General features: G+C 41.1%; 3 protein-coding genes across 3 annotated transcripts; 2 read left to right on the plus strand and 1 right to left on the minus strand.

Annotated features, from left to right (window-relative positions):
* The first annotated feature begins 23,546 nt into the window (after positions 1 to 23,546).
* On the plus strand, positions 23,547 to 34,253 carry MMAA (metabolism of cobalamin associated A). Its single transcript, XM_077815340.1, has 7 exons — positions 23,547 to 23,655; positions 26,215 to 26,697; positions 28,113 to 28,235; positions 29,632 to 29,802; positions 30,185 to 30,270; positions 31,611 to 31,760; positions 33,891 to 34,253. The coding sequence occupies exons 2-7, from the start codon at positions 26,271 to 26,273 to the stop codon at positions 34,176 to 34,178; spliced, it is 1,245 nt and encodes a 414-aa protein (XP_077671466.1). The 5' UTR covers positions 23,547 to 23,655; positions 26,215 to 26,270; the 3' UTR covers positions 34,179 to 34,253.
* Positions 34,254 to 39,291: 5,038 nt separating this feature from the next.
* Positions 39,292 to 62,680, plus strand: C4H4orf51 (chromosome 4 C4orf51 homolog). Its single transcript, XM_077815342.1, has 7 exons — positions 39,292 to 39,527; positions 42,762 to 42,838; positions 46,327 to 46,385; positions 51,056 to 51,134; positions 51,254 to 51,345; positions 57,168 to 57,243; positions 62,376 to 62,680. The coding sequence occupies exons 1-7, from the start codon at positions 39,292 to 39,294 to the stop codon at positions 62,423 to 62,425; spliced, it is 669 nt and encodes a 222-aa protein (XP_077671468.1). The 3' UTR covers positions 62,426 to 62,680.
* Positions 62,681 to 67,247: 4,567 nt separating this feature from the next.
* ZNF827 (zinc finger protein 827) lies at positions 67,248 to 201,422 on the minus strand. The gene is made up of 14 exons (XM_077814457.1): positions 201,121 to 201,422; positions 177,401 to 178,411; positions 172,040 to 172,212; positions 155,952 to 156,432; positions 142,900 to 143,133; positions 117,872 to 118,111; positions 117,092 to 117,149; positions 109,951 to 110,054; positions 81,017 to 81,154; positions 79,261 to 79,429; positions 77,619 to 77,785; positions 72,935 to 73,126; positions 72,665 to 72,842; positions 67,248 to 68,281 (listed from the first exon to the last, which is right to left on the minus strand). The coding sequence occupies exons 1-14, from the start codon at positions 201,161 to 201,163 to the stop codon at positions 67,474 to 67,476; spliced, it is 3,996 nt and encodes a 1,331-aa protein (XP_077670583.1). The 5' UTR covers positions 201,164 to 201,422; the 3' UTR covers positions 67,248 to 67,473.
* Between the last annotated feature and the right edge of the window lie 86,936 nt (positions 201,423 to 288,358).

Here is a 288,358-nt window from a genome sequence, read left to right on the forward strand (position 1 = left end):
ACTTTCACTGATTTCCCTTTGCCGCCCCCCCGCCCCCCTTCCCCGAGTATGGAATATCTGCAGAAACTTTATTTACCTCCAGTGAGGATGGATCAGAGATTTGGGTCTAAACTGCCACTTTTCCACCCTTTACTGGAGATGCATCCGATGAAGTGAGCTGTAGCTCACGAAAGCTTAGGCTCAAATAAATTGGTTAGTCTCTAAGGTGCCACAAGTACTCCTTTTCTTATTGGAATTAAAGTGTACCCACAGCAGCTTCTTATGCCATTCTCTGGCACAGTGGACAGCATCTGTCTTTTCTTTTTCCATTGGTTGTGAAATGCTTTAATTTTTCTTGTTTGTCCCCCAGTTGTCATTTCCCCCACACATGCTGTCACCCAAAGTCTACAAGATGCTCTAGGTGGGGGAATCACTGATAGCATCAGGCTGCCCCTGAGCTGAGTGGGAATAGAGAAGGGAAACTTGGATCAGTGGGTTGCTGCCAGAGCCTGATGTACGTTTTACTGTTCTGCTCTCTACAGTGAGCCAGAAGAAGCAGTGGGAGGAGAAATAGCTTTCCAAGATCCATATGCTGCTTTATCCACAGTAGTGGGAGCACTGGAAAGTGAAGAGCTGGATGGATCTGAGGTTATGCAGTCACCTCCTCTTGATTTCTTGTCTTTGATTCTGTTCCTGCCTTAGACTAGTCTGGTAGCCTCCTTCCCCAGGTAGACAATTGCTTTGAACTGCAAAGCCTTGGTGGCAGGATTCTGGAAAAAATGTCTGAACTAGTGGTAAATCTCCCCGGGGCGGGGAAGAAAGACACAAACCCTAGCAATCCTTGTGATCAGTTGAAGAAAAATGCACCATTGATCAGGGAGAGGAGAGCAAATAAGATGTTAAACTGTAATTAACCCTGGGGTTAGAGAATAATATTGTCAGCACTTGTATTCAGTCTCTCATCTCAATTCAAATGTGACAGCAAAGATCCAAAAAAGGGCACTGTAAAAATCTTTGGCGGCATTTGTGGGAGGGAAGTTTTCATACTAGCAGAGACAAGGGAAATACACTGATCTAGTTTTTGAAGGAGGTAGGATCTGGTGTGTGGTGAGGGGTTAATATAGTTGGGGTAGGTAGCACTGCCTATTAAGGTTGCCAAACACTTTCCATTATAAGACCCTTCTGTCAGTTGCTTATAACTTTGCCAAACTTAAACTCTTTGGACTTAAACTTTCCATTTCAGGTGTCTGCCTCATGCTAAACCTTTTTGGAAGGTCTGGCATTTTTGAGAATGAGGCTATGGAAAAATAGTTTGTTTTGACCATGATAAAGTCTTGAGAGCTTTTCTTTGAAATGCTCTAGTGTCCCCATGCTTTGGAGCAAGGACTCAGAATTTGGCAAGGGCCTGGCTTTTGTGTCCAAGATGTTCCTTTTTGCCATCCCAGTGAAAATGTCCAAATGTTGGCCTAGTTATAAGCCTTTGAAAAATCCACAATTTGTGCATTTTCCATAGGAACTTTTTCCCCCTTTTTTTAATAAAGCAGCTAAAATTTCCAAAGTTTGTCCTCACTGACCTTGCACCGTCCCCCTCACAGTTCCTGGTGCCAACTTTGTATGTGCCGTTCCTACAGAGCAGTGAGGCATGCTCCGGCCCAGGGCTATGGAACTCAGAAGGACTTTTCCTGAAATTGCTGCTCTGGGCCACGGTGGGACTGGGCACCAGAACTGAGCAGGGAGGAGCCTATCTCTCCTGTGCTTTCAGTTGCTCCACTCCCAGCTGGCAGTATGGAGGAGAAAGTGCCTGATATAAATTCAGAGGCAACAACAACAACAAAAAACTTGGATGGGAGAGGGAAAGGAGTAGGTGGTGAGGCTGGGACTATGGGAGAAAGAAATAATGATTCGTAGTTGGAGCAAGGGAGGCTGACTTGAAGTAGGAACCAGTGTGGGAAGGCCGGAGGCGGGGGAGGGGGTGAGAGCTCTGACAAGGAGTTGAGGTATTGGGGCAGAACTGGGACTAGCTGGACAAAGACACTGGATAAAGAAGTTTGGGGTGGGAGAGACATTGAGATTGGGTGAGGAGCCTGGAGAAAAGGAGATTGGGACAGGGAGCACAGCAATCTTAATTCTGGCATTTCCTAACTTGAATGCTTGACTTCGTAACCTTAATTCTCTTTTACTACAGTTTTTTGTGTGTAATATATAAGAACAAAAAACAAATTGTGTAGCCTAGAGGAGGCCAGTTGGATATTTTCTTTCAGCCCCCTAAAAAAAGCAGGCCCTAGGTGTAAACCATGTCTAAATTTTTGTTTTTACTAAACTTCCTCATATCGGAATGCTGCTATAATGAAGCTTTAATGTGTTATAAACCCAGAGCCTGATTCTCCACTCAGGTATGCCACTGTAATTCCGTTGACTAAATAGAGTTACGCTGGCATAAAACTGGTATAATAGGGTGGGGAAGAGTGAGGCCTGGATCTTACTTGTGTAAATAAGACCGAGCTGTGTTGCAAAGGCTGGGGCACAATCATTACATGGAGCTTCATAAGAGTAAGACATTGTGTAGATGGGGCCTAAAAGGTAATTCAGTTAGAATGGATACAAAATATTGTTTTGCCTCTTTTTCTTTTCCTTTTTGTAGCATGTAAAAAAAGCCTGTAAGGTGGTGTGCTGAATTGTTAAAGGTGTGTGTTCTACTTGTTTTTTACATTAGAAATTAATTTCCTGTCTAGCCTGGAATCCACCGATGACTAGAGAACTAGTGAAATGATGTGGTGAGATCACAAGAATGAGAGTGAAAGCTGAGCATTGGAGACTTGAATGCGTGTTTAGTCAGATGGTTTGAAATTTTCTTTTTCACTGTGAATGCTTAACTTAAGTGAATTACCGTTTTAGAGGTTATTGAATCTATCCTTACTGGTTTAATAAAGGTTTGCAAACTAATGGTCTATATAGTCTAAGATGTCCAGAAGGTCTTCCAGGTATTTTATTTTAGGGAGATCAGAATTTGATTTTCCTGATGTTTCAGAAAATTTAAAACAAAAACAAAAAAAACCAGACTTTTTTGTTTTTTCCAAAAACAATTCAGGCACTTTTTATATATATAATATAAAAAATAAATAAACAATAATGGACGTAAACCTAATTCTTAAATCTGGACGCACAATTTCTGGACACATTTAAAAGGGAGTGAATGATACTGCTGAATAAATGTGTGATCTTTTCACTCTTTCCAGCCCTCCAATCTCTGTGCTGAGATGTTCCCAACAGCTGCATTTGTTGAGAGGTATATTCAGTATTGCACTTGATGGTGGCCTTTGTAAGCAGAGTAATATTACAATAAGTGATGCACAGCTTGAGGACAAGATTTTTTCCATTTGGATCAATCCAAACAAGTTTTGGAGAACTCTACAATGATCTTGGACCAAAGGGTGGTTTCACTGGGAGTTCTTGACTACATTGCACCATGTAACCTTTCTAATAATCAAAAAGATACCTTTGCTAATATTTTAATAATAATTTTACAAAATGTATAACATTTTTTTCCAAATAGTTTGGGATGTCTGAGGCAGTGGGAGTGAAATTTGTCTGATGTACAATTTGATGAAGATATAAGTAACTTGGAAGGATTTTGAAACCTCCTTTGGAAAGCCTTCCTTTTGAAAATTTAAAACAAATAGTGTTAGTGTTCCTTTATATATTTGAAACCTGTCTTCCTTCCTTCCATATTGAAGTACTGTATCAGGGTTCTTAGTCTCTGATGTCACTGCTGTTCTATAAACTGCATTTTGAGACCCCATCTCTTTGACTATATTGCAGTAATTCTCCAGCACGGCTATTCCTAAACTTGAATTCAGAAATGCATAAAATGTTTTCTGTTTGGAGTACAGTCTCATTCAAAGATTTTGACTGGAGCTGTTTTTGTAGGTCACAATCTTTGTGACATCGCCTTCAACTACACCTTCTCTTAGCGATTTCTGCTGCTATTTATTTGTAATTGTAGTGTATGTCAAAAACACATTGTCAAGGTTCCTCCCCCATTCTGAACTCTAGGGTACAGATGTGGGGACCTGCATGAAAAACCTCCTAAGCTTATCTTTACCAGCTTAGGTCAAAACTTCCCCAAGGTACAAAATATTCCACCCTTTGTCCTTGGATTGGCCGCTACCACCACCAAACAAATACTGGTTACTGGGGAAGAGCTGTTTGGAAAAGTCTTTCCCCCAAAAATACTTCCCAAAACCTTGTACCCCACTTCCTGGACAAGGTTTGGTAAAAAGCCTCACCAATTTGCCTAGGTGACTACAGACCCAGACCCTTGGATCTTAAGAACAATGAACAATCCTCCCAACACTTGCACCCCCACCTTTCCTGGGAAATGTTGGATAAAAAGCCTCATCAATTTGCATAGGTGACCACAGACCCAAACCCTTGGATCTGAGAACAATGAAAAAAACATTCAGTTTTCTTACAAGAAGACTTCTAATAGAAATAGAAATAGTAAAGAAATCACCTCTGTAAAATCAGGATAGTAGATACCTTACAGGGTAATTAGATTCAAAACATAGAGAACCCCTCTAGGCAAAACCTTAAGTTACAAAAAAGATACACAGACAGAAATAGTTATTCTATTCAGCACAATTCTTTTCTCAGCCATTTAAAGAAATCATAATCTAACACTACCTAGCTAGATTACTTACTAAAAGTTCTAAGACTCCATTCCTGGTCTATCCCCGGCAAAGACAGCATAAAGACAGACACACAGACCCTTCGTTTCTCTCCCTCCTCCCAGCTTTTGAAAGTATCTTGTCTCCTCATTAGTCATTTTGGTCAGGTGCCAGCGAGGTTACCTTTAGCTTCTTAACCCTTTACAGGTGAGAGGAGTTTTCCCCTGGCCAGGAGGGATTTCAAAGGGGTTTACCCTTCCCTTTATATTTATGACACACATACAATACAGAAGGCCACTAATCTGTTTTTAGTCTGGCCTTGGTATCCTGTTTGCCAGGGCACTAAAATCAATCCTCCTTCTCCTCCTACCATGGTCATGCTTTCACAACTTCCGTTGTCTTTCTAACTGGAATGAATGTAAATGGTTTTATTCTCTATGGCTATTTCTTTTCCCATTACAGAACTGTTTATACATTTCTTCAGCTTTTCAAAGGCTTTGGACATCTCAGTGTTGTGACCTTTTGTGTTATGAACCTTTCATGGTATGCATCATTCGTTTTGGTGGGGGTTTTTTTGTATTGTCCTATTCCAAATCCCTGTTCACTCCTTTGCGAGTTACTAGTGTTTTCACAGTCTGATTTATTAATTACTTTCTGGTTCCTTCTGTTCAGCACACTAGCCTCTTGTTCAGCTTCTTGAGATTCATGATTCAGAACTGTGTGAACTGGCAGTCACCCTACTTTGGGTGTGTGCCTAAATATACAGTGTAACTCTTACCATCACCAGTCATGGTATAGCAATATATCTTTCACATGCATCTCACAATTCATTTTGCACACGGCTATATTGCGTGTGGGGAGAGAGAAATAAGCGGGCGCTTAAGTTCAGACTCTCCCTTGCTGTGCCTTGTGCTCTACAGATCACTCAAGGCAGACTTTCTACCACATCATTCTGGGGTCACTGTCATTTTACCCTGTCTACCTCTGAACCACCTTTTCTCTACTTCATGGCTAATCCATTCCCTTGTTTTGTCCAACTCCTTCCGCACAACTCTGTTTGCCAAATGGTTTTCTCATAAGTGCTGGATAGCATATGTTCCAGTCAGACAACAAGGCTTTAAAGTGCAGTTGCCAAAAGGCAGATGACGAATTACAGATTTCCATTGGTTCTGGAAACCAACCAGATAAAGATGCAAATTTCATAGGCACCACATTTGTTGCTGCTTTACCCCGTCCAATGAAGGAGGAGGATCCCTGCAATTTTATCTTCGTTTTGCTCTGGGTTATGTACCAGCTCTCATTTTAAAGGTCATTTTCATTTTAAAGCCCTTTTTCCAGTAGTCATCATTTTATTTTCATCCAACTGAAACCACGTGAGTTGTCCGCCCATATGCACAATTTTTGTTTGTGTTCAGTGGTTTGATTCCCTGCCTGCTGCCTCCAGTTTTACAAATAAACTCTGTAGTTCCTGTGTCTTTTCTTAGACAGGTGACTTGATTGCATTTTTTTCCCCCAAGTTTTTTTTTTTAATGACTGAGTTAATCACTTTGAAAAGCAGCTACTACACATGTCATAGTCTCATTAGTTGCAAACGATGTTGTTAATTCACTGAGAGAATACCCTTGCAGCTCCATTTGTATTACACTGAGTTTAAGGGGCCACGGTCCTGTACAGTACTGTTCCAGTGAATGGAAAGGGGAGTGGTGTTTTCACTAAGATTTTAGTCTTGCATTTCCATCTATAGCTATTATGTTGATGAAAACACTATGGTAATATCAATAGATATTTTAACTTGTTTTCCCTATGCTGCTGGTTTTAACAAATGTTATCATTTTAATTGGGTAACTTAAATGGGCACAAGCAGAGAATTCAGATTTATGATAGCCAGTCCATCCTTAAACTTGTGTTTATTTAAAAAGGAAAAAAGTGTGTTCTCTTTTTAAAGATAGTGTCTTGAAGGCCATCTAGAAGTTTATTTTAGAAACGGACACTTCCTATATACCAATCAGTTTCCCCTTATATGTAACCATCAAGACGGAGTTCAGGATTCTGTGTTCTCCTTACCATGGCTGTAAACCCTACCACATCTAAAGCTGTATCTACACTATAAAATTTGGTTAACTGAAGTCTTGGTGGCTTACAGCTGCCAACTTTTTATGTTGCTTGAGTACATGCACACTTGGCTGCCTGTGTCGTGCTGTGTTCTCACCACGAGTGATGGCATCGACAGAGGATGTGGTGTCTCTCAGGTACAGTGTACCTTGCACTGCTGTCTGGGGCAATGCCTTGTGGGACATTTTTGCTGTTCTTTTTGGGATACCAGCAATTCACTCAAGGATTTCTGTGAACCTAGGAGTCAGTTTCCCACAGGGTCATTTTCTCCATCCCATAACATTTATTCCATCACATAATTTTTTAAATTCTCACAGTTCCACATGCCACTCTTCGGTGGTTGCCATCTCTGCGGCAGAAGCGTGGACACTGTATAGCTCAGCACAATGCTCATGTCTTTTGCAAATATAGGATGCCACAATTCTCCTTTATTTGCAGAACAACAATTACCACTACCAGTGGTGCAGTAATGAAGATGAGATGCCTGAGGAGGATGTATGGATGAAGGAGACAGCAAATAAAAATAGGTTGTTGCAGGCATTCATGGAGAGGCATGATGGACAGGTACTTCTGGTCCTGAAAAATTAGCACTGAGTGGTGGGATCATGTAATGCAGATTTGGGATGAGGAGCCTTGGCTGCAGAACTTTGAGATGCAATAGGCCCCATTCCTGGATCTGAGTGCCAGGCTTGCCCGAACCCTCCAGCATTGGGACAACAGAATGAGAGCTGCACTGACAGTGGAAAAGTGAGGGGTAATCATGGTCTGGAAGCTTGCAATACTAGATTGCTATCAGTCAGTGGGCCATCTGTAGATTTTTTCCATTGTCCTCTACCTACGCAAGGCCATTCTGTCTGCTGTACAGAACTGTGGCTCTTGGCAATGTACAGAAAATAGCAGATGGATTTGAAGCACTGTAGTTCCTGAACTGTGGTGGGATATACAGGACACATCCCTATTCTGGCAGCACCCACCTTGCCAGTGAGTAATAAATCGAAAGGGGTGCTTCTCCCTGGTTATGCAAGTGCTAGTAGGTCACTAAGAATGCTTCACTGACACCAATGTGGGATGGTCATAGAAGGTGAGGGATGCTGACATCTTTAAAAATGCAGGACTTTTCCAAAAGCTGCAAGCAGGGACATTCTTGCCTGACTGGCTTACTAACATTGGTGAAGTTGACATGCCAGTAATGATTTGGGGGGACATTTGCTCACCTGGCTTACGAAATCATACACTGGCCACCTTGAGAGAACCAAGGAATGACTGAACTATTGGCTGAGCAGGTGCAGGATGACTGTTGAATGTGCTTTGGAAGACTTAAAGCTTGCTGGTGATGTTTAATGCTAGATTGGATCTCAGTGAGGCAAATGTTCCTATTGTTGCTGCATGTTGAGTATTACATAATGTTTGAGAAGCAAAAGGGGAAAGGCTACCAGCAGGATGGAAGGGTGAAGCGTGCCAACTGCTGCTTTTGCCCAGACACAAAGGCTATGTGGCTGAGGGAGGCCTTAAAATAACATTTGAACAGTCAGCCATAGTAGTGTTGTGTGTTTACACTAACTCTGGGTAGGGTATTGACTCCCATTATTATTTTTGCGTAGGGGTAGACTATGTGACATGTCTACTCTGTGCAAACTAATCAATACATATACTCCGGTTTTCAAAAACTAAAAGTTTATTGTGCATAACTGAACAAGCAACAAACTTGAAGTGCAAATAAACAAGATGAAAATATTTTAGAGCACTGTCTTAGGGTAACCCATACTTATAAAGCACCAGTAAAACAAACATTTGTTTACATATTAAAATCTTCCTTCATGGTAAAAACAAACAGTGCCGTGTGTTTGCTGGTGGAGCCTGCGGTAATCACAGCCCAGTATAGGTGTAGTCATGGTTCTCCTTGTGCTCCCCAGATGTGAAGTGGTAGAGGTAAAGATTTATGCCATGCTGCCATGTGTTGTTCTGGGTGATGTTGGGAGCAATGTGTGGAGTTTCCCATGGAAGGAGAGGCTGCTGTGTACAGGGTCTTTAGGCATTTAGCTTATTAATGTAGTGCAACATCTGCATTTGCAGCCTGAACAAAGCCATAATGTCCTAGTGCATTTCTCAATGAAACTTTTGGTCCCTTTGCCTCTTCTCCAGCTGGAAGTCAGTTAGTGGACACAGGTAATGCAATGTCTACACTAGCACTACATTGATGGAAATAGGTCAGCTTTAGCCCCAAGTTGTTCAGGGGAAGGTGATGCTATTTGGGGGACTTTAACCTGGGAAGCAGTGACTCTGAAAAATATTTGGGATGGGGTGGGTGTGTGTGGATAATCAACTAAACATGAGCTCTAGAGTGACTCTGTGGCCAAAAGGGATCCTTGGATGCATAAACAGGAATCTTGTATAGAATTAGAGAGGTTGTTACCTCTGCATTTGGTACTGGTGCATCCATTGCTGGAATACTGTGTCCAGTTCTGGTATCCACAATTCAAGAATACATTGGTGAGGGTTCAGAGAAGAGCCACAAGAATGATTAAAGGATTAGAAAATATGCCCTATTATGATAGACTATTTAGCTTAACAAGGAACATTAAGGGGTGACTTGATTATTTAGAAATACTTAAGTGGAGAACAGATTCTTCATAATGGGCTTTTCAATCTACCTGAGAAAGATATAACATGATCCAATGTCTGGAAGTTGCAGCGAGACACATTCAGACTGGAAATAAGATGTGAATTTTTGACAGTGAAGGTAATTAACTATTGGAACAATTTACCAAGGGGAATGGTGCATTCTCTATCAGTGGCAATATTTAAATCAAGAGTGGACGTTTTTCTAAAAGGTATGCAGTAGGAATTATTTCGGGGAAAATTCTATGGCCTGTGTTTATAGAGGTTGTCGGACAAAATTATCACAATGGTCCCTTGTGGACTCGGAAGCTATGAATCTGTCATGTCAGTGTAGCGGGGTGCCAGTGTCTGCAGGAGACAAACTTTAGGCATGGACACATTCAAAACTAAGTCACTTTAGGTCAATGTAACTTTATAGTGTAGACCAGGACTAAAGCAAATAAATCAGGGTATGCAGCTCCTTGCTCATCTCTTATGAGACCTTGTGAGGAAAAGTCTCACGAGATCCTGTTCTTGGTAACCAACACCAGTGTATAGATAGGACTTAGGCCTGGTCTACTTTTAAAAATTAGCTCAACCTAGCTACGTCTCTCATGATTGTGAAAAATGTCATGCCCTGTGTTGTGTAGTTATGTCAACCTAGCTCTCAGTGTAGGTACAGCTAGATTGATGGAATAATTCTTCTGGCCTCAGTCATCCTCTGGTGCCTAAGAAATGAGGCGTGAAACCCAATAATTGCACTGAATGCTCAGAAGCTGCCACAGTGAGAACGATTTCACCTGACAGAACCCATGTTTCTGAAATCCAACAGCATTCTGAGCTGAGCAGTTGCACTGAATGGCTTTACATTAAGGGCACCTCTTCACTGGCAACATTAAAGTGCTGCCGTGGCAGCGCTTTAACGTGGCTTGTGTGGTCGTGGCAGAGCGCTGGGAGAGAGCTCTCCCAGCATTCTAATGAACCCACCTCCATGGGGGACAGAGCTCCCAGCGCTGGGGCACTGTCCGTGCTGGCGCCTTAGTGTCGAAACTTGCAGTGCTTGGGGGGAGAGGGGGGTGTTTTTTCACCCCCCTGGGCAAGAAAGTTGCAGCACTGTAAAGTGCCAGTGGAGACAAGTCCTAAGATTCCAAGCTGGCACCTCTCCAGCCAGTTACTTTTTATAATTTGAGGGCCTGCTTGTCTTGTTGATACCTCCAAAGTTTTCTCTACACACTCTTAAAAAATTGGTTCAAAGCATGGTTCAAACATAGCTCCCCTTTAAACTGGTTATCAATATAATTTGGATTATAGCGACCTAAGCGACCAGAGGAACTAGTGAACAGGAGCAGCTAACAGGGAATATGTCAAGAGAGTTCTCCAGCTGAAGGAGGAGTGACTCTGACCTTGGGGTGAGTTTGCTGTCTGTGTGCTTGCTGCTTGACTGAAGTATATAGTGTGGTCTGTTTAGAGGGTTGTGTGCTGAGCCTACCAGGCAACATTTAAGCAGGGGTAGTCAATAAGGCGGACCATGGGCAAAATCCAGACCGCCAGAAGCTTTTGAATGGGCCGTGAAATCTTTCTATTTACTTATTATTGCTATTGTTATTGCAGTTTGAAAAATGTTTCCGAGTCTGGACCTTGACTATATCTGACCAAGAAATTTGGACCTTGACAAAAAATATTTAACTGGCTTAGAGTTTCTTAACAAGGCTTTAATCCCTAAGCCTGTTAACACCTGTTAACTGTTAAGTGCGGGGGGGCTACTCAGAGAGAACAGGAGTTTAAAAAGCCAGCTCCTAGTTGACCAGGGGGCTGGTGAACAAGATCAGCTAATGGGTGTTTTGTGAGGAAATTTAGAGGGCGTACCTGAGATCCACACATACCTGATTAACATTGTCTAATCTTAGGCCAGTAAACACTCTTCTCCTCCCCCCACCCCCCAAAAAAAACCGCAACGAAAAAGCAAAACCCCCAGGAGTAAAAGCTGCAGGAGTAAAGAGAATGCAGGCAGAAGTCCAGCAGCAGAGTGGGAGCTATTCAGCTTATTGCACTGAATGTAGCATGTATGATCACCTGTCTTGTGGGCTGGTGGCGTGTGTAAGGAGCTCATGGCTCTGAGAGAGTATGGGCTCTGAAGACCAGAGTGGCTGAACTGGAGGAGCTCAGGGACACAGAGAGGTACATAGATAAGACTTTCTGTGACACAGTAGGGCAGTGCCAACCTCAGTCTTACAGCCTGTCTTCTGTTGAGGAAGATGGATGTTCTCCTTCCCTGAGACTTTCAAGTGGAGTGGAAGGAAATGATCCCATAGTTGGGACCCTCCTTTCCTATGATGTCAGGGTATCCTCTCACACTGAGAATACCTCTTTGCAGGAGGGAATGCTGGTAATTAGGAAGACAGTTAATAGTAATGGGGGATTTGATCATTAGAATATAGGTTTCATTAGGTTTCTGATGACCAGGAGAACAGCATAGTGACTTGCCTGCCGGGTGCGAAGGTTGCGGATCTCTTGAGACATCTAAACAGGCTTATATGCAGTGCGGGGGAGGAACTGATCGTTGTGGTTCATGTTGATACCAATGATATAGGAAAAGAGAGAAGAGAGGGCTTGGAGGCCAAATTTAGACTTCTAGGTAAGAGATTGACGTCCAGGACCTCTATGGTAGCATTCTCTGAAATGCTTTTAGTTCCACACGCAGGGCCAGTTAGACAGGCAGAACTGCAGGGTCTCAATGTATGGATCAGACAATGGTGTAGGGAGGAGAGATTTAGGTTTATTAGGAACTTGGGAGCCTTTTGGGAAAGGAGGAGCCTATATAGCAGAGGTCCTGAAACTGTGGGATGTGACCCCCCCTCCCCCCGGGGTGTGTGTGCAGAGGAATGTTTGGGGAAGTGCAGTGGGGCTTGGGCCAGCTCCCATGGGAGGTGGGGAGGGAGCAGCACCCAGCCCTGCTCCATTCCACTCCCAGCTTTGCTCTGGCCCAGCCATGGGGTGGGGGGAACAGGGGACCCTGAAAAGTTTGTGATCACTGCTATACAGGAACGCAAATAGAAAGGAGCATAAACTCTGACAAATCAAGTGTGTAAAGTTATAATTAGGCAGGCCAAAAAAGAATTTGCAGAGCAGCTAGCCAAAGACTCAAAAACTAATAGCAAAAAAAAATTAAATATGTCAGAAGCAGGAAGCCTTCCAAGCAATCAGTGGGGTCACTGGACAGTCAAGGTGCTAACAGAGCACTCAAGGAAGATAAGGCCATTGTGGAAAGCTAAATGAATTCTTCGCGTCCATCTTCCCTGCAGAGGATGTGAGGGAGATTCCCATACCTGAGCCATTCTTTTTAGATGACAAATCTGAGGAATTGTCCCAGATTGAGGTATCAGTTGTAATTTTGGAAGAAATTGATAAATTGAACAGCAATAAGTCACCAGGACCAGATGGTATTTACTCACTTTGTATAGTGGGGTTGAACCATTGAACAAAACTGTAAACCCTGTATGATGGAAACCACTTCAAGCCAGGGAGAGAGACAGCACCCCTAGTTCCAGCACCTATGTATTCACCCAAGAGTTTTGAAATAACTCAAATATGAAATTGCAGAATCATTAACTGTGGTATGTAATCTATAACTTAAATCAGCTTCTGGACCAGAAGACTGGAGGCTTGCTAATGTGGCACCAATTTTTAAAAAAGGCTCCAGAAGCAATCCTGGCAATTACAGGTCAGTAAGCCTAACTTCAACACCAGGCAGATTGGTTGAAACTATAATGAAGAACAGAATTATCAGACACCTAGATGAACATGATTTGTTGGGAAGAATCAACATGGCTTTTATAAAGGGAAATCGTGCCTCACCAATCTACTCTAATTCTTTGAGGGGGTCAACAAACATTAGGAAAGGGATAGATAGAAAAACAGTAAATATTATGATGCCACTATATAAATCCATGGCACTGCCTGAAGTTATGGTCACCTCATCAGAAAAAATAGAACTGGAAAAAGTACAGAGAAGGGCAACAAAAATGATTAGGGGTATGGAACAGCTTTCATATGAGGAAAGATTAAAAAGACTGGGCGGTCTCTTTTCCAAGCTGACAACTAAGGGGGGATATGAAGGAAGTCCATAAAATCATGAATGATATGGAGCAAGTGAATAAGGAAGTGTTATCTATTTCTTCATGTAACAAGACCCAGGGGTCACCCAATAAAATAGACAGCAGGTTTAAAACAAACACAAGGAAGTACTTTTTCACACAACTCAATCAACCCATGGAACTCATTGCCAGTGGATGTTGTGAAGGCCAAAATTATAACTGTTCAAAAAAAGAATTGGATAACTTCCATGGAGGAACTGTCCATCAATGGTAAATTAGCCAAGATAGTCAGGGATGCATCCCATCAGCGTTCGTGTTGCACTCCTTGTCCGTTCAAGCTCAGGTCAGCAATAATATTTAGCATTTTATAGCTTAAAGGTATTGTAGTAAGGATTAACTAATGATGGGACTAAATTTAGGAGCTCTGTCATATTCTCAGTCCATCAGACCATGTTTTCCAAGCCATGGAAAGTTGTCTTTATTTTAAGGTTGCTGGGGGATGTATGTGAAATGAATTAGATGTTTTCTCAGCAGTTACCAATGGACAAGTGTCCACAAAACCACTACAGTTCTCAAGTGACCCACCTATCTGGCAGTTTCAGCATGCAGCCCTTCAGACCTAGCTTCTCACCCCTCCAGGTGGTTCCTCTAGGTCAGGACTGAGGCCCAGCAGCGTAGGGAAATTGTCACTGTAGCCCACATTGTACTGGTCTGTGGATAAACAGTGGATTTCTGCCTCTGGAATGGTTAGTTGTGTTGAAGGGAGGGTGTAATGGGGGGTTTTCATGCTTGGTTTTTTACATTAAAAACTTAGGTCTTTCTGTCCTGCTTTCCTGGAAGACTTGATGAATAATTAGAATTTGTAGAATTTTGATGGAAACAAAATTAACAGTCAGGGTCAGCCTAGGCTAAACTACAAAAGTTTCTAGCCTGAAGCAAAGGATTGGGGTGTATCCAGACTAGTCTTTACAAAAGCGTTAACTACCTCAAATGAATTGGCAATCAGATCAGTTCCCTCAGTGATATTTATTCAGATTGAAAGATTTTTTGTTTGTTTGTTTAACACCTTTTAAACTATAGCTCTTGGAAGAAAAGCTGTTTAAGAATTTAACACTCCCCCTACTTCAGATAAAGGCTGAGAGATCTCCCAATAAACATCTGCAAATCATCCAAAAAGTCTTAAAAAAAAAAAAAAAAAAAAAAAAAAAGATAGAAAAGACAAGACTTGACATTAATTGATTATCCAAAAGGGGGAAAAGCAGTTCTTTGTTTTTCCTTTGGAAAACACACATCTTTCAGGTCCTTATGCATCATAAAGAACTCTCCTCTCCACCTCCCAAAAAAAACAGTGACAGCCTCCCTCTGCATCTTCTCTCTGTCGATCCCTCTTTTAAATTCCAATTTAGAATTACTGTATGAATTACAAACAACATGTGATGAGGATAATCAGCCTTAGCTGTCTACTCAGTCTTCCAAAAAAGGTCAGCCGTAAACTTTTCAAAAATAACCATCACTAAAATACTCGCAGCCCTGGTGGCTGAATTTCGAAAGGAGGAAAATCAACTGGGGAAACTGCATATCAGGGTTCACTCGATGTCTGCGATTGTATTACTAATGCTTTGTGGCAAAGCTTGCTTTACAAGTGAGGGCTAATCTACACTGGCAATGCTAAAACACTGCCTAGCTCCCAGCGCTGGTGCACTTTCTACAGTGACACTTCACAGCACTGAAACTTGCTGCGCTCAGGGGAGTGTTTTTTCACACCCCTGAGCAAGAACCCCCTCCCATCAGCATAGGTGGGGTCTGCACTTAAGCACTACAGCGGTGCACGTGCTGCTGTGTTGTTTCTTTGTTGTTTCCCCAATGTAGATGTGCTGCCTGGTCACCAGTGTGAAGTGGGGCTGGCACTGCCAGTATAATTTAACCTTGGTTTGAAACTATACAGCAGTAAAAAAGCCTAACGTAGGTATTCCCTAATGCAGTAGTTTTCATTTTGGGACCTCTAAAAATTTTTGAATGGAGGTGAGGACTCCTTTCAAAATCTTAGGCCTAGTCTGTGGACCATATAAGTTGAAAAACACTGCCCTAATGTGAGACCGTCCTAAAGGCTTATTAATGTTCTGGAAAGGGAACTACTAAAACTCTCTCCACTCCCTGCAGAGAACATGGGAAGGTGGTGACAGCCCTATAGACTGATGGGCAATGACTTTGACATTGTACTGGAGATATTACTTTTATAATGAGAAATGATACAGATTCTTGGCACTGGCTTAGTTAGAAGAATGGATTCATTTTAAGAAGATGCCAACAGAATTTGTATGTCTTGCTCAGTTCAGGATGGACCATAAATGTTTAACACTTAGAACACTGGCCTTTTTCCAGAATGCCAGCCAAATTAAATTGAGGACTGGTGTGTATTCAGAATCTTGATATGCTTCACCCTTCCCCTTTGCCTCCAATTAGATGAGCAATCAGGTAAAGGAGGAATGGTGCTCTTCATTACCCTCTTCTTTACTAAATCAGGAGGACTTGTGGCACCTTAGAGACTAACAAATTTATTTGAGCATAAGCTTTCTTGAGCTACAGCTCACTTCATCGGATGCAGGTGCCGCAAGTCCTCCTTTTCTTTTTGCGGATACCAACTAACACGGCTGCTACTCTGAAACCTCTTCTTTACTGTTTCACTGGGCTCTCTTCTCCCTAGTCTTCACCGCTGCTCTAACTGTAGGAGGATTGGAATGGTGAACCAAATTAACGCACAGCATGTTGGCTCACTGTAGGCAGTAGCGGTTTGTGAAATCCACCCACACAAAGCTATAATCACCACTTAAAAGCAACCAGCAGAGAGGGGGTAGGAGGAAAGGTAGGTTTATTTTGTCCCCCCATTTTTTTCACTTATCTTTAAACAAAACCTACAAGGGTGGAGACATTTATCAAGGGTATTGTTTGTTTGCTTTTAACTTTGAAAATGTCAATGCCGGTCTTTCCTGGTTTCACGGTGGACTCATTGGGGATCCCAGAATTGTATATTGGGAGTTTTCTCAGCTCTTAATTGAAAGCGGTAGCCTGTTGAAGCCTTAACAAAGAGATCTTTTCACTTAAGAGGTTGAAATAAATAGTTGTGAATAAAGCTGACCAAAAATGTCTGAATAAAAACCACTTACCCTCTCACTTAAAAAGGCAAATCTTCCTTGGTACTTTTAATTTAATAATCCTAGCAATTCTCTAATCATCCATAGAGTCTTCCAAGGTAAGCAGGGCTTGAATTCCTGAGCTAAATCAGTAGGGAAGAGGAAAAACCTTTTTAAAAGCAAAAACGTTTAGGTCTCTTCATACATGACTGGGAACAAGCCCAGTTCACTCCTTCCTCCCCCTTCTGGGTTATGTTTAAGAACTTAACAAAGGATATAAAGGGTGTGTTGAGCCTCCTGTGGGCCTCTACACCTGTGTAAATGTTACCCTAAATGAGGTATTCAGATGCTACATTCTAGTGTCAAAGTACTGGTAAGAACAGAAAATGGCACAACAGGAATCCAGTCTCCTGGAAGAAATGTAATGGGAGCAGGAAATGGTATGAATATGTAATGCAAACTATTATTCTGGCAACCTTTGTGTTCCTCTTTGCTTTGTCCTGTGAAGATTTGATGGCAGGCAGCAGCAGACTGTCCCCTAGCAGAGGTATGTGGGGCACTCCTGAAACCTGGGATAGCCAGTGGCCTTTCTAAAATGGCAAAAAGTCTTCAGAGAACTTGCCAAATAACACCCATGTGACAGATGTAAAACTAGAAAATTTAAAAGGAATTGAACACAGCTTTTGATGTCTGATTGTGTGCTAGTGTTACAGCCCCCAGCATCAGGAGAAAGACAAGCTAACATTGGCCATGGATTAGTTTTAATCAAATAAGCAGACATTTCTGCTTAATGCTGACAAGCTGAAATAGGATATTTGATCAAAAAAGAAACAGTGGTTCAGTCTGTCTCCTTCTCGACTAAAATTGAAAAGCATCAAAATAAGCACAGTCAACATAAGTTGAATTTGGTTTAGAGAGTGTGAAGGGTGTTTATCATATACAGCTGAGCATGAGTCATCTGAGGCAAAAGCTACAGTTTTCTTTTTTCAGCCTCTCAGCAATAACCCACAAATAATCTGATAAATATTGAATTATGCCACAGGGCAACTGTTCATACCTTTAATAAGCTCTGTTTCCCGTTTTTCCCCCACATCCACCTTCTGAATAAATGCTTTGTCACAAAAGCAGAACTACGAGTTAAAATTATGCTTTGCATTCCACATCTGCTTCTGTAACTAACAAGATGTAGTCCCCACAAGTACCATATACTTTAGAAAGCTCTCTGACCTACTGCAGAGCCCACATAGAGGGCAACAATGCAATTCTACCAGGGTCTAGAAAGTCAGAGGTTCACTGCAGAATCCAGGACTTTTAAACAGGGTTAAGGTCACTCACTGCTGGTCATGTTTGATTAAATGTTAAAATAAAACATGGATTTAAATCTTTTCACATAGACAAAGGTTGAGCTCTGTGATTTTATATCACGCGTTCTGGAGTCTTACTGAATGAACTCTGAATGTTTTTAAGGACAAGTGATTTAAAACTGCTCTGGCTGAACAGTACAGATTTATGATGTAATTTATAAAAATTCCAGTGAAATCAGGGCACATTCAAGCTGTATTAGACAAAGGTATAGCACTAGCTTCCCCTTCTGGCCGAAGGGAGCAGCAATCCCTCTGCAGGAAAAGTTTTACAGAAATGTAGGTCTATATTCTTATATATGCTTAAGATATGGATTGTTAACATGTTTTGTATCACCAAGATATATCCACCTCCATTATCTGACTGCCATTATTTGACTGCCAGGTAAGGGCTGTGGGTCATAGCACTCAAGTCAATATATTACTGGGGGTGGGGGGAAAGCTGCTATGTCTGAAAACATAGGATAGAAGAGAAACAAAGTTTCTCTGGAAGTGTGGTCCTACTGTGAAAAGTGACTAGATAAAACTGGCACCTTTTCTGCAACATGCCTCTGTATTTTCAGAATCTGATCTGCTGACATTAGGGACATATACATTTTTAGTCCTCTTAGGCCAGGTCTAATCTAGAAACTTTGTCAGTATAGCAATGTAGCTTAGGGGTGTTTTTGCAACATTTCTATCCTGGTAAAAGCCCTAGTGTAGATGCAGTTACGGCAGAAAGTGTTTTTGCCAGTATAGCTTATTTTACTTAAGGAACTGCTATAAGCAATCCCAGAAAAAGCACTTTTTGCTGGTATGAAGTATGTCTACACTGGGACGGTTTGCCATTATAACTATACAAGCAAACTTTTTCTAATGTCGACTTGGCATCAGTCTTTCAATGACAGCACTGCCCCAATAGAGACCGAGTGAACTGGATTTTATTTCTTCATGTACATCATCATTTTTCCACCTTTCACCCCATTCCCTCCTATTGTTGTTTGCACCTATTTATTGTATCCTGTCTTAAACTACATTGTAAGCTATTCAATAGAGACGTTTGGGAATTTTCTGAGAAAGCACTCTCTTTTGTCAGACAATGTCCATTTGTTAAACCCAAAATTGTTGGTGGGAAAGGATCCGTTCTAATAAATCTTCAGATTTGAAATTTTTTTTACAGAAGTTTTGAAAATGTGGAAACAAGACAAATTTTTTGTTTTTCCAGTTTGAAATGACTTTTTGTTTTGAAAATTTAGGTAATTTACACAAAGAGGTTAACATTTAGAAAGGTCAAAGTTGAAACAAAATTTTTAGAAATTATTGAAATGTTTTGATTGACCCAATCCAACATATTTATAGATTATTGGTTTGTGCAAATTTTTGAGATTTCAAGTTTTCAACCTGATTCAGGATGGGAAAAAAATTCAAAATCAAATGTCCTGGGATCAGATAACTGTTTCTCTGTGAGGGATAAGTCCACAGATCAGCAGAGTGGATCTTGACTGATCCGTAGCTGTAGTGAGTAAAATCAAAACTGACTGGATGGCTGAGGCAGTGGCCCTCCCCAACCCCATTCCAGGGACCCCTTTAGTTCTACTCTGCCTCCTGTAAGCTACTGATAGGGAAGTGGAATCCAGCACCTTCTGCGAGAGAAAGAGGACTTCTGTTAATTAGTAATTTGGATAACATTTAGTCTTATTTGGACACGCTGGTCACCCCAAAAAAAAAAAAAAAAGTTTGAAGAGTCGCTTTGTCTCTTTTCTGGAGTTACCACAGCAGGCACCTAGTTCATCTTGGAATGTTGATAGACACAGACCCACAATTTTTTTCTGTCAGCTGGAAGACAGAACAGGATCAGATCAGCAGTTACCCTCTAAAGGAGGTGCGCAAAGATGTCAGCACTCTGAGTATTTGGGCAAGAATGCATATGAGGACTCTCCAGGGCTTCCTCGTCTCCCTTTCCTGCCATTTTATGATTTTTTAATTTTATTTTATTTTTTTCTTCTTGGAAAGTGAATGTTGCATCACTTGTGTTTGAATTCCCTGGATTGGTGGATGAGTTTGGAAAGGTTCTAGGGAGAGTTGGCCACGGCAGAACCAGATAGGTCTGTCATAACTATAGGTCTGGAGGGATGGGGTGCGTTCTCTGAGAAGTTAGTGACTCAGAGTGGTGGTCCTCTGAACAAAAGGAAAGCATAAATTTTCCAGAACCGAGGGCAGGAAAGTGTGTTTTTGAATAACTGACCCTATCATCCTCATAACGATGGACAATACATTGGCGATAACATGCATATGTAAACCACCTTGCGGTAGGAGGTCAAGGTATATACATAAGGAAGCAGCATTGTTGATGCAGTGGACAGAGGCCCATTTTCTATCAGGGTTTTGCATATCAAGGCCACCAGTAATAAAAAGGCTGGCTGGCTGAGCAGAAGAAAAATCAATAAGATAAAATGGAGTCTTCACAATGAATCTTTCCAGTTGATCACCAAAATGTTTGGAACTCCAATCTGGGATTTTTTTTCCATCCAAAGCAAACTGGAAGGCTTGCCAATGCTTAGCAATGTGGAAAGAGCCAAGAGCCCTACACAGAGGTGCCCTGTTGCTCAAGTGGCCAAGGCGCTACTTTGTTTTTCCCCTAGTGCCCACTATCACAAGGGTGTAACAGAAGATCGAGGAGGAGGAAGTGGAAGTGATCTCACTGGGTCCCCAATGTCCCAGGAGATCTTGGTTTCCCAACCTGATGAACGTGTCAGTAAACCCATCATTTTTCCTCACTCAAGGGCTGGATTTGGTATTGTATGGACCACTTCTTCTGCAAGTTAAATCTAGCAGCTTGGCATTTGAAAAGAAGTTTGGTGTGCTCACTGCATGGAAGAAGGCAAGACACACAGTAAGTGTTTTAACTAAGCTGCAGCTTTATTAGTTTAATTACATCCAAGGTTCCTGCTGAGGGACAGCCCCATCACTTGCAACCCATTGATTCTTTGCCAATTCATGGGGGCTTCCACTGCAGGGGAAGTCCGTCATCACATTAGGAGGGTCTCTGGGCACTTCCACTCCCCTGATAGCATCTCTCCCCCTCTAGGGGATTGAGGTCAGAGGGGACCTTGACCATCAGCCTGCACCGCCGTCAAGTGCATTGGCCGGGTGTCCCCTGGCCTCTGGTTTGCATTTCCCCCCAGGAGGTTAGACATCATATCCTAATGAGATGGGGGCATCACCTTGGGATGCTTTCTACATTATCTGTTTGTATCTGGAGTCTAAATCAATGAGTTCCTGCACTGGGCACCTGCCACAAGTAGGCACTAGCATCAGATTGGCTGCCTCCACACCCATGTCCCTACAAGAAGTTACCTAGAAATTCAGCCAACCCACTACTAAGATCATCCAGGAACAAATCTGTGCCTGTATCAGAAAAAGCTCAGGTACAGGCTCGGCTGATGATAACCAAGCTACCTCAGGACTCCAGCCATGTCAGTACTTTCCAGTTGGTCCTCCTCCAGGCCCTATCCACATTTTTTGTGGGTGGATTGCAGTTTGCCAAACCCTGCAGACTAGTATCTCCAACTATATTCTCCCCATGCTAGGAAACATGTCTAGCAGCAGTCCAATATCCTGCTTAGCCTTCCAAATCAGTTAGAGCCTGGAGCCCGTTCCCAGGTCATTCTTCCCTAGGGGGATAATAATGTGTAGCATATCCTTATGGTGCACCAGTCCATGCAAAGGAGGCATGAGCTAATCCACTACATGCCCTGTCTGCTGTGCCAAGATAAAATCATATGCAGCCTGACGACCAGCTGCAAGCCCTTTGCTGAATTACACGCTCTTTTGTGAGTCCAATGCACAATGCTGCACCCACAAATCCATGTCGCCAGCTATAGACTTGCTCCAGTACGTTCTATATGATAGACTGGGAAGGAAGGAGACATGGTTAAAACCTGTGGTGCTTATGGACCACCACCATTTCAGTCTCCTCTCAGGCAGCTGCATGTAGGACTTACAGGTCCTGGATCACTTGTGCACTATAGCCTGGATCTCTGGTGTGCCAATACCAACTGGGTAACTGCTGTTGCAGCTACTATACGAAACTGATGCGTCTACCAGCCTCCTTGTCAGGCTGTGACCTGCGTCTCAGACTTTAGGGGGCTTTCTCATGATGGCATCTTCGTGGTCCTGTGACCATACAACTGATGCTGAATGAAGGAGTGGACGAACAGAGACATTTCCAGGTAGGGCAGAGAAGGTAGTGAGAATCCCACTGGTGACTGGGTTGATTTAAAATAAAGGAGATAATTTTTTTCTCATAAGAAAAATACTAAGTTTGTTCAGTAATTTCTAACACACTCACCGTTTCTCCTGCCCCTTGGCCTTGCACATGGAAGAAAAGCTAGGGAGTGTGGGGAAAGCAGCCAAGGGGGAATCTCAGGTTTTTCAGTTTTCCATTATAAACAGGTATACACACATTCTTGTGTCTTTTTTCATAGGGGGACAGCATGTTGGTGAATGAGTGAGTTGTTGTGGGGGTGAAGTTGTCAGGGGCATGTAGAAGCCCCACTGTTTGAAGTCTAATTGAGGGTTGTTTAGCAGAGCTCAGGACCAGTGACAGGACACTATGCCCTCTTCACCCTACCTGCTCCTCTTTGTGGCTGTTCCTGTGAGATTTGCTGGCCAGGATTAGAATGTAATAGCAGAACAGTACGGGGGGTCAGGGGAAAGGTCAGTGGGTGTGGGGATGTCTGGGTAGAGGTTGTCTATATGTGTGTATGGGGAAGTCTGTGGGTGTTGGGAGGGGTGTGTATGGAGGTTTTTTTGTTTAGCAGGGGGTTGGACTAGATGACCTTCAGGGGTCCCTTCCAACCCTGATATTCTATGATTCTAGGTGTCTGTTGGGGGGTGTTGGGAGAGGTGAGTGTATATACAGTGAGGGGTGTAGGTGCATATGTGGGATGTCTGTGTGCGCTGGAAGGTCTCTGTCTGGGCATTGAGACAGTTATATGAGTAGTGGTGTGTCTGGGAGGTGTCTGTTGGGGGTGTTTGGAGAAGTGTGTGCACAGGGGTGGCTGTGGGTGTTGGGAGAGGTGTGTATACAGGGTACGGTTGCCAACTTTCTAATTGCACAAAACCAAACACCCTAGCCCCGCCCCCGCTCATTAACATTCCCCTTCCCTCTCTGGCTTGCTCGCCCCCATTCTCACTCACTTTCACTGGGCTGGGGGAGGGCTCTAAGTGGGGTGGGGCCAGAAAGGAGGGGGCTCCAGGCAGGGACTTGGGGTGTGGGAGGGGGTGATGGCTCAGGGGTGGGGCTGAGGGGCTTGGGCTCCAGGCTGGGGCGAGGGATTTGGCGTGTGGGAGGGGGCTGTAGATTGGGGGTCAGGAGGGGATGCGAGCTCTGTGGTGGGGCCAGGGGTTCAGGGTGTGTGTGGGGGCTGGGGTGCAGGGATGACCCCTAGAGCGGTGGCTGCGGGTGTTGGGGGGTCTGTTGGGAGAGGGATGTGTACGGGGGTGGCTGGGGGTGTTGGGGGACAAGCGGTCTCTCTGGGGGGGATTGTTCTAGTCTTTGTACACACGAGCTCTAGGAAAGTGCAGGCGCTGTGCTCTCTAATGCGCATTGCGCATGCCTGGAGCTCACACGCGCCCCCCCACCGACCGCGCCCTTTGCTCCGGATGTCCCGCTCGGCCGCGCTGGGAGGCCGCGGGGAAGCCGCCGGAGCCGGAACCTGCTGCTGGGCGGGTAGGGCTGGGCCTTGGGGGGTCCGTGGGTGATGCGGGGGGGGGGGGCGCCGGGGGCCTGTGTCGAGTGGCGTATTGGGATTGTGTGTCTGGGGCGGCGGGGGAGGGGCGTCGTGGGTTATGCGCGTCATTGTTCACACGAGCAGCCCCGCGTAGAGCCGCCGCCCTTGCTGCGTGGCGCGGCGCGAGTGCGGCGGGCTCCTGGGCGCTGTGGTTGTCCAGATAACCCGATGATACTTTTACAGCCCGTGCCCTGGCCGTGTCCGCGCGGAGAGAGCACAGATCTCTGAACGGGGGTGGGTGTGTGTGTGTGTGTGTGGTGGGGGGTGGGGGGTGCGAATGGCACTGGTGAGCGGTGCAACCATTGTACAGTTGGGGGACAGACTGAATGAATTTAACCGTAGTGAGTCCCCGGGGCCAGGTGGGATTCACTGAAGGAACTCTCCTTTGAAATTGCGGAACTACTAACTGCGATGTGTAACTTATCACTTAACGTGGCCTCTGTACCAGACGACTGGAGGATCGCCAAGGAGTGAGGTTAAGATTCTGTCAAGGGTAGTTTTAGTCAAGTCAGGGACAGGTCATGGGCAATCAAGAAAAATTCACAGAATCCCATGACCTGTCCCTGGCTCTTCCTGAAAATTCCGGGGCGGGGGGCACGAACAGAGCGCTGCTAGGGGCTGCTCCCCTCCTGGGGCCGCTGCTCCCCTCCTGCCACTGCTCCCGCGGCGGGAGCTGACTACAGCTGCTCCAGCGCCCGCCATTGCCTCACCCCTGGGGTTGCTGGTCTGGGGGGTCATTCCCATGTTCTTATTTTCTAAATTTTCATTGTCAAAATAAGTGAACAATCGTCACTTGGTGGTTCAGTTTCCTTATGTCATCTGTTAACAAACTTGATGTTTTGCAGAATCCAGTGATTCAGAGTGGCCACCCTTTTTGAATTTGTCTGCCCAAAAGTTAGGTTCCTAAATCCATGTCAAGGCCCCACTTCTGCAATGACATCTGTGTGTGTGTGTAGAGATTCACCTGCATAGATGTCATTGCAAGACCTGGGCTGTAGGCATCTAAATAGAAGTGGCCTGATTTTTCAGAAGCATACCAGCTTCCATTTAAGTCAATGAGAATGTGAGATGCTCAGTCCCTCAGAATAAGGGCTACTTTGCTTAGATGCCTAAATATTGATTTAGGAGTCTAACTTTAGTCCCATAGATTTTAAAATTTTGGTCAATGTGTTTCCCAATCACAGTGAACTAGTTGTACAGTTTTGTCTGTGCTTTTTTTCTGAAGATTTGCTGCAGTAAAAATAGGCAGGATACATAATACACTGTATAAAGTGAGTGCACATGCTATGGAGTGTAGTCAAATCTTGTCCTATTGCTAATGCATCTGATTTTGTCTGAAGCTACTAGAGTTACAGTAGCCCAGTTAAAAGACAAACCGGGTGTCTTGGAAAAGGCATATAGGTAGTTTAAAGTTAATACAGTTCTATGCAGGGGGAGCATCTTCGCTGAAGCTCACTAACTGTAGGTGTGCGTAGAGCCCTGTGCAGATAGAAAATTTGTACCCGTATCTGATCTGCAATCGGGAAACATGGACTTTTTTGTAAATTGTGAAATTTACAAGGAAGTGAAAATAGGATTGTAGAATAGAATGTCTCTTGCATTGCGAGGCTGCTTCTACATTAGACTTCTTTCTGAGAAAGTTCCCATCATTGCTAATTTTGGCATAGCTCCACTGAGCAGAGCAGTAATATAGATGCAGCTTCAGGTAGTTGCCAACATTTTAACCAGTGTCTAAACCTGTTCAGAGTAGGTGTTGTAGTGCTTCTGGCAACTTGTCTATGAGGGTGCAATTATGGGACTTTTTTTTTTCTTTCCAGAAAATAACCTCCATGTAGATGAGACTAATAGGCTCCATCTTAAATCTTCAAAGTTAACAAATTATTTCCAAGTTCCCCACACTTATTTAGTGCACCTAACTACATCTACTTCTGGAGAAAAGGTACAAAAGGTAAACTCCAGAGGGTTGTTTTATTTGATTTTATTATGGGCTTCAGAGCAGAACAGACCTGAGGAAACTATTGGATAAACATATAAGGTTTGTTGTGTCAAGAGCACAGAAGGGGGGAGGTGTATGAGAACTTTCTTACCTGTTGAGGTGAATTTTTTTGGTTTTTGTTTTTTTGTTAAAACAGCTTTCTGGTAATCAAGAGGATAGATGATTTTTTTTTCTCCCTATAACTAGAGTACAAACTTTTTAAACAAATGATTTAGTTTATTAACTTCAGCTTTAAAAATTAACAATTATGTGTCTTCCTAAATCCACCTAATGGGTGGTTTCCCATGGTGATATTTTTCCAACAAGAATAAAATGTCATCTTTTAGAGAGAGCAGTTAACACAACTGTTTTGTGTGCAAATCTCCTTTGTACATGTTATGGACACAGGTGTGGATAAAGTAAAATCTAATGATTTGACTGAAAAGATTGATCATCTACATCTGTTAATTTCAATGTTTAGAGGTATTTTTAAGAAACTAAAGCGGTTTTTCTCTCCTTTTAGGCTGGCTGCAAACACAGTTGAACAGATACCACTGATACTCTCTGATTCCAAACAAGATGAACACGTTGTCATTGCTGCTAAGATTCCCTCACTATCGTTTTCTGAGAAAGATTTCTTCCAAAAGCTTCCACTCAAATTTCACTCCTAGATCATTATTTCCATATACCCAATCTTTTAATTCAGTATGCTTGTATTGTACAAAGTGGATGTTGCCAGCAAGTGATTTGAAAAGAGGGATGTGTTATCAAGCAACCGTAGACCAACAAACACAGGGACTTTGTGACAAGGAACAGAGACTTGTAGACAGACTTTACAGTGGATTAATCCAAGGGCACAGAGCCTGCTTGGCAGAGGCCATTACCCTCGTAGAATCAACTCAGAGCAGGAAAAAGGAGATAGCCCAGGTGCTCATTCAGAAGGTATTATCCTACCACAGAGAACAAGAAAAGTTAAATAAAGGAAAACCACTAGCCTTTAGAGTGGGTCAGTCCTCTTTTGTCTGTCCAGTAACTGTTGTGATCTTATGATGATATCATCTCTTGTTTCCGATATTTATAATTTTTAAGCAAATATGGAGTAGAGTCTGAAATCATTGGATTATTAATAGTTTGTAACCATCTTTAAGTCACTTGTATTGTTCATAAGAATAGCTTCTCCACAATGCTGGAAAATACTCTTAGGGAGGCTTTAAAAATGGCCCCTCAATTTCTGGAGAGGATATAGGGGAATTTCTCATGGATGATAGGATTAGTTTTGCTGAGCTGAAGAATGTGGGGGGCTAGAAGGCGTAACTGCACCAGCTGTTCAGATGAGTTTAGATGAGCATTACCAAATGGCTGTATCTTTTTTCCTTGAGGTGCATGTGTTTTCCCCAAAAAAAGGAGGAGGAAAAATTTTCAGTTGTTTTATCATCAGTAAAGGCCCCACCTTAAAGCAACCTACCTTTTAGCTGAGGAGAGGTGGGTGAGATTCCCTTTACAGCCTATCAAATGCTTCAATATCAGTTGGAAGGATCACTGTAGAGTGGTGTAGTGCACAATTGCCTTATGCATTTGTATGCCCAAAGGAAGCAAGAACTGGAGCATGGCATCTTAAATGTTAGTGAAGAGCACAAAGCGCAAAGCAACAGGCCAGTCCTAGTTTAGTTGTCTTAAATTAGAATGCAAGTCATCCACCTTCTTATCTGAAACAGCAGCTTTAAATACTAAATGATTTCTGAAAATTGTAGATTTGACATGTTGCATTTTTAAAGTTCTGCAGTGCAAACCAATATTGAGAAACCTCTGTTTGGGAAGAGGAGAAGAGGTTAAAGAAATCAATCTTATGTTGCTATGGGCAGAATGAATAAGCGTTAGAGAAGTGAATGATCCCCTCCAGAGCAGACTGATGTAATACACTGCAAATCCAAAATGAGAAAGTTTGGATTTCTTCATTAGAAAATTCAATATTAACATGTAATTCTAGGTGCCTTAACGGGAAGATGAAATCTACCAGTATGTGGTTTATGAAGGTGATTAATTGTAGCAGTTGGTTGCATTTTGTGATATATCTGGAGGAGGGAAAGGGGGAAGTTACTTTTTCAGTCAAATCTAAATTAAAAAAACCTACACCCCTCTATTAGTAGAGGGGTTTGTGTGGAGGTGGGAGTGTGTACAAAAGAGGAGGGGTCGTTTACTAGAAGTGACAGGCCTCAGATTATTTGTAGTAAATAACTGGAATAGGGTCTCGTACTATTTTTCTGAATTATATTTTTAAGACAAATGATTTCTTTCACATTATTGTCAAAGGAATGTGTTGGGGATTAGTTCATAACATGTGAAGAGCATTGAGAAGGAAAGATCAGTAGAGGCTGTTGCCTATTTCATTAAACTAGAGTTTTTTGTCCCTCTACTACTTAGGATTGTCTGGTCCCCCTGGTGCTGGGAAATCAACATTTATAGAATGCTTTGGGAAAATGCTTACAGACAGGGGTCACAAAGTGTCTGTACTGGCTGTGGACCCTTCCTCTAGCACAAGTGGTGGTGAGTGTGTCTTAAAGCTTTTGTCGGCTCTCCTGCATTTAATCTTGACAATATCTGGTGCTTCTGGTGTGTGTGGTTGAAAATTTATCCTATAAAGTTACATTCATGAACTATATATTGCTTTTTAGTCATTTTTTGTGTGCTGTGGAATTAGGCATCATAGTCCCAGTTTTGTGAGGTCCCCAAACTTGTGCTGTCTTCTGGTGGCCTTGTACAGCCTCTCTCTCCTGGTATTGTATGGGGAAAGGGAAAACTTCCTTTTCTGTGATCAGTACTGTTATTGTTAAAACTTTGCGATATAGACTGGAAGTGATGCCAAATAATCTCTTCATTTAGAGGCCATCAGAATACACTTGCAACTCAACCTCCCCCTCTCCCCACCAATATATATATTCCTGCTTTGCCTTGAATCTTGGAAAAATACACTATCATCCTTGAATGGGAACAAATTGTTTAACTTCTGTGGGACTATCTTGGTGCCAAGATTGACTCTTCTGTGTAGTAAGTCATGGTGATGTTGCAGTGCCGCTGAACTTGACTAACTTTTGTGGGCTACCTGCTCTTCAGCAACAGGCTCTCCAAACCCATGTTGCTTTCGTCTGCAAACCCTGCCCCTCCCAAAATTTAAATCCTCTGGTGCAATGCTGACTAAGCTTGATTTAGAAAACTTATCTGGGACCTAACCAGTAGAAACTGAGATTTTAATCCTTTTGTCATAGATGGCTGTATCTGACTAATACGTTATCATTTTCTGTATATCTGTCTCTTGAAACTTGTTATAATTCTACTGTTGGGAGATGTTACAGGTTAACTATGAATAACGACTGTGCGATTAGTTGTGGCTAGACGGAATATGCCTTGAATGTGTAGTGGAGACAAGACTTATAGGTCACCAGAGAAAGGGTCAGGATAAGGAACAAAGGAGGACTGAGAGGGTCTGTCTCCTTTTAAACTTTAGCAACACTTGTCATACTAGTAAATTTTCATTAAATTCAAATAAAAAAGTGACTATAGGAGAGTTTCGTCTTGGGAGGACACTGCTTGTCTTTGGGCAGTTTCCTATGGAGTGGGAGGGATAACAGATAGGTAAGAGTTTGCTGACCCAGCTGTGCTCAGATCACATAAAGGGGTTCAGGACTTGCAGAGTCTGTGCTGGCATAGAGGGAGCCCTCTGAGTTTAGGGACAGTGGGTTGCATTAACTTGCCGTTACACTTTTGTGATATTCTCACATCTTGCAAGCCAAAAGAGCCACACAGAAACTTGCTAGCACACAACGCTGGGAAATTCTCATTTGATTCCACAGCAGAGACACTCACCTGCACACCTATGTTATTGACTATTGAAAATTAACGGACTACTTGCCCTTTTTGAAATTGTTAATGTTAAATGTTTAAGGCTCGCTCTTGGGTGATAAAACACGGATGACTGAGTTGTCAAGGGACATGAATGCTTACATCAGGCCATCTCCAACCAGGGGAACGTTAGGAGGTGTGACTAGGACCACAAATGAAGCTATTCTGCTATGTGAGGGAGGAGGCTATGACATCATTCTTGTGGAAACAGTAGGTATGTGATTTAAAAGTAAAAATTAAAAATTTAGCGCTTGCAACTGCACTGTACTGTCCAGGCCAACTTATGGCACTAATGATGCATATTTCCTCTTACAGCTTTTCTTCTGCCTTGTCTATTTCTGGTACTTCATCTTTTCTGTTCCATTTTGGTCCATTCCTTTCATAAGTGTGTGTTGACTTCACCCAATGGGGCCTTTCTTTTATCTCTTTAAGCCTTGTAAATTCTGAGAGAGAATTTTATAAAACTAGATTTCATACTGACCTTCATTGTATCCAACTTTGTTGAGCTCAGAAAGAGAGGGAGCCATAGTGGGACTTCTCCTTAGTACTGTCATTAGAATGGCTGTGAAAGTTCAATTCTGGTTTCAATTTTTCAGGTGTGGGGCAATCTGAATTTGCAGTTGCTGACATGGTTGACATGTTTGTTTTGCTGCTGCCACCAGCAGGAGGAGATGAGTTACAGGTATTTATCTTTCTCAAATGCTAATTATGACCTAAAACATAAGTCTGAATTTGGAATGTGTGTGTGCATTAAGTCTGAGTAAGCAAGTATTAGTAGTATTTTCCGAAGTGCTTGGTGGTGTCCTCACTCTTCTCCCACTGAAGTCAGAATCTTACCAACTTGACCCACAAAATTTGGATCTGAATTTTCCCAAATGTTACAGGTGTTAGGATTTGAAGTTTTGGTTCTGGCCAGTCTCTTATGATCCACATTACTCATTAGATATGATTAACTTCTCACTTTTGAATGCTCATATATGTACATGACGATGACAACAATCAATTGTGTAACAACTGATTAGTTTAGCAGAGGGGTCCTCAGACTGGGGGTCAGGACCCCTCAGGAGGTTGCGAGCCATCAACCTCCACCCCAAACCTGACTCTGCCTCCAGCATTTATAATGGTGTTTAAATATGTTAGAAAGTGTATATATTCGCACTCAGAGGCTTGCTGTGTGAAAGGGGTCACCAGTAAAAAAAGTTTGAGAGCCACTGATTTAGCAAATTCAGTTATGCTCCTTTCAGGTAATAATGCCAACCCATGCTATACATACATGAAGGGTGTTAGTTTCTCATGGTAGAGGAATAAATATGTGAATTTAATTTTTCAGAGTCATAACAACTGCCTAACTACTAATGAAACCTCAGACAGTCCTAATATTAGGAAATTCCTGGTGCCTAACGATTAAGATTAAGCCTTCCTAGGGGAGCAGTGGGGGCAAAAGACACATCTGGCTTCAAGACTAAGCTTGATAAGTATATGGAGGAGATGGTATGATGGGATAGCCTAATTTTGGCAATTAATTGATCTTTGATTATTAGCGGTAAATGTGCCCCATGGCCTGTGATGGGATGGGATCTGAGTTACTACAGAGAATTCTGGGTGTCTGGCCCACATGCTCAGGGTTTAGCTGATCCCCATATTTGGGGTCGGGAAGGAATTTTCCTCCAGGGCAGATTGGAAGAGGTCCTGGGTTTTTTTTGCCATCCTCTGCAGAGTGGGGCTTGGGTCACTTGCTGGAGGATTCTCTGTACCTTGAAGTCTTTAAACCATGATTTGAGGACTTCAGTAGCTCAGACATAGGTTAGGGGTTTATTACAAGAGTGGGTGGGATTCTGTGGCCTGCATTGTGCAGGTCAGACTAGATGATCATGATGGTCCCTTCTGACCTTAAAGTCTGTGACTCTAAGAAGAAAGTCAGGGGGTAATATAATACAACAAACAAGCCCCATTAGTTTATCAAAGTTTTATGACTGAGCATTAACATATTAATTTTTTTCTCCTTTTTCTTTTTCCATTCAGGGTATTAAACGGGGTATAATTGAGATGGCAGATCTAGTTGCTATAACTAAAGCTGATGGGGATTTAGTTGTGCCTGCACGGCGGATACAAGCAGAATATGTTAGTGCTATGAAACTGCTTCGCAAGCGCTCTAAGGTTTGGAGACCAAAGGTTTGTATGTTTTCACAATTTTCTTCTTATTATTTCCGAAGAGGTGGTGTGTAGGTTACGGGACTTAACTTAATCCTAACTACATATTAACCACCTGGACATTTATGTAAAAGTCTCTCCTGCACCACTTGTGCACCAGTAGCTGAAACATCTTTGCTACTTCTTTCACGCAATCCCTTATTTATTGGGTACCCTCCCTGAACTAGTTTAGAAAGCCATTACTCGCTCGCTCTCTCTCGCCTCCAGATCCTTCCTCAAAACTCACATCTACCACGTTGCCTACAGCAAAGTGATAATGGCTAGACCTAGGGTCAGGGGGGCTTGCTGAGTTTTAATCATTTCTATACATTTTTAAGAAGTTTGGGAACCATCTTGTTGTAAACCATACTAACCTATGTAACTACTATTATCCATGTTTTATTTTCTCCTCCTTGTTATACCCACTTGTGATGTGTGTCATGTGATTTTAGTGCAATGACCTTGTCTTCCTCTGTGTGTACAGCACCTAGGACGATGGGTCCCTGATTCTGTGGGCCTTCAGGTACTACCGCAATACAAATAATTAGAATTCATAATTGCGGCAAAGAGTCAGTAATAAAATGCTTTTATATATAAATGAGGCTTCCTTGGTCATGGTTTTCTGTTCCCATTCTACCCCCTACACTTAGTGCCTCAACTCCCAGTCATTTGAAACCCAATTAGTGATTGGACATCACTGTAGAACAACTATTACTTTGCTTCCTGATCAGATTTTTAGTCCTTTGGCTTATCCCTTTGAAACAAAACCTAGGAAGTTATGCAAACTGACCTGAATGTGCCCTTTGAAACAGTGTTATTGACTGCTTCTGTTGCAATGCAAATGTGTTCAGCTTTTAACATACTTACATAGGTGGCACATACATTTGTGCTTTGCAGTGTCTAGTGATTAATTTGTTCAACCAGCAGAGCAATTTACACAGAGCTGAAACCTTTACCCAATAAAGTTTAATAGGGAATGTAGTCTTTCCCTGTCTGGTTCAGTTCTGCTCCATATAAACATGAACCAGGAGGGCTGACAGGTGACTTGAGATTTATATCAACTGGCAGAAGCCACACACTCCCCTCCTCAGCACTGCTGAGCAGAAGTTTAGATATGGAAGCTTTTGAGAAACATGCTTTTTTTATTTTAAGAGGAAATTTTAAGAAGTTTACAAATCCTTGCCCTGTAAATATCAGCAAGAAAACAATCCTTACAACAGTAAGCTTAAGTTTCAAATTACACAGGAATAGAGTCATCAGATCTTTCTCTTTAGAGTGTTACCATATTATAGAGTGAGCATCATTACAACACCTATAATATGTAATTTCTAGAGATTTTATTACATTGTGTGAAAGCTCTCTCTCTACACATTTAACAGACCAGGCATCTCTGTGAAGTGTTAATAGTAAAAAAAAAAAAAGACCTGTGTGGGTTTTTTTGGCTGACTAAAAACATTTCTCTAACTAGGGTGTTGTTAGAACTTGTTTCAAATGGCTTGGATGTTTGCTTTCTACTCTTCCAATGTACAAAGAGAAGTTAATACTGTTGTTATAGTATTGAAACTATCCAGGGTTTCATATTAATGTGGTTATGCAAAGACCTAACTGACTTCCCATTTAAGTAGTAATATTGTATACTTTACCTTTAATTTGATAGGATCCTAAAACCTTCAAAGACCTAACTGACTTCCCATTTAAGTAGTAATATTGTATACTTTACCTTTAATTTGATAGGATCCTAAAACCTTCTACAAATTATATTACTGAACTGCAGCAACTGCTTGGGTGTAAGCCATCAGACAGTACAGGGGCAACTTTGTTCAAGAATACTTAGGTAAACCCTCTTTGTCACAAGTACTATAGGATGTGAGTAACATTTTGGAGGTGGCAGAAACTTGGTTTTCAAGTCTCATCAGGAGGACACACAACATAAGCTACATGGGGGGGGGGGGAGAAAAAGGTCTACAGTAGCACTGAAGGATGAGTTTGCCTTACTAGGATTGGAACTTGTGATTGTAGTAGAATCTAGCTGATGCAGAACTCAGGTGTAAACACCCTCCCCAACCCAGTGATTACTTAATTTCTTTTAAGATGTCGTCCTTAATCCAACAGGTAATGCGCATCTCTGCTAAAACTGGAGAAGGCATTTCAGATATGTGGGATAAGATGACAGAATTTCATGATCTCATGCTTACAAGTGGTGAGTTGACCACGAAACGACAGAAACAGCAGAAAGTGTGGATGTGGAATCTAATCCAAGAAAATATGCTGGACCATTTTCGGAGTCATTTAGCAGTGAGGGATAAAATTCCACTTTTAGAAGAAAAGGTTCTCAGTGGTGTCTTAGCTCCAGGGCTGGCAGCAGACCTATTGCTGAAAGCATTCAAAGACAGACCTTAAGATACCATGTTCTACTGTGTCATTGATCAATTTGCACAAATTATTTAAACATTAAATAAAATTTTCCTAAGCATGGCTTCACATTTTTATTACTGCAGCATACTTGCATATAGTACTAGACTCAGGCAAAGATAATATACATGAGGAACAAAGCTAGTTTCTGGGAGTACTACAGATTATATTCAAAAAGAAAAATGTACACGTCTAAAACTCTTATTTGAGTACAGCATAGTGAAGGATGTTGGTTGTTTTAAAGCTTTAATGAGCTTGTAATAGAAATTGTTAATAACTATGGTACTGTTTGTCACAGCAAGCTAGTTAATTTGTTTGCCTGTTTTCCAAATTTTTCAGCACTTGTCCTATTATATTTACCAACAAAACCCCCATACAAAATAAGGATAACTGTTCTTGGGCTCATCTGTGTCTTTTACTGCAGGGGACATGCCTGTTAAATTTTACAGTGCATACATGACCTGTCTGTATAACTTACCAAAAACCTGAGATTTTTCTGATTCAGTAAGCACATTAAACAACGAGTCTCCAAAGTCTCATGTACACAACAAAAATAAGTGTTTAAACATGGCTATGGTATAACACAGCTTACTGCTGCTGGAGCCTTCTGTGGTTTAGGGCTACAATTAGATTGTATCCATGCTACAGATTTCAGCTCTGGTATAGTGGTAGATGCTGCAAGGGGAGCGGTTGCCAGCATGGATCATTGCCCATCTCCTCACTGTGAGTGACAACAAAAGTGTTGGGTGCTGTATAATTACCTAAGCAAAACCTGTTCTTTGTGTTACAAACAGATATAGCATTGAAGTAGCCTCGCCTGGGAGCTATATTTATCCAAGGAAACACCCTACTCATATCTCCTGAATAGAAATTTTTTAAAACAAAAGGTGAAGTTTCATTAGGTAATATAGCTAATGATAAAGACTTCAAGTGGAACCCACATCAGAGTTTAATGATAAAGATAAGTATTTCCATAACTAAAGAGCTATAGGTAAACCCCTATAGACAAAGTTGTTTTTTTAAGGCCATTTGGCTGGATCAAAGCTTCAATTTCTAAACTTTCTCCTGTTAAATTCACCTTGACTATTCAAGGTCTATACGCACATTTTGATATCCTTTAATAATAAATTGGAGGATCTTCTAAAATATTATTTGGAAAACATGGTGTTTGGCAGAAATGTACAGAAAAAATGCCAATTTTGGAAACTGCAGAAAAGCAATAATTGGAGTTCTATGAAGAATTCTTCATATCTTGCATAGGTAAATTGAATTTTTTAATTATGTTAAAAGTGGGGATACTTGATTTTGCATCTATATTTATTTCTCTAGATCTTCAGCTTTTTTTTTTTTTAAACTAGGTAAATTGCAATACATCAGAAAAGTTAGCTTTTGAAGACACTAGGAATTTTTTTTTATCCTTAGACAATGAAGAACCCCCCCTTGTTAAAGTCCTGCTACTTTAATTCTTGCTGCCAGGATTAAAGTTAGTTCACCTGTCAGGTGACAGCTTTTGCCTTATTTTCCAGTATCCTTCATTATGATAAAAAAAGAAAGGATAAAATTGGATGGAAGGACCCCATCCTGCAAACATGCATGTGCATTCACAGGACTAGCCCTGCTGAAGTACATTTTCAGGGATTATAGTACTGAACAGCAGGACAACCATGGTTTGGCTGGTGAGGGATGAAAGGCAGTTTCCGTATGGAGAAAACTTGCACTCACGTAACTGATTTTAGTTATACTGATGCAAACCCCTAATGTAGTTTGGCTGCACCAGGGTAAAATGATGCTTAAACCACTGTTGGTAACACATGAAATTAAGCTACCACTGCCTAAGAGTGAACATCTACCCTCGAGCTAGAGGCTTAATTTCCAGCTCAAGTAGTTCTGATCAAGCTAGTGCGCTAGACATATCCAGGGCATGACAGATAGCTGCCCTCCGTATGATCCTATCAGAAACCCTAGATATGTACTTGGGTGGATAACCCCTACTGCTGCTCATGCCAGCTGCTGTTTGTAGCATGTGTACATCTACTGGATCTGGAAATTGTACCATCCAGCTCCAGTCTAGATGTACTCATGCTAACTCTGATAGGAGGATGAGGGTAGAAACACAAATGCTTTATTATGACATCATAATTGGTCACAGTATAATGCTAAATTGCACCCATGTGAGAGGAAGCTGTATCAGCTAGAGTATGCCCCAAATCAAAAGCCAGGGCTTTAAACCCCCTGAAATGTAGTGAAGTTTGCATCTGAACTTCATTCTTTGGGTTAATCTCTAACATACATTGTTCATTTACTAAATGGGCTGTCTTGATCACACTTTTATGATTGTGTACATACTTACAAAATTAAAATCTAAATTTCAGGCTGGCTGAGGGCACCCACCTTGTGGACAGACTAATGTGCTATGTAACTCTCGGTTGGAAACTGGCTTGATCTACAAAGTGATGAGAACAGCATTTAGACTGGTTTTCTCTATTTTTCTAGACCATCTGTGTGATGAAAAATAGTGGAGTTCATCCATGCTAATCTATTAAAACAAAACTTTACCCTTTTGACTTTTTGTTCGAGTGCTCAACGGCTGCCATTTTCCATCTCCTGGGAAAATCTGAAACTATTCTACTTAAACAGTCAAACTTGCTAAAAGGAATCTACAGCTGAAGTGCCCTCAGCAAATTCAATCCCCTTCTCCTAGCTTGGATTATTCTCTTCATATCTAATCTCTGTTTTCAGTGATGGGGCCAAGTGACCCACGCTTGGCTGACTGCTCCATTGTCAAAATTACCGCTTTTGTAAATTCATTACCTCCTGGTTTACAAGCTTGTCAGCCTTGAATAAGTCTTCTCTTGTCTGTTCCATATGTGTGTAGCTCTGCAAGCTGCACTGACTCGCTTCCTGTGTGTTTGCTGAGGCTACTGTATGTAAATAAAATTATTTTTTTAACCTTGGAGAAGAACTCCCTCCTGATGTTTACTTTTAAAAAGTAGCCACGTCTTGCTATGGTATCCACTCCCTCCACACTGCAGTAACTACCTCAGTTTTCTCCCTAACGCCACATTTTTTATTCTATTTTTCAAGGATGTTCAGAGAAAATCTACATCACCCCTTTTCTGTTTTTTCCACTTTTTGGAATAAGAAATGGATCTTCACATATTTTAAGACTTCGATAGCAATACTTTTCCTTGGATACATATTTTCCTTAACAATAGCTGGATAATAGATGTCATGCAAACCACTTAAATCAGGAAATTACAAAATTAAGGGTGGATGTATAACTTTAACTCCATCCTGTTTGGCATATATATTATAATTCAGTATTATGATGTCACATACCATTTCTCAAATAACGCTCTATCAGTTCAGTTTGCAGCTCAGAATATACATGGAGCACGTTGCAGCCTTCCTGATCTTTTTGTGCAATGGGGCTGTGATCTGAGTTGGGGCATCTGGGTACTACTGTAATACAAATAAACAACACTGAATAATAAACTGTTTTTTGTAAAAATATAATTGAACATGATGTGCCACTGTTTGCTAGGCAGCAGCCGAACCCTTTTACACACATGAGCACTCAGCGAGGGAGAAGCCCGGCCTTTTTCCTCGGTGCCTTCGCATAGAGGGGCAGGGACAGCACTCCTGATGAAATTTCCTAACATAGGGTGTCTGTGCAATGCTGATAGAACAGTGGCAGACTGCTACATGAGCATGTTTATTTTAAAAAAACAGCGTGCAGGCACAAAGTATGATTTTTAAACCTTTATAGCTTTGACAGTTCACAGACAGGCAATTTTCACTGAACTACCAACAGGTAGACAACTCTGTCCCTGTCCAATGTTCAGCTTCTAAATCTACAATTCAAAAGATGTTGCAAATATATTTTTTAATCATGTTCCTAGTTCCCTTAAAAAGTTGATTGCATTTTTTTAGAAAAGAAAAAAGTTGTAAACAACTGAAAAGAACATTTTAGAGCGGAAACACACATGCCTAAAATGTTCCTTATTACCTTTACAATTTAAGATCTTGCTAAACAACAAATGGAAAGAAAAAGACAAAAAAGGAGAAACATGACATGCACGGTAGCCTGAAACAAGGGAATGTTGTGTAACCAAATAAGAAAATCTCTGTTTTTGGCGGTGGTTGGATTTTTGTTTGTTTGTTTGTTTGTTTTAAATGGGACTGTAGTATTTGTGAAAGATGCCTGATTGCCAACACTTAGAGACTGATGTAATCCACTGTGAACATCCTTCATTTCTGGGCTGCATGGACTACATTAAAGACTGAATGGTTATTTCAGTCTCCACGATTGTTGTTTCTGCTTACCTAGAGGCACAATTGCAAAGAAAATATTTGTCCTTTAGGAACCAAATGGAGATTAAAAATCACGATCTTGCTACAAAGAGATTGAAGTACTCACAGGTCTTAGATGTTTGAGTAGATGATATCTATTCACCTGTTACAAAAATGAGAAACTTTACAATGTGTGTGTTCCACAGTAGTTGACACTGAAAAGTAAATGCTTCCCTTATTGCAATACTGCTGTAATTAGCTAAGGCTTTATTCTTATTTACATAAATGTAATTTAAGATCACTTTAAGGCCCTTATTTTTTTTTAATCAATCGTATATATTCCTACTACATAGCTTTATCTGCTATTTTACCACCACCTTCCTCATTTTTGCTATGAAAAAATTAACAATTAAAAGGAAGTGTCAAAGGGGAGACTATTCAGCTGACCTGTCCTTTGACTGATTGTGATGCTAGTACCCACATAAGGAGAATAAAAAATTATCACTGCACATATAGACAGTGCCCTAGCAGAAGTCTCATTTCTAAATATTTCCTCCCAGCAGGTATATAAATATTCACAAAAATCCAGTTTGTAGTTTGCTAATTACTTCTTCTTTTACTGGGTGTAGTGCTGGTAGAGTTTTTATGACCTGTTGCTTAGCAACTTTTATCAACAGCAGCAAAGCACTTTCCCTTTCCTTAACCTTGTTAAAGTTAGGCTTGATCACCTTTAGCACTCATCAGCTGAGGAAAATTATTTCTAAAGTAAGGTAAAGTTGCTGCTCAGCATCTATGAGCTGCATCCAGGATGAGCTATCTCTTCTTATCTCCTGAATTGCCTTTGCCCTTTAGTCCTCTCTCTCCTCAAGCTTTTAAAGAAATCCAACGCCATGCTGGGGAAGCCTGGAGACAGGAGGCTCAAAGAGAGGCCAACTGTGCGACAACCTATTCTGCTGGTTATGGAAAAAAGGAGCTGGCTGACCCCACAAGGTGGAGCACCAAACCCTCCTCTCCTACCAGGATAAACAGACCTCATCCACCAGAGTAAGGTTTATTCCTATTTAGTGGAGCCTACAATACATAGTTTATGTGAGTGGAAAAATAAATTCCTCTTAGAGGTAGAGGCTAGGAGAGGTTTATTACACTAGGCCTTTCTTATTCTTCATCTCTTCTAAGAGGAATTTGAACATACTAAACTGGAATGAAACCTGACTGCTATAGAAAACGAGTAGGATCAGTTTAGAAATCAAGAATAACATATAAAAAGATCACCTAATCAAATTCGGCAGGTTCTGTTTAAGACCCAGGGTTAAGTTAGCCACATTTCATTTTCAATCCTGGAATGGGAACAGCTAGTAAAGAACTGCAAGAAGGGTTTCTAATGAGATCATAAACTGCAAGGGCTCGTATTCTTTATGATGTCATCAGAATCTTAACCTAGAATCGTTTTATCATTGCCTTGCTACTCAGATTTTAATTCTAGATCTAGCTCTGTTTTATAAGTTAAAGAACTAGAGAAACATATATATACACACTACAGCTTATCTATCCATTTAACGATGCAGACAACTTTCACAATTCAGGCATTACATTCAAGAATTGATGGGGCAGGCTGTAGCTTCTCTCTCTTCCTCTCTGGTTTTTGGCTCCTGTCCTCTACCAGATTCTCTGAACCTGTTAGTAGAACAGCAATTAGCAGTAGTGCTGTATTGAAGAACAGTTGATGATATCATGCACACATCTTAGCGTATTCAAGTTTACACAGTGCTAGAAGATGGAAACATTTGCAGTGTACATGCTTATAAAAATCCATTTTTGATGAAATCCTTATTCAAGTCTAACAAGAAACAGGAACCATCCATCAAGAAATCTCAGAAAGTACTTGAAGGTCAAAAAAAATTGCCTCCTTTTGGTTCAGCATCCCTACTTGGCGGAAGCAAATTTAGTTTGCCACAGTAGCACGCTTTTTGCAAGCTGTCGAGAGAATGTGATGTCATTGTTTATCCTGATTAATATTGGGTCTGAGGGAAAACATCTGTTAGTATTTGTTGCCTGATAGAGCCAAAACATGTATGTGACTCATGTCGTTAATCAGAAATAGAGTACTGAAAGACATTCAGTAACTTAGCAATTGCCTAAAGTCTGAGTTTGTGATATGCAAGTTGAGACCCCAGGTGTTGCACGATTGCAACCATCTTGGCCTTCCCATATTGTTAAGTCTGAAGGGGGATCCCAGCTAGATGGGAGCAAGGCCTTGGTATGAAAAAGGGGTCCCAGTATGGAACCACTGGCCTAACTAGAAGATCTAAAATACATAATGTTGTTCCTTTAAAACACAAGCAAAAACCCCTTATAATGCAGACTGAAGAGTAAAAATATATTACCTTACCAAAAAACTAAGGGTGAAATCCTGGCCAAATTTAAATCAATGGGAGTTTTATCACTGACTTCAGTGGGGCTAGGATTTCACCCTAAAATATGCTACGTTGTTGTAGGTGAGACTTTAAATGCCTAAATGTTATGAATTCTCAGGTACAGTTGTGGCACCAACCTAACTTTTGCTGCTCTCGAGTCTCACCTGCCATACATGGTATATGCAGGCCCCCTTCCTACTCATTATAAAAACAACTGTAATTCTGCTCCTCATATCATGGACTGTTCTCCACCCTGCATCCTCCTGTTACTCAATATATGGGCCCAAAACACTCTACATACACATATAAGCAGTTGTTTCTTCAACTCTGGGCTCCATCCCCTACATTCACAATATAACTTTGTTCTGAGGGTTTTCTCTAGTTCCCATTCTGGAAGTATCTAGGTGCTTCCCAGGTAAATTAAATCTGTGTTAGATCAGGAGAGCAGGCAGCGATATGTCTGCACATAGGTGAAGAATGCATCAGAATGGTGTACTAATGGGGAAGAGTTCGGACTGCATGCGGGAGGTGGGCTGGAGTACAGTGTTTGGAAATGAAGTAGGTTCTGGAACATTAATTGACAGTTTTCTGACTTGATGATATATGTATTCCTTCCTTTCATAATGTTGTAGCAAATTTGGGGCCTGTATTCTGCTGTACTAGTTCCCAAGAGGAGGAGAAAAAGGAAGATGTAGTGAACAACTTTCCCTCACCCAAGCAGCAGAGCAGGATCTTTGAGAGAGTGAGGGGGAAGGCTTACTGGCCTGTGCATCATGTCTCTAAGGGACAGAAATTTACCACTTGGTTAATGGGGTGTCTTTCCAATGTACCAGGCAGCCAGTGCTGTCAGCACCAAGCACTGAGAGCTCACATTACCCCCATTCACACACTGACATTGTCCCTTCTGGCAGTGGAGAATCTTGCCCTGGCTGGCAGAGTTTTGTAGTTGATCACTATTCAATCTCACAATGCCAGACACAGCAGGATTTAGGGTAAAATATTCCAAAGCACCTCAGTAATTTAGGCATCTAAGTCCCATTTTCAAAAATGTTTTAGGCATTCAGGGCCAGATTTTTAAAGGGATTTAGGTGTTGGTCAGCTGAGAGCGCCAACACACAACCCCTGGGTTGCTTAGTGGAATTTTCAGCCCCAAGTTAGGTGGCTCCATGCTACCTATAGAATCCTTGGGGATAGTTAAGCACTTGAAAAGGGGGTTTTCACAAGTCAGCCATCTAAGCTAGCCAGGAGTGAAATGCTGAGAAGATTGGTGGGGAGAAGAGGGGCAGGTCTAAGGTGCCTAAGAAGCTGACCTGCTGTGCCTGGCTGATGAGCCACAGATAAGATCCCTTCTTCCATTCCGGATCCTTAGCTGCAAACGGTCTCAGAGAGTTAAGAATTGTCTCCTGCGATCCTGCTCCTAGAGACATACGTACGAATCTTGTAAAACAACTATAGAACTAGAATGGCATCTCCCATGTAACATTTTGAAAAGTTATGCCTTATTGACCAGCTAGAGCATAATGAATGTTCTAAGTGCCAGGGGAAAAGAACAGACCTTTTTTGGTGCTTAATTCCCTAACGTTTCTTCTGCCAAAGCAGCTTGTACTGGGCACTGTCAGAGACAGGATACCCAACCAGATGGACCATTGGGCTCTTGTTCTTGTGTTGATGGGCATGGCATTAAGAACCTAAATAAAACAGATATTTAAAAATGCCTGCATAACTTATTATAAATAAAGAAACCTGACCAATGACAAGGTAAAGATGCTGCAAATTTGTCATATTGCACAAGCTTATAGAAATAAAGCAGCCTTTTGTTTGATCTAAAAGACTTAAACATTCTCTCCCCCTGTGTGTTCTCTAGAGTATTTATGGTAAACCAGCTTCATTATATACCTGGATATTACAACAGTGATAAACAAACTGCTTCAGATGACAAAGGTAAATCTAACACGCTTGGTTATTCTGAAGATGGTTCCTTAGCCAATCTGGCAACCTCTGTGATTTCCAGATTCTTGTTACTGATGGAGCAATGACAATGACTTAGAGGTATGGAGAGATGTAGGTTGGGGGGAGAGTGAAAACACTTGGAAAGTTTCATGTAGATGGGAGGCAATGAAGAGACATTAACAGAGCAACTGGGAGCTGGCCAGAGCAGCTGCAGGATGACCGGACCTGGGCTGCAGCGTTTACAGGCAGTGCCTAGATGGTGCTGTGGAGCAGTGTTCCTCAGCCCTGCAGCCACCAGCTAGCCAGAATCTGAGGCAAGGGCAGCTCAGCATTCAGTATGCCTCTGCGCCTTCTGGGGGTGCTCCCTCTAGCTAGTCTGGTCAAATGGGCCAGGCAACCCGGGCAGTTACCAAGTAGGCCACCAGTCCAGGACTGCCACAGAAAGATAAACAATTGTTTCAGGGAATTGTCAGATGAAAGACAAGCAGTTGCAAAATGGCCCATGGACAATGGGTACAAACAGGGGTTGACTGAAACTCAAAGGAACCTGTATCTGATCCAACCGAAGTCCATCCTTCTCACCCTCCCCAATCAAATCTTTTCCCTCCACCTGTGGAAAATTCCTTGTTCCTGGCCCAGCCAATGCTACCTCCAGCACTTTCTGGGTAATGTCCCCCCATAGATCCAAAGTTTGTGGGTCCATCGGCCCCCTCTGATCCCAGGTCCCAAATCCATGGAGGCTAAGTTAATTCACCCACGGGAACAAAGGAACACTGGCTGCAGACACCATTTATTGAGGTCACTAAATGTCATCTGTCATTAGACACATTTTAATATTATATTTGAACACAGACTGCAGTAATTGCTATAATTTATTCCTCCTACTAAACTTAAACCATGGGATGTTTTAGTATGTCTGTCTATACATGTGTAAGCAGCATTATTTTTAAATAAAACACCCACAGCATTTCATTAATAGCAGCATAAGATTTGGGGATCACAATTACAGAAGTATAGTATTAACTCCTGGAGCTTCTTCACATAATTACAGTGTAGTATCATCACTTTCACCATCAGTCTTTCTTACTGTATAACACAATTTATTTCTGAAGTTAGAGTTCATGGATTGGGGATCTGGATTGGGGACTGGAGACATGCCAACAAATTAGGGCTATATTAAATGACCTTAATTAAAAATATATTGAAACTAAGATCTTTTTCAGCAAGACAGAGTTCAAGCTGTAATGTAGGTTTTATTTTGAAGCTGTTGGTGAACTTGTGAAAGGCAATTGTAAGTACTCTCCATCTACATTATCAGTAGTTCATAAATAGCAAATATCTAGCTGTCACTTCTGTAAGGAGGATGAGGAAAAATGAGCTACAGTAAAAGTGGAGATCTTTCTGTGAGAGAAGGTAAAAATTAAGTTTGTTACTGTTAGGGAATGTGACTCCCTACAGTATAATAGGGTGCTCCTTCTGGTTTCTATCATTTTGAGATATTTCAAATTCTTTCTAAACTCGCACAATTCAGCAAGATACGCAAGCACGAGTAGTCTGACTGAAGCCAATTATATTGATCTAATATTTAAGAAACACCTTATTTATTGTTGTCTCAATCATCTTCTGTGTAATAGTCTATATTAAAATACTAGTTAAAAACCTTCAACATTCTTTGTGATTTCCTATAACCATGGTAACTCAGCAATTGAAAGGTAAAGACTACATAACTTGGAGATGTACCATAAGTTCTAGTCATCCCAAAGCCTGCATGCTGCTGTGTTGCAAGTATTCTTTATTATTATATGGGCCACATTATCATTACCCTCATTCACTTGAATGGGAGTTGCCAGCATGTAGCTGGGAACAAAATTTATCTGTCTTTTGTCTCTCTCTGTACCTTGAGAAGCTGTACTGCTGAAGTCACTGACTGACAAAGTGTCAAGTTACCAGGTTAGTCTCCTTCACTTGTCTCCGCCAGAATTTTTTTTTGAAAACTACCAAAGAAACCTCCATGATGCTTTTCCACCACACCAATGAAAAGTGCCACATCAATGGTCCAAATAGAGTGGTAAACTCTCATCTTCTCAAAGAATGGGAAGTCCCACTTCTACACTGGCCGTTTACCTCTAGCTATAGCTGAGTTTTGCAGAATGAAAATCCTTAAACACCAGTAACAATATTTTGCACGGATCTAGCACTTTGCATCTTCCTTGTGCTGTTTAAATCTTCAGCTCAGTAATCGTCTATACACCACTGTGAGGGAGGCAAGTATCACCTTGATTTTATAGGGGAGGAAACAGCCAAGGAGACGTTAAAGTGACTTGCCCAATAGCACACAGCAAGTCAGTAGTACAGCTGGGGGGATTACACCCCAGGAGGTTCCTGGCTCTCACTAGACTACACTGCTGTTTAAAAAGGTCATATCCCAGAATGGTGCACAAAGTTACAGTTTATTATTGATAATGATCTAATAAAGGGCTCTAGCTGTATTAAAGAGTCATTGTATAATATCTTTAATAATCCAGAATTAGCAACTCAGTAAAAGAATTGTAGCGTTCCATTGTTATGGGGCAGCAATGCATCCATAGTTATTTCTCATTGCTCCATATATGCATTTTTTGTGCAGGTTGTTTCAACACAGTTTTAATTAAAACAAATCGCATTCAAAAAGTAGATGTAAATATTTGTAACTAACATTTATATTACTTAGTATATTAGATATACTCAGCTCTCAGATCTTGTTTAACTATTTAACCCAGATTGTGCTTCTTGGACCCATGTGCACCGGTGGGGCTCTTTCCCCACCACTGCAGTGGCGACCTGGCATGGTCCATGCTCTGCACTGGTGAAGTGGAAGGGACCGGCCAGGTTAGGGGGAGGATGCACATTGCCCCACATCTGACCAAGTTTCAAGGAAAGTTCCAAGGAAATTTCTCTGATAATTTAATAAATACAAGCCCAGGTTGTATTACTTTTCTGTCCGAATGTGCTGGAGGCAGCCATGGTCAGCGGAGAACCTGGTATTACAGTTCCAATGGACTGGTGTTGCTGGGGAGCCAGTGGGTGGGGTGGGAGAAGGTGGCTGCTGAGGAGGCACAAAGCCTCCAGGCAGATGGACCTGATATCCTTCAGATCCTTGGGGAGCTGCCAAGTTTGGGAGCAGGCCTTGGGCCTTTCATTCAGGGAGGCAAACCTGCTCCTCACATGGCAAAATGTGGCAGGCAAGGTGAATAACTGCAAGGAGATCACCTCCTCTGTGGCCCCATCCCACAAAATTTCCCCAGGAGGGTGGAGGATGAGCTGGGGAGACACTGTTTAATTTGGTAGCCTAATTTTCCTCTCTGTGTATATTTGTGTACTGTAAAATTCAACAAAACATCTGTTGAACTTAAAAACGATAATCAACTTGATAATGTATCAAGAAATTGGACTGAACATTTTACTCACTCTAAGGCTTTCATTTCTTGTTTTCCTTCCAGGCAAATGCTATGAATATCCAGGTTACAGAGACGATTCAAAGTATCTCGGACAACAAGTAGTAAGTACAGAATTTGAAGTGAATTTGTACCTGATCATTTAAATCTATAGATCTTGTGTTGACAATAGAAGGCATCAGCATTTTATCCTAGTCAAATGACTGAAGATTTATAAACAAATGGTTAGCTGCTTGTGTCTGTTGTTCTTCGAGATGTGATGCAGACGAGTATTCCATGTGGGCATGTGCATGCCCCACTCACTTGAGCCAGAGAACTTTGCCTAGCAGTACCCTTAGGGGGGCGCTCGTGCCCTGGAGCCGTATATAAGGCTCCTCCCCTGCTCATATAAGGATGGCACTGCCCCCAAACCCCTCAGTTCCTTCGCACTGAATATCAGGAGTACAGACTCTGATGCAGACAGGATGGAGGGTGGATCATGGAATACATCTCGAAGAACAAAAGCAACAGATGGGTGTTTTTTCTTCTTTGAGGAGATGCAGCTGTGCGTTCCTTGTGGGCCACTTGCAAACAGTACTAATAGGAGGCGGGGCTCTGAGTGTACTTACAGAAGGACTACAGGACTGCCTTCCCAAAGTTTGGATTTCATCTGGACGCAGCCTTAATGGCATAGTGGTTTGCAAAAGTACGCACAGAGGACCAAGTAGCAGCCCTACAAATGTCCAATATAGGAACGTCACCTAGAAATGCCGTTGACATCACCTGAGTTTTCATGGAATAAGCTCATAATCCTTGAGTCAGCGTAGTCTGGGCTATTTCATGCTGTCATGATACAGGAAGTCATCCACCTGGACACTGTCTGTGAAGAGACTGCTTGACCCTTCATTCAGTCTGCATATGAAACAAATAGAAGAGGTAAGGAATGGAAAGGCTTAGTTCTATCCAGATAAAAAGCTAAACATTACTTGACATCCAATGTGCGAAGATGCTGCTTCTCTGGGATTGTACGCAATTTAGGGAGGATATTTAACTTGGTTCAAGTGAAACTGGGAAATCACCTTAGCTAAAAACTTTAGGGTGTGGCCGCAGGGGTCCTTTGTCTCTACAAAACTGAGTGTAAGGAGGTTCTGCCATCAAAGCCTGAAACTCACGCACTCTCCTTGCAGATTTACTGCCACAAGGAAGGCATTTTTCTGACACACAAAGGGGAAAGAAGAAGTTGCCAGAGGCTCAAATGGAGGTCTCATAAGAGCCTCTAAAACTGAATTAAGGCCCTACAAAGGAACCAGCTCTTTAACTGATGTGTGGAGATGAGTGACTCCTTTCAAGAACCTCACTGCCATGGAATTTGAAAACACCAACTTCCCACGCATAGGTGGATGAAATGCCAAAATTTCCACCAGGTGGACTTTATAAGACCAGAAGACTGAAGGTATAACAGATACTGGCTTGTATCCAGGATATTTTGGAGTGTCGGTTGATCTCCCTGGGCTAACTATCATACCGAGAATCACTTCCATTTGGTTGAATAGGCTGCCCAGTGGAGGGCTTCTCCCTGTCAAGCAAGACCTGCTGGACACACTCTGAACATCAGTCCTCCTCCTCCTCATTTAGCCATGCAGTCACAACCAGGGAGTTAGGGGCCTGGCGAGAGTAGAAACCCTCAAACCCTTGCATGGGAACGAACTATTGTTTCTCTGAATGCTTTGCCATAAGGGCAATGAAGAGGGGGTATTCCAGAGGGCCTGTGCAGGCCTTTAATTTATTGGGAGGGCTACTCTCTCTGGAGCTGATGATTGGAGAATATCCAGCAGTTTATGCATAATCTCCTGCAGGAATTCCCTGTGGATGCCCAAAGTAGTGGTCATATTCCTCCGGAGCTCCTGATACACTTTAAAATCCTCGGGCACCGAGGGAGAGGAAGATTCTGTCATGGTAGAGTCATCCAGGGAGGGTGAGGAGGCGGTTCACTGCGCCAATAATGAATCATGTTCTTGCACCACAGGATTGGGTCAGAAGAGCCCCGTAGGTGCCGAGGGAATGGACTCAGTGGTCACTTGCAGCTGAGACAGTATGGGAGCAGGAGTCACTTGCGGGACCAGTGATACCTCTCTGGATTAGGTCAAGGAGTAGGACACTAGGGACTGTGGAGTGTCCCAGGGATTCCAAGAAAACCACTAGGTATACAGATAAGGTATTGGTGGTCAGTAGGCACCAAACCAAGAGCCCCTATCCTGATCTCAGTACTGACAGGGATCAAAGGGCAATCTGACGAAGACACTGACCTGGATCTTGAGAAATCTTGGAAGTTCTGTGGTGACAAACGGGGGAGCCAGCCCTGATAGGCCAAACAACTGATCAAACTGATCTGAAGCCCAATATGGAGGCATCATCGGTGCTGAAGAGGAGTGGGGAATTAGCACCAATGGCACCAAATGGAACCCACTCCTGCTTGGTACCAGGAGAGACACTGGCACCAAGGCCAGTACCAAACTAGATGACGGGATCTGCCACCATTACAATGACAGGACCCAAGGATGCACAACATTAAGAGGGTCTTCGGTGCCAGACCCAGTCTTGATGCCACAGTCTGCAGCCCAGGTGATGTGAGCTGCGGTTCTGACAGACCTGGCGGCTCTGCAACCTGGCCAGAAGGTGATGGAGGCAGAATGGAGGAAGAGCTGGTAAAAGTCATAGCACTGGAGAACTCCTGAACTAGAGTCCAGGACGGAAAGGCAAAGAATGTCGGGTGCTGCCTGGTATGCTATTGGCATGGAGATGGTTGGCTCTGGTGCCGTCGTCGTCGGTACTGGACTCAATGGACACCCCGTGGCTGAAACCGCTGGGGACCGCTGCCTGGGGCCGCAGACTGAGGCTGCTCCGCTGGCCCGGGACTGCTGCCTGGGGCTGCCCGAGCAGCGGCTGGTGTGGCTGTCCCCAAGGCGACCTGAGCATCTGCCCTGGAGCATCTGCATGGGCAGCCCTGGGGTCAGGCATACTGGCTGCTGCAGAAGTCATGGAAGTTGCAGGAAGTCATGGAATCTGTGACTTCTGTGACCTCCGTGACAGACACAGAGTTCTACTCACAGCCTGCTCCAGAAGGTGCTTCTTCAACCACAAGTCTCTTGACCCGAGTCCTCTTTGGTGCTCCATCTGCAAGTTATTCACAATCTTTAATGTGTCCCTCACTAAGACACAACAAGCACCTTGGGTGGGGGTTGCTGCTGGGGATGGCCGCCCTACATGATGTACAATGCTCGAACCCCAATGAGGGCATCTCACAGGGAAGCCAACTACTCTACTAACACAAAACTAACTTTTAAACTACACCTAAGATACTGTTACTACTATATACGAGCAAAGTTCTCAGAAAACTGATGGTGGAAGTGTGAGGTGAAGACACCAAACAGCTCTGACTCTAGCCATGGGCGGTGAGAAGGAACAGAGGGGTTTGGGACGGCACCACCCTTATTTGGCCAGGGGAGGGGATACATCGGCAAGGTGTGAGCGCCTTCCCTACAGGGGTTGCTAGGCAAAGTTCTCTGGCTCTGGTGCACAGCATGTGCACATGCCCACATGGAATATACGGCTGCAACTACTTGAAGAAGATTATAAATTATGATGGGAGAAACACACATGAAGAAAATGGGGGTAATTAAACCAATCTACTCAGCATCAATTTGACTTCAGTTAGACAAAGGCGTTCATTTTGGGACAGCCCATTTCAGGCAAACTAGAAAGAGAATTTAGGAGAAAGCAACAAAGATACAAGGTTTGGAAAATAAAATCTGTGAGGAAAGAGTTAAAGACTAGAGCATGTGTAGTCTGCAGAAAAGACAAGTGAAGGGGTAAGGATGCAGTGCTCTTGTCTTTATTGTAATATCTGCAGATGTATTTGAATTAACAAAGCAATAAAGGCTTTTGGTGTTGCATTTTCTTTTTAATGCTTATTGGTTGAAGTAATTGGATCTGTTATTGTGTTCATTAGGAATACCTGCTGGGCTTCTATGGCCAATGACTTGAGAACAAGACCTATTGGAGGTCAAAACATTGGAGGGTCTGCTCTGAATAGCTCCCAGTGGGCAATACATTTAAAATGGGTTTAATGTTTTACCACTTTTAAATACTGTTCTGTTTTTCCCCTCTATCTGGCCTGCCTTAGTATTGCATTTTTGATTGTTTGGAGTCTAACTAGCCATTTGGCAATGGACTTGGAAGATGTACCCTCATCAATTTAGTTTTGTGACTTCTTTGTAAGGGCAAGTTATTGCACCGCTGAAGTCAATGGAAGTTTTGATATTGACTTCATTTGGAGGAAGATTGAGCCCTAAATGCTAGCCTGTATTTCTTGAATGGCACTGGGGCATTTGCTCAACCATCCTGTCATCATTCTGTGTGCTGAACTACACACACACACATACACACTCTCTCTCTCTCAGAAGCTACACCTGCTAATCATAGATAATACTCAGAGATAGTGGGCCTGATTTTCAGAAGTGCTGGAGCTCCTGTTGATGTCAGCTGGAGTTGTGAGTAGGCAGCTCTTCTTAAAATCAAGCCCATATAATAAAAAATGCCTAGTTACAGCAGGTCTGCTTGTTTTCACATATCACTGCAGTGCTCTCATTTCTGTTTGCTGCTGCTCTGTGGAACTTTGTTAGGACAGCATCACACAATATATCTGAATATAGACACTTGCTCGTGATGTATTGTGATGTACTCAGATTGGCAGCCTTGGTAAAAGGAGCAATGATTTGTTACTGTCTTTATACAGGTGTATCAAAATATGTACTGTGGTGCTTCAAAGCCACATCAGGCAGCTCAGAACAGGATAAAAAATGCCAGTGAAAATGGTGAGTATAACCCTAAATCACTCCCCCGAGGCCTCATTTGCTTCCCTAAAATATAAAGCTTCCATGTTTCAAATTCCCTGCTGCTTTTCAGCCTATTTTTTTTCACCTCTTCATGACAGGGGGCAGAACGATTAAGACCATGAAAAATTTTGCAGTGGAGAGTCAGAAGATGCAGACTACACCACACAAGGTAAAGTCCTACAGCTGTCATGTAAGTAGATTTCATTGTATAACTTTTCTAGAACAGGCCCCTTGTGTGGCCTAGGCAGAAGACCCAGGTTCTAGAGCTACTCAAAACCAGCCATCTTCTCTGAAGGAAGAAATTCAAATCCCTCTTTATAACACCTCTGCGCTTTCTTCCATGCAGCTTCCAGTACACAGTATGCCCAGGAGCTGGGCAAATTTTCTGATCAAAACTTTTTTCAGCAACAAATGCAGATCTGGGCGAACTGAAACGTTTTAAAAATTCATGCAGAATTCACCAAATTGTTTCTGTCAGAAAAAAAATCCCTCCAAAATCCAACTGTTTCATTTTAACGTTTAAAACTTGAAACATTTTGATTTTTTTAATTCAAATTTTTCTTTAATTAAAAAAAAGGCTTTAAAAAGCTCAAAATCAAAATGAAACATTTAGAAACAAAGCATTTATTTCCACCCCAAACAATTTTATTGGAATTGCCAGCAAACCAAATAATATCAGTTCTTTGCACAACTCTAGGTATGACCTTCCTGAACTCATCCATAGAGCCTCTACCCTGTCCATATTTAAGTCCCTCTTAAAGACCCATTTTTGTCATGTTGTTTACAGTGAATCAAGTTGATTTGTATAGCAATTGCCTATTATTGTTCCCATTTTCCTAGCCTCTGTTTACTTGTCTATCAGTCTTTATATTGTGATCTCCTCTGAGTAGGTATCATCCTTCTCAAATATTTGGAAAGTGCCTAGCAGTGCCCATTACGTGCTATAAATGAACAACAACAAATCCCACTTTTGCAAAGCCCTTTTGTGCCAATTTCTTCACTGACCATATCTTTGCACTTTCTTGGAGGTGAGCCGTCTACCTATTACTAACATTGCAATTGATTCAACTTTATTGTGTGTCAGAATCTCCTACCTTGTAAATTCTGACAGATCTTTCTCCAGTGCTAGATTGCCAGGCAAGGTAGAGATCTTGACAGCAAGAGACACCTGTCAGATGTAATCTTCTGTACCACTGCTGAAGATGGTAAGGGAAATAATGATGCATCACCTACCACTTAAAATCATGGTGTTGGATAAGGTTTCCCACCAGTCCACTCTCAAAATGCTTCTGGCTTCTCTCCAGCATATATAGAACTTCCTTCACAAGTGTGAGTGATACTTCAGAATAAAGTCTTAGCTCAGAATCCCAGGACTTCCTGATTTACACTATGTTTTTTGGGTCTGTCTCATCACAATGAGGCTAAATGATGTTGATCCAGATGTAAAGACATAAAAAAGACTAAAAGCACCAGATAGTATCGTGGTTGGTGCTCTAAAGATACAAGCTAGAGGTCTTTGGCACTGATAGAACTTCAATATCGCCAGCTAGGTAAATCTGCTTTATAGAGTCATGAAACAAACTTTCAATCAACTTAATCTAAACTTGAAGGAAAATCTCTCTTTTTTTCATATCAGATGTAGACGCAATTAAAATATAAAAAGCAAATCAAACATCTATGCTCTAAAATATATTCCATTATATACACACATTTTCCAGAAACTTAAGAGACCAGCAAACACCGAGAGACTAAAATACCAAGAGTTAAAAATTCACAGAATCCATAGAAGGTTCACCTTTGTGGTTCAGAAGAGACACCTCTTTATTCTGTTTTGCCTTCTGATCAGGGTTCTTTGAAGCCGTCTTCCTGCAGAGAAGAAGAAGAAGAAAAAAGATGTTGCCACTAAAATAAAAAAGCAAAGTGATTTACTGCTATATGGTATTTAACTATAATCTGGTATTTGCAACATTTCTTATGCTAAATAAAGGAAACACTGTAGTGAGGTAAATTTAGACGTTTTGGCAACCTAAACAAAGCAGGAAGAGTAGATGTATTTGATCAAAGGATGGGAAGGGACAGTTACTTACCTATGATTGATCTTCTCTGAAGATAAAATTTGACTGAATTCCTGGTTTTGAGTCTTGTGCTTTTGGTGTGAGATGGAGAGCTAGTGGGAGTTCTTCACTTAAGTTATTTTGCTCTGGGTAGGTGAGTGTCATGAACAGACTGTCAGTGTCTCAGCAGCAAAGTGCTTCTAATCCCCCCTGAATAGTTTATGCCAGAAATAAATATTTATACCAGGGGTAGGCAACCTATGGCACGCGTGCTAAAGGCGGCACATGAGCTGATTTTCAGTGGCACTCACACTGCCTGGGTCCTGGCCCTGGTCCGGGGGGCTCTGCATTTCAATTTAATTTTAAATGAAGCTTCTTAAATATTTTAAAAACCGTATTTACTTTACATACAACAATAGTTTAGTTATATATTATAGACTTATAGAAAGAGACCTTCTAAAAAATGTTAAAATGTATTATGGCACGTGAAACCTTAAATTAGAGTGAATAAATGAAGACTCGGCACACTGCTTCTGAAAGGTTGCTGACCCCTGATATATATGATAGTATGATCAGAAAGAAAGTAATCAAAAGCTTTTACTTCCCAACTTTCAGTGGAAGTTGAGTAGGCAAGCAGGGAAGCAAGTCAAATGATAACTTCAGAGAAGCTAACTTGCAGGTTAATTTTCCCTTCTCTGCACAGACTAAATTGACTGGATTACTACTCTTAGAGGCTAAAAAACTTAAAAAGGGCTCCACAAAACAATGCATTTTCCAAGCCATAAAGAAACAAGAAATTATCTATGGTTGTTTTGTGTGTCTCAGATCACTGTGGAGAATTCCTGAAACCACCTCTACTGCCAAATAGGAAGTGGGATATTTGGGAAAATATTGAATAGATGATAAAAAGCCAATGGCAGGACCACATACGGCTTGCACTCCTGTCAAGAAAAATGAAAGAACAAACATTCTTTTTGCATAGTTACCTAGTGGAGGAGCTGGACCATACACTAGCAAAGTAGGAAAAAAGACTCTCATTCCTGTAACAGAAAAACTGTTGGAAAAGGACCACCTTAATAAAGAATCTGCAGGGACTCTTCCCTGTGGAAACTACTTTGGGGATCTGATTCAAAGCCCATTGGTCAGATGCATTGTTGGTAGTAGTGGCCAGGAACCGAAATTTCTGTTCCATGTGAAATTCTGACATTTTGGGGGGAAAAATTAATTAAGAATCTGAACAAAAAAGTTTGCTTTAGGTCAGTGAACCTGTTTTAATTCATTTCTATGTTGACTTATTTTAATTGTATTTTAAATTGTATTATTTTTCACATAATTTAAACAAATTTCAATACAAAATCATTTCAAAATTAAAATCACAATGTTACATTCTTATAAGCTTGAAATTGAATGATTTGCCCTTATCAAAATCCTCATTTTGATTTTTTTTCCCCAAAACAAAATTTCATCAAAATTGATGTGTCCCTGTAGAACATTTTGAGGTAAATGGATTGGCATTTTCTGCTTGAAAAACACTCAGAAAATTTTCAGTCAGCTCTAATTGCTGGCTTTTATTTTTGCTTTCCTCTGAGTCATCAGTGGCATTTAGTGGAGCAGGATACCAAAACAGAGGAACCAATGATGTGATCCAGGCAGAACAAATCCTATTTCTGCATAAGGGACAGAAGACATGCATGTGTGAATGCCAACTTATTTCACCGGATACAGCCTGTGAGGAAACACAATTGTAGATTGTTCCATAACTACCTGTCATATGAGTTGGAATTTGACTAGGATACTGAAAAGTGCCAAGTGATCTTTAATCAACACAAGTGGCCATGATGCTGACTGCAAAGGTGGAACCTCCAGCAGCTGTGTTCAGCACCACACCAGGCTTTAATTCATCACTAAGAGTATGTCTATAATGCAGTCACAGGGTGTGACTAAAGCTTGAGTAGACATACTGGAGCTAACTTTAATCTAGCTAGCTTAGGTACTGGCACCGTGTACTGACACATGGGATAGCCCCATGAGTAATTACCCAGGGTACTGGGTGGGCTTGTACACCCCACACGCTGCCATGGCTTCACTGCTTTGGCACCTAAGTGAGCTAAATTAAAGGTAGCTTAAGTATGTCTATTGGAGCTGCAGTAGCAACCCATGACTGCGGTATAGACAAATGGGAGGAGTGCCTCCCATTGAAATATCTGCACCACCTACCACTGGAAGGTCTTATGAGATCTTCTATTCAAAAATTAACCCAGCCTCATACGCTTTAGTTTTATGAGAGTGGACAGGCTAACACCACAAGGTGATATGGCTGCAGTCATGTTACTGAAGTGTTAAAGCAATTCATACATATATAAGCTTTTATAATGCACTTAGAATTCTCTCCTAATAATAATTAGATGTGATTTAAATTTTATTATAAAATTACTGACCGTATCAGAGAGACCACCGAAAAACAACAACAATCTCGAAAGACATTTTATGCATAAAATGTGGTATCGAGAGATGTCTGAACTTTGGGAAAGTGATCTGTCTGTGGCCCCTTAATTATCTACATCTGCCTGGTTTGAGTGGAGAGAGAAGACTGCTGCTTCCAGTTCTCTTGAGAGAAATCTGTCACTTTTTGAATAAGAATGAATCTTGACTGATGAAAATGAGATCTCTGCACTGTACCACCATGTAATGGGTTTTATTTATTTTTAATTGAAATGCTTACTTAAAAGATAGTGCATATTCCTTAATTACATTAACATTCTGTTTAGCTTTTTCATTAGGTTCTACTTACATAGTCACATTAGAAATAGCTAGATATACAAAAATGAACTCTTAAAGATGATTGTGTAATAAATATTTAGAGTGCAAACAGGCATCAGTCTAGTTACACAAGAAAAAGGAGCTATTCAGTTACATTTAAGAAATGTCTCTTGTATGAGTGACAGAGAGCAACATATGCCTAGAGCTTTATTCTACAGCATCATGCTTATAGAGCAATAACTCCTGCAAATATTGGTTCATATTTACACTCCCATACCAATTATTATTTAGCAAGAGATACTAATGGTTTATAAGTAGTAGGGCAACAGTTCCGTGTTATAATGCATTACAATTCTATGTAATGCATTATAAAAAAATCTATTTGTTCAAACAATACAAGAGATTTTAGTCATGTGAATTAATTTGTTCCTAATAATAATCTATTCTGCTGGATCTAGCAGGAGATTTTGCATTAGCTTTTCAGCTTGTTTTAGAGTGAATGATTTTTGTAGGAATCCCAGATTGCTTTGTGCCTTAAACCCATCCATCCAATGGCTGCTCTAGGTCTCCAATGAAGACCCCCTTGGAACTTACTGTTCACTTGGATTGTATTTGCCACATGAAGGAAGGGCAGAAAGTTGTTTTTTGACCAGGACGCAATCACTGCCAGTACTTCAATCTCTCAGCTGATGGGCTGTGGAAAGTGAAATGGCCTTTCCTCTTAGGCCTACGCTGATGTCAGGATTTGCCATTAAAATGTGGGTCTCCCAAATTGCACCAGAATATCCTGGCCACCTTCAAAACTGTAATTATAAGAAGTGAGCACAAGGGTGAATGGGAAGTAATAGAAAATATGTCCCACTTTTTGGCACCTTTAAACACTGAAATATGTGATGGGTTCTAAAACCCAAGTCAATTGCCACTGTCTGAGGCAAATGTTTCTGTGAAACTCCCAATTGGATATTCTATGAAACCCTTTTAAAAATCAAATCTTTTGTTCCAGCCCTTGGCTGAAGATTCCAGGCTTCAATCAAAAATAGCAAACAACTTCACAAGTCCTTACCTACGGTCTAGCCAGCCACAAAATGAGACCCTTTTAGCGTTACTGGTCACATCAGGCCAGAAAGAACATCAGCGTGGGGAGTCTGAGCACAGTAATCAGAGCTAAAGAGCACTTTGCTATGTTTTATTAAAACAGGCAACTTTCCAGCAGAGTAACAAGCCTGAGTTTGTCGTTTCAATGAATCACTGGTTGAAGAAAGCTGGAAAAGAAGGTACATTAGTTTTAAAATCTATAAAGGTAAAGCATAGTGGGAACACCAGGTTTCTGTATTACAGAGGACAATACAGGAACATGGGCCACCATTTCAGTAACTCTGTCCTTAGTCCATATTTTTCTTAGAGATTTTTTCCATGTGTGAGGGAAGGGGCAACTCCAAATATTAGACACAATTCGGGGAAGGGAAAAAAAGAACAGAAGCATGAAAGCTTCCAAGAATGGGAAGTTGTCACCAATTATGTAAAAGTAGGCAAGCAGACTGAAGAATCAGATCGTTCAGTACTGCTGCATCTCATCAGTATTGTTACTGCACAGCAGTCACTCATGGAATTCAGTCCCTCTTATAGATATTCTCACATCCAACTTGTAAAAATCAGCTGCTCTGCACATGCATGCAAGCACAACAGCTGGATTGACATGCGGCATAGCCATATCTCTAGCCTACATAGTATCTTGGGATACTAATACTATGCAACATCTAGTCTTGATGTTGGATAGTATCTTGCAACTGTGCAAGATACCAGGCAACATTGATGCAAGATACTATGCAAGAGCTGTGCAACATGTTTGTAACAAGACCACAAGCCAAATAAAACCATGTTCTTACTGGGTTTAGATAAAAGCTCAAAACTTAGCTTAGATTTGTCAAAACATTTGTGACTCTTGAGCAGATTTTTGGTTTCATACCAAAAGGGTGTGAGATTCACAGATCTACATGATTTTCATGAGAAGCCAGCTGAAAGTTAGTAATCTCAAGTGAACTTTGCATTGAGTTTTTAGGCACAGGAGGTGCAAACCCACAGAAAGTAAAACTGACGGAAAGGTTTTCATATGAAACAACTGTGAATTGAAGCTAGTGAGTTTCAACACAGCTCCTAGGGCCTGATCCAATTCCTATTCTAGTCAATAGGAATCTTTTCCCTGACTTGAATAGGAATTGATGAGACCCTAAACCACCTCAGTACAGCAAGCAGTGGAAGGTTATTTACACTGATCCCTCTGCAAAGGGATGAGAATATGCGACAAACTTGAGTTTTATTTATCCTGCAGTAGAAAAACGAAAGAAGTTGCTATTAAAATCTTTACAGCTATTTTGGCAAGTAAATATTGCTGTTACTCCCTCGGTATTTCCTATAGTAAGTAGAAGGAATATTTTTGTATTATGATCTATTTTTTAATATTACAATGGTGACTGCTTTATGTGTATTTAAAAGATTCATCCTGACAAAAAATCACAAGGCACCAGGCCAGATGGCATCCCAGCTGAGGTTTTTAAAGCTGGTGGAACAATACTCCAGCACAAACTTTGCCAACTTCTCGACAAACTCTGGACCGGCAAAGAAATTCCACCTGACTTTAAGAATGCCAACATTGTTACAATATTCACGAAAGGGTACAAATCTTTGTGCAGGAACTACAGCAGTATTGCCTCCTCGTCATCGCAGGGACAGTCCTTGCCTGGATCCTACTAAACCGCCTTCTCCCCCTTACTGAGGCACTCCTCCCTGAATCACAGTGTGGCTTCAGGCCATCCCGAGGCACAAATGACATGATCTTCGTGGCACGACAGATTCAGGAGAAGTGCAGAGAGCAACACCCGGAACTGTTCAGGGCATTCATCAATCTAACCAAGGCCTTAGACTATCAATCCTGATGTCCTATGGAAGGTGCTGTGTAGGTTTGGCTGTCCACAGAAATTCATTTCTATCATCAGACTACTCCATGATGGGACGACTGCCACCATTTTGTGCAATGGCTCAGAGACTAAACTATTCATCATTTGCACTAGTGTCAAGCAGGGCTGTGTCATTGCTCCAACACTCTTCTCCATTTACTTTGCTGTGGCCCTGATTCTCATCCGTGACCGCCTTTCTGATGGAATCAGGATTGAGTATCATATGGATGGTCAACGCCTCAATCTCTGACACCTCCAAAAAAATCTAAGATCACGAAAATTGGCATCACTGACCTTTAGTATGCAGATGACTGCATCATTCTTGCACACATAGAGGCTGACCTGCAAAGTACCCTAAATCTTTTTGCAGATGCCTATCACAGCCCGGGTCTCTCTCTCTCTCAACATCGGGAAAACCAAATCATCTACCAGCCCTCATCTGCACAAACTACTCTTCATACTCCACAAATCACCATCAGTGGAGAACCCCTGGAAAATGCGGACCATTTTCCATACCTTGGGGGCCACCTCTCCAAACAGCCAGCATTGACACAGAAATTGAATACAGGATCTGCTGTGCCAGCACATCCTTTGGAAGACTACTGAAACGAGTCTTCAACGATAGGGATCTGCAAATTGGCACCAAGGTCTTGGTTTACAAGGCAGTTATCATCCCCACCCTTCTATAAGGATGTGAGACCTGGGTAACCTATAGACGACATCTCAAGCGGCTGGAGTGGTTCCAACAGCGCTCCCCCAGGAGGATTCTCAGGATCAGCTGGGAAGAGCCATGCACTAACATCAGCATTCTCTCTGCAGCCAACATCAGCAGTATAGAAGTGCAGGTCATAAAACACAAGCTCCGCTGGGCTGGTCACTGTGTACATATGCCTGACACTCGCCTCCCGAAGCAAGTACTCTTCTCTTGGTTAAGTCAGGGAAGAAGGGCTCTTGGAGGGCAGTGGAAGCACTTCAAAGACATGCTGAAAGTACATCTTAAAAAGGGAGGCATCAACCCAGCAAACTGGGAGGACTTGGCGCAGAACAGAACACAGTGGCACCACACCATACACCGAGCCACAGCTCACTTTGGGGAAAACAGACCTGCTCATGAGACAGAGAAGCAACAAAGGAGGAAAGAAAGGGCACAACAGTCCAGCCAGCAACTATGTCTCCTCCAAGATTACAACTGCCACTTCTGTGGGAAAATCTGCAGGTCACGTATTGGGCTTCTCAGCCACTTAAAAACCTATCAATGAACCGACCCCCTTGGCACACATCATCCTCATATCAAGGGATAGCCGAAGAGAAGAGATTTAAAAGATAGCATAGTAATTTTCTAGGAAGGTTGTTTCTATTCTACCATTGACCTTTTTGCAGTGTTGTCATAGCTGTGTTGGTCCCAGGCAAAGTATATGAGGTAGTATATTTTACTGGACCAACTTCTGTTGGTGGAAGTTACAAGTTTTCGAGCTACACAGAACTCTTTCTCAGTCTGCAGAAGAAAGACAGACACTCTGCTTCTTTCCCCAGACCTGAACAAGAGCTCTGTGTAGTTCAGAAATGAGTACTTTCCAACAGAAGATGACCCATTCAAAGATATTACCTCATCCACCATGCCTCTCTCATTGGCTTGCTGTGTGATTTACAGCAAGTCATGTCACTCTATGGGCTTCAGCTTCTCCGATACTTAACCTGGGTATTAGAATATTGACCCCTTTTTTTGTCACGTATTTTAAGTTGTGTGGATGACAAGGGCTGTATACAAACCAAGTATTAATAAAATACTGAATAAAACATTTCTGCCAGTTTGGGGAGCTCAAACATGAACATGGGTCAAAAAATGTGATTCCTGCCTTGTGGGAGCATATTGCTACTAGACAGCCAATCAAGTGCGTCGAGTACAGTTGACTTTTAAAAAATGTGAATTAAGTGTTTGCAAAGGGTGCCTAATTGACAGCCCTAGAGAATATATCCTTTATTAGCCCACAGAACAGGATCTGTTTGAAAGGTACAGTGCAACCTTCTGCACATAGGGCCTTGGTCCTGACCTGAAGGGACCATTTCTAGGGGTGAGATAGTAGCTTACTTTCACCATCAGTCTTTAGCCTCTCTGCTGAGACTTGCCAAAAAGGAAGCTAATCAGCACCAAATATTATTGCAGTTGTTGTACTGTGGACATCTGTTCACAAGGAACAAGTGATATTTTAAAACCACAACACATATATATTTTAAAATATGGCTATGCAAAACTGATATGATCTATGACAAAAATCTCTACAGTTAGCATCAATTTAGATATGGGTATAGAGAAGCTATCTTAGGTAACTGTTATTGGTTTTTAATGTATCCTTTGGAGCCCTGTACTGTTGGATTCCTCATGACAGAGGCACTTGGCTTTACAGTCTGACAGGTAGAGGATTACAGGAAATAGTGCCAATTCAAATGTTTAAAATGCTCTAAAACTTTTCTAAAATAGCTTCTCTATAATATATGAGGCATATGCAGCACACACAAAATCTTTATACTATATCGTCAGGTATTTGCTCCCTCTAATTTTAATTGAGGGAATCATCCCATCTGTGTACCGATAAAGCCTTTATATCACCCCACAAACATATTCTGTACATGTCAGAAAAATTAATTTAATAAAGTTTTAATAACATAAATCAAACCGTGCAGTGTTCCGAGGAGCCAGAGACCTTTAAAAAGTGATCTAGCTTTTCTAGATATGCGAATGTCATTTTTTGATCTCTCTCTTCCCCCATACCAAACTTTGATTAATTTTAGTCTTACTATTTGAATATTTACTGTTGTCATAGACTTTAAGGCCAGAAGGGACCATCATGATCATCTAGTCTGACCTCCTGCACATTGCAGGCAACAGAACCTCACCCACCCACCCACTTCTGTAATAGACCTATGTTCTGTATGGATGTATACTGATCAGTGTGTGGCTTGGTAAGATATAGACTCTGCTGTTAGTCATCTCTAGAACTCTTTTGTCACAAATTTGAGTCCAGAGGGACTCTAAGGTTTGTGAAAGTTTGGACCTGTTTGGGTTGGTTTTGTTCCATCTCTAATTAGGAACTAAATACTGTCATTTTAGTTAATATGGCAAATCTGACAAACCGGATTTTTTCTTTCTTTCTTTCAATTACACAAAATGACCAGATCCTCAGCTAATGGTAATTGTGACAGCTCCACTGACTTCAGCTGAGCTATGATAATTTACAAAAGCTGATGATCTGGCCAAAATGTTTATTGTAAGGGAGGGATTAAGACATAATGAGGGTCTGATAGATCACTTTCTGGTATTGTATATGAAAGATATTATAGAAGCTGCCCAGGGTCTAGTTTATCCTCTATCTTTTTACTATTGATGCAGATTTATTAATATTTATAACTCAAAGTATACGAAGAATATTCATTTTACTTTTCCTTTGTTATAGAAACAGCTGAAGTGGAGAGCGCGAGGCAATCTTTTCTCAAACGTGACTGATTATGCAGCCAGGGCCATGTAAAAAATAGAAGCACCTTTCCTAGAACATAACTAGTTACCAATTGATGCAGGAGCAGGATTAAAAACAAGACTGAAAAAGCATGATAAAGCATTGTCGTAATCACTACTAGGTGCTAACATGGTACCCAAGGATTAGAATATTTGCTCTAGGAATACAACCAAGAATTCTCCAGCTAATTAGAAGTTTATACCATGTCTTGATTTGCACTGAAGATTGCTTTGAATAAAAGAATTCCCTCATTACAGTGGTTCAATATTCTATTCTAACTTCATTTCAAAGCTCTTGTTTTGGTAACTAGTGCCCTCACCTCCATGACCCTTGGCAATTTATGTCTGACCTTGGATCTGTGTAGATGTTTCCCCTCTCTCCATCTCTCCTGTGCATCGGAATGTCTTAATGGCATTATCCTTTTTTTATGTTGATGTTTACAAGACGTTGACAAAACATACACACTGTGTTGGATGACAGAAAAATTCACATTATTTCACCATAATGTACTAAATGAATATTAAAGGCCAGATTCTACCACCTTTACTCATAAAAAGGAGCACCTTACTCCACAATTAGTTTCACTGGTTTCAGTTGGGTTATCTGTGGAGTAAGATACTACTCAATATGAGTAAGGGTGGCAGAATCTGGTTGTAAATCAGCATGTCATAGCTTTTAAGGGGAGAAGGGACCGTTACGATAACCTAATCTGATCTAATCACCCTGTCATTGACACTATTTCTTTATAATTTACCTAAAGGCTATCATGAATAATTGGTCATACTTTTACAAGGGATAGTAAGAGGGACCTTTAGTAAATTCTGTGTTGTGGCTGTCACAACAAGGCTTTCATTTATATGCCCAACCTTTAATCTGAAGGATCTCAAAGTACTTTACAAGGAAATCATATACAAATTATATTTAGGGATCACTACTAAAATATCTGTGGTGGAATACAACAACTTTTTAACAGTACACAACAATATTACACATTAGCTTTAGGAAAAGAAGTGAAGGATGCTGTATTCAATTGAAATACAGGGGGGATATTTGGAAGGTAGATAGAATGTAGTTACATAAAGTTACATTTGGCTAGCAAGTAAGATTATTTTTTTGCTCTTACAATGGCTCAGGTCAAGACCTCGTTTATATCTCATCTGAAAGACAGCACTTTCAGCCACACAGTATGCCCCTTAAAAATATACTGGAGCATTGGTTCATTATTGAATCAAAGGAAAAAGTACCACATCCTGAATCATGCAGCACCACTTCAAACAGTATACAAGTGCTACTTGGAGGTCTCCCATCCCAGTACTAAGCAGGTCCCACTCTGTTTAGCTTGTAAGATTAGAAAAGATTCCAACACAACACAGTATGGCTGAAGGCCAAATAGTCAATTATTAATTTACTTACATTTTCATACTTTTGATCAAGAAATATATAAAATGTAACAACAACTAGAATTACAAAAAAGCCACAGAATTTTCCCATGGTTAAAACTGAATAAAATGCCGGTCTTACCTTTTTAGGTCTGTTACTCCTGTTGGGAATACTCCCCTATCCGCATTTTTAAAAAATCCTTAAAGTTAGATAGATTAGTTAACAAACCAATGGAGGGGGAGGGGAAAAATGAAAAGAAACCAGAGTATAGCCAACCTTTTTTAATTAGCGTATATTGTACTTCCAAACTGGATACACTAGAAATTGGCAATGCAACATAAGATGCAAAGGAATATACCAGTTACTGTCAAAATGACCCTGTACAGCCTTATAATGCAAAAAGCTTTATACAATACAAATTTTATTAATGTACACAAACCTTGACAGTGTGATATTTGAACATAATGCAAGTAAAAAAGGACAGGAGAAAGGAAGAAAGTGCTGAGAACTTTAACTGAATTACTGGATGGAAAACCAAGTCAACCTTCATTTAAGAATGCATAGTGAAAACGGCTATGAAATCAGCTTTGGGGTGGTGGAAGTTTACCAGAACTTTTAGTCTTTAATAGGTCAGAGATATCTATGGAGAACATTCCTTTCCTTAGCTTTGAACTGCAAACCAATTATGTATATGCGAGGGCTCCAATAAATACTGTATATTTTTCTTAACAAAAATAAAACACCTCCAAATACATCTTTTCTCCCTCACCAGAAAGAATTAAATGTCTTTTTCCAAAGTGCTAAACAAAGTTGCTCAGTTATATCAAACGTTATTGTCATTCAAATATAGGTTTGGCAGAAAACTTAAACACATGGGATTAATATGCTGACAGCTTCATAACACTCATTCCTGGGTGAGTTCCAGCCTTATTATATTGCAATTTGGTTTACAGAAAATATTCTTTAAACATTCCTACTTCTTTGCTCTTATACATCTGTAGTTTACTCACTGATGCACACGTGGGCTTTTTTCTTCTTTTTAAAGTGTCTGCTATATTGTAGTAGGGTCAGTCAGAAACACTGTGAATGTATTTTTGTAACAGTTGTATTAACTGAAATGCAGACTGCATAATTCAGGGGGTAAAGAAACTCATCTTTTAACAGTTCTTATTCTGAATGGGTTACTAATGGAGAACACTACTCAGCACTCTCTATTTTTGTCAATACTCCCAAAGAAGTCAAATAGGGTTTTGATGGCGTAGGTGCAATAATATGATAAACAGGGCCTGAATTGTTTGCCTTGCCTATTAATAGAGTTAGACAGAAATTTGGAACAGATGACTTATATTAATAGCTTAGCTAGAATAGCCACATGCTCACAGGACCAAAAATATCTGATGGAACTGAAACAATTAGGTGGGAAATATTTTGTCATTATTACTTTACTTTTAAATTGGTATATTACAGTCTGCTAAAATGTGAGGTTCTCCTCATTCTGTGTTTTCTCATTGCAGACAGCTTCTAATGTTTTAACACGTATTAAAAGGTGTGGAAACTTACAAATGAGCTTAATGACTTAATGTCTTAGGTCCTGGCTCGGGAAAGCATTTCACCATATGCTTAACTTAAGTTCTTAAGTACAACAGAATTTAAGAACATGTTTAAAGTTCAATATATGACTAAGAGCCTTCCCTGAACAAGGAAGCTTTCCTGATTGGGGCCTTATTTTGGTACAGTCATAAACAACAGGCCTGATTCAGAGCCACTGAAATTGTTAGGAATCTCCCCATATACTTCAAGGAGATTTGGATTAGACCCTTAAATGTGTGTGTGAGAGGATGCTTTCAGATAGGGAAGATGTGGGGGTAGAAAATTAAATCTGATTAGGGCCACTTCTTTTAAAGCTTGTTTGGGGGAAACCCTGAAGAAAGCAAGGGAGATCTCTAAACAAATGATGAAACAAAGATCTAGACCAAATGCCAATACCATGGAAAACAGTAACACAATAAGAAAGCATTCTTGTACATTAACTGATTTTAAGAGAGAAATAATTTTTAAAGGTTCAATACTTTATACTTCAAATTTCAATCGAAAGAAACTTTTACTCCTGACCTTTCTGTCTGTTTTGCTCTGGAAACTGTTATCTTAAGAAATAGAGATCTATTAACATGCAGCCAAAGTTTTTTCCTCTTTCTTTAAGATCACTGTTTGCTTTTTAAGATTAACAAAGGTTATACAACCAATCCACTTTTGCTTCTTACTGCAATAAAGTGCTACATATAAAGTTGTCATTTTAATGACCACAAAGTAAGAGCATTAAATAAGTATAAAGTTAGCCTTCTAGCAGTGTACACTCTATCAGCCATTAACAAAAAGGAATAAAATAGTACTAATAACATGGAGGATAATATTGATAGGACCACGTAATTTGCAGATACAACTGAAAAGTTGAGAGTATAAAAAGAGAACTGTATGATTACACAGCACCTTTTCATATCTTTCTCTTTCAAAGAAGTTGCCGGTACCTTTTCAAACATACAATCTGATGTTACTTCATCCCATAAAAGAAATGTTTTCTTCCTTTTTTTCTTTTTTTTTTTTTTGCAAGTGAGAAACAAACTAGTGCAAGACTAAAGCACTGTGCAAAACTGCCTTTTTTAGTCTGAGCATTTATACCCAGAATTTATCCATATCTTTTTTTTAATCCCCTTTGCTGGATTTAACCACCAGAGAATTCTAGTTATACAAGTTGTTCCTGCAAACTAAAGGTAACCACTGCATTAATACAGTATATATATTTATATCTATATATATGCCCTTTTAAAACAAAAGATGTACACTATGGGCCAGATTCTGATCGTAGTTACACCAGCGTAACAGTAAAGGATCTGGCCCTGTGAATGTGTGTATATATAATGCACACACTAAAGGCATGTGTATGTATATACACACACACATACTTCAATTTCACACACTCATCTTACAGTGCTGAAAGTAATTTCTTCCAGATCTGTTCCACCTTAATCCTCAAATCTTTACAACTGATTATGTGAGGACAAGGCACCAAACACACTATAGGAAACTGCAAACAGCACTAAGCCAATATACCAATCCTCACTGAACCAAGCATTGCTCTTCTCAACAATCCTGGAGTTACAAAATTCTAAAATGAAAAGGAGGGTGGGGGGAGGCAGAAGGAAGGGAGAAAGTAAATAAAAAGGGAATTTTTAAAAAATAATTATTAAATAAGCCAATACAAAGGATGTGCAAAAGCAATGTCATGGCACACTACAGACAGGCTCTCTTTCACACATTCGCACTCACACACAAACCAAAAATAAAACGCATCAATATGTAATCTTACAAGTGCTGATTGCCATTAAGGACACTCTTCTTCAGCTTAACAAGACAAAATTGTTTCTTAGATAAGAGTACTGGGAACATGCCTCTGAAGGTAGAAGTATGCAGTAGGTTCACCTCTCTGAAGATTTAATAAAGCAGCTTTCAGGTCAATGCAGTAAGTATACACACAGAGCCATTTTCTAAATCTTACTAATGATATATAGTACAAGTGTTCATACCTCTTCAGTCTAGGTTTTGCAGCAATGTATACCTGCTGGGTTTGTTAGGGTATTTTTGGTACAGAATGTAACTGTCCTCAGACAGTTTCTGCCCTTTCTGTTAGTCCAAGGTAGGCGAGGAAGGAGTGTTTAGGTGAGGTGCCACCTAGAGGTGCAGTCTGAGGTCTGGGTGGATGGAATGTGAGATCAAAGTGGTTCTTGGGGAAAAACATTGTTAAGGGAATGAGATGGGCAAAATCAGAGTTCCAGTATTTATCAAAGCACAAAGAGGTGCCATTTATGGCCAAGGCCTTCACTCCCAAGTTTGGCTCTGCTCCACTGCTGTGTGCAGCTGACATGGCCACTGTTTGAAGAGCCTGGGAGGCAGACATGACCGAGAGGGGTGACAAGAGGTTCCTGGAGCTATTGACTGTTATGAGAGGGCTGGCTTGCTTAGAGGTTGAATATTGGCCCTTCTTCTCCTCTTCAGGGCAGTCCCCATTCTGGTGCTTCTTCACGTGGCGGCTGAAGACAAAAGGGTGGGTGGTCTTGAACAGGCACTCATCACAGCTGAAAGTCTGGCGTGGAGCATGCTTCAGTTTCTTGTGCAAGTTGAGATTGTCTTTGCGTTTGCAGCTGTAGCTGCACTGGTCACAGTGAAAAGGGCGCTCCCCAGTGTGGACACGCACATGTTCTATCAGCTTGTTGGCTGTCTTTGAAAGATAGCCACACTGGTCACACTTGTAATGGTTACCAAGACGATGTTCCCGGATGTGCATTTCTAGCTCCAGCTGATTTGCTTTCACTGTCTGGCAGATCCGACACTTGTACTCCATCTTGTAGTGGGTCTTCAGGTGGCATTCCATTGCTGCAGGGCGATTTGTGGAGTAAATGCAGAATGGGCACCTATCAAAAGAACAAAACCAAAGAAAAGACAGTCAGTTCTGAATAGAATTTTTTCACCTTTTTCTACCCATTGACATTCTTGGTTTAGCTTCTCATTCAATCCATTTGAGTCTAAATACAGGGCAAACAAAATTATTTTTCAGTTCATTTTAGTATATTTTGCTCTTCTTAGCCTGTGCCTCTAGAATAAAAATGTATGAGCAGGATGATTTACTACAGCAGGGCTAACTTAATCCTAGGAAAACATTGATTCATCCCACAAAAGTGCGTGTCTAATCTTACTTCATCTCTTAATGGAAAGGGAGTTTGTGCAAAAATGTATGAGTGTCCACTTGTGTAAAGTAAGAATAAACTCACCATGCACGAAACCAAACATATACAGAAAGAGAATGTCGGGAATTCCTTTAAAATAGCTTTCAAGGATAAACTGACAGTGTACCAAAAGAAACAACAGAAAGTTGGTTTGTCAGTGGGAAGTTCAGTCAGTACCTACTCTGTTTACCAGACAAACAAAAAGGTAACTTACCAGTAACTGTAGTTTTTTTTCAAGTAGATTGTACTGATCCCCACTCCTGGCATTGAAGACAAAACTGAAGTCAGTAACTACTGGCACCAAGCGCATGCTCCCTTGTGAAACTGAATGCCACAGCTCCACTCCCTTCACTTCCTTCCACTTACTCAAAATCTTTGATAAAAGGACTAAAAAGAAGTGGGGGTGGAAGGTAGGTCTATACAATCTATGCAAAGAACTACAATTTCTGGTAAGTAAGGTTTCTCATTTGAGTACTGTCTGTAGAGATAGTCATTTCTGGGAAATTAATTAGCAGCACTAACTCAAAAGAGATGGGTAAAAGTGGCTGGCAGTGTTTGCCTGAAATACTCCTTGTCGGCAGTCTTCATACTGCTGGGGAAAGTTGAGTGGGTTCTGCTGACTCATTGAAGCAAGTGACTCATTAGTCCACCTGGATATTAGGGAGGTGGGGGTGGCTCATTGTAAAGGGAGGATCATCTAGGTTGTGGGCTCAGTAGTCAGGAGAGAGGAACATTAGGAGCAACGGTGTGTGGCTGAAGGTAGGTTTAAACATTGCGATAGTTCATTTCTTCATCAATAAAACCAAACCAAAGAAAGTGCGTGAGTTTTGACTCTATTTAGCATGTGCACTGTATTTGAGAGGAGGCTGGAGAAGGCAGCTGTTTGCAGTGGCTCTGAAGTATATTAATTAAATAAAGATTGCAGAACTGTTCTCCCAAACTTGTTTTAGATCTACCTGCCAAGCTAAAAGAGTAATGCTAAGTAAAATATGACTAAAGCTCCAGGTAGCAGCCTTACAGATACGCAGAAAAATTATTACATTTACGACAATCTCTGAGCAGATATCATCTCTCTCACAGACTTGTTATATCTACAATAAAAAAAATCTAGGAGGCATACACATAAGTTTAATTTTATCTAAACAAGTCACCTTTAAACACAGGGAGGAAGATGATGACGAACAAAAGGACAGACGGATAGTAGCAACCAATCAATATTCTTGGTCCATAAAAATACCCTAAACTGAAAAAGCAGCCTTGCAAAGACGATGCCAAAGCAATTAACTGTACTAGAACCAAGGATTTTGATGTCAAGACATCACTCATACTTACCTCTCTTGGTGCTGACTCCTCTTTGGATCAAAATCTTAAGATTTCTTTCTGGATAGAAACTGGAGGAATAATGGTTTTCCTCATCTTTTGCTCAATCCTCAGTGTTGAACAGGAAGCAGAAAAGTACAAACCTATTTGATATTTAGATCTCTTTGGGCTTCTTGGATGTCTTCAGAACATAACTTTTTATTAGATCCAGCTCTTAACTTGCCTCTACATTGTGTAACTGAAGAAGGACAAGGAGATAACTTAGCTGGACTGCCAGAGCTAGCCTGATGTATGCAGTATGTAGCTTGAAAGCTTGTCTCTCTCACTGTCAGAAGTTGGTCCAATAGAAGAGATTACCTCGCTCACCTTGTCTGTCAGAACTAACCTGAAAAACCTACAAAGCTCCTTACATCAGGAAGACTTGAGTCAAGATGCATAGTCTTTCCTGGCACAGAGAATAGATTCAGCATATATTACACCCAGGCACAAAAGGCAACTGGTATGTGCATTCGAGACAGATGTCTTGTTCTTGCAAGATGCATACTGTCTAAATCTGGTTTTCTTCCCAGATTCAGTCATCACATCGGAATCAAATACAGACCCCCCGACTGATGGAACTATTGAGCTTGATACAAGAGTTTGATTGGCAGATGGAACCAATCCACCAAAATGCGCAATGCACAGATTTAGCTAAACTAAAAATGGCTTACCTTACTGCTAATAAAAACTAAACCAGAAAAGTATTAATGTAACATTTACAATACACTAACATTAATTTGGTCAACAAATGCAACACAAGGCGGGAAGCAGGGCGTGCTAGTGTGTTGAACCCTACTCACAGCTGAAACAGTTCCAACCTTATTGTCTGAAGTGGTTGGAACACACAGAGGAATGGGACGTGAGTCCTTATATGACATCACATTGAATGTTTAGATCCGGGAGGGAGCATGCATGCATACCCAACAGTCACTGCTTGTCTGAGGGTTCCAACTTTGACACAAAGGCACACATGCACTCTAGAAATAGGGGTCTATACAGACAATTCTCAAAGGACAACGCTTATTTCTTAAAACTAATGAAGCTTTCTTAAAAGGAAGATTGGTAGAAGGAACAGACAAGTTGCAATTTAATGCAGTAACCCATGCCCAACTCAGACACACCTACATAAATCTGTACTTTTCCTGGACAATTCTGAAAGTCTTTCACTGTCCTCAGCTATGCACAAAAATTGTATTATCTACATAATGAACAGGAAATACAGCACAAGTAGTTCCATCACAGAAAAGTAATTTAGACATTTCCAGTCTGTTACATTGTAAGGACATTTCTGTGACCACAGATTGGTCTCTCAATTGCAGCTCAGGCAAAGACAACATTTTTTTCTGACTCATTAACAATACCTTTTCAAGCAAGTTAATCCACTCAAATGGTCAAAGAAAATGCTGTACTAGCAGAGGATATCAGGATATTTTGAAAGTATTTGTTACTGGTCACCTTATAATTTATAAATTAATTATTAAAGCCTGTGACTAGCCTATAATTTAAAAACAATACTGTAATGTAAGAAATGACTGCGGGAACATGTATATAAATGTACAGCTAAACTACTTCCTTCCTTGTTACATTTACAGATTCTGTATTTTTACAACAGAGAACACAAAATTAACAGTATGAAACAAAAAGTGCTGTCATATCAATATATTCCATACTCACACAACTAGAGAGGACAACAAAAATTACCCAGAACTGAAAAGATACTTGGAGAGGGAAAAAAAAAAACAAACCAAAACACTGGACAATATCTGCTTCTGTTATTCACCTGCATTTGTAATAAGGACATTTCTTCAGGGATTAATAGGGAAAAAAATAGGTGCTCTGTGTATTCACTATACGCACATCACTTCTTCCCACTCCCCAAAAAAACCTTAAAAAGGAACAAAAATTAGGGATCCAAAGTCTTGGGATCCAAAAATCTTTTCCACTTTGAAAACAAAAACATGCATGATTACCGGTGAAGATTGCCTTTGCATTAGGACCTGAAAAGGCTGTAAATAATTGGGAAAGTTAGAATGACTTTATACTTTGTTACATAAACAAAAGCTTGCAGACTTTATCTGAGCTAGCCTCAGGGTAAAAACTGCTCAGCCTTAGGTTTTTATATTATTTTTCTTTTTCCCTTTTCCTTTGACAGGCAGGCTGCAAACTAAGTGAAATAATTTTGTCATCCATTACATCTGTGGCATCCACTGACCACCGCTTTCAAACCCAGTGGTTGGTTCTAAACTGTCCTTTGCCATGATACCTACAATACACTCGGCAACAATTAGGCTGCTGGTGTGTGAGACCACAGCCTGCCATGATGTCCAACACTGTTTCCTTGTACTCCTCTGTCTGACTTGTCTTTCTCTAGTTGCCTCTTGTCTTATATTTAGATTGTAAGCTCTGTGGGGCAGGGACTGTGTTTGTACAATGCCTAGCACATTGTGGTCCTGGTCCATGACTAGGGCTTTTAGGCACTATGGTAACACACATAATAAATAAATACATAAATAAATAATAATAATATAATAAACTACATTCAACCTAGAGGGCTGAGTCTATTGTTACCCAATTAAAGGTAAAAATGGTAGCCCTGACTTTGGATCATCAGACATTAACTAATCCCTTCTAATTTACTTCCTTTATTACCTATCGCCACACAGTATCGGAGATGCTTAACACAGTAAAAGTTTGTGTACTTGCTTTCCTTACTTGAGTCCTCCGGTGGGGACAGTGTGGCATTTCTTGTGCTCCAATAATTGCTCAGGTGTCTTCATGAACTTATGGCACACGTCACACTCAAACATCCGTGTAATCAGATGGATTTGCAAATGGCGCTCAAACATGTTTTTTGTTTTGCAGACAAAGTTACAGAAAACACATTCAAAACCTGAAAAATAAAAATACGGACACATATTACCCAAGTTCCATCCAGTTCCCTTGCCTAGAAGAAAGGAGTCTGTCTTTTTAACTAGCTTTTACCTTTCTCTGATTTCTCTTCAGTGTTCAGTAAGGTCTGGCTACCAGGCACTACGGAAATTACTAGTAGGTTGTTTGAACCGTTATTTTTTTGGGTAACATCTGCATCTTCTTTGCTATTGGCAGAATCACTAAGTGCTGACAGAGAAGATGAAGAAGGGCTGTTTGATTCACTGGGTGTCTTCCGCTCTTCACCTGAAAAACAAGAATAAAGTCCACTTGATCATTAGTATAAGGGGAAAAACTCAATCTCTGTGATAGATTTCCAGTTATCCTATCCTATGTATTCATAGTTTTAAAAAAAAAAGTGACTTGTGTTAAAAGGAGAAGCAAAGTTATTCTGAACTCACAGGTGAGCTTGTTTAGTATAAATCAATTTGTTCTTAAGCATCATGGCTACATTGCCTCCCTTCTGCAGGGCTAGTCTCAAAGTACAAGAGTTATAACTGTGCACCTACCAATTTATCACTGTTGACTTTTAGTCCATATAGGCAATGAGAAGAGAATGTGTAATTTTGTTCTACTACCAAATTAAGAAAGGTTAAAGGAATTTTTTCTAATTAGCATAGAATTTACAACTTAATGGGAATTTGGTTTTTTGTTAAGTTTATTAAGTTCCTTTAGGTTTTGTTTTTACATCACCTTTGAACTCACATGTATTTCTACCTCATGGCTGTTCCAGCTAGACTTTTTCTAACTTACATTGTAGTTTATCCATTTGGTTAATTTAGGAGGAGAAACGGGAGAAAGGAGAAAAATCTCACAACCCGCTCCACTCATTCTCCTGAGGAGAGTTTCCTCATACTTTAAGTCTCTTCCTCCACCTCTCTCTCTGATTACTATTTCTGTCCCATAGGCAGTGCTATTTTTCACTCCATTGGTGCTCCAGACTTTTACAGAACACCAGAGGGAAGAGACCAAAGTATAAACATTTGGAAGATGTTACTGCTGCTGGTAAGAGATAAAACACATTCTTCCGGTGTAACTCCAGTCAAGCCATTGGTGAATTTGTCATCATGTCATTGAGAGGAAAGATCAGAAGCCTTGTATATTATTATAAAATTTCTCTGCAGCCTCTGCTCTGGGGTTAGTGTTCTAGGACCAGATTTTAAACGTACTTAGGTGCCTACATATTCAGATAAGCACTTAGTGGGATTTCCAGAAGTGCTTAGGTGTCTTACTTCCATTGACTTCATATTCATCTTTAGGTGCTTAAATACCTGTAAAAATCTGGTCCTCTCTGCTTAGGTGCTAGTGCACTTAAAACTAAAAGTACCATTGTCATCTACTGCATAGCACTACAAACTACATTTGAGATAAATCTGGGTTGTTGACAGCTTTGTAATAGTTTGTGTTATAAAGATGAAATTTATAGAAGACTTCCATGTTGCTGGATGCATGAAGTTAGTAGTCTTCTCTCAAGGTTTGGTTATCATTAGAATTTTTTAATGAGGAAAAACTAATTTTAAGAAAAAGCAAACACACACACACACCACACACATACATACAGACTTCACCCAACTGGATACAGAGTTCAAACAGTCAGGGATTTCATGTGTGTACAATAAGCACATAACATTCCAAAGGGCGTCAATTCAGAACTGTAATACATTCTAGCTAAGTATGGAGATTAGGTTGTCTAGATGTTATAGCAATAGACTGGGAGCAAGGAGGATTTGGGTAATAATCTGCAATGAACCTTATTTGGCAATAGGCAAATTATTGGATCTGTCTTTGCCTCAGTCTAATCAGTTGCATAAAAAGCAGAACCTAACTAAAAATCCTAACCTTATGTATGTGATAAGATTTCTTAACTAAAGTCTGTATCCTGTAAACAGTAATGGACAGGCTTAACTCTAAAAAGGTGAGTAGTTTCATTAAGACAAAGTTAGGTTAAACATAAGCATAAGAGTTTGCTCATCAGCACCTAAAATAGCTGAATTCAATATGATGAATGGAAAATATTTTTTAAGATAAAGAGTCATCAGAAGACAACAAAATACACAGAAATATTTGTAAAACTGGATTTGATATCCAATACTGAAATATTTGAAACAAAAAAAATCAAAGAACCAGACAGAAAAACTCAGGTTTGGTCCTGTCCAAAGTTTTATTCTTTGCCTTTTCAACCACTTTATTATCTTTTATATATGTCTAAAACAAACTGTTCAATTTTCACCGTTGTTCCTCTTAGGGATAAAATGGTGATTTCATTTGACTAGAAATCATGCTCAGAATAAAGCACATCTGTGTAAAATTAAGGCCTTCTTAACATCTGTGCCATGAGCATCACTTACTGAACCCAAAACAGAAAGTTCAAAGCACAATGACTCCATAAAGAAATGTGCTTCATTTTCACACAGAACAAAGACCTGCAGAATGCAGAGATGCCAAAGTCTGAGTCTTGAATATGCACTCTTGAAACATAATTTACAGATGAGATCTGAAATTATTTTTTAAAACAGAGTACATGAGAGAGGCCATCCTTAGGGTGTGAGTTTCCCCTGAAATCCTGCCGCATTTAAATTCACTAAGAAACTCCTCTCCAGCTTTGCCCAGTACAGATTAAGTTTTCGATTAAATGCTGCAGTGATTGACCATAAAATGTATAACTAAAAATAAGTACCTGTAACCAGTGTTTATGGAGAACAGTTAGAGATGCATATGGATGCATAAGGCTATTTCTGAGTTTGCATTTTTTAAGTTCCACAAAGGTTTTCAGAACACCAAGTTGGATTCATTTTATCGGCTTCATTTTTAAAAATGGCAGCCCCTGGTTCTCGTGCAAAAATACAGGTGTAATTTGTTACCTGCATATTACAGAAATTATATGCACAAATTGGGCAAATATGCCAAAAATGTCTAATTACCTACCTACATGTGTTTACCCATACCCATTTGCACACTGGTCTTGGGCCTCAGGTTTTTAAAATATGGGTCCAAATGGCTACAGTATTATTGCAAATAGAGGAAGTGGGGGAAGGAGGAAGAAGTGAAAGAGTGAAAACTTGCTCTATAGGTCACTGATCTACTTAGAGAACAAAAATGTGTAACAGAGGCATTTCCTAATTCTGACTCTAAAATGATATGAGCTTTTAACACAAAGACTACTGCATAGGATAACAGATGATTCCAGAAGGTACAGAAGCATATAAATCTCCAAAAATTCTTTGCTGAGGTCTAAATTGAGAATGCTGCATTCCTATCATTTATGACACCAGCAGTAAAGCCCTAGGAATAAATGCAGGCTTATATAGAAGAATAATTGATACAAGCAGTTACTTGTGCTTACCACATACATATATTTTAAATACAGCTTTTCAATATTTAATATTTTTAAAGTATATTTTTCAGCATTGTACACAGCACACTAGGAACTCATCTCCCACTAATTAATGAAGGTTTCACACATCACTTGTGTAGAGCTAAAACTGTACACCTTACGGATTGTCTGGTCAGAAAAGTGAGTGTTTGAAGGCACCTTCTTCATCAACAATATATGTGCTTTCAGCATGTTTTCAAGTCATAGTGTTTAATTTCACTGACAAAGGCTCCAATCCTTAAGATACTAGAATGGGACTCAGCAGATCTGGATTCAATTCCCAGCTCTGCTACAGACTTTCCATGTGATCTTGGATGACAATCTCCATTTGCCTCATCTGTAAAAGGGGGATAATTATAAGGGTTTTGTGAGGATAAATTAATAATGTTTCTGAGGTGTTCAGATATTATGGAGATGGGAATCATATCAGTACTTTGCACTAGCACAGAACCCTCTGTGGACTTTCACTGACTTCATATTTCTGTAGTTGCATTTAGTGCATCTATTTGCAAGTTGAGGGGAAAAAAATCCAATTTTATTCCTCCTAGAACTGTAGAGCCAATACAGTGATGGAAGAGACAGCTGAATTCAATTCTCCCCAATATAATTGTCTACAAAATTGTCAGCTAGTTTCTAACGACAAAATCCTTATGACTGCTGATACTGAGAGAGAAATTAAGAGTATTCTAATTTTCCTCTCCTTGCATCACGCCAGGCTTCATTAGTTGGTATAAATATATGTGGTTTATTTGAAAATTGTCATGAATCAGAGGTAATGTAGAAGTTCTTTTCTTCTGCTGGTAAGTGAATAGAACCAGAGAAACACAGAAGTTAAAAATCACGATCTGTTCAACTATTTAATATGATGTTGGGACAGTAAAACAACAGCTGCATTAGTTTAGTTACTGAATCAGAGCTCAGGCAACAAAGTTTCCAGACATACAGAGTGAGGGGGAGGGAACAAACTCCAAATATTGGCACAACTCAGTACAATCTGAGTGTATTACACACTTACAATCTGGGGCAGGTAGTTAACACCCAGAAATCACCATACAGCTACTGAAGTCAAATTACATTTTAATAAGCCAGTAAACAAACAAATAAATAAGTAAAACAATAACTTGTGTTTTTGACAACTTTAACTTCATAGAAGTCCTTTATTTATGCCCCCTGACTGCAAAGTGATCTCCCCAAGCAGACTTCTTACCTGGTGGGGGCCAACTGACTTCAACTTTGTGGGATCATGACCATAATTAGTATGAATTTCCATGGAGAAAAGGAGTGTTGATAGGAAGTGTGAATGATTGCACTGAAAAATGGGGGGGAGAACAGAGATCACAGGAGCAGAAAGTGCGGGATCATCACCTGTGTGCTTGGTGCTGACATGAGCCTTCATATCGGACTCTTCCATGGTGACAAAATCACAGGCTGTGCAGCAAAGAGAAAACATCCATTGCTCTTTATCCACATGAAGGGACATATGACTGACGAACTGGACATTCATCTCGGTCTCAAACCCACAGACGTGACAGCTGCAGACAGAAGGGAATTAAAGAGAAAGAGAAAGAAACATAAAAAAAAAATCCCCATAACAAATGTACAAAGCTTCTGCTCATTTTCATAAGAAAACTCTTGCTTAACTAATTTCTTCTCTTCTCTACTGTTGAATTTTCAATGGAAAATTCTTTTGCCAGCTGAACTGCCTCTGAACCGAGGGCCATGCCAACCTGATTAAAGGGAGGCCCAATGCAACAATCCCAAACATGCTATGATGATGCTCAATAATCATAAAGTTAATTAAAAACTACAGATTCCAGATGCTGCACATCACCTAGCTGAATCCTTTGGGCAATAAGATGCACTGCAGTCTTGCCAAGATGTTTAGTAGGGCTGGTACTCTGAAACTGAGAGTTTGCTGCACTCTCCAGGAGCCATTCTCAAGCCCTGGAAACAGTCCCATGTCAGATCAGGATCTCCTGCAGAACTGCCTGACTTTCTGAGTACAAGCAAGCAAAAATGGGTTCAGGGATTCCTTCTACGTGACTGGACAAAAGCAATTACCACCAATGCAAATAATCAGCACTGATGCAAATTTTACAACTAGCAGAAAACAACAACGATGTTCACAGATAATAGAAAGGAACTTATAGTTTAACTTGTTTTATACTGTTGTTTTAATTGAGGCATTAACACTTAAAACAAAGCCAGAACACTGAAAACAGTTTTGCACTTACAGAGGGATAGATGAGATAATCTAACAGAGCTTGTGTATTTCTGATTTCTATGATTGTAATTAAATCTGTTCCCACCACTTAGATTGAAATAAGAGTGATTTTTGTAATCTATATGTACACTAGGGTTCATATCAAAGCTTGAAGAATATGTGATAGTGCTTACGTCAATAATAAATGCCTGAGCAACACAATTGTATCTGTACCATTCTTTTACCATCATGAGTTTTCCTAATGCTCCTATTCTCACCTTCATAATTTTGGCCTTCTTTATTATATGGAAACATTATTTCACGGGTAGCTGAATTATAAAACATACCTGCCTAAGGCAATCAAAGAGATAAATCAAATAGAGGAAATGTTTATATTTATAACAGAAATTTTAGTTGAAATGATTGAACTAATTGCATCAAGTGGAAGGCACTATAAATTACTGCAAATGTGTATACACACTACTATCCACAAAAGGGAACTTATTAGATGTATGTCGTACATGTGGTAAAAGTTCATGAGGTATTTAAAGGCCTATCTGCCTTTCAAAGCCATTTAAAAAGTGCACAGTCTTTCAAAGTGTCCAGCAAGGCCCAGAAGCATGACATAGCCAGCTGGCTTTTGTTGCTGAACCTAAAGTCAAATGTGGCTAAGCCAAATACTTCAGTCACGTTCTACCTTAGAACAAAAAGGATCATCCTCATAATTTGTCTTTAGCAAGCAGACAGGCATATAAGACATTTGGATTCTGGTCTCTCATGTGTGGCCCTCTACTGGGTCCTCACCTGTAATAATAAGGGTGCTTCTTCCCACTGCCTTCAGAAGTGACAGCGCTGACAATGTCCTCAGTGTCTGTACTCACTAACTTCACAGAATGGACAGTCAGGTGCTGGTTCAGATTAGCACGGCACTTAGCAGCATAGGGGCACAAATGGCATTTGTATTTTCTCTCTTCTGAAAAACAAACAAATCATCTCGAGCGTGTGTATCAGTCTTAAGTGAGATACTTTAAAAACCTCATTTCAAATATGCAACTACACATTGCTTGGGTTAAAAAATCTGAGTAGCTTTTAGAATCATCCAGGCTGACACATTTAGGAGGTTGAAAAACTTCAGAAAGTTATCAGGCTTCACAATAGTAATTTATATAGATGACTCATTTTCAGCTAATTTAGGGGTATTTTTGAAATTTGGTATAATGACTGTATGAAGTTAATACAAAACTTTTTAGGCTGTGGAAAACTGGTGTAACTGCAGCTCTGAGAACTGCCCCTCAGCTACTATAGATTCAGGTCAATAATGTGCCATTCATTTCTTCACCTAGCACTATTTTTTTCTGTAGGGTTTTAGTTCTTGAAGGTGGTTGTGTGCATATTATCTATCTTTCTATCTATGGTTTTTGATGCTTATTTACCAAAACTTGGAGAAAAGAGTCCATGGAGGTAGTCAAGTTCTGAGCACAAGTCAGCCAAAACCCCTTGAAGAATAATAAAACAAATCCAAACCAAACTCCTCGGCAGTTTCTGATGCTTCACAATTTTTTATTAACATCTCTAAATCTTGGCAACAAAGTCATCGCACACAGCAGGTCTTATTTTGTATTTACTTGATTAAAAAAAACAACCAAACATTAAATTGCCTTTAAAACCTTTCCTCTTTAAGAAGAGTTGCTTCGCTTTTGGAATACAATAATACAATGTGCAAGTGCTAACAAAGAGAAATTCAGAATCCGAAGAAGACAAAAATCACAAAACCGTAGAAAACACCATTTGGGGGTTTTCTAGCATGGCCATACTGTATATACCAGCATTATGCTAACAATATTTTTCAGCACTATGTCTGACATTTTTGCTTCCTAATCTTATTAATCTGTGCATTGCATCTCAACACATTTGTCCTTTGGCCTGAGTTTGAGACATTCTCCCAAAAAAGCTTGCACTATACACTGGCTGCAACATCTGGTTAGGCAAATCCTCTGTATAAAACTACTGGGCATGGAGTCAGATCCTCAGATGACTTTAATAGATCTAGCTCCATTGACTTTATGGAAAAGGGTGTTGTAGAAAAGAGTCATCCTCTACTATCTTAACTTGAGCTAACAGTTCATGAAGGTGAACATCCCAGAGGCTAACTAATATCTGAAACACTATGAGCTTTTTCCTCTGCTGGTCACTAATGTTTAAAGAGCCTGCCATATAAACAAAAAAACAAAACAAAATACAACTTTCCTCCTCTCTTTAGAACCCTGTTTACAGGCTTGCTTAATTGGTGGTAACCAAAAGGTAGTTTGATATTGTCAGAACCTGGCAACTGGACAAATCTCCATTTAACCATTTGTTTTCTAAAATGGATGATGGTTGGGCCATAATGAGTTAGGTTAGCTTCTTGAATCTTTAGCCCAGTTCTACTTGTCTTCATCCCAAGTGAAGGGAACAGAGGATGTCTCTTTCCACTACACCTTGCAGTGAAACTTGCATCATGTTTTTCTTGCAACAAACTTGCATGACACTGTAAATGAGAACGCCAAAATGTTTGATTTACCTGTGTGCAGTGAGAGATGTCGGGACAATGTCTGCTGTCGGCCAAATACTTTTCCACACACGTCACAGGGAAAGAGTTGGTCATTGAATTTCCAAGATGGCAATCCGTTTCCTGCATCCAGCCCTATCCTTTCTGTGTCTATTCCAAAAATGCATAAATACAAAGTCTTATTTTAACAACTTAAAGAACTGTTAGATTTCACTGTATGGACTACTTCCATGTGTCATGTAAAAGAGAACACTCTTAACTCTACTTTGCTGTTCATGGCGCATGAGTTCACATGAACTCTGAAGCAGAGATTAATTTAATCTGTAACCTAAACTGCAAATATTCCTCTGCTCCACGGTCCATAGCATTTTGAGTTTCTGATACAAAATCCCAAAGCAGGGCTTCCACAGAACCAGAACACCCTTGGGGACTCTGGCAGAACACGAAAAAAAAAAGCAATGTTACAGATGACATTATAAGAATAGTATAGACAGGTAGCAATAATCTGATAAAACCTCAAATCCATCATAAAACTAAGAAAACAAAAAGGCAACAAAAGATGCTTTTTTGTTTTGTTTTTATCCCTACAAAGTCAACAAACTGGCTGCTGTACAGACTACTCTAAGGCAACTGAGTCTCCACCACATCAGTGTTACTCCACTCATCTAGTATACAAGGAATTTTGCAACACAATATGGACTGTAATTTTTTTCCATCAAAAGCCTGTTGTAGATCTGACTATTTTGTATGGCATCTTTCCAACAAACTGTATTGCAGAACACTTCAGAGTTACTATAAAGTTGAAGAGGCAAACCATAAATAGTAGAGGAAGAGGTACAGGCAAGACAGAGCAGAGAAAAGCACTGATTTTTTCTAAATACATCATTTCACCGGTCTTCTCACTTCCCCTCAGCGTTTGTCGGGTCTCTCTTTTGAGGCAGTGGTAAGTTTTACACTAATTTTTATTATTCACTTTCTCAGGCAATGTTTTCAAACATTTTCATTTTTATTGGCTTACTTCTTTGGGGAAGTTTTGACACCTGGTCAGTTCAAAACTGATTGGAATGTTGCAAAGGCAGCAGCTAAGCTAAGAGAGCAAAGCATGATCATCAACTGATGAAAGCTGAATTGTGTTCCATCCTGCTCCCAGGGCCCTTAGGGATCAGAAACTTTCAACAGCTTGGAGAGTTCTGCTTTTCTTGCACTAAGAAGCTGAGGACCAGGAGTGAGTCATCTTTAGAGAAGAGGGAGTTTTAACTACTTTAAGACTAGATGAAATCTCCATTGGTGAAAGTCTGTTCCAGATGACAGAAAATGCAGAGGTGAAGGCTCTCATACCACCAGACTCAGGGGAGGGATAGAGAAAAGGGCAGTTTTAGATCCCAGGGAATGAGGGGGAGTAGAAATAGATAATGTTCACAAGATAAGTTAGAGCAGCAAGGATATAGAGGGCAATTTTGAACTGGATTCTAGAACAAATGGAGAGCTTGAGGACAGTGGTGATGTCATCTTGCTGCTTCGTACGAGGGTTGCCAGGTGTCCAGTTTTAGACCGGAACCCCCGGTTGAAAAGGGACCCTGGAGCCTCTGGTCAGCACCACTGAGCGGCCTGTTAAAAGTCCGGTCGGTGCCACGGTGGGGCTAAGGCAGGCTCCCTGCCTGCCATGACTCTTTTGGCTCCCAGAAGCAGTGGCATGTTCCTCCTCTGGCTCCTACGAGTAGGGGCAGCCATGGGGGCTCCGCATGCTGCTCCCATTGGCCAGGAACCATGGCCAATGGGAGCTGCAGGGGCGGAACCTGCGGACGAGGCAGCATGCAGAGCCGCCTGGCTGCACCTCTGTATAGGAACCGGAGTGGGGACATGCCACTGCTTCCAGCAGCTGCTTCAGGTAAGTGCTGCCCAGATCCTGCACCCCTGACCCCCTCCTGTACCCGAACCCCCTGCCCCAGCCCTGATCTCCCTCCCACCCTCCAAATCCCTCGGTCCCAACCCAGAGCACCCTCCTACACCCCAAACTCCTCATCCCCAGGCCAACCCCAGAGTCTGCACCCCTAGCCCTCACACACCCCAGTTCCCTGCCCCAGCCTAGAGCCCCCTCCCATGCCCTGAACCCCTAATTTCTGGCCCCACCCCAGAACCCGCACTCCCAGCCCAGAGCCCATACTCCCTCTCACACCCCAGCCCCTACCTCAGCCCGGAGCCCCCTCCAATACTCTGAACCATCTGCTCCACCCCCAGCTCGGAGCCCCCTCCTTGACCCCAAACCCATCATCCCTGGCCCGACCCCAGAGCCCGCACCCCAGCCAGAGTCCTCAACCCTCCTGTATCTTAACCCACTGCCTCAGTCTGCAGCCCCCTCCCACACCCTGAACTCCTCATTTCTGGCCCTACCCCAGAGCCTGCAACCTCAGGCTGGAGCCCTCACCCCCTCCTGCACCCCAACCCCCTGAGCCAGCCTGATGAAAACGAGTGAGTAAGTGAGGGTGCGGGAGAGCGAGAGACAGAGGGAGGGGGGATGGAATGAGTGGGGATCAGAGCCTCAGATAAGGGGCGGGACAAGGGTGTTCGGTTTTGTGGGAGTAGAAAATTGGCAACCCTACTTCGTACACGTCAGAAGCTGAGCATCAGCATGTTATATCAGAGGAGACGCTTTTATACAATACCTCATTAAGCTTGAGCAGGAGGACTTCTATACTTAGAAGTTCACAAAATCAAAGAAGGAAAATGTATTCAGTAATATTCCAGATACAACACAGACAGATTGTGTTCTTTCTTTGTTTAAGGACCATAATTTCCAGTCAGGGTCCCCTTGACTAAAAGGCCAGGATTCAGTGGGACTTTCTCCTATATTCTACACCATCTGTGGGATTCTGGATGTATCATGTGACTAGCTCACAAGTCAAGGACTATAGAACTGGTATGTGTTTATTTAGAGCAATAGAGGAAATCTGGTTTGGGATTTCCTGTTAAACGGGAGCAGGAGGAGGAAAATATAGTATGACTCACCCAGGAGTGGAGGTGAGGCACAAAGGCTGAGACATTGTAATGTCCTGTAGGGCTCAAGTTACCACTGCAGGTCCCTGTATGCACAAAGCAATGAGGCACTGAACCATGAGCAGTAAACATCACACTAGCACTGGTGATGCTCCCATGAACAAAAGCCCCCTGCAGTTGCAGGTTTGGCCTCCTTATCTGTGCCAATTCTGCTTCCATTTATAGAATAGAGCTGGCTGGGCAGCTTTTCAGTTGAATGAAAAATTAATTCCAATACTTGACAAGTTAAGTAATAACAGAAAGGCTCTTTATTTGGGAGGGGGTAGTTATGGAGTTATTATAGCATGTTTTATTGGAGGTCACATCTGTCAGCATCACCACAGCTACATGTTGTTGGTTTGGGTTTTTTTTTTGTTTCTGCTATGATCCCATATCTATTTGTACAACAGGGACTTGATATTTGATAGAGGCCTTTGGATGCTACTATAATATAAATAACAAACAATTTTTTCTAGTGAGAGGACTCATGAATCTGTGAAATCAGTCATTTTGTAAAAATTAATACGAAAAAGAATGCAGACCTTATGTGTCACAATGTCCAAGAACATCAATAAACAACTCATTTGATTATATTCTTGAGCTCAAAACAATGAACATTTTGACACTGCAGCAATGCTATGGATATTTTAGTAGAGCTTTCAGAGTACATAATGAAAACAGCGCTTCAAAAGGGGAATATGGTCATAATTATAAGAAAAGGTCAAGAATGTGCAGGTTTCTTCAATAGCGTCACAACAAAAATGAATTAATTGGGACACACACTAAACAAGCAGACTCAAATAGAAGTAAATACATCTCTTAACAATTCCTTCCAGTATTAGTCACTGGCCTTCTTTTATCTCTCAAGAAGCTGATATACAATATCCTGTTCCCTATGCTGGATTTATATCTATCAGAGTTGTGGGAAACTCATAGAAAGCCTGAAAAATATCCATTTTCAGATTATCCAGAGCTGTTAAAAACTAGTTCCATTTATGTAGAATAGGATACTTTTGATGCTTTTAATTATTTAGTTTTATTTTAAAGCTATACTGCTGGGTTGCAACTTTCAGTGATTTTTCTTCAGTAGTTGCTGACTTGCTTTCCTGGCTAGGATACTGCAAAGTATTCTAGTCAGCGTGCCCCTTACTTTAGCTATCATGACTAAAGTAAGCATCTGGTGCAATGTGGTGCTGACCACCTCCCACAAGGTTCTTTGAGCTCTTCACTCCCATAGAAATCAATCACTGAGTGATTTCATGCTGTGAAAGGACACTATTTGTCATCCATGGTAACCAAAGCTCTTTGTTCAAAGAACAGGTACAGCAAACTTTCCCACAACCTTCCTGTAATTTACCTCACCAACGACCTGAAGAGTCACTTCTGGGAGTGAGTGGATAGTTCAGTCATCATATCCACTCAATTCTTGGTTCCTTTGTGGGACGGCAAATAGGGGTTGCTGATTAGTGCCAGTTGTGATGGTTATTTTTCTGAAGTGGGTATGTATGTACCAACTCAAATACGACAGTATTATAGTAGATATCTTACAGATACTTTAGACAGAGGATCATTCAGTCAGACAGGAAGGAACTGGATTGATACCAACTGATGTTGCATAACAAATCATCATTATATGGAAGGCTTCCCACGGAAATCCATCCTTCATCAAATTATCAAACTGTTCCCTCACTAAACTCCAAAATAAATTTTTCCCACATTGTGTACAAAATACTGATAGTACTATAGATAGGGAGAAAGACAGGCTCATCTGTTGATTGAAAAGGTACTGTAGACACTGGGTGAGTAGAGAACCCAGTCTAACAGTCATTTTTCTTTTGCAATTTCTTTGAATCCGTAATTGTTTTGTATGCCAAGAAATCCTTACCTTTTTAAAAATAGGTAAGCGTGTTTGGTGCAAGATTTCTGATTTAAATCCGTATTTAATAGCAAAAATGCTGCTGGAAAAAGAGCAAAGTGAAAGGCAAATTTCAAACTTTTAAGTGAAAATAGAACTTATGTAAAATACTGATGTTCCCAAATCAGAATATACTATTACGTGTAGACTTAAGAGTTAAAAATGTTTTAAAACAAAGTACTCTTGGTGAAATGCAAGGTTTCTAAGTACTACTGAAATTCATAATTTTAAAAAGTAATAATACAGAGAGTTCTCAACTCATGGATTTAAAATGGTTTTAAAATGTAAATGTATGGAATTAAGACTACACACTGTGTACCACGTTAAATAATTAATGTGTTACTTTAAAAAGCTGAATTTGAATCTTCAATAAATTTCTTGATAAAAAAAGTAGTAAAATTTGTTAGCAACATTTCTGTCCTTTATGCGACACCCAGATGTCATTTTGCCACCAATCCTAGTAATTGCATACCGACAAGCAGTGTAAGGCTGATGGTCTGAAAAAAGGCTAGAAGAAGGTGGGAGAAAGCACAAGTCAGTATTATAACTGCAGAAATTTGCCCCATTATACCAAATATTTCATGTAAATTCAATGGATGTTTCATGTATATTGGCAAGCTTGGTTTTGCATCCTCAAATTAATGACATCAGTATGGATAGCATATTCCACCATCCTTTATAAAGAGCCTTTAACTTGACTTTTGCTTGAGAAATGCTGAGAGAGGCTGCTTCATTTGGTTGAAGCTATAAGCAAAGAAGAGAACAAAGTGTGACCTGAGTACATAAATAACTGTCCAGATTCACTAAATCAGCATTGTAATCACTGCTGGTAGTTCACAAAAGGGAATGTGCCGACTCTGGTTTTAGACTATGAGACACGATAAAAGAAAATAATCAAACTTTCGCTTTACTTAGCTTTTTAGCTGTTTTTACATTATTGCTTCACAATGTTTTAACTGTATTATATTTTAAGCTATTGTATAGCACCAGCATTACCTTGATGGGGGAAGACAGTGAGGATGCTTTATAAATAAAATTATTATAAAAGAATAAAGCTTTGGGTCACCAAAAAAAAAAAAAGTCACATGAAGGAGAAATTAGTGTTTATACTTTTGGTTGTTTCACTAGCTATACCGTCTCTCATCCTAAACCCCATGTAAATGGCTGCTTCAACTGGTTCCATTTCAAACCTCCATGCAGTCACAAGTAATCAAAGATTCCATGTTCTACAAGCAGTGGTCCTAGCAGTGCAAAGCAATCTGCATGGGCAGACCCTTGTGTCCATGTAGAGGCCCACTTGAATGAATTATAAGGGTTTTCCTGTGCTAAAAATACCCCCTGAAAAGGTTGAAATTAAAGATGCTGATGAAACCTAACAGGCGCTTTTAGCATTTACAATATCATAATTCCTCTGAAACTGTGTATCATTTTTTATATTTAGGAAGCATTTGGGGTTGTTGATATAAGGTTACAACTTCAGGATGGGTTCCACACAAGCAGACCCACTCCACATGGTCAAGTGGAAGCCAGGACAGTGACTTTGAATCATAGAATCATAGAATATCAGAGTTGGAAGGGACCTCAGGAGGTCATCTAGTCCAACCCCCTGCCCAGAGCAGGACCAATCCCCAACTAAATCATCCCAGACAGGGCTTTGTCAAGCCTGACCTTAAAAACTTCTAAGGAAGGGGATTCCACCACCTCCCTAGGTAACGCATTCCAGTGTTTCACCACCCTCCTAGTGAAAAAGCTTTTCCTAATATCCAACCTAAATCTCCCCCACTGCAACTTGAGACCATTACTCCTTGTCCTGTCATCTGCTATCACTGAGAATAGTCTAGATCCATCCTCTTTGGATCCACCTTTCAGGTAGTTAAAAGCAGCTATCAAATCCCCCCTCATTCTTCTCTTCCGTAGACTAAACAATCCCAGTTCCCTCAGCCTCTCCTCATAAGATGAGGTTGTGACGAAGTGGGACTGTTCTTAATGTTTCCTCTGAATAGTGTGGGGGTGCCTCAGTTTCCCCTATGCAGTTCTTAAGTATCTAGGTGGTGGGGTAGGGGTGTATGATCATTGCAGAGCCCTAGAGGGCAGGTGTGTGCAGGAGTCTGGACACAGAGAATGGCTGACACCCTGTTTCCTGGCAACTGATGGCCTGGGCCCTTCCCCCCTGCAAGGTGAGAGCTAAAGGGTTGGAGAACAAAGGAATCAGGTGACCTCCTGGCCCGGGAAAGGGGAAAGCCCAGAGGAGGTGGGGCTGGAGGGAGTTTCAGTTGGGGGCTAGCTGGGACATGGAGTGAAGTGCAGACGTGGTTGTCTGGCTCACTGCCCCCCAAAATGGACCCAGCTGAGGGGTCCTGTTCTCTGCACCTGCAAGCTCTGTGTTAGACCATGTTCCTGTCGTCTAATAAACCTCTGTTTTACTGGCTGGCTGAGAGTCACGTCTGACTGCGAAGTTGGGGTGCAGGACCCTCTGGCTTCCCCAGGAGCCCCACCTGAGTGGACTCGCTGTGGGAAGCGCACAGAGGGGCAGAGGATGCTGAATGCTCCGAGGTCAGACCCAGGAACGTGGAAGCTGTGTAAGCTGTTTGTCCTGAAGACAGGCTGCTCACAGAAAGGCGACTGCCCCAGAGTCCTGACTGGCTTCATGTGGAGCAGTTCCAGAGCATCGCCCAGGGACTCCGTGACAGAGGTGAAGGTCAGAAAGAGAACATTATGATGGAGAGATCAGAGAAGGAGCAGTGCTTAGTGAAAACAAGATTGAGTGAGTGGCCATTTTCATCAGTCCCGTTGAAGGTTAAATGAGGAGGTGAGAGCCAGGTGTCAAGAGAGTAGGTCAGCATGGAAGTTGAAGTAACCAAGAACAAGACAGAGAGGGAGAGATGGATATCAAATTCCGAACAGAAGGCACAAGATGGAGGGAAAAGGAAGGGAAAAGATACTTTAAGAGAATGAGTAGGAAGTGAGGAGAAGATGGAAATGGCAGAAGTGGGGGAGTAGGAGATCAACAGTAGAGCTATGCGAATAACAGATTTTTCAATTCACTGGCAATTATGAAAAACTGAACAGACATTTCATTGTGGGCCAAACAAAAAATATTTTTTAAAAAATTTTTAGTGAATCAAAAAATTTTAAAAAAATTAAATGTTATTTTGAGTCGACCCAAAACAAAAAGTTTCAATATTTGAGAATTTTTTTAATTTCACTTTTAGTTTTCAATAATTTTAAAGGAAATTTTGAAACAAAAAGTTATTTTGAATTGAAAACTCAAAATTCAGTTTAGAAAACGTTGAAACTAAAAATTTAGATTTTTTTTGAAATTTTTTAATATTTTTTTTAAAACTAAAACAATTTGGCAAAATTGATGCAAATCTGCCAAATGTTTTAGTGTCACCAAATCTGCGTTTTTCACCGAGAAAAGTTTTGGTCAAAATTTTTTGCCCAGATCTACTCAACACACCCACCACATTTCTTATGGAACAACTCAGGGCAACGTGTGTGAAAGAGAAGCCACTTTGGGACAAAGCAGCTGGAGAAGCAGTGTCAAATAGGTGACTAGGTTTCTGTGAGTGCACGGAGATAGAGGTCTGAAAACAGGGGTAGCACAGGTAGCTACTGTGCATGCTTCCCATGCAAGTGTGATTCAGCTCTGAGCTGAAGGGCCACTTTGGACCAAAACAAATATTTCACAGAGGTCACTTGAACAGCCATCAAATAACTTTTGGTTCCTTCAGATGCCTCCTATTTACCATTCAAAGAGGACAGAATACACTGTACATAGTGTTGCATCTGTATCACCGAGGCTTGTACCACTTGAAAGCCTACTTCTGTTTCTTTATGTTTTAAAGATGAAAAGTTTAATAAAAGTTTTATTCAGAAAAATAGTTGTAATATTCAACCAGTCAAGTAAACATTGCTTTAAAAACATGCATTTGGAAATTCTCCTCTCCACTCTTATCACTGCACTCAACTAAGATATTTCATTGGCTCTCTGTTTTTGTGCAGTGCCTCATTTGAGATTTTTTTTTTGCTTTAGAAATTTCCACTTACATGCTCATCCATCTTCTGTGCCAATAGCACAGTACTTAAAAGCTGACTAGAGAACTCCTTTCCTGAACTATGCAATTAAAGTACCACTGCAAATTTGGTCCCTAAAAGCCCACAAACCTCTTACAAGCTTAATAATATATTGACTGTATGAAGTTGCATCTTCTCCAAATACAATACATCTTACTCTCATTCCCCCACTCACTGTCAAAGTGATTCTACCTGCACTGCCAACAATTATGTTGCTAGTAATCCAGTTAAAATAAATTGTGGATTCTATCCAGTTCCTTTATAAAATATGCTCTCCTATTTACCTACTGTAATTGTGGCCCTGGGTGAACGCTGTTTTCATTTATCATTGTCACTACCACACTGAACTAACTAGTACTTTATTTTTGGATAATATTTTTCATTGTGAACATAATCATTCATGGAATCTTGTTTTATGTGATCAATCTGTTACGAGCAACTTTGATTTTTTTTACTTTAAACTCTCATATGCATCTCCATAATTTTTTTTTTAAAGAGATCCTATTTCTTAACCTCACTTCAGTTGAAATACTACAAGTTTGTTTGTCTCCTTAATATTTTTGTTATGCTTTTTGTAATTATAAAAACATTCAGTATTGTCACCTGCAATATTTTTTAGTCACAATGCATGTCAGATAAGAATGGTTGTTAAGGGGATGTCAAGTTTCCATTTTTACTAATTTATCATCCAAATATAATAATCTTTGATCCATCTGGTAGAAGGAGAAAAAACTCATTGCTAAATAAAACAATTTAATTAATTAAACCTTAGTGGATACTCTTAAGGTTTTTGAAATGTTTTTGCAAATAATTATCATTACCATAGAAATTCGGTGAATATCAAAGTAATGTTATTATGGTTGTCTGACTGACCACAAAGATCCTTACTTGATAGAGCTAAATAAGACGACTATTTGTATGTCCATAGTATGATACTTCTAAGTTTTACATATGGTATTTCTAAAATTGCCTGGTACTAGGTGTGGAAGTATTGGACTAAGGAGCCAACATGCCCCTCACAAGGCAGCATTAACTTTATGCACTGAGGTACTCCAAATGAACAACAGAATTGCCCAAAAGTGTTTGAAGAAGTCACTGAAAAGTGATAGATAAAGATGTCTATTTCCAGGAGGGGAGATAATGAGGAGATGGAACTTTAATGAACTTCAGATAGGAGTCAGGAAAAACATGCAGCCAACTATCTGCTCAAGCAAAGTGGTTGGATGAGACAACGAAAGGTGGGAGCAGAAATCCACCACCACACACACCAGGGATAGGCCAGGTTGCTAGAAAATGGAAGTTCACAAAGATGGTGACAAACATAAGAGCTGGAATCCGAATAAAACAGGAGGTAGACTAGGAGACAGGAGGCAGAGGAAATTACAGCAACATAGGTGAGCCTAAGACGAGAGGACTTATTTTCTCTTGTCCTTAAACAGCATTTCTACATAAACTTCACTTGTAATACAAATAATTTTTCACCTAAGCAGCAAGGTTTATGGTAACCTTAAACTGAATACCACAACTTTGAGATTTGCTTTTATTTTAACCGATTCTCTCTTTTTTTCCATATTGGATAAATTTGTTGATTTAAGCAGTATAAAGTTACTGGCTGTTATCTATGCAGAGGCAAATAATCCTTTGACTTCTGAGGAGAGGCAGAGGGATATCTGACCCTAAAACTAGGTTGAGTTCTCAGTTGCCAAAAATGAAACACAAGTTGCCTTTGGTGCTTTGTCTGAAGTTGGACTGAACCAACAGACAAGAATAAAGACTCAGGAGGATAGCTAAGCCTTGATGGACAAAAGTGGCAATTATCTAGCTGAAAAGGAGAAATATTTTAATGTGACCATTGTAAAACTATTGAACAGACCTATGAGTCTCATGGTACATCATATCACATCCTGTAAAATGTACCGAAGTGACAAACAAAAACCTAGCAAGTACTTTTCAAATTTTGAGATTTTATTTTTTAAACTGTGAGTTTTCAAAAACAAATACAAAACTATTTGCCCCATCTCTCTCTCTTCAAAACTTGCTTTTAAAGAGAGTCATTTAAAATCCAATATGAACAAATAGGGGATGAAGTGAAACTTTTTTCCAGTTTGCTTCTCACACTGATGTGAGTTTCAAATGATTGCAGGAATATGAAGTGAAGCCATCAAGGTTTTTTTCTGGTTTGAAGATAAATCATGAAAAACCACTCATTTTAGAGAGGTTTCCCATACTTTAAATCAGTCCAAGTTCATGAATCTTGGTGAAGCTAGTCTCAGTTGCAGGTTTTAAACAAACCCTGAAACAGAGATAATTCTGCTGTAGTTCCTTTACAGAAACTAGTTTTTACAGCAAACGTAATAACCTCTTTTCATCAACTTCAGACTGCATATAACATGGAAGAGGCCCCAAATTCAACCATATATTGTACTGCCCTCTTCAATGTGAGTCATAAACAGGACTGCCTTCTCAGAAACGTCAGTCTTTACCAAGACAAAAGGAAAAGGCAATGTAAAATGTATGACATATACTAAGGTCAGATGGGCACTGGTCATGAAAAGTAACACTGATAGCAAAAACATCGTCAACCAGAAGTCCTTTCAGATCACTGCATTGGCTTCAGAAGTTTATCTAACACCTTTACCATCATTAATGACGGTCATGATGTGGAAGGTCAATCAGTCTGACATTTCATTTTCTAACTGTAGCAGAAACAATTCCCCCGGGGGGAGGGGAGGGGAGAGGGGAATGGAAATTGAATTAGTTTTTCATTGAGGGAATTGTGTCATTACAAAATCAGGAAAATGGGTGAAACTGATGAAAAATCCTCTTTTCCTTCCAACATATATGCTTTTAAAAGCTTAACTGATCACTGCTGACAAATTGGACAATCAATCATCTGAGTAACAAAAAATGTCATTCTCTTTGCCTTATTCTAAAAAAGTATTGTATGTCTTAAAAAAAGAGAGTATGTATCCATTCCCAACACAGAACCTGAAACTGTTCTCTGTTCTTCTTGCATGTTTCAATTTATTTTAACTTTATTGTATGGATGGGATTTCTTCTTTAAAATATCTTCACTACAACCATAAGGGAGAGATACGTATGTGCCATAAGGAATTTACATCAACTACTCTCCTAATTCAGTTCCATGTACCTCACCATCATTTTTAGCTCATTTATATTGCTTGTTACATTTATTTTGGGTGCTATGAAATCCAATCTGCATCTATTTCTGTATGTCTGAGTGACTACTGTATTTGGAAAATAGAATGCACTTATCTTCTAATAAAAGCCAGTGCAGGTTTATTTGTTCCTTGCAATTCAGTTTGTTATGATAAACTTCAGAGAAAATCCTACTCAAAACCAATCTAGGCTACTCATACATACCTTTTGGACCATTCTGGGCAGTGTACAGATTTAATGCTTGCTTTATCTGTCAGTGTGACACTTTCCTTTACGAGTCCTGGTGAAATGGTGACTTCTCTTTCACAGAAAGAAGGCAATAATACAATTAGGGATTTGCACAGAGATTAATATTAATATTCTCCATCCAGAAGTTCGAGGTTAATAAAATGAATTTGCCTTATGGTTACATTTTTCACTCTGGGCTTCAGCAACCCTTTCAATTTTCCAGCCAAAAAGCTACACAAAAAATAATATACAAACTGTTAAGCCAGTGGGCAGATACACCAGTAGAGGGAGGTAAAAATACAGCCCAAACTAGCTCAGATCAAGTCCCTTTCCTCAGGGCTAGCTTTATCGATACAAAAAGATCAGAACACTTGGTTTCAGCCACTTTTCCAGCTTTCAGCAAGCTAGTAAGGGAGAGGACACACCCTTTCCCCTAAACAGCTGCAGCCCCTTCCCCTTTGCTTTTACAACCTCACTGCAGCTCACTTACATGATAGACAGTGAACCTGGGCTGTGCTTGAAACCCCTTACATACTGGGACTTAAGGAGAGCTTTATACCTTGTCTCACACACACAAATAAGAGGTGAAAAGATTCCATGTAGGAGCTCTCCCTGTTTATCTTGTATCCAGTAGCATTTTGTGGCATCAGTCTAGTCAGCATATTGAGCTGCCCGTAATGGAGTTGACTATAACTCCCAACAACCAATGTGGCAAATTTTAACTGAGGTCTAACTCAGAAGCCATTAGAAGAAAGGTATGAAAGTCTTCTCCCCACCCTCTCATAAGGTACTATTTTTTAAAAAACCGTCTTCTGCCAGCCTACCCTCACTAGTAGCTGATGGGATTTGTTTTTAATTAACTTCCTCCTAGGCGGACTGAGCTGTTGTAGAAGACAGCTGTGCACAAGATAGAAGACGGGGTGAGGAGGAGAGAGTCCCAAATTAACTTTTAAAATAAATGTCTGGGACAGGTCTCCATTTGTTAGTAAAAACAGAAAAGTTGTTTTAAAAATCTGTCTTACTACTTTATGTTTAGCTTGTATTCAGGTAAATTTCATATTTAGGAAGGAGTACAACTAAACCCTGACATTAAATTTCCACAAATATTCTGATATAAAAAAATCAAGACAAAATTTGGGCTTCATCATATTTAGACCCACATATAAATAAGAGCCCAATACAATACAACGAGTATTTGTAAACCAAAGGCTCCTTCTATCAAGAGCCACACGGCTGGTAATTTAATATATGACACATCTGTAGTACTCAATTTAATGACAGTGTAGAAAGTTCCATTTGTAATATCTCCATTCATTTTATGTATTTATATTAAAATCCTAATGACAGTAAAACATTTGTGACTAATTATTTTATTTCTTGTAAAGTTGGTTTTGGTGGAGTAAGTGCTAGGTTTCTTACTGCGTCTATGACATGGACTTTGGAGAGATGAAAAATGTTACCACGGTTCAAAAGTGCATCCAGTATGAAAGAGTGAAAAAGTCATTGCCCACGTGCTTTGTTTCCCACACAGAAGGAAACAGTTATCTTTTGCTGTTTTGCCCTGGATTTGGTGTTTGTGAAATTTATTAACACAGTCGTTGGCTTGCTGGGTTTAATGATTGGGATCCAGAGTAGGTTTATTTTGAATGAAACCAGGAAGGTAGCTGTTGAATTTACTTTGTTCTTGTGTTGGTTACCCAATGTTGATCTCGCTTTAGAAAGGAACAAACGCAAAAAGGGATATTACACAAAATGAAAATATACATTTTTGCTTGTGTGGGAGGAATGTACAGTGTGAGAGGAGAAGGGCTGTGCCAATTAAAATTAGCCCATAATAAAACAAGAGTCACAATGTTTCAGTTATAAAACAAGTACTCTTCCACACAGTCATTAAACATAGACCAGACTTTGGGTTTCTATAGCATCTTTCATCCTGATGGTCCCTTGAAGTGTTTACAAAGTAATTAGTGAGTGCAGTGACTCTGCAGTCAAAGAGAGCAGCCATTGTGCGCTCAACATTAGTTCCAGGCATATAGCATCTGTCATACTGCGGAAAGGAGTAATAGCCAGAACACCACGAGTTTCACATATACTTCAAAGAGATCTTTAAATTCTGCCTGGAAGGCCACCAAACAGTGACTGCTAAACAACAAAAAAGGGCTTGGTTTCATTATTTTACCCAAAGGACTTTGCCAGTGTCTGAATTAGAGATGGGCTTGGGCTGCACAGCTTTGATCCAGACCTGAATGTTCTCAAAGAGCATGGGATGGTCATAGCTAGGGTTTTGTTCAATCTTCTACAAAAAAATGGTTAACTTGAACCCACGAAATTACAGGCCAGAGGTGAGAAAGCTACCTTATAACCCACATCATTATTATTTTCTCCCTCTTTTACGGATGGCTACAAGTACTGTAAATAGAGAATCTAGGCCACATATAGACTATTAATTTCATAAACACCCTCATGCTGTGAGTTTCTCTTTTGTGCAATCATTTTGAAGTGTTCATTGTTCTGCACAGTTACACATTACCATGCCCTGAAAATTCTTTCAAAATGGAAAGATTTGTTTGGCTGCTGAGATCATGTTAGTTACAGTGACTATAATGGATAACAGGAGACGGTCATTATTACAATATCAGAGACCTGCAACACATGGAATTCTTAGTGACCGTGACATCCCTGCTAGGGAACACATATGCATTACATGCAAACCTATCTGGTAGCAGCCCTAGAAAAAGTAACAATGGAAATGTACTATAGAGACAGAATATAATAGAATAACTTAGAATCATACGCATCCTAGCTGGTTATAGCCCCAGAAAGGGAGCCAGGGATCTGGAACACCATTCCCTCTGCTCGCTATATGCAATTCAAGCTGTCCGTCAAGGCAGTTGGAGAATGCGTGTCCAGCAATGTAACTGTCTATGCTTCAGTTAGGCACATGATCATGGGAATTTAAAGATATGATGAGATAAAGAACAATGTGATGCAATGTGCTAAAGCCAGAACCACTGAAATATAGTTTGATGCTAAATTAAGTTGAACAAATGCTGTTAAATCTGTGTCTCTAGGAAGAAATATGCCAAATGTGCCCGCTCCTACAGTATTCCAAGTGAACTGGCTTTCCTAGAACAGCTTTCTACAAGCTGTAATGAGTCAGCTGTCTCCTGCTACTAGAGAGTAACAAGACTAGCTGACAAATCCTCTCTCTTCTAAAGGGCAGCAACGTAGAGAAAGTGTACCATATAACAGATACCTTAAATTAGTTTTCTGTTTATGAAAAATCATAACTGCATATGAAGGCGATAAGGAACCAGGAGCCATTATAACTCAAACTGATTGACCACTCTGCCATAGGGAATTTCCTGCAAATCCAGGGCTTGTCACAGAGGTCTGTTATGTCTGATTGATTATATCAATATATTTTATTTTATCTATTTGGATTTATAGACAAAATAAAGAGGTACCTACAGAAATCTCTAGGCAACCCCAACACTGTGCTGCAGAACATGCCTTTGCACCTGCCTCCATAGGGAATATCCATAGGGACAAGCATTCAAAGAAAAAAGGAATATTACTTACCTCATAGTAACTGGAGTTCTTTGAGATGTGGTCCCTATGGGTTTTTGCTGTGGGTGCACATGTGCTCTATGCATCTGGGACTGGAAATGTTTCCAATAGCAGTATTCGTTGATTTGCACCTGTGCTCTTCATGTCATCGTGCTCTCAACTGCGGGCGTAAAGGGCGGCACAGACTGACTCTCCAGTTCTCACCCTACTGCAAATCTGAGAGGATCTGAGCAGAGGGGAAGGAGGACAGGACGTGAATACCCAAAGAGACCACACATCTTGAAGAACTCCAGTTACTGTAACGTACGTAACCTTCCTTTCTTCTCTGAGTGCTGGTCCCTAAAGGTGTTTCACTGTGGGTGACTCCCAAGCAGTGTTCATTGAGGATGTGAGTGAGAGGATGTCTTCTGTATCAGTTCTCAGGACTGCTGAACCAAATGAATCATCCCCAACTGAGACTTGAACCAAGGCATAGTTCCCTGTGTGAATGAAGCCCCAGGTTAGGCCAGAGCCCTGTGTACCTTCAGGGAGTGGTGTTTCCTGTCCTCTCTAATATTATGAGGTTACAGGTAGGTGAACTGTCTGGTTCAAGTGAAAGTCAGAAAGAACTTTGTGGACAAATTTGGAATGCAATCTCAGAGATACTTTATGTCCTTGGAAGATCATATAAGGTGGGTCCGCCCTAAGGGCCCTGAGCTCACCTACTCTTCTGGCCAAGGTGATAGCTGTTAGAAAGACCACCTTCACTGATAAGTGCAAGAGGAGGCAGGAGGCTAAGTGTTCAAATGGCAGGTTCATAAGTTCTGGCAGTACCAGGTTCAGATCTCAAGCAGGAGTAGGTCTTGCTACTGACAGGAATGTCCTGACAGTGCCTTTTTAGAACTTTACTGTGGGGCAGAAAACTGAGCAGTTCTCCACTAGAGGATGAAATGCACTAATAGCGGCTAATGTACTATAATGAACTTATAATGGGTAGGCCCGATGACTTCAAGGAGAGGAGACATACAAGATAAGAGGAATCCTGGACTCCTTAGGAAGCAATGATGCTTTTGTCAGATGGCGAATCTATTCCATTTGGCAACATAATACTTTCTTGTAGAGTTTCCTGCTATTGAGAAGGATGCATTGGACCTCCTCTGAGCACAATCTCTCTTAAGTCTCTTGCCCAGGCAAAAACCAGGCTGCCAGAGGGATGGTTGGTTTTATCTCCAGTCTTTGACAGTAGGTCCAGAAATGGCTGTAGGTGAATGCACAAGGAGGAGGTCAGCTGCAGAGCCATGGTGAATCAGAACTGTTCCAGCCACCATGGTGCTATTATGATCACTGTTGCCTTGTCTCACTTGATAGTTCAGAGGATGTGAGGCAGGAGAGGGATGGGACAGAAGACATACATCAATGGTTCTGACCATTGCACAAGAAAGGTTGTGCCCCTGACTGGATTGTGGGAGCAGTTTCTGTACTTCCTTAATGTGTGACTGAGTCTGTGATAGAGTGGCATTCTTCATGGAGGGAGTGGTTTGGAGGAAGTAAATTAACATATGAATTGAGGAATATAAAGCAAAGTTTCTATCTTGTCCCATTACTGGAGCTGATGGTCACCTCATTCATGACTTTTTTTTCAGTTACAGTTTCAGCTTTGCCCCGCCCCTGATGTCAAGTAATCCATTCAGTTCTTCTTTGAGTGCTGTTGCCTAAAAATGTAATGCCTGGCTTGAAAAATAGTTTAAAAAAGAAGAGATTTACACTGTAAGGTCTCCATTTTGAAGAACATGAAACCTATACAGTCTGAATGGCTTACTTATCATATTAAAGATATGTTGCTAAAGCGGTGAGATTTTTGAACTATAGCTGCAGAAAAAAAAAAGCAATACAGGAAGAATGGAGAGAGAGGAAAGAAGGGTATATATTATGAAAAATGCCACTCCATCACAGACTTAATCAGATAATTACACAGTCTAATTAATGGTCCTGTACTTGTATAAGTGTCTTTGTTACACAATTTACCATAGTTGCACCAGTGTAAATGTTCCATTGATTTCATCAGTCAAGTTGTCCGATTTGAATAGAGTTATAATTGACATAAGGGCAAACGGATGGGACTATCAGAATACAAATTCCTCTAGAATATTATTTGATTTTTAACTAAAAAAATAAATAAAAACAAGTTGCAATACTGGTAAAACCAGGAAAATTTAAATTGATTAAATATAGGACTAATGGACACTAATATAGAGGAAGTAAGGTCAATAAGGAGACAAAGGCTATTAGAGAACAAGAGTGGAAGGTTACTGATGGTGAGACTGATACATTTTCCAGGAATGAGCTGGGAATTGGTTTTGTTTATTCGTTTTTGTTTTGTTTTGTTTTTTTGATACTTTAGGGCAAATTTAGCCATGGCACAAATGACCAAAACTCAAGTAATTAGAACTACTGGAAAAAGCCCAGATAGATTTTTTTTGTAATTTTGGGATGCAATTTATCTAATCTATCTAGGTATTTATACCATATTCAACACCCTGGTTTCCACCTCACAACAAGTATTTCCAAAAAGGGTGGGGGCAATAAACAAGCGGGTCCCAATATTTAAGAATGGATGAGGAAAGACGTAGGTCACAAGACTTCAACTGTGATGAATGGATGATAAAATAATATGTATTTCATTGAACTAGAAATGGGTGATAAAATAGTAATAAAATAATGTATATTTCAGAATTACTCATAGATAAAGACTGGGCCTCAAAAACTGTAGTTGAATTCTTTGACTATATTGCTGAACTGATTGGAAAAGTTGAAACTGTGGAAATCACTTATCTGTATTTCAGAAGAGCAATTTGATTTACAGAATGAGACAGCAAGGTAGTGGAGAACTATTAAAATAGATTAAAAATTGTCTCAGGGTCAAGAAAGTCAACAGAAGATTAAAATTTTAATCTATCTAGAGATATAGACCTAGGTATACAGTTCCATACAGAACTACACTATACTTATCAATGGAAGTCAGTCTCAAAAGGCATGAAATAGAGATGTCCTCTTCTTCCCATTTGCTCATTCTGAATAACTTCATATCTTCTTTGTAATTTGTTAGGCAAATCAGTGATTTTTTTTAAAGTCATAATTTCTGAATTGTTTCATGTCCAAGTGATCTTCTCTGAGGTCTTGTCCTGTCCGACAAGTGAATGAAGGAAGTGAACCACTGGCTAGGCAAGTGGTGTAGTGTAAAGGGTTTTGGTTTTGTGGAACATTGGTCCACCTTCTGTGAGGAGAGGGGGCTTGTACGGAGGCGGAGTGGCCTCCAACTGAACCGGAAGGGGAGGGACCACTCTCTGATCCCTGCTGGGCAGAGCCAGGCTGAGCTTGCCCCTCCCGCTGGAAGCTAAGAGGTGGGACAGGAAATATAAAAGGCGGAGCCTGTAACTCAGTTGAGTCTAAACCAGGGAAGGGAGCAGACAGCTCCAGGCCACTGCAGATCCCTGGAGCTGAACCTGCACTATGCCATGCCCTGCTCCTGGAGGAGACTGACCCGGTGAAGGTGAAAAGTGGCCAGGACTGCTGCTCACAGTATACCCCAAAGAGACAGGGGACAATCCCAAGCCACAGGTACATTACGGTGGACGAGTAGGAAGTAGCCCAGGGACAGCAGGCTACAGGTAGGTTGTGTTGCTGCCTGAACATTGGTCAGTGTGTTGTGGTAGGATCCCCACTGACCCAGTGATTAAACCTTCTGCCACTGTTATGGCCCTGGGCTGGGATCCGGTAGAGTATGATGAGCCCACGTCCCTCCAATGCCCGGCAGCCAACCCCCGCCCCAGGGTGGCAGCCTCCCCACCTTAGGCCAAGGGGCCTGCGTTTGTCTGCTGTCTACCTGAGCCAAAATATCAGATGATAGACTGCCTACTGCTCTGCCCTGCATAAAAGGTTCAGAGACCCCTGGACCTCTAAACAGACTCTGTCCTGCCTGAGAGTCTGAGCTCTACAACTATTTGTTTGCTTTGTCCTGCCCAGAGACTTGAAACCGAAGACTGTTTATCTCCCCTGATCTGCCTGAGGGCCTGGGCTCCTTAAGAGTGCTGGATTGTGCTGTTCTGCCAAAGGGCCAGAGCTCTAACCACTGATAGGGAGCAGTGCCCCAGAGACTTAATGAAGCGGAGTGGCCTCCAATCGAGCCAGAGGGGTGGGACCACTGCTAACCCACTACAGGCCTGGATAGTTTGTTTGGCCTCCCCCTCAGAAGAAGGGGAACCAAACTCCTCAGGGACAGGCTGTCTAGAAGTAGTCAAAAGGTGTTAAAGTAATAGCAAAGGGTAGGGTAAAAAGAGGAAAGATATGAACACTACACACAAAACTGAGATTTTGAAAACAAAATTAATCAAGTTTCAGAGTAACAGCCGTGTTAGTCTGTATTCGCAAAAAGAAAAGGAGTACTTGTGGCACCTTAGAGACTAACCAATTTATTTGAGCATGAGCTTTCGTGAGCTATAGCTCACTTCATCGGATGCATACCGTGGAAACTGCAGCAGACTTTATATATACACAGAGAATATGAAACAATACCTCCTCCCACCCCACTGTCCTGCTGGTAATAGCTTATCTAAAGTGATCAACAGGTTAGGCCATTTCCAGCACAAATCCAGGTTTTCTCACCCTCCACCCCCCCACACAAATTCACTCTCCTGCTGGTGATAGCCCATCCAAAGTGACAACTCTTTACACAATGTGCATGATAATCAAGTTAGGCCATTTCCTGCACAAATCCGACATGAAGAGAAGAAATTCTTGAATTGCCTATTCTGAGTCTGGGGAACAAACAGAGGAATTGGAATTGCTCATTTATGAGAATAAATTCAATCTAGTTGATATTACTGAAATGTGGTGGGACAAGTCACACTACAGGAATGTTAAAATCAATGGTTATAACCTATTTAGGAAGGATCAAGTGGGCAAAAGAGGAAAGGGACTAGAACTATGTAAAAAATGGTATTACCTGTTCCAAAGTCACTGATAACTCAGAAGAAAATGATCTTGAATGCTTATGGATCAATGTCCTAACCAATAAGACGCAAGATGGGGTATTAGTTGGTGTCTGTTACAGATCACCATATCATGCTAGGGAAAAGGATAACAGTGTCTTTACACACTTAACTATAAGGTGTAGGGGGAAAAAATTGTTGTAATCAAGTGACATGTGGAGGTCTCACTCTACCAGTACTAAAACATCCTTGGAATTTCTAAAGACTATAGATGCAATTTCCTACCTCAAAGTGTAGCAATCAACCCAGAGGAATTCTTTATTAGACCTTGTCTTAACAGAGAGGAACCGATCACAGAACTGAAAACTAATGGTAGCTTAGATACACGTGATCGTGACTTGATCACATTTATAATGTACAAGCTGAATATACACACACTCACACATATATACACACGCCCACACCTGGTGCTTTAATAGTACCAATTTCACAAAAGTGAAAACAGGAGCCAAATCAGCTGGGAGGAAGAATTTAATCAGAAAAATGTGAATGATAATTGGGAATAATTGAAGAACACCTTACTAGATACCCCAAAAGCCACAATCAAGGAAGAATGCCATATGGGTTAAAAACTAAGTGAAAGGCAGCTATACAAAACAGAAAAATAATATTTACCAAATGGAAAGAAGGGGAAATTGATAGTAATGAATATAAACCGAAAGTTGGTAATTGTAGAAAACTGATAAGGAAAGCAAAAAGACAAGAAACAAATTTAGCAGAATTGAGGACAGTAAAGAGGAATTTTTAAAATATTGTAAGAACAGAAAGAACCCTGACAATGTTATTGGTTCAATACTAGATGGAAATGGTAGAATTATCAATAAAATTATATTATCAATAATATTGCAGAAGTATTCAGTACATTTTTCTGTTCTGTATTGGGGAAAAAAACATGACAGTCTCCTCAGAGGGTGATAAAGCTCTTTCCATTTCACTAGAATCTCTGGAGGATGTTAAACAGAAGCTGCTAAAGCTAGACATTTTTACATCAGCAGCTCCAGATAATAGTTTTAAAAGAACTGGCTGAGGAGCTCACTGGACCATTAATGTTGATTTTTAATAAGTCTTGGAGCACTGGAGAAGTTCCAGAAGACCGAAAGAAAGCTAATGTTGTGCCAATTTTCAAAATGGGTAAATGAGATGACCTGGGTAATTATATGCCTGTCAGCCTGACATCAATCCCAGATAAGATAATGAAGAGGCTGATATGGGACTCAATTAATTAACAGCTAAAGGAGAACAATGTAATTAATGCATATCAACATGAGTTTATGGAAAATAGTTCCTGTCAAGCTAACTTGATTTTTTTTTTTTTTTTGGCTGAGATTACAAGTTTGGTTGATAAAGGCATTAGTGTTACTAGACTTCTGTATGGCATTTGACTTTGTACAACATGACACTTTGATTAAAAAACTTGAAAAATAAAATTAACATGGCATACACATTACATGGATTAAAATCTGGCTAACTGATGGGTCTCAAAATGTAACTGCAATGGTGAATCATCATCGAATAGATACGTTTCTAGTGGGGTCCCAGAGGGATCTATTCTTGGCCCTGTGCTATTTAAAATAAATAAAATCACCACTGATAAAATCTGCAGATGACACAAAAATTTTGGGGAGTGGTAAATAATGAAGAGGACAGAGCAATAATGATTTGGGGAAATCTGGACTGCTTGGTAAACAGGGCCCAAATAAACAATATGTGTTTTAATACAGCTAAATGTAAATGTCCATATCTAGGAACAAAGAACGTAGGCCATACTTACAGAATGGGGGGGTCTGTTATGGGGGAAGCAGTGACTCTGTAAAAGATTTGTGGCTTGCAGTAGATAATCATCGGAACATGAACTCCCAATATAATGCTGTGGCCAAATGATGCATAAACAAGGGAATCCTGAGAGTAGTAGAGAGATTATTTTACCTCTGTATTTGGCACTCGTGCAACCTCTGCTAGAATCCTCTGTTCAGTTCTAGTGCCCATAATTCAAGAAGAATGTTGATAAATTGGAGAGGGTTCACAGAAGAGCCACCAAAACGATTAAAGGGTTAGAAAACATGCCTTATAGTGAGACTCAAAAAGCTCATTTTATTTAGTTTAACAAAGAGGAGGTTAAGTTATGACTTGCTTACAGTCTAAGTATATTCATGGGGAACAAATATTTGATAGTGGGTTCTTTAATCTAGCAGAGAAATGTATCAGAGTAACAGCCGTGTTAGTCTGTATTCGCAAAAAGAAAAGGAGGACTTGTGGCACCTTAGAGACTAACCAATTTATTTGAGCATAAGCTTTCGTGAGCTACAGCTCACTTCATCGGATGCATACTGTGGAAAATACAGTAGATGTTTTTATACACACAAATCATGAAAAAATGGGTGTTTATCACTACAAAAGGTTTTCTCTCCCCCCACCCCACTCTCCTGCTGGTAATAGCTTATGTAAAGTGATCACTCTCCTTACAATGTGTATGATAATCAAGGTGGGCCATTTCCAGCACAAATCCAGGTTTCCCCGCACACACACACACACCCCAAACAAACCCACTCTCCTGTTGGTGTGTGTGGAGGGGGAGAAAACCTGGGTTTGTGCTGGAAATGGCCCACCTTGATTATCATACACATTGTAAGGAGAGTGATCACTTTACATAAGCTATTACCAGCAGGAGAGTGGGGTGGAGGGAGAGAAAACCTTTTGTAGTGATAAACACCCATTTTTTCATGATTTGTGTATATAAAAACATCTTCTGTATTTTCCACAGTATGCATACGATGAAATGAGATGTAGCTCACGAAAGCTTATGCTCAAATAAATTGGTTAGTCTCTAAGGTGCCACAAGTACTCCTTTTCTTTCAGAGAAATGTAAAACACTATCCAATGACTGGAAGTTGAAGCTAGACAAATTCAGCAAAAGAGATTAACTACCGGAATAATTTACCAAGAGTTGTAGTGGAGTCTCCATCATAGACTGTTTTAAAGTCAAAACTGGACGTATTTCTAAAAGATATACTCTATGAATAATTTAGGGAAGTTCAAAGGCTTGTGTTATAGATGATCACAATGGTCCCTTCTGATCCTGGAACCTATGAATGTCTGCATCTCTCACAGTTATATAAATATCAAGCCGCAGTGACATGGAAGAGTTTAATTGAGAACTGAGTTTCAACCTCCTCCCATCTATTACTCTTCTTATTTCCAAATCAAGTACAGTGGAATCTGTTTAAAATTCTCTATTTATTGTTAAATAAAATGAGATTCTCTCTCAGATAGGTTCAATGAATTAAAATGTGAAAAGTGGAGTCTCTTTACAGTGATTCTGTGCAACACTGTGTTTTTTTAGTTTTCTTAAAATGTATTGTGTGTGTGACTAGTACTAATTTTTTGTGAAAACTGTGTGTGATATTGGATTGATAGCTCCTAACAATAAAGTTCTCAATATACACAGAACAGTTGCTGATCACAGGTCATTATTTTCTTTATCAAAAATTATTTTATTTGGCTGATACCAACACCACAGGAAGAGATGGGAATGTTCGATAAACAAAGGGAAAAGAAGAAAAAAAGTCCCCCAAACGTTAGAATATAAGAACAGCCATACTGGTTCAGGCCAATCGTTCACCTTACCCAGTATCCTGTCTTCCAACAGCGGCCAGTGTCAGATGTGTCAGAGGAATGAACAGAACACGGCAATTATCAAGTAATCCATCACTGTTGTTCAGTCCTGGCTTCTGGCAGTCAGACGCTTCGGAATGCCCAGAACAGGAGGTTGCATCCCTGACCATCCTGGCTAAGAGGCATTGATGGACCTATTCTCCATGAACTCATCTAAATCTTTTTTTAACCCAGTTAAAACACTTGGCCTTCAACACCCCTTGGCAATGAATTCCATGGGTTGACTGTATGTTGGGTGGAGAAATATTTCCTTATGTTAGTTTTAAACATGGTGACTATTAGCTTCATTGGGTGACCCCTTGTGGTATGTGATGGGGTAAATAACACTTCCCTATTCACTTTCCCCACAGCATTCATAATTTTATAAACCTCCATCATATCCCCCTTTAGTCCTTTCTTCTCTGAACCGAACAGTACCAGTCTTTTTAATATTTCCTTATATAGAATTTGTTCCATGCCATACTAATAATTTTTGTTGCCCTTCTTTGTATCTTTTCCAACTTTAATATATCTTTTTTGAGATGGGATATTCAAGGCATGTGGGTACCATGGTTTTGTATATTGGCATTATAATATTTTCTGTCTTATTATCTATTCCTTTCCTAATGGTTCCTAATATGGTTAACTTTTTTGACTTCTGCTGCACATTGAGTAGATGTTTTCAGAGAACTATTCATGATGACTCCAAGATCTCTTTCTTGAGTGTTAACAGCTAATCTAGATCCAATCATTTTATATGTATAGTTGGGATTATTTTTCCCCACTGAGCATTACTATGCACTTATCAGCGTTGCACTTTATCTCCATTTTGTTGCCCAATCACCCAGTATGGAGAGATCCCTTTGTAACTTTTTGCAGTCAGCTTTGGACTTAACTATCTTGAGTAATTTTGTATTGCCTGCAAATTTTGCCATCTCATTATTCACTCCCCTTTCCAGATCATTTATGAATAGGTTGAACAGCACAGGTCCCAGTACAGATTCTTGAAGACCCCACTTTTTACCTCTTTCCATTGTGAAAACTGACCATTTATTCCTACCCTCTGTTTTCTATCTTTTAACCAGTTACTAATTCATAAGAGGACCTTCCTTCTTATCCCATCACTACTTATTTTGCTCAAGAACCTTTGGTGTGGGGCCTTCTTAAAGATATTTAGTTTAGGCATTACTTTTGAAGGATACTACATTTTCCCCTCAAAGTCATGACTCATCACAAATTATTAGCATGTTGACTGGGTTGCAGTTCAGACAGCTATTGCAATTTCCGTCTTATTTCCTTGGTTGCCCAGCCAAAGTGGTGCAACATGGCAGTAGCTCTTCTTTCATGTGATGTGGCTGCTGGTCTTTTTTCTCTGATGTTAATTCATTTCACTTTTAATTCTTAGGGCTTGCCTATATGAACATTTAGTTTGTGGAAAGCTTGGGTGTAAATCTACCCCACGTTAGCCTGCCGCAACTAAGTGTTCACATGGACCCTGCTGCTATCAACTAAAGGTATGTCTAAACAGCATTTTGGAGTGAGCATCCCAGCCCAGGTCAAAAGACTTAGGCAAGTGAGGCTTGTGCTACTGCCCTAAAAGTAGCTATATAGACAGTGCTTGTAAGTTGCACCTCAGTGCACTGCTGTCTCCTGTGCACTGCAGAATAAAAGAGGCCCTGCAACTCCTTGGCACACTCACTTCACAACACAGAGCATAGCAAGGTGGTGATGGCAAGCAGCTGCAGGGTACCTAGCTGCCACTCCACTGACCCCCACATGGAGGTGGAGGAAAGCTGACCCAATCTGAGAGGGTCCGGTTGTTTTCACACCTGACACGACCTGGACCTTAACTCTTGCAGTTGGTCTGTGGGAGTTCATTCCACAGACTCAGACCAATCTTCAAGAAAACTGTCTTCTGTACAGACTTGGATATAAATGGTTTAAACAGTTCCTTCCATGTGTATTTTACTTACCTTTATTAAATTTAATCTGCATTCACATTGCCTAATTGCCGAGTTTTCTTAGATCCTTCTGGATTTCCTCACAATCCTTCTGAGTCTTGATTAACCTAAATAATGTGTTCTCAGCAAGTTTCACTATGCAGTTGCTCTTCCAACTCATTAATATATGGCACAGCCTTGTTTGTAAGTACATCTTTTTACTACAGCATCAATTTCCATACTAATTAGCCATTTTTACTCCTTGTACCCTATGTCTTGATCAGCTTCTACTCCATGACATGACTCTATTCCTCACTCTATAGTAGCAAGCTTTTTTATATCTATATTCAGAGGGACTTTATCCAAAGCTTTTTGAAAACACACTGAAACACGTACAGCAGCAGTTCTCAGCTGGGGATCCAGGACTCTCTGGGGGGCTGCAAGCAGGTTTCAGGGGGTTCACCAAGCAGGCATGGCGTTAGACTTGATAGGGCCCAGGGCAGAAAGCCCAAGCCTGAGCCCTGCTGTGCAAGGATGAAGCCAAAGTCTGAGCAGCTTAGCTTTACAGAGCACCGTGCGGCATAGGGCCCTGAGCAATTGCCCTGCTTGCTACCCTCTAATGCTGATCCAGACTCTTATATGCAGAAAAACAGTTGTGGCACAGGTGGGCCCTGGAGTTTTTGTAGCATGGGTTGGCGACGGGGACTCAGAGAGAAAAAGGTTAAGAACTTCTGAAGTACTGGACACAACTCTTATTAGGTAATGTCCTATCTTAAGAGACCAACCTAAAGTAGTCTCAAAGTACTGAGTACAATTCTGATCTGTCATTAGAACACCTTATTTAATCAGTCAATTTGTCCATTTATTGAGTGGTTGCTTAAAACAGATTTTGTTTAGAAGGAAGCTCCTGAGGGTAGATTTGACGATACCATGGATTATTTATTCATTCATTCCAGAACATCCACAATTTCCACCAGAAACAGAGAAGGACTACGACCTTCTACTAACAAAGAATGAATTATCAGCTCTCTGAGATTATACATTATATATAATTATTATTTTTATTTTTTAAAATCACCACCGCATTGCTACTGTAAAGTTGTTTCAACATTTCGGTTCCAAACCTCATTTCTCAAAGGGTTATTTGCTTGTGAAAAGTGATGAAAAATCTCATAAGATAGAGTTATTCCAAAAGTATGCAGTAAACAATGAAAAGGAAACTAGTATTTATGCATACTTATCCATACAAATTACATATTGATCCAACATATAGACTCCTTACAATATGACCAGTAAACAATATGCACTTTGTAACCAATATATTATATATAAATAACTAAATAAGTAGCCCTTATATGCTACATGTAAATGGTAACAATAAGGGACAAACCAATAGTTAAAAATGATTCCTGAGCAATCGCTTTCTGGATAACAACTTTTTTTTGACTATTGAAACTTATCTGATACAAAAACATACACTATGGTTCCAATTACCTCAGTTAAAACGCTGACTCTTGAGAACAATCATAATTTAATTGCAATAATTCTGATAATATAAATCAAGACTTCATGCTGTGGTATGATTCTTCTGGTATGGTACAAGAATGTTCGCTCTACAGGCTATGTCTTCTGCAGTTCTGAGCACATCTTGAAAGATGCTGAGAGTTGCTATCTCCTAATGGGTATTGACAACACTCAGCATGCTATAGGAGGTGCTTATCACCTTTCAGGATAGGGTCCTAAATGAATGATATGGGTAAGAGAATTGTATTGGAAAGCTGAACCGTTCAGGCACATGAACTGCATATGTAGAAATTACAGGGAGTTTTCCTGTATTTTATGAGTTGGAAGGGCTTAGTCACCAATGAGGGAGTCAGAGGGCAATAATTATTTCTTATCAGACAGCTTTATACTTCCCTTAAATATAGGATGTGAAAAGAAATACACTCAATTTATAATATTGAGGTACATCCTTTTTAGGTTCTTGCTTTGGGTTTTTTTCTTTTTTTGAGAGAGAGTTGTTTAAAGGCTAATAACATAAGTGCTCAGGCAATTATGAAGAACTTAACTTATTCTGTTTTTTCTTTTTAAAAATATTCATTTTTTTGGTGGCTGAGTTATTTGTTTTTACACAGCAAACTAAGTTTTATTAAGGGTAGATATAGATGATTAAAGTACTGAATAAATATAGTACAGATAGGACTATATCTAGAATACCTAGTAAATATTTGTCTTTGTCTAGTCAAAAATTTGTCTAGTAAATATTGTCACAGGTCTCTTTATGCTGAACATATTAAAAGTAATTAAATAGAAAAAAGGCCATACCTGGTGCTGATATCCTTCCATGAAGAGCAGTTTCATTGGGCAGGAGATCTTTTGAGTTGGAAATGAATGGCGATTGTCTAAATGTATCTTCAGAAAAGAACGGGCTGAGGGGGAAAGAGATTTTTTTTAGTAAACAAAACACTGGCTAGCTAAAGAAGTAAGTGTGACAGCTGATCCTAATACTTTTACAGCTCATGTTCAATTAAGTTTTTTTGGTGTATAAGGCTCCTACTGAAACAGATGCAGTATGTGATGCTGCATACAGTGGTCTTACTTCAGTGGCACCCCTACATCAAATTTCCTATCAAAGTGAAAACTCTCTCTCCAAAATGCTTTTACTGACATCACTTCAGGATAATTTAGTGACAACCCAACATCAAGATATGTATCAGTAACTAAGAATTGATTTTTTTTTTTAAATTTGTACTCTTCTATCCAATCTGAACTTTATTGTGGGAGGCAGGGAAGGAGAGGGATTATTTTGATTATATCTCTTAATGAGAGCATTTAACTATCTAATCAGTTAAAATAATTAGGAATGGAATTCTAAACAAGTCATGAAATACCCTGTGTGGTTCTCTTTTAACGTGGTATTCTGCAACTCAGCTGAAGTTTAGTTGGCTTTCCTTGTATCCTTCCCTATCCTGGACAGTTTTATCAAATAATCAAATGCAGAAGCAGGAAAAAATTGTTATAACTGACCAGAATGGTGCCTTCTCAAAGACCGCAGAATACAAACACTATTTTGAATTCACTTTCATCTGACTTTGAAAGTATACCTTCTTTATTCACCGTAACAGTTAATAAGAGGTTAGTTTTGATACTGATTGTCATATGTCATAGAGCAGTTTTGTTTTGCATGCAGCTAAAGACCTGAACAGAAACAAGACTTGCCTACAATACAAATACCAAGAGGTACACAAAAATTAAAATAGAAAAGAATAGTCTATTTGTTGGAAAGTCATTCTTTTTCCCTTGCATGTTAAATATGATTTAACCCAGAACAAAATGAAAATTACATTTAAACCTGATAGCTGCTAAATTGAGAACGTATAATAGATAGGGACAACTGTATTTTAAAAGGCATCAAGAGGCAGGATGGAGGAAGTGATTGTTTCCAGAATGGGATTAACCACATCTGCACTGTACCATCACAAGTAATTAGTAATTATGTACAGAACAAACCTGGCATACTTTTGCGGGGGAAGTTTGGGGATAGCTAAACATTTTCATTGAGTTGATCTGGCCAACTTAAAAAAAAAAAATTAAATAGAAGTTGTAAAGAAACACATTGCTTCTGTAAAGAACTAGGAACCTTTTCAGGCCACGGAACAAAGTATTGGGTTTTATGAAGTGTTACACCGTGAGGAGTCCAGAATCAGAGCATATGTGCCAGCAGCATGCCCAAGCAAGTTAATCCTGCTGGTCTGGATACAATAACTGTCAATCTGAAGACTGACACAGACACACATCTCCTGTCACAATCTTCTCCTGTAGAGAGAGGACAATGATTTCTACTGATGTGGTCTGAGTGAGAGGTTTGCATTCACAATGAAAGGTTATTTGCCATTGGGAAGCTCACTGATAATTACAGTTAAACTGATCTAGTAAACCTCTCTTTTATTTTCCCCATTCACTCTCTTTACTCTCCTTATTGTACTACATGGACATTATCTAGACAGAAGTCAAAGAAATCTAGTACTCATAGCTGCCAAATTTTGTGCTGCTCCACATCACATTTAATCAGCTAATTTTTATATTTACTAAGGCTGTCAAAGTGATTTAAAAAATTAATTGCGCGATTAATCATGCTGTTAAACAATAACTAGAATACTATTTATATAAATGTTTTTGGATTTTTTCCACATTTTCAAATATATTTATTTCAACTACAACACAGAATACGAAGTGTACAGTGCTCACTTTATATTTATTTTTATTATAAATATTTGCACTGGAATGATAAAAAAATAGTATTTTTCAATTCACTTAATACAAGTACTGTACTGCACTCTCTTTATCATGAAAGTTGAACTTACAAATGTAGAATTATGTACAAAAAATAACTGTATTCAAATATAAAACAAACAAAGTAAAATTTAGAGCCCACAAGTCCACTCAGTCGTACTTCTTGTTCAGCCAATCGCTAAGATAAACAAAAAGAAAAGGAGTACTAGTGGCATCCGATGAAGTGAGCTGTAGCTCACGCAAGCTTATGCTCAAATAAATTGGTTAGTCTCTAAGGTGCCACTAGTACTCCTTTTCTTTTTGCGAATACAGACTAACACGGCTGCTACTCTGAAACCTAAGATAAACAAGTTTCAGAGTAGCACCCGTGTTAGTCTGTATTCGCAAAAAGAAAAGGAGTACTTGTGGCTCCGTGTATATAAATCTCCTCACTGTATTTTCCACTGAATGCATCCGATGAAGTGAGCTGTAGCTCACAAAAGCTTATGCTCATAGAAATTGGTTAATCTCTAAGGTGCCACAAGTCCTCCTTTTCTTTTTAAGATAAACAAGTTTGTTTACATTAGCAGGAGATAATGCTGCCCACTTCTTGTTTACAGTGTCACCTGAAAGTGAGAACAGGCATTCTCATGGCACTCCCATAGACGGCGTTGCAAGATAGTTATGTGCCAGAAGTGCTAAAGATACATATGTCCCTTCATGCTTCAACCACCATTCCAGAGGACAAGCATCCATGCTGACGACGGGTTCTGCTTGATAACAATCCAAAGCAGTGCAGACCAACGCATGTTCACTTTCATCATCTGATTCAGATGCCACCAGCAGAAGGTTGATTTTCTTTTTTGGTGGTTCGGGTTCTGTAGTTTCCACACTGGAGTGTTGCTCTTTTAAGACTTCTAAAAGCATGCTCCACACCTCGTCCTCCTCAGATTTTGGAAGGCACGTCAGATTCTTAAATCTTGGGTCGAGTGCTGTAGCTATCTTTAGAACTCTCACATTGGTACCTTCTTTGTGTTTTGTCAAATCTGCAGTGAAAGTGTTCTTAAAATGAACAACAACATGTACTGGGTCATCATCCGAGACTGCTATAACATGAAATATATGGCAGAATGTGAGTAAAACCAGAGTAGGAGACATACAATTCTCCCTCAGGGAGTTCAGTCACAAATTTAATTAATGCGTTATTTTTTTAACAAGTGTCATCAGCATGGAAGCACGTCCTCTGGAATGGTGGCCAAAGCATGAAGGGGCATACGAATGTTTAGCAGAACTGGCATGTAAAATACCTTACAATGCCGGCTACAAAAGTGCCATGAGAACCATGTGTTCTCACTTTCAGGTGACATTGTAAATAAGAAGTGGGCAGCATTATCTCCCGTAAATGTAAACAAACTTGTTTATCTTAGCAATTGGCTGAACAAGATGTAGGACTGAGTGGACTTGTAGGCTCTAAAGTTTTACAGTAACGCCTCACTTAACGTCATCCCAGTTAATGTTGTTTCGTTATGTTGCTGATCAATTAGGGAACATGCTTGTTTAAAGTTGTGCAATGCTCCCTTATAATGTTGTTTGGCAGCCGCCTACTTTGTCCACTGCTTCAGGAAGAGCAGCCCCTTGCAGCTAGATGGTGGGGGCTTGGAACCAGGGTGGGCCGGCAGCCCCCCATCAGCTCCCCGCTCCCCTAAGTTCCCTGTGCAGGAGCTGCCCAGCAGGCTATCAATTGCCAGGCAGTTCAGCTGTCCCTCCCCCACTGCCAAGTGCTGCTCCTGCCCTCTGCCTTGGAGCTGCTCCCAGGAGCCTCCTGCTTGCTGTGCAGAGAGGGTGTGGGAGAAGAGAGGTGCTAATGTCAGGGTGTCCCCCCCACTCCTGCCCCTCCTCCTGTACCCCATCTCCACAGAGCAGGGGGACACCCGACAGGGCTCAGGATGGAGGGAGCTTGCTGGCAGCAGCTGTTGTCTCACATAAGCAGGGGCACATATAGGAATCAAAGGGCTGTGAGCCTCAGATGCCCAGGATGAGCTATACTTTGTCCAGAGAAAGTAATCCACTGGTCGGTAAATGTTACAAGCACCTCTTTTGCCTTATCCACAAAGAATGAATCTGTTACAGCTTCCAACTATAAAGACTGGCTCTTTGTTTCAAGCTCTGGAGGCCACTGGTTCAATCTCCAATATGCTGCTCAAGATGGCAGCCATCATATGTGCTGGGGGGGGGGGTGGTAGGTAGATGGGTGGGTGCTGGAAGAAGCTAGGGTGTTTCGGATGGGTGGGTGCAGGAGGCCATCTGCAGGTCTGAGGAGTAGCTAAGTGCTGGTGGGTGGGGTTTGCTTTGGCAGAGGTGGCAGTGGGGAGGTTGAGGGAAGGTGCCTGTAGATGTCTGTAAGAAACAGACGGGAACCGAGTGTGGGTCTCGGTGGTGACTGGATGGTGGGGGAAGCTGGCTGAGGATGGGTGGAAGTGTATGGGGATGCTGCTGGAAGGGAGTAGCCAGAGGCTGAGAGTGGATGAGTGAAGGGGAAGCGGAGTGGTTGTGTCTGGAGGATGATGGGAGGAAAGCTGGGGACGTTTGGAGTCTGTAATGGGCCCCCTCAACTTCTGTCTCTGCCACTGCCTCCTCTGCTTGCTCTTGCTGCTGCTGCTGCTGCTGTCACCTTCTCCTCCTGGCTGCCCCTGCCCTGCTCAGATCCAGCAAGGGGAGCAGCAAAGGAAGGCAGAGAAGCTGCCTGTTCAGCAGGCACTACAGCAGCCCCTAGTGAACAGCAGCAGCAATTACAGGGTACTCCTGCAGCCTAGCTAAATGCATGGTATGTGACAGGGCTGCCAAAGATGTTTCATGCAAGATGCATAACACTGGGCAGCCCTGAGTATTAATTATAAGCTCAACTGATAAGAATCAGGAACGCTAGAACACTTTACGTGAGTCCTACTAGCCCTCGCTTGGTGGAGACCAAATGACATTTTAAAATTTTTATTATGTATATTACAGTAGTGCCTAAAAAGTGTTAGGTGTTTGTAATGGGGTTGGAACCCACCTCTCGCGAGTGCCCCCTTCTGGTTGGGCGTGTCTGCATTCTTTAGTTCTGGTGACGCCTTTCAGTGGTTCTCAGGCAGGTCTTCAGCGACTCAGCGCTCCGTCCGAGTCACTGTCTGCATGTTAACCAGCACAAACCCCTTCTGGTGTATACAGTCCACCGGGGCCTGTCTCTCTCGCTAGCCCTCCCTGTGCTTTGGTCTTTAAGTAGTCCAGCCCTGGTATGCAGTTGTATCCCCAGGGCTTCCTCCTGGGAGACACTATCTTTCTGCTGCCCTCCCCAGGCTCAGTCCCTACTCAGTCCTAGCAACCAGCCAAGAGCTTCCTCAATGCTCCCGCGATCCCTGCTAGCAAACCATATGGGACCTTATTGCTCTTCCAAGCAGCCAGACCTGCAGTCCTTTCTTCTCCTGCTCCAAACAGCAAACAACTACAGCCAGTCCTCGACTTTACGATGTTAGAGTTACGACGAACGTCACTTACGATGTTTATAAACTGTCACTGTGTTGCAACTTTATGATGTTGGTTTCGACATTATGACACTCAATCTGACATTGTTACTATGGAAAATTCGAGTTACGACGTTTTCAACTTAAGATGCGATATTCAGGAACCAACTGTGTCATAAGTCTGAGGACTGCCTGTGGGGCTCTGCAGCTCCTTTTATACGGCTCTCCTGGGCCCTGATTGGCTGCTTCACCTGCAGCCACTCTAGCCTGCTTGGAGGACCTCTCCACTGCTCCTTTCCTGGGATGGGTGTGGCAGAAACCTGAGGCCTCCGACAGGGTTCAATACAAATATTTGTGAGTTAATACACTCCGAGGCTGGCTGAAGAACAGTAAAAAGTTCCTGTCCATTAAACCCTACAAACTTATTTCCCATCTAATTGAGCACAGGTATGAGAACATTATGGATAATGGGTTCAAAGTAGATGTGAAAATTGCCAGAGGAGGGAAACTTTTTGAGGTGAGCAAATTCTCTTTAGGTACCTACACTTCACTGCATACCTTATGCAGTTTAGCTTCTAACATGAAGTTGGAATTTTCAGGCTCACAGAGCAAAGTACTCATTTGACATGCTGAGATCTCAGCTAGTCTTATCTTAAATATAAGGCATAATTAAAATACAAAGTCCTGAAGTTAAGCTAGGTACCAGCTCCAAGAGAATACAGTCATTATTAATTCAATGTGCCCTTTTGTTTACTCTCTTAAATGCATACAAAGCGTTTAGAAAAAAGTGCTATTCATATAGCCCTTTGGCTATATATTGTACATAATGTATAATATTAATTCAAACTGAATGGCAGAGTTAGAAGAGGAGGTTTGGTAAATAAGTGCTTAGTGCAATACAGTTTTCAAAGAGATCTCCCAGCCTCCATTTAGTGAAGAGATTAGGAAGCTCCTTATATCAGGGACATAAGTCACCATTCCTCATTTAAACGTAAGCATCTTATGGGCTTGTTCTCATGCAACATACTGTACATCAGCCCTCTAAGAATATAGGCTGGTTGAATCATATGTTAGTTCTCTTAATTCTCTGCCAATTTTGCCCCATTTTCCTAACCCTGACAATTAGTCTACATCAAATATTTCACTAGTTTTTACCTCACACAATACCTGAAAGAAACTACGAGGGTCCATCTCAGTGGGACCAAATCACAAAACTGAACTGTTATTTGAGAAGTCTGAGTTTGTCAGGAAAATGAATCACAAGACATGGACCAATACAAAAAAAATGTTAAAAACTGTACTGTCAGATAATTCCTTATTCACCAATTGTCCCTGATATTCTTTTAAGTTATAATTTACTGAAATAACATTTTGTTTTGCAGAAAAAAATAAACTAGGAAAATCAATTTCCAGTGGAACGTTTGCACATTTGGTCAGGGAAAGGAAGAATCATTACCACAGATAGCTCTGGTATGGTGCCAAGGTGCCATCTTGTCTTGTTTTATGGCCTCATAATATGCACTGATTTATAGGCCTAATTTTTTTAGTCATATATGTTACCCTGGACACAGAAAACTATCTTACATTTATAATATGATATTACAATTGTGAAATGGTGTCATTTTAAATTATGAACTGCAATGTAAAGCTAACCCATGCAATTTATGCTGCAGCACTACATGGATGAAACTTACCTGGTTGTGGTTCTGATGGTGTTATCTTTAGTGTGATTGTGCTCTTTGCTCACCTTTTCTGCAGAAGAACAAAGATAATTTTAATTAGCATGAGAACCATTTTTTCAGATTTTTAATTATTTTATATCCTTGCTGCTTTATACTACAGTACAGGAAAACTTTTATCCAATAATTAGAATGAGCTAAGAACACTAGAATCATTTTTATTTTAAAGTGTAACTATCACAATATTAGTCTTGCTGCACATTTTAGCATCACTATTCACAATTCTTGCATTCGTTCAGTTTATGGCAATGAAAACCTTTCTGTGTTCTCTGCTGCTTGCCCCCTCTGTGAGTGGGAATCTGTAAAGCAGTCAGAAGAACTACTGATGCTGCAACCATCACGTGCTTATTCCAATAGATGTCGTGCATAGAAACCCTCCTTTACTTTATTTTCAGATCTGTATCTACCAGCTGTCAGGAATTATTTAATTAGCTTTCAAGACACAAGAGATGAACTCTGTTTTTTCCAAAACAGTTAAAATGTTATGAAACTGCTCTGACTGACAACACCCAAAACCGTATTCTAAATAGCTAAAGAATTCTTGGCCAATATTATGGGGAAGCTTTTGAATTTCTAATGTAAGGCGTAGAAGAAAGTGTTTTTCATTTCTATTATTTTCTATACCATACTAGACTTAACTGTGTGTAAAATCAGAACAATGTTAGCTATCTTCTTTTGTTCTTTAAATTCCACTTCCAAAGAGCACACAGTGGTAGCTATGTCTACCGTCTTTACCTGACAGTTGGAAGAGCAGCTCTGAAGCCATCTTCACTGATATATCCTGGCTGAAGAGGTTTCTCTCCGGGAGCACTCGGCCCTCTGGTACCTTTTGTATGTGTTCAGTAATCTCTCTCCCTAATAAAGAGCTGTAACCAACAGTCTGGCTGGGTGAAATTGAGGGCTGGGACTGATGAATGTCAACTTCCATTGGTTCTTCTTTAATCTTTACCATCTGGGTTTCCTTGTAACTTTCCGCTGCAAATATGTGTTAAAATAAACAAAACAACAAACAAAATTGTTTAATTCAATTAAAAATTTTCAAAGCAAGTAAGGAGGAATAACAAATGCTAGTTTTACATATTACTAGGATATCAGCATAAACAGGACTGAAAGCAAGTAGCTGAGTATAGTGGTACTGGTCTGATTTAGATCTCTGGAGGGGAGAGCAGGAATCACTATCCGCCACACCCACTTTGATTGAATTGGCCTCGTTAGCACTACAGAAGTAAATTTTCCCTCTGTTGATATTCACCCCCCTCTTGTCAACTGTTGGGAACGGGTTATATCCACCCTAATTGAATTGGCCTCGTTAGCACTGACCCCTCACTTGGTAAAGCAACTCCCATCTTTTCATGTGCTGTATATTATACCTTCTTAATGTATTTTCCACTCCAGGCATCTGATGAAGTGGGTTATATCCCACGAAAGCTTATGCCAAATAAATGTGTTAGTCTCTAAGGTGCCACAAGGACTCCTCGTTGTTTTTACTGATACAGACTAACACGGCTACCCCTCTTAAACCTATCCGAATTATATTCATCAGACTATTTTTCTAAACAGAAATGGGAAGATCACCCAAAAACGTATTTTTGTTTTTAAAAAAAACTATAGTTATTTAATTTACTGGCTGTGGGCACTGATTAATTAGTCATATTCTAATTGGCCAAGGTTTTTGTTTTTTTTAAATGATGTCACAGCTGGACACCAGTTCCCAAAGGTGCATAGCTGAAACCTCATCACACACACAAAGTTATCCTATGCACATGTTAAGAGCAAATATATTAGGAGGAACATTTTTATGCCTCCTCTCTTTCTTAAAACCCATTTTTGATAACAAGCATAGGAATTTTCTCTTAAAACACTACAAACCCATAGTACCCTTCCTGTCCAACTCTCCAAATCCAATTTTCCCCTCTTCTGTCTTCTTCCCCAGCCCTAAAACTTGGTCTTTTAAATTAAGAAAATGAGGTGATAATCTAAAAAACCAACTCTCAGTTCAGTTTTCTACGGTGTAGGTATACTTAGATTATTCATGTGTATTCATGAGTGCTGTGATGCAGGTGCAGGGTGAAGTGACCTTATCCCCTTGAAATATTGGCTCCCTTCCACTTCAAAAGAACCTCAAAGGCTGCACTTCAAGGCAGCTCGATCATGGCACACCAAAATACCTATAAAGCAGGTGGGCTGCTCTGAAGTGTAATCCTGAACTGAGAGTTGGTTCCAGACTCCCACTTAAGTTTTTTCAGTTATAAACAAAGTTTAAAGGAGAGTGGAAGGCCCTAGGGGTTGTTTGGTTTTGAAACACCTTTTCATTTCCTCATTATAAATTATAGTATTAATTTTTAAAACATCAAAATCAGAACAAAACAACATTTCAATTGAATGGCTGAATGATTTGACTGACCAGATACATTTTCCCCCCCACAAAAAATTTCATTTTGCAGGAAATTCCAAAATTTTGGAATTTCCAATGGGATGGAAATTTCCAGTTTTGAACAGCTCTACTCCAGAGCTTTGGCTTCCCTACCGATAAGGTTCTTTTTGACTGAAGCATAGCATAAAGAATTTGAAGAGGTCTGGGCCATGCTGGTGAGAAGGCCAAAAATTGCTCTTCTCATTGACTTACAGCATCCACCAAATCCTATCTAAAGGAACTGTTCTGATTTGTAAGCCAACCAATAAGAATGTTTTTTCTCCACCAACCTGACGGCTGCCCTCCTACTTTGCTCAGAAAACTGAAAATCCATGATAGCCTCTCATTTGCAGGAAGCACGTTCACCATTCTTCTTCTCAGAATTAAGTTCACTCTCAATAACGAGAGGTACTATAATCTTTTTTAAAAAATCTGTGCCTCAAATCTGACTCTTGCTAGAGTCAGCAGCAAATGTAATGGCCCATTTCTGACAGAAATAGAAGCAGTCAATGGCTTTCTCAAAGGTGGTAATCAACCACCAGGAAGCATGAAATACTGTGATCTAGCTTCCAAAAATCCATGGTCGATGCCATCGTCATCAACTACCATCTGCTCTCAACCCTGTTTTTCCTGGGAAAGAGATAGTGAACTAGCTCTAGCAACATCTGACCCCTTCCAACCTGGCTTCAGGCTAAGTTACAACTGGCAAAGCATTGGTAACACGGATGGACAACTTTACAGAACTGAATAGAAGCAAAACAACAATGCTGATACTCTGATGTGAGTTGCTTTCGACACAATCCACCACGAGGTGCTGCTTCACCTATATGTCCTGGCATGAGCAGATTTAAATTGTGCTTAACTAACTGTGGTCTTTCCTTTCCTTAAGATCACCTACAGTGATGATAGGCAGCTGTTACTCGATCCTGAGACCTCTGATACATGGAGTTTCACAAGCCTTAATTCTGTCACTCTTCTTGTTTAGTATTAGAGGACATCATGAGATAAATATTAGCTATGATGACAGCAATAGATTTGATAATGTGTCTGTCTACCTATTTAGATATTTATATAGTCCTCATCACCATGGTATCCAAGCAACTCACAATCATTAACAGATTTTTATCTTCACAATACCCTGGTGCAGCAGGGAAGTATTATTTCCATTTTACAGATGTGGAACTGAGGCACAGGGTACATATGTGAATTGTCCAAGTTCACACAGGAAGTCTATGGCTGAGCCAAGGACTGCATCCTGGTCTCAAGTGCCCTATCTACTAGACCAGTCTTCCTACATAAATGCAGCTCTGCAGCTCTCTTACATAGCACAAAGTGGCCCAGATATTTTAGCATATGTAGGAAGGTAGAGCCTGGATAAAGAACAGCTGGCTCAAATTGACCCCTGAACAAATAGAAGTAATACAAATTAGAAGAGAGAAACTCTTTGAGGAACTAGTAAATTCCACTTTCTTACCATCTGCAGTCTGGTAGCTAACATTTCGTAACATTTAGTCATGCTAGATTCATGACTAACACTGGACATCCAAACAGCAGCAGTAACCAAAAATGCTGCCTTCCTTCTCTGGCTAGCATAAAGACTTTGTCCATTCCTTTCAGATGAGGAAATCTGTCACAGCAATCCATGCATTTGTCAGCTCCAGTCTAGAGTACTGTAACTCCCTATGTGGCTCTAGGCAAACATTCAGTCTGCACTGGCTCTTGTTCACTTCCAGATTCACTTCATAGTCTGATGCTGATCTATAAAACCCTTAATGGGACAGGGCCACACTATCTCAGTTATTACACTGCATTCCAAAACTGGCCAAGGCAGCTATAATTGTCCAGCCCATAGTACTGGCAGAGTCCTGGTCTTCCTCCATCAGCATTCCAGCCTTTCAAAGATTCATAGAGTTTAAGGCAAAAAGGGACCATCAGCTCATCTAATCTGATTTTTTGTGTATTGCAGGCCATTACATTTCACCCAGTTAGGGATAACTTGTAATCTCCTCAAAGAATAAAATCACGTTTATTTGATGTGACCTATTTTCCATAAAACCATGTTGCCTAGCATCAATTATATTACTATGACTTAATTCTTTATCAATTGAACCCATTATCAGCTTTTCCATTAAAATTTGCCAGACTGAGATCACACTAAACCAGTCTATAGTTACTGAGATCATCCCACTTGCTCTTTTTGAATACTGGAAAAACATTAGCTCTCTTCCAGTCTTCTAAAATTTCCCCAGAATACCAACACTTGTTAAGAATTAACAGCAGCAGCCCAGCAATCTCCTCAGCCAACTCTTTAGGACACCTGAGTGCAAGTTATATGGGCCTGCTGATTCAAAACGTTTATCCCTAGTAGATTTGTTTAACATCCTCCTTAGTTACTAATGGATTGAAAAGTACTTCATCTTCCTCATGTGATAGGGGTACATGAAACTGCTTCTTTCTGAATACAAAACAGAAATATTTATTGAACACTTCCCGCCTCTTCTGCATCATCAACAGTTTTACCATCTCCACCTAGTAATGAGCCTACATCATTGCTAGGATTTCTTTTGCCCCTAATGTACTTAACCTCCTTCTTACAGTCCTTACTTCTTTCAGCTATGGATTTTTCCCTGTCATTAGCTCCCCTTATCAATTTTCCTCATCATGAATTCTAATTTATGCTATTTCCTATTTGTTTCCTCCGTTTCCCATTTGTTAAAATAAATATTTCTAATTGTTGGTTTCACTTTGCCACTGACCAGGATGGGCTTTTAGCCAAATTTGTCCTCTCCTCTTTCTTGATTGTGGAATCATGACTTTTTGATCTAATAAACTCTTCTTATGGAACTTCCAATTTTTGTCCACGTTTTCCTGTCTCAATTTTACCTCCCAATCAATTTAATTCATAATTTTCCTCAGTCTTTCCTCATTGTCTGACTTCATCAGAGCACCATGGAGAGCTGTGTGCTTTGTGTAGTACTAATGGGCACTTGTGGGTCAGAATATTAATTGGTGTAGATGGTAGGAGATCATAGCTGCAGTATCTGACCACTAATCTGTTACTGGGGGAGGAGGAGGATATAGCCTACTAGTGAGGTTTGGAAGGGTAGGCAGTTCCTCTTTGCCAATCTTTTCTTTGAAGTGTAAGGATATTAGGGATGTTTTTAAAAATCAAAACCACCACCCTATAGCTGTTTCAACTTCAGTTCACCAACAAAAGTTCACTGTTCAACTAACTTCACTTGGTAGTTACTCTGATTCTGCCTTCTCTGTTTCCCCCTGTGCCAATTAAGGATGTGTTTACTTAGCACCTTCCGTGATTTCCATTTTTCTCTAATCTTGGCCATCAAATCTTCAAGCTCTGCCATGCATTTTGTCCTGAGCTGCTAAATATTTACAGAATATTGTAAGGTAGTATAACATGGTTCAGCCATTCACGATGTCATGCGACCCCAATATAGTCCTAGTGTTTTTATATGGCTTTAGTACAAATATTAAGTTTTCATACAGGAACCCTTTTCATGCAAGATCAAGTTGACTTATTCACTGACTCATTTGTATTTCCCTAGATTGTGGACCTGGAAGGGGAGATTGTTTTGGTTGCTTTTGTTGTTAAATGGAGAAAAGAGGCTTTATTATTTGCAGCACTAATAGAAATGAAGCTAGCAGTTAACAGCTACATGGGAATGTTCCAAGAATGATTTACATGAAGTGTTTTCTATCCTATGACAACCTTTGTGCATTTTTTTGAAAAAAGGCCAAACTGATAAAAAATCTCCACCATTCACGATCTACCTGATTTATTTCAGACTTAAGAACATTTTATATTGGGTTCTCAATGGAAAAGCAAGGTAGAAATATTATAATTCAATACTATTTTTTGCTCTATCAAGCATATTTCTTCTTTCCCTAAAGCTTCTCTCACCCTCTTATAATAAGCCATAGAAAATTGTATCAATGGTGAAGGATAAAAAATAAAATATAGTGCACTGAAAGTGAGCTTGGAAGGTCTACATCAGTTATTATTATTAATCAAAATTTCAGGTAACTTGGCAAACAAATATGTTCCTCAGATGTGTGACATCCAGAGTTCTGGGACCAGCCTCCACATTTAGGTGAAGAGATATGGGTTAACCTTTGCTGCTCCGCCTCTCTTTCAAAATATTCGATTTCTGTTTCCATTCCATAGAGTTTAATCCCCTGTCCTGCTTACTCTTTTGATTGAGAGACACTGACATAAGCCAGGCAGAGGCAAGAATGGAATAATACAAGTGCTTCCTTTCTCTCATGATCAGGGAAGACTTCCACAGGTCAAGCTAACTTTACACATTTGAGATATTTCTCTCTTCCTTCCCTATCTTATTCTAGGCCCCCATTCCATCCTGTCAGAAAAAAAATAAACATAAGTCATGCCTTAGCCTCTTTCCTAACAGTAAAGCAAAGAAAAAGTGATACATAGCTAGACTGTAATTTTATCACAAGACCTGAGTAAGGGGAAGCACATAGTCATGTTGTCCAAGCAGATGACTGGGGACCATGTTGTGACTCAGTATCACAACATGGTCTCTGGTTCATTCTTGCCCTGGGGTTAGGTGGTGAAGCAACATGAATCAGTCCAACTCCTGGCACAGATTACTACTACTTCTGCACCTGTTTAGCTATGCTGGCCCACATGGTGGGGGAGGAAATGATGTCAAGTCTCTGCTCACTCCCTACCCACTTGCACAGGTGGGAGAATAGTACCGCATGGAAGTGGTTTTCCCCTTCATGCAAGGGAGTAAAAGGCTCCTTGCACTCCTGCATAGCTTTACACATGGTCAGAACTGGGCCCAGTATTATTAGGAATGAGGTTAGCACATTGAAAAGACTAAGGTTGAATATGTAACACGACAACTACTTTGATTTTTCTTTTCTTTTGCATTACACCTGGGTAGCTGGGCAGGGTTAAATTATCATCATGGTTTATGCACTATTCAAATAAACTTTGATGGCCAAATTAACTTGTAGCATGACAGAGCTGTTATCCTGGTCTGCAAAATATAGTAGGGTGACCAGAGGGCAAGTGTGAAAAATCGGGATGGGGTGGGGGGTAATAGGTGCCCATATAAGAAAAAGACCCCAAAATCAGGACTGTCCCTATAAAATCAGGACATCTGGTCACCCTAAAATATAGTCTGTTGTTCACTTAAAAATACACTGGATGAAGCACCGTAAAAATACTGCAGAGAACAAATGTGGATGGACTAGTCAGACTTTTTGTACTGGCGAACCCTTTCACTCAGCAAGCCTCTGAGTGCAACTCTGTCTCCTTATAAATTAAAAACAGGGGGAAAGAGGGTAATTTTAATTTAATTTAACTGGGGCTGTCAGCTCCATGCATGGCAGAGCTGACAGCTGGAGCCCCACCAGGTATGGGGCTGACAACTTGCAACTCCCAGGCAATAACCTCGAGACCCCATCAGGAGTCGCAATCCCGCAGTTTGAGAACTGCTGGACTAGATGATCTAATATTGAATCTATTTCCCCATGTTAAGTATCCTCACACCTTCTTGTCAACTGTCTACATGGGTCATCTTGATTATCAGTACAAAAGTTTTTTTCTCCTGTTGATAATAGCTCATCTTAATTAATTAGCCTCTTACAGTTTGTATGGCAACTTCCACCTTCTCTGTATGTGTGTGTGTGTGTGTGTGTATACATATCTTCTTACTATATGTTCCATTCTATGCATCCAATGAAATGGGCTGTAGCCCACAAAAGCTTATGCTCTAATAAATTCGTTAGTATCTAAGGTGCCACAAGTACTCCTGTTCTTTTTGCGGATATGGACAGACACAGCTGCTACTCTGAAACCTGTAATTTTGGACTGATTTTCTGTTGCTAATTTACATGATGCCCAACTAGTTTAACAAAATAAGGGAAACTTATTGCATCTATAAAAGCACTAACATCAAACCACCAAGAGTTGTTACTTTACACATCAGTAAGCCTTTCAATCAGGTGACCCATAAAACCCTCAGGTACAGCTATTCATATCAAGAGACACTATTTTCCAACTCAGTCATGAAAACAGAGTACTGCATATGGTTTATTTTGGTCTGAAGTGCATTCATCAGAGGTTACAGCCTCTTTTGTGTTCATGAACACAAGGAATTGTAAAGTAGTAACATCCCAAAAGACCAAACCAAACCATAAGGGAGATCCTAACAGTCTAATTGTAGCACAGTGCACTGCCATGGTGAAAGTACACAGATCGGCATTCAGCTCCAGAGATTTCTCCCAATCCCCCAGGCAGCAGGGCCTGAGAGTTGTGCAGAAATCCATTCTAAAGTAACACCCTCTGCTCTGTTTAGAACCAGTATTGACTAACTTCAGAAAGACCATGTCCAAATTTCTTCCATCAAAAGGTTGAGCTGCCAGTATGAGCCATTAAGGTAGAATGGTAGGTAGCGGAAAAGCGGAAGACAAGTAAAAATGATCACATAAGATTTTATTCCAATAACATAAGCCTCTACTGTGAGTTCATTGCTTCCATAGTATCTTAAAATAGAAATGGAGCTAACTCATAAGCTGTCAGCTCATACAAAGTGTAAAAATGTTAAATTACGGAAATAAAATCACTAACCATTTTACACATGGTGGGGAAAATGATGCCCAGCAATGGCTATTTCTTTTGGTTTATACTTTATAAAGATAAATGTTATTTACATAGAGAGGGTTTGAGTCTCATCATTCAATTTTACACCAGCGTAACTCTGTTGACTCAGTTGGCAGTTACTTACGGAGATTGGTGCAAATTCAGAATCAAGCCTATATAGTAGAGTCGTCGATTAATTGCAGTTAACTCAAGTGATTAACTCCAAAAAATTAATCATGATTAAAAAAATTAATCGCAATTAATTGCCATTTTAATCGCACTGTTAAACAATAAAATACCAATTTAAATGTATTAAATATTTTGGGATGTTTTTCTACATTTTCAAACATATTGATTTCAATTACAACACAGAATACAAAGTGTACAGTGCTCACTTTGTATTATTATTTTTATTACAAATATTTGCACTGTAAAATTATAAAAGAAATAGTATTTTTCAGTTCACCTCATGTTATACCGTAATGCAATCTCTTTATCGTGAAAGTACAACTTACAAAGGTAGATTTTTTTGTTTCGTAACTGCACTCAAAACCAAAACAATGTAAAACTTTAGAGCCTACAAATCCACCCAATCATACTTCTTGTTCAGCCCATCACTAAGACAAACAAGTTTGTTTACATTTCTGGGAGATAATGCTGCTGGCTTCTTACTTACAATATCACCTGAAAGCGAGAACAGGTGTTCGCATGGAACTTTTGTAGCTGGCATTGTAAGGTATTTATGTGCCAGATATGCTAAACATTCGTATCCCCCTTCATGCTTCGGCCACCATTCCAGAGGACATGCTTCCATGCTGATGACCCTCATTAAAAAAAATAACGCATTAATTAAATTTGTGACTGAACTCCTTGGGAGAGAATAGTATGTCTCCTGCTCTGTTTTACCCGCATTCTGCCATATATTTCATGTTATAGCAGTCAGTTTCAGACAATGACCCAGCATGTGTTGTTCATTTTAAGAACACTTTCACTGCAGAATTCTCAAAACATAAAGAAGGTACCAATGTGAGACTTCTAAAGATAGTTACAGCACTCGACCCAAGGTTTATGAATCTGAAGTGCCTTCCAAAATCTGAGAGGGATGAGGTGTGGAGCATGCTTTCAAAAGTCTTAAAATAGTAACTCTCCAAAGTGGAAACTACAGAACCTGAACCACCAAAAAAGAAAATCAACCTTCTGCTGGTGACATCTGACTCAGATAATGAAAGTGAACATGTGTTGGTCTGCACTGCTTTGGACTGTTATCAAGCAGAACCTATCATTAGCATGGATACATGTCCTCTAGAATGCTGGTTGAAGCATGAAGGGACATATGAATCTTTAACGCATATGGTACGTAAATATCTTGCAACACTGGCTACAAGAGTGCCATGTGAACGCCTGTTCTCGCTTTCAGGTGACATTGTAAACAAGAAGCGGGCAGCATTGTCTCCCGCAACTGTAAACAAACTTGTTTGTCTGAGTGACTAGCTGAACAAGAAGTACGACTGAGTGGACTTGTAGGCTCTAAAGTCTTTCATTGTTTTATTTTTGAATGCAGTTATTTTTTTGTAAATTATTCTACATTTGTAAGTTCAGCTTTCATGATAAAGAGATTGTATTACAGTACTTGTATGAGGTGAATTGAAAAATACAATTTCTTTTATTATTTTTATAGCACAATATTTGTAATCATAAATATAAAGTGAGCATGTACACTTTGTATTCTGTGTTGTAACTGAAATCAGTATATTTGAAAATGTAGAAAAAAATCCAAAAATATCTAAATAAATGGTATTCTATTATTGCTATTAATCGTGATTAATTTTTTAATCGCTCGACAGCCCTACTATATAGTTATTTAAAATATCACGAATCAGGTAGTAAAGCCTGATGTTGGCAATACCATAAGTCTCCAAAAATTTGGCTTCCAGAGTAATTTCAGATGTTATACCTCAGACCTAGAATCTTTGTGTCTGATAACCAAGAGCCTGAATTATCTGATTATTAGCTGGGATGCCAGTCAGGTTCACATGCCAACTGGCAATTTGGGTGAAAAATATTTCCCTTGAATGTCTGATAAGTTGAATTTGTGCATTAGTTTTCACAATCAAGTGGACAGGGGTAACTAGTGGGTCAACTTGTACTGACTCTTCAAAAGCATTCAATATGGTGAATCAGGCATTTTGTTATGCTAATTGTTCTCATTTGCTAGAAATAAACATGCCCTAAAACAGCTTAAATAAAACCTTAGTGGTAGGAAACAGTTGGTGAGCATCAGAGGTTCAGCTTCAGAGCCACAACAAGTAACATCTGATTTTCCCTAGGGCTCTGTGCTTGATGCTTTATTCCGCTGAAACTTTTTCTTTTTTCTTACTGATGTTTTATGTAAGGCAATGTTGATAAGGCTGGAATCAATGCAACAGGGCTTTGCATAAAAGAACAAAATTGGAAAATGGCTACTGTTTTGAGTTTCCACTTTAACAAAATTCCATGCTGTAGCATTTTATAACTAAAAAATCCAATTTAGTAACAACTAGAACTAGAAAAAACTGGCAAAGGCAAGTAAACCACAACATAGGGATACATCAGAGTCACGCAATACACATTTCACTTCTCCTTTTTAAATTATAAAACTGTGGATGCTAATTTTAGAGATTCTGATTACAGGATTATCAACCCTTTAAGATTAAAAAAAAATAACTGAAAAGTGTTTTAAAGTCTACACATGCAGTGACCAATGTTGTTGCTCACCCAACACATTCCAATCAATATAGTTCTCTCATATTTCAAGATTCATCTACTGAACTTCAAGAGTATCTGTGGATACTTATAAATTCACAAACACCTTGGCTCTTATTCACCTTGGCATCTTACTGCACTGTGTTCTATGCAGAAATAAGAAAAGGGAAGAAGGGGACACAAAGGTGGCTTCATGCAAACTTTGTACCTCCAAGATTCTGGGAGCACACAGGGACTGGATGGGTTCCCAGCAAAAGTCAGAGTACCTCCAGAGGCTGCTCTAGTTTGCAGTCTTCTTCAAAGGTTCTATATGGGTTCACAGCAGCTCATAACAGCTTGAGTGTGACAATCTCGGATACATTCCCTCTCTACCCAACATGCTACTATGCTAGGAAAGCACAGAGCCTTTCCAATGGCCCTATACATCCAGGGAATCTCTTACTCCGGGCAATTCCCATATCCATATGGCCAGTTTTACCAACTCTGTGGCTTCTGTATGGTGGTTGAACAATATAGAGGGACAAAAGCAGCGCTAAGAATCCAGGCTCTTGCTTTTTGTTTAAACTTTTATCTGAAAGTTAACAAAGAAGGTACATTTAAACTGTGGACATTAGCATTCGTTATTCCAAATGACCTCATCTTTTAAATTAATATGCTTTTCAATAGATGTCAAGATTACACTTACATAAAAAAGGGAAGGTCAATTATAATCTCTGATCTAACCTATTTAAAGATCTATTATCCATTAACATCTACTAAACTTTAAGCTCTGTTCAGTTGTGATTAATATGCTTGTACATCTCTATGAACGTGAACTTTTCCAACTAGTGCCTTTTGCATTTTGTAGAAAAATTGTGATCTCACAGGACTTCAGATACACTATTAGATTAGAAAAGTGCCACTTTTGCCAGATGCTGCTGCAGCTAGTGCTTTGCACTGCTGTGTGGAATTCAGCTCAGCTGTCCTTCTTGGCCACTCTGCTCTCCACATAGGCTAACAACGTGATGTACAGGTGGCTGGGTTTGCTGAGTGATTCCCTAGAGGGATACCAGGAGCTGCTTGGTTCTCATAACCAACAACAGTCTGGCCTGCTAGCTGACTGTGCGAAGTCATTCCCCTTGCTCTAAGGAGCTCTCTTATTGGCCAAAAGGGAGCTTCACCCATTAGGTTTAGCTGGGCAAGGAGTAAAGGACATTCAGATTCTCCTCTTGATGTACCACTTGATAACCGAGCTTAAGGTAAGTCGCAAAAAGAAAAGGAATACTTGTGGCACCTTAGAGACTAAGCTTAAGCTTATGCTCAAATAAATTGGTTAGTCTCTAAGGTGCCACAAGTCCTCCTTTACTTTTTGCGGATACAGACCAACATGGCTGCTATTCTGAAACCTAAGGTAAGTCGCTGGCTCTTATCTTTGCAAAACTGTATTGCATTCTGGTTTCTGTTTGCATCAAGCCAGCACTGCGGTCAGGTTTCCATATGTTCCACAATACGTCACAATTTTAGGAGCGGACATAGTCTTTGCAGGAAGGTAAATTTATCTGTCTGGTTAGGTCAGACTGGTAAGGAGGGAGGGATATATATCTTCTAGATTTGTAGGATTCGTGGATAGCTGGGACCAAAAGACTTGCCAGCAAAGACTGTGTGGAGTCTGCATAGGCGGAGTTTGGGGGGGCAAGGGAAGGCATTGCCCCCCCAAACTGCAAGCCTCAGGGGCAGGCAGTCTGAGGCCTTGTCTACACTGCCACTTTACAGCGCTGAAACTTTCTCGCTCAGGGGTGTGAAAAAACACCCCCCTCAGCGATGCAAGTTTCAGTGCTGTAAAGTGGCAGTGTAGACAGCGCTGGGAGCCGCGTGCCGAGCGCTGGGAGCTACTCCCCTCGTGGGGACGGATTTTTTACAGCGCTGGGAGAGCTCTCTCCCAGCGCTGGTGCCGTGACTACACAGCCATGTTAAAGCGCTGCCGCGGAAGCACTTTAACGTTGGTAGTGAAGACATACCCTTCATGTGCAGTGCAAAGAGTTCTGCAGAGGAGGTGCTGCTGCCAGCTTGCACCCTGGAGGAGGGGAGTCAGCATTTTGTTTATAAACAGAGTGATTAGCAGGTGATTAAGATAAGAAAGGGCTTTTAGAATATTTCCTAAAGTTAAAAGATCTGTTCCAAACTTGGTGAGCTCAAAAAGTAAGTAGCCTAAGGGCTTGTCCACACTGGCAATTTACAGCGCTGCAACTTTCTCGCTCGGGGGTGAAAAAACATCCCCGTGAGCACAGCAAGTTTCAGCGCTGTAAAGCGACAGTGTAGACAGTGCACCGGCGCTGGGACTACGCCCCTCGTGGAGGTGCTTTTTTTAGAGCGCGGGGGCCCTGTGCCATGACCACATAAGCCACTAAATGATAGAGAGTAATTGTAGATTTTTCTACAATGGTTTCCATTGTTGTATTCAAGAGGTGGTAACAAAGTTACTAATATCTTTCTTTGAGAAGATAACTGATTTTTTTAGACAAAGGAAATGCAGTAGATCTAATCTACCTGGATGTCAGTAAGGCAGTTGATACAGTTCCACATGAGAAATTATTAGTTAAATTGGAGAAGATGGGGATTAATATGAGAACCGAAAGGTGGATAAGAAACTGGTTAAAGGGAAGACAACAACAGGTCTACTGAAAGTGAACTCTCAGGTAAAGGAAGGTTACTAGTGGAATTCCTCAGGCATCAGTCTTGGCACCAACTTTATTTGATATTGTTATTGCTGACCTTGGCACAAAAAAATGGGAGTGTGCTAATAACGCTTGCAGATGAGACAAAGTTGGGAGGAATTGCCAATACCGAGGAGGACCGGAATACCATACAAGAAGATCTGGATGATCTTGTAAAAGGGAGTAATAGAAATGGGATGATATTTAATAGTGCAAAGTGAAAAGTCATGCATTTAGGGACTAACAACAAGCATTAACTGGGGATCTATCAGTTGGAAGTGACAGTGGAGGAGAAAGAGCTGGGGGTATTGGTTGATCACAGGATAACTATAAGCCATCAATGTGATGTGGCCGTGAAAAAGCCAACACAGTCCTGGGGTGCATCAGGCAAGGTATCTCCAGCAGAGACAGGGAAGTGTTAATACCATTATACAAGGTACTGGTGAGACCTCATCTGGAATACTGTGTGCAATTCTGGTCTCCCATGTTTAAGAAAGATGAATTCAAACTGGAACAGGTGCAGAGAAGGGCTACTAGGATGATCTGAGGAATAGAAAATCTATTTTATGAGAAGAGACTCAAAGAGCTTGGCTTGTTTAGTCTCACCAATAGAAAGCTGAAGGGAGATATGATTATCCTGTATAAATACATCAGAGAGATAAATACCAGGGAGGAAGAGGAGTTATTTAAGTTAAGCATCAATGTGGACCCCAGAACAAACACATATCAACTGGTCATCAACAAGTTTAGACTTGAAATTAGGTGAACACTTCTAGCCACCAGAAGAGTGAAGTTCTGGAGCAGCCTCCCAAGTGGAACAGTGTGGGCAAAAGTCTTAACTGGCTTCAAGACTGAGCTTGATAAGTCTACAGAGGGGATAGTATGACAGACTGACTGCAGTGGCATGTGGCCCATTGGTGACTGCCTGGGCAAAAATCCCCAATGGCTGGAGATGGGACACTAGATGGGGAGGACTCTGAGTTACTACAGAGAATTCTTTCCCAGGTATCCGTCTGGTGGGTCTTGCCCACATGCTCAGGGTCTAACTGATCAGCATATTTGGGGTTGGAAAGGAATTTTCCCCCAGGGCAGATCTTTCGCTTCCTCTGCAGCGTGGGTCACTTGCAGGTTTAAACTAGTGTAAATGGTAAATTCTCTGTAACTTGAAGTCTTTAAATCATGATTTGAGGACTTCAGTAACTCAGCAAGAGGTTAGGGGTCTATTACAGGAGTGAGTGGGTGGGTGAGGTTCTGTGGCCTGCAATGTGGAGGAGGTCAGACTAGATGATCACGATGGTCCCTTCTAACTTTAGTAAGAGTATCTGAGTAAGAATATACATTACAATTTTAAACCTAACCAGTATCCCATAAGTTACTTGCCACAAGATGTCAGAACATGTTAGTATTAGAGCTGAGTGTAAGTTATGCAAAAACTCTAGAGTTTTCAGTTGCCTAAGTAGCCCCTGGAATCATGGTTAAGGCTGTGCCCTCCCCCTCCCCATATCTGAAATGGTGCCCTTGTGGGCAGGCATGAAATTTGTCCTCACCCTCCCAACGTGCAGCCCCATTGGCCTGACTGGACCTGCTGCCCCAGTCCCCCCAAATATAGAAGTCAAACTATGCCTATGGGAATCTGTCTCAATGATGGCTCTAACCTTCTCTACAGAGGTGGAGCGTGGCTTAGTGTAAGCCATGTCGAGGCAAGGGGGAGTCCGGATGGTAGCTCTGACTGGGTCTTGAGGTCTGTCAGCCAGGACCATCAAAAAGGCAGCTCATGCTTGGGCCGAGCTACTAGACACCCTTTGTCACAAAAACTCCTGCCGTTTGTTTGCATTCTTCATGGTGGTTTATTTCATAAAGTTGCGGCCTTTGTGACAAACATGAGAAACAGACATACACAGACTTACTGTTACTTGCACCTAAGCGGCACCTTAATTAGTGGCCTTATCTAAAGCCTACTGAATGCAATGAACAGCATCCCTTTGACTCAGCGGGCTTTGGAAGGACTTGAAGATCTTCACTCAAGGGTTTTATTCTCACTTCCATGCACAAACAATTTAATTCAAACAGTGAAAGTCAACAGCAACGTAAGAAGCGAATAGTGTCCTTGTTAATCATTTAAAACTTTAAAAAGCACACACCTGCTAGTAAAATCTGCCCTGTGCTCCTCCTGAGTCCTCCAGCCCGCGTTTGCAGCACTCCTGCCACCCGCACCTCCCACCTGCTCCCTTGAGGCTGTGGGTGAACCTCCCTCCCTGCTTTCCTGCTCCCCACAGCTTCTATCCCTGCAACCTCCATCCCATGGAGCAGCCCTCCCACAGGGGGTGCGCCTGTTGTTGGGGGGCCCCATGCCAGGATACAGTGTGTTTTATGGTAAATCCGCCCCTGATGATGATCCCTTCTGGCCTTAAAGTATAGGAGTCTGTAAGTGGAGGTGCCAGGGGTGAGGAAAGGGGGAGGAAGACTGTAGAGAGCAAGCCAGCCCAGCACTCACCCACATCAGTGGCTCTTGGGCCCCTCTCATTGGGCTGGGCCCAGCTCCCTGCTCCAGATGTTGCACTGGTTGCAGCACCACCCAGGTCTGGCCTGGCCGTCTCCTGGCAAACGACCACCCCCCATCATCACCGCTCACTAAAATTGGGCCAAAGTTGAGTAGTGCTGCAACCCCATGTGTCAGATTGCAACACTCATAGTGGGGAGCCAGGCTCAGCCCCAGGGGATAGAAGCCGCTGCTGCAGGGTGAATCAGGATGGGCTTGCTCTCCAATGCCTCCATCCCAAGGACCTCTTCTCCTAACCGGGCCCACAATCCATTTAGAACCTTCCTGTGACTCACTGATGTGATCCTCTATTTGGGAAACGCTGTATTAGACCTTGGTGTGCTGGAAGAGAATTCTGGGTATTAAACTGCAATCAGCTTGCCATGCATCTCTCCTTTTCCATGTTCAGTATCCTGAACACAGTGATTTTTTCACCAGAAACTAAATTTGCAATTAAATGAGTTTTTCTCCCCTGCAATTAGGCAGTATACTTCCACCATTCTGCCCGCTCTTTGGTTGAGTCATTAATGGTGTCATGAAACATGACAAGTCCCATCCCCAGATAGAAGTCCATTACTATTCACATTCTTTTGGGGCTACATATTTATGCAATTGTCATGGAAAAACCTATTAAGTGAAATGAACGATATGAACTTTCTGCAGTATACCGCTGCTAGGAGTAAACCTCAAAATACAGCAAAAAATCCTAGATTTGCCTTAACACATAGTAAATCTAGCTCTTCAACAGGTTACATCTTTGTAAATAACTAGAAAAAATGGATTAGCTCTATAACATTGCACTACTGTTGTCATATTTCTGTTGTAGTAATCAAAAGTCTCATAATCTTATAGTTTTACCATGAGCTTTAGACAGAAGATTTCTCTTCTACTGTATCATTACATTTCTATTTTTAGTTTGAAAATATTTCCTTTATTTTCTTTCTCCTTCTCTGGGCTCCGGTTGAGGGGCTCATGAGGGGTGATCCTACTGCGTCTTGGTCCCGGACTATCACTCATACTGGCTACAGCAGAAGAGGTCAGTTCCCCAAGCCTCCCCTAGGTTCTCAGCCCCTGCAAACCTCCTGTCTCCTATTATTTCCCATCTCTGCCCTTCCTCAAAGGGGCCATATCCTTCCCTGCTTGGTCCACAATCTTCTGGAATCACTTTGGCTCTTGCAGAGTGGCATCTATCTCCTGGTCAAACACCTTCTCTCTTACCTTCTCTCTTACTTGCTGGGCTCTTACAGAGAGGTGAAGCAGAAGCTGCTGCTTCTGCCAAATGCCTCCAACGCCCCATGTAGGGGTCTAGGAAATTAAGACAAGGACTTTCCTACTCCCATCCCTTGCCGGGCTCCCAAGGGCTCCCTAGCACTAAGCAGGGATCTACACAGCGAAGACGCGGCTCCCCCAGGCTTCTGTTGCTCTTTGCCTCTCAGAGACATTGACTCAGTACTAAACTCAGGAACAGCAGCAGCATTGTTGCTGTGACACTAGTAAAAACCCTCTTGCAGGGCCTGGGGAAGATTCCGGGTTGCGAGATCTCCCCAGGGAAGTGCAATGAATATGCTGTCAAGATGCAAGAGCGTGAGATGAGAAGTTTAACTCTCTGTCAAAAAACAGCGAAATTATATACAAAGAACTGTCCAATGCACACAAACTGGAAAAAACAGGGGAAAATATTTACCCCCATTTTGTTGAATTATAGCAATCACAGGTGTCACTTGAGACAGCAATTTTGAAAAAAATCAGATTAAAATGTGTTTTAAAGCTGACAATCTCTTTAAAATAAGAAAATAAAATTTCTTATTATCAAACATTAAGTAAATCATTAGTATTTTGCATAATCGGTCAGAGGCTCCTGAGGAAAATGTATCAATTTGATCTAAACTGGTCCAAAGTAAGACCGCTGTACTATAACAGAATTAATCTAGTTACAGAAATTCTTAAGATTTTCATAACTATCTTATTTAGTTTGTTGTGTGCTTGCTCGAAGAGCATATTGTGGTCTGTTTCGGGGGGCTGTGTGCTGAGCTAAGTGAACAGGAGCAGCAACCAGGTGAATTTTGCGAAGGAGTTTAAAGACAGAGGGAGAGAGGCATCCCTTATTCCTTCCACATCCAGCTCTCAAGCAGAGAGTGCCCTGGGACAGACAGCAATCACCAGACAGAGTTAACTGCCAAGGTAAGGTTTCAGAGTAACAGCCGTGTTAGTCTGTATTCGCAAAAAGAAAAGGAGTACTTGTGGCACCCTTGATTATCATACACATTGTGAAGAGAGTGGTCACTTTGGATGGGCTATTACCAGCAGGAGAGTGAGTTTGTGTGTGTGTGTGGCGGGGGGGGGCGGAGGGTGAGAAAACCTGGATTTGTGCTGGAAATGGCCCAACTTGATGATCACTTTAGATAAGCTATTACCATCAGGACAGTGGGGTGGGAGGAGGTATGTTTCATGGTCTCTGTGTGTATATAATGTCTTCTGCAGTTTCCACGGTATGCATCCGATGAAGTGAGCTGTAGCTCACGAAAGCTCATGCTCAAATAAATTGGTTAGTCTCTAAGGTGCCACAAGTACTCCTTTTCTTTTTGCCAAGGTAAGGAGAGTGTAGCTGCAGTGAGACTTCAGCAGCAAGGGGAGAAGTAACTAGATAATACTTAGTCCTGACTTGAGTGCAGGGGACTGGACTAAATGGCCTCTCCAGATCCCTTCCAGTTCTGTGATTCTAAGGCTGAGGGACTATAACCTAATGACTGGAAGGGCACCAGCAAAGCCCTTGGGAAAGAAACATTGAGGGGAGGGAGGTGGGAGAAGGAAAGAGACAGAAAAACCCAATACACCTAACAAACTAATTCTAAACTTAAGCCAATTATCCCCGACCCATCCAAAACAAAAACCAAAACCCTGCAAGAGTAAAAAGAATGCAGGCAGAAGTCCAGCTGCTGAGTGGGGGGCTATCCACTTTATTGCACTGACTACAACATGTACCTGCCTTATGGGTAATCATGGATGCAGGCAACTCATGGCCTTCAGAGAGACAGTATGGGCTCTGGAAGCCAGGGTGATTGAACTGGAGGACCTATGAGATACAGATGGTACAGAGAGGAGACTTTCAGGGACAAAATAGAGTGGTCCCACCCCCAGTCTGACAGCCTCTGTGCTGTTAAGGATGGCAGTCTCGGGGAAGGGGAACATCAAGCTGCAGCAGACAAACAATCCTCTAGTGGGGACCTTCATTCCAGATGATGTCATAGTATCCTCTCGCACTGAGGACACTCATCCTGGGGAGGGAACCCCAGTTACTTTGAAAAGCACAGTAAGAGAAATGGGGGGGTTTGATTATTAGAAATATAGCTATGTGGGTTTGTGATGATCAGGAGAACTGCATAGTAAATTACCAACCGAGTGCAAAGGTTGAGGATCTCACAAGATATTTAGACAGACTTATGGGCAGTTCTGGGGAGAAGCTGGTGGTTGTGGTGCAATGATATAGGGAAAGGGAGAAGAGAGGTCTTGGAGGCCAAAATTTAGACTTCTAGGTAAGAGATTCAAGTCCAGGACCACCATGGTAGCATGTTCTGAAATGCTTCCAATTCCACGCACAAAGGCCAGAAAGACAGGCAGTACTGCAGGGTCTCAATGCATGGATGAGACAATGGTGTAGGCAGCAGTGTTTTAAGTTTATTAGGAACTGGGGAACCGTTGGGGAAAAGAAGGGACTGTAGAGAAATGATGGGCTCCATCTAAACCAAAATGGAACCAGACTGCTTGTATGTAAAATTAAAAAGGTCATAGAGGATTTTTTAAACTAAGGGTTGATCTGTTGAGAAGTACTTCAGGAAGGTTTCAGTATAGTTTTATTCCTGACAGCAGATTTCGTTGGCTTTTCAGATCAGCTGAAGAAAATCCCAATAATTATATAAACAAGAAAAACAAAATAAAGCATGTACTTCACCGTACTCCATTACCAAACCACCGGTCTTTCTACTTTTCCACAGCTTCTAGGAGGATTTGTTTTGCAGCTTACAACCAGGTTCTTCACTCTTAAGAGCTGGCATTAAAATAAAAATTAAAACAGAATCCCAAGAAGGCTGCCCTTACATAGCAGGGACAGGATCATGTGATCTCTAACCTTCAAAGATGCATAGCTGTTGTTCAAGGGACAAATTTAAATCAAATGTTTTTCATCTTGCACACAAGAATGCGATGCACCACACCCTGTCAACCTCCTGAAGGCCAAATGTGTGCAATTTACAGCAATGAAAATTAGATACTATACCAGCAAGGTGTGACAGGGAAATCTGCATCTAAAATTAGAGACATTCCTTGAAATAAGGGACAACTGAGAGATGCAAAATGGGTCACATGGGGTATGTCTATGCTGCAGTTAGACACTCATGGCTGACTTGTGCCTGCTGACTCAGGCTCGTTGGGCTCAGGCTAAGGGGTTGTTTAACTGCGGTGTAGACGTTCCGGCTTGGGCTACTGACTGAGCTCCGCAAGCCTCCCACCTTGCAGGCTCCTAGAGCCCAGGCTCCATCCTGAGCCCAAACTTCTACACTGCATTTAAACAGCTCCTTAGCCCACGCCCCACGAGCCCGAGTCAGCAGGCATGGGCCAGCTGTGGGTGTCTAATTGAGTAGACATATCCTTCCTTTTCTACTGCTTCATAAATTGAGAGGTTTATTTTAATATAAACATATTGTCTTATCAGGGGGTGCGGCGGCCTGTCACAAACAAAAAACCAATCATAACACATCATTGATTACAGTATATAATTCACACTGAAGCCTGTATTTATAAGTCTGTCTCAGACACTGTATGTTATATAATACCTCTCTATTTCTGATGTTCTGTTTCTTGTTATTTATTTTCCAAAAACATTGGAAGTTCTTTTTGAGCAATTAAACATTTAGCAGAAAAGCCAGCCCTTTTATTTCAAGACAACTTGGTGCCATGCACTCCCAAAGAGTTTTCTTCAAACACCCATGTCCTGCTTCTTTGTATAGAAATGTCAGCCTTGCACTGTTTCAAATTAATTCAAGTCAATGGAAGATAAATAACTAATACTTAGGACTTTTCAGTAATAGAGCTGAAAGTGCTTTACCATGATGGCATTATTAGCCCCATTTTAGATATGGGAAAATGGAGGCACGGAGAGGTTAGGTGAGTTGCCCAAGGTCACACTGGAAATTACTGGCAAAGATAGGAATTCACGGACACTTCCAGTCAGGTTCACAATCCACTAAACCATATTGTCTCAGAAAGAGAAAGAAAATCATGTGTTTTGTTTTTGTTTTTTTTTTGTTTTGTTTTGTTTTAGCAGAAGAGCCAGATTTTCTACTAAAATATTTTTGACTTCATCTGGGTTTGAGTGGCAAATATCACTGTTAAACAACAAGCAGATTTTCTCCATATGTACCACAACAATTAAGAATTTGACCAAATCATGTTTCAGCTCACACACCTTCAAGACAGAGCTGACTCAGTGGAATAGATAAAATCATTCAGAAAGTGAGGAAATTAAGAGGGTGTAAAGGAGAAAAAGTTTTATATATTTCCAGGTCTGTGATAGACTTTGCACAAAAGGATAAAGCATTCAATGATTCTGAAAGATAATACATACACAAAACAAAATCTCTCTACTGTTTCAGTAGAAAGGAGTTTTTTGAGTGTAACATTAGAGTGTAAATGAGAGTTAACAAGACAGGTTGCATTGGCTACTGAAATTTACAAGAAATGCCTGCAGCGAGACTGGATGCATTAAACTTAGATGAGTACAGTGCAGTGCTTGAATAACCTACTTCAACATTTTGGGGATGAACTGTTGCTTTTCTATATTTGAGAATGGATAAATTTGTAGAAAAAGCAGTTTAGCTACATTTGAAAAAACAGATTTCTGGAAAGACTTTTTGGAATGTTGTGACGTTATTGGATTAAAATATGACTATATAGATCATTGTTACAACCACTATTATATATTTGCAATGAATCTTGTACAAAATGTGGTATGTAAGGTATCTATGAAAAGATTATGATTTGCTGATTATGATTATGCTATTTCTATGCACGTATCATTTTTGTATTTGAAGTTGTAAGTACTAGCTTTATACATGGATTTCAAATGTTTGCTCCTGGGGTAACACCCACAAAGTAGTTAGCCAGCACATCTTGGAGAGACTATTCAAATTGAGTGGCCCATCAAAAGGACACTTAACTCACAATGGACCATGGGAGACATGGGAGTGGACTGTCTTATAAACGTGCTGTCTGGTATATAAGTAATGGCTTCCTGCAATGACTGAGTGAAATTGGGCATGAACATGTGACTTGCCCATGTGACTCCAAACATTCTGTAAAAGCACTCTAATGTGCTACAGTACTGCCCTATGTAGACCTTGCTGACACACTCTAAATGGTACCTAGTTCGTACTGATCTAGTCCCATTTGAAATCACACCCCTCTAGTGTGCTTTGCTGGTGCTGTGTAGACAAGTCCCAAGAAAAAATTAAAAAGGGCTTTTCATTCGTGAAATATTTTTCAACATGACCCACACTGACCTCTATCATTATGCCCCTCAAGAGCTGTCACAGACTATAAAGCTGAAATGTTTAACCACCAACACGGTATAACCCCATCCACAGGCTAATTTAGGAATATCAACTGCTACAATTAATTCCTTACTTTCTAAACTATTGATTAGCCGGAAATACCATCAGCAAGCTTTGCTGAATCACTGAAATGATCACAGGAGAAACATTTACTTAATGCATTTCTTACTTGCAGTGTTCAGTCAATTCCCAACTGAAAATGACTGAAGATTTGTGTAAGATTCTATATAGTCTCTGAAAATTCCTTTTGAATAGCAGATGTGGAGGGGCCAACAAGATTTCATCCTATTTGAATAGGTATTTCAAAAAGGAATATTCTAACCTACTATAATAAAAAGAAAAAAAACCTGTATTTTACAATAAGACAAGGAGATTCCACGTTAGTACTGTTATTACTCAGACGTCACTGTCATGATTTATAATATCTCCAGAACATTGGAGGAATTATATTAAATTACAGAGCTATTACTTTATTGAGTATAAACACATTTGTAAGTATGAAGAAAAACAGAAAACCACCATTTAATATCCATCAGATTGGAGGGTTTTATCATCAGAACACCATGCTTGGAATTCTGTCTACTTCCATTCAAAACACCTCCTACTAGTATTGATAGCATGCTACGTCAATACAAAACACATCTTATAATGTTCAGTATTCTATGGGAAATTCCCACCCCAAAACCCAAATCAGTAATTTTTCATTCAAAGTGGATGCTTCCAGACTAAAGTATTTCTACAAGTGTCCATGTATCTTTCTGTCTGTCTCTCACTCCGTACCCCCATTAGTCTAACCTGAGACATCCACACTGAAAGGATGAATTGAAAACAAGAGATAACAGACATTGCTTAGTTCCAGGAGTTTAAGTAGGGCTCTGAGTTTAGCTTCTAATTTGACAATTCGAAAATCTTGTCGACGAATTTCAGATGTAAATGGCAGAGATCACGAAAGTCACTGATCACTGAATTTCCACTGGTGTTTCTTGAAAGACTTTGACATAGCCAAACTGCAAAAAAACCTCTTCCAATTTTGGATATGGAGATATGAATCTTAGTTTTCATACTGGAAATAAGGCATACATTTTTCACAGTGAGAGTAATTAACCATTGGAGGAATTTTAAATAAAAATTAAATGTTTTCCTAACTAGAAAATTATTCTGGGAAGTTCTATGGCCCGTATTATACAGGAGGTCAGACAATACGATCACAATGGTCCCTTCTAGCCTTGGAATCTATGAATATTATCACTCCCCTTTCTCCTGCCCCTCCCCTCCACACCCGTTCATAGTTTCAATTCAAGGTTCTAATGTTCACTGATCTGTGCTAAAAACTGAAGTTTATTATAAGGGCAACAAGGTCCCATCATCACTAACTTAAATACCAAAAAAGCCATCAAATGAATCCCCTGCCTCACAACCCTCACACCCGAAATATGTATGCATGTGTCTATGTGCATGTGCACACTACTATAGTTGGAGGAGGACTGAAGGCAAAAATTATGTTCCTCCTTTCTACGCTCAGATATAGAGCATATTATATACACACATATGCCCACACCAAACAGCCAACAGAATGCAAAAGGTTATATTTCTATTGGGGGTACAGAGAGAAAAAGTAAAGCAGTGGAGTCAAGTTCAAGTGGTTTGTAACTCACTACAAAGCCTGTTCAATCTACAGTATCTACTTTATAATATGTTCTTACAATTTAGGATACTGCACTCAAACAAAAGGCTCTAAAGCCCGTAGTGTGTAAGGTTATGTCAGATACCTACACCATGTGTACAATACAAATACACACTCTGATGGTGTTAATGAAGAGAGAAACAGACGCAAATAAATTAGGAATGGAAGTGTTTTGGGACATTATAAAACTATTTCAACATATGCAAATTTTAAGTTATCAGTTCTGTTGACTGATTTTATAGTCATTAACTTGAAGACCACTGAAATCTGTGCACTGGAATAATTAGACACCAGGTGGCTAGGCACCTTAGATTTGCCTATCTGAGGGTAGGTAGAGGTATCTTTGCTGCTCCTTCAGGTGTAACTGATACCATATGCCTTTTTTTCAGTGTATCCCTGCTAGCATACAGGTGAACATTTAAGAAGCTGAATATTTTTAAATTAATCAATTACCTGATAGCTTCATGAGGAGCTCAGATGCTGCCTTGACAGACATGTCCTGCCTTAACACATTTGTCTGCACTTCCTGTGGCTTGACAGTCTCCTCAGGGATGCTTGGGGCTGAGGCTTCAGATCCCGGGTTGAACACATAGCTGGACTGAGACAAAGTTGAGCTTGCAGCTTCTTCATCCCGAGGCTCATCTTTCACTTTAAATGTAGGAGTCAAGGGCTCTTTTTGATTTGCAGCTGTCAAGGGAGTTAAAAGGCTGGACTTAATGAGATGTGTACTGCATAATCACACAGCAGCAAGAAACAGGAGTGAACTGCAACCCAAGAACAGCTGGAGCAGATACTGGGCGCTAGAACATGACACCATTTAGAGATGGCTGGTGAGGTAGGTAGGTATCTGCACCTTTTGTACAAAGAGCATCTTTGGCACATAAGAGCTCAGTGTGTTGAATCTCAAGGAAACGTACATTTCCCACTCCTCCCTTTCTTCTTCTGCCCCTACCCCCACAACAGCTTTCCCATTGCTTGTGCTGTCTTGTATGTCTCCCACAAGCCTGATGGACACCTGAAGATACCACATCACATAATAGCCAATTTGACACAACCCATAACCATTTAATTATGAAGCTATTTTTTAAAAACTGGATATAAAAGAGAGAAATAATAAAGGATAGCAAGAGAGGAGGCAGAAGAGGGGAGCAAAAGGAAATGGAGAAGAGCAAATTAGTTACCCAAATCCAAATGGTTTGTTGTAATAATCTTACAGGTGTGAACAGAAGGAATTTTAGAGGTCCCAAATACTTCTTGGGGAAGAGAGCCCTGCATTATCAAAATATTTGGAGATTTTGTTAAAATATCATTTTAACCCCAGTCCCCACCCTGGAGAAAAACCAAACAAAGCAAATAGGTTTTCTTTTTAAATGCCTCATGTAAACAACTGCTGCTTCTGGGAGCAAGTTCCATAGATCTTGGTGCTGCTTATGTTGGCTTGGCACAGAATCACTTTGGCAAATAGCTCTTCAGTTAGTAGTTGCTAGTGTTGATCCATGGCACTGGATTTGGTCAACTTGGTGAAACCAGGGACCTGGATACCACTTAAACAATATTGCCAACTCCAAACATTCTAAACTTATGAGTCAAGCCCTCTAAAATTATGAGAATGCCTTAAATCATTAGATTTATTTTAAAAATTGTGATATTATTTTTCCCCCGCCTCTTAATTTTTTAACTTTTAGGCAAAGCTACCTGCCCCCAATTTGCCTGTGATTATCCCTTGTTCAAAATTCCACTTCAAGTGTGCTCAAAATGCAGGCCTCCCTGTTGCAGGCGGACTCTCCTTACCAGCTCCCCAGTGCCCTGGGGAGCTGCCATTCTATCCCTCTCTAATCCCATACCTACCTAGGAACAGAGTAAGCAGCTCCCCCACAACATTCTCCCTCCTTCAGTCATCTATCCCTCACCTACCCGCTACATTCACTTCTCTCACATATTCCTCTTTCTCATCACATTCTCCCTCTCTGCCACACCGCAGTCCCTGGCACACCCTCAGTCTGCTTCTCACATTGCCCCTCTCCCCTCCTCTCAGTTTGCCTCTTGCCCACCACCTCAATCTTCCTCATGCCTCCAACCATTCTCCTAGCTTCTCACAGATTCCTTACCTGTCTCCTAATGTATTCCCCCTCCTGGCTGCTCATGCACCTCCACATTCCCCTGGCCCGACTAAGGGGTCATCATCTTCCCTGAGGGCAGTTCGGCTTAAGTCTCTTTGGAAAGAGTGGGAGCTAATGGCCATCTTTGCCATGGGCAGCTTCATTTTCCCTTGTGAAGGTTAAAAGAGACATGGTGACCAGATCTGGCTGCAGCCTTTGGCATCAGGTAGAAAGGCAGAAATGAGAGATGACACCCATTTTGGCTAAGGGCCAAATTATATGAGATGGAAGGCATGAAAATCCTTAAAGCAAATATTGCAAGACTAGTGACAAAGTCACGTGTGTTGCAAGATAACACTACTCCAGCTCAGCGAGTGACTTATAGAGTCAATGCTGGCCACACAGCACCAGACTTAGTTGACTAAGGCTGAAGAGACTGCCCCAAACATCAGGGGTTTGATACAGCCCTCCTGCTCTTCACAGGTCTGGATGATGTCTGTGACTTACAGACACTCTTTGTTTTTGATGTGGAGGAAGGCTGGAGAGAAGAGAAGCAGAACTTGAGGGAGGATATTGAAAGAAAAACTGGCTGAGTAATTAGCTAACTATAAACAAAAATAGACCCCAAATGGGCGAAAGAAAAGACAAACGAACGAGGGAAACACCGAGGATGCTAAGCAAGCTCCAGGCTAACTGAATCGCTGGTGGCCAGAAGGAATTAACAGAAGGGCAGCTGAGGCCACTGCTTCTCAGAACGTTGCTCAGTGGGAGGCACGGGGAAGAGTGTAGTGGCTCCAACAATCACAGCTCCCTGGAAGTTATCGAGCTTATGTTGCAGGAGGCATGCGTAGCCCAAGAGTGGAAAATATGAAGAATACACCTCAAAGAAGAACAGGGGGGTTGCTTTTACAATTACCCTTTTAAATGCCTCACATAAACAACTGATCCTTCTCAGAGCAAGCATACATAAAGCTACTTTTGAAGCTTGGTCTTCTGCTTTGTAACCCTATCTGAAGTGCTCAAAGGAAGAGATAATGAAGTTTTAAGTGCAATCATAGTTGCTTCTCAGATGATGAGAAACTTGAAGTTGGTGGCCACAATCAATTTGAGGGTGCTTAAAAAGGATACAACTCTTGGACACACATTCCACTGTGCCTTAAAAAAAAATATATATCCGGACCTCTAATACACATTTTAAAAGCTTTGCAATTTACACTATGGAGCTGCTTGGGTTGCCTTTGGATGATTTATATTTTTGGTTGGGCTTAGGGTTGGCACGATGCTATCACAGATCATTTAAGGAAGTGATGTGGATTGGGCTCACCCAGTAAGTATGCACATTTCAGTGCATGTTGACAATACTTACTCTTAAGGAATTAAATCATCTTAAATGTGAACATTTTAATATGCATTTTTAGCACTTATGCCACCATATGGATTTTTTACCTTTACAATTTTAGGTAGTCTAATGCAAAAATATGCATTAATGCAATGATAAGCATTGCATTAAATTCACCAAAATACAGGTTATGGTTAACATAGTTATGCTAACCTCACCAAGTTACATATGTAAGCCCTCCAAACACCTCCACCATCCGTTATCCAGGTCTGACCCTTCTGTCTAGCTCTGTCTCTCATGCCCCATTTCTAAACTAGATAGTCTATTCTAGGGTTCCAATTTGGCCCATGTGCCGTGGCATTGTGTACCAGCACATCTCCCAAGAGGAGTGTAGCAGCACCTCTTGGGGTCCAGAATCTCAACTTTTATCTCAGTCTCAATTTACATTTGAATCAATTTGGCTCTCGGAGGTACAGGGGTCCATTCACATGGAAATCAATGCAGGATCAGGGCCCATGTCTAGACAGGGCTTTAGAGATGTGGTTTTGGCTAAATTATACAAGGAAAAAGGCTAAACTGATGTTCCTACCTTTCCTGATTTCTCTTGTATAGATGCATTATTCTAGTCAGAAGTCATAACTCATCCAGCAGAATATATATTTGTTTGGTTAACTGAAAGCTCTTCCTCCTGGAACATTTCCTGAACTGTCAAAACCCTCCCCAGATGAATACGTCCAACCCAGAGGACACACAAACCTAGGACAGTTATTACCAGGGCTTAAATTCTCAGAGACTATTTCCTGGAATCCCCAGGTCCCTCCCCTATTTGGGGCTCCGGGCTTCAGCTGTGGGCTGGGGCTTTTGGGGGCTTCAGCCCCACAGGAGGTGCCAGGGCTTGGGACTTCAGCCCTGCCAGAGCTCCCGCAGATTTGAAAATATTTATCAGAGCTCATCTCTGGATAGCCCCAGCTGAATTTCAGCCCTAGTTATTACAATTAATTGAAAAAAGAACCAACTATTGTGTTGATATCCATTTAACATTCCCTGTTGCTCTAACCTGAAAGATAACAAAGAGGATTCCAAGCTAAACCAAGTCTATATAGAAGAGTAGATAAACATAAATAAGATTTTCCAGAGTGATGGATCTGCACTAGGATAAATTAAAATTACAGGTGAGAAAACTAATCTTGTCTCTCTTCAGTACCAGTTTCACTGCTCCAGACAGAATTCATCATAACACATGGGAAGTAGCACACAGTGACCAATCATCAACCACATTGGGAGAAATAGTGAACAGATGTAATAGTCATTACAAATAAAGGAATCAGAAAGTTTTCAACAGAAGCTGTTGACCAAACCAATTCACTTACTGTGTATTTCTCAGTGCTTACAACACTTATGACTGAAAAAAGGAAAAGGAATTATCTGCTTCAAGTGAAGCTTGGTGTTATAAGTTGGGCACAGTGAAAGACTGGTCTGTGGTCCAGCTACTAATGGGTTGAAATTAAGAATTTAAGAAAATAAAAGAATCCCAACTCAACCTTCCTGCCGAAGGGAAGGCTGCAAGAAAAGAGATCTACAGAGCCAGTAAATAGACACACCATGGTTGAAAGTAGCTCTAATGAAGGGCTCTAGAACCACACAGCAATAACCTTGGGCCATAGGATGCTTTATAAGTGGTGCTTGTGAGCCACAACTACAAAGGCATGAGATAGCAGGATCCAACCAAAGACAGCAGTGGGAGATGTGAGGATCAGTGGCACCAAGTGCTGAGACATGAAGCTAAGTAAGCTAAGAAAGGAAAACTTTTTACAAGGAACCCTAGGGTTTATGGGAAGAAAAGAAAGGAATAACGTTTTAGTTGGGATCCCATTGAGGCTAGAATGCCTGAGTGACGCAATAAGTGAATACTTACTAAGATTCCAGGTGGGAAGTTGTGGGCATTGGGGATCAGGAAGAACCAAAGAATTCTGATGATTCATATTCATTATATTTGGAAGGATCCATTGTTTGATGTTGAACATTCACACCCTAAAGAGAAGCTGTGATGAGTAAAGGACTAACAGTATGATGATAAGTATTACTAGCTATTTTTGCTATTATATTGGGAAAGTTGGGGGGCTGGAGTAAACTTTGGCAAACTATATACAAGACCCTAGTTCACACTTGCAGATAGCCAGGAAGTTTGTAAAATCTGCAAACTCTGCAAAAGGAGCAAGTGGTGAAGTGATCTCTTTGCAGGAAGAAACTATGTGGTTGAGATCTGTTATTGACTTTTCAGAATAAGATCCCATTTACCTGATAATTTCTATTTGACTTATTAGAAAGAGATGCTTGGAAATACATGGCTTGGAAATAGAAATGCCATTCTCCTGACAGGATAGAATCTAGCTGGGTCTCTCACTTGCTCTTGTTCTTTCCGGTGCCCTCTCCTCAAAGGATCTGATAGATTACAGAACACCGGTTGTCATTCACCGTACGTGAGGTGCTGTAACACAATTCTGTTCAGTTTCCAACTCCTTGTGTACTCAATCTCTGCCTCAGGAAAACCAAGTAGGCTACCACCTAAGCTCCCCACTGAAAGAAATTTGCCTCTGTGGGAACTATTGCCAGCAAATTCACTGTGTGTGTTTGAGATCCTCCACAAGGATCTGAATTGAAATATACATTGTCAAAGTGAAACCCTAGTTCCATATGAACTAGGGTGGTGAAACTGTAGTGTAGGCATGCCTAAAGGGAAGGGATATGAGTGTTAAGCCTTACCCCTGAGCAACAACCTATCAGGTGCAACACTCTATTTAAATTCATGGTTATTCAAATCATCTTGTTTAGGAATATTAAGGCAAATTGGAAGTAATAGTAGAAATGAAGTGTTCGAAAAAAGTTAGCTACCTAGCTCCACCTTTTCTTAAACTGCTTTGAACCTAAGTGTTTGGGGTGGGGGGGGTGGAGGTTTAAGGAAACCAGAGAGTGCTATTTCACACACAAGTATTGCCACAAGAAATCCCTTCTGTCACCACTACTGGCTAAATTACAGCTAGTACTGAACAGTGAACCCAGAAAAGAGAGCATGCAGAATAGGAGTGTGACTGGCCATAGGGAGAGGTGCACAGAAAAATGGAGGCTGCTTGTCTGTGTGAGCCCACTGAATGAGTTTTTGTTCCCTTACTGGAACCTGCTTGCAGGCTACATGGTGTGATGTAGATTCTGGTAGGGTGAAGACAGGAAATTTTTGGTTTAAAAACCCCTCTACTACTGTCTTCAGGGCCGTCCCCCTGTTTGCCAGCTACATGGCACATGGCCCATTGCAACAGAGGCATGATCCTGAAGGGAAAGCAGGTCAGTACCAAGTGCTAAAACCATCCTGCTGAACCCACTGATATGTCCCTAGTCTGTTGTGCAGCAAAGTGAGACCCTCTGCGAGGGCCCTTTCCACCCTAACAGATGAAGACCAAGCTGGAGGAAGATGGACGGGGGGGGAAACGATTTGTTTCCCATGAGAAAGAATTTCTTGCAAAAGGCTCTCTCACAGAGAGCAGCAGAGAAAACATCTGCTCACCTCCATGAAAGCAGAGATACTGGGGAAGGAGCTTTCAAAGAACGAGCGAATGAAACTCCGCCTTTTTGCCAGTGGATCTGACTGAAAGGCCTATGAGTTATGACTTCTGCTCAGAGCAGTAGATCCCATCACAGAACAAAGAGAATTATCATTATGTTTGTTTCTGTGAATAGTAATTTGTGCACAATTTAAATCTAGGTTGAAAATATACACTTTCTAGAAGCACAGGGTTGTATATTTCTTGCTGTGTCTTGGGGAAATGCACTGGGAAGCAGTTTGTTGTACTGAAGTTCAAATCACGCTTCATTAGCGCAGACTTTCCATTCCTGTATGCTGCTAAATTCTGTGCATTTCTGGGAGGTGTAAAATATGAGAGATTTGATTTTGATGATGCCAAGAAATTCTTGGATGTAAAACAGCAATCTATTGGGGAAGGGGAAGATGAAGCTGGTGATATATCAGAAGCAGAGGTTATTAAAAGCTTTTATTTGTCCAACTTTTAATTAACTGTGCTATTGCCCTTTTTGGGTTTTATTTTCAATTAAAGATCTAGATGGAAATTATGAAAATGTGAATCTGAAGAGACACTTCAAAGAGCTATCTTGACATCAGTAATATCTACACTGACAGCAACATTATGGAATTTACAATGTTTTTAACTTAAGGACATGACCAAATATTTGCCAGCCATGTGTGCTTACATATTCTATTTGAAATCTCTGATTTGGGCATAAACTATGGACTTTAAACATATGCAGTATATTCTTTTCCTTCGAATTGCAAAAGAAATATATCAGTTTTGACAATTTAATTGGGTGTACTTTTTATTATTTTAAAAATAACCTTCTGAAGAGTCTCCAAACCAGCCAATTCAGCACTGTTGATGGGAAACTTTGCAGGGAGATTTTGCTTGACACCACATAAGTACCAAGGTTTTCAAGAACCCACACAGTACGGATGATCTTTCTAACTAATAATGCAATTTACCTCATAATGTACTGTATGGAGCAGTCAGCTGATTTAGTAGTTTATTATTCTATCAATGGATTCAGCTGAGAAAACATGAGTACAGAGTTTAGTGTTTTTCAGTCATCAGAATCCCAAGATAGTATTATTTCCTAAAATGTGTATCACTGTATGGCTGTGATATCAGTTATGAATTAAAAGGGGTTTCCCCCACCCTCCTTAAACACAGACTGTAGTTTCTTTAACAAGTAAGGCTGGCCAAACTTTATATATTGATAAGTGCTCCTGTTAGTTTTCCCTCATATTAGAGTGTTTTCACATGAGCAGTTTAAACAGCATAAAAAGAACTGTAGACGCAAAGTACATCCTAAGATAAAAAGAGTTGTTGTCTAGGGCAATGCAATTGGGTGAACACCAGGAGGAGAAAGGGAATGAAGTATGCTTCACAATTATTGTTTCCACACAAAGTCCCTTTGAAATCAGTAGCTCAAGAATGACATTTATTTCAATGGGACTCATTTATTTTAAATTGTGATGAAAAGTAAACACTTCACAAAAACTAGCACAGTAAGGATGTTATTATACTATGCTGGCCATGGCAATTTGGCTTAATGTGAGAAAACGCTGTTTTATAACAATAGGAAACACAATTTTTAAAATGAGCGGAAGGGAAAAATTTTCACACAGACACATACTTTGAATCTGCTGAAATTGAAACCATAAAAATAGAAACTAACATTCTGCAGATTAAGTTACAAATGCAGTTACAGGGTTTCTGTATGGAATTGATGTACAGAAAACAAACTAAAACAAAATGAAAAAACGTGTTGGCTCTGATTCAACAAAGCACTTAAGCACGTGTTTAACTTTAGGCCTGTTTGAACTGAAGTAAATGCAAAAAAGTAAAGCCCATGCTTAATTGATTTGCTGGATCAGAGGTCATTAAACAGAGTCAAACAGACTACATGACCATAACCAGTAGCTAACAAGCTAAAGGGAAATTATTAAACTGGAGAAGATGGGGATCAGTAGAAGAATTATAAAGGGGTATGAAACTGGCAACAGGTTGTGCTGAAAGGAGAACTATCAAGCTGGAAGGAGGTAACTGGTGGAGTTTCTCAAGGATCAGTCTTGGGACCAATCTTATTTTATATTTTAATTAATGACCTTGGCTCAAAAGATCAGCATGTGCTAATGAAATCGGTTGATGATAAAACGTTGGGAGATACCATCAATACAGAGGAAGGTTGGGATATTATAAAGGAAGAATTGGAAAAGCTTGAGGACTGGAGCAATGGAAATGGGATGAAATTTAATAGTGCAAAGTCATGCACATAGGGACAAATAAGAACTTCTGCTATCAATTGGAAACAACAGAAGAGGAGAAAGACCTCAGTGTATTAGTCGATCACAAGATGACTATGACCAATCTGATGTGGCTGTGAAAAAGGCAAATACAATCCTATGATGTATCAAGCAAGCCATTTCCAGTAGACGTATGAATACCATTGTACAAGGTACAGCAAAGACCTCATGTAACGGAGTGGGAATTTTCTGTAATATTTTGTAGGAATAGTGTGAGTACCTCAATTTCCCTTATATGTTGCATGATCATCTTGGGAGCAGAAAAAGGCTGTTTACTCTTAGGCAGGCTACCACACAGTGTGGATGAAGCCTAGCTGTCTTGAGTTTGTGGCCCATGTGAGTGGAGAGTCCATGAAGACAATGGCAAAGCTGACCCCTGGGACATTTGGTTCCTAGCAACTAACGATCATGGATGGTCAGGAAGCCAGCCATGTTTGACCTGCTGGAGAACAAAAGACTGAGGAGAGGCCAGGTGAGACTCACTGGGAAATCTGCACAAAAAGGACAGAAGGGGACAGAGCAGGAGCCAAGCAGGGACACACTGCTTGGCTGGGACTCTGGGCTAACCAGAATGGACCAAGGTGTAACTTTCTTCTCTCTGTGCTAACCAAGGTCTTTCTACTATTCTACACACCTAATAAAGCAGGGATTCTCATCCTTTTTCTTTCTGAGGCCCCCCCAACATGCTATAAAAACTCCACAGCCCACCTGTGCCACAATGACTGTTTTTCTGTATATAAAAGCTAAGGCTGGCATTAGGGGGTAGCAAGCAAGGCAATTGCCCGGGGCCCCACACCATAGGGGCCCCGTGAAGCTAAGTTGCTCAGGCTGCAGCTTCAGCCCCACACAGCAGGGCTTTGGCTTTCTTCCCTGTGACTCTAATGCTAGCCCTGCTTGGTGGACCCTCTGAAACCTGTTCATGTCCATTCCCCCGTCCCACCCCAAGAGGGCCCTGGACCCCTAGTTGAGAACTGCTGTAATAAACCCTACTGTTTTTACAGTGCTGGCTGAGAGTCACTGCAGATGCTGAAGGTGGGGATGCAGTGCCTCCTTTGGGTGTATAAGTCTCCCTCAGGTGGATTTGTTAAAGGGAGCTCATGGTTGAATCAGGGTGCTGAAGGCTCTGAGGTTCAGTCCAAGACTCCAAGGTTCAGTCCAATGGCTTAACCCCAATGAAAGAGTGAGATCCTAAGGTGGTCTGGCACACTGAAGGGGTCCTCCCAGGGATTGCTCCAAAGCAGTTCCAGAGCACTGGACCTGTGGATCTGTGACACCTCACCTCAAATATTGTGTACAATTCTGCTCACCAATGTTCACCAGAAAGTTGAATTTGAACTGGAACAGGTGCAGAGAAGATCTACTAGGATGATTAGGGAATAGGGAGCCTATTTTCTGATGGGAGAGTAAAAGGGCTTGGTTAATTTAACCTAGCCAAAAAGATGGCTCAGAGGGGACATGATTGGTTTTTATAAATACATTGTGGGGAGGAGTAACCACCAGGGAGATGAGCTATTTCAGCTAAAGGACAATGTTGGCACAAGAACAAATGGATATAAAACTGGCCATGAATAAATTTGGGCTGGAAATGAGAGGAAGGTTTCTAACCATCAAAGGAGCAAAGTTCTAGTACAAACTTTCAATAGGAGTAGTCGGGGCAAACAACCTTAGTTTTAAGATAGAGCTTGATAAGTTTGTGAATAGGATTCTATGACTGGGTTCCCTGCAACAGCTGGGGACAGGACTCGATGACCCAGTAGGTCCCTTCCAGACCTATGCCCCTAACCAAATAAAATCTGTAGATCAGCCTCATTTAAACACTAGGAAGCATTAGCATACACACCTTGCAAGTATCTTTCTAAATTAAACTGTTTTGACTCTGAATGATAAAATCGGGAAAGTATTTCAGGGTTTTTTTTAATGTTTTGGACTTTAAAATTGCTGAATTGGTTTACATCTTCTATTTCAGAAAAGTTGAAACAAACTAAAGAGTCACATCTAGCCTGACAATTTCTCTGGAAAGAGTCTGTCACATGCTATTTGAGAAGTCAAGAGATTTATATTCTTGAAAAGTTAAGGGCTGAGAGTTAATAGTGTCATTATGAGAAACTAATCAAAGGGACTGAATTCAGTACACTAACTGAAAAACCTGGAAACAGAAAAAACACAGCTAATATTTATCAGACCTGCTAAATAAAAGAGCACTACTACTGCTATATAGCCACGCATATTGCATAGGGAATAGCACCAACTTACAAATTATGTTGCAAAATATCAACCCCTTTGGAAAATACACTCCTTCCCCTTTAACATAGCTTTTCTTGTATTGTAAACTTGGTGACGGTGGCAGTACATTTTCATCCAAATATGCACACACACAAAATTACAGATACATCTCACTCCCCGAGTGACTTTATAGCATGTTGCTAGGTAACAGTGCATACAAGTCAGGTTTCAGGACCTTTAGTAAGTCACCATAAAATAACTGCATGGGTCTTTTTGCATGAATAATGTACATTTCTATCCTTTTTCTGATGCCAACAGATCAATCATTGAAAACATGACTGTCTGCCAAACTGTAAACAGCTCCCCATCAACTGTTACATGAAAAACAACAGATCAAGATGTTGTGGGTTTTTTTCCCCAGTTATCAGTAGGCTTTTTCGCCTCTTGCTTTCCGCTCTCAATTCATGCTCTAAGCAGCCATCATGAGCTCTATTATCTACAGTGCAGTCCAGCCAAGGTCTAGAGAGCCACTTACTGCATAACATGCTCTTAAGCAACACTAATCTAAACCAGTTGTCAGAACCACAACAAAAAATGGGCTTTTTCTATGGATTAAGTTTGAAACTCAACAGCAACAACAAAATAAGGTGCGGACAAACAAAAAATGTTTTTCCATAACAAAAAATGGAAAAAACCGTCAACATATACTTCTAAAATCCAGAAGTTTCCAGAGCTTCTTTTGAAACATAATGAGAGCTGTTTGCTATCCCATCCCTGACTTCTCATTCCTCTTTTCCTCTCCCTTTTGCTTTGTGTTGGGTTGGCTCTATGAACCCTGAAACTTTATTTTCCAGCTCTCTTCATTCCATCCTGTGTTCTCAGATAAGAGTCTACATACTCCCAGAGGTACAAAGATCTGGGGCAGATGAGGACATTAAGCCATTCCAAAAGACAAGACTGAATTGTCACTGAGCAAAAGGACATTAGGCCAGACCTTGATCCTCTGGTTCACCTAGCAATGACATTTATTGAAATGCAAGTCACATTCCATTTAAAGGAATGCAGTGACCAGTTAGTCTCCATTTAAAAGGCTATTGTTAACCTCCAAAGGGCAGAAATGGTATATGGAAATCACCTTGGGGACTGCCATCTCCATGTAAGACAGAACTGATTCTCTATCAACCTTTTTCCCGCTTCCTCTCCTTTAAATTTTCAAGCCCAACCTTTGAAGATGTTTAGCTAATAATGCCCCACCCCACCTCTGGCATATTCCCAAAACTGAAATGTTCAGTCAAACCAACAATAGAAGACAGAAAATACAACAGATTCTCCCTAGGCACATATACTCCATTTCATAAAATTATTCTGCAGACAACTCTCCAAAGGAGGGGGGAAAAAATAGAAGCGTGGTATGCATTAAATAAGGATTTCAATTAAAAACAAAGGTTTTCAGAAGTTCTTCACGTACTTCTTAGGCTACCAACATTCTGATGATAATAATCAATAAAATGAAGTAACATCTTCCATTCTTTAATAGCACTGATTAACTAGGCCTCACATACTCCTGTGAAGTGAGGTCAAGCATTATAAGCCCCATTTAAGAGATGGTAAAAGGCCAAGGAAGGTTAAAGGCCAGATTTTCAGAGATGCTGGGCAACAATAGCTCTGATTGACTTCAGCTACAATTGTGGCTGCTCAGCATTTCTGAAAAGCGTGCCCAAGAGGACTAGTATATGGTCACATTGACTCAATAACAGAATCTGGAGTTCCTATTCCCAGCTCTCTAATATAATAATTAGGTGTGACCTCCCAAAGAATAAACAGGAAATTGTTATTTTTTTAAAGTCAGGTGAAAAAAAAAACGTATGGCAATTCCAAGAATTAGTGAATGCAGAACAGAGGGGGTTCTTAAGGTTGGAGAAGGAGCAGCAGCTGCTGCCGGCCGTTCAGTTACCTGACAGCTTCATGAGAAAGTCTGATGCCATCTTGACAGAGATGTCCTGGCTGAATAGTGCTGAGGCTGTATTGGCCACATAGTCAGAGGAGTCTTTCAGCTTTGTGTTGTTGGTGGCTCTGTCAACGGTGCTGAAAGCAAAGGATGTAGCTGAGATGCTGTTGTCATCTTTGGGTTCTTCCTTTACTACTAAAGGTGGGACACCAGCACTGGCCTGCCCAGCCACCTCAAGTGTTTTAGACACAGACACTGTCCCTGTAAGCTCAGATCCTCTTTCCCTCTGTTGCCCAGGGCAGGAATTGTTATTTAGCTGTGGCGATCCCTTCACTTCAGTTTCTGGGATTTCCTCCTTCACTTTGGCTTCTGTCCTGAGGAAGTGCTGATGGCAACGCATGTGGAGTTTCAGGCTGAAGTGGCGTGAGGACGTGAAAGGGCATAGCTGGCATTGGAAGGTTTCTCCCCTGTCCTGGTGCTGATGAACCTGATTATATGATTGAAAACAAACATACATTTAAAGAAAATGTTATAAAAGTATTCTAACAGTCTCTCCTATATATCTTTCTCACACACATTTTTATAAATACTTCAACTCATTAGTGAACATGTCATTACAAGACTCTTGCTAAAGATCAATTTCTAATAAAAACAGTATTGCACCACCTAGGCAGCAAAGAACATAAGTTCTGAACCCAGTTCAAAAACCAGATATGTCCTGTTTCTGCACCATAAAAACTGGAAGTCCTTTTTGTACAAATCAACCTTTATGACCTGACTGTAATGCCTATTGTATAAAATTCTGAATCCTCAATTCAGACAGGCAGCTGGTTCTTGGACAAGAACCTTATTTATTCTGTATTTTGTTGAGCGTTATGCCTATAACATTCTGTAAATAATGATGTTTCAGTGCAAACCTTGAAAATGCTAACTTGTATAACAAATACTGTAAACAATTTAGGTCCCATATTAATCCTCCATTATGAGAAAAACACAGTTCTTGTTTATAGTCACTGAAATAGTTTGTTGAGAACTAATTCCAGCAGAAAATGAAAGATTCTGTTATGACATGAGACAATAAAGTATTTGCATCACATTCTGATTTATCAGGTGTTACCTGGAGAACATTTTCTTTTATCTTCCATATTTTTAGACTACAAGTTCTTTCACACAGGGACCACGTCTTCCTGTGTGTTTGTACACTTCCCAGTACAATGGGACTCCAGTCCCAACTATGGCCTTTGGGAGCTACCATTTGTGTATGTACACACTCTCTCTCTCTAATTTGTAAATTAATTTAGTATTCATGACAGGGAGGGAACAAGCATAATTAGGGCCCTACCAAATTCATGGCCATGAAAAATGTGTCACAGACCGTGAAATCTGGTCTCTCCCCCACCGTGAAATCTGGTCTTTTGTGTGCTTTTACCCTATATTATATAGATTTCACAGGAGAGACCAGCGTTTCTCAAATTGAGGGGCCTGACCCAAAGGGAGTTGCAGGGGGGTCACAAGCTTATTTTAGGGGGATCACAGTATTGCCACCCTTACTTCTGTGTTGCCTTCAGAGCTGGGCAGCTGGAGAGTGGTGGCTGTTAGCTGGGCACCCAGCTCTGAAGGCAGCACCCCGCCAGCTGCAGCGCAGAAGTAAGGTGGCAATGCCATACCATGCCACTCTTATTCTGTGCTGCTGCCTTCAGAGCTGGGCATCCGGATAGTGGCGGCTGCTGACTGATGGCCCAGCTCTGCAGGCAGCATCACAGAAGTAAGGGTGGCAATACCATACCCGGCCAGCAGCCGCCGCTCTCCAGCAGCAGTGCAGAAATAAGGGTAGCAGTACCACAAACCCGCCCCCCCAAGCACACACACAATTTCTTTATGGAGCAGGACCCCTAAAATTAAAACACCTTGAAATTTCTGATTAGAATAGCTGAAATCATGAAATTTGCAATTTAAAAAAATCTTATGACTGTGAAATTGACCAAAATGGACCATGAATTTGGTATGGCCCTAAGCATAATGCTAGCAAACTTTCCCAATGCACTTTTGTCATAAATATAAAGGGAAGGGAAAACACCTTTAAAATCTCTCCTGGCCAGAGGAAAAACCCTTTCACCTGTAAAGGGTTAAGAAGCTAGGATAACTTGGCACCTCCTTGGCACCTGACGAAAATGACCAATGAGAAGACAAGATACTTTCAAAAGCCGGGTGGAGGGAGAAACAAAGCCTCTCTCTGTCTGTCTGTGTGATGCTTTTGCCAGGGACAGAACAGGAATGGAGTCTTAGAACTTAGTAAGTATTCTAGCTAGATCATGTGTTAGATTCTGATTTCTTTAAATGGCTGAGAAAATAAGCTGTGCTGAATGGAATGTAGATTCCTGTTTTTGTGTCTTTTTGAAACTTAAGGTTTTGCCTAGAGGGATTCTCTATGTTTTGAATCGGATTACCCTGTAAGGTACTTACCATCCTGATTTTACAGAGGTGATTCTTTTTACTTTTTCTTCTATTAACATTCTTCTTTTAAGAACCTGAATGCTTTTTCATTGTTCTTAAGATCCAAGGGTTTGGGTCTGTGTTCACCTATGCAAATTGGTGAGGATTTTTATCAAAACTTCCCCAGGAAAGGAAGGATTTTGGGGGGAAAGACGTTTCCAAACGGGCTCTTTCCCAGTAATATACCGGTTATACGTTTGGTGGTGGCAGTGATAAAGTCCAAGGGCATAAGGTAAAATAGTTTGTACCTTGGAAGTTTTAACCTAAGCTGGTAAAAGTAAGCTTAGGAGGTTTTCATGCAGGTCCCCACATCTGTACCCTAGGAAGGAAACTTGACAACTTTAAATTCAGACTCTAGCAACCATGCTATTCCAACCCTGGGTATTCCTTTTACAAATACTGCTAGAGATGTAAATTTGTTCCATTCTGTTTGGTGAGTGTATAACCTGGACAAAATGGCACTCAGCTGAGATAAACACACTCATTTTCACTTGTGACCTAAACAGGATTTGAACTCAGGCCTCCAGAGATGTAAGGTTAGTGAAGCAATCAAAATCTCGCTTGCCATTTAGCCCTTCTGCATTCAGTGAAAGTACGTTTCATTGATGCTGCTAAGATTTGTACTGCAGCAGCACCCAAATGCCCCAAACAGGATCAGGTCTCATTGTGCATGTGATGTACAAACACTCAGTACAAGATAATCCTTGTTGCACAGAGTTTACAAAATGACATTCTCAATGTGATAGAAATGTGGGTATTTACAGCCAAAAATAATTTTAAGATGTTAAAAGTTGCAGCTAACAAAAATTAAGATATTAAGAGCTAATGCTGAAGCCCAGTCCTTATAGCACCCAAAGTGGGTTTTAAAACAACCCCCCACTTACAGCAGAACATTTGTATAATGTATCATAAATAATAAGAATTTGTAATGAAACGTCAACAAAATTAATTATCTGTACTACTGGAAATACTGTGATATAGAAGTGAATTTCTTTTTTATCACATGGCACTGAGATGTGCTAACAGTTGCAAGCACCTTCAGTATGTCAACTTTATCTGCTACACCCACTGAATTGCTATGTGCCAGGCTGCATCTTTAGGATTCCCACCAATCAATGTCTCCCAGCGCCCATATTTAACTACTTCTGCCAGAGGACTGATGTCATAAATATGACTCCTTTTGAAGACTGTCAAAGCCACTGCTGCTGAGAGGTGGCAAAGTTTGTGTGGAAGCCCAGTTTCTTTTCCCAGGGGCTCAGAATGCCACCTCTGCAGTTTCCAGAGTTCAGAGAGAGGTGACGGGTCTGTCCGTTTTGGATTTCTCTTGTGATAGGTCACAACAGCAAAATCACCCAGCTAATCATGACTTGCTTTAGTTTGAAACAAAATACATGTTAGGTTACAATTTTGCAGATTATACAATAAATAAAAAAGGAAAAATTCTTGCTCACTGGATCCAAATTCAGGGATTCCTGTTTAAACCATAGGAAATGGATGAAACAAGTTTCCAGAGCACTGGCTAGCATGCCTATAGTAGTATTTAAAAAATTTCAATAAATAAATTGGTTTGAAAACAAATAATGATAAAAACAGAAAATGATAATTTTAATTTAAAGGGATTTTAACTGTCATTCACTTCCTGGTCCTTAACTGCAGGAAAGAACTTAGTTATTGACACGTTGGATGGTCCATCTACAGTTGTCCAGTCTCCTCTCTCAGATAATGACTACTTCCAGATGTTTCACAGGGAGAAGCAATAAACCAAGTGGATAGCTATAATATAACCTGTCTATATGGCAAGTTTCTTCCTAAATCCTATTACGTTTATGCCTTGGAGCATAAGGACCTTTTTTTTAAATATTATTTAACATAACTGTGGATGTTCTCCTTGTCTGTATAATTGTCTAAACTTTGTTTTAATCCTGCAGTGTTCTTGGTCTGAAATGACTTCCTGTGGCAATGGGTTATAAAGTTCCAGGCCCTGATCCTGAAATGACTTTTGCATCAGTTAACCTGAAGCATGCTAGTAAGTCCCATTGGCTTCAATGGATCTACTCACTTAAACTTTAGCATGTGCATGTTTGCAGAATTGGTCCCAGTTAGGTGGGGGTTAAAATATTTCTGTTCTATCAGTTTTAAATTTGTTTCTGCCAGCTGAATTCAGTGTCTTCTTGTTCTCATATTACAAGAAAGAATAAAAAGAAGCTCGATTTACCTTCTCCATCACATTCATTACTTCAATCTTGTCGTCTCCTCTCTAATCTAAGCAATTTAATTCTTTTCAGTCCCTTTCTTCACAGGAAGTTCTTACCATCCTACTAATCATTTTGTTGCCTGTTTTTGAACCTCTTGTATCTCTGATATAGCTTTTTTTTGATTGAGCAGAACTGAATACAGAATTACAGGTGAGAGCATGTGTCATAAATATAAAGGGAAGGGTAAACCCCTTTAAAATCCCTCCTGGCCAGAGGAAAAATCCTCTTACCTGTAAAGGGTTCAGAAGCTAAAGGTAACCTCGCTGGCACCTGACCAAAATGACCAATGAGGAGACAAGATACTTTCAAAAGCTGGGAGGAGGGAGAAAAACAAAGGGTCTGTCTGTATGCTGCTTTTGCCGGGGACAGAACAGGAATGGAGTCTTAGAACTTTTAGTAAGTAATCTAGCTAGGTATGTGTTAGATTATGATTTCTTTAAATGGCTGAGAAAAGAGCTGTGCTGAATAGAATGACTATTCCTGTCTGTGTGTCTTCTTTATAACTTAAGGTTTTGCCTAGAGGGATTCTCTATGTTTTGAATCTAATTACCCTGTAAGGTACCTACCATCCTGATTTTACAGAGGTGATTCCTTTACTTCTATTAAAAGTCTCCTTGTAAGAAAACTGGATGCTTTTTCATTGTTCTAAGATCCAAGGGTTTGGGTCTGTGGTCACCTATGCAAATTGGTGAGGATTTTGGGAAGTGGGGTGCAAGGTTTGGGAGGATTTTAGGGGGAAAGATGTGTCCAAACCATGTTTCCCAGTAAACGCAGATAAAGTTTGGTGGTGGCAGGGGAAATCCAAGGGTAAAATAATTTTGTACCTTGGGGAAGTTTTAACCTAAGCAGGTAAAAGTAAGCTTAGGAGGTTTTCATGCAGGTCCCCACATCTGTACCCTAGAGTTCAGAGTGGGGCAGGAACCGTGACAGCATGCAATCTATTTAAATAATGGCATCATAGTATTTTCAGTATTGCTGCTGTCCCCTTCTATATAAATTCAAACATTCTGTTTGCTCTTTTAACCACTACTGCACAACGAAAAGACGTTTTCATTCGGCTGTCTACAGTGACACTCAGGTATTTTTCCTGAATGTGCATGACTAGTTTAAATTGTTCCTTCTAGTAAGTATGCCCTTGCATTTATCAACAATGATTTCATTTGCTATTGTACTGACTAATCACCTAGATTTTTTAGGCCTTCTGAAGATCTTCTCAATTCCTTCTAGTCTTGACACTCCTAAGCAATGTTGCGTCATCTGCAATTTTGTTAGTTCACTCCTTTTTCTAGACCATTACTAAATAAATCAAACACGACTAGTCCAAGTATAGAGAAATCTGCAGTTAACCCCGTCATACTTCACACTGATTAATATATTCCTAACTGTTGTTTTACTGTCTCTTAACCAATTTCTAATCTGTGATAGTACTTTACCCCTCACTCCACAACTACTTAATTTTCTTGACAGCCTCTTGGTGGGGGACTTTGCCAAAGGCTTTTTTAAAGGCCAAATTAATTATCTCAACTGAATCTCCTTTATCCATTATTTTGATGACATACTCAAAGTTTCCCAGTATATGAGAATATGATTTTCCTTTACAGAAGCCATGTACCCCTATCAGATCATGTTATTCAAGGTGTTCTATTTTTATCATTTTAATCAGTTTCCCTTGTATTGGTCTGTGATTTCAAGGATCAACCCGTCGTGTCTTTTTTAAAGACAGGTTCAAGATTTACAATCTTCCAGTCTACTGGCTGATTTTAATAAGGGACATTTTTCTCAGCAGTTTTGTCACTTTATTTTTAAATTACTTCAGAACTTTTGGGTGTACATCACCTGGTGCAGGTCACTCGTTGTTCTATACATTTATCTACTTGTTCCAGAACTACTTCTTTTGACACCTCAGCCTCTGACAGTGTCTCACCTTTATTGCTTGTAAAGAGTAGCTCTGAAGTAACTTCCCAGTGTGGTGAATTCTGATGCAAAGACAACCTTTAGTTTTTGTGAAACATCATTATCCTCCTTAATTGTTCCCCTAACTCCTTGGCAGTCAAGTGGACCCACCAATTCTTTCATAGATGTCCTGAGTTTAATACACTTAGAATTTAAAGAGTAAATAGCCAAAAAACATTTTTATTTCTGACCTCCTACTTACTATTTGACAATTTAGCTGCCATAGTTTATGTTCTTTACTTACTATTGGTTTTGTTTGGGATGGATAACCATTTTCTGGAGGACATAATTGGCTAAAATACCTTCTTGAACCTTGCAATTTAACCATATTTCTCCCCTGCCCCACTCTGCCTTCCTGCTTCCATTTTTGTTTAGTGATATGCATGTTTTTCAGGCCTTGTAAGCTTGAGAAGTCACTATGCTAAGACCAAAAATTATAGTTTTCTCTTTTCATTTAGGGCATTTTTTCTCACAAACCTCCTCTTAAAACAAAAACACCTGTCCTTTCTAAAGTTTAGTGTTACCATGTGTGATGGGGTGGACCAGGCCCAAAGGCCCCCAGCTGGAGGCCTCAGGGTTCTGCCACACCCATCCAAAGAATGGAGCAGTGGAGAGGTCCTCCACTCAGGCTAGAGTGGCTGCAGGGGAAACAGCCAATCATGGCCCAGGAGGGCCATATAAACGGAGACGCAGAACAGAGCAAAAGTGGTTTAGAGCTGGCGAAGAAAGGACTGTGTGTTTGGCTGGAAAAGAAGCATGATCATGGACAGCTAAGTAGGGACAGGGACCGGGACAGCGAGAGGCTCATGGCTGGCTGCTAGGACTGAGCTAAAGGCAGCTTGCTAGCAGGGACCAGGGGAGCAATGAAGGAGCGCCTGGCTGGCTGCGGAAACTGAGTCGGGACTGAGCCTAGGGAGGCTGCAGGAAGATAGTGTCTCCAGGGAGGAAGCCCTGGGGATATGGCCCCATACCAGGGCCAGAACTGGTTTAAAGACCATGGACACACCCAACCAGAGGGGGCACTCATGAGAGGTGGATGCCAAACCCATTACACCATGCTAGTTTTGGTATGATCCCTCCCCTAAGGATGTTGACTTTACTTACACTGGGGCCACTCTTAATGAGCACGTCAACAAAAGTTACTTCTTGAACCAACTCCTGTGTATTATTTAGACTAAGTTGAGACTAGCCTCTCTGCCTGCGTGCTCTAGGACTAGCTGTTCCAGGAAAAATAATTCAAGGTATCAAATTTCTTCTCTTTATCTTGTTCTAATGTGAAAATTGACCAGTTTATATATAGATCTTTGAAGTCACCCATTTATTATCATATTAGACTTAGCTGCTGCTTTGCTATTCCTCAATGTTGTGCATTCAGTATCCATTTTCTAATCAGGAGGCTAATATATTTCTATTCTTATGGCATGGGATTTCTACAGATTCCACAGTATGGTCTTCTTCACACAGAACCTTTAGTTGGGTATAATTCTACTTATCCATGTTTTCTGAATAGTTTATACCCATGTAATACAGATTCTTGTTGGTTTTTTTGTTATTCCACAGCAATTCAGCCATGTTTACTATGTCCACTTTGTCAATCGAGTTGCCAGGCAATCGAGTTCACTACTTTTGAGTCCTACTTTTGCTTTAAGATTCTTGTATTGTTATATAGACACTTTGTCAAGGTTCCTTCCCCACTCTGAACTCTAGCGTACAGATGTGGGGACCTACATGAAAACCTCCTAAGCTTACTTTTACCAGCTTAGGTTAAAACTTCCCCAAGGTACAAACTATTTTACCTTATGCCCTTGGACTTTATCGCTGCCACCACCAAACATCTCACAGGTATATAATTGGGAAAGAGCCCATTTGGAAACGTCTTTCCCCCCAAAATCCTCCCTTACCTTACACCCCTTTCCTGGGGAAGGTTTGATAAAAATCCTCACCAATTTGCATAGGTGAACACAGACCCAAACCCTTGGATCTTAAGAACAATGAAAAAGCATTCAGGTTCTTAAAAGAAGAATGTTAATAGAAGAAAAAGTAAAAAGAATCACCTCTGTAAAATCAGGATGGTAAGTACCTTACAGGGTAATCCGATTCAAAACATAGAGAATCCCTCTAGGCAAAACCTTAAGTTTCAAAAAGACACAAAAACAGGAATCTACATTCCATTCAGCACAGCTTATTTTCTCAGCCATTTAAAGAAATCAGAATCTAACGCATATCTAGCTAGATTACTTACTAAGTTCTAAGATTCCATTCCTGTTCTGTCCCTGGCAAAAGCATCACACAGACAGACAGAGACTGTTTCTCCCCTCTCCAGTTTTTGAAAGTATCTTGTCTCCTCATTGGTCATTTTGGTCAGGTGCCAGCGAGGTTATCCTAGCTTCTTAACCCTTTACAGGTGAAAGGGTTTTTCCTCTGGCCAGGAGGGATTTTAAAGGTGTTTACCCTTCCCTTTATATTTATGACACACTTATACTTATTTTTGGCCATATGCTTATTCTTAAATCCTTATGCGGATACCCAGTTGCTCTTCTGGAGCATAACTTTGTGATCTTAACCAATCCGTCTGCAAGTAGTGTTGGAAGTAGAGCAGGAAGCTGCGTACTAGTATGTGCATGCTCCATGGATACGGGAGTGGCCGGAAGCTGGGTGAATGAAGCCTGCAGCAGTGTTCTCAGGTGAATTTCATCCATACTTACCTATGAGGGGAAATTGAAAAAACTGAGATTTTCTTCCCAGATTATCACTCTCCCTTATGTTACATTTTGCCACTTCAAAATAAGTACATAATCTTTTTTTAAATTAGGAAAATAAATTCCTGTTAAAAGAAAAGGAGTACTTGTGGCACCTTAGAGACTAACCAATTTATTTGAGCATGAGGTTTCGTGAGCTACAGCTCACTTCATCAGATGCATCTGATGAAGTGAGCTGTAGCTCACGAAACCTCATGCTCAAATAAATTGGTTAGTCTCTAAGGTGCCACAAGTACTCCTTTTCTTTTTGCGAATACAGACTAATACGGCTGTTACTCTGAAACCTGTAAATTCCTGTTGTATATTAAACCCAGACAGGGAAGGGCTCAAAAACTGTCGTCTTGCTTTTTTATTCTTAATTTTTTTTTTTCCTTCAGAAATCCTCTTTGTTCCACCCTTATGCTGGTCAACATCACTTTCCACAGTTGTAGCACCAGTTTAAATCATGATGCAGTACCAGAAATGAGTCCTGTGTTCCTGGGAGGAGGCTTGATAGGCCTTCCAAAGGCCCAAGCGTAAGGACCGAAACTTTGGGTTATGAATGATATGATTTTTGTCCCATCCCAGGTGAATAAAAACTAATTTTAGTTTATATTTCTGTACTGAATCTATTTTAGGTTTTTCTATGGGTAAGATTATTGAATCCAAATGTCATACAACTATTAAACATAAAAAGAATGTGCCTTAAATGACAATATTCTCTCAGCCTCCCTTGTTTACAAAAGGCACCTGTGGGTATTTTTCCTTCCTGCCTTTCACTTCCTTGCCAACAGTTGCAAGTTGGCAGTGGAAAGGGGTCCTTCTTGGATAAAGTCTTTATCCAAAAGATAGGTATAAATCTAAACACTGTTAGGGTTAGAATCGGCCCAATACCCTGTAGCCAAATGCTCTATAGCTGGAGTCAAGACACCAGAAGTGCTCTGCTCCTTGCAATGTTGTATTCTGGTCCAAACTCATTAGCATGACATAGTTAACAGAAAGCTATCAAAACTGATTTTTTAAGAAATGAAAAGGGAAAAAAAGATGCCATAAACAAACACCTAAATGTCACTAACAGAAATCAAAACTCAGAATCCCTAATTAAAAATGGAAGTCTAAAAAAAGATGCACAACATCTATAATTCTAGAAGTGGGTAAAGGTACTGTGCCTCAAGGCTATGCTGCTGTAAGAAACAAAATTAAGAAAAGGCTCCTAGATTTTGATGACAGTGTGACAGGACTGCAATAGATTAATGCCTTGAACAATCCTGTCTGCCATCCTGCTCTACTAAACATAATACAGGAGACACAAATCTCTCAACACACTTATACAAAAAAAACGCTGGATTTTGATGGAATCCTGTCTGAGCAGATGGTGCAGATGGACAAACAAATCCATTCCATTACAGACTTCATTTTTTGGTCTTTCTTTTGTTCTGGAAACTTGGGCTCTGGAGATGGCATGCAATCTTGGCTGCAGCCAGGGATTTAGCCTGAATTTATAGTAGACTCAGTGGGTGTGGCTAGTGGCAACAGTTTGTGTAGGAGTCTCTCCTCTTTATCCTATCTGCCAGAGTAAGATAAAGTAGTTCCAGAGAAATGATAGGACACTGAAAGTCTATGAAATCTCCAGCAAGAGAAAGTATACTGTGCCTCTGAATAACAGCTTCAGTTTTTGTTTTACCCTATTACTTCTATTTAATTTTTCTTTTGGTTTTATTTCTTGGTTTTTTTGTTCGTATTTTATGTCTATGTACTTTTTGTTCTTGGATTTTTTTTATTTTTATTTTTTAAATAGAGAGGGTTAAGGAAACATTTTATATTGTGGTAAAATAAATCTGTTCCTCAGCTTACCCCAATTTGTCATCAGCTTACTTCATCACCAAAGAAAACTCATGTCATTCTGGCAGGGTGACAGTGACTTCAAACATATATTCTCTATCCCCCTCACCAGCCACACATGCATTTTGGATTCATCTTGATTTTGTCCTCCCTGATGCACCACATTGTCACCAGAGGCCTACTCAGAAGAGCATATATATCAAGCCCCAAGGTCAACAGAAAATATTTTCCAAACCCTTATACTGTAAGTCTGACCATTTGAATGTATCTGTAAACCAGAGACTGCCAAAGTGAGCATGTGAGACTGAATGTGGTCCATACAATCCTTGTATGCCCTCATCTCTAATAGGGTGGTGTGACCAGTGAAGGCCACAGTTCCCACCATTTTGACCTGTGACATCACACTGTGTTGAGTGCTGATATTTGCAGTCTGCAGGCCTCACCTCTATATCATGGATAAGGGGGCTGTAATTTGCTCCAGTTTATTTTACTTGTTGATTCATTTATAAAATCTCATCTCTTACAACTGACTGAGGGTGTAACAATATTGTTTTGTTTTTTTTAAAACCCCACCAAGTTAGTTAATCAATATTAATCCCTAGTAGATACAGGTCACCCTGCAAACCAGGAGTAAACTTAACACAACATCCCTATACCCACCCACTTAAAATAAAGAGAAAATTGATGGGCTTTTACTTCATATTGATATGCAGACTCTGTTAGAACAGAGGAGGAATGAATGACAGAGTTGAGGGCCCTCCACTCAGAACACTCTGTCACCAACCTGCAGAGGTTTAAATCTGGGAACACTTTGTTCAAGTACATTTCAGTTGATCTCACTCATTATGGTGAAATGGGGGGAAAATACAGGCTTACAGATACAAGTTACCTGAGACATAAAGGCTTTTAAAGATCACTGTCAAAACTTTGAATCGCATCTGGACGCAGAAAGGCCTCACACACACATTGAGCAGAAGGGGTGTCAGAGTGAGACCTTGTGGGACCCTCCATGAGACCAGCCACAGGGCAGATTAGTTCATAGTGACACTAGAAGAAGGATGGGCCAACGTTTTGGCCTGAGGGCCACATCAGGGTGCGAAACTGTATGGAGGGCCAGGTAGGGAAGGCTGTGCCTCCCCGAACAGCCTGGCCCCTGCCCCCATCCGCCTCCTCCCACTTCCCAACCCCTGACGGCCCCCCTCAGAACCTCCAGCCATCCAACCCCGCCCTGCTCCTTGTCCCCTGACCGCCCCCTCCCAGGACCCCCACCCCTAACCGCCCCCCAGGACTCCACCCCCTATTTAAACCCCCGTTTCCCGTCCCCTGCCCACCCCAGAACCTCCGCCCCATCCAGCCACCCCCTTCTCCCTGTCCCTTATCCAACCCCCCCTCCCGGCCCCCTTACCATGCCACTCAGAGCAGAATGTCTGGCACCTGCACCGCCGGCTGGAGCCAGACATGCTGCCGCACTGCCCTGCAGGAGCGCACAGCCCCGCCGTCCAGAGCGCTGCCCACGCGGTGGTTTTGCTGCGGGGGAGTGGAGGACAGCAGCGAAGGGGCCGGGGACTAGCCACCCGGGCCAGGACCTCAAGGACTGGGTAGGACAGTCCCACGGGCCAGATGTGGCCCCCAGGCCGTAGTTTGCCCACCTCTGCACTAGAGGGTGGTGTTGAGTAACCACTAAAGTAATTTTATATCTAAGTGGCCCTTGGTTGGGCAGCATGTGGACACTTCTCATGTGTAAACATATTAGAGAAAGCAGTGATGTAACCAAGTCTTCTGCAAAATGTTGCCAGCGCTGGAGAAGAGCGTATGCATATCGTGGTGGTGGTAGGGTTAATCATATTTATAAACATTTTAATTCAGGGTTTGTTTTTAGTTTTATTCCTAACCCACCACACAGCAATATAAATACTTGTCTCAATGGTTATGACCAAGAATTTAAATATATTCCTTACATACATAAATCCTTTACTGTACTGGTTGCTGATTTGTTCTGAAAGCATTTTAAGACAATATAACCTATATAAACCGTGCAACTCTCAGTCGTGATACCGTCACAAGCTAGAGTCTGTATCATAAAGGTGCACACAGCTAGCTAGTGTCGCAGGAGGTAAGGATCAGTTGTAATTTCTATTACAGTTTTGCTTTTATGGATTTATAAATACATTGTTTTAACTGATATTGGGATAAAACTGGCATACTAGTTGGCAACGTAATTGCAATTTTTCTGCTCATGAATAGCTTGACTTGGTTAAACACTGTTTCTCAATATGTAGTAGAACAACTAAAAATAATTTTTGGTGCTGTCAGATTTTTTTGAGGACTCTGCTTTACCTAATTAATTCCTTGGTATTTTTTGTTGAAGACAAATTTTGAAAAATGGCTATTGGACAGTTTAATGTTTTTATCCGTGTTACAGAGAAGTTTTCATAAAATCACCACCACATTATTGCACAGAATACTATATGATCTGTATATTTGTCTGATTGGTGTAAGGGGGCTTTACTGTATGAAGACAGAGATAATTCAAGGAGAGGCTGATTACCCATAGGCAGAAAAGAGTAGAATGGCTTCAAATAGCCATCCAGCAACCAACAATTAAGAGACAGTGCAAGAACCAATCATTCACGTTGATGTCATACCTCTAACCCTCTGCTAAACTCACCGGAAAAGCTTGTCAAGACAGGGGTCCCATCAAGTAAACAAAAGAGAACCTAAAGGCCCTGGAAACTGAAACAGAGGGCTTCTCAGATGGGATTAAAAGTGGCGCTCTCTAGGGAAGGGAGAGTTGTTTGCAGGAGACAGTAAAGAGAGGCCTGCCTAGGGTTTCTAACACAGGATGACAAGTCTCTAGGTAAGACAGACCTGCGTATAGGCTGTTTATTGTTTTAAAAAACCCTTTTTTTCCCTTATGTTATGCTTTGTTCTTACCAAGATTAAACAATATTTTGGTTTGAGAAGGCTGTCTGGTCACGGACTCCCAAAGAACTACAGGTACTGAATCTAGTCAGACCTGCCAGGTATGCACAATCGATACACAGGGTACTGTAGCCCAGAACCCTGTCTAAGAGTGGGAGAATTGCTTGGTTCCACCTCAGGAGAGGTAAAGGCGCAAGGTCTGAGACCTGATGTGGTGCACTCAGAGACTGGAGAGGAAAGAGAGGTGCAGCTAGCCCTGTATCCATGACAAGTGTAAATCAAGATGACTCCACTGAAGTCAATAGTTGCTCTGGTGTAAGTGAGATAAAAATCTGGCCCAATGTTCTAAAATGTTTTAACATAACAAATGCTGTAACACAGGGGTGAGCAAACTTTTTGGCATTGGGTTTTGGAAATTTTATGGAGGGCCGGTTAGGGGAGGCTGTGCCTTCCCAAACAGCCAGGCATGGGCCGGCCCCCACCCTGCTTCTCGCCCCCGATGCCCCTCCCCGGGACTCCTGCCTCATCCAACCCCCCCTGTTTCTTGACGGCCCCCCAGGGACCCCTGCCCCATCCAACCCCTCCTCTCATCCTGACTGCCCCCGCGGGACCCCTGCCCCATCCAACCACCCCTTCTCCCTGACCACCCCCAGAACCCCTGCCCCTGACTGCCCCCTGCCGCCCCATCCAACCCCCCCTCCTTCCTGACTGCCCCCCCCGGGATCCCTGCCCCCATTCAACCCCCCTGTTCCCTGCTCTCTGACCGCCCTGACCCCTATCCACACCCCCGCCCCCTGACCACCCCTGCCCTCTATCCAACCCTCCCTCCCCCGCTCCCTGCCCCTTTACTGCTTGCCTGGAGCACTGGTGGCTGGCAGCTCTACAGCTGTGCCTCCTGGCTGGAGCCAGCCACTCTACTGTGCAGCACAGAGTACCGGGCCAGGCCACAGCTCTGCAGCTGCGCTGCTCCAGGAGTTTGCAGCCCTGCTGCCCAGAGCACTGTGCCAGCAGTGCAATGAGCTGAGGCTGCGGGGGAGGGGGAACAGTGGGGGAGGAGCCGGGAGCTAGCCTCCTGGGCCAGGAGCTCAGGGGCCGGGCAGGAGGGTCCCACGGGCTGTTGTAGTTTGCCAACCTCTGCTGTAACAAATCATGCCTAAAAGCCCACTATTTCCCTGTGTACTTTAAAGGTATTTATCTGTGCTAATAACTATAAACAACAAATTTAGCCACTAACAAAAAATTGTACTGCTACTATAACAGGTCAAGTATGCCAATGAAGGAAACTCAACAGTTCTGATCAGTAACTTTATATAGAGACTGGATAAACCAAAGCCCATCTTCACTTCACCATCCGGTGTCCATGCATTGAAGTACACATTATGGTAAGCAAGAACCATCACACCACATTCTTTAACCCCTGCAGCACTTTACTGCCTCTCCATTAAGTTTCTTTGTTGAATTTGTTCATTTTTGCCAGTTTAACATGGACATTTAACCTTCAGGTAGGTTAGGCTTGAACTATAAGTTGTGTATAAATAAATAATAAAAACATTATTTACAAAAACGTATTACAGTGAAAACAGTTATTGTTTTGGTTTTGAACATTCCCCTGAAATGCCTGCAAACTTTACAGCATTGTAGGAGAGCCAGAAGGTGAAACTGACCAGTCTGTTTTCATTGCCCAAGTTATACCAAATCCAAAAGGCAAACAAATTGAAATTTTAAAATCTAAAACTTTTTGTACTTTCATTTTTAATAAGATGTTATTAGTACCACAGGTACGGAAATTAGATTTTTTTTTAATTATGTGATTTTTAACCAGATAGGTTTTTTTCTATATATTTTTGCTCACTAAGCCACTCTCTTCATTGTTAGTGAACACTGCCCTTACCTTCATGTGTGATTTGAGATTGTCCTTGCGTGCACAACGAAATGGACAGAGTGGGCACTGATGACTTTTTAAACCTGTATGAATCACCATGTGTCGTTTCCAGTAACTCTTCCTCTTTATAACCAACCCACAGATTGGACACTGAAAAGGTTTTCCTCCTTCTTCTTCTGGGGCTTGGTGGAGGGAGAAAAGAAAAAGAAAAGGTCCTTTACAGCCACTGGTAGAATACTTTCCCCTCATACACATATCAAAATATCATTTTACAACTTTAGATTTTCATCTGTAAAGACAGACATAGTACTGGTTAAACACCAACGCCCAACAAAGGTTTCAGTTCCTCTCCTTCCATATTCAAACCTCCCTAATCTAGTTATGCTCCCTCTTGAAAGCTGTAATTTAAGATTCATTTATCAAGTTAAAAGTCTCAAAAACTCATTAGATAGCCAATAGGCGATGCTACTCTTCCTCACCTGGCCCTATACTTCTCACAAACATCATTCGGTAGCCAAATTTCCTATCCGCTGCCAACTTGATCAGGGAAAAAATGCTTAACTCTTGATTTTAAAAGTGGTGAATTCCAGTATTTGATGGATAATGAAAAAATAAGATATTAAATACAGAATAATTCACACTTCTTAACCATAAACCATGCTGGTGTCATAAACCGGACACGCTCAAGGCCAATACTGAGTGTTTTCAGAATCCCTGCTGTTGAACTTGTTTACTTATGGCTCAAGCAGATGCTGCTGCTGCTTCAGTCATCAGGTGATTTTAGGGTCATGGGATTTTTTTATTCTTCTATCCTGTTTCTCTGGGTGTCAGTGCATTAAACCTACTGCCTTTTTCTAGACATTTGGATGCTATTTTGCACAGTATCATCCATTGTAGGAGGGAATGGCAACCAAGGCCCAGGAAATTTACCTACTAAGTATGGAATAATCACCAGGCTAAGGAGAAGGAGATTCTTTGACTTGACACAATTAAATATTCTGACATCTCACTACAAATGCCTCTGCCCATTACAAGGAAGTCTGTAGTGTTGTCATTGAACTAGAAGACAATTTTTGTGATTGCTAAAAGGCAGTTTGATTATTTCCAAAAATCCAGAAGTCAGTAGTGTCTATCCTGCTATTTGGAATTATTTCCAGACTATTTCAGTTCATTATCAAACGTATTCATCAGCTATTTTCTACCTGCAAGAATTCATGAAATTTAACATTTCCTGTGATTGGAAACCAACTAATAAAACCTCCAGAATGATTTTGTAATGTGTTTCAGGATAATTCCTACTAGCTGGTAGGAGACAAAAATATAATTCGTCTGATTACATAGTCCTTCTGACCTAATCAACAAGCCTGAGAAAAAGAGTACATTTTCAATATGTGTTTTGCAGCTTCAGAAAACTTCATGAGTAGAATTTCTATCACACTCAATATATTATTAAATTGCTCCATCATTGCATCTCTGAAAAATCAGCAGAAACCAACACTATAATTGCTAGTGTTTCACTTTTTTCATGTCTTTCCTTATTTCTTTATAAAATGTAAGAGAAACTACAGAAATATATATTAGTAGCATTTTTTATTCATCAAGTAATTTCTTTCTATCATGTCTCCTTTTGAGTAACTGGTTATCATCAGAAGTGAATCAGAAATAAATGTAGCAAGTTCGGTCACCTATTTTCTAACCCATTAATAATAGGTCTATAAACAAGGTGGCTTACCAGCAATTTTGCACATTACTTTAGGCCAAACCCAGAACTGGAGTGAGCGAGTACAACTCCGCTGATAACAATGAGAATTCCTAATATACAGGAATTGTGTAATCCACCACAAAAATGCAGCCATTTCTGGGCTGGAACACAAGAGTTGCTTATAACACTACACAATGCTTTAGCATAGGAAGCAAAGAATACTGAGCCTGTGTTGCCTCTCACTTATACTGACGTAAAATCAGGAACAACTCCAATTAATTCTATGGAGCTACATGACTGTAAAACTGATGTGAGAGGAGAATCAGACTCACTGAATCCAATTGAAAATCAGGAAGAATGTTGTAGGTGTTCCAGGCAAAGTGTTATTGTTCAAATGGAACTGTGATCCAGGCATAGGGACTAACATTCATTCTTGCAAAAGTGGCATGGGATCTTAAACAGGGAGTCAGGACCAATGTTCCCTCTAATTTTTCCCATCCATGTGCGGAATGAATTTTGTTATGTGCACCAATATGGAGTTGAGGTGTAGCAGGAGCCGAGAGTTTTGGAGTGTGGGAGGGGGCCCAGGGCTAGGGCAGAAGGTTGGAGTCCAGGGGGTGAGGGCTCCGACATTGGGGTGCAGGCTCTGGGGTGGGGCTGGGATGAGGGGTTTGGGGTGCAGGCTTCCACAGGGCTGCAGCAGGGAGAGAGGACTCCCCCCAGCCCTCTCTCCCCACAGCAGTCCCAGGACTGTGGTGGTGGGGAGGAAGAGGCGCCTCGCCCCACTGCAGCAGCCCCGGGGCTTGGCAGGGGAAAGGCATCTGGCCTCGCCGCAGCAGCCCTGCAGCTGGGAGGGAGAGGTGTCTGGCCCCGCCGCGGCCCCACATGCCCCAAGCTACCCCGCCACCACCCTCCACCTCACCCCACACCTCCGCATACCCCCTATTTCCCACCTCACCCCACCACCATCTTCCAGGTGCACCTGTGGCCACACCCCTGAGTGCAGTGTGCACTGCGCGGCTCTGCTAAGTAAGTGCACGTCCCTTGGTGGCCTCCTGCATGGCCGCGCATGCATGCACTTTAGAGGGAACGTAGGTCAGGACTTCATTTTACATTTCATCCAAAAGACAGCAATACCAACTCTAAAATGTTTCATAACACCACTGCTACAGTGATTTAGTGCGTGCCACTTCAGTCTCTTCGTGCACCACCTTGAGATTTACTGGGCATCTCCCATCCAAGTAATGATCAGGCCTAACTAAGGTTAGCATGTTAGATCTGACAAGACCACAATCTGATGTGCTATTGCTCCTTATATACTAAAAAAAGTTTATGAACTCAGAGCTTACTTCATGCAGTAGGCCTGTTAAGCATATTTCCCCCTTTACTGCCTCCTTATTTTTTCCAATATCTAGTAGTTGATCTCAGTGACCATTGGCTATACGGATAGCTTCATTGCTGATGAAAGAAGCTGACTCATAATAACTGGAAGCAGACTTTCTTCAGCTATAAAATATATGGGAAAATCTGCCAATCAGTGCCTTCAGGGAAAATATGTTTATTTTACTGGCAACACAAGCATGTCCTCAAGAGAAGACCCACACAAACAGACAAAACTTTAGAAAATGAAATATTATATTATGCTTTCAGTGCCATAAAAACGTGGCTGCAAAAAGAATTACTGCCATAAAACCATGGCTGCAAAAAAGAATCAAAGGAATGTGTGACATTTATTTTCATAGCAAATATACATGATCAAGTGCCCAACTCTATATTTTAGAGGAGTACTGTAATGTCTACTGCTCAAAAGTCACACAACAGTGACCTCTTTCTGCAAGCTGTATGTCTCTACAGCAGAAAGAATGATTACAGAGAACAAAATTCCTTCAAAATCCAAATACCCTATCTCATTGCTTTTCTTGGTCCCTTATTTTCATTTGGTCAATTCCTTTCCAGTCAAAAACTAATGAGCATGTCAGAAAGGGAGCTAGAATTCAACAAAAATCTTTGTTATTAATCTATCGTGATAAAGTTTGTTTGGATGCCAGCTGAGGTTGGTGAAGGCCCAGTACATATAAACTGATCATATTTTTTATATATAAAGCAAAGGGAAATGATTGTTTCATGGTTACCAAGGCCCTGAGGTAACATGCTCCCATTACTGCCTTTCAGCATTCCTGTGTCTTAAGCAGAGTAGATGCTAGAGATTTCACTGCATCACAGCCAGTTTATGAATTGCCAGCACTGCATATATACTTAGATGCACTCCTCTTTTCCAAGGTGTACAGATAAAAATTCACAATTCGTTAGCCAAACATATAGAAGTTGGATTTTACTACAATAAAAAAGTTTCTCTTCTGCATTACTCTTCCTTATCAAGTAACTAATCATGTGAATGCCTTTTGCACATGCAGTAAATAAGCAGATAATATTAACATTTTTGGAATGGTGTAGTATAGTAAATAGAACTGAATCCTTGCTATTCCCTCTCTTTAAGGGCTTGTCTATGTGAGAAAGTTATACCGGTATAACATTAAAGGTGTGAATTTAAATGAATACATTTACACTAGTATAACTCCCCATGTGGACAGTCTTATTCCTGTATAAGAGGTTTTTTCCAATTTAATGTAAACCCCTTCCAAAGCAACGTAAGCTTACCTGAAAAGAAAACCAGTTTATGCAGGAATAAAAGTGCCCACAAAACTATATCAGTTTAACTATACTGCTAAAACTGCGCCATGTAGACAATCCTTAACAAACTAACACCCAAACCTTTTATCTTGTGAAGGCTTTTGACCAGCTTCCTCATCCTAATTATCAAAATTTCATTGTTAGCAAAATAACACCTAAATTCCATGGAGATGTCCGTGGAAATATGAATATTTGATGCATGCAATTTTTTTAAAAAGAAATGTCAGTATGTATAAAAGAAAATATTTCTTATTTTGATATAATTACTCACATTCTTTCCTGATTTCTTTTGTTAGTAGTACTGTTTGCAATAGGCCTATATCTTAGAATGCTGACAGAACTAAGGGAGGAAGAGGGAGGGGGTGGGCCAAGAAGTATAAAGCGGGTTTTGTTGAGCAGAATTAGGAAAAAGCAGTTCATTTTCTTCTATTTTTCATGATAAAGAATTGTGAAAGAATGAACATGAGAGATTTGTTCGTGCTTCTGCAGAAAATTTTAATGAAAAGTGGCAACACAATAATATACTCTGGTAAATTAGGACAGGGTAGTAAGCGATTATACAAAAGTCCATTTGTGACACAGACAGCAGGAGGGAAAATTCTCCCTTGTCCAATATTTCAAAAGCACTGGTTTTGTACATGTTCACTGATACCATAAGCTCCCTAACAGGGATTCTTTGATCTTCCCCCATTAAATATTTCTTGTGTGGACCTATTCTGAACTTGGTGAGGAAAAAATACATTTGTATGGAATAAAAAAAAAAACGTATTGAACTGTACACTCATTACTTTTCAAATATGGAAACATTTGTGAAGGTTTGATCTTCAAATGGTAGTTTAAAAGCTATCCTATTGTTTATTTTGTTCTTATTTTCATAATAGGTGGAAACAATACAAACCAGACCAGAAAATAAGAGTTAAATAAATCTAGAGCAAAACAAACATGCCTTACTTGACGGTTAAGATACGTGTCCATACCTGTATTAGTGGGCTTAGAAATTCTTCCTTTAGGGACTGGAAGTAGCAATAATTCCAAAGACTGTGGTGGAGTTACTTTCTCTTGCTTCATCTCTGAAAGCTGCAGGGGATCCGCTGCAAGCAGTGACTTTTTCTTCTCAGCCAACAGGCTGCCCGCAGCCCTTGCAGCCACCTCCTTGAGTAGGGCAGCTGAAGAGGTCATTGAGGCCAGGGAAAGGAAAGAACTAGCTGGAGGTGAGTGGTCCTGCCCAGGAGTCATGCTTCTTTCACTAACTTTCTTTGATAAAGCCGCTAAGGTTGAGCTGGCAGACTGAGAACTAAAAGGTGAAGAAAAGGATTCAAATCTTATAGTATCTTCAGTCCTTGAAAGTGATTGGTCCTGAAGAACTGCGTTGGCTGCGGCTTTCAATTTCAGGATAGCTGAATCTGGGGACAAACCACAGGTGGTGGCTGAGTTTGGCAACCATTTACCTTGATTCCATATAAACCGATTACTTGCATTGTATTGATCATTTTGTTCCTGTTTCTCAGCAAGCTTTCTAGCAAGAACACTTAGCTGCTGGGCATGATGAGAAGGTGGAGAAAAGGAGAGATTTGAACGAACATTTACAGGGGACTCGACCTTGCCATTGACTGTAACAGCAGTGTCCAGCTTGAGAGAACCGGCCTCCAGAAGCCTTCTCAGGTTACTGCTCAGTGGCTTATTTGGGCCAGGAGGTTCATCTTCACACAAAGACGACACATCAGGAGAAAGGTGTTCTTTGCTCTGTAATGTGTCTCTTAAAGCCTCATTGTCAATAGCTACCAGCTCCAGCGTGTTGCTGCTAGGAGTTGCACTTCCCAGAGAAGTATCCGGGGAAGTGGACTGTGCCTGGATTCTATCCTCAAGAGATAACTTAAAGTTTTCCTGGACTTCTCCATATGATGCTTCTGATGGGGTCTCTGAAGAGTTTCCAAACCAGTGTTCTTCTTCACTAAGTTCACCTTCCACTTCCTCCTGTCTAGTACCATCTGTGGGATACCAAGAACCACAAGTTTATTTCCAAAATATTAATGTGTCCTTAATGCTAAGTGTGTGAAGCTCTCTTAATACCTCCAGTTCTCGTCTCACCCCAACAAGATTCTAATGAATGCTAGGGACAATTGCATTAGGGTGAGCCCTAAAGCTGGAGCATTTTGAACAGTTACTAAACATTTGTCTCAAGTGCTTTCATTTGGCATCTGGACTAGTCAGAAGAGGTGGCTTTCAGGAAAAAAAGAATGAAAGAGTGGAATAATAAAAGGAAATAGTGAAATAAAAATGAAAGCTTGATGGACTTGTTATCAGTAAGTCCCTAAAAACTTGCTAAGTCAGTGTAACTGTATAATTGTAGTAAGGTATTTGCATGACCAGAGCATGGGCATCATTTATAGATGGCTATTATTTAAACCAACATGGTCTGCTAATTTCTCACATTATAATTTCAGTGGTGTAAAAGCAGTGATCTATTTGACCCACTAAATACTATATACGATACCTAAAACTCTGTAAGCTTAGTGCAGAGATGTCTTCAAAAGGCAGACCAGGTGTTGAATCACTTATATTAATAGTAGTTGCCTACAGTTATTTTAATCTTAGTCCAATCTGCACTGCACCCTATTTTTGAAAAAATGAAAATTTATTGCTGTAATACATGATGTTTCTTTTCTGAATAGCTGGGAGTAATAACACTTGAACTGCAAGCTAATGTATTGATCTTGCCAGCTATTTAGCGAGGAAACGTAACATACAACAAATTTTCTTGCAGTGGAGACATGCTTTAACAAAAAATCTTAAGGAAGCGCTAAAAGTTAAAACAAAGAACATACTAAATGGAATTTTGTTTTATCAAATGAAAACGGTTTCTTTTGTACAGTTAGCCACATTTTTTCTTGACAAGTGATTCCAACATATCTAGCCTCTCTCTGGAGAGCTGACTGGCAGTGTTTAAAGTGTGGTGACCCTGGATTGCTCTTCTTCACAATGGTTATTCAGAGAGATATAGATGTGACTAAAGATTTTTGTCCATCTAGCTGGCCAATCAGAATATTGTAAAGAACAATAGCAATGTTAAAATTAAATTTATCTTATCTCCTCTTGCCACGTACCTTTCTCACATATCTTGCTTTTAGACTGAATGTCCCACAGTATGAAAGAGTCATAGGACTCATACTACAGCAAGTCAACAAAAGGATTTAAAAAAATATGTACACTGCTATTACGATTTTATGGTACATACTGTATATTCCCTGATTCCTTATTTATTTCCAACAAGTTAAAAAAACTTTAGATAGCAGCTGATGAACAAGTAATAATTAATACCTAGCACTTATATTGCACATTTCATCCACACATGCAGCCTCAGCTAACAGATATTTAAATAAAACCTGCCATAGAAAATATATGAAGCGGGAGTTCCTCCTCCTGTTCCACTCTACTTTGACTACTGCAATGTGGCTGCCTCCAGATCCCAAACTTGCCTCCAACAGTGGAGAGAAAGTTCTTCCCCAGTATCTCTATCCCCAACACCAGCTTGGATTTTTTACCCAGCAGCTCCTTAGTCCCCTGAAACAGGATCTCTTCTAACTGCTGGCACTGTTCTAGTTCTCCACTTCTCAGTACTTCCCTGCAGCATCAAGTCCTCTTTACTTTAAGGCTAATGTTGAGAGCTGGCATCCAAATCCTATCATGAACACAGTCCAACTTCCATTTAAACATTAGTGTTTTGGTTTTAAAGAAGCTGTATGAAGCCTGATGGTTTTATATCACATGGGAGCAGGTGCATGTTGGGGAGGCATTTAGTTCATATGGATTCATGCCCCCTGTGCTTGAGCAAAGCTGAAAACTCAAAGAAACACACCTGAACCCACCAACTTTCCTATGGTTTCAAATTAAATCATAATCCCCTCCCCAGAATCCAGGATGTTCATTTGACAGTTGGAGCTGGTCTGCTTGAACTGTGTGTCATCCACAGGGAGCCTATCAACAAACTCTGGCTGTATTTTGAGTTTGTGTTGGACAATTTGAACAGCACTATTTGAAAAGACACAAGATTTTCTCATAATTATATCTGACTCACTGCTTATGAGGAGTCCTGAAAAACTTGGAAGGAAAATATATTTCCTTACTGAATTTTTCCATCATATACAGGCTATACATTGTTACTGCAGGGATACTTATGAGCATAAGGGTTGGTATTGAATTTTTTTTAATTAGAAAATTAAGTTCTAGTCTTGGGGAGTATAAATCGCCTGGACTTTGCAAATGGATAAGTTAATGAGAATTTGGCCGAAAATGTAATGTAACTTCAGTGGGAGCAGAATTTGGCTGCTGTAAATTATCCAACAATTGTTCAAGTTTCTCTTGTCAAGGATTATGGGGCTGATCCTGTAAAGACTCTTCTTTGCTTACTCCCATGGGAACTCTGTACACATAGAGCATTTGTAGGATTGGTCCTTGAATTGTTTGTCAATATTTGACCATCAGTGGAAGTTGTAAGTACTCAGCATGTCTCAGGATTACATCTAGACAAATTGGAGTATTGGGCCAAAAGAAATCTGATGAGGTTCAAAAAGGACAAGTGCAGCGTCCTGCACTTAGGACGGAAGAATCCCATGCACCGCTACAGGCTGGGGACCGACTGGCTAAGCAGCAGTTCTGCAGAAAAGGACCTGGGGATTACAGTGGACAAGAAACTGGATGAGAGTCAACAGTGTGCCCTCGTTGCCAAGAAGGCCAACGGCATATTGGGCTGTATTAGTAGGAGCATTGCAAACAGATCAAGGTAAGTGATTATTCCTATTCGACTATTCGACACTGGTGAGGCCACACCTAGAGTACTGAGTCCTGTTTTGGTCCCCCCCACTACAGAAGGGATGTGGAAAAATTGGAAAGAGTCCAGCGGAGGGCAAAGAAAATGATTAGGGGGCTGGGGCACATGACTTACGAGGAGACGCTGAGGGAACTGGGGTTATTTAGTTTGCAGAAGAGAAGAGTGAGGGGGCATTTGATAGCAGCCTTCAACTACCTGAAGGGGGGTTCCAAAGAGGATGGAGCTAGGCTGTTCTCAGTGGTGGCAGATGACAGAACAAGAACCAATGGTCTCAAGTTGTAGTGTGGGAGGTCTAGGTTGGATATTAGGAAAAACTAATTCACTAGAAGGGTGGTGAAGCACTGGAATGAGTTACCTAGGGAGGTGGTGGAATCTCCATCCTTAGAGATTTTTAAGGCAAGGCTTGACAAAGCCTTGGCTGGGATAATTTAGTTGGTGTTGGTCCTGCTTTGAGCAGGGGATTGGACTAGATGACCTCCTGAGTTCTCTTCCAACCCTAATATTCTATGATTAGAGGACAGAAATGAGTCAAAGTACATCCTAAACTTGCTAACAGTGTTAAAAATCCAACCAAATACTTAGACAGCTGTTGCCACTGATTTAGCTCAGTATGAGGCATGTTTCGGTAGAACCCCAAATATGTGCAACAGTAAAAGTGCCAAACCCTCTTTACTAACTTATTTACCTTGTAAAAAATATAGTGACACTCTGCTTTGAGAGGAAATCAGATTCAAAGGCAAATCCTAATGACCAGAAATAATGACTAGGTAAATTCATAGAGAGAGTTCAAAAAAGAACTAGATAAGTTCATGGAGGATAGGTGTATCAATGGCTATTAGCCAGGATGGGCAGGGATGGTGTCCCTAGCCTCTGTTTGCCAGAAGCTGGGAATGGGCGACAGGGGATGGATCACTTGATGATTACCTGTTCTGTTCATTCCCTCTGGGGCACCTGGCATTGGCCACTGTCGGAAGACAGGGTACTGGGCTAGATGGACCTTTGGTCTGACCCATTATGTCCGTTCTTATGTTCTTACAAAATTATATTTTATGATTCTACCCTATGGGTATTTTCCCTTTTTATTTAAAAGTATCAGTATATTAGAATTTGCTGATTTGCTGTGGATATTACACAAGCTTCAATTTTTATTATTTTTTTTTTTTTTAAAAAAGGACATTTCTGAAAACTAAAAAAACGCCAGTCAATTATGCCTTGGACTTATCCAGCCTAAATCAACTGCTGGAATTGTTTCTCTGGCACCAACACAATACATGCTTTCCACACAGGAGAGTGAAAGGCAAGGGAGATGAATGAACTAGAGGTAGGGTAATATAGATGTCAGAGAGTCCAGGGATGAGGAGGATGCAGTACAACACAGGCCAAACAGAAAGCCTGAACAAGCTTTAGCTGTGTGGATAGAAATAAATGATCAGACCACAAAAATGTTACAGAGGCAGAATGGGAAAACCTAGACACAGTTAGGAAAAAGGAGGCATTGAATGACTTCCAGATTATCAGCTTGAAGATGATCTGGGAGGAAAACTAAGGAGAGTGGGAAAGGAAAAGAAGTGGAATCAGGAGAATATGGTGTCATGGAAGGGCAAGATTTTGAGAAGTCAGGTATTGTCAATCAGTGTCAAATGCAGCCAGGGGGTCAAGGAGGATGAAGGAGCAGAGGACTTGAAATTTAGCCAGTAAAAAGTCGCTGGAGACCTTGGACAGAACAGTGTCAGTGGAGTGGAGAGGACAGAAACCAGATCGGAGGGGATCCAGCATGAAATTAGTGTAGAGGAACTCAAAGCAGTGCTTGTGAACAGCACATTCAGTGGGTACTATATCAACCAACAATGGAATTGTAACTCAGAATTTAATACAAACCTGAAAATTAGTATTGCCAACTTTCAAATTGCACAGAACTCTGAGCACCCTTGCCCCACTCCTGCCTCGAGGCCCTGTCCTGCCCCTTCTCTGAGGCCCCATCCCTGCTCACTCCATCGCCCCTCCCTCTGTCACTCGCTCTCACCCACCCTCACTCGCTCACTCATTTTCACTGGGCTGGGGCAAAGGGTTGGGGTGCGGGCTCCGGCTGGGGCGCGGGCTCCGGCTGGGGCCAGAAATGCAGAGGTCCTGGCCAATGGGAGCTGCAAAACCGGCGCTCAGGGTGGGGGCATCACGCGGAGCCTCCCTGGCCGCCCTTGCAGGGAAATGTCACCCTTCCTGGTAGCTGTGCGGAGCCAGGTAGGGAGCCTGCCAGCCTTGCCAACTGGACTTTTAACGGCCCAGTCAGCACTGCTGACTGGAGCCACCAGGGTCCCTTTTCAACTGCGTGTTACAGTCAAAACCGGACACCTGGTAACCCTACTGGAAATATATGGAAGAAAATAATGGGAAAATAATGGCTCTGTCAGCTTTCCTAATACAGTACATATCTGTACCATGTAAATAACTTACCTTCAAATACATTATTTTTAACTCTGAAACCCTTCCCTCCCCCAAAGATCACATGCTAATTCTGCGTCACTTTTGTCTGTGTGCCTCTGGCTGCCAACTCCACATGAATCTTTATTAGTTTCACACCAAGATGTGATAGAAAGTCAGCAACCCTACGTCTAAAGAATAGTAGCTGTGCAACCATATGATAAAAAATACCTGGGAGTTAATTTTACAGAATCCCATAAAAGTTGTCCAACCCAGCCCAAAAACCTGCCGACTAACTTTTTATTATTTGAAATGCTGAAAAAGGCTGCCTTTTAACCAGTTAGAATAATAAAAGCTATTAGGCAGTTTTGGGGGTTGAGGAACTTTTATGGTTTTCTGCACTGACTGGACTGTACCAATCTTGCAGGGACTGCTATGGAGTGGGGGATACGTTCCCACTGAAGTTCCAGAAACTCCCCTCCACAGAACGGCATTTACAGCAGTCTCGGAATAGACTATACATTCAGAGTAGTAGAATGCCGATTTTCCCACAGGGATGCTGAAGAAAAATCATGATTTTAATAAAGGCCTGCCATAGCTTCTGTACTACATTCACAGCACCAACTAAAACTGAAAAGACACAGTTGCATAAACAGCACATGGATGCTGGAGTGCACACCATCCCCCACAGTTCCCTCATGATGCTGGTGACCTATAATAGATAAGAAGCACAGGAAGTCTGTCTCTTCTCTCAGTGGAACTTTTGGTTCACTGATGATTCATCTAAGGACCATTCAACTCTTGGCCTCATCACAAAATGGTTTATCAATGTGGCTGGTGCCCGAACCAATGGGGTCAACACCAAGCGTCTCCATTGTAGACTGACCTAGAGAGTAGCACAGCTATAACAGGAAAAAGCCAGAAAACAACTGCTCCTACATTCTGTCTTTCTCCCTCATATTTAGAATATGTGCAAATATAAACACAATTAGCTAGAGAAAATCCCTGGGAGTGATTCTATATTTCATCGCCATGTCTTCTAAAATAACAATTTTCCCAAAGGAAAAAGAAAAATCACAATTTTAAGGCAAGACAGCAGCTCTATTACCATTCTTTGTTCAAATTGTCATTATAAACCTCAAAAGAAATCACTAGGTTGAATACTCTATGAGAGAACTTTTTTAACCATAACACTCTGAGATTAGTCAGATGCCATAAGAATATTTTCAAAGGAGACCACCTTGTAGGCCGTAGCATGTCATACAAGAGCAGGCTACAAAAAGTGCTATCAATACCTGCTTGGACCACTATCCACCTGATAGAGGGACAATGATAGCAGATGTTTATAAAATGAGAAAAAGCCCTTATCTCCTTTTGAGAGAGTCAAAAGGAAATAAACCTCCCTTAGCACTGCTGATGTCAACCAACTACACAGAGGAGTAGTTCAAAGACCTAAAATGCAACAAAATATTCCACTCCTCCCACAACATATCTCATAGTATCTAATGCTTTTAGGTTTAATGGGGAATGAGTAAACTACAGTAGCCAATTTTGCTGAAAGATAACTAATTCCCTATGAAGTAACATCCCATAACAGATATTTGGACACAACTTTCATAACCTTACCACCAAATGGCGACCTCACTGACTTACCTTTAAAGGAACGAGCTGCCCTGTCTGTACATTAATAGATCAAGAGAGTTCACCTTGTTTATATGAAGAAAGAGATAAACTGTGACTGAGATCCAAATACCTTTGCTGGCATAAACCACCTAGACCTTTTTCAAACCTGAGACTAAAGACTGGGAAGCCCTTTACCAAAGGCCTGGGTTTTCTCTGAGTCCCCTTAAATCAGCCAAGCTGTCAATTAGAGATTTTGATGAAGCCCTATGAAGCTGACCAAATGGGAGGGAGCTCAATTACTACTTCTATACCTCCCACTGAACCTGCAGTCAGCAGAGTGATTTCATAGTCCACTTGGTCCATGAAGTTATCTAGAAGGTGATTGTACTTGAGGACATGGATTCTCTCCTTATGGTCTCTCCATACTCAAGTGGCAATGCACCACATTCCTCACTGTACACTTAAAATGGTGGGTACATTTACACACCAGGGCTCACAGGTGGACCACTGAAAACTTCGCCTTCCTTTGGCTACCAGGAAAAGAGAACTTTTAAATTCGATAAGATTCTCCTGAGTTACACAACAGATTGTTTACTTTTTTGGGAAGCGTTTTGCTTTGACATCTTCTGAATGTCTTTCTACAATGACAAGTTGTTCCAATCAGGAAGTGTCAGATCCCAGGGTTGGCAGAGATGCTGGCTTTCCTGAAATGCAAATAAGGTCAGCTGTCATCTCAACAGTTCTGCCATCTCTAGCACACAAGGAAGCCTTGTCATCTGTTTCCATTTGGGGAAGGAAGAGAAACTGGAGTCTTGCTGCTAACAGAAGTTGTCTGGGAAAGACCAATTTAAGCTTTCCCATACAGCATATCAATATGGGTATTAACCCATACACCAGTCTAGATAGCTGTCTGGAAAAGCTGGCTCTGTATCCAAAAGGATCCCTAGATATATGACCTTGACATCTGCAGCCTATACAAGATCCTCGCAGTGTCTGTTCTGAGTCAAATTGTTTTAAGTGATGGCCAAGTGAATGATCCTTCCTGCTTGCTCCTGAGGGACCTGCAATGGTTTGGGGACATTCTTGAACAAGAATTTGGCCCTGTGGATACTGAAAGAACTTCAGCTTCTCATTAATGAAGTTCACATTGAAAAGTTTCATATTAGTCACAGAACCACAGTCCAGATTGATGCATTTTGAGCAGAAACACAGGAGGGCTGAATCCTGGCTATCTGCAGATACCTGAGTCTGCAGATCGGCAGACTCAGTTACCTGGCAGCCCACTTTCAAATGGATCAGAACCTTGCACAATGGCCAGATTCTAAGGAATGGCCTCAGAGACCCTAGTCTAAAGACAAGTCACAACCACAAATTTGTTCAGACAAGAGCCCATGGTGCTATCAGTGTTTTGTCCTCCCTAGACACAGCAAATGAGGAAAACAGGGTCAAGTGAAGGTATCACCATAGTGTCGACCAGCAAAGCAGCATAATGGTTTCATCCATCAACATGCAGTTTTATCTACGGCTTGTGGAATGTGAAATCTAGTTAGGGAAATACCTCTATTTGAGGCAATGGGGAGAATCACACCACATGCTTAGGGTATGTGAGGGTAAAGGGGTGGAACAATGATCTTTGTTCTTTGGGATTTCTTTTATCCCCTGAAGGACAATGCATTGGAGGGAGGGGGCTCAGAGATTTAAAGGAGGAATGATCATGAGACCAGATAAGACTTAAATATAGCAATCTGAGTCAGAGGGCTCAGAAAATAGATCATCCACATTTTTGGAGAGGAATGAATGGTTACAGGTAGGCCCCTGCCTTGAACAGCTCAAGTAATACCAGCAACATTTCCCTCCTGTTTATAAAAAAAAAAAAACTGTAAGCCATTTTTGTAAATGGTGCTGTGGAGTTGTCATGCTCACTCCCCAAGCCTAACACGTGTTTTGGAGGATGTATCTGCCAACAAGATAGATCATGGCATCTATCTTAAGGTTACTATATTCTTCCCTCCTGTCAAGCACCAAAAGGAGAGGGAGAGTTCCTATGCAGCTTAGTTTTTATGGAGTGGCCATTCACGAGAAAAGGAGCATCTGAGAAGAGACTGGAGAGGGGTACTTAGTGTACGTGCTATTTATGCAAAATGTGTCTTTTAAGATCTTACTGTTAAAAAAAAAAGGCAAGAACATCTTACCTTCTAATCCTGATTTAACTGGATAGCCACATCAGATAAAAACTGTTGGTCCAATCTGTTTTGCACAATATATATATTCCTACTATTGATTTCACCAAATTCTTACTCCCCAGAGCCTCCTGCCTATTCTCTCAGGGCCTTCAATTGTGTCTGACTCATCTAAATTAGAGCCTGTACAGGGCCTGCCACTGCCATAAATGGATGCACCAATAGCTGTTTTGACTGCTTCCTGAAACAAAGTGCAACTTCCTTCACCTGAAATGTATTGCAATCCCCGCCACACCTTCAGGTCCTACAGCCAAAAGTAGGCATAAGCATACTTCTACATACTGGGCAATTTAGAGCAGCCAAGACTAAGTGATTTGTTTAGGCTATAGATTATTAAAACTTCAATGCACCTCGATGCATGCAACTTATTTGAGTGCAGCCAGTCATTTAAACCTGCCAGGGTCGTCAAGACAACTAGCTCAGACATAGGTGAGAGGTTTATTGCAGGAGTGGGTGGATGAGATTCTACATTGTGCAGGAGGTCAGACTAGATGATCATAATGGTCCCTTCTGACCTTAATATCTTTGAGTCTATGAGTCTAGATTTCAGTCACCCTTCCAGCTGAAAAAGAGGTGGACAAGAGGAAGTTTGAGCATCAGTTCAGCACAAAGGACTGACTAAAAGTAAGAAAAGTATATAAGCAAGCCTTGTTGCACACACACAATTTGCAATGAAGCTAAGAGTTCTCTGATCGTAACTGCAACTTATTATCAAGGTCTACCAAAGGCACTTCAATGATCACAATAATTCTGACAGCCATCTGAAAGCCTGAAATTGGTTTAAAGACTATTGGAAAAGGCAGTAAAGTACTGGAGTTATTAATTGAGCAGAGCAGGATCATTTTAAATTTTCCTCACAGGACACACCCAGCCATGCTGGAACAATTTGTATAGTGGAGGTGAAGAAAGCCATTGAAACTGTAAACCCTGTACATGATGGAAATCACTTCAAACCAGAGGGTGCTTCTGCACCCCCAGCACCCCCAGTTCCAGCACCTATGGACACACCATTAGCCAAAAGGCCAATCTAGGAACCAAAGTTGCACAGGCTGATTACCTGCTCCTTTACCCATTCATTTGAAGGGGCTGCTGTTATGTGTTGTACCCACTATATAGGATCTGTCCCCTTAAGCAATCAGAAGTAAATTTACCATAGCTGCCACAATGCTATCAGAAAAAATTGTCTGCTAAGGTTGATAAATTGGTCAATTATATGCCTCCTTGACTTTTATTCTTCTTGTGTAAATGGTTTCATCCTTACATTACCAATACCTGTTACAAGATGATGTGTGCATTGCCAACACAACTGTTTAAATTACCAGATCCTTAATTGAGCTAAATGGAATTACAGTTGGCTTATTAAAAAAGGATTCTAAAAACAAAGCTGTAGAAAATAAAAATAAAAGAAAATAAAGATTACTCACAAGTACTCTTTGAAAATGTTGTCTATGCATATTTAAATTTTTGTGATCAGCACCTTTCCTGCCCCTAGCACCAGTGGGCTACAAGAATCTTCCAGAAAAGCAGTGCCTATTGGTTCTGCATCAGTGCCCCATTGTGCAGCCAATGATATATAAAAGAGCCATGCAGTCCCCTGCCATCTCAGTTCCTTGTACTACATCCCAAAGTCCTACGTGAGCATAGAACTCTGAGGCAACACTCTCAAAGAACTATAGTCACTGGTTTCTTTTCTAGGGGGAACGCTGCATATTCCGACTTGTGGGAGTCTAAAGAACAGTACAATTCCAATGGTGTAATGTAGTGACACCTGAAGATCAGGACTCCATTGTGCTAGATGTTGCACAAATGAGACAAAGATATGGTCCCAGCCTACAAGTGGAAGACAGATCTAGGCTTCAGGATGAATTGTCAAATTAGTGGCTGGGCAGATGCAGAAGATGACCTGAAAGCTGAAAAAGAACTTCATCTCTGAAATGAATTTCCCTCTACCCTATCTCCTCAGTTGCTGGTGAATCTAGAACTCCTGGAAAGTGTCCGTACTGACTCTGGAATCTGAAAGAAGATGCAATAATGCTCTTCTGCTTCTAAATATAATGAATCAGTCCCAGAGATATGGCAATATATCTGGTTTCTTTTATCTTTCAGAAAAATCATCTGTTTTAGAACGGAGAAGACCCTCTCCTTTTAAGGGGAGAACTTCTACCTTGGCCTCGCTCCAGCTGAAAGACTAGATGATTTAAGCCAGAGAGATCTTTGAAGAGTGACACCTGAGCAAACGCACTTGAGGAGGTTTCAAAAACATTGTAAAATGTTCATCAAACAAGTCTAGAAACCATTTGACCCTGTTAGATCAATGCCCTTCACTACTTACCCCTGCCTCTCAAAGAGATGGTCACGAAGAGAAACATCCAGATCCATAAGTACTGATATCTAGCCATGATGGGCTGATAATGAACAACTTGAATTCCCAGAGTAAGTGAGGAGTATATCTTCGTACTAAGAAGTCATTCTTTTGAGCCTCTTTCTCAGATGACATAGTACTTTACAGCCCTTCAAGATGGATGGGTGAGTGAAGAAAGCTAAAGAAGGACCTGGTATAAGTGATCGCTCTTCTTGATGAGCACAGATGCCAGAGTCAACCAGATATTCCAAGCAGGGTTTTACATGCCTTCATTAATGGGAAGAGTAATTGTCACCTTTTCCTTAGTCTCCAAGACATTAAAGAAACAATGTGTCTTCTCCTGAACCATAGTAGAGTCGAGTTCCAAATAATCTCTCATTTGAACTATCAATTCCTGAAACAGGTTGTAATCATCAGGAAATGACACTGATGACGAAATGATATTATCAAGAGGAGAAATGGATGATGCTGCAGCTTCCTTATCTGTAGGGAAAAACTGGTCAATATCACATGCCAGCTCCTCTCCATCTGGTCTAGAAAAGATATCATGAACATTGGCCAGAGATGGAAACAGAACAAGATTTATAATCAGTTGCAGGAATGAAGCAAGTGGTTATTATACGCTAACTCTTTTAGGAGAGGCAGAAGAGGAAAACTGGAAAGCAGATTTCTCCTTACCCCCACTGTATTCAGAGAGGTTCTTGTCAGTATCAATATCAACCAAAGATTAAGCTGGGGGCAAAGAAAAGAAGCCTGCAACGCATTAGCCTAATGGACAAGGGTAGCCTCTCAACAGAAGTTCCTAGTTGATCCAAAGGAAAAACAAGAACCCCTGAAATCTAAAGCCCCCTTGTCCTGTGAGCTGTCCAGATGAACCTTAAAGTTCATCTTAGTTGGCATTGTGCCTGACCCAGAAAGCTCCCAAAACAGAGGTATCACTTTATATTCTGTTTAGGCTCACGGACTTCTCTAACCTAGGTCAGCTGGCACGACTGTCTAGCTGCGGATAGCTGGAATGCTGAGTGCTCCAACCACACCCTCCTCTCTATCCTTTCCATCCCTGACACACCCCCCACACTGGGCTGTAGAAGGATAGAAAAATAAAAGACAGTTACGGTGGCTCTCGACCCTCTGGGAACTCCCCAATACCATCCCCAGCCAGGAACGCACAAACAGCTTCCACTGCTGTTACATCATCTTAGCAATGCAAAAGGAGCAGAGTGAGCCTGTGAATCTGGCCCCTAGATGACAATGCTGTTAGTTTTAAGTTGTAATTTAAAAATAAAGTTAATTTGAATTCAATGGAATTATATTATTCAAATATTTAAAGTTTAAAAAGTAGCTATAGAGCGTATGTTGTAATTAATAGTTTCCTTTTTATAAAAAAACACCAGTTTTCTACAGTAATGGTTCAAAACACTAAATCTTACTAGTGCTACTGTAGCATTTGGAGTTATGGCTAGAAACTAGCTTTGTAATGGTAATTCAAGTGATCGGTCTAATAAAACAACCAAGGAAATCAATTAAAAAACCTTGTTACCATAGTATTTAGGCTGAGATAAACAAAACAAGCTCAAGCTGCTACAGTGGCCTTAATTATCCCTATTGTGCTCACGTCCTCTATCAAGGGGTCACAAAGTAAAAGGTGATCTCATATACCATATGCACTGCAATACTCAAGCATAACAGGTGACATCAAGACAGCATGGCAGCTCTAACAGAGATGTTTGTTTTTAATTGGTTTGTGTTTCATTTTGCTAATTTAATTTCTACTGCTATATCTCTCGTAAATAATATGAAGCTGATTTACCATTTAAAATATTTACTTTTGTTCTCTCTCCTGCTCACTCATGGTACTTTAAGTCTGGTAGCATTCCCATGGGTTCAGAGACAATGGTTTCAGGTTGTGCTGTTCCTGCCTCTTGATGGTGAAATTATTCCTATATGCTATAAATGTCACAGAAATCTAGCTCACTGTAATTTGACTTTGCTGTTTCCTAAAGTCAGATTAGAACATGGTAAATTATGTTCTTTGTGTTTTTAATTTTTCCCACACAGTGAAGGCATTCTGGTACGTATCTATGGGAAATTTCAAGAAGAGTTTTTTTTGTCGTGCTGTGTTTTCTACCAAAGACAGCTGCTTTCTGTGCCCCTGAGAGGATTGCTGGGGTTAACAAGCAGAGCCAAACAAGAGAGGATTAGGAAGCTACCCATAGTTATAGGCTAAAACAGTGAAGCAGTCCTCTCCATGTGAAATAGGCATTGCTCACTCTTCGACATGCTGTTTAAGACACTGCCCCAGCTTTCGACCCTTGACAGAGTTCAGAGGTCGTATAATCAACATTCTAGGACTGAATAAAAGACCTTCTTTTCTCAAACCTTGTTTTATTTTAAAGAGAATCTAGATTTCATCCCAACTTGCTGATACAGGAAAATAAAGTCTTGTAATTACCCACAGAACAGGTACTGCATAAACAACAGCAATGCATTTCTTCATCCTGCCCTAACAACGTATCTAAACTCTGACCTGGAGGGAACCACATCAAGGAGCGAGGGAAGTTTCCTCTTCATGCCCAGTCTTTGGCTTCTCTGCTGATACAGTCAACAAGTGCACCAAGTGTGATTTTTTAAAAAATATATATGCACACTTCTCCTTTAGGAACGCTACTGAGTTTATCAACTCATTTCATACAGGCCGCTAAACTGCCTTCAAATACGATGATTTCAAGAGTCTGATTCACACTTTTTGCAAAGGCCCTTTTACACCAGTTTAAAGGGACATTAAAAGTGGACAGAAGATGCCCCCTCAGAATAGCCCCTGTGCAGAGGGTTTCCCTTCTCAGTGTAGAAGTGGCAAAAGGGTTCTACGTCAGTTCCCAGAAAAAGGGATGAATCAGAGTATGCTTAGAATGCACTGGTTCTGGGCCCATGGGAAGCAGAGTATAAATTAGAACAGCCCTAAGGTTGCTCTATCTTACACTGGTGACTGGTAAGGGACCCAGAATATGAGAAATGCCAGGGTAGAAGAAGTTACATTACAAGTAGAACGTGTAGTACAGTAGAACCTCAGAGTTAAGAGCTGATCGGTCAACCACATACCTAATTTGGAATAGGAGGTGCACAATCAGGCAGCAGCAGAGACCCCCCCAAAAAAGAAAAAGCAAATACAGTACAGTGCTGTGTTAAATGTAAGTTACTAAAAAAAATAAAGGGAAATTTTTAAAAAAGGATTTGACAAGGTAAGGAAACTGTTTCTGTGCTTGTTTCATTTAAATTAAGATGGTTAAAAGCAGCATTTTTCTTCTGCATAATAAAGTTTCAAAGCTGTATTAAGTCACTGTTCAGTTGTAAACTTTTAAGAACAACCATAACATTTTGTTCAGCGTTACAAACATTTCAGAGTTACAAACAACCTCCATTCCCAAAGTGTTTGTAACTCTGAAGTTCTACAGTAAGTGGTAAATGTTCTTGTAAGTTGGCAGGCTGATCCACCAGCAAGAAGAGTGAAATAGTGACCCAAACAACTGCACCGGTGCACTGCTCCAGTTCCTTTGATCTGGGCTTTTCTTTGTTAACGCAGAAACATAGATTCAGAACAGCTCAAAGCAACCCAGTCTCAAAGTCTTGTCTAGCCTTTGTCTCCAGGGCTTTGCCATCCTTATACCCCCTCCTCCAGGGCTAGGGCCCTACTCAGCTGAGGCTTCCCTTCACCCGGCTCCTGCTCCCTACAGGTGTCTCCATCCCAGGCCTCCTGACTGACAAGTGTGAAGATCCCTCTCCCAGCTCCTTCCTTGACCTTGAATTTGCTCCCCTGCTTCAGATATAGGGAATGGGAGCCTATGTGCAAGTTCCAGTGTTTTGTCTGGCTTTTGAATTACAGGCAGAACATTTCACATCTAGGTCACTATTTCAAAGGCAGACCTGGCAACTAGTGACTGATTCTTACTCTTTTTCTGCACTTGGGACAGGGACGGAGGGAGCAAAGGAAAAGAGAATTTGGTTTCCTGACAGGTCTTGTAAACAGTTTGTCCTAACACCTAACTTCTCTTCTTGTGCTTTTGCCTGCTACATAAGTTAGTCTTCATCAGTTCTACCCACTCTCCCATTCCATTTGTGCTGCCAAAGTGCTGGAACAAAAGGAGAAAAGGCCCTGTTTCATGAAGTCTGCTTTTTCCTCTTCTTTGTTTCTCAGTCTGGAGTATTAAAATTCAACCTGTCCTGCAGAAAAGGAGTGGGTATTTTGTTTATTTTAACCAGGGAGTCTATTATTCAATCAAATCTTGTATTCTATTCTAAATATTGTACGCACAGCAGGAAATCCTCTGTAGGATAGGAATAACTTTAAGGGCCAGGACTGCACCTCTGAGTTGACTGAGATTGGAATTAAGCACCCAAAAAACTTTAGTGTCTTGACCCAAGAGGAAGTCAGACTGTTCATGCTGACACAGATACATCTGAAAAAGAAAAACTGCCTCTTGGGAGCATAACACTTACTGCATTTAACTATGCCCCTCAGTCAATCTGTGAAAAGAAAGCTCCTAAAGGACATATTCTTATCACAGATCTCTGGCTGTGTATCACTGAACATTTTGTAAAATCAGCTACACTGCAATGTATGTGTGTAGATCCAGTAGCTGATTTTACAAGACACTCAGCAACATGTACCCATGTATCTAAGATCAGAATCAAGCCTAAGTTTTATTATTTTAATTTCAAAACTATTTTCTAGTGGAAGAAATTCCCTCTAAAAGTAGGCTTTAGGGAATGATAATATTCACCTACCTGGGACTTTTTGCTTCAGCATCTAGACATGTACTTTACTTTCATGCCATAAAAATGTAATTTACAAACTTAGCATGAAAATACAAGACTTGCTTGTAGGAGAAAAAAATAAAAGAGAAAACCCTCAAACTGGAGTTCATCATGTACTGTTAGCTACTTTGAAGTCTAGGCTTTTGCAAACATTTTCTTATAAAATATATCAATAGATCTTTCAGCCTCCTTACACCATGAAGTGTTTTTTACACTAATACCTAAATGGTATTCATTACAGTACTACACCTGGCAAACTAGGCAACAGAAAATTCCCATTACAACAGAAACATCATTATTTACAAAATACACTCAAGTATGACTGTGCAGTAGCTTAACTAAAATATAACTGTGAAGGGATTCTAGGAGTAAGCCAAATTACCTCTTCATAGACATCTGAACTGATGTCTAGATCTTGATTTCTTTCAATAGGGGTAAAACAAAAATAGTCTCATATATGGTGCTTCATGACAAATCACATGGCTTATGAAACGTCATGCTAAAAAACCTTTTAACTTCCAAAAAGTTCTCTTTTGTAGGTCAAGCTCTCATTATCTTGTTCTGGGATCTGGTCTGATTAAATTATAGGAAATTACTAATACTTCATTCTGAACAGACCAGCTCCTCTTGGGCTGTTCGGTTTTATTTATTTCCTTAATTCCCTCCATCCCTACCTTCTTACATATGAAAAAGAAAGAAGAAAATCACTCTCCTGCAAAAGGTGAGGTTAAATTAATTTTCTCATATATTTAAAAGAATGCATTCTGTTCTGATGTCTCCATACCCCAACCCTCCACACCACTCCACCACAGTGGTTCCTTCTGTTGGGGCTGTAAAAAGTTGCATTTGTACTTTATGCTAATTTGCATCCCCACCCTGTCCCAAATTTCATTCAAAAGATCCTAAAATTGTACATGGCTCAGTGAGCTCCAAAGCTGGCTCTTGGGCAGTCTAATTTATGCTCTGGCAACATGATTTATTAATGTTTTGTACTATCGCACAACACTAAGACACGTACTACCATTGTCTGACTTTTGACAAGTGTCCCAGTGTAATGCTGAGAAATTATTTTTAAAAATACAATCATAAGAGGTTGATTCTTTTTCTTTTTGTGGTTTGAAGTAGGTATCTAATTTATTTGGGCATACTTTATTTATGTGATCTTTCTTCCTCAAGGAAAACAATGGGAGGGACCAAACAAGATCAATGTTTTTTTTAGGTGGAGCAATGCAGACAACACTGTATGCATCTCATATTGCTCTTTAGGTAAAAGATGCACTACAATACCACAAGGTTAACTACGATGATAGCAATGAAATTATTAACCCAAATTCACTAAGAATAATAATTTTCCCTACATGTATTCTCTTGTCAGCAATGAGCTATACCATGACCCCCGCCGTGGCAAGAGGTTAAAAATAATAAATAGAAACTATGTTAAAAGCTTCTCCATGTACATGTGATGTCTGCTAGTAAGGTAATAAATACTATTAAAAGAGAGAGACTCCTGTTGCTGATAAAAGCCCTTTTCACTGGCAGCTCTAGATTCCTGCACGAAGGCAAAAGACTGTTGTGACGTATGGGGAGCCTTTTGAAAGTCCCATCCATAATGCCTACTGTAGTCTCAAACTATCAAATCTCCAAACAAACAAAGAATAGAAAGAGAAAAAAGAAAGAAACTTTAAATAATATTGAATTTATCTAGCAACATTTTCTTTACGCTCTTTGTCAATAAATTACTACAACAAAAAATGAGATAACAAAAGGCTAAATGGAACATGCGGTAAATTAGGTGTAGAATATGAGTCAGTTGAAATTCAGTTTCAGAATAGTATAAGGCAGTGGTTCTCAAACTATTGTACTGGTGACCCCTTTCACATAGCAAGCCTCTGAGCGCGATGCCCCTTATAAATTAAAAACACTTAACACCATTATAAATGCTGGAGGCTGACACCTCGTGACCCCCCATCCCATGTAATAACTTCGCGACCCCCTGAGAGGTCCGGACCCCCAGTTTGAGAACCCTTCGTATAAGGGAATGTTCAGGACTGTATCCTAGGCATGATAACTGAACAGTTATGAGGCTCCTCCTAAAAATTCAACTATGCTGTTTGTACCAATATAGTGCCACAATTACATTTACTTAATTAGCAAAATAAATTCAACAAAGAGTTATATTGAAGTTTGTACTTGATTAAATACATTCCTCAGACAATAGCCATTTAACATTTAGGAGGACATTGTCCAGATCAGTCTGACAAATTTAGTTTGAACTTATATAATATCAGTCTACTAGTTGCATTTTGCACTTCCTGTAAGCCCTTGAAACTGAATTAAAGTCAAAGCAATAGTGACTGCTATAGTAAAGGTGACTTGAAAGTTGACATTCTAATCACCTGTTTCAAGCCTCACTACTTTCTGAAACTTTCACTTTTCAGACTGCCATGTTTCCAGTAAGGCATGTTCCACTTTCTGCCAGAACGTGAATTTTTGTTGGAAAATCCAAGAAAAAACAATTCAAAATGAGGGGAGGAAGTAAACAAGAAAATATTTTCTCCATTTTAAAACACACACCTACAACTTTTTCTTTTAATTATCTCTAAGCACTGAAGTAGCTATGCTATGGAAATATCCCTCATTGAGGAGACAGCCTTTGAGTGTTCCAGTTGAAACTGATTGATTTATGTGAGTTATGAGCATTTGAAAACCACACTCTCCACATGCATGGCAAGTTTTTAATAAAGGTAATATAACTAGGTTTGTAAATTAAGAAAGACTATGCTACACATGGCTGTGAAAAATTTAGTGAGGATGGGTAGCGACTGAGCCACGGGCTCCACAGCAATTTGTTAAACCTTAGCCTTATTAATTTGCACCTTTAAAAGTAGGAAAGAAGCATTCACTGTATTTTGTAAGGTGGGGAAGGGTAGGCATTCTGGCCATGTCTAGCTAAAAACTTTAATTATGGAATTTCTTGTTCATAAAAAAAAAAGCCACCAAAAATAGGCAATACTGTTTCTCAAAACAACATAATATACTTTTTATTCTACAACCTTAGAAACATACGGCTACCATCTTGCAATTGTTTTCATTCTCCTATATTTACACTATTTTAATTGTTGTAATGGTCCAGTATAACTTTGATAAACTTTTTATACACTTTCTCTCCGAGGCATGTGTTTTAATAATTGAGGCCCCAATCTTGCAAATACTTGTAACTTTACACATGTAAGTGGTTTCAACTGTGGTCGGTTTCTGTAAGTACAGAATTGTAGCATTATTCAGTAACCATGTATTATTCTGCTGCAATTTCTTTTTGATGGACAATACAGACTTCCTTAAATGCAATTCAAGGAATAAGACTGTTAACTAAGAAATAACTAGGGAGTAGGTCCTGAAAATACAGTACTTACATATGTGCTTAAATTTATGGACAAGACCAGTCCTATATGAAATCCTGTTAAAGTCAACAGGACTATTTATATGAGAAAAGTTACACCTTTAAGTATACAAGGCATGTCAGCAAATTTTCACTATATTCTCTGTTATAGTTAACCTGTAGTATGCTGTGTAACAATGTTTTACTGTGTATTTTCCATATAATTCACTTTAATACACTCTGTTTGGCCCATATGTCGTACATAGCAACCTTAGATACACAAGATATGCATATTATATTGCATTTAAGAATTAGCAAGTTATTATGTAAATAAAGACTTTATCATAATGTAAATGCATAATGGATGGAAGAGTTAAGGTTGCAAGTACATTCTTAACTATTTCATTTCCAGACTTTAGTGCTTAACTATGCAACCTTAACATTCTCCTACTGCAGTTTCAGATTTGGGGATCTTCTTGAATGAAATATGTATATACTGTTTATCTAGGAAACATATTGCTAAAATCAATTTGAACCTTAAAATCAAAATATATTTTACATTTAGTACATGTTAACACTAAAATGTCACAAAAGTCACTATTTATAGCATTTGCACACTAATTGCAATGGACTCCCAAGACATTTTCTAACTCTGTAGGACCCTTTGAATGCATAACAGCATTTGAACAATTCTTACTGAATTACCTAATACATTATTTTCCAAGAACATCTTTTAATCCCAGTGCAATTTGTCTATAAAAATATAAATCCCACCAAGCAAAACTGACATTAGTTTAGAAAAATTTAGTGCATAAGCACACATCAGGAAAAAAACCCACTACTTAGCTCAAAAATTAGTGTAAAAACTCTGCAAATTAGGCCCTGAGTTTAAACACCTAGCTTTGCACAGTACTTCAACAAAGGCAACTGCTCCTCAGTTCAGCAAATGTTACTTTACTAGAGCAGGGAGTCTGGGGGTGAGTGGGTAACAGCATGCAACTTGAGGGGTAAGGAAAAGCCAGTACATAAAACTGAGCATAATTAGCAGCGGTCTGTGCACGAGAGGCACAACCCAAGTGAACTAAAATGGAGACTGAATTTCATCTCAGCCCTAAAGAAACAGAGGGTAGTCGCACCAGGTCAGGGTCAAGGTCACCAGCAGGGCAGTCTGCAGCTGCCTGCAAAGCTATCTTATCTGCACACACAGAACTCAATTTCCAAATTCTGTCAATTCAGAAGAATTTTCTGCCCTCACCAGCCATCCGTCCCCCCTCACCCCCCCCACACAAAAGTTTAAAATTAAAATCTTGTTTTCTCAACCACTATTCTCAAAGTTGTTATTTTGTGGAAGTTTGATGTTCATGCCAACACCCAAATCATACATACAAAGGAGAGATTAGCCCCCCCTCCTCTCCTTTCCCTTATTAGAGATCAGTGAACTGGAGGAAAGCAGCAGTGGTGCAAACACAGACCACTGCACTTTCATGAACTCACTTGTGCAAGCTTCCTGAACTAGATAGATTTCTATATGGGGAATTCTCTGTATGTGTGTGTGTTTCAGACTCAGATCCTCTAGCGGGCAGATGGTGAAAGGACTGTACAGGGGCAAATAAAAACACACACACACACACACAACCCCAAGCCCTGTGAGTCGGCTCCAGCGGAAAGAAAGGGAGAGAGAAATATTTGTGGAGCTGCAAGTGCCATTTCTTCCCCCACCTCTGCGTTGGCTAATGTGCCAGGTTGACAGTGTCCGGGAGGTGGTAAAGGGCTAGGAGGGGAAGCGGTGCCTCAAACCCCTTCCCCGATAGCTAAAAATATATGGAGAGAGGTAATCGATCGCACTCTGTCTGCGGCGGAAAAAACACTGCACACCATATACCACAACCTTAACCCTCCCCCTCCCTGGTGAACTTCAGGTGACCGACCATGGCTTTGACACATAAGCAGTTCAGCTCTCACCAGACACTGAACCCTGGGGCACAGCGAGGAGGGGCTGCAGACAGGCACTGAACATATGTACTGGAGACAGCAAAATGACCCCTAAATCTACCCCCCGCCCTCCTTAGACCGACCCTAACGCCACGCCGGGGCACGATATTTATAGGTTTTCTTTCCCCCTCTGCCTCGCTCGATAGCATCCGATCGCTTAATGGAAGGAGAGAGGAAGAAAAGTTAACTGTTTTGCAAAGAGGAAAAAATGGGGGAGCGGGCAGAAAAGGAGCCGGGGGAGCGGGCAGAAAAGGAGCCGGGGGAGCGTGAGCTCGGTGTCAATGCGTAGCCTGTAGGCTAGGAGGGCTGCGATGCACTTTAGTCCCGAGCTCTGCTTCTCAAGGCTGGGGCAGCAGTAGCGAAGCCTGAGTCTAGCCTGGCTCGCCTGACCCTTCATTTTATTGCGGCCAGGAGCAGCCCCTATGCTGCCTCCCGCTGCTGCCGCCGCCGCCGCCTCCCTTGCTCTGCAGGGACCTCGCATGCCACGATCTGCCCCCTGCCTCCCCCGCAGCGGCAGCCCCGGCTCCGTGTGTGTGGGTCCCCCACCCCTTGTGCCCTCCTCGGCCGCTCCCCGCCTCGCCCTCCCCGGCTCCGGGGCCGACAAGCCCAGCCGCAACCTTTAGCCGGAGACGGACCTCTCGATTGATTCTGCACAAGACGCCAGCAGCCGCTTCCCCTCCAGTGCCACCCCCCTCCCCACCCCAATAAAAGAGCCCCCCGGCCGGCCCCCGGGAGAAACCCGCACTCCCGCACAAATGCACAATCAGCGGAGAGGAGAGGGGAGGGAAGGGGGGGAGAGGGCGAAGGCTGCAAAGCAAGGGGGGAAAGGAGAGGGAGAGAGGAAAAATTAAAAGGGCACAAGGCTGTTCATCACCAACATGGCTGCCTTAGCTCAGACCTAAAAGAGGAATAACCCAGGCTGTGTCTTTGTCAGTTTCACCTCTGTAACCCTAAACTAATGCACAAAACAACGGAGGCGGCTGCAGAGAGGAAGGAGACAGGGAGAGAAGGAAGGAGAAAATGGCAAAAGAGGGGGCACTTACGTGAAGAGAGGCGCTTGGGCTGCTCCTGCTTCCTCCTGGGCATTTTCCCCCTTTTTTCACATTCTCCTCCTTGGTTTAATGGGAGATCAAATAAAACCAAAGGGGGGCAAAGGCAGGCACAAAGCGGGGGCCGGGGGCGGCCGGTAGCGGGGGGTTTCTTCTTCTGCTGGGGAATGGGATTGAAGCTGGTTTTCCTGGAGCCAACAAGAAGGGGGGTTTCTTTTGCTTCCCCCTTTTCTTTCTTTCGTCCCCCCCGCTCCCCCTCCCCCGGTCGTGCACCTGGCTTGTCCCCGGTCGCAATATTCTTCAATGGGAATGGATCTAATCTGTGGGAGAGTGAGCGTGTGCTATGTGCGGTGTCAATAAGGAGGGCTGGTGCGGCGGTGTCTATGGCTGCTCCCTGTGTGTCTCCAAGCCCCTAACTAACACTAATGCAGGGATCAAAGGGCAGCGGCGGCGGCGGCGGCAGCCGAGCTCCCAGCTCACACACAGGCTGGAAAGAGAGACAGACACACAGAGGCAGAGCAAAGAGGAAGGTGCCCCCAGGCTCCCAGGCTGTACTTTAGACACCGAATTGCAAGCGCTCCGTTTAGGAAGGGTTCACAAGGGGAGGATGCAATTCCTAAATTATTTGCCCCGTTGTCTTCGATCTGAAGGGGGGGCAGTTTATATGTCGACCGTTCACATTGCAATTCAGTCACGTTTCCTATAAAACCAAATAAAATAACTGATTATTTTTTAAAACAAATCTGATTAAAGTGGGGGTTTTTTTGGTGGAGGGGGAGGGAAAATTACCAGCTTTTAAAGAGAATTCTATGGGATGTTTGGAGAAAAAGAAACAGCTTGTGTAGTTAATTTCAATTTAAATTAATTGGGGAAAGGTGTGGATGACCTCTTTCCCCTCCCCCCTCTGAAAAATTAATTATTATATGGGGAAAAAACAAAAAGCGTGATGGATAAATAACTGCATTGATGCAATAATATAATACCAGGTTTTAAAAATCCCTAGTGCAGTTAAAAATATGAAAAAATGCAGTCAGCATGCAAATCACAACTCCTTGACAAAAAGGGGAGGGGGGATCAAGATTAGATCACGCCAATGGATGGTTTAACTGCTACATAATGCTCCGACAGTGCACACAGCAATCTTGACTTCTGAAATTTACTTTTTTCCTGCTGTAAAGCAGGTATATGAAGCTTTATCCTGAAGCAATTCCAATGTGCATTAAGAACCCAGTATAGCAGTTTTCATTAACTGATACCTACTTTCATTACTTCACAAATCACACATCTTTCTTCAAAGAAAGACATGAGGAGGAGGAAAAAAATAGAAAAGGGACTAGGTCTCACTAAAGCACAAAAGGTAGTTGGTGAAAGAGAAGTGTTCTCTTTGTGACTTGCAGTCATTTGGATAAAAGTTCACTAAGAGGTTGTTAATGATTTAAACTCTAAAACCTGCTACTACAATTGAAGTAAAATGGTTTGAAGCACAGCTGTTTCATATAGCTCTCTCTTTGTGAAAGGAAACTTTGAACTTAGTAGAATGCATAATATAAATCATGAGTCAGAGGTAGTAAAAATAAAAAAAAATGCATTATTCTGCTATGTATACCTTTTTGTATTTTTGCTTTTGACAATCTGACTCATCATTTTATCACATTACATTTTATCCTGCTAACTTCAAAATGCTCACATATTAGATACGGTTAGATGGATACACAGCAATAGTGAGGCACACTACATCTTTGAAGCACAGTACACTCATTTATTACTTAATATAACAATCCTGTGGGGTAAGTAAGTAATACCATTATACCCATTTTACAGCTGGAAAAATTAAGATACAGAAAGGTTAAAATACTTGCCCAAGGCCAAATCCTGTTAATGGCAGAGCAGGAGTGCCTCAGTTCTTAGGTCCTGGACTCAGTTCTCCAGACTGTGCTGTTTCCCTAAACATATTATATAAAATTAGTAATGTGTACTAATGATGTCATAAAATACCCTTCGTTATAATCCACATCTTGGCAGGTGAGTCCTTCCTTAATATTAATGCCTAAATATGTGGGACTTTAGTTACATACCTTTTGCTAAAATTAATAGAAGTGGTGCCCTTGTACTGTTTTTAAAATATACCCCATATGCAGCTCTTTTTGCACTGAACTACACAGGCTTTCTGACTAGGACTGATCTTCTGTCCAAATGTTCCCTGCAATGAAGGAGACCAGAGAGCAGTGGATTCACATAGGGAGGGAGTGCTGGCTCTAGGATATTGTCACTGCTCAGGAGAGGATGGGGTGTGAGGACTGTTGCTTTCTGCAATATCACCTCTACCCCTCCCACATGGATTTCTGGCACAAATTAACACAGACAGTGTCAGCATTAATTTACAATATGCCAATTTCCTGTCCCTCATTTGAAACCCTCTTTAGGGGAGTTTAGGTGGCTGCAGCAATCAGAGACATTATAAGGACATGGATCCCTTGAAAGGGCTGTAAGGTCATGGGGATTGGCAAACACTACAGTAGCAGAGGGCCTGTATAGATCTTCAGTGATCCAAAGGTTTTTGAGGCCAAATCCTAATTCTGTTCCATGGAGGAAGAAATCCTACATCTTGAACAAACTATCCGGCAGAAACTATAAATCCAAACTTGTAGGTTTCTAGTCCTGTATGTGTGTGAATAACCCATATAGGGACAACTTAGCTTTTTGTTCTTTCTTGCCTAATTGTATTGTACATAAATATTGCATTGGTCTTAGAAGAATATAGCATGCTGTATTTTCTAGGCAAAACATGAAAATCAGAGATGCAGAAACAGTCTTAACGTTTGTTTATTGGCTTAGGGCAGATGATATGACTAATATTATGCAATTTTTGTATTCAACTTCCATCATGATAGTAATGGCTGAAATATTTTAAAATGTTGAAAAAATTCAACTGACCACATTTCTGAGATTTCTCGGATCCTTTGAACTTGATATATGAACACAAAACAATGACAAGTCTTTTTGTTGTCTAAATAATATAAAAAATGAATTCCATCTGCAGGCCCTACTAATAATCAATTACAGTTAATACTTTCCATGGCTACATCATCTTCCAAACCACAAACCTTGTTACAGACACAAATTAATACAGCCTCAGTAAATCCTTGTGGCTAAAGTAAGCATTTGACAGATGAGGAAACTGAGGCATGAATAGTAGGTGTCTGCCTCAAAGTCATACATGATGTAACAGCGTAAATGGAATACTCTGTTGATATTACATCCTTGGAACCTTCAACTGAATATCCACTTCAGTCTATCCACAGACATAGCATTCTAACTGCCTGGGCTCTACATTATTTGTGTAATATGACATTATTTGTATAGTGCCAACAGTATGATGGGTGCCTGAAAGAGTTATTAATGAGACACCTAAGAATGGTAGGCTAACATTTCGGCCAGAAGCTGGAACTGGACGACAGGGGATGGATCATTTGATAATTGCCCTGTTTTGTTCATTCCCTGAAACATCTGGCACCAGACACTGTTGGAAGACAAGATACTGGGCTGGATGGACCATTGGTCTGACCCAGTATGACCATTCTTATGTTCTTATTTTTCTACCTTACAATCCATTTTTTCCCAGGGCCCTGATTTAAACAAAACACAACAAAAAGGGGAATTCAGTGGTTATGAAAAGCAAAGCCAGTGTAAGCAAGTAATAATAAGTGGATCACCCCAGTAGTAATTTCAAGAAGTATGATCCTTTAATCTGCCCCAAACTGTTCTGTCAGGCCAGCTGAGTGTGCGTACATTTATAATATGAACGCTAATCAGGTTTCCTGGGCTCTCCTGAAATGGTGTCCAGTTTTGTTTTATTAAAATTGTCATTTTGCGGGGCAAAGAAGACGATATTACAATCTAATCTTACCTATAGGCCTAATCTTCATACCCCTTACCTTATTATCAAGTGTAGCATTTACCGCCAAGCATACATCAATTATCCCGCCCACTCTAGAAGGCCCATCCCTCAAGGGCTGTCTCAAACTCATCTTCTCTCTACCACTACTGATGTCAATGGCACCACACTCAACAGTGAGGCCCAGATTCTCAAAGGTGTTTAGGTGCCTAAGTCCCATTGATTTCCTATGCAAAGGAATAGCATTGTGTAATTTTTTTTTTTAAATAATGAACAATGGAAAAGTTAACAACAACTGGCGAGGCTACCAATTTGTTTCGCAGAGGCCGATGAACACCCATCAATTTTTGATCATGATCGCCTAGGAACAGATTATGAAGAACCACCCAAAGGTGAAAAGCTGTGTAGCCCATCAGTTCTAACCCATTCAGTCCCCTGCTTTAGTTTTTAAACAGACAACGCACCCTGCCTTCCCCCAAAGACCACCACCCTAACATCTCTAAGTACATTTATTTAACAAAAACAAAAAAGCGCACTGTTTGTGAGCTCACTATAATAACCCAATACAGAGTTCTTCTCTGAAATCCGAGATCTGCACTGATGCCACTTCTCTCACTCTTAAGCATCTGCACCATGCTTGTGAGCAGATAGTACATTGAAATAACTCTCTTGGAAGTGCTCAAAGATCAAAATTATTGTAAATTTCAATATATTCTGCACACTCATAGATGTAGAGCTGAAAACCACAAAGAAGGAAAAGCACAGTCTGCCATGCTGATATCTAACATCCAAAGCACAACTGGTTTTTGCAAGTGTCTCTAACAAAACCTGGCAAATGAACTAGCATGAATTGTTTTGTAGTAACAACGCCACAAAATACCGTTAGCTGCTATGCAAATGTTAGCATGTACTCTTTACAATAATGGTGGCATTTACATTTTGCTGCTGTTTGAATACTACAGTCTCTGCATATAACAGATGATACAGAGCCCAATTTCTATTAAAAAATCAATATTAATAAGATCCATGCACAGTGGCTGATCTTAAATCTCCATGGGTATATGCCCCTGCAAATTTGGCAAGCCAGGAGATTTGGACTGCATTTCAAATATTTTTGTTGTTCTAAGGAAGGATTTTGTGAGTGACAACATTTTTAATGTAGATACTTAACTCTGGATTGCTGCAGTCCCCAGTCTGGACAGATAGACAAACATAGGGCCTGATTTTGATCTTGTACGTTAGAAGTATCTCCATTCAAGTTAATGGCTCTACAACAGTGTTACTCTGGTGTAAGTTAGATCAGAATTAGGCCCAGAGTTTTCACTCTTGCCATTTTGCTTTAAGTTAACATTTTGTTGGCCACTGATTTGACTTCCAAACTGTGATCATTTAGGGCAAGACTCTCTGCTTGGCCGTAGCTCAGTTCAGTGCAGCATAGGAGGGGTGGGATTCTCAGCCAATTACTACTTCTTGCTTCTCTGGTTGATTTTGTATCAATGCTGAGGGGCAGGAGAGCTTACCGGAGACTGCTCTAACCCCTGAGAAGTGGCAATGGTCCCTAAGGGACTGTCTGCCAGCTGGGGATTTTGCTGTGCTCACACACCCTCTCTGCCCTGATACCAGCCCTATACCAGGGTGTAGAGCGTAGGAGAAAGGAGGGTGTAGAAAATGACTTTGCCACCTCTTATCCCCTGTTGGGAGATGAGGCCAGTGTCCATCCCCTTTACACCACTCCAGTGACACAAAGAAAGCAGAGTAGTGAAGAAAAATATAAAATAAAAAACATAGATGAAGATGATATATTATGAGACAACTAGCATGGCTTCTGAGAAGGACAATCACGCCACATTTACCTATTATACTTCTCTGAAACCCTGCGAAGGGGGTGGGTCTCACACCCTGAGCTCCAGCTGGAGCAGGAACATCTACATTGCTATTTTTGGTACTATAGTGCACGCCCGAGTCTGTAAACCTGGGCCCTGAGACTGCTGTAAGTTGTTTAATTTTGCAGTGTAGACGTATCATTTGTCCCCTCTTCTGGGTGCTCTCTGCTTTCCCCAGCACATGGAGCAGCAGAGGGGAGGCAACGAGTGAGGCATCATAGAATCAGTGTCCCCTCTCTTTGGGAAATGCAAGGAATAAGATTCTGCCTTCCCATACTTGCTCCTACTGCTCAGTGGACATTTACTCTCTAGCCAATGCCTTTCACCACCACTAAACCCACCTAGTGTTTTTAAACTTGATGTTTCTGGCAATTTGCAAATTAGATAGATAAAAATTAACTAATTAAATAATTTGCATAAAATGTCATGCACGGAGTAGCACAATACTTGGCAGCTCTGAAGAGGGGTGATATGGGGAGCTAGAGGCAGACTGAAGGAGTGCAGAAATATGAAGTGCTTGAGAAGAGTTGCAGCGGGCACTGAGCAGGCAGGCGATTGAGTGGAGTGCTGGAGAATATGGCATGAGGGAAGGGAAGGTAATATGGACAGGGGGAGAGGGCAGGAGACTGTGTAAGGGAGCATGAGTGGTGCAGCTTCCTATCTTGTGTAGCTAGGCAGGTAGATAGAGGGGAATAGAATGTTATGTCCCCACACCTCAGGGTAGAGGGGAAGGTAAATGGAGTGCCCTCCAATCAGAGAACAGGGAAGCTGCATTTTTGTATGTATTTCAGTTTGAATCTTGACCTTAAAATGGTCACACAAAAACCGGGGGTGAGTGACTTCCTTTTAAAAGATGAAAAAAAATTAAAAGAGGCAAAACAAAACAATGATTTTTTGTTTTATTTTCAAATCTCATAATTTATAACTTCCAGCTCACAACTGCCATAGAACCTTACAGAAAACTTCCGACTCCAACATTTCACTCCTTTTCCTGTTAAAGGGGCATTACCCAAACTATCCAGATTGCTGTTTGATTAGCTGTAGCAGATAAGAATAATTATTACTGCAACTTCTTACTTTTCCCATAGCACTATCCCAACCACTGAAGAGCTTCTATGGTGATGGCAAACCTCTTATGCCAAAATTGCAGTGAAAATATCAGCGGTACGTAGCAGGATGAGCCAAACGCAACAAGCTGTCCCCTTTACCTGAATGGTTGCACTAAACAGCACTACCCAACAAGGAACTGCTATCTCTCAAAAAGTAGCCAGTCCTAGATATAACCTAATCCCCCTACTTTCTCTTTAAAGAAACAGTTTGAGCACTATGTATGTGAACAGTTTGAACAGTACATGCAGACTTATTGGTTTAGTAAGGAAGAGATATCCCAGAAATTCTGAGTCCCCAGTCAGATGTGGGATACCTGAAGACTAGTATTTAAAACAGAGAAGAGGAAGCATATAATGCTAAATCACTAGCTTCTTCCATTCCTACACGTAATATTGGTGTATTTGGGATTAGGATTAGTTTACACAAACACAGATATTCCACAGCATTTATTACTAACAAAGGTATTTCATTGCCCATCTCCCCCTAACTCTTAACATCAAACTTTCTTTTCTTAACATCAGAACATTTATCAAGAAATCCCTGTTGGTTTATGATCTTCTTGATAACAAATGTAGTAATTATTATTATTTAAACAGTGCCCACAGTGTGGTAGATGATTCTTCTCTGAAGAATTTACAGTCTAAATGAAGCTGCAACATGACAAATGAAGACAAACTGAAAAGGGAGCAGGTACAGTACTGGTATTTTATACCTGACAGACTGCATACTCAAGATTTGATCTTTTTCCTTTTCTTCTCAATAAGAATACTTACCTCTTCTGATCCATAGATCTCAAAGTCCTTTACAAAGAAGGATAAGTACCATTATCCCAATTTGACATATGGGGAAACTGAGGCACAGAAAAAGGCAGTGATTTACCAAGGTCACAAAGCATTTCCATGACAGAGCCAAGCATAGAATTGAAGGTTCCTATTCTTGACTACCATCTAAGCATGTAGAAAATATGCCTATCACCACCCAAACTGAATTTAAATTCTCTTTCTTATTGATCCACATTTCCACTTCATCTCTGCAATTCTCTTTTTGGTAAAAAAAAAAAAAAAAAAAAGGATCCAGCTTTAAACTGCCTGGAGTATATTGCCCACCATGACCGAATGGATCCTTCTTTCTTCATGGAAACAAACATTAATTGGTAAGTACATGCATCAATTCAGTCTTTTGCTCTCCTTGTTTTTCTTCATTTGTTTTCTCTTATTTATTCAGGACAGATTCTGATTCCCTTACTTATAGTCAGTAGTACCTTAAGCTGCATATATGACATCTTCCAATTGATTTCAGTAGGATTACTCCTGGCCTAAAGTACTGCTCAACATAGATAATTGTGGCTTTCAGCAAGGAGTAATATATTCTCACTTATAGACAGGAATAAGGCCCCATTCAGCTTCCTCTGCTCCCATACCTGGAGCCGCAATGTGGGCAGGTTAAGGAGGAGAACTGTGCAGTGTGGCTTTTTGTCCCTCTACTACCCTACAAAATCTTGTTCTAAATAGGCAGTGTACACATGAAGTTTGGGGGAAGGACTGTAATGGAAAGCAATGTGATTTACCAGAACAGTAAAGCATGCATCTGGTTTGTTCCTTTTTACATCTGCAACAAAAAACTCCTCTTCATTTTTGTAACTTTAGAGTATATTTCTCTGAAGAGGAAATTAGAGGATACAGAAGCAAGAAGAGTTTCTGAGGACAGGATTGCTTCTGTCCCCATCCTTTCACACATTTGGGGAGGATTTTGCACCAGTCAAATCAGTGGATGGTTTGAAAGAGGATGGAAAGAAAGTACTCCACAACCCTGTGGCCAGATTGGGGAGGAGCTACCAGCATATATTTTAAGTCACTGATTGGTAAGGGGGGGTCCCAGACCAGCAGAATAAGAGAGTAAGCATCTAATGAGGCAGTAGGGTTGAGCAAGACAGAACTGTGTTGTTAAAGCTCTTATTTACACACACACACACACACACTCATTTGTGAGGGTGTTGTTGGATTGTACTACATCTAATGAGAAAACAAATAAAGCTGTTGTATTTTTTACATTTTGTATTCCCTTCTTGCTGTCTTCTGGTCATTAAGACTAAGTCAGATGGCCCTCTGGCTAATGCAAAACTCACATCTGCCAATTGTGTGACAAACCCTTTTGTCTCATTCTTTTATTTTCCCCTAAGAGCATGTACACAGACCAGGTGGCATCAAGTGAGTTTGGCAGGGGAGCAGCGTGTTTATGGTGTTGGGGGTGCTTTTGTTCAAAGGAGATGAGGTCAGTGATAGATTTTCAAGGGAAATTAAAGCTGGAGGAGAGAGATGTAAAGGGTGCCAAGCTGAAGGTGAATTAAGGAAGAAAAATATTCCTGGGTTTAAAGCAGGAACAGAGGGAGTTTCTTTCTGATATTTAAAAGGAAAAATATAGCAAGCTACTCAGTGTTCAGTTGATAAAGGGTGTGCAGGAGAAGTGTTGGAAGGAAGACTGAGGGAATAGAATATGAGTCCTTCAGGGCAGGGATAAAACGGTTACTCACCTGCTCGTGACTGTTGCTCTTCGAGATGTGTTCTTCATGTCCATTCCAATCAGGTGTGCGCGGGCCACATGCACGACAGCCAAAAGATTTTTCCCCTAGCAGTATCTGTCAGGTCGGCCTGGGAGCCCCCTGGAGTCGCGCCTTCATGGCACCCAATATAGGGCACTGCCGACCCGACCCTCAATTCCTTCTTGCTGGGTACTCTGACAGAGGGGAAGGAGGGTGGGTATTGGAATGGATAAGAACAACACATCTTGAAGAACAGCAGTTATGATAAGGTAAGTAATTGTTTTTTCTTCTTTGAGTGCTTGTTCATGTCAGTTCCAATCAATCAATCAGGTGAATCACAAGCTTAAGTTCCAGAGGTGGGGTCAGAGTTGTCCACTGTTTGGAGTACCGCTCTACCAAAGGCCGCGTCTTCTCTGGCCTGCTGGGTAATTGCATAATGTGTGGTGAAAGTGTGTATGGAGGACCACGTCGCTGCTCTGCATGTTTCCTGGGTAAGAACCTGAGACAGGAAAGCTGTTGAAGAGGCCTGTGCCCTGGTGGAGTGCACAGTGATTGGTGTGGCAAGTACCCCTGCCAGGGTGTAGCACTCTTGGATGCAAGACGTGATCCATGATGAAATTCATTGAGAGGAGACAGGAAGACCCTTCATTCTGTCTGCCACAGCCATGAATAGTTGGATGGACTTTCAGAACAGCCTTGTTTTCTCGATTTAAAAGGCTAATGCTCTGCAGACATCCAGCAAGTGAAGCCTCTGCTCCCTACTGCTTGAGTGCAGTTTAGGATAGAACACTGGGAGGAAGATGTCCTGGTTGATGTGAGTCGGGAGGAAAGCTGGATGTGGCCTGAGCTGAACCTTGTCCTCGTAGAACATGGTGTAAGGGGGCTCTGATTTTAGGCCTTGAGCTCAGACACCCTCCTGGCTGAGGTTATAGCCACCAGAAATGCCACTTTGTACGAGAGGTAAAGCAGGGAGCACGTCACCAGCAGTTTGAAGGGTGGCCCCATCAGTCTGGAAAGGACCAGGTTGAGGTCCCAAGCTGGGACTGGCTGTCTGACTTGCGGGTATAGCCTGTTGAGACCTTTGAGGAAACAGCTGACAAGAGGGTTGGCGAAGACTGACCGGCCCTCTGCGCCTGGATGGAAGGCAGAGATGGCAGCCAAGTGAACCTTTATTGATGACATGGACAGCCCCTGCTGCTTGAGATGGAGAAGGTAGTCCAGTCTGGTAGAGGCAAGCATCAGGGATCAATGATGCTACGCTGACCAGATTGAAAATCTCTTCCACTTGGCAAGGTAGGTAGCCCTGGTGGAGGGCTTTCTACTGCCAAGGAGGACTTGTCTAACCGGGTCCAAGCAAGAGAGCTCCATCAGGTTCAGCCATGGAGCTTTCATGCCATGAGGTACAGCAACTCAAGGTTCAGGTGATGGAGATGACCGTGATCCTGAGTTAGTATGTCCGGGAAGAGCGTCAAGGTATCTGGAGCTTCCACGGACATTTCCAGGAGTGATGTGTACCAGTGCTGGTGAGGCCAGGCTGGGGCTATCAATATCACCAAAGCTTGTTACCTCTGTATCTTGAGGAGCATCTTGTGAACAAGAGGGATAGGCAGACACGTGTATAGGAGATAGCCTCCTCCCATGGGAGGAGAAACGCATCTGCGATGGAGCCTGGGCTGTGATTCAGGAAGGAGCAAATCTGCTGGCACTTCCTGTTGCTTCGCGTGGCGAACAGATCTGAGGAAAATCGCAGTGATGGAAGATTGAGTTTGCAACGTCTGGGCAAAGGGACCACTTGTGGCTGGGGAACAACCTGCTGAGATAATCTGCCAACTTGTTCTATACTCCAGGGAGGTACGATGCTTGCAAGTGTATCAAATGCTCTACACAGAAGTCCCACAGTATGAGGGCTTCCTGGCACAGGGGAGAGGAATGTGCACCCAACTGTTTGTTGATATAAAACATTGCCATGGTGTTGTCTGTCATAACTGATACACATCTCCCTGTCAAGTGGGCTCGGAAAGTCTGGCACACAAGGTGCATTGCTCTCAGCTCTCTGACATTGATGTGGAGAGAAAGTTCCACCTGAGATCAGAGGCCTTGTGTCCTGAAGTCTCCCAAATGTACTACTCCCCAGCCCAAGGCTGATACATCCATCACTAGAGAGAGATACAACTGGGGGCTGGTGAAAGGGACCCCTGTGCATACTACCTGTGGGTCAAGCCACCACAGGAGGGAGTTGAGTACCGGCCAAGACAGGGTTATGATCCTGTCCCACCTGTCCCGGACTGGCCGATACACTGACTCTAGCCATGACTGAAGAGATCGAAGTCTGAGTCTGGCATGCTGTACTACGCAGGCACAAGCTGCCATGTGTCCCAGGAGTTTCAGGCAATTCCTTGCTGTGATGGTGGGGAACTTCCTGAGATCTCGTATGATGTTGCCAAGGGACCAAAATGTTGCTTCCGGGAAGTATGCCCTGGCTTGTGTCGAGTCCAGTACTACCCCTATAAACTGCATCCACTGAACAGGGGACAGCATTGATTTCCCCTTGTTCAGAAGGAGGCCCAGTTTGTCGAACAGCATTCTTATGACTTATGCCTCCACTTGAGACCTGGAGCGGCCCTTGATGAGCCATTCGTCGAGGTACATGAACACCTGTACGTGCCTCCTGCGCAGGAATGCAGCCATGACCGCCATGCACTTGGTGAACACTTGAGGTGCCGCTGACAGGCTGAATGGGAGGACTGAACTGGTAGTGGGTGTTGTTCACCACAAACCTGAGGTATTTTCTGTGAGACAGTTATAGCTATGTGAAAGTACGCGTCCTTCAAGTCAAGGGCAGCGTACCAGTCTCCTGGATCCAATGAAGGGATAATGGAAACCAAAGAGACCATGCAGAACTTGAGCTTCTTCTCAAACTTGTTGAGTTCTTGCAGATCTAGATGGGTCTGAGCCCACCTTTGGCTTTTGGTATTAGCAAATACCAGGAATAGAAACCCTTGCCCTTCTGCTCCTGAGGAACCTTTTCTACTGCCCCTAGCGAAAGGAGTGAGTGCACCTCCTGCATAAGGAGTTGCTTGTGAGAGGGGTCCCTGAAGAGGGATGGGGAAGGGTGGTGGAAGGGTGGGATGGCACAGAATTGGACGGAGTGACACGGGACCATGCACAGAAGAAAGGAGACAGTCGGGATGAAAAAGTGAGACGGGGTAGATCCAGTTCTTGTTCTGGTGCGCCACCCTCAACCGCACCTTCAAAAGGCAGTTAGGGGCCGGAAGGTGGGTTGGGTTTGCCAGAACCTGGCCTGAGGATGCGTGCGGCCTCTTCCTGCTGCCCCTATTCCTCCTCTGGGAACCATCCTGTCGGTTTTGCTGGTAAAACTGTGGAGGAGGCTGCGGCCTGAAGTGCCTGGTGTGTAGTGGGGGTGTGTATGCCCAGGGACTTGAAGGTGGCCCTCAAGTCTTTTAAACTGTGCAGTCTCCTGTCTGTCTTTTCAGAGAATAGGGCCTGACCTTCAGAGGGTAGGTCTTGAATGGTCTGTTGGACTTTGTGAGGGAGAATGCCTACTTTGTAAAGCCCACCAGTGGTTAGGTACTGAGCTGCTTGTTAGCATTAGGAATTAGGTGGTTTTGCACATGCCCATCAGCAGAAATTTAGGCACCTAGAGGACTTTCTCAGTGGAAACACAAACTTTAGATACCTGCAGGGTTAGGCACAGCTCAATGGTAGTTTTCTGAATGCCACAGGGACCTCAATGTTGGACTTAGGGGCTTAAAGTGGCAGTTAGGCACCTAAGTTTCCCATGTGAATCTAGCCCTTATTCTTTATATCTTTTCCTTTATCAGACATCCTATCCCATTTAGAAGTGCTGGTCTATTTTCACTATTGAAAATAATTGTCACCTGCCCCTTCCTCACTTATTACCTGTCACTCTATGCATCTGAAGAAGTGGGTTTTTTACCCACGAAAGCGTATGCCGGAATAAATCTGTTAGTCTTTAAGGTGCCACCAGACTCCCTGTTGTTTCTGTGTATACAGACGAACACAACTACCCCTCTGATACTCGGTACCTGCCATCCTAGCTCCAAATTCCTGTTCCTCAGGAAAATCCTGGAGTAGATGGTTGTCTTCTGACAACCTCCCTCAGCACAGACTTACTGAATATTTACAAACCTGTATCTGGCTCTTTCAAAGTACTCAGGCTGCCCTTCACCACTAATCACTAAGTAAGAAGCCAGTGTTTCCAGTAACACTTCCCATGCTGGTCTGACTCCTACTTTGCACTACTGATTTTTCATTTCTCATGGAGGCTTCCCTCACCCCTTGAATAAGGAGTAACTCAAAACTCTTTCCTTTGTCTTGTGAGGGAGAGGCTTCCAGAGGAGAAGGCTGCACAAGAAAGGAATCAGACTTACAACTATAAAAAATCATGAATGCAGAATTATTTGTTTTAGACCACTTCTTGTTTATTTGTGATGAAAGTAAACTGGCTTTATGAGCATAGGAATAAAATCCAACAGTACAGGAATAGTAAATGATATTTGTTAGCCTAAAAAAATTACAGCCATTTAAAAATAAATATTTTCTTAAAGGTGTATTTTGCTCTAGAATAATTGGCACCAGGTTGGAAGAGATTTTGTGCCCATAGCAAAACCACAGCTTTTAAAATGCTGATTTTTGTTCTTGAAGGCATTTCTCCATTCTTTCCCCTTGTTTTGTACATTTAAGGGAAACTTAAAAAAAAAAAAAAAAAAAAAAAGCATATCTAGCTTACTTGCTAGGTGTGTTTCCCTTAACTTTGCTCCACTCAGGAGCCAGAGCCCATAAACGTCTGTTAGCAAAATGCTGGCAGGCATAAGCCAGACACATGTGTTTCCCTTTAAGAAAGGGCAGCTGCGGGGGTTTTGTCAGTGTTCCTCTGACAGTCTTCACCATGTGTCCATGTCAGTGTTCTCTCTGGGCATGCTCCTTTAAGTCAGTGTAACAGTTTCAGAGTGGCCTGTAGTCCATATATGGGCTGTGAAAGAGGGGCGTGCCTTCTTGCTTTGTTTTATTCTAGGGAGTGTTGACAAATTGCTGAGTGTTAGCACTGTGGGAGCAGTGTGGAAAAATGTACGGCTCCCCAGTCAGATTTTGGCACCGTGGCCAAAGCTAGACAGCTCACACTTTTTCCTATATTGTGCCTACTGTGCATACAGTAGGGGATAACCAAAGGAAGAATTAAATTAAACACGTTAACTCCCACTCACTAAATTTATAGTAAAAGCATTCTTAATTACAAAGAATATTACACAATGAAATTATATTTTCTTTGATCTGATGATTGAAACAGTTTTTCTGCATGGTCATATTTATATAGCAAAGGTATTGGTTGGAATGACTTCCATTAACTGAACATAATTACATAAACTGAGTAACTCCACCTAAAAAACCCACACTGTCTCTTTTAAAGCAATGTGAAGAGTCTGATTTAAACACAGAGGGCCAAATCCAGCGCTGAGATAAACGTTCAGAAGACAGTGGAGTTAAACCAAAAAATGAACTTGGCACACCAAGCCAAAGTGAAATGTGCAATAAATCCTCTAATTAGCAAGCACAATAGGATGCATTTTAAGAAAGTAGTTAAGGGTATGTCCCATTATGCTGAGATATAGAGGATATTGGGTGCATTTCATTCTTAAAAACAAAAGCAAAAAAAGCCTAAATTAACTCAGACTCTTAAGGTCATTTTAACACGGTTTTGTTATTGGATTTCTCTCTCTCTTTTTTTTTTTTTTTAAAGAGACTTGCCATATAAAAACAACTGAAGAAAGAAAATCTCTTGGAAGTGTATGAAACAGTCTGTTATATGACTATTTCTGTTACTTAAAGTTACATATGCTGAATCGCTAAAAATAGAGGTTCAGATTGGAATTTCAGACAGGCCTTTAACTATTGTGTCATTAAAACAGTAGTGTATGTCAGCTTTTAGCACTAATTGGAAAGTATTACTTAAAGGAATTCATCAATGCCATTAAAAAAAATATTTAAGTTTCTTGGTCATTTTCTTGCCAGGCTAGAGACTCAGGCCTCATTGTGCACTCCAAGCTGCCACTATGTATAGTAGCCAACCTTTTCCTATTGCTTAATTAAAACATTGCCATTCATGCTACTTTAACAACTAGTTTTTGGAGAAAACTATGTAGGATAGTACAGTATGTTCTGTGCACAGATTTAAGGTCTCCTAACGTATTTTAACAGGTTCTTCATAATTTAAGGTTCCAACTAACTCCCCCCTCCATGTCCCCCACCCCCCCAAACTAAAAATAGTAGTTTCACCAGCAACTTGATGTCATGTTGAATCTTTAACTGGACTGATGCAATAAGTGACCTAATACGTCTTTCACTTAGGCCACATGTATACCTGTGTAACTCTACTGATTTCAGTGAAGTTGCTCCTCTTTTACACCAGCCTGTGTGAGATCAGACTCAGGCTTTTAGAGAGGTGTAAATTTTCTCCATTCATTTTAAGCCAATTTTTAAGCCAGTCATAATTGCATAAAAGGCCAACACTAGTAACTATTTAACTGCTGCATGATGGTCTGCTCATGATTCCCACCCCAAGACTCTTCCTCACAACTTGTTTTTATAAGTGTTGCTAACCAAACCTGCTATGTCCCAACAAGCCACAGGGAACAGTTGCTAAAACACACGAACCTTTCAATGGCAGCAGCGAGGAAAGGGGTAAAATAAAAAGCTGGAGACCTGCATTCATATTAGGTTTTGAATCGAAGGACTCATGCTAAAACAACAATGACAATAATAATAAAAAACAAACACTAAAGGTGCCAGCTCACTCAGTTTAAGACCGAAAAAATTTTTCAACTGTCATTACTTGTTTTAGTTTTAATATTTTAATTACCTTTTTAATGAACATATACTGTGTGCAAATTTCTGCTTTTAACCCTGAAAAAGGAAAGTGATTTCTGCAAGTTCATACCTCCTCCTCATAATTTACACTGATTAAAGATTTTTCATAGCAGCACAATGTTACCAATGCACAAATGTGTTAGGCGATCCATATAGAAAGGAAATACACATACACACTTCCTTAACAATGCTGTGGTGTAGTCTGCAGAGGGAAATGTGGGACTCAGCCATACGCCAGCAGCTGGTCTTGCTGCTGCTAAGATATTACTGTGCGTCCAGAAAGCAGAAAAAATAATAATAATTGTTCTTCCTCCACTTCTTCTAAATTGGTCTGTGTGTCCAAATGAGGTATCCTGCAATGACACATGATATGTGTCCCCAAATGCTAGATGATTTCAAATTCTTAGTTTGCATGAACAATCTCTAGCTCTTCTCATGTTAGCCTCTCTTTGAGCAGAACAATCTTTACATTTTGGATGATTAACCTCTTCTCCATTTCCTTCATGTGTTCTTTATATACTTTTAGGTCTTTAAGAATCTCTGGGAAGAGTTTTAAGTAGAACTGATCAGAATGCCCTCTCACTCCATGGACCATTTCAGCTTTCTGGTGAAAAAATAAATCAAAAACTGAAAATATCAATTTGGAAATACCTCCATGGTGCCTCTAGGAGTTGTTGTTTGGGTGCCTTATGCCCTCATTTTCCTCTATGGGCTGGGCTTCAGCTCCAAATTTGTTTTGGCCAAAACCAATCTTTTCCATTTTTGGCTGTTCATTTGTTTTTTTGACAAAAAATAATCTACATTTTCTGCAGAAAGCAAACTACATTTTTTGCTAGTCAAAACCCCAATTTTCCATCAAACAGTTTTGACTATAACTTTTTGACAAGCCATAATCTCAAATCTAAACTGTTTTCAGTATTCCAGATATAGCTACCAATTCTCTGAATTCTTATTCCAGTCTTGTAAATCTTTTACTGACTATCATAGCCCTTTGGAGATCATCTAGTCTTTAAGTGGAGGCTAGCTACTTTGCAAAAATCACCCGAGAACTATTTGTTAACAGATCAGGGACGGATACCACATCAGCAATTAGAGATGACACTGCCTGAAATGCTATGGACAGTTCCAGCAGGCTTAAAAAAGCCTTTGCTGCAGATCATTCTTTCCAGCATAGTAGAAAAACCTGATGAGACAGAGCACACAAATATTTTATGCAGTTATTTAATGCACTTAGGTCAGCATGCTGTGTCTGAAGGTCTAGAGGAGGAAAGCAATATCAGAACTCACCACTCATTTGGTGGAGTTATTTTTCCACACAGCCTCTCCTTGGCCAAATCCTATTTTGTAAGCCACACTCCTCCAAATGTAGGTGCCAAAAGGGATCCCTGCCCATTCTTTTTCAGGCCTAGAAATCTGAAGAGACCCTATTTCTGTAAGAGACAACAAACTGGAAGTGATGAAACAAAAGCTAAGCCACTACATAGGTGCCGACTCCGTAGGTGCTCCGGGGCTGGAGCACCCACGGGGAAAAATTAGTGGGTGCTCTGCACCCACTGGCAGCCAAGCTCCCTGCCCCACCCCACCTCACCTCCTCTGAGCGCGCCGCATCCCCGCTTCTCCACCTACCTCTCAGCGCTTGCCACCGCCAAACAGCTGTAGCAAGCTCTGGGAGGGAGAGAGGAGGAACAGGAACATGGCGGGCTCAGGGGAGGAGGTGGGGAAGAGGTGGGGCCAGGGCGGGGATTTGGGGAAGGAGTTGGAATAGGGGCAGGGAGGGGTGGAGTTGGGGCGGGGACTTTGGGGAAGGGTTGGAATGGGGACAGGAGGGGGCAGGGCAGGGGTGGAGTCAGGGCGGGGCCAGGGGCAGAGTGGGGTCGAGCACCCACTGGTGCTAGTAGAAGGCAACGCCTATGAGCCACTAGGGTTGCCACCTCTAACTGAAACTATTCTGGGAGGTTATTTTTCCCTAACATGAGGTAATGTCATTTTCTTAAAATAGCCTATTAAAATCTCCAAGATTGCTTTCAATAGTCACCGGGAAATCAATGCCGATTCCAGGAGACTCCAGCCCTACCCGGGAGGTTTGGCAATACTATAAGCCACAGCACAGCTACTGTATATCTGCCATCTTGCCTAGCCCATCTGAATGTCCCTACCCCTTAAAAAAAAAAAGAGAAAGAAACACCCCCTCTGACATACCCGGGGTACAATCTAGACAAGTGAGTAGCTGTGTCACCCCTGCCCTCCAACCTGGGGCGTGCTTTGCTGCTGTAGCTTCCAGGCTGGATTGCTCACAAACAGCTTCCAGCATGCAAGTCACACCCAGTTATGCCTGTATGTACTTGAAGCCTGCCACTCACACCCAGGCTTTTACCTGCCTGAATTATACAGCAGGGTGATCCCAGCACACTCCCAGTCCCACATTTCCCCCCAGAAATGTATGTCTTGAACTGCTAGGGTTGCCAACAGTCCCTTATTACAAGGGATGTCCCTTATTTTTTCATCTCTGTATAACAAGATCAGGAGTTGCTGAGTGCTGCAAAAAGCAGCAAGAAATATCCCATGCCAAATGTAGGTGAGTATGGCTTATTATTATATAAATTAATAAATAATAATTAATACCACCATCGGGAGGAGAAGTGGGCTGGGGGGTGCTAAGAAAACAGTCCCTTATTTTTGAAATACTGTACAATATTGGCAACCCTGTGTACTACCCCGTTCTCTCCAGGACAATATAAGCTCATATTAAGTCTGTCATTTCAGTAATAGAAATAATATGCACAAAGCCTGCTATCCCGAACAGTTCAGTGTAAACGTTGGTTTAGATCAAACAATAAAAAAAGTTTATTAACTAATTAACTACAAAGAGATAGATTTTAAGTGAAAACAAGTAATAAGGCATAAAAGTCAGAAATTGTTATGAGAAAAATAAAGATATAATGTAACAATCTATGTTAAATTCAAAACATAGTTTCTCTCACCACATGCTCTTAACATTTTTACTAGCCAAGCTTCTTAGTCAGGACACCTTCTTTTGTGGAATGACTGCTTCCTTTGTTCCTTATGGTGCAGTCAATCAATGGACAGAGAGTCAGAGAGGAGGAGGGGTGCCTTGAGGTGTTTGTCTCATTTTTATAGTGTCAGTCCCCCTCTTAGCAAACATTTCCAACTGAGATTCAGGAGACAAAAAGTCTACAGGGGAGAGTATCTCCTGCTGGTTTCCCCACCTGTTAGAACTTCCTTTGTGCTTGATCACTCTGTTTATTGCTTAATAGCAAATTAAGCAGGGCACACATTCTTTTGTTTGAGACAGACATGTTGGCCAACTTCTATCTGGGCAGGACTGTGGTTTGAAACGTGTTAATAACACCATAGAATGGAATCTTATAACTTTATGTACAATGTTGCAACACAGTTTATCAGGACAATATTGACCAGCAAATTATGAATTTTCAAATGATAGCACACAAAGCATACTTTGCACAAAGGTTACTACAATGCTGTACATCTGCCATCTTGCCGAGCCCATCTAAATGCCCCTACCCCTTAAAAAAAAGAAGAGAAAAAGAAACACCATCCTCTATCAATTACAGTAAAATCTTGTCACCATTGGAACCAATTGCAAAACTTCTGTTGACTTCAGGGGGCCCAGGATTTCAATCTTAGGCCCAGATCCACAAAGGGATGTAGGTGCTGCAGGTTTCTGCCTCTGAGCATGCATACTGCAGCCTTAAGCGGATGTTCGGATACCTAAATTATGCCTAAACCCCAATATAATCCTAAAATTGGGGAAGGTAAGGAAAGCCTATATTGCCTGCAGGACCCAATCCAATAAGTAAGCTCAGAGGCCACTTATCCCCACACTGAATGTATGGAAGTGAAGAGGACTTCCCCCTTATAATCTTCCCCCTAAATCTAGGCTAAATCACTCTTTGTATATCTGGACCTTAGTGCCTAATTCTCCCCTTACTCATGACAGCTTCACACTAGGATATCTCTATTGACTTTGATGGAGCTCTTTTGACATGCGCTAGTACAGGGACCTGATCCAAAGCTCATTGAAATGAATGCACAGAATCATTGACTTCAGTGGTTTTTGGATCAAGACTGAAGTGAGGGCAGAATCTATTCCTTAAAGTCGCTAATTTTCAAGATAACATAAAATGAGACAGATATGGCAATGTCCTGTGACATCCTTGGGAGACCTTATTGAATTAAGCTCAAGTATCTTTGGGGTCCATTGTACTAAATGAATGGTTTATGTTTTGTTTTGGATCAGGATTGTATAACCTCTCTGTGGGGCAGATGTGATAGATGAGAGACCTGGGAGTTCAAAGGACTATACTGAAAATATGCTAGACAAGAATGGACTTCTGGTACAATAAATGTTAAGTGAATTTCCTGGGAAATACCTAGGTAGAGGTTAATGCAAAGTCCCCACTTCCAGTTTTGTCAATGCATTTGAAAGAAAGAGAAAATAAATATGAATTGGTGCTTATGCATTAGTTAAACTACTGCTTGATGGAAATATGGCTCTTGTGATCCTCCCCCACATTAACATGTTTCCTTAGACTGGATCAAAATCATTTTAGGGATGAGGAGGAGAAGGGTTAGAATTCTGAGCTTTTGTTGTCTCTGACCTTTCTTAAATAGCCATACTTTTTGGGAAATAGAAACAACAGAAAAGAAAAAGGACTTTTTTTTTGCTATGATGTCGGGAAGTTGTTTAGAAATGTTTGTTTTGTGGATTATGCTAATTAATGTAAACCAGGCTGACTGTCCTGCAGAGGTTAAAAAATGCAAAAAAGCTTTGTGATAGTGGAGAAAATCATAGAATCATAGAAGATTAGGGTTGGAAGAGACCTCAGGAGGTCATCTAGTCCAACCCCCTGCTCAAAGCAGGACCAACCCCAGCTAAATCATCCCAGCCAGGGCTTTGTCAAGCTAGGCCTTAAAAACCTTTAAGGATGGAGATTCCAGCACTTCCCTAAGTAACCCATTCCAGTGCTTCACCATCCTTCTAGTGAATTAGTTTTTCCTAATATCCAACCTAAACCTCCCACACTGCAACTTGAGACCACTGCTCCTTGTTCTGTCATCTGATAACATGAGAACAGCCTAGCTACATCCTCTTTGGAACCCCCTTCAGGTTGTTGATGGTTGCTATCAAATCCCCCCTCACTCTTCTCTTCTGCAGACTAAATAACCCCAGTTCCCTCAGCCTCTCCTCATAAAGCATGTGCCCCAGTCCCCTAATCATTTTCCTTGCCCTCTGCTGAACTCTCTCCAATTTGTGCACAACCTTTCTGTAATGGGGGACCCAAAACTGGATGCAATACTCCAGATGTGGCCTCACCAGTGCCGAATAATAACGTCCCTCGATCTGCTGGCAATGCTCTTACTAATGCAGCCCAATATGCCATTAGCCTTCTTGACAACAAGGGCACACTGTTGACTCATATGCAGCCTCTTGTCCACTGTAATCCCCAGGTCCTTTTCTGCAGAATGGAGGTTAAGATTAAAGAGACCTACAGTTAATGATACGCTCAAGTTCAATTGTCAAGCAACAGAAAATATTTGAGAAGAGACAATAAATAATGAGTAAAAAAAAAAAAATTGAGTCCAGATTATTGTAATGAGATAAGCATATATCTGGAGGTTAATGTTAGTTACCTAGAACCATATGAAATAAAGTACTGTACTACTATACAGCAAAAATAATGTAACTGTATACTTCAGAATGATCCATGGTAGTTGCTCTTAGTATATTTAAAAGGTTTATGAGATATAATAACCACAGTTTTACAAATCTGGTGCTATGGCACCAAAAGAGGCTAACATAATGCTGGTATTTCTCCCTGGTTCCAAGAAAGCATTTCCATGGTGCTGCATCCTGGCTTTTATCTTCTAATTACATTGACTATGCCCATGAATCCTTTCATTCCTGAATGGCATCACCTTTTAAGTAATATATCACTGGTATGCTTCACTCTGATAATGTATTACACTAATATATCATTAAAGCAACAGATGTATTAGTGTAATACATTACTGGAACAAAGCACTCTGATGATGATGATGTATTTCTTATAAGATGGCACCATCCAGAGAAGGAGGTCCAGGAGCAGATTCAGTTCAATAGGACAAAAGGTATGCATGTATCACAATGCTCCCTGACCCAGCCATTTGGCACTAGATATACTGATATGGCACCACTATTAATTTCATTCCCATTTGTATTTGGGCTTCGAGGATCTTACAATCTGGAAAATAACTGATTACGGTTCAAAGAAAAACCTGCCACACACCCACAGAGTTGAACAAGGCCAGATTATGTAAAACTGTGGCTGCTAAACATCTGTCTGACTGGAGACTTCTCATAGCCAATGTATTATGTTTGAGTGCACACATGAATACAAAAGTTTTCTTTAGGGATGAGTCAAGTAAAACACCACATGTTCCTAAAAGCGGATGAGGAAGCCAAACAGTTTCTTCTCTGTCATTTGCAGAAACCTCTTATTCTACATAGGCCTGGGTTGCTCCACTTACTTTCAGTTGTCTTCTGGGTAGGCAGCTTAATGGCCTCCTCCCCAGGGTCTGTACTTTATATTTAAAACAAATTCTAATGTACATATTAATTGGAGGTGAGGGCACAAGTGAAACGTTCCTCCTTTTTGTTTCACCCATTTTCAGCCATCCAGTTCTCCCTGTAAATGAGGTTACATCATAGGAATATAAGATTGGATGGCACCTCCTGGGTCCTTGTTTCCAGTCCCCTGGTATTGCAGGCAACCCCATTGTATTTCCAAAACATAAATATATCAAGCTCCATCTTAAAACTAGTTATGTTGTTTGCCCCTACAGCTCCTATTGGAAGGCTATTCCAGAACCTCACCCCTTTGAGGGTTAGAAACCCTTTTTCCAATCTCCAACTTCAATTTACTCATGGCCAGTTTCTACCCATTTGTTCTTAGGTCAACATTGTCCTTTAGCTTAAACAGCTCTTCTTCCTTTCTGGAGTTTACCCACCTCACATATTTATAGAGAGCAATCCTATCCCCCTCTCGTCCTTCTTTTTGCTAGGCTAAATAATTCAAGCTCTTATAGTCTCCTCCCAGAAAAGAGGCTGTCCATTGCTGTGATCATCCTAGCAGCCTGTCTTTGCACCTGTTCCAGTTTGAATGCATCTTTCTTGAACATGGGTGACCAGAATTGCACACAGATGAGGTCTTACTTGTTAATGCTTTGTACAATGACATTAATACTTTCCTATTTCTACTGGAAACATCTCACCTGATATATCCCATGATCTTACTTGTCTATTTCATAGCTTCATTACATTTGTGGTTCATAGTCATCCTGTGATCAACTAATACACCCAGGTCTTTAACTTCCGTTGTTTCCAACTGATGAGCCCCTGGATGGTAGCAGAAATTCTTGTTATTTGTCCCTAAATGCATGACTTTGCATTTTGTACTATTAAATTTCATCCCATTTCTACTACTCCAGTCCTCAAGATTATCCAATTCCTCATATGTAGTATTTCAATCCTCCTCGGTATTGACACTACCTCCCAACTTTGTGCCATCAGCAAATTTCATTAGTACATGCCTACTTTTTTGCCAAGGTCATTATTTAAAATATTAAATAAGATCGGTCCCAAGACCAGTCATCGAGAAACTCCATTAGTAACTTTCCCCCAGCCCAATAGGTGCCCATTCAGCACAGCCTGTTGTTGTTGACTCCCCTTTAGCCAGTTCCTTATCTACCTTACAATTCTTGTACTAATCCCCACCTTCTCCAGTTTAACTAAGTTTGCCCATGTGGTACCGTACCAAATACTTGACTAAAATCCAGACAGGTTAGATCTACTTCATTTACCTTGCTTAAATATTCAGTTATCTTATAAAAAAATATCAGGTTAGTCTGCCATGATTTACTTGTGTTAAAACAATGTTTGCTTTTTATCTTATTTTCTGTTTACTTCCATGGCTTTATTCTTTCCTTCCAAATTTGTTCTAAAGCCTTGCATACTATTAGGGTCTGACTAACATGTCTGTAGTGGCCCAGATCACTTCACCCCACCCCCTTATATAAAGGTAGTACTACATTTGCTGATCTCCTGTCATCTGGTACCACAACCCCCATTTGATATTTTTATTAAAAATCCTTCCTGTTGGACATGCAATTCTAGAAGCCAGGTCTTTCAGTGTTCCGGGATGGAGATTATCCAATCCCCACAGTTTTAGTGCACTAAGTTTTGCTTCTACCTTGGATGTAGTAATTTCTATTTCTACACACCCATTCCCATTTGTTATCCTGCCGTTGTCTCCATGATCTATATTGTCATCCTTTTTGAAAACTGAGGCAACAAGTTCATTTTTCCTTGTATTCTTCCTAAGGGCCATACCTAGATTATTTTAAATCTCTACCCCATACTCATACTGAGTTTTACTTTACTCCTCAGTTAGTCCTCTTGATTATGATTACTCATGATGTTCAATCTGGCCCTAAATAAAAGGGCTTTTTTTGTTACATGGAAGCAAGATTCCATTTTCGGAATTTTTCTGCGTGACTGGGAAGTGAAGGAGCAGGAGAAGGGCAGCAATGGGTGTGGGGAGGAGAGAAGAGGAGAATGGTAAGATCAACAGAGGAAGGGAGAGAAAGAAAACTAAAGGAAGCAGAGGAAGTAAGGGAAAGGTACAGAAGGAAGGAAGAGGAGAGGTCCCCGCACCCTTAAATAACTTATATTTACAACCCTGATTCCAAAGGTTTTTTTGCCTTGAAACAGTAACCATATCAGTATATACACAAACACATGAATAATGCAAGAAAACAGGCAAACTAGACCTGATTTCCTACTGGTTTATGCCTTGTGTAGTCACTGCCAAGTGTACAAAGTAGGTATAAAAATGTTATCAGATTGGAATGATAGCATTTTACACACGCTTTGCACAGGTGCAAATGACTACAGAAGGGATAGATCAATGAAGGATCAGGCCCATAAAGTTGCACAAAGGTTCTCTCTATCAATTTGTGGTGATAGTCAGATTAAGAAGTCTTAAAATATTTGAAGGAGCTACATATTAGTATTTTCATAATTAAGTTCAATCTTTTACAAATATCCTCCAATCAGGGGAAGTGGGTAGGAATCATACCAGAGAAAACATGTCAGTACATTTGCAAAATAATTCCCTGGTAGCATGCCTTCTTATTTATCTACATAGGCCAGTGATATAATTCTCTTCTTCCTCAGATGCTCTGTAACAAAGTCTCTCCCCCACCCCACGCAACTTATGTGCAGCTGCTAGATTACAAAAACTATAGCTCTTATAAATCCAATTCATTCCTGTATGGAAATACAGGATCAGATTCTCAGAGGCTGTAAATTGTCATACCTCTATTGAAGTCAATGGAGCTATGTTGATTTACATTAGGTAATGATCTGGCTCACAATGTGATATTTGATTGGTAAATGAGAAAGGAAGACAGAGGTATTTATTATTTCTAGTACAGTAGTGCCTAAGAACCACAAACAAGAATGAAGAACCCATTTTACTAGATGCTGTAGAAAAAAAAATACAGAGGCAGTCCCTGCCCCCAGAAGGTCCATAATCTAGAATTTTGATATAATTATGAAGGTGGTTCAGAAAATGTGATACCCCAGTGCCTTGACAACCCTGAACTAACATACCATACTCCTCTAATGTAGAGGCACCTCCTAATTTTTCATGATAGATAAGCATCAATATAAAGACATAAGCCAAAAAGTCAATCATGAATTGCTCACTTCTCTAGATCTTCCATAATAGAAATATTATGGCTGCAATCATTAGTAAGTCATCTGATCAATCTGCTGTCTCAAAGCAGATTTATTCTGCCTCTCAGCAAGAATATCTAGATATAGCACAATTTCCATATCCTTAAGTTATTTTATCCATCTTAACTATTTTGTTTAGCAGCTTGGTTCCACATATTGATTATTCTCTATAAGAAGCCATTCCTGATATCTAACTTACCGTTTTTCCTTAGCTGTGAACTGAGATTTCACTTTGTAATGTTTCCTTGTAATAGGAATGAATCCTGCCTTAGATTTTTGTATGAATTCAGGGAAAAGAATTATGACAGATTATGCTAAAGGCAGAGCTGGTAGTAGTGCTGTGACGTTACCCTGGTGTTATCTGGACCAGTGATCTGCTAGGTCACTCCAATCCTTGACTCTCGGAGCCAGCTGTACCCTACTCTGCTGTGAGAACCCCCACTCCTGGGCTGTTCATGCACAGCCTCTTGTATGTAAGCTTCTCCTTGGATTGTGCAACCGAATGACACTAGCCAATATCCCCAGTCCTAGACACAACCCTAGGAACCTCCATCTTGCAAAGTCCAGTTATGCCCGCTGGATGCTGCAAGCTTATATGAGTTCGTCAGTTTAACAAGGAAATTGATGTGTACCAGGCTTGTTATCCCAAAAGGAGTCTGACATGCTTCAAACCAAATGCACTGCTTCAGGTAGAACAAACAAACAGATTTATCAACTACAAAGACAGATTTTAAGTGATTATAAATCAGAGCATAACAAGTCAGATTTGGTCAAATGAAATAAAAGCAAAACACATTCTAAACGGATCTTAACACTTTCGATGCCCTTACAAACTTAGATGCTTCTCACCACAGACTGGCTGGTTGCCCTTCATCCAGGCTTTCCCCTTTGATCAACGCTTCAGTCACTTGATGGTGGTGGTGTCTGTAGATGTAGGTTGAAGAGAGGAAGAGCATGGCAAATGTCTCTCCTTTTTATCATGTTCTTTCTTCCCTCTTGGCTTTGCCCCCCCACCCCCTTCGGAGTCAGGTGAGCATTACCTCACTGCAGTCCCAAACTGACCAAGGAAGGGGGATGACTCATTCGAGAGTCCAACAGATCCTTTGTTGTTGCCTGGTCCAGTGTCTTTTGTTCCTGTATTAGCTGGGCTGGATTTGTCCCACACATGTCCTGATGAGGTATGAACTGCCCCTCTGCTCTTGGAGAGTTTTTATCTGGGCTTGTTGTAAGCCATGACGACACATTTTCAGCCTCATACCTATAACATTACTATAACAACAATGCTCAGTGCATCATGAGCCTTCTGAAGACACCCGACATGACAAACTTTGCTTTGGATACCACACAATCATTTTATAAGGATGAACATGAGGGTGCTCAGTGTTCCCCCGAGGTATAGAACGTCACAACTGCCTATTAGGTTTGTCCAAAACTTCCCAGAACTTTGCCAAAACTTCAACCATTTGGGCTCCAGTTGTCCATGGTGGGTATCTGCCTCAGGTTGAGTGTTTTGGAGATTTTCAGCCAAAATAGTTCAGCCATTTCTGAGAATAAAGCTAAGGAAAAACAAACACATTGTTTCATCCATACTGTATTAAAAAAAAATTTGAGACCTTTTCTTTGAAATTACCTCCTCCCCCCTTTTTGGAATGCGCATTTGAAGTTTGGCAAAGGGGTGGCTTTGATGTTAAGATTGTATCTTTTGTCATTCCTGTGAAAGTCTGCCCAGATTTAGCCAAGTTATAAGCTTTTGAAAAATTCCAAATCACACATGTTCAAAAGATACTTTCTAGAACTTAGCAGGTAAATTCTCCAAAGAATCGGTCCTCAGTGAGCTTGATTCAGCCTCTCTTAGCTCCTAGTGTTGACCAGATGGCATATGCACCATCCCCATTGACAGACTGAGCATGCTCAAGTCTGGGTGGAGCCAGGCATTGGAACTGAGAGCAGAGAGCTTGTGTCTCCTGTGCTCCCAATGACCCTGCCTACTGACACCTATGCAGCATGAAAGAAGAAGCCATCTGATTAGAATGCAGGGGGGACAAAAGTGAGACTAGGGTGGAGGGACAGGAGTAGACTGGGAGAACTGGGAATGGGTGAATGGAGGAGAAGCAAACGTCTGCGGGGAGAATACAGGGATGGTTGTGCAAGGAGGCTGGGACTAGGATGAGAAGCCTGAGGAGTGGAGACAGAGTGAAGGAAAATGGAATTGGGACAAAAACAGGTGGGGAAGAGACAGGACTGGGACAGGGACCAGCTGAGGATGACTATGCAAAATGGGTCCAGCTTGGGGGGAATGGAGACTGTGCTCACTAGAGAACACTTCTCTTTCAGAGCCAAGAATGGAACCCCAAATTCCTGAATCTTGCCATTCTTCTGCTGTCAGCAAATATCTGTGAAACCCACATGTCTCATTCCCTGTGGTACTGGTCTACACAGAGGATGACAACCAGCGAGTGTTATCAGTTACTCTTAAACAAATGGCAGCAGTACGTGCAGTAGGGATCTAAAAGGTCCAACCCTGCTGATGTCCCATGTAGGGCATCTTTAGCCCTTCTTTTTGGTCTTACTTTTCAAACCTTTTAGCATTTATTGCCATCTTCTCAATTCTCTCCAATTTACTGAAGTCATGTTCAAATATAGGGCCGACAACAGAATATGGCATTGAAAATAGAATCTAAGTTACCTTGCCTGTTTTACTATGTAATACTCACATTATACAACCAATATAGCATTAGGCTTTTTAATGGTAATGTCTCATTTCCAACTCATAGTTAATCAGATAATGTCAAGTACAGGTTAAGCTAAGCCTAAAATGTTGGTTTAAAAAAAAGGGGCAGGGGAGGTTCCCTGGGGGCAGGGGAGACTTTGAATTAAATGTTTTCATTCAAAGTTTTTCTACAAAAAAGTTTTATTTGACAAAGTTTGAAACCAAATGAAAAATTTTAGTTTTGTGTTGTTTTGATTTTCTTATGGAGTCCCCTCAAACCAAACATTTTCACTTCGCCCTTTTCTTTCAGTTATTTAAATATTCCCTGCTCCATGTTTTCTTTTTTCTGCTGTTCTTATTTCAATGTAAAAATTGAGGGGTGATACTGTTTATATATATAACCATTATCGGACATTTTAGCAGGTTTGCAGATCCTTGCCATGTAAATGTTAAGAGACAAAATAATCACTACAACAGTGAGATTTTGTTAAGAGAAATATATAGTAATAGATTTCTCTATTTAACAGGGGTTACCATATTAACTAGTGAACAATTTTACACTACCCATGAGATACGATTTATTGTGATTTTATTCAGCTGAGTGAAATCTGAGTGTTACTTTCTTTAACAGTTATTTCGAAAAAAGTTATAAAAAACAAACTTTTCATGCTTTCCCAATGTCAAAAAAGTAAAAAAAACCAGTGAGGGAAATAAATCTCTCATTTATATACTTCCCCCACATTGGAAAAGTGTGAAAAAAAGTTTTTTAAAAAAGTGTTAGTGTTTGTACTTTTGTCATACTAAGTAAAAATGGACCAGAAATGTCCCCCCCCCCCCAACACACACATTTTGTTCTGTGGAAAAATGGGGTGGGGGCTGGGGTTGGGGTTGTGTTTTTTTCAGCAAAAAATTACAACCTGGTCTAGTTTTTAACATTAAAAGGCAACTACAAAATGGGGGAAAATTAGGCCAATGCCTCTTTGACTTTTAAATGATATATAAAGTAGGGCTGAATTACTTGTTGTTACTGTTGGGTTTTTAGGTGGCTTTGTCGTCATTTCCCTCCCTCCCACTCACTTTTTACCTTAGATGTCAAGAATAGCAAGTCCTGTCTTCTCAGTTTTTGCTGCAGGTCTCAACTGGAGAAAAAATAAAGTGAACTGTGAGATTTCTTAGTCTTTAACTGAAGGTATAAGAATACTGAATGTTTACCAAAGAGGTTTTGGTTTCAATTGTACATAAGGTATTTGAGTTAAATAATTAACAAAACAAAGACTTATCAATCCTATCTAAAGACTACTTTGCTTTAGATTGTTTCACTTCTTTGGTATCTAGGATTTCATAAATCTACTAAATCTCCAGTCATCCATAGAGTCTTCCACAAAAAAACAGTAGACAAGACCTAAATTTGTTTTGCAAACAACAAGTGTGGGGGCCGGGGGAGGGGAGGGGAGCGGGGGGCTTTCTTGGAGGATCATAAAGCAGCAAAAAGTGGTCCAAAAACACATTTTTCCTTTGCTGCTCATATTTAACGTAAGATGTCTTTGTTAATTTTGAATCCAATTTTACATTAATTTTAAATAATGCAGTATTCCCCTGCAGACATTTGCAATCCAAGCAAAGTCAAAGTGTGCTAGTGAATGAGAAGTGAAAGGGACTATTGGTAAATTCATCTAGTTTTATTATTCAAGCTCTGTGGAATGCAGAAAGTAAATAGAAAACATAAATGGTAAAAATAAGTATGACATTTCAGTTTTAATAATCTAAGCTAGTATTAGTAAACAGCTAAAGATACATATATATATTGCCCATTTCTGCAATTTATCATGATTGTATTGTATCTTACTCCTGTTCTACAGGGTATTTGCAATCCTCCCAGCTTCAGATCCTCTGCACAGTCAGTGTACTTTCCATTACATCCTCCAAGCTGTTGAAGTATTGGATCTGATATCCCACCTGGCACTATGGTCAATGGGACTATGCATTTGACTTTACTGGTACTATTAAACCAAACAGTATTTAGCCCTAAATCCTTGATTTTTTTTTAAAGCTAGCTGTGTATTCATCCCCCTGATATAACATTTCCATCTAATCCATATTTATTACGTTTCCCACAAGCATGTCGTGAGGAACCATGTTTAATGTCACTATATACTACATCTACTTCATTTAGTCTCTATTGACTTTTTGTTCCAAGGAAATTCTCAGCTCTCAAAGATTTCCATGGATTTTTTTTTAAAAAAGAGAAGGAAATTCATACATAAAAAGCTACATTAAAATAATGTGAAGATTATGGCATTAAAAAAAACCAAAAAACCAAAACCCAGCAAGAGCCCGGATACGGAAAATTAGGGCTTACGTTTTCTCTTTAGGCTCACAATCATATGAACTAAGTATTGCAGTGAATGTCTTATATTAGATTTACTGCTCACCAAGAGAGGTTTCTGTTGGCTCTGTAGTAGCATGACCAGACAGCAAGTGTGAAAAATTGGAACAGTGGGGGGGGGGGTAAGAGGGGCCTATATCAGAGAAAGACCCAAAAAAACGGGACTGTCCCTATAAAATCAGGACATCTGGTCACCCTACTCTGTAGTCAAAAGGAGCAAGCAAAGGTCACAGACCTCGAGCGACCAACTGATTTCACTGAAAGGACATCAAGATATGGGGAGTCTGACCAGGAGTCTGGCTTAGGGGGTCAGAGCAGGAGTCAAGGCAAGGGTCAGAGCCAGAGTCAGGAATCAGGAGACTAGCCAGGGATCAGAGTCAGAGAACAAGAGCAGGGTCTGTTGTACCAACAGGTCATATACTGTCAGGTTGCACAGACAGCTTCCTCTAACTCCCTTCATGTTTAAATAGTGCACCTGGACCAATCAGCATTCATAGGCAGTGCGGCCAATCGGGACCCCCATGGCAGCACTTCTCGTGGTGCTTAGTTCCCCAGCATTTCTAGGCCATGGATTAAAGGTGTGCCATAGCTGCTGTGGCATGGACATGTTGGTCACCTACAGACCTAGGTTCCAGTCCTCTGGATCCTTACACTCTTAGGTGAATCCAAGCTAAATTAAGACTTTGGGACAAACAGATTTTGGTGGAAAAAGTGGACAACCATCTACAAAATGCTGGTGATATGAATTATTCTCCTGGCAAGCTTTTGCTATTTCACACCGTATCATGAGTAAAAGGGAGATACTATGGAATTAATGGACAACATCTTATACTAATATTATAGTTGTGATGTGTCATATGTTAATTTAGATGACAACCTGTGTGTCACTGCTTAGACAAATCAGGACTGATAGAATCACATTTTAATCAGGGACCTCAGTGCTAGTCATCTTCACTTGCACATAATGCATATCATTGCAGGCATCAGCACACAGATCAAAAAAGACATGTAGCCTTGGAGTAGCTTCAATTGTTTTTCATGGTTTGTGATAAGTAAAGGTTAATTGTTATACTTTTCAGGAGAGACCAGACAGGCTTAGAAGAGTTCAGGTATCTGTAAACACAGAGGTACTTGGGGGCTTGTGGAAAAGCTGGTTATTGCACTACACTTACCCTTTCTGTAGTGTTGGTTCTCAGTGCCATCCTTTTGCAGTATCCCCTTAAGTATTCATAAAATTATTTCACAGGGTGATGGAGCATCACAAAAGGCTAATTGACTTGTGCTGCTGTAATGATCCATGGCTGTACACATACAGACGCCATTGTTTTCAGCCAACAGTATCCATGAATCTTGGAGACTGGGATTTGAAATCATAACCTTAAGCTCCCCAAGCACAGGTCTTTATCTAGCAAGTTAAAAGAGCAGCTGTACCCTTAGAAAATACCATTATACATGAGCAATTTTACCATGTTGTGGTAAAGGGTAGCAGTACATTTTTCCCTTAAGCCAATATATCCTAGAGTAACATAATTCCCAGGCAACTCTACTTCTAGAAAAATGCCAGCTTCATATGGTTTTCAGAGTACTTATGCCTATTGTTGAGCTACTGATGAGCAGCGCCTGTCAGATCTAGACCATTAGCCATGTATAGGATATTCTTTGAACATTCTTGGTATGATTTTTACTAAATTACTGTGCCTCAGTTCCTAATCTTTTGCTTGTAGATTCTATCCCTTTCTCCCACCTCTTTGTCTACCTTGTTTATTTATACAACCAACATCTGCTGGAAATGAGTTTTCAACTACATTAAAATTATCATACAACACTTGTGGTGCAACACTTGTGATCTTGATATTTGCTTTTCATTAATACAGAGAACATGTGCACAACTGAGAGATTCTGAGAAACTCCAGTAGAACCCAGAAACATTGCTAAACTTTTTCACATTCTTGTCTAATCTGATACTTCAGTGTAGGGAGATTTTAGACTGTAGATAAAGTATTGAAGTAGGATTTTCAGTACTTTTACTTTTGTATTTAGGGAGGTGGAGGATGTGTTTGCATAAACTTTCTGAAGGATTATGTTGAGCATACTGCCTATTAGGTGAAGAAAGCCTGGCCCACATCATCTGAAATAAGATACAAATGTAGATACAAAAGCACCATTGCTTAGTTTGCTGATTCCATTTGAAATAGCACCAGGAACTTGGACAATTATTTCTATGAGATGAGGAACCATTTTCAGTATGTTTCAAGTGTTTTTTGAAAATACATTCATGGCATTTATCTTAATTTACACACAGCCAGCCAAAGCTCTTGCTGAATATATAATTACTTTAAAAACAACTATCAGAGAAAACAGTTGCACCAATGTTCACTGGAACCAGACCCTCCCAGAGCTTCATCCCATGGTCAACTAAACTCCATATCCAGCCACCCACTATACTTCCTAGCAGCTCTGCCATTCCTCATTCCTGTACAAAGGGAAGTTAATCCCACAATTTAAGAATCTCACTGAAAATAATCAGCCTCTAACCCCTGTTTGTAAACTATGAAGATGATAACTTGAGTGCCTCAGATGATCTCAGCTGTTGTGGTACCACCCAAAGAGATATTCATTTCTTTCACTCCACACTCATCATGGCAGTTAATGACTGAGGAAACAAAGGGATTTAACTTGCATTTCTAGTGTGGGATATTATACCAGAATTAGACCCCTGAAGATCACAGAATCATAGAATATCAGGGTTGGAAGGGACCTCAGGAGGTCATCTAGTCCAACCCCCTGCTCAAAGCAGGACCAATCCCGAACTAAATAATCCCAGACAGGGCTTGGTCAAGCCTGACCTTAAAAACTTCTTAGGAAGGAGATTCCACGACCTCCCTAGGTAACCCATTCCAGTGTTTCACCATCCTCCTAGTGAAAAAGTTTTTCCTAATATCCAACCTAATCCTCCCCCACTGCAACTTGAGACCATTACTCCTCGTTCTGTCATCTGCTACCACTGAGAACAGTCTAGATCCATCCTCTTTGGAACCCCCTTTCAGGTTGTTGAAAGCAGCTATCAAATCCCCTCTCATTCTTTTCTTCCGCAGACTAAATAATCCCAGTTCCCTCAGCCTCTCCTCATAAGTCATGTGTTCCAGTCCCCTAATCATTTTTGTTGCCCTCTGCTGGACATTTTCCAATTTTTCCACATCCTTCTTGTAGTGTGGGGCCCAAAACTGGACACAGTACTCCAGAGGAGGCCTCACCAATGTCGAATAGAGGGGAACGATCCCGTCCCTCCATCTGCTGGAAATGCCCTACTTATACATCCCAGAATGCCATTGGCCTTCTTGGCAACAATGGCACACTGTTGACTCATATCCAGCTTCTCGTCCACTGTCACCCCTAGGTCCTTTTATGCAGAACTGCTGCCTAGCCATTCGGTCCCTAGTCTGTAGTGGTGCATGAGATTCTTCCATCCTAAGTGCAGGACTCTGCACTTGTCCTTGTTGAACCTCATCAGATTTCTTTTGGCCCAATCCTCTAATTTGTCTAGGGCCCTCTGTATCCTATCCCTACCCTCCAGCGTATCTACCTCTCCTCTCAGTTTAGTGTCATCTGCAAACTTGCTGAGGGTGCAATCCACATCATCCTCCAGATGATTAATGAAGATATTGAACAAATCCGGCCCGAGGACCGACCCTTGGGGCACTTCACTTGATACTGGCTGCTAACTAGACATGGAGCCATTGATCACTACCCGTTGAGCCCAACAATCTAGCCAGCTTTCTGTCCACCTTATAGTCCATTCATCCAGCCCATACTTCTTTAACTTGCTGGCAAGAATACTGTGGGAGACCATGTCAAAAGCTTTGCTAAAGTCAAGGAACACCACGTCCACTACTTTCCCCTCATCCACAGAGCCAGTTATCTCGTCATAAAAGGCAATTAGATTAGTCAGGCATGACTTGCCCTTGGTGAATCCATGCTGACTGTTCCTGATCTCTTTCCTCTCCTCTAAGTGCTTCAGAATTGATTCCTTGAGGACCTGCTCCATGATTTTTCCAGGGACTGAGGTGAGGCTGACTGGCCTATAGTTCCCAGGATCCTCCTTCTTCCCTTTTTTAAAGATGGGCACTACATTAGTCTTTTTCCAGTCGTCTGGGACCTCCCCCGATTGCCATGAGTTTTCAAAGATAATGGCCAATGGCTCTGCAATCACATCCGCCAACTCCTTTAGCACTCTGGGATGCAGCGCATCTAGCCCCATGGACTTGTGCTTGTCCAGCTTTTCTAAATAGTCCCGAACCACTTCTTTCTTCACAGAGGGCTGGTCACCTCCTCCCCATGCTGTGCTGCCCAGTGCAGCAGTCTGAGAGCTCACCTTGTTCGTGAAGACAGAGGCAAAAAAAGCATAGAGTACATTAGCTTTTTCCACATCCTCTGTCACTAGGTTGCCTCCCTCATTCAGTAAGGGGCCCACACTTTCCTTGACTTTCTTCTTGTTGCTAACATACCTGAAGAAACCCTTCTTGTTACTCTTAACATCTCTTGCCAGCTGCAACTCCAGGTGTCATTTGGCCTTCCTGATTTCACTACTGCATGCCCGAGCAATATTTTTATACTCTTCCCTGGTCATTTGTCCAATCTTCCACTTCTTGTAAGCTTCTTTTTGGTGTTTAAGATCAGCAAGGATTTCACTGTTAAGCCAAAAGGTTGCCTGCCATATTTACTATTCTTTCTACACGTCGGGATGGTTTGTCCCTGTAACCTCAATAAGGATTCTTTAAAATACAGCCAGCTCTCCTGGACTCCTTTCCCCCTCTTGTTATTCTCCCAGGGGATTCTGCCCATCAGTTCCCTGAGGTTGTCAAAGTCTGCTTTTCTGAAGTCCAGGGTCTGTATTCTGCTGCTCTCCTTTCTTCCCTGTGTCAGGATCCTGAAATTGACCATCTCATGGTCACTGCCTCCCAGGGTTCCATCCACTTTTGCTTCCCCTACCATGCTGTAACATGGCACAAGCCTAAGTTTGAACAAAAGATGCTGATAGGTTTGCGATTGCCGAAGATTTTAGTGTTAACTAAAGAAAAGAATAAAGAAAATTGGAAAGGTAACTACCAGAATAAATGTAAACCCAACTAAATTAACCCCTCAATGTAATGACTTTCTATTTCCTTTTAAAGTGTTAAAGAACAGCTTGCATTGATTTTTAACTTATTTGCAACAAATGTAAAGTTCTTCTAGAATCACTCTAAGTGATGAATCATTGTTTATTTATATCTTTAATAAAAATGTTACTGTATGTTTGATGTGTATATATATGTTTTGTCTTACCATAGCATATATGCAGAATAATAATACTAAAAATAGCTTGCATTTACCAGTATTTACTAACTTTCATCTCCAAGGATCCCAAAGCACATTACAGATTATCAGGGTCACCAACCCCAGAAATAAAATCCCCTTGGTATGAAAGAGCACTTGGCAGTTCAGGACAGGATGTGACAAAACCCATATCCAATTGAAACTGAGGGAGAAGTTTATGTAGCCAGGATTTAATTATCTGAATGAGATGTGGGAACGGCCAGAGCTGCTATTCTTACACAGAATGCAATGGCATCTTTACCAAAGACATTGTCAAGACAAAGCTGGACACTGATTTTGTGTCTCATCTAAAAGGACAAGAAGTGCAGCAGCACAGCGCCCCCATTAATTAAAGGTGCCGGCAGCTCATTCACTGCCATCACTTCCTGCTGCAAATACATGTTTCCTGGAGGTTTACCATTCTAGTATTGCCCTTTCCCACCTTAGTAAAATCCAAGAGAATCCACAGCACAAAGCAGTACCAGGTCATAATTTTTTCATAAGAAAGACCATCAATAGCTGTACGTAGCCTAAAACAGATTACTCTACTTAGTGCTGGATTTGCTACTATAAGTAAGTATTTTCTCTAGGTATTAGCATGACCTAACATGCTACCTGCCCGCCACCATGTAGTCTTTGTAGTTCTTGGCAGAAGCTCAGAAGAAGCAGGCTGTTACCACCAACTGAGGGCACCAGTGCTCTGGTTCAAAGAGGAATTAAATTTAGGGAAGTCCCATAGCCTAGACTTGAGATCAAACTAGACAATCACAATGATCTCTTCTGGCTTTATAATCTATGAATCTATGGTGTTTGGCAGGGATATTGTATAGCTCATGTACCAGCTATGCACACAACAAAAGGATAAAAACCAAAAAGGGAAAAAAATTGGAAAAAGTAAAAATCCTATTTAATAAAAGCCTGCTAATTACAATTAAATAACTTCAATTTAAGATGAACATTTGTTATACATGGAATGAGTAATGTTAGTACTTTGGAACCTTTAAAATATTTAAGCAGAGAAAAAAATGAAATGAACTGCAATCAGTTAAGGTCATCCTTTTAGGACAAAATTGATAAAATATTAAAATGAAAGAAATAAATTTATAAAACAGAAATACTGAAGTTTCATAGACATGTATTATTCAAAGCAGAGGAACACATGTGACCTCTAGTCTATTACATAATGGAGAAAGGATACAAAAGTTCAAATGTACAGCAACTGTAGGCAGAGATTGATGAGCCATTCTGCAAGTCAGTGGTTAGATTCTGGGGAACTCACGCTAAACCCCTGGATTAAAACATTCTCTTTTCAGAGTCAAACCGTTATTAGAATAAGAATGTTACTATGTTGGTCTTAAAATCTTTTGAAAAAGGAGAAGCCAGGACCCAAAAATAGCAGGATGTGGTTTGTTGTATTGAAAACGAATTAACTCAGCCATAGGCAAAATAAATTAATCAGTGGTGGCTGGTTTCTCAAAGCAGAGATTGGACCAAGCTGCAAAGTTTGGATCCAGATCTGAACTTCTCCAAAGTCTGGAGGGGATTGTATCTGGGATTCTGGTTTTATTCCATCTCTAGGCCAGATAGTACCCTTTGTACACTGACCTGCAGTGGGGCAATGTGGAGATGCCTTGACACAGTGCAGCATACTCCCATACATTACTCGCTGAACTCCCATTTGCTATTCGCTGATGGTCCCCTCCTCTGTCCCTGAGGCTTTTTTTTTTTTTTTTTTGCACTGATGGGGTCTCTAGAAGAGAGCAGTCATATGCTCAGATGGTAAGTGTTTGTGCTCTGGTGCTTACGTCCATAGTTCCTATCCCTGATAGAGATTCATGATGGCCCTAGTACAAAATGGGGTCCTATGAGGTCGTGAACTGCTGTTTGGGACAAGCTTCCACTAAAAGAGGCAAGTGTGTAACACTAATGGCCTGATTTTCAGAAAGACTGAACACCCTTACACCTCACCAAAGTCAGTGGGACATGCAGGTGCTCAGATTCTTTGAAAACGAGGCCACAATGTCAGTGATCACATAGTAGCTGGCTCACACAGAACAAAAGACTCTACCAACTATTTATAGACAACTTTTAGCTTAAGTAGTATAAGCTTTCGCTTTTGGTGCAAAAGGTCCTAGGTTCCATTCTAGCTGACTAACCATGGGAGGGGCAGTGATTAATGTACCTGATACGAAGTTGTAAAAAATGGATGCTTTCATTGTGTAAGAAATCATCAAGTAATAAAATAATGTAACATATTGGCTATATATGTGTAATCTGACCTTTCACATTTCCTGACTTTTATGATGCATGGTTAAACAGCTAATATTATCAACATTATTTTTATATGGAATTTTAGATGCGGGGGAGAGGGGGAGGAGAAGAGAGGGGAAAGGAAAGACAAATTCCATAACCTGCAATTATTTGGCTAGACACCAGAGTACCATTTCCTGCATGCCTTAAGAGATCTTATCAGGTATCCAATGATTCAAATCTTTGAAGCCCTGCCGATGTTAATACAGATTTAACACCATGTACGTTTAAGTATGTAGCTTTCACTACATATATGTAGCTCATTATACCTTCACTTTCAAATTTGGTAAAAAGTACTAAAAAAATTCCTAGCATGTTAATTGGAAGTTCGAGAACTAAAGCCACAACTTTTCTTTTCAATTCCCATTAACTATACAGTTTTTCAAAGCCACATCAGTGAGGCCTAGAAGATAGAACCTAAATAACTTTGTGGAGCTGGGCCTCAACTTCTCTAGGAAGGATTTTCAAAAGTGTCTAAGGAGTTTAGGAGCACAAGGGAAGTCCCATTGAAACTCATTGTGCTCCTAAATCCCATAAATGTTTTCAAAATATCCCCTATATTTTAATTACCCCAGCTGAAAAATAATGTTTAGCATTTGCTGAGATGACTTTTCATTTTTAAGTCTCAAAGCTGTTTATGAAAGTGAGTAAGAATTATTAGCCTGATTTTACAGCTTTTTTAAGCAGCAAGATTAGAAGCAGTTTGTAAGAGAGTTACTCTAGTCTAGTATCTAGAATGTCAGTCTACTCCGTCAGAGGTTAGGTTTCTTTTCGTTCATCTGCAGCAGATCTCTTCTGTGGCCTTTGGCAAGTTGCTTAAACTCTCCATCACCTCACTGGAAAATGGGGGTAACAATTGTGGTCATAGAATCATAGAATAATAGAATATCAGGGTTGGAAGGGACCACAGGAGGTCATCTAGTCCAACCCCCTGCTCAAAAGCAGGACCCATCCCCAATTAAATCATCCCAGCCAGGGCTTTGTCAAGCCTGACCTTAAAAACTTCTAAGGAAGGAGATTCCACCACCTCCCTAGGCAACACATTCCAGTGTTTCACCGCCCTCCTAGTGAAAAAGTTTTTCCTAATATCCAACCTAAACCTCCCCCCCTGCAACTTGAGACCATTACTCCTTGTTCTGTCCTCTACCACCACTGAGAATAGTCTAGAACCATCCTCTCTGGAACCACCTCTCAGGTAGTTGAAAGCAGCTATCAAATCCCCCCTCATTCTTCTCTTCCGCAGACTAAACAATCCCACTTCCCTCAGCCTCTCCTCATAAGTCATGTGTTCCAGATCCCTAATCATTTTTGTTGCCCTTCGCTGGACTCTTTCCAATTTATCCACATCCTTCTTGTAGTGTGGGGCCCAAAACTGGACACAGTACTCCAGATGAGGCCTCACCAATGTCGAATAGAGGGGGACGATCATGTCCCTCGATCTGCTCGCTATGCCCCTACTTATACATCCCAAAATGCCATTGGCCTTCTTGGCAACAAGGGCACACTGCTGACTCATATCCAGCTTCTCGTCCACTGTCACCCCTAGGTCCTTTTCCGCAGAACTGCTGCCTAGCCATTCGGTCCCTAGTCTGTAGCTGTGCATTGGGTTCTTCCGTCCTAAGTGCAGGACCCTGCACTTATCCTTATTGAACCTCAGCAGATTTCTTTTGGCCCAATCCTCCAATTTGTCTAGGTCCCTCTGTATCCTATCCCTGCCCTCCAGCGTATCTACCACTCCTCCTAGTTTAGTATCATCCACAAATTTGCTGAGAGTGCAATCCACACCATCCTCCAGATCATTTATGAAGATATTGAACAAAACCGGCCCGAGGACCGACCCCTGGGGCACTCCACTTGACACCGGCTGCCAACTAGACATGGAGCCGTTGATCACTACCCGTTAAGCCCGACAATCTAGCCAACTTTCTACCCACCTTATAGTGCATTCATCCAGCCCATACTTCTTTAACTTGCTGACAAGAATACTGTGGGAGACCGTGTCAAAAGCTTTGCTAAAGTCAAGATACAATACATCCACTGCTTTCCCTTCATCCACAGAACCAGTTATCTCGTCATAGAAGGCAATTAGATTAGTCAGGCATGACCTTCCCTTGGTGAATCCATGCTGACTGTTCCTGATCACTTTCCTCTCCTCTAAGTGCTTCAGAATTGATTCTTTGAGGACCTGCTCCATGATTTTTCCAGGGACTGAAGTGAGGCTGACTGGCCTATAGTTCCCAGGATCCTCCTTCTTCCCTTTTTTAAAGATTGGCACTACATCAGTCTTTTTCCAGTCATCCGGCACTTCCCCCGTTCGCCATGAGTTTTCAAATATAATGGCCAATGGCTCTGCAAACACAGCCGCCAGTTCCTTTAGCACTCTCGGATGCAACTCGTCCGGCCCCATGGACTTGTGCACGTCCAGCTTTTCAAAATAGTCCCTAACCACTTCTTTCTCCTCAGAGGGCTGGCCATCTATTCCCCATGTTGTGATGCCCAGCGCAACAGTCTGGGAGCTGACCTTGTTCGTGAAGACAGAGGCAAAAAAAGCATTGAGTACATTAGCTTTTTCCACATCCTCTGTCACTAGGTTGCCTCCCTCATTCAGTAAGGGGCCCACACTTTCCTTGGCTTTCTTCTTGTTGCCAACATACCTAAAGAAACCCTTCATGTTACTCTTGACATCTCTCGCTAGCTGCAGCTCCAGGTGCGATTTGGCCCTCCTAATTTCATTCCTACATGTCTTTTGGAAATGGTATGAACAGATACTAAGTAAGGGTTTTGAAGGGCAGAGGTTTAGTGAGGCTTTTCACTGTACGAAGTAGGCCTAGAATTCAGGACCTACATATCTTTATCAAAGGTAAAGGGGACACGTTGAAGGGGAATGCAAAAGAGCAGTCATTTGACCAGCTCTTGGAGTTCGCTTTCAGTTTTGAAAAGTATTTTCAAAACCATTTTTGAACAAAAGTATTCTCTATCAAATTTTTTTTTTTGTTGGCTTTTAATGACAAGAAGTTGTGGTTATTTTGAACCGATAGATACAATTTTCTAAGCAGTTTGCTCCTCGGCCCTTAAAACCTGTCTTGTGAGCCAGGGTCAGAATCTGCCAATATTTCAAATGTGATGGTAGTGTGATTTCATTAGGCAGATGGAGGAACACAAAGATCTGAGACACTGCTCTCTTTTTTTTTTTTTTTAAATATCTGAAGTCCTAATATCTGAAGTCCTTTTTTGCATTTTAAACCTGCTGCCTATTAATTTGATTTGGTGACCCCTAGTTCTTGTGTTATGAGAAGGAGTAAATAACACTTCCGTATTTACTTTCTCCACACCAGTCATGTTTTTTGACCTCTATCATATACCTCTTAGTCATCTCTTTTCCAAGCTGAAAAGTCCGTCTTATTAATCTCTCCTCATATGGCAGCCGTTCCATACACCTAATAATTTTTGTTGCCCTTTTCTGAACCTTTTCCAGTTCCAATATATCTTTTTTGAGATGAGGCGACCACATCTACACGCAGTATTCAAGGTGTGGGCATGCCATGGATTTATATAGAGGCAGTATGATATTTTCTGTCTTATTATCTATCCCTTTCTTAATGACTCCCAACACTCTGTTTGCTTTTTTGACTGCAGCTGCACATTGAGTGGATGTTTTCAGAGAACTATCCACAATGACTCCAAAATCTTTGTAGAGTAGTAACAACCAATTTAGACACCATCCTTTTGTATGTATAGTTGGGGTTATGTTTTCCAATGTACATTACTTTGCATTTATCAACAACATCTGCCATTTTGTTGCCCAGTCACCCAGTTTTGAGAGATCCTTCTGCAGCTCTTCACAGTCTGCCTGGGACTTAAATATCTTGAACAATTTTGTATCATTTGCAAATTTTGCCACCTCACTGTTTACCCTTTCCCCAGATCATTTATGAATATACTGAATAGGACTGGGCCCAGTACAGATCCAAAACATGTGTATCTTCCCCTTGAGCTACAGGAAAGTTCCCATGAGCTACTCCCTATAGAAAAACCATTATGTTATTTTATAAAGTGCAACAGAAAGAAAAACCCAGATTCAAAGGGATTTAGACACCTAAGGCACCACTGTGATCCACAAAACCCTAGTTCAGCTGCCACCTAACTCTGTAGATACCTAAACTCACGTGGCACCTAAATTTGTGCTGTAAGAGTTCCCATAGATACTACCTTTCTGCCTCTGGGCATCCATACTGCTGCCTCAGGCAGGCGCCCAGATGCCTCTCTTCCACCTAAGCCCCAGCGTGGTCCTTAAACCAGGTGAAGATAGGTAGAGCGATGATTATCTTGCCTGCAGGGCCCACTCTGGTAGGTATATGCTGAGTATGTTTAATTTCACCCAAAGTGGCAGGCTTCTGTTGTAATCTTTTGCCCACTGGTTAGGGCACTCACCTGGAATGTGGAAAACTCCAGTTAAATTGCCCCCCTTCCTGCTGCCTGATAAGAAGTTATTTAAACAGGGGTTTCCCACATTCCTGGTGAGTGCCCTAACCCCTAGGCTATAGTGCCACTCATGCACTCCCTGGCCCAATTAATATTTGATACAAAGTGGAACAACAGCTTCAACAAGAGAGACACAGCCCTACAGCAGAATAGGCCAGTGGCTAGAGCACTCACTTGAGAGGTGAGAAATTCCTATTCAAATCTCTTCTCTTCATCAGGCAGATAATGGATTTGAACTGGAATCTTCCACAGGTTGCTGCCTCTCTACGCCCTATGCAGTTAGGCAGGCACCTAAGCCAGTCTTCCAAGAAACAGCTTAGGGGCCCTACGCTACCTAACTCCAGGAGAAGGGTTCCCAGCTGTGGATCACAAGCAAAGAGAGCACCTAATTTCATAGAAGGGGTGGGTCTTAGGACACAACACTCATCCCTGGCTAGTTTAGGCAGCTCTCCACCTAGTGCTGGCTTTTGTGGATAGGGAGCCTAGAGGTCTAATTCAGGCTTTGTAGATTCAGTGATTTTCAAAGTGCCTAAAAGGTTGGTGTTGCAATATTCACGATCCATAAGTCCCTTCATAGATCTGAGCCAAACATTTTATGCATACAGTTCCGGATCCTATTCCCAGTGAAAAGAGTGGCAAAAAAAGCCTATTGACATAAATGAAAGGAAGATCGGACCCCAAACCATCCATCACAAAAACTTAATAAAGTTTGCTTAATTACAGCCCTTTTTTTTTTTTTCAAATATAGTTGTATCTTCTTAAAAACCCCTATATGGAAAGATGGAAGGAGTAGTAAGATAATTTTGAGTTACAGGGGAAATGTCGACATTGAAATAATGGTGTTTTAAATGATCTGTAACTCAAAATGTCAACATTTAAAATAAAATAATGATCTGTAACTCAAAAAATTTGGACCTATTTTCTTCACTGTTAGAGCAAAACTAGCCATTTTACAGCCAAATTAGTTTAAGGCAGAGATATAGGTATGCAAAATTAGTGCTTCCCAATAATGGAGCTAGTGACATCCTTACTATATGCTACAGCCTCTTCATAATAATGACTTGTAGAAGGTGAACCAACGAACAGTGCTATCTAGTGTTGAGGCAGGCATGTGGCAGGTCATTTCCCTGTTGCAAATACTGTCACTAAGGTTTCCAGTCCTCCCCTTTAGCACAGGGACTTTGTGGGTCTGGGCCCCTGAATGGTCAGGGTCTTTCTCAGCTGGTTTCTTCTGTGGTGTGAAGACTCCTGTTGTTGTTCTGTCTTCTTAGGGGAGTCCAGGTCTACCAGTCTCTGGTGCCCACCAGTGGGAAGTTACCCTCTAGATCTTGGGGTGATAAGCAACCACCCCCTTTGATCACTTCCTAGCAAAGTCTCCTTTTCCCCACAGAGTAAAATCAAAGGATCTCAGGTAAAGTCTCTCACATGCATCTTCTTGCTAGGCTTGCTCAGGTCTCAGTCAGCTACTAGGCAGAACTTACCTCAGAACAGCAGTCTGCTTCCTTCCACTCCCTACCACCTTCTGAGCTCCTCTACTTCCCCTTTTAAGACCCACTGCCAGCTTGTGCAGGATTTATAGGTGTGGCTGGATGAGGCCAGTTGGGTCCAGAACTGCTCCTTAACCCCTTGCTCTCCAGTGTGGCGTTTGTAAACTTCGTTACGTGACTTGAATTATTATATACGTCAAATAATGCCTATGTCTCAAAGAGTTTTACCACCCATATGAAATACGGCATGCATATTTAGATGAATTGTATTTTCCAACATGGTCTTTTATTGTTTGATGCAGCTAGCTTAGGAATTTATTATTTTCAGTTGAAACCTTTACAACCTCTACCCCCTCGCACAATGGCAGTCTTGTATAATATATAGAAAAAGCACACATTAATTGAATCTGAGGGCAAGTATACTTCTGTCATTTGGCCATATGGATAGGATTTTTCTTTAAAATAAAAAAGGCCAAAAAGTGACTGGAACAATGCCCAAAGGGGAGAATAAGGCTAGCAAGACAGACATTTAAAGGTGAGCTCACTAGATTTATAATAGCAGGGTACACTATCATACTTTCCAGCCAACTCTTCCGTTAACAGTATTGCTTATATCACAGGAAGGGCGTAGAAGCTTTTTTTTTTTTTTTTAAAGAAAATAATGGATACAGCTATTAATAAAGTGCAGAAGCACAGCAATCCACTTCATGTATTGATAATAAATTGCATCTTTCAGATGTAAGATTCATAATCCAGGCAGGCAAGCAGAAAAGCATCTTTTATATGTTAATACTAAAACATTACACAGAAGAAAGTTTTACGAAATTAGAGTGGTTTTCTAATAGGATAGCCAACTACTTCGAAAAAAGAATAATGCGAATTATTTATGCATACTAAAAGTCTAGCGATGTAGTAGCAGGGGGCTCATATGAAAGGTGCTGGCTCACATCCCAACCCAGTCCTGCTTTTACAACGGTCACTATATAAAACTTACAATTAATATAATAAAAATACATGAAATCATTAAAAAATTAGGGAGCTATAGAAGATAGCAAAATCTTGACATATCAAGGAAAGATGACCAATTCATGGCAGACAGTACTTGGTGTTATGTAAGAACATTACAATCTTCATTAATTTTTCTCTAGTGGAATTATAGCTGCCCATGAGAAGTATTTGTGTGTTCAGTGTAAAAAAATGGTATTTTAGAAATTAATGAGTGCTATTATCTGAGGGACTACATCTCTAAGGTATCTGACACAGTGTCCACAGCACTCCTCTCTCTGCCTCTCCAGCATCCCATTTCTGTGTCCCCATAGCCCTCACACACTTTCACTGTTGGTGTCCATAGTAGGCCCAAGGAAGTATTCCAAGATGGGAGAAAATATATAGATTTAGCTAGTCAGTCTCAGTAATTTGAAGAGGTGCTAGGTTACTCATGTTGTGTAGGGAGAGAGGATTTTGCTGTCCAGAAGATAGGAAGGGAGCTCTGGGATAGCAGAAAAACTTCCATGTTTGTTGGTTTATACATTTGTTTTGTGTTGGAAAGCGAACTGACTATAAAGCTCCATGGCAGGAACATAGCCAGAGACTTCTGCCAAGTTTATCTTATTTTAGTTAAATTAGAATTGCTGAAATAAACCCACAAGCCCAAGTAATGCCAACCCCAAATATTCAAAAATCATGAATCAGGCTTTCCCCAAATCACTTTAAAGCATAATAAAATGTTAGTCTTCTTTTTTGTTCCTGGCTTTTGAGCCTTTAGGGTTCATGATTTCCAACTTTTCTCCTGTCCAGTGAAAGTGAATAGTCTTGTATAATCCCAGGACTCCTGGAGATGAGGCTTGAAGAAAAATAGTAAATATCATAAGACTACTGATAACAGTTATGAGACTTGGCAACACCAAACCCAGCGAGATTTTTATGTTTAAATCTGAGCATCCTGTAAGCTGTCTCTGCATTTGATCAGATCTCAGCCCGGCCAGAATGGTGGGCACCTGCTATGAGATGACGAGCATCTTGAAGTCCCTCTGAAGCTAATGGAAAATGAAAGCACCTCACAAGAAGCTCAGCACTTTGCAGGAACAGGCCCCAAGTGCATCCTTGTAAATTAACGGAATCTTGGTAAATCTACAAAAAAATTGCACATTGGTTCAGCTGTATGAGGATAATACCTCCTGATGTAAGGTTGAATCTGAGAGAAGAGCATAATGTATTCAATTTGAAAAATACCTACCCATCTTATGCCACAGGCTCAAATCCCAACAGGGTCATTCGAGCCTTTTACTTTACTGAAGTAGATAAACCAACTGCCATGACATTTAATGTGAGACAACATCAGCATTTGACTGGCTTTGGTCTTTCAGGCAAGTCCTTATAAACCTAGATTCTTATAGTCTGATGAATATTAAAGACCCCATGGAACTTTTCTTGAAAGTAAGAATTTGCTCTAGTGCCACTGGCCAAAAATGTCACTCCCCCAGCTATTGTCCACTGTGTTGAATTCCATTTCTCCATATGCCTGCCATTCCCCAAGCCAGTGGTGAAGTGATGTGTATCTCAGTGATGTGACATCTACTTTATTGGATCTGATGGCTACAAACTACTAGCTGTTTTTTCCCCATCAGAGGGAGAATTTGAATAACCAGAGGTATCACAATCTTACATTACTTCACAACAGCTCAAGATAATGTGATGCTTCATGAAGAGAATTAGATCTGTTCCAACCAATAGAGAGGGACACCACAACGTGAGGCAATATGACAAATCTGCAAAGTCTCAGTGATTTCTTGATGGGGGCTCTGTTCTTCTTTTAGTGCATACTTCATAAAAGCAGGTGAAGTGTGAACATTGTCTAGTTCTGTTCACGTAAAAATATTACAATAAGGATGTGTGAAGCTTATCTTCAAGCTAACAGTGATGCTACTAGTCCACTGTCTGGACTAGCCCTAAAAGTCGCAATATTACAACAAAAAGACTTCAAAAACAGACTCCAACGAGAGACTGCTGAATTGGAATTAATTTGCAAACTGGATACAATTAACTTAGGCTTGAATAGAGACTGGGAGTGGATAGGTCATTACACAAAGTAAAACTATTTCCCCATGTTTATTCCCTCCCCCATCCCCACCCTTACTGTTCGTCACACGTTCTTGTCAACTGCTGGAAATGGCCCCCCTTGATTATCACTACAAAAGGTTTTCTTCCCCGCCCTCCCCCAGCTCTCCTGCTGGTATTAGCTCATCTTAAGTGATCACTCTCCTTACAGTGTGTATGATAACACCCATTATTTCATGTTTTCTGTGTATATAAATCTCCCTACTGTATTTTCCACTGAATGTATCCGATGAAGTGGGCTCTGTAGCTCACGAAAGCTTATGCTCAAATAAATGTGTTAGACTCTAAGGTGCCAGAAGTACTCCTTTTCATTTTAGTAAAATATATGAAACTGTTCATGAATGAGGCTACCTGTTCAAGCACATATTTCTGCATGTGAACTATTGAAAGCAAATTCAGTAATAAGTTTTTAGCCAGTTCGCATTTTTTTTTAGTATGATGACTATGACATACTTTAGGTCATGGTTTTCTTATGACTTGGAATAAGATTGTTCAAACATTTTGTTTTTTCTAAATGACTTTCACTTGGATGCCGTCATTCCCAAAGCTTGTTTACTGCATCTGCAGTTTGGACCCTTTCAAGTTTGGATTCAAATTGGTTCAAATGTTTTCTTCAGAACCAGTTCATGCTAAGTTTGCAAACCCTGAGAGTCAAAAGGGTTGAGATCAAATTAATTTATTTCCCCCCATATATTAATCTCATTGCTAACTGGCAAGGTCTCAAATTTGCAAACACTCACACAATAGCTTTGAGCATTAGGGTAGTCAGTGACTTCAGTGGGACTGTTCATTTGCTTACAGTTAAACACTCATAAGCATTTGTGGGTTGGGGCCTCAGAGTGGTTTGCTAAACTGTTTTGCCTGCAGGTTTGTCCATCTATTCATAGGTTCCAAAACGTTTCACAGGTTTACAGATAGAATTAGGCCTGCAAGACAGATGCATAAGCTAGACTTTCCTGATGTACTGTTTATGTCAGACTGTTGCACACAGAGATCAGGGAACTTTTGCCTTCAAAAACAATAGCTTTATTAGGCTGAAACCAGTTCCCTCAATCTGATATAGTTGATAGTGTCCTACTAGGACATTTATTGCCTGATAGACAAAACTGATTTAACTGACGCAGGCCTCATTTATGTACACTGCTGCCTGTGCCAATACTTACAAAACTAACAAATTTTAAATACTGTACAGGTGAATGCAATTTCTTTTAATTGATGGAATTAAATACACTATAAGCCTGAGAACCCCTGGTCTTGAGCTTGGACACCCCTCACTATTTTCTTCCAAAAACCACAGCCCTCTGTCAACCGTTTTCATTACTTTCAATAAAAATAGAGTTTCCCCTTCTTTCTACCTTCGTTTGTGTTAGTGCTGCTGTCTGAGCTGAGGCTCAGGTTTCACTGGTTTTCAGGGCTGGAGGCTGATGCAGAGAGTTTGGTGCAATTTTGGTGCTTTTGATGAACTCACATTGTATAAATTACTGAATACACTGAAGTGGTGGAAGCATAAGGGTCTTGTGGGGAAAAGAAGGCCATGGTAGGCAGATCCCTCCGATGAAGAGAAATAGGCTAGCTCTGACTGCTTTCCCTGTGAACTCCATATTGGGAGGAGACAGGGTAGTTGTAGAGCTGATATCTGGACAACCTGCAGTTCTACTCCCTTATCATATACTTCAAAGGGCAAGAAGGAAAAGTTGGAGTTTGGGCCGCTAACAAAGCTGGTGGTAGCAATGTTACAGATGCCATTGGCTGCACTGAGCTTAGGCCACAGAACCTATTCTGAGAGCTTTTGTATTAGACCAGTGTTTGGCCACTACCAAGTACACAGATTACCTGCTGGATTTTTCTCTGTGCTGGTTGGGACTTCCTGTGTTGTAGTTTATTTTATTAGACCTTTTTCACTTGTGAATGAGATGGTCATGGATTTTTTGCCAATTATGCGTCCTTCCTCTGTTTTCATTATTTTGTATGTGATCTAAAAAAGGTAAGAACATTTCCCTTATTTTAAACTGGATCAGAATGAACAGCTAAACCATAGCCTCTCTTTCAGAGAAAGAGTGACAATACCTCCTCTGACCTTACTAATCACATTGATTTTAATTGCTATTTATCTTTACAATGCCGAGCAGTGGGTTAGGCATTTTACAAACTAAATAAAAAGACATAATTCCTGTCCAAGAGACTTCATCATCGATACACATGTGGCAACAAATGTAGGTAGCAAACATTAGAGAAAAGGTGGGAAAAGAAAAGACGGTTCAAGGAAGACTTTCAAAGACAAAAACACAGGTTATTAGGTATACAACTCCATTGTGCTTATGAAGACCTCTCCCTACATCAGATAGGTCATGCAGTTAATTAATTTAAGTTGTTTGCGCAAATTAATAGTTCAGTGGAATATGTCATTTATGTTGGTTTTGTTTGTTAGCAAATTAGCTCTGCAATCACAGGGTGGGATTTCAACTCATGCAGCCATACTGGAGCTAGCTTTACTCTAGCTAGCTCAGGTACGAGAGCAGAGAACCTGTAGCAGTGCAAGCTTCAGTGTGAGCCATACAAGCCTGCCTGGAGTCCTGGGTGATTACTCAGGAGGCTGGCCCACAATGAAGAGTGCACTGCCATGGCTTCTGTGCTCAGGTACCAGATTAGTGATTGTAATATAGACACATGCAGGCAATGTGACAGGAATACATTCTGAGGAGGGATTTGGATGGGGTGCAGGAAGTGGATTAGCGAATAGGGAGGGCACTGTGTGCATAGGGACAGCATAAAAAAAAAGCCTGGAGGCAGACATGACGGAGGTATCAAAAAGAGAGAGGCTCAGCCATTCAGGGACACAGGAGAGAAACCTGATGTAGCTTGCTCCATGTTTTCACTCTCAGTGAACAAGGTTCAAACTTGATGGGAATCCATGAACAGCAGCTTCAAAATATTTACAAACATCCAGAGGAAAAAAAATTCACATCCATAATTGATGAAAGGTTCATGGACATAAAAATATCAAAGCAAAACCCACTGCTGATTCACCAGAACAAGCAGAACTTGAACCAGGGCTGATTGCAACTGCATTTAAGGCTTGAGTCCAACATTTTGCACAGCTCTAATTAGTTAAAAAGTGAGGCTACAGAACATCCTGCTTTGGCTGTTGTTCGTAATCCTCTGCTCAATCATTCAATTTGGGGGAAAGCAAAATATCTACATGGTAGCTTAATTTATTCTGCTGAGTTATTGATTTTATTTTGTATTTAGTATCAGACTAGTTCAGTAAACATTCTATGATTTGCCCAGGACATAGTTTGTACAGGAATCAGAGAAGTTAAATCACTTTGTACTTACATAGTGCTTTACATTTTCAAAGCCTGATATCGACAAAAACCTCCAAAATACTCTTGAGTGTGTATGTATGCATTGATAACCCCATTTTACAGGTGGAGAAACAGAACGCAAAAGTTAAGGCTCACATTTTCAGGTGGTCTATAACTTTTAATGCATCAGATGTTTGATTCCCACCTTTAGATGTCTATGGCTCAATTTTCAGAGGTTCTGAGCTTCCACAATTTCCATTGACTTCAATTAGAATTATGGGTGTTTCGCAACTCTGAGAATTAGGCCCTAAGTTTGACACCCAACTGTTGAAAGTTTTGGTTTAAGAAACTTGGCAAATGCTACATAATGTCTGATCTAAAATGCACTGAAGTCAATGAGAGTCTTTCCATTAACTTCAATGGGCTTGGATCAGGCCTATAATGATTGTGAGCAGAGCTAAGATTATAACTCAGGTGTTCCTGGATCCCAGCTGTTCTCAATCATGCTGCTGCTTAAAGCAGTACTAAATGGAAGAAAAAAAGGGGGAGGGAAGTCAGACATTGTTTTATGTAACAGAAGAGGAGCTAGATGGAGAACATGAAAATGAATAAACAAATCAGGTATTGATATGGCGCAAAATACAGTTCCTCTCAATTCACATACAGCAAAGGACATACTGCAAGATCTGAAGCAAAAACTGGCACTTCACTTTAGTTGTATGGTTTTCTACCATAATATGACCAACCATAAAAAGAAAATACATAAGTCGATGTTGTAAAATAACCCGCTATATAATACACAATTTTTAACATAACAAGCAATTATGTAGGCATAAAAATGGATGTCATTTTATTCCTCAGCCTATCAGCCCAGCACCCAGTAGCATAGCATTGCTGTTAACAAGAGGCACTTTGTGATATGAGACAATCCTTTTCTGTCCTGGATTTCTTTTATTATTGATGGATATGTTTGGGTGGCATTGATCAGAACTGAACACAAGAGAAAAACTTGAACAGAAGACAGGCTTATACTGTGCATGATGCCAATCACACTGTCCCTCAGGCAACTCAAAGGCATATTCTTTCCTTGGATCTGAATGGATTAAGAAGCCATATTTCAGATGCCCTCTGCTGTGCTCCAGAGGTGTAATGCAACACTTTGATGCACTAGAAACAATTTTATCGTCATAAAAAGATAACTAAATTTACTTCAACATCTGAAATCAATCACCAGAAACAGATCTTGACTGACCAGCTATTGCTCATCCAGCTGGTATCAGAATCTTAACTCAGATGTAGAGCTGTCCCTAACTGGCATCAGTGAATGGGAGGGCTAAGAGAGGAATGCTCATTTCAGCAACAACGTGTTTCTGTTGATGCTAGTGCTCACTCCACTAAGCAAAACTTCCCGTAAGTTCTGGAAACAACTGGCTTTCTAGCAATATGTAGAGTCACTGTAGTTCTCAAAGAAAGGAAATTCTAGAACCTACCAAAGAAACTCTGAGAATGACTTCATATGACTAAAATATACTGCTATTCATAATAGTAAGTTACATGTAATTACACTGAAATTAGATCAATTCTATAGGAATAGATGGACAATATAAAAACCAGAACTCCTTGTTAGTGCTGACATATTGTTACCCTACTTCTGGTAATTTGATCGACAGGACATTGACTGATCAATCTGCATTGAACCATGCTCTAGGCAGTCACAAACTTGTGGTGTTGCTGCTTTAATTTCAGACTGTCTATAAGGGAAGGATTGAGTTGATTTCAGAGGGCGTAGAGCAATTTAGTCATACACCCGTCTTATTCTACTCCCAAGATACACTGGGCACACCTATTTAGTGTAATCTATCTCTGATAATACTACTAATAAATAGCACTTATAATGCTTGTAAATAATTTAAAGCAATTTACAAAGGAGGATATAATTGGGTAGTATTACTATACCATTTTATAGATGAGGAAACTGAGGCACCAGGCATTTAGGTGACTCATCAGGGGTCACAAAGTACATTATAAGTTGACCCAGGGACTAGAACCAAATTGTCCTGTAACTACAGGCAGTAGGCAACATACTCCACTGGATCATACTGCCTCCCAACTATAAACTACAGTGCAATGAATCAGCACAGCGAGAGGTACAAACTGCACTGCCTCTGAGTGATGGCTAATGGAATTAGTTGCTTTTATCCTTCAATATTTGAGAAAGCAAGTGAGAGAGAAATAGGTACATTTCAAATTTGCTATGAGAGAGAGAGAGAGCACGTCTCAGAGTAGATAAAGAGGGAAAATGCACCTAGGAAACTTTCAATTATAAACCTAAAATTACTCAATTTTCTTAAATTGTGCATGTATATTTTAAAATGTAGATAACAAAAAAAATCCGTGTATGCACATGAGAGTGAGTATGAGAAAATGAGAGCAAGGCTCCTGACAGGGGCCTCTAACAAATGGATTCAGTTTCATTTACCACCCTACCACCTGTGAAAAATAGTCACTGGACTTGAAAATTAGGTACAGTTAGAAGGTATGGCTGCCTGAGGTACCCATCAGGCTTCTGAGGGCACTGTTACTTCACAATGAAGCACAGACATATGACCTCAAAAGCAGGGCAGTCAACAAAGAGGATATCTAAATTCACCAATTATTTTCCTTATAAATGGCTTGCCTGTCTACAGTTAATGCATGAGAAATGCCTTCCAATCAATCAATTTGCTAAGGGGGGGGAAGAGGACAAGAGCCAGTGTGTCATCCCCCCAATCTTTTTTGTTTATTTTCATATGTTTTTATTGCACCAAAAGCAGCTCAGTGGGGGATAAGGGAGAAAGATGATTTAGAAATTAAATTATCTGTAGTGAGAGATTGGCTTAATCTATCCTACTATGGTTTAAATATGCCACCTGAAATAATAGACTAGAAGAGGTTAGGTTACTTTTCAGCTTGGAATGCACTAAGAAGCCCTAACATCACTCATTAAAAAGGACAGTGCATGACCTAGCACTGAGGTTAATACTAATATGTTCTACCAGAGCCATGACTGTGGTCCCTCATTACCATTATACTCAGAATATTGTTATAAACATGGGCACCCTAATTGATAGACAGATTCAGCTGGTTTCAGACCTCAGACACAGTTGACTAGAATTGAGACATATATCTTTTGCAACAGACCATGACAGCAAAGTATTTTAGCATTTTGGGTACCTATAGAACCCCAATCAATGTTCTTGTGATACCAATAATTCACAGATAAAACTGGAATACTTGAAGGAAATAGCGTCTCTTTTCCCACCACAAGTTGCTGTTTCTGAGGAGTATTTGATGAGAGTCAGATGTAACCATGCAATCTGAATTTGAAAGGACCATTAACCAGGAAGAATTAACAAATGACATAGAAATGACTGAGCTAAAGTGACCAGTTTTCCAACTATGACCTTTAATTTGTCATAAATAGAAGATGCTTAAAACATCAAATATCATTCTTACCAACCTGGATATTTAAACTGAATGTGAATGATGCTATATATGTGGAAGGAATCCAAAAGAAGTTTGATTGGATGGAATAATAATTGATGCAGTTTGAATCCAGACTTGTTTAAATGGGGAAATTAATGTTTAAGGATATGATATATTCTTGCCTTAACAACACGGGGGTATGCATGTAGCCATACATAGCACTACTGAAAGTTGTGCAAACACCAGATGTAGTTTATTTTTCACTTTCAAATAATATCTATCAGCCTTCTTAATGGGCACATATAAACCAAGGTCCTAAACCACTACGGATTTAGCTAATCAAACTGCATATGCCAGAATCAAACCCCAGGTAAACTGCCGGCATATCCTCTGTCAAGGTTCCTCCCCCACTCTGAACTCTAGGGCACAGATGTGGGGACCTGCATGTAAAACCTCCTAAGCTTATCTTTACCAGCTTAGGTCAAAACTTCCCCAAGGTACAAAGTATTACACCCGTTGTCCTTGGACTGGCCGCTACCACCACCAAACTAATACTGGTTACTGGGGAAGAGCTGTTTGGACGCGTCTTTCCCCCCAAAATACTTCCCAAAACCTTGCACCCCACTTCCTGGACAAGGTTTGGTAAAAAGCCTCACCAATTTGCCTAGGTGACTACAGACCCAGACCCTTGGATCTTAAGAACAATGAACAATCCTCCCAACACTTGCACCCCCCCTTTCCTGGGAAATGTTGGATAAAAAGCCTCACCAATTTGCATAGGTGACCACAGACCCAAACCCTTGGATCTGAGAACAATGAAAAAGCATTCAGTTTTCTTACAAGAAGACTTTTAATAAAAATAGAAGTAAATAGAAATAAAGAAATCCCCCCTGTAAAATCAGGATGGTAGATATCTTACAGGGTAATTAGATTCAAAACATAGAGAACCCCTCTAGGCAAAACCTTAAGTTACAAAAAAGATACACAGACAGAAATAGTTATTCTATTCAGCACAATTCTTTTCTCAGCCATTTAAAGAAATCATAATCTAACACATACCTAGCTAGATTACTTACTAAAAGTTCTAAGACTCCATTCCTGGTCTATCCCCGGCAGAAACCAGCATTTAGACAGACTATAGACAGAGACACAGACCCTTTGTTTCTCTCCCTCCTCCCAGCTTTTGAAAGTATCTTGTCTCCTCATTGGTCATTTTGGTCAGGTGCCAGCGAGGTTAGCTTTAGCTTCTTAACCCTTTACAGGTGAGAGGAGCTTTCCCCTGGCCAAGAGGGATTTCAAAGGGGTTTACCCTTCCCTTTATATTTATGACACGCCCCCCAAATCTCAGCTAGGATGAAACACTGGCTGGGATTTCTTCCTGGAGCTCTAGGAAAAACAGAGTTAATAAGACACATGCATCTCTAAATATACTACCAAGTACATAAAGACTAACAATATTTTCCACATCTCAAGGACGATTTTAACCAGTTGATTCTGGGAAACTTTCACCGGAGAGTGCATCAGCCACTTTGTTAGAAGCTCCTGAGATGTGTTGGATGTCGAAATCAAAATCTTGGAGAGCTAAACTCCACCGAAGAAGTTTTTTGTTAGTTTCCTTGACGGTGTGAAGCCACTTCAGTGCAGCATGGTCGGTTTGCAGGTGGAAACGCCGTCCCCAAACATATGGGCGTAGCTTTTCCAGAGCGTAGACAATGGCATAACATTCTTTTTCAGTGACTGACCAGTTGCTTTCCCTCTCAGACAGTTTTTTGCTGAGAAACACTACAGGGTGGAATTCTTGATCAGGTCCTTTCTGCATTAAAACTGCTCCCACACCACGCTCGGATGCATCTGCGGTTACTAGGAACGGTTTGTCAAAGTCTGGGGCCCTTAGTACAGGGTCAGACATGAGTGTCGCTTTAAGCTTGTTAAAGGCCTTCTGACACTTTCCGGTCCACTGAACAGCATTTGGCTGTTTCTTTTTGGTTAGGTCTGTCAGTGGGGCAGCGATTTGGCTGTAGTGCGGTACAAATCGTCTGTAATAACCGGCCAAGCCTAAGAAAGATTGAACCTGTTTCTTTGACTTTGGGACAGGCCACTTTTGGACAGCATCCACTTTGGCCTGTAGGGGGCTGATAGTTCCTTGACCCACCTGGTGTCCAAGGTAAGTCACTCTGTTTAGGCCTATTTGACACTTCTTAGCCTTAACAGTTAGTCCTGCCTCCCTTATGCGCTCAAGGACTTTGTGTAGATGTTCCAGGTGGTCTGCCCAGGAATCCGAAAATATGGCCACATCGTCAAGGTAGGCAACTGCATATTCTCCTAATCCCGCTAGGAGACCATCTACAAGTCTTTGGAAAGTGGCGGGTGCATTTCGCAGCCCGAAAGGGAGTACATTCAATTCATACAGCCCGTGATGTGTGATGAAGGCTGACCTTTCCTTGGCAGATTCATCTAGCGGTACCTGCCAGTACCCCTTGGTTAAGTCCAAGGTAGAGATGAACTGGGCCCATCCCAGTTTCTCTAATAGTTCATCTGTGCGTGGCATTGGATAGTTGTCTGGGCGAGTTACAGCATTTAGCTTACGGTAGTCCACGCAAAAACGTATTTCCCCATCTGGTTTGGGAACTAGAACCACTGGAGATGCCCATGCACTTTCAGAGGGGTGGATTACACCCATCTGTAACATATCCTGGATCTCCCGTTCTACAGCAGTTTTAGCTTGAGGAGACACCCGGTAAGGCTGGACCCTAATTGGGTGAGCATTACCTGTGTCAATGGAGTGGTATGCCCGTTCAGTCAGTGCTGGGGTGGCTGAGAACGTTGGCGCGTAGCTAGTGCACAGCTCCTGGATCTGCTGTCGCTGCATACGCCCAAGGGTCATGGAGAGGTTCACCTCTTCCACACCACCAGCACATTTCCCTTCGTAGTAGACACCTTCGGGCCACTCAGCGTCATCTCCTCCGTGGGATGTAAACTGACAAACCTTTAATTCTCTGGAATAAAAGGGCTTTAGAGAATTAATATGGTACACCTTAGGCTTTCGGTTGGAGGTGGGGAATGCAATGAGATAATTAACAGCTCCCAGGCGCTCCTGGACCATGAATGGCCCTTCCCACGATGCTTCCATTTTATGGGCCTGGAGTGCCTTTAAGACCATGACCTGGTCTCCTACTTTGAAGGAACGCTCTCTGGCATCTTTATCATACCAGGCTTTTTGCTCTTTTTGAGTATCCTGTAAGTTTTCTCTAGCAAGGGCTAAAGAGGTTCGGAGGGTGTTTTGTAGGTTGGTTACAAAGTCCAGAATGTTAGTTCCTGGAGAAGGTGTAAATCCCTCCCATTGCTGCTTCACCAACTGCAATGGCCCCTTAACCTCACGGCCATATACAAGTTCAAATGGGGAAAACCCTAAACTGGGATGTGGTACAGCTCTGTAGGCAAAGAGCAACTGCTGCAACACTAGGTCCCAATCATTGGAGTGCTCATTTACGAATTTACGTATCATGGCCCCCAAAGTTCCATTAAACTTCTCCACCATGCCATTTGTTTGATGGTGGTAAGGAGTGGCAACCAAGTGATTTACCCCATGAGCTTCCCAAAGGTTTTTCATAGTTCCTGCCAGGAAATTAGTCCCTGCATCTGTGAGGATGTCGGAGGGCCAACCTACCCTGGCAAAAATGTCTGCTAGTGCCTGGCACACACTTTTAGCCCTGGTGTTGCTTAGAGCTACTGCTTCCGGCCATCGGGTGGCAAAATCCATGAAAGTCAGTATGTACTGCTTTCCTCTGGCTGTCTTTTTCGGAAAAGGACCCAGAATATCCACAGCTACTCGCTGAAATGGAACTTCAATGATGGGGAGTGGCTGGAGAGGGGCTTTGACCTGGTCTTGGGGTTTTCCCACTCTTTGGCACACCTCACAAGACTGGACATAGGTAGAAACATCCTTGCCCATTCCCTCCCAGTGGAATGACCCCCCCAAACGGTCTTTGGTCCTGTTCACCCCAGCATGGCCACTAGGGTGATCATGGGCTAAGCTCAAGAGCTTGGCCCGGTATTTAGTTGGAACTACCAATTGTCTCTGAGGATGCCAGTCTTCCTGGTGTCCACCAGAAAGAGTTTCCTTGTATAAAAGTCCCCTTTCTACAACAAACCTGGATCGATTAGAAGAGCTGAGAGGCGGTGGGTTGCTCCGTGCCGCCGTCCAAGCTCTCTGGAGGCTTTCATCTGCTTCCTGTTCGGTCTGGAACTGTTCCCTTGATGCTGGAGACATCAGTCCCTCATGGGATTGTGGACCTAGGCTTGGTCCCTCTGGAAGCGATATAGGGGATGCAGCTGTTTCTGTTGACTGTGAACCGCTCTCCGCTGGTGCACTATGTTGGGATTCAGGCTCCGGCTGAGCCTCTTGTGTAGGGTTATCGGCTGCTGCCAGTTCAGGTTCGGTGGGGCCCTCTGGTGTTGAGGTTGCAAGTACTGGATTCAGTGCTGACACGGGGTCTGGTGTTGGTTGTTCGGCTGGTTCCGGTTCTGGGACTGGTTCCGTCTGGGTCTCTGGGACTGGATCCACTACTGCTGTTGCAGACATTGGCCTGGGCTCCGGGTCCATCACCTCTGACCGGGTCCTGATAGAAGTTTCCGGAACAGAGCTAGGCCTCACGGCTTGTTTAGCCTGGCTGCGGGTGACCGTTCCCACCCTCTTGGCCTGCTTCACATGATCGGCCAAGTCTTCCCCCAACAGCATGGGGATGGGATAATCATCATAGACTGCAAAAGTCCACATTCCTGACCAGCCCTTGTACTGGACAGGCAACTTGGCTGTAGGCAAATTGAAAGAGTTGGACTTGAAGGGTTGAATCGTCACTTGGATCTCTGGGTTGATTAAATTGGGGTCCACTAAGGAAGCATGGATAGCTGACACTTGTGCTCCGGTGTCCGTCCACGCGGTGACCTTCTTCCCGCCCACACTCACAGTTTCCCTCCGCTCCAAGGGTATCTGGGAGGTATCTGGGCCTGTGGACCTCTGGTGTGATTCCGGTGCAATGAACTGTAATCTGTTGGGGTTCTTGGGGCAGTTGGCCTTTACATGCCCCAGCTCGTTACATTTAAAACATCGTCCAGCTGACGGGTCACTGGGGCGAGGAGGGTTGCTGGAGAACAGGGTGGCGGGACGATAAGGGGTCTGGAGGGTTCTTTGGAAGGTAGGTGGGGCCTTGGGCGGCCCCCGGTAATAGGGTGTGGTCTGGGGTGGTCCCTTTTGGTCTCTGCTCCAACTGCGACCAGTTTTCTTCTTCTCTGCCACCTCCACCCATCTGGCTCCAATCTCTCCTGCCTCGATTACAGTTTTGGGTTTCCCATCTAGGATGTATCTTTCTATTTCCTCTGGAACACCCTCTAAGAATTGTTCCATTTGCATTAGGTAGGGCAAATTTTCTGGAGATTCAACACTTGCTCCTGATATCCAGGCATCCCAATGTTTCACAATGTGGTAGGCATGTCGGGTAAATGACATGTCTGGTTTCCACCTTAGGGCTCTGAACCTCCGACGAGACTGCTCGGGTGTTATCCCCATTCTGACTCTCGCCTTGGATTTAAACAGTTCATACTTGTTCATGTGTTCTTTAGGCATTTCAGCTGCCACCTCAGCTAAGGGTCCACTGAGCTGCGGCCTCAGCTCTACCATGTATTGGTCAGTAGAGATGTTGTACCCAAGGCAGGCCCTTTCGAAGTTTTCTAAGAAGGCCTCAGTATCATCACCTGCCTTGTAGGTGGGGAACTTTCTGGGATGGGAAGTGGTACCTGGAGAAGGATTGCTAGGGTTTGTTGGTATATTCTGCCGGGCCTTTATCCTCTCCACCTCCTCCACATGCTTCCTCTCTTTTTCCTTCTCCTCCTTCACATGCTTCCTCTCTTCTTCCTTCTCCTCCTTCTTCAGCCGCATGAGTTCTATCTGTCTTTCATGTTCCCTTTGTTTTTCCTCAGCCTGAAATTTGGCTAATTCCAGCTGTAGTCGAGCTGCAGATTTGGTCATTCTAACCTCTCTGTTTTTAACTAACTTTACACCCGAGGTTTAGAAATAAACAAACAAAACTTGGCTGTAAAATTTTGCTGTGCTGGAATAGAATACCTATTCTCTGATAGTGATTGTCAGCCTACAGAAAAAGACAATTCCCTTGTCTCTGCTCTGGGCCCAAATTAAAGCAAAAAACCTCCAACTACTTGGAAACCTGCTTACCCAGCCCAAAGAAAAAGCAAATGGGTAGAACACACACCCCCTATTTACTTTTAGGAAGAAAAGAAAAAAAAACTCTGGGTTGGAAGACTGTGAATTTCCCTGCAGGAGTTAAGTACCCTGCCTCCCGGCAAAGAAAACCTGCAATTCACAAAGATAATCCCCTTTTGTCTCTGCTTGGCCACAAAGCAGAGAAAAAACAAGCTGCTTTCAGTTTCAGCTGCTTTCTGGACTTCCTTTCCAAAGGAAAAAATATTTCCTTTTTAAAATCTGTATTTCTAGTTCAAAAAATCTCAACTGGATCTCAAAATATATCAAAAGATATCTTACAGGGTAATCAGGTTAATCCCACCGCTACCACCATGTCAAGGTTCCTCCCCCACTCTGAACTCTAGGGTACAGATGTGGGGACCTGCATGAAAAACCTCCTAAGCTTATCTTTACCAGCTTAGGTCAAAACTTCCCCAAGGTACAAAGTATTACACCCGTTGTCCTTGGACTGGCCGCTACCACCACCAAACTAATACTGGTTACTGGGGAAGAGCTGTTTGGACACGTCTTTCCCCCCAAAATACTTCCCAAAACCTTGCACCCCACTTCCTGGACAAGGTTTGGTAAAAAGCCTCACCAATTTGCCTAGGTGACTACAGACCCAGACCCTTGGATCTTAAGAACAATGAACAATCCTCCCAACACTTGCACCCCCCCTTTCCTGGGAAATGTTGGATAAAAAGCCTCACCAATATGCATAGGTGACCACAGACCCAAACCCTTGGATCTGAGAACAATGAAAAAGCATTCAGTTTTCTTACAAGAAGACTTTTAATAAAAATAGAAGTAAATAGATATAAAGAAATCCCCCCTGTAAAATCAGGATGGTAGATATCTTACAGGGTAATTAGATTCAAAAACATAGAGAACCCCTCTAGGCAAAACCTTAAGTTACAAAAAAGATACACAGACAGAAATAGTTATTCTATTCAGCACAATTCTTTTCTCAGCCATTTAAAGAAATCATAATCTAACACATACCTAGCTAGATTACTTACTAAAAGTTCTAAGACTCCATTCCTGGTCTATCCCCAGCAGAAACCAGCATATAGACAGACTATAGACAGAGACACAGACCCTTTGTTTCTCTCCCTCCTCCCAGCTTTTGAAAGTATCTTGTCTCCTCATTGGTCATTTTGGTCAGGTGCCAGCGAGGTTACCTTTAGCTTCTTAACCCTTTACAGGTGAGAGGAGCTTTCCCCTGGCCAGGAGGGATTTCAAAGGGGTTTACCCTTCCCTTTATATTTATGACATCCTCTAACAGTTCTCACATGGCAAAAGCATAAGGCCTCAACTCAAATGCACATAACTAACTTTAAGCATGCAAGTGGTCCCATTGAAGTTAGCTAATTTTGAGTCGAGAACTTTATATTACATATTCCTATTTTGGAGACAAGGTGGGTGAGGTAATATCTTTTATTGGACCAATTTCTGTTGGTGAGAGAGACAAGCTTTCAAGCTTACACAGAGCTCTTCTTCAGGTCTGGGAAACCAAAAGCTTATCTCTCTCACCAACAGAAGTTGGTCCAGTAAAAGATATTACCTCACCCACCTTGTCTCTCTAATATCCTGGGACTCACACAGCTACAGTAACACTGCATATGCCTATTTGCAACTTTCAGTGGAATGTGTGCTCCTTGACTAGTAATCAGTGGGATTACTTGTGCTTAAAAGCACTGCTTAAATGCTTCCCTGAGCATACAGATGGGTTTAGCATCATGGCTTAAAGTATGCAAACCAAGGCTCAAAAATAACTGGTGAATAAAATTCTAGTGCAGAGAGCCCTCTATAGAAAGTGCTCTGCTTCCAGACACTATATGATCTAGATTTGACAAAACAGCTGTGTGTTATCCACATACTAATGGCACTACAAGTCAAACTACTCACTGTCTTCTTGTATAGTTTCACATACACATTGAATAGGAAGGGTGGTAGAATTCCCTCAATACTACCTTCAGGGTTCTTTAAGACAGGAAGACAAGAAGCTAATTTTAGTAAAGCAAGACTCAAATCAAACATAGGCTTAGACTAGAGATTCCAAAATAGTGGTCTATAGATTGCTAGTGATTGCAGAACACTTGCTGAATGTTTGCAAAGACCTGACTGATCACATGGTGCTGGCTCCTCCTTCATGGTCCTAGCTGCCAAATTTCATTAAGAGACAGTTAAAGTTGCATTAAGTTCTTTCCTAATATTTTTCCCTGTGAACAATTGCTGTACTTGCCACAGAAATTGTGTGTCACCAATGAGAAAGGAGTTGGTCCACACAGTCATGATGTAACGGACTAGGCACAGTCCATAGTCTTGCCTAGCAATTACAGCTGGGCTGGTATCCACAAGTCAAGGACAGCCATGAGGTAGTAGGCAGTGAGCAGGGATCAGAGTAATCACTAGAGTTTGGATCAACAGGAAAGAGTCAGGGTCAGAGTTGGAGGCTGGAAATCAGAGTTAGGCTGGGTTAAGAGACTGGGCTGGGTTAAGGTAGTTACCAGGTTGAAATCAAAGGAGGTCAGGTCAGAGACCAGAGGCAATTATCAGGTTGGACTCAAGGTTAGACTAGAGAACAGAAAACAAGAAACAGCCTGGAATCACTGCAAGCCAAAAGCCTGTATGATTACCCAGACAACTTCCTGGGCCACTTTCCAGGTTTAAATAGTGTGCATGGCCAATCAGAAGGCTGCAGGGTGCTGTCACTCTGGACCCTTGGGGCAGTACTTCCTGCAGCACCTAATCTCTACAGTGCTGTTTGTATAGAGCCCTACATGTCCATCCAATGACAACATAGGAACTCAGTTGTCCCAGGCTTTACAGATGTGGGTTCTAGTCCCACTAATCCTTATACATAAATATATGGGGAGGTGATTTATAGGGCAGCTTTTCTTGAGAGAGGTGAGCTATACCTTGAAAGAATTTATGAAACCTTGTTTAGACAAAGGGAGACTGCAGCAAATGACATGTCTTGTGCAAGATCTTTCTGGTGGACAAGCTACATGAGACCCCAGTGCTTCACTATTGGTGGTCTATTCATCTGAGACTGAAGATGGTATTACTAAGGTGAAGGGAGCTCATCCTGTGGACTTGGAAGCTGAATGAAGGAAATGAAACAAAGTCACCAGAAAATTTTCCATCTCTTCGCTGTTTGAACTCTGACAGGGCTAGAGATACCAAACCAGAGCCAGAGATCCCCAGGGGTTACCTCCTGGCACCACCCTGAAAGACACTTTGAATTGACAGATCACTACAACACTGTCATTCTTAGGCTTTAGATGATAACTCATTTGTGTGTATAGGTTCGCTTGCTTTAACCTGTAAATAACTTATTTCTTTTTCCTAGCTGTTAAACTTTTACATAGTTTATTATAGGATTGGCTACAGGCATTATCTTTGGTGTAAGATTTAGGCTACCAATTGATATGGGGTAAGTGACTGGTCTCTTGGGACTGGAAGAATATGGTGTGATTTTTGCTGTAAGTGACCACTAAGTCCAGTTTGTCAGGGTGGCAAGATAGGCTGGAGGGTCTAAGGGGACTGTCTGTGACTTCATAGTAAGACTGGTACAGTGATCCAGGAGTTCACATTTGTTACTGGCTTGGTGAAATCTAATTATAGAACACAACACCAGTTTGGGATATCTGCCCTGTGTATGAGAGTCTGCCGTGAGGTAGGCACTCACAGTCATGAGCCACTCCAGACAGTGTGAGAACTCTATCTTTCAAGACTGCCCTCTGCAGAGCTCCATAACCCATTTGACAGAAGTATGATGCTAGGAAAAAGGAAAGCAGTTCATGCCTTGATTGTGTCAGGTCCTGAACAAGTCCATGACTTTTCAAATCATTACCGCACCATTTAAAACTTAAATTACATTATTGGCATCTGAAAGTTTGCAGATATATATGAATCTTCAGGGGAATCACAATTTTTTTGCAAGATATAACTGTCATATCTCCAACAACTCACAGGACTGGTCTTTGAAATGTTTCAGCGCTGTCAGAGTACATTAACAGGCATAAAACAGAGAGAAGAAATTACTACCAGTACCAGCATTTCTAATATTGCCTATTATAATTTGGGGTTATTCAGGTCCGGATTAAGACCTTTAGAGGCCCTAAGCACTGAAAAGATTATGGTGCCCCCCCATATGTAATTCAAAATAAAAACAATACTATACTGTAAAATAAAATTTTATTTTTTGAAATGACACAAAACTTAGATGTATGCTGAAATTAAAATAGCTTCTTTCTAGATTTTCTGGTTGCAAAATTCTGGATAAGTTCATCGAAGCTGACTTGCCAAAGCATGTCCGCTTCCATACACAATAGGGAAAGTGAATCAAGTCTGTCCTGACACATTGTTGTTCTCTGAGGGTTTTTTATTCTTTTCAGCTGAGAAAAAGAGCGTTCAGCGGAGCAGTTAGTAATCATCAATGTTAGAAAAATACGTAGTGCGATCTCTGCATTTGGAAATACACATTGTATTCCATCTTTCAATATTGTGTCATGAAGATCAATGTGACTGAATTTCATTTTTCTTGTTTCATTAAACTTTGCGTGCATATAACAGTGGAACTGCCGTACTTCTCCACAGAGATTCATGTTCAAGTCAACAGGGTATGAGTCAACTAGCTTTTGGGAACCTTGTGAATACTGTTCATCAGATAAGTCCGTATCGTTTAGAAAAGAAAATCTACTTGATACTTCTTTGTACACTTCACCTCTCCTCTTCATATGAGCTTCAAGTGTATCAATTATAGCGTAGTAAGTAGATATGTGAAATTTGTCTCTAGGATTCAATGCTGTTTCTGTTGCGCTGCTATCATTTGCTTGTTTTTTCCTGATTCGCTTGTGGGACTGGGCTTCTTTGTAGTTAGTATCAGGCAAGATAGCTTTTGATATTTCTTCAAATCTTTCGAAATCATTCCTCAAAGTGTGTAAGTGGTCTGCTAATGATTGACAGAGGTCTGCACATGTTTTCAAATCCAATTCGTTTTCTTGGAGAGCTTGACTTGTGTGGTAAAAGTGTTGTAAAATTTCATTCTACATGGTCAACATGAATACAAACTCTAGTTCTTGCATCTTGTTTGCAATGTTTTCTGCCTCTCGTATAGTTTCTCCTTTTGTGATTGGTCTTCGGCTGTACTTTCTAATGCATCCACAATCTTTGAGTAGGACTCCAAAATTGCACTTGTTGCCACTGCATGTGCCTCCCAGCGAATATTAGAAAGAGATTTCAACACACGATCATTGCCCAAATATGTTTTAAGAACTGCCCATCGGTGCATTGAGGCAGAGAAAAATGTATAAAGTAGCTGGATGTTGAGAAAAAACTTACTGCCACTGGACAACAATCAACAGCACGGCGGCCAACAAGACTGAGAGAGTGTGCAGCACATGGTACGAATATGGCCTATTTGTTTTGTTCTAAAAGCTTCTTCTGCATTCCTTGATAACGCCCTGACATCATTGTCATAAGATTGACCTCTGCACTTTGAGAAATCTATTTTGCAAACTTGGCACAGATAATGCAGTACTTGATTTGCCATTTCTTCACCAGTGTGGCTTTTCAAATTGAGGAATGTTATAAATCGTTCAACTGGTTTTCCATCTGTGGGAGACACATATCTTAGTACAATACTCAATTGATCAATATGTGAATGATCAGGTGTAGAGTCGACAGATAAACTGAAGTACCCAGCAGTACTTATTTCATCCACAATAGCTGAACGAACTTTGTTACTCATTAGATCAATGAGTTCATCACATATTGTCTTGGATAAGTATGATGGGTTACCTTTGCCAGCATTCCCATATTTTGAGATATGGCCTGCTAAAAATCGGTCAAACTGAGCCACAATCTCCAACAATCCCAAGAAATTTCCATTCTGCAATGATCCAAATGTGTCATTTATTCCCCAGAAAGGCAGACCACGTTCAGCTAATGTTTGAATAACAGCTATAACACGTTGCAAGACATGTTGCCAGTATTCACGCTCCCCTTTAATTTGTTCTCCCAATTATTGTGTCAATCCAAAGCCCTGTTTTCGATTTAAATGTCAACATTGAATCTCTGTGAGTAGTGCTATTTTCATGTTGTTCAAGTAAAACAGTTTTCCGCCAGTCACTAAATCCATCTACAGCAAAAAGTTTGCAAACAAAACAGTACACAGACCCTGTTGATGGTGAATACAGTAGCCATTCTCAAGTGTATTTCTCACCATTCGCTTTCATGCCAAAAAATATTTTTTGTGGACAATATCTTGTTTGTTTGCCATTGGTAAAAGTCCGACGTGATTTCTCAAATGGCCCAGTGTGGTGTTGACAGTCATTTGGTCCACGATCTATCCAGTAAGCTACATCATCAGTACCTAAATCAACCCACATACCAGGATCTTTTCTCCTATTATTTACAGCATGAGCAGGTTCAGTCTCTGACACATCCACACCATCTACAACAATGTCTGTTTTATCACCAGGAGTAGGATCGGATCACTTCATCGGATGCAAGTGAGCTGTAGCTCATGAAAGCTTATGCTCAAATAAATTGGTTAGACTCTAAGGTGCCACAAGTACTCCTTTTCTTTTTTCTCTTATGTTAGTTACAACTTCAGGATTACATGCTAAAAACCCATGCAGCTTAGTCAGAAGCAGGTAGCAGGTTTAAGCAGAAGTTTAAAAGAAGAACATTTGAAATCAGTTTAAGAATGTCAAGCCATCTCAGAATCAATGGCAATATTTCCTAAGCAACATACTAAACCCTGAAGGCCTAATTTACAAATAAAAGACCCCAGGTTTTGATATTTGCTTGCTGTCCTTTCTCTTGGTGAAATAATCATGCACCTAGCTAATGACTGACTATATTGCTGTCAACATCATTTTGAAATGATTAGGCCCAGTCGATGTGGCATAAAAGGAAAAAAGATGGTCAACAGGCAATCTAGCTTTTATTTTAACACTCCCTTGAGGATTTTCATTACCCTTCCCTTTTCTGTTCTCAAGGTTAGCTCTGGCTAGACTGTTCCTGGCTTCTACTTCCTGCAGCTAATGCACATCTACAACAGACTTGCTTCTCTAACCTCGGAGTGCACCCTTCCACCTGAGTAAGAAGAGTCCCTGCTTTTTTCTATTATTTGTGACCTTTCCCTGGGTTAAAAGGTCACTCATGCAGCAGGCAGGTTTCACTTTTTATGGTGATTGCAGTGAAAAAAGCGGCTTCTACCTTGTTAGAAGTGACATCACTGTACATTAAAGACATCATATCTCCTTTCATATTAAAATGCCTGTCAGTTCTCCTGCTCAAAGGCTGTAAATCTGCCACAGTAGCCTGTGCTTGGGGAGCTTTCATTATGAAAATATGAAGATAAGCGCTCTGTTTTACTGTCAAAAGAAAAATAGCAGCCTGCTAGTAATGAGGTTACTTTAAAAAATAAATTTACATTTTCTTAACTGTGAACTATATAAAGTGGGGCAATTTTCAAAAGAAATCCTTTTATTTCCTTTTTTTTTAAATCCAGGCTTAAAACCATATGAGTAAAGCATGAATATACAGTGCTGTAAAATTTATTAATGCATACATTTTACACTTGCTCATGCAGTAAATCACTAATCTTTTCCTTTGACGTTAGCCCTCCAGCCTTGAGAGAAACGCCATACAAGAATTTAACCTGTTTTTCATCTTTAAATCAAAAGACCTATGTGGTCTGTTTGAAACAGCGTAACAGTATTCAGCTATTATATACACTATTTTAGAAAATGTCTGGTAGCAAAATACCTCCTAAATAATTATTGATCTTCATCTCATGGCATCATTTTAATAATACTTAGCTGCTATGTAGTGTTTTCTATCCATTGAACGGAAAGCCCTTTACGTAGGATGGGATCTATCATTATCCCCAATTTACAGAAGGGAAATTGAGGTACAGGGAGGTGAAGTGACTTGCCCCAAGTCATAGAGCAGGTCAGTGGCAAAACTGGGTATAGAATCCATGTTTCTTGACTCCCAGTTCAGTAACATAGCCACTGCTTAAATCTGTTATTCAGTGCTTAGTTTGTTTCAAGCAGTGGAGTATATCTGAATTGTATCTAAAAATCATCACATAAATGGGATACTACTTTTTTGAGATTGCACTATAAAATTTTGAGAGACTTGTATTGGTAATTTCTTTAAGAACATGGAATCATTCTCAAACTGATAATCTTTCAGAACAGAGCACTGACAAATGTCATTATCCACATAAAATATTCTATTGTTCATGCTCTATTCATTGAGTAGAGAATGAATGGCTCAAGGAGTTATTACTGGATTATGAAACCTTTCATCTCCAAGCCACTGGTTCATATATGAGCCCCATGTCAGTTGGGACAGAAATAGTTGTTTTACTGTCTATTGTGTATATCATGAAATTAATTGATCTCAGTCCAGTTCCAAGTGGGTGAGTATCCAGGGCAACTACATTGTTGAAGGCAAAACTTGGGACAACTTTCTTATGATTGGGATAGGGAGGTTGTGATGATGTATGACTGAATATGACCATTTATATAATTGATATTAGCACTGTTATACAATTGCAACAAATCTTGTACAAGGTATGTCATGTAAGGTATTAATGGAAAAGTTATGATTTGCTAAGTCTGATTATCCTGTTCATATGCATGTATCATCTTTGTATCTGAAGTGATGAATCTTGGCTATGGACTTGTATCTTATGCATGTGTTGTATTCCCGGGTAACTCACACCAGATAAAATTTACATTGAAGCCAGACATGTATTGATGGCCAGTTATATATTGAGGTATTGATGTATTAAGGCCACAATAGGCCATAGAAGAAACTCTTTCCACCCAGATAGCTCTTCCTGTGGATGTCTCAGACTCCAGGGGACCAATGGCCACCCTCTGTGAGTCATCAAGCCATGTAAGGACATGGAATATGCTGGACTTCATCCTGGGCATGAGTGGGTGGGTGAGATTCTGTGGTCTGCATTGTGCAGGAGGTCAGACTAGATGATCATAATGGTCCCTTCTGACCTTAATATATCTATGAATCTAATATCTAACTTTTCATAAGGAGGGTCTGTGGGCTTTGTTTGGGACAGTACATTTCCAGGCACATGGCAGAGGATATAGAAGACCCCTGAGATATCTCCATTATGCCTCTTTCCTGCCCTGATTCTCTGGACTGTGGATTTACAACTAACAGGAGCATTTTGAACTATGGACTGAGGACCTTCCAATCTTTTGGAAGTTACCAGAGAGACTTAAAAAGCTGGCAGCCTATTCCATCATTGCTACAAACCTGATATAAGGACTTTGCAGTTATTTGCATGTCTATGATCTATTAACTATTCTTAACTCTCTCTTTTATTATTATTATTATTATTAAACCTTTAGTTTTAGTTACTAAAGGATTGGCATCAGCATGATTATTGGGTAACATCTGAGTTTTATATTGACCTGGTAAGTGGCTGATCCCTTGGGATTAGAACAGTGGTCCGCAAACTGTGGGGCATCGCCCAGCCCCCACAACTCCAGCTCTGCTCCAGCTCAGCCCACATCCCTGCCTGCAGCCTTGCTTCTGGCAGCAGCTCGGCTGCCTGCCTCCATCCCCAGCTCTGCTCCCAGCTACAGCCCCAGCCCCCAGCCACAGCCCTGCTCCCAGCTGCCAGCCTTCTCTCCAGCCTCCAGACACCAGCCCCCGCCCCCTGATGTCAGCTTCTACCCTCCACTGCAAGTGTGCTCCTGGCCCAGGGTGTGTGTGGAAACATTCAATTACTGGTAAGTGGGGGTGCGGGAGGAAAACTTTGGGGACCACTGGATTAGAAGGACCCTATTTTCGATGAAATTGGTTTTCAGTAATTACTCATCATAGAGTCCAGTGTCTGGGTGGTGAGTCAAGGGCTGCAATGCCTAAGGAGACTGCATTTTTGATTTCTTGTTAACCAGTGTAGTGAGACAGAAGTTTACCTTTGTTACTCTCTTGTTAAGCTAATGATATAATAACGTAAGTTTGGGGTGAGTCTGCCCTATTTCTCATCAGTTTGTCCTGAATTTGGTATCCTCAGCTGTGATCCACTGAGGCACAGTGACAGAGGTCTTGGCAGCTGAAGAGGGGGTCAAGTTGGGACATGTCACTAGAAGTGGGTAGAAATAGGGTTTGAGGTAGATATGTGTTGGAAGGAAAGAGGAAAGAGACTGAAGCTCATGTTAATAGGCTGGGGTTAGAGGGGGAATGAGGTAGGAATAGATCACAGGAATGGAGAGAAAGTGGAATGGGTATGTGGCACATAGTTGTGGAGGGAGGGAGGGATTCTTTTCCTCCTCCTCCTGTCTTCCAGCTGTACCTCTCCCACTACCATTACACTACCTTCCAGCATCACTTCACCTTAGCCTTCCAGCTTCCCCTTTGGTGTTCCACTACTCCCCTCTGCCCTAGCTTTTCACTGTTCCTCTATGACGTGCCTCTCACCTTCAGGCTATCTCCTGCTCTCTGTGACTCTCTTCCTCTATGTAGAAGGTGAATAAATAGAAGGTTTCATTTTTGATAAAGCAGACCAAGTAGTGAGAAGTGTAGGTTTTTTTTTTAAATGGTCCAATTCATAAGACTTTATAGCCCAGTTCAGCTGAATATATCTAATACTTTCCCAGCCAGACAAGCCCCGAGAAGCTACAGATCCTGCCCTTGTGGCATCTATCCTATTTCCAGAAGAACAAATCAAACATTTTCAACTCCACAGTCATAGATCTTATCTACATCGAGCTTCTTCTCAAAATTTCCCATTGTTGCTAACATCAGCATGGCTCCACCAGTGATAGCAACAGTATGATGTCTAATGAAAGGCATTGGTGCTTACAGGCATTTTTACCATTGTGTCACCTAGAGACTTTCTGAAAAGCATTATATGACATGACGGTAAAACCCCGGCATCTTGTCTGCAATAGTACTCCCACTGTTCCTAGTGCTAGAGGAGCTGCACTGATGGGTAGTTTTATGAAAAGCTCAGTGTGGACAATGGAGTAGTGAGCCACTTGCCCTATGCTGTTGCCCTTTCCTAGAATGTTACATTCCTAACTCTGGCCATAAAGCAGAGAGACATTAATACATAACCTTTAGTGGCTGATTTTACTTTGTTTTATTTTTGATGGTTTAGGCTTTTATTTTTTAAAAAGAGATCAAGAAATGAAGTAGAAGGAATATTTCCCCTCATGTGAAAACCCTACACAATCAAGTATATTATGGTTTATTTTTCATCTACCTCTGAAGCATCAGATATCAGGACTGGTTCACAGACAAATGATCTTTGGCTGATTCTATGTTTACAGATTATTAAAAATAAATGGAATACTGTACCTACTGAAAAAGAAACAAAGTTAAAAGGAAAGACTTAGGATGTAGAATGTCATCTTTTTCATAAAAAACTTGAAATTGTAACTTTATATAAAGCTTTATTTCTAGTCATGTCTTTTGATTTTATCTATTCTTGTTATTAAATAGCAAAATTGTTTTCATATTCAGTTTCACTGCCTTAACCTCAGACATAATGATTTTGTGGTCAACGACCATGAGTTGAGTCCACTGAAAATCTCTGCTCATGACGGCTCTAAGAGTGACCTAACAATGACACTAAATCACTTCCCCTTCCTAAAGAAACTGAACTCTCCAGGGCGCCAGCTAATAATGGCATAGCAAGAACAGGATGATTGCATCACAATCGCTAATATTTTAAGTACTTAACAGATTAAACTTTCAGTTTCCTAGTTTAGCCGTGGATGAAATCTTTATGTTTAAAAATACTGAAACTGTTAATAATTGAGATTTTCCACATTTCCACCATATTTCCCCATCGCTTTTAAAATTTATATTAATAATGTTTAGCCCTTTTATTACATCTTCCATCTAACCAAACCTCTGTCAGTTAGATATTATATTCATTTTACAAGTGGGAGAATGGAGGTACTGAGCATTTAGTGTTTCACAAAGTCTATGGAAGAGCCAGGAGACAAACCAGATCCCTTGAGTTCCGGTCCCCGTGCTGTATAACCAACACCATCCTTCATTTCAGTTCATTTTCAGTCCCTCAGCCATTCTCTTTTTCCTCATGATAGTATTGTATCATTGTAGCTGAACAGCTACTTTGCAGCTACCCCCTGTGGCTGGCTGGCAAGCTGGCTGATATCCAAGAAAGTACTCTTCTCACACTAATCTACTGAATCATTTTCACATACTGTACCTATTTTTTCTTTTCTCTAAAATATGATTATGACTAATTATTTGTTTTGCAGTAGTGTCTAGAGGCTCCAGTCCCCTGATGCTATGCCCTTACAAACATATAACACAGAGACGGTTCCTGCCCCAAAGAGTTGACAATCTATGGTCTCAGTCCTTCATCTTCCTATCATTTTTCTAACCTTTTCCAGTGCAGACTTTTCACATTTCACTTAGTTACTCTGCCCTTTTCTATATGATATATTGGCCTGTGTCTGTGAATTTCAGTTCACTACTTTTCAACGTATTATGTACCTAAATTTTGTTAACTACTTTATCCAATGAAATACTGCCATTGGGATTGACTTACATTTCCTGGTCTCTGGAAAATACACACTGTGGGGATGGAAGGAAGCAATTCTTACCTTATTTTACAAAAAGAAAAGGAGTACTTGTGGCACCTTAGAGACTAACCAATTTATTTGAGCATAAGCTTTCGTGAGCTACAGCTCACTTCATCGGATGCATACTGTGGAAAGTATAGAAAATCTTTTTATACACACAAAGCATGAAAAAAATGGGTGTTTACCACTACAAAAGGTTTTCTCTCCCCCCACCCCACTCTCCTGCTGGTAATAGCATATCTAAAGTGATCACTCTCCTTACAATGTGTATGATAATCAAGTTGGGCCATTTCCAGCAAAAATCCAGGTTTTCTCCCCACCCCACCCCCCCACACACTAACCCACTCTCCTGTTGGTAATAGCTTATCTAAAGTGATCACTCTCCTTACAATGTGTATGATAATCAAGGTGGGCCATTTCCAGCACAAATCCAAGGTTTAACAAGAACATCTTGGGGGGGGGGTAGGAAAAAACAAGGGGAAATAGGTTACCTTGCATAATGACTTAGCCACTCCCAGTCTCTATTCAAGCCTAAGTTAATTGTATCCAATTTGCAAATCATAGAATATCAGGGTTGGAAGGGACCTCAGGAGGTCATCTAGTCCAACCCCCTGCTCAAAAGCAGGACCAATCCCCAATTAAATCATCCCAGCCAGGGCTTTGTCAAGCCTGACCTTAAAAACTTCTAAGGAAGGAGATTCCACCACGTCCCTAGGCAACACATTCCAGTGTTTCACCACCCTCCTAGTGAAAAAGTTTTTCCTAATATCCAACCTAAACCTCCCCCCCTGCAACTTGAGACCATTACTCCTTGTCCTGTCCTCTTCTACCACTGAGAATAGTCTAGAACCATCCTCTCTGGAACCACCTCTCAGGTAGTTGAAAGCAGCTATCAAATCCCCCCTCATTCTTCTCTTCCGCAGACTAAACAATCCCACTTCCCTCAGCCTCTCCTCATAAGTCATGTGTTCCAGACCCCTAATCATTTTTGTTGCCCTTCGCTGGACTCTTTCCAATTTATCCACATCCTTCTTGTAGTGTGGGGCCCAAAACTGGACACAGTACTCCAGATGAGGCCTCACCAATGTCGAATAGAGGGGGACGATCACGTCCGTCGATCTGCTCGCTATGCCCCTACTTATACATCCCAAAATGCCATTGGCCTTCTTGGCAACAAGGGCACACTGCTGACTCATATCCAGCTTCTCGTCCACTGTCACCCCTAGGTCCTTTTCCGCAGAACTGCTGCCTAGCCATTCGGTCCCTAGTCTGTAGCTGTGCATTGAGTTCTTCCATCCTAAGTGCAGGACCCTGAACTTATCCTTACTGAACCTCATCAGATTTCTTTTGGCCCAATCCTCCAATTTGTCTAGGTCCCTCTGTATCCTATCCCTGCCCTCCAGCGTATCTACCACTCCTCCCAGTTTAGTAACATCCGCAAATTTGCTGAGAGTGCAATCCACACCATCCTCCAGATCATTTATGAAGATATTGAACAAAACCGGCCCCAGACCGACCCCTGGGGCACTCCACTTGACACCGGCTGCCAACTAGACATGGAGCCATTGACCACTACCCGTTGAGCCCGACAATCTAGCCAACTTTCTACCCATCTTATAGTGCATTCATCCAGCCTGTACTTCTTTAACTTGCTGACAAGAATACTGTGGGAGACAGTGTCAAAAGCTTTGCTAAAGTCAAGAATGAATTCCAATTCAACAGTCTCTCGCTGGAGTCTGGATTTGAAGTTTTTTTGTTGTAATATCACAGCTTTCATGTCTGTAATCATGTGACCAGAGAGATTGAAGTGTTCTCCGACTGGTTTATGAATGTTATAATTCTTGACATCTGATTTGTGTCCATTTATTCTTTTACGTAGAGACTGTCCAGTCTGACCAATGTACATGGCAGAGGGGCATTGCTGGCACCTGATGGCATATATCACATTGGTGGATGTACAGGTGAATGAGCCTCTGATAATGTGGCTGATGTTATTAGGCCCTGTGATGGTATCCCCTGAATAGATATGTGGGCACAGTTGGCAACGGGCTTTGTTGCAAGGATAGGTTCCTGGGTTAGTGGTTCTGTTGTGTGGTATGTGGTTGCTGGTGAGTATTTGCTTCAGGTTGGGGGGCTGTCTGTAGGCCTGTCTCCCAAGATTTGTGAGAGTGTTGGGTCGTCCTTCAGGATAGGTTGTAGATCCTTGATGATGTGTTGGAGGGGTTTTAGTTGGGGGCAGAAGGTGACGGCTAGTGGCGTTCTGTTATTTTCTTTGTTAGGCCTGTCCTGTAGTAGGTGACTTCTGGGAACTCTTCTGGCTCTATCAATCTGTTTCTTCACTTCTGCAGGTGGGTACTGTAGTTGTAAGAATGCTTGATAGAGATCTTGTAGGTGTTTGTCTCTGTCTGAGGGGTTGGAGCAAATGCGGTTGTATCGCAGAGCTTGGCTGTAGACAATGGATCATGTGGTGTGGTCAGGGTGAAAGCTGGAGGCATGTAGGTAGGAATAGCAGTCAGTAGGTTTCTGGTACAGGGTGGTGTTTATGTGACCATCATTTATTAGCACTGTAGTGTCCAGGAAGTGGATCTCTTGTGTGGACTGGACCAGGCTGAGGTTGATGGTGGGATGGAAATTGTTGAAATCATGGTGGAATTCCTCAAGGGCTTCTTTTCCATGGGTCCAGATGATGAAGATGTCATCAATATAGCACAAGTAGAGTAGGGGCGATAGGGGACGAGAGCTGAGGAAGCGTTGTTCTAAGTCAGCCATAAAAATGTTGGCATACTGTGGGGCCATGCGGGTACCCATAGCAGTGCCGCTGATTTGAAGGTATACATTGTCCCCAAATGTAAAATAGTTATGGGTAAGGACAAAGTCACAAAGTTCAGCCACCAAGTTAGCCGTGACATTATCGGGGATAGTGTTCTTGATGGCTTGTAGTCCATCTTTGTGTGGAATGTTGGTGTAGAGGGCTTCTAAATCCATAGTGGCCAGGATGGTGTTATCAGGAAGATCACCGATGGATTGTAGTTTCCTCAGGAAGTCAGTGGTGTCTCGAAGGTAGCTGGGAGTGCTGGTAGCGTAGGGCCTGAGGAGGGAGTCTACATAGCCAGACAATCCTGCTGTCAGGGTGCCAATGCCTGAGATGATGGGGCGCCCAGGATTTCCAGGTTTATGGATCTTGGGTAGTAGATAGAATATCCCAGGTCGGGGTTCCAGGGGTGTGTCTGTGCGGATTTGATCTTGTGCTTTTTCAGGGAGTTTCTTGAGCAAATGCTGTAGTTTCTTTTGGTAACTCTCAGTGGGATCAGAGGGTAATGGCTTGTAGAAAGTGGTGTTGGAGAGCTGCCGAGCAGCCTCTTGTTCATATTCCGACCTATTCATGATGACAACAGCACCTCCTTTGTCAGCCTTTTTGATTATGATGTCAGAGTTGTTTCTGAGGCTGTGGATGGCATTGTGTTCTGCACGGCTGAGGTTGTGGGGCAAGTGATGCTGCTTTTCCACAATTTCAGCTCGTGCACGTCGGCGGAAGCACTCTATGTAGAAGTCCAGTCTGCTGTCTCGACCTTCAGGAGGAGTCCATCTAGAATCCTTCTTTTTGTAGTGTTGGTAGTGAGGTCTCTGTGGATTAGTATGTTGTTCAGAGGTGTGTTGGAAATATTCCTTGAGTCGTAGACGTTGAAAATAGGATTCTAGGTCACCACAGAACTGTATCATGTTCGTGGGGGTGGAGGGGCAGAAGGAGAGGCCCCGAGATAGGACAGCTGCTTCTGCTGGGCTAAGAGTATAGTTGGATAGGTTAACAATATTGCTGGGTGGGTTGAGGGAACCATTGCTGTGGCCCCTTGTGGCATGTAGTAGTTTAGAAAGTTTAGTGTCCCTTTTCTTTTGTAGAGAAGCAAAGTGTGTGTTGTAAATGGCTTGTCTAGTTTTAGTAAAGTCCAGCCACGAGGAAGTTTGTGTGGAAGGTTGGTTTTTTATGAGAGTATCCATTTTTGAGAGCTCATTCTTTATCTTTCCCTGTTTGCTGTTGAGGATGTTGATCAGGTGGTTCCGCAGTTTCTTTGAGAGCGTGTTGAGCAAGCTGTCAGCATAGTCTGTGTGGTATGTAGATTGTAATGGATTTTTTACTTTCAGTCCTTTTGGTACCATGTCCATCTGTTTGCATTTGGAAAGGAAGATGATGTCTGTCTGTATCTTTACAAGTCTTTTGATGCAGTTGATAGATTTCCACTCCATACGACTAAATGCAGTGCCTTGCATAATGACAGGTTTCAGAGTAACAGCCGTGTTAGTCTGTATTCGCAAAAAGAAAAGGAGGACTTGTGGCACCTTAGAGACTAACCAATTTATTTGAGCATAAGCTTTCGTGAGCTACAGCTCACTTCATCGGATGCATAGAGAACACTTCAATCTCTCTGGTCACGCGATTACAGACATGAAAGTTGCGATATTACAACAAAAAAACTTCAAAACCAGACTCCAGCGAGAGACTGTTGAATTGGAATCCATGTGCAAATTGGATACAATTAACTTAGGCTTGAATAGAGACTGGGAGTGGCTAAGTCATTATACAAGGTAACCTATTTCCTCTTGTTTTTTCCTACCCCCATTCCTCCTCAGACGTTCTTGTTAAACCTTGGATTTGTGCTGGAAATGGCCCACCTTGATTATCATACACATTGTAAGGAGAGTGATCACTTTAGATAAGCTATTACCAGCAGGAGAGTGGGTTAGTGTGTGGGGGGGTGGGGTGGGGAGAAAACCTGGATTTTGTGCTGGAAATGGCCCAACTTGATTATCATACACATTGTAAGGAGAGTGATCACTTTAGATAAGCTATTACTAGCAGAAGAGTGGGGTGGGGGGAGAGAAAACCTTTTGTAGTGGTAAACACCCATTTTTTCATGCTTTGTGTGTATAAAAAAGATCTTCTATACTTTCCACAGTCTGCATCCAATGAAGTGAGCTGTAGCTCACAAAAGCTTATGCTCAAATAAATTGGTTAGTCTCTAAGGTGCCACAAGTACTCCTTTTCTTTTTGCGAATACAGACTAACACAGCTCTTACTCTGAAACCTATCTTATTTTAGGCTTCTTCCCTCCACTCCAGCCTACCAGGCTTTCTTTTATCCCTGTTATCTTTTATTATTTAAAATCTGTCTAACCCATTTGTGAACATATACACAAATTGCCTCAGCTACTGGGTTGGGAATCCATTTTACACAAATAATCATGCTCTTAGTAAATGTGTCTTCCCAAATTCTCCTTATGCTCAGTTTTGTACTTATTGGTAATTATTTTTACTCCTATTTCTTTTAATTTGTCACAAGGAAAACAGGTGACACACCGATAGTCAGATATTGCTACTTTAGCTCTGTGACGGGTTGGACCCCTTTGGAAGTCTCCTGATGTGCTGAGGTACCACTAAGTTTACCTGTTCTGCCAGCATGGGCCCCCTTTAACTGAGCCAGGCTCTTAAAACCTCCTCTAACACACACACAGGCGGGGCCACACCCGGCTGCGATCAGTTCTGGGAAGACTCAGCTTAAGGGACTTGCTCCAGCACTCAGGTGTCCACCTCCCTTGGAGTAGAGACCCAAAGATGACACATCACAAGCTCTAACATGTTCTTCTAGAAGAGGCTACACGTTGCATTTCCAGAGAGGATCATGAAGACTGGTCTAATCCAAGTGCAGAATAACTAAGGCATAATTCTCTGAGTACAGATGTCAAATAGTCAAAGTTTGGACTGTCCACCTGGGGCTTGATCCATGATCCAATACTTTGAAATCAACTGAGAGGCTCTGAAGTTCCTGATAAGAAGAGGGAAACACATAATTTCCCATGTATGAAGAACCTGTGAGAATACAGAACAGTGGCAAAAGTAGGCTGGGTACCAGAAAAAAAAATCAGGTGATAGAGGATTTCCTTCTGAGTCCCTGTAAAGAGACATACTCATTCTGCAGGCCAGGGATTTATTTGCCTTGTAGCATGATTCAGCTGACTGCGCTGTAGATCCTTCTTTGATACTGTAGACAATGGACTAGATCCTTAAATCCAACTGAAGTCCATTGAGCACAAAGCACATGTTCTTTGGGGGGAAAGGTGTCTGAACACTTTTAAATTTACTTCTCCCCTTGAATCTTGGAGCTAGCTGGTTATTGGTTCAGCCTGAGTGCAAATTAGAGCAATCACATGGCCACTCCTCATTTCCTCAGGTCATGTTCTCTATGTCAGGAAAATCCTTAGGTTGCTGGGTAAACTGGCTTTGCAGCTGCTTTGCACTAGCTTACAGAGCAAAGCAGCCACAGTGATTTCATCCCTTAGATCTGTTCTTGAACTTGACCCAACTAGTTTTCAATCTGATGTACTGAATCTGCACCACCAAGTTGGCTGTGGAAACATTTGAACTGAAAAGGCATATGGATTTGATATTTCACACTGGAAAAATCAAGGACATGTGTTTCTTTAACATAAATATTTCAAAAAGTCTAAACATAAAACAATGAGTCCAATTTGTTAATGTTGTGGACAGAATTTAGTTATGATAAATGTCACAGGCGAAATTAAATGGAGTTGCCATACTTTATTTAGTACACGAGAAACAATTTTTTCACATGATCTGTTAAACTATGTTTTAACTGAACAGAAAACAGGAGAGACAAACATGACACATGTAAGTAACATTAGTTAATGCATAGTATAGGATCTTACATAAAATAGAATTTTACTAGGTTCCTTTAGCTGAAATCTAGTGCAAGAACCAATATTTTATTGTTAAGCTCTAATTTTAAAATGCATTAGCTATTTAATTGGGAACATGACTGTGAATCAGCAGTTCTAGTGTTCTTAGTATAGCACGGCAAAGAAATGCTGAAGAACTAAACTTTCACTTAGGAAAAAAAGGAGGTAAGTCTCCAGCCCTTGTCTTGAACAGAGCTCTTAAAATATAACCGAATTGCTAGGGATGCTTGAATTTTACCATCAAAAGACATCTGCCACGCCTTTGAAGGCTCATGAAAGTATATATTAGGGGGAACCAAAGGGAACCCTCATAAGGCTTGTGTGGGGGTTCAAGTGTTCTGGAAGTTTTCCCTATTTGCACACCTGAGAAACTACATGAGAAGGAAAGAAATGACCCCTGACTTCCTCTCCTTCCCCAAGCCCAGTTCTCACACAATTCTTTCTCCCTCCCTGAAGACCTCCTAATATCCTCCTATGATCTTTTGTGATTTACAGCATGAGGGGTCCTGCAATGGTCATTGTCGACAGCACCTCTACCAACTGATGGTACCATATCTTTATCTTTGTGTTAAGTTGTCATGTATTTAATGATGCTCTTGATCTGATTTAGGGGCAAGCTGGAAGAATAGACCTGACAGTCTGTGCTGAAGTTGATACTTGCAGTGTTCCAGTAAATCCCTGTGATTCTATTTGTGAGTATTACAACTGATGGCAGTGGCTTCTAGATGGCAAAAGTCCTTTTGCCTAAGAAGAAATTTACTGTTCATACAGATGAGACTGGAATCTGTGAATACTTAGACTTTGAGCTGTTGCTCTCTGTGAATGAGTAGACTGATGAGAAAGCAGCACCGTGTCTAGTGACTTTGGATGGTCATGCCAAAGCCTTTCACCAACAGCTCCCCTGTGCAAATTGTGGTTCTTATAGACAGTTATGCAAACACTTCTACAACCACTACGAGGGGGGGTATTGGCTCTTTTGTTTCAACTCTGCAGAATGCCTTTCAGATTCATGAATGCACAAGAGACATTTCAGAGGTGTCCCTGAATGAATGTATGACTAAAGCAGGTAGATCAACATGGAAACCTGCATGGATAGCAGACTACTTGGATTCCAACCAGTTACTATTTTCAGTTCTTATTTAGCTAAAGGGGAGGGAAGTTGTAAAGTTCAGTGCAGATAGTACCTCCACCAATAGATGGTGCTGCATCTTTATCTTAGTGTTGTCATCTTGTATGGGGCTGCCCATAACTTACATAACACATTAGGGTGTGGGAGGGTCCTTAATTCTGTGTGTTTGTTTCAGTGTTACAAAAGGTAGGTGGTCTTGAAAATCATCTGATGAAGTGAGCTGTGGCTCACGAAAGCTCATGCTCAAATAAATTGGTTAGTCTCTAAGGTGCCACAAGTACTCCTTTTCATTTTAAAAAAGTGTTACATAATTAATGGACAGCTCCTGTGTTATATTTGATCTGGGGGGTTAGCAGGAAATTCAGTCCTGCCTGTGGTGCTGGAGTTACTTGCTGTGTTCCAAAAAAATCTGTGATTCTACAAGTGAATATTATGCTCTTCTGTAACTAGAGGTCTGTTAAGGAGAAAAGGAATGGAGGTGCTAATACGTCCTCTCTGCCTTCTCTTCCTGCATCCTTGAAACTCCTGAGTGACCCACTCCCCAAATGCTCTGGTGGGAGGTCATGGAGCCAGTGGGTCTCTAAAAGGGGTGAGGATGAGCATGAGTTGAGAAGGAACATAGAATCATAGGACTGGAAGGGATCTCAAGAGGTCATCTAGTCCAATTCCCTGCACTCATGGCAGGACAAGTATTATCTAGACTTGGGGCATAGCTGACTGGGGGCATGAGGATGGGTCAGGGATTATAGCTGGTATGAGGACATTGAGGGAGTGGGTCTTTTTCTGGGAGACATGAGATGCTTCAAGAGTAGAGGGGTCTAGGAACTCAGAATCACATAGGGAGTCCTAATGCTGTGAACCACAGAAAGCTGCAGGAGCTGGAGGAGCCAGAGGAGTGCTAGTGCTTCCCCTATATTCTCCAGCTGCTCCTTACCTCTCTTTGCTCCTTGCATTCCCCATGCCTCCACCAATAATTTACTCATCCCTGTATAGCCCCAATCTCCTCGAGAGCCCAGAAGTACAAGGCCTACAGATGGATTGGATGGCCCTGACAAACCTAATGAGAATCATGGGGTGGGAGGAGAGACAGAAATGTGATATGTTAGCAAGGGCTCTCTCCTGCGGGTGTAGACATTTAAGATTTTTTGGGGTGGTGTGAAGGTTACCTGTGATCAGGACATTTCTAGGCTCAAATAGTGCCCAGCTTCAGAAGGTACACTAAGTGCAAAACTGGAAACCTTTTGTTCTCAAAAGCATTTTTGCACACAAGGCACTCTCCCAGCAGTCTGCCCAAGTAATATCTACTTGTTCAAAATGAGATTTTGACCTGTTTATCAGTGGTCCATATAAGCAGGACCCCTGGTGGCAGCTAGTACCTAGATCAAACTGCTATAAAAGCTAATAAAAAGAATGAGGGTCACTGATCACCTTGTACATAGAGAGGGGATGATCATGAGAAGTACTGATTTTAATTGGAGTTGCAGACGCTCAACATCCCTCTGAATTAGGCACTATCGTCACAAACCCAAATATTGGAATTCTAAACCTATAGGCTCTCTCACTCTCTCTCTGTGGTTTCATATCATCGTAACTCAATTGACTTCAGCAGAGAGTTGCTCTAATGTACAGCTTAATACCTGAACACAGAATTAGGCTTACAAGGGGAACTTGATGGGCCTGATCCAGAAGCAACTCCACAGAAATCAGTGGAGTTACAGTGGTGTAAATGAGAACAGAATCTGATCCAACATCCCTATTCTCTCTGAACTGGAGCTACAGTGCTTGTCTGGTAGATGAGATAGAGCAGCACAAACGTATTATCAGATTGAAAATGTATTGCTATTGCCAGGTAAAGCAGAGCTCTTGGCATATATTAGTGTATCCAGTTATCCTTTTGGATTCCAGAGGAACAGTCTTTAAAACATACACTTGGTAGCATCTTTCGAAAGATAGATGCTAACGAAACTTTAGCTCCTAGCACCCTTAAACTTTGAAAAAATCAAATCAAAGTTCGGATCTCACTTTTGCAGATAACCCTACTTTACAATGAGCCATGCAAACCTGGACCTAAGGAACTCCAAACTTTGGAAAAATGTGAGTTGGAATTTGGATCAATCTTTTCTGCTTGGGCCCATCTCGATTTCCCTTGATTAGAGCCTGATCCAAAGTCCCTTGGAAAGACTTTAATTGAATTCAATGGGGTTTGGATCAGACCCTTAGGCTCTTCATTGCTTTTGCAGCTCAGAGTTGTAAAAACTTAAATTTCTCAGCCTGTGAAGATCCCAACAAGGGCAATCAGGGCCAAGGGTCAGAGCAGGAGCAAACCCGAGGCTGGGAGTCACAGAGGAGAGTTCATCGTTCACAGGTTCCAGACCAGAGTTGATACCAACGGTCAGAATCAGGTTTCAGCATCAGAGTCAGGAGGCAAAATCCAAATCAAGGGGAGGTCAAAGCCAGGAATTCAGGAACAGTCATAGCAGCTAGATCCACATTGTTGCTTAGATACTTCTGGACTGTCCCTTGGGTTTATATAGGGCAGGGAGTCAATCAGGAGCCATGAAGCTATCTGTCAAATCCTTGAGATGGAACTTTCTATGCTTTGTGTTCATAGCAGGTCATGAGAAGTGCAATGCAAGCAGGCTATAACTTCTGCCAGGTGGCAACCTGGAGATGCTTGTTCTGCAGACCTGGGGAATAGACCTATGGGGCCTTACACTAGCGGCTACGGTGTTGGGGGAGACATCAATTCAATGGATTGGCTTCATTTTGAATTTTTCATTTTTACATCCATTTGGAGAATTTCAGGGTGAAATTTGGCTCCATTGGCAAAACTTCTGTTGACTTCAGTGGATCCAGGTTTTCACCCCTTATCTCTGATTTTCAAGAAATATAATAGTGTTTCCCCCTGTTCCCTCAGACAACTCTAGTTCTTATGTTCCCATGGAGACCTTGAACTTTCAAGCTTCTCCCTTTTGCAGTGAGATGCTTCCACTTGCTGTTCCAGAAGAGTGTGCTTCCCTTCCCCTCCCCGCATACTCATATGCTTTGAACTAGCACAAATACACTGTGCATCATTTTCTTCCAGTTGAGTTCACTGGACTAGGTATTTAAAATCGCTGAGGTTTGAGTTATTTTCTGCCCAATTTTCTTTGTTCTTTGAGGGGGCAGAATAAGTTCATCCTCCAAGACCCTAGTTTCAGGTGCTGCCTTTGTCCTCCTGTTTACTGTATCTTCCTTTTATCTTCCAGTTATTGTAGCCTGGAATTGCTCAGACTCTCTGTACGTAACTGGGTTCTTTCTCTTGTCATCCAAATTGTTGATTTTGTGTCTAAGTTATATAAATGTTTTTCCCCACAAGAAATAGGTGAGGAATTGGGCACTCCTTGAACACATATTTTACTCTGTTATACAACATTTTCTCACTCTTGAAAGGCTTTCATTTTAAGTAGGGGGTGGGGGTGGTGGAGGGACTCCTTAATTTTGAAGCAGTTTTTACCGCATTAAAAGAAGAGAGAGACCATCAGATTTTTAAAGTTTTAATTAGGTCCTCTGCACAAGGATTTTGAAATGCTTCATGTTTAAGGCTTAGCAATAGGTATATGTTAAACAGATTTCCATCATTAAGCTCAATTGACAAAGGCCAACACAACTCTTTTTTTTTAAATTTTGTAACCATTTATGTTTGAGGTGAAGATGTTAATATGGAAATTTTGGGAGCTGGGAATGACTATGGACTCCATCAGTGTAATTTATGACCTTACATCTCCGGCTAAATGTAAAGGCAACTGCAATTGTTTTATATCTCAAGGCCAGCACATAGCAGTTGTATGAAATTTGGAATGTTAGACATAAACTTTTATTACCAAATTATAAATAATTTCTACCACTTACAGTGTTCACTTTTCACGTTCATCTTGATTAAAACACAAGGGCAGCTTCTCACTGATTTCATTGAATTATAAACCTGAAAAGGCTTTATCCTAGGTCATGATGAAAAGATAAAGCAATATGGTATTTAAAAGAATCTATTGTGATCGAAACATACAAAGTTTTAGATCTATCCATTTTCATTTGGATGAGTGAGACGCAAACAGATAAAATTGTTAGCTAATGAAGTCTAAATTTTATTTTCATTTTTTGAAGCTTTGAAATCATTAAAAATTCCATTAAATATGGATTTTGTAAGTCCTTCGAAGACCACCTTTCTGAGGTCACTTTGAAAATGTAGCATTCTTTAGGCTGCCCATTAACAGATGTGCTTACGTAATCTTTCTGAATATATTAGGAATTCAACAGTCTTTCATCCCAGATGCAAATCACACTATACCAAAATATTCAAAAATATACCTCTTATTGCACTGAGGTCAATTCATCACAGAGCTTCAAGCCCTAAAGGAAACACTGCAAGTCATTAAAGAAAGGGAACCAGTTTGGATTCCTGATTCAATATCTTTAACTCTGAACTGAGGGGCAACCAGTGTGTGCAGTTCACAAACTCAATTCCCAGGCCTGAAACAGAGCAGGTTAGGGAGGTGGGAGAATGTTATCTTGTTTGTGAGCTTGATAGGACATCAAAGACAAAAAACAGAGGCATTTAATCTGTTGAATAGTATAAAATAAAAAGAAAAAATATATATAAAGCCAACATGAATAGGGAGCAACCTATAGGCTAAATGGTTCTGCAAGTTAGGATCCTGGAGACAAGTGATGAACAAACAATTTATTTAAACACAACATAGAAAAATAAATACAAATTACAAAAAAGGAGAGCCCAACAATGACAAAATATCACTGTTCAGATTTGCAAAAATTGTTATGAAAATTGAGCAACCCACAAAATCTCTTTGCTCAGTCTTTACTATACTGACTAATAATAATGGGAAAACTACTATTTTACCATCAAAAATATTACATACTGAAGACTAGTGGCCAAGTTAAATTTTGCAAGGCTGTCCCTAGCAATAACTATTTTAGGTTCGTTTCCTGCTTCAAGTATTAGATATAATCAAGCAGTGTTGGAGGCTCCTGATAATACAATAATTGACTGGCAACCCAACTGCAATGTGGCTCCATTTATTTGGCCATGCCCATTTCAGAACTCCTGGGCCAGTAAGATGAACTTTATCAGGTCCACAGATCTTGCTTTATAAAACTTTTCAGGCTTTGAGAAAAATGTTACCAAGAACATAATAAAAATATGTTAAATAACTCCAGAGGGAGGAGAGGGAGACCTTCATCAACCTGTTTTCTAAAGCTCCACTCTCCTTTTATTATTTGTCATATATCATTTAATAAGTTATTAATACAATAATGACTGAAGAGACAGGATGAATATAAAATCTAGATCCCAGAAACATTTCTAAGTGAACACAAGCAGCCCTACCCTAGTACTATCGCCCTAAAGAGAATGATGCATGGTCCAGTGGTTAGGGGTTAGACCAGGAGACTCAATTCCTTGCTCTGCCCCAACCTTGCTGGGTGACCTTAGGCAAGTCACTTTGGGTGGGATTCATAAGAATTTAGGTATCACTGACATTCACAAAACCCCTGGTGCCTATAGTCTCTAGGCACCCAAATTTCCACATGAAAGTCCCCGAAGTGCCTACATTTCAGCATCTGGTCATGCACACAACCACCTTAGTTCTGACACTAGCAATTTGGCACCTAACTTATGAGTAAGCCCCATCACAATTACAGCACAATTCACAGAC

Source organism: Eretmochelys imbricata, chromosome 4 (assembly GCF_965152235.1).
Source record: "Eretmochelys imbricata isolate rEreImb1 chromosome 4, rEreImb1.hap1, whole genome shotgun sequence".
Taxonomy (NCBI): Eukaryota; Metazoa; Chordata; order Testudines; family Cheloniidae; genus Eretmochelys; species Eretmochelys imbricata.

Bases quoted from the DNA above. Each gene is read 5' to 3' on its own strand.
- C4H4orf51 (XM_077815342.1), top strand. From the start codon at position 39,292: ATGAGCTATCTCTTCTTATCTCCTGAATTGCCTTTGCCCTTTAGTCCT. The intron at 51,346-57,167 runs GTAAGTAGATTT...TTATTAAAACAG, and splicing joins TAAAGTCCTACAGCTGTCAT to GCAACTTTCCAGCAGAGTAA. The intron at 57,244-62,375 runs GTACATTAGTTT...CCTTTGTTATAG, and splicing joins GAAGAAAGCTGGAAAAGAAG to AAACAGCTGAAGTGGAGAGC.
- ZNF827 (XM_077814457.1), bottom strand. From the start codon at position 201,163: ATGCCCAGGAGGAAGCAGGAGCAGCCCAAGCGCCTCTCTTCAC. The intron at 178,412-201,120 runs GTAAGTGCCCCC...GGTATCCCACAG, and splicing joins GCCCAAGCGCCTCTCTTCAC to ATGGTACTAGACAGGAGGAA. The intron at 81,155-109,950 runs GTATGGCCTTTT...TTTTTGGAATAG, and splicing joins TGGAAGGATATCAGCACCAG to ACACAGAAAGGATAGGGCTG.
- MMAA (XM_077815340.1), top strand. From the start codon at position 26,271: ATGAACACGTTGTCATTGCTGCTAAGATTCCCTCACTATCGTTTTCTG. The intron at 26,698-28,112 runs GTCAGTCCTCTT...TCTACTACTTAG, and splicing joins ACCACTAGCCTTTAGAGTGG to GATTGTCTGGTCCCCCTGGT. The intron at 28,236-29,631 runs GTGAGTGTGTCT...TAAATGTTTAAG, and splicing joins TTCCTCTAGCACAAGTGGTG to GCTCGCTCTTGGGTGATAAA.